At 40.9% G+C, this 288,358-nt stretch overlaps 1 protein-coding gene across 8 annotated transcripts; it reads left to right on the top strand.

The window, feature by feature from the left end:
* Nucleotides 1-74,716: 74,716 nt before the first annotated feature.
* On the top strand, nt 74,717-248,029 carry ARPP21 (cAMP regulated phosphoprotein 21). 8 transcript variants are annotated; one of them, XR_012157455.2, is made up of 21 exons: nt 74,718-75,349; nt 118,429-118,597; nt 120,444-120,646; nt 121,405-121,446; nt 122,232-122,321; nt 126,418-126,568; nt 127,924-128,002; nt 129,420-129,479; nt 130,466-130,606; nt 151,691-151,799; nt 153,621-153,722; nt 159,991-160,028; nt 161,206-161,265; nt 168,677-168,906; nt 176,860-177,090; nt 182,647-182,816; nt 184,987-185,091; nt 187,488-187,748; nt 188,238-188,301; nt 197,824-197,950; nt 243,975-244,064. XR_012157455.2 is itself a non-coding variant. In XM_073333012.2 (21 exons), exons 3-21 carry the CDS (start codon nt 120,479-120,481, stop codon nt 247,480-247,482), a joined length of 2,574 nt encoding a protein of 857 aa, XP_073189113.1. In that variant the 5' UTR covers nt 74,728-75,349; nt 118,429-118,597; nt 120,444-120,478; the 3' UTR covers nt 247,483-248,029. The 8 variants fall into 8 exon arrangements, 7 of the variants coding, with proteins under 7 accessions (XP_073189120.1, XP_073189113.1, XP_073189117.1 ...); XM_073333012.2 differs by lacking the exon at nt 188,238-188,301 and adding an exon at nt 247,225-248,029 and having other exon boundaries at nt 74,728-75,349; nt 243,975-244,126; XM_073333015.2 differs by lacking the exons at nt 74,718-75,349; nt 188,238-188,301 and adding exons at nt 75,409-75,557; nt 247,225-248,029 and having other exon boundaries at nt 243,975-244,126.
* Nucleotides 248,030-288,358: the final 40,329 nt, after the last annotated feature.

Below are 288,358 nucleotides of genomic sequence, written 5' to 3'. Positions count from 1 at the left end.
TTTTTCCTCCAAAGAGCGCCTGGCAACTGGAGCTTGGAGAGCTATTCAAACAACTTTATGTAGCGATTTTAGCCCTTTATTTTCCATTCACAATGTATTCAGAGAACAGACTTTGATTTATATTGTATTTGTTTTTCCTAATTTTGGCTCCAGCATTTCCATGTATGGATTGATCTCGGACTGCTGTTAATTATTTGTTCACAGTGTGTGTTTGGTTGTCTAATTCACAAGATTTTTTTGCAAATGTGAAATAACGCAAAATGAAAAAGAACACATGAAACTACACAAAACAAAAACCTCATCCCACAGCAGCAGATCCTGTGGCTCCTGACCTGTTGGGCTGGGCTGAGTGCTGCTCAGGTTTGGCCCAGCTGCCTCTCTGTCATGACCAGGGTCAGCCATGCCAAATTTGAATGAGTGGTGTTGCAACCTAGTGCACGGGGATTGCATGATGGAGAGGCGGTCAGGCCAAATTGGAGGGGCAACTGGGCAAAACCTGAGGAGCACTGTGACCCTGCATGCCTGATCATAGAATCATAGAATGTCAGGGTTGGAAGGGACCTCCGGAGGTCATCTAGTCCAACCCCCTGCTCAAAGCAGGACCAATCCCCAACTAAATCATCCCAGCCAGGGCTTTGTCAAGCGTGACCTTAAAAATATCTAAGAAAGGAGATTCCACCACCTCCCTAGTTAATGCATTCCAGTGTTTCACCACCCTCCTAGTGAAAAAGTTTTTCCTAATATCCAGCCTAAACCTCCCCCACTGCAACTTGAGACCATTACTCCTCATTCTGTCATCTGCTACCACTGAGAACAGTCTAGATCCATCTTCTTGGGAACCCCCTTTCAGGTAGTTGAAAGCAGCTATCAAATCCCCCCTCATTCTTCTCTTCCACAGACTAAATAATCCCAGTTCCCTCAGCCTCTCTTCATAAGTCATGTGTTCCAGTCCCCTAATCATTTTTGTTGCCTTCCACTGGACGTTTTCCAATTTTTCCACATCCTTCTTGTAGTGTGGGGCCCAAAACTGGACACTGTACTCCAGATGAGGCCTCACCAATGTCGAATAGCGGGGAACTATCACGTCCCTCGATCTGCTGGCAATGCCCCTACATGTACATCCCAAAATGCCATTGGTCTTCTTGGCAGCAAGGGCACACTGTTGACTCATATCCAGCTTCTCATCCACTGTAACCTCTAGGTCCTTTTCTGCAGAACTGCTGCCAAGCCATTCGGTCCCTAGTCTGTAGCGGTGCATGATCACATCCTCTGGAGAGGGAAGCCAAGCCCAGCCTCATGGGACAGAAGCTGTCATCATGTGGTGAATGAGGGGTGGGCTTGCTTTGCAACCACCACTCTCTGAGCATCCCACTTCCCAGGGGCAGGACTTTACACCTCTCTAGGGCCTCCTACTCTCCAGGGCAGGAAAAATGAAATAACATGAAATTCCAAAAAACAAAAATAAAATGTTATAAGAAATAAAAAGGATTTCAAGGGACTCTACAAATGATATTGTTTATGCTCTGTAATTGATGACTGAAACTCTATGAACAGGGAGTGAGCACTTCCAGAGGAAACAGTGCAAGTCTGTATTTGCAGCTGATGAATACCCTGTTTTCTCTGTCACACACACACACACACACACACACACACACACACACACACACACACACACTCTTGCATGAAGGACAGAGAGTCCTCAAGTAAATCTTGATTTGCATAAATGTTCACAGAAGGGACCATGAACTTGGTTGAACTAAGAGATATTTGCAACTGGCACAAATCTTTGCTAATGTTGTTTTTGTAGTATGTGCCTAGCTCTGCCTGAAACATAACACTTCCTTTTTGTTAGTTCAGCTACTTGCAGCTGTGCCCAGTGACCCACCATGAGGGACCTGGTTCAAGTCTCTTCTTCTGAAGGTGTATTGGTTGCACGGATGCTAAGTCCAACCATAAATTTTCTGAGGTGGGAAATGATTCCACTGTGAGGTTAAATTTGCTCATGAGGTCTGTCTGCCCAGTGGCAGAATAAAAGTGACAAATTCAAAATATATCATTAGAAATCAAGAAACAAACAAAATCACTCCAGCGACACATTTCTGACAGGTGAGACTACATAAAAATGACTAATCTATAACAATGGAGAGAGAGCACCCTTAATTCTTTTTTTGCTTTTGCTTTATATTTATCCTATTAAAAGATGGCATTAAGTTACATGTATGCTAGTGAAATAACTGTTATATTAAGCACACAACTGCTACAGAGAGGAAATTAGAGAGACAAGGTGGGTGAGATAATAGCTTTTATTGGACCAACTTCTATTGGTGAGAGACAAGCTTTCAAGCCACACAGAACTGTTCGTCAGGTCTGCTAGCATCACAGCTAAGGTGGAACAGATTGTTTAGCATAAGTAGTTTGTACATGTTGCAAGGGACCATACAAGGTAGAATGGCCCATTAATAGCTCTGCAGTCATAGGACACAAAAGAGAGGGTTAGTGTGTTACACATTGCTGTAATAAGCCATCGATTCAGTGTCTCTGTTCAGTCCATGAATTTTAGTGTCTAGCAGAGTTATGAATTTAAGCTCCCAGGCTTGTCTTTTGAAAGTGTTGTGCAGGCTTCCTTTGAGGACCAGGGCTGATAGGTCAACACAGAGTGACCGCTTTGTGAAAAGCGTTCACCCAGAGGCGATGTGGTGTTTTTGTTTTTGATCATTTTCCATTTGTGGGCTTAGTGATTGTCTGGTTTCAACCAGATGATTGTTTTTGGGGTATTTAGGATGAGGTGTACCTCATGTTATGATAGTCATACATTGGATGCAGGGATCTTGAAAGGTGTGTTGATTATTAGAGCAATGGAAATCTGTCTGCAGAGAGGAAATGTCTATTAAAGCTTCTAAGAGTAGAACAAAGACACAATCTGCTTTATCCCAGTCTGCAACCAACATGTTTCCAGCAAGAACTTTTTGTTTTTACTATAAATTAAATTTCTAAACAAAAAATCTTTTGACCAGAACTTTTTCATTTCAAAAATGTCAAATGGGACATCATGTCAATTTTGAAACTTTTTTGTTCAAAATGTTTCTTAACAGGTAATATGTTGAAATCAAAATTTTCCTGACAACAGCTTTGACAAATTGGCCCCTTCTCACCAAAACAGTTTCATCAAAAAATTCCAGATCAGGTCTACTCACACCTATATGCCAATTGTGACCGTGAAAGTTCTACTATTAAAGCTGCAAGGTGTCATGTGAGTCAGGCAATAAATAAGTTTTCAGTGGCTTGACACAGTACAGTATATGAAATGTCACAGTTTGGTTGTGGGGGGGAATAGTCAGTCAAATGTATTTAAGTAAAAAAAAATCCCCCAAACCATTGTTGACATGATTTGATGTCAAGTTTTGTAATTTATAATTTTCTGATTTATAATAAGAAAAACTGTTTTAAAGGGTTAAATCATGTGGACTGGTTATGAATATTTAAAAAAAAAACAATTAGTACCACTGTCTCTCGGTCCCAGTTCAGACCTGTAGCAGCAGTAAAGCTGGTTAAAGTTTTGGTATTTTTTGCAAGAAAATACTTGAAGTTTCATTCAAAATTTGGATTTTCTTCCCTCTCCAGTTTTTCACAGGAAAAAATTCTAAACAATTTTTTTCAAAATCAAACACACATTCCACTTCCTTTTTTAAAAAGTTGTTTTGAATGTTAGGGGTTTTCTATTTCTCTCCCTCTTACTTTTTTCCCACTGGGAAAAAAAGAGGAGAGGAGAGGGATTGGTGGAAGAGATGAGTAAGCATTTCTAAAAAAGAAAACAAAACAGCTTTTAATCAAAAAAGTTCCACCAGGCCTAAAAAGCTGGCCAGCAGATAACCATCCACTGCTGTTTACCTGCAAAGGAATTAGCATCTACAAAGATAGCAGGAGCAGTAACTTTGAAATATGTCTTTTTAAACCTGCTGTGATTGCCCCACATCCCTTTCTACAACACCACCACCACACAGGGTAGTTGCAGAATGTCTAACTACCCTGGTGACTCCATGACAGATGTCTAGTCCTAGCCCTTCTATGTGTATGCAAACACGTTTGCACTTGGGCCCAGAAAAAGGGGGCCAACTTTTAAGATGAAGCTGTCAGAGCTTCCCTCAGCTACCTGTCAAAGCGTTTTTGCATTAGAGCATTGAAAGGGAGAGTAGATGGGATTTTCCTGTCAAGTTAGCAATAATCAAAGAGGGCAGTCTCAAATCATGGGGATGAGATGATTGGGATTCTTCCACCAGAATCCCGCTCACAAGATAAATACAATATGCACACCACCTGAACACATGAAAATGTGTTTGTGAGAGAGGTGTGACGACAGTTTTGTGTTCACAACATTCATCCCAAGGTGGCAGTGAGCATCTGTACCTGGAGCGTGTTGTTTGAGGGGTGATTTTACAGGCGGTTAAATTCCTATGCCTAAATTGTAGTCTGCCTGCCACTGTACTCAAGTGAGGGGAATAAGCACACAAGAAACGTTAGCTCCCACTGTGTCCTTGCTCACAGAGCCCTAGTTACCTGAGAAAAGTGGCAGGAATGGGGCAATGCCAGCTGGCTGTGGGAGGGAATGAGTATTGCATTCCTGCAAAGGGTGGTGGACTGCTGCAGTGTGCATTCCCCCAAATCCCCTACCCCTCCACCTCCGTAAGGAGGAATTCCGACTAAGGTGCCGGTCTGGACACTGGTATTTTCTCTATTCACAGAACAGGTGTAGCACAGCAGTACTGATGCAGGCTTTCCCACAGTGCCCTGCAGCAGCCCTTAGCCGCAGGTGAGATGGTGATTTAGTCTTTGGGTGCATTCAGTACCTGTCCCCTCTACTGAGGAAGTCATTTAGTGCCAGTTGTGGGAGTGGTTTTGTGGTGGCAGTCCACTGACTAAGCTTTCAGATGGCAGAGACTTTTTGTCTGTACTGATGTGTGGCTAGATTCAACTATCTAGTCTAAGGTGACAGGCACTATATCTCCCTATTAATCGCCTGAGCCGTTCCACTTCTGCTGAAGCAACTGTAATAGGAAAGTGACAGCATATGTTCCAAAACATTTTAAAATCTATCCTCACACCCAAGCATATCTTTACCTGTTCAAGTAGCATGTACATTGTTTTATCTTTTAAGTAGGGTTCTGGAGGAAAAGCAACATAATTGTTCAGATCCCCTCAAAAGTTTGAAACTGAAAGTTGTTGTGATATTAAATATGCTCTCCCTTAAGTTTACATTCCATGCTGGTTCATTAGTGCTATTCGGTTGCTTGTGAAGCTTGGACTGCTGGAAATCAAGGGTCTTATCCTGCTCCAATTGACATTTATCACAAAACTATCATTTACTTGAAAACAAACAGGATCTGACCCTAAGCTCTTTGGGGCGGGGACTGTCATTTTTATTTTATGTTTGGACAAGGCTTAGTTCAGTGGCGTCCTGGTCCACAAGGAGGTCTCCTAGGTGCTTCCACCTTACACATAATAGATAATGCTAATAATAATTTTAAAATATTTGTGAAATATATTAAAAGAATTGTGCCGTCATGGTAAACTCATACTGATCCTTCCTTTGGGTAGTTGTCTAGATTCTACCTACTGTGTTTAGAAAAATAAATAAGTAAAGCAGAACCTTTGGTTTAGTTAGCTTTGAAGTATTCTGTTATACTTTATAATCCAGCATCAAACATTACTTTAGACACATGCCTTGGCTAGTTTCACTCAAAGCACGCCAAATGCTCCTCTGCTTGAGGGCTTCAGAAAGACCTCTTGGGTAATTTGTTTTCAGCCAAAAGACATTAGTGTTTTGATGTGATAAACTGTTGTTTTTTGTTTTATCTTCCCATGGCATTAACATTTCCATTGCATCACAAGTAGATGAATGAGGTGGTTGCGAAACTGAGCAGCAAACCTAGCACAGTGAAAACTGAGATGCGGGGTGAAGAAATGAGAGCCATCTTTTGAGACATGAACATGCAGAGTGTGTGTATGTGTGTGTGTGTGTGTGTGTGTAGGATGTTGTGCTGTGCAGTCTCCTCTATCAGCTGGCTGTGTGACAGATGGACTGCTCATGCCAGTCATGACCTGTAACTATGAAAGGCTAGCCTTTTCAAGTGGTGTTCCATTACACAAGCCTCAGCATACTGCCAAAAGTTGTCGCCCATATCGACAGTATGATTACATTATAGATAAATTGCTTTTTCAGTTTGGCCAACAGCATAATTAGTTATGTAAGCCGTAGCTTTTGAAGCATCTGTGGCAAGTAATGGGAATTCAAATTCTTTTGCTAAAAGAATTTTATTTATAATTAGTCTTGCTGCATAAAAAGCTTCAAACGTGGGAGACTGACCGTTAACTGCTGACTCACATCATTACCATAAAGATCAGAGTCGCATATTCATTGTATAAGGCTTATGCATGCAGTTAGAGCATGCATTCTAGAAACAAATCTCTTGGCTTGTGTTTTTACTGTGATCAAGTTTTCTGTGCCTGACGGTAAACAGATAGGACACAGCAGAGTTTTTATTTTTATTGCTCTTTCTCTACAGCTTCTAGAGGAAGATAGGATGAGTTTTTAATATTGCTAGAATGTTCGACCCTTTTCAGCTGGGAGATGTCAGAAGCAGCTGCAGATCTAAATGAAAGGAGCTCATCACTGGAAATTTGCTATGCTGTAATAGGTGCAGGGTTCTGCTGGGTGAGCTGCTGATGGCCATTTTAATGCCTTTGTACTATAACAGGACTCAAAGCCACTATGTAGCACTGTTGCCAACTTTCATGCGGTAAATAAGCACCCTGACTTTCACAATAAGTCAAAAATCAAGCTAATCCCATTTCAAAACTGGGCATAAACAAGCCAATCCCTAAGAACCCTAACACACTCTGTGACTAGATCCCCCTGGCATGCAGTCTGGGACTGTGGTGGGCCCGCTGTGCACCCCTCACTCTCTCCCTGACTTGCCCCTGCTTGCCGGGAGCTGATAAAAAAAAAAGAAACAACAAGCCAAACGATCAACAAGCCAAAAACTAGCCAACAAGAAACTCACAAACCAATTAAGCCAAAAACAAGCCCAATTTCTGCTTTTTTTTTCATGGGTTTAGCATGTCTGTTATGTAGGTGTTTTTTCTTTCCTTCTCCTTAGCAGTTTACTTTGTTTTTATACCGCCCCCCCCCTTACTACCTGCAGTTCCATGCATAGCATTCCATCATGTGAATGCAAGAGTTCAGTGTAAGATTCAGAATTTGAGCTAGCTGTGCATGTTTTTTATCATAGGGTTGTAGTTTCCCTTCAGATAATACTGGAGGATTCATCTTACTGCTATCTTACTTATGAGCACAGTGACATCTTAGCCACATTTAATTGGTATGTGCTACTGATATAAGCAACGTAGCAGTTATTTTGAATAAATCCTTACTGTATCCTTGTGAAGTATTTTCCCTAGTTTAAAGACAAAGCATGTTAGGATGAAAACCAGTATTTTACCACCTGATTTTGAGTCCCATGTGTAAGGGGACTATTGCCCCCTTACTAACATTCAGTGGGGGTGTTTTAGTTGCTAGCTCCCAGTGCTAAAAAGGGGGAAGGGTCGATGGGGAATCAGGACCCTGAGACTGACAGCCCCCCAGGAGCAATGGGGAGAGGCCAATGCTTCAGGTCAGCCTGAATGACAGGGCGGGCAGGCTAATCAGGGACCCAGAAGGCCAGGGAGGTCCCGTCCTCCGTGTGAGCAGGAATTGCCTGGGTCAGACAGAGTGGGGCCGAGCTAAGGAGAAAGCAGGGGCCCAAGCTAAGCTGGGGAGCAGAGCTGTGCCAGATCCAGAGGGAGCAGAAAAGCAGCTCAGAGAGAGCAGACCCTGTCCTGGGAGCAGAGCTGCAGCAACCAGAGCCAGAGGGGCCAGAAAAGCAGCCCAGGAAGCAGGTCAGTGCTGGGAGCAGAGTCACAGAAGCAGCTTGCAGAGCAGACCTGTTCTGGGAGCAGAGCAGCAGCAACCACAGCCAGAGGGGCCAAAGAAGCAGCCCAGGGAGCTGGAGGCAGAGCAGCAGCAGTGCAGAGACAGAGTGGTGCAGCTGTGACTGGAGCAGTCCGGAGCTGAGTGCGGTGAGCAGCTGGGGAGAGCGAGGGGGACCCTGGGCAGCAGGCCCAGCACAGGGAGACGTGTCAGCCAAGAGGCTCTGCAGGCCAGGCTTGGATCATAACCCCGACAGGGCGGGGGCGACACTGGGAAGAAGGGTCCTATCACCTAGAGCCTGAGAGCGTGTGGCCACCACCAGAGCGAGTGTCCAACCCACAGCATCCCTGCAGCAAAGCCAGGGCCTGAGAAGAAGGCCGGGGACTTACAAGGAACAGACTGTGAACTGCCCTGACATTCCAGAGACACTGTTTGTGATGTTCCCTGCCACAGAACGGGTTGATGTGTTTCCTTTAACCTTTCCCATTTTTCCTTATTCTTTTTTAAAATTAATTGTTGATTAAATAACTTTAACTTGTATGTAATGGTCAGTGGGTCAGAGAAGTGCCCAGTGCAGAGAGAGTACCCCGGAGTAGGGACACTCTGGCCCCTGTCCTAGGTGACCACAGCAGGGTTGGGGGTCGAGCCCCCCAGGAATCCTGGGCCCAGCCTCGTTGGGGTTACGAGGACTCTGCCAGACAGGAGAGTGGAAGGGGAGCCCTCAAGGGCAGGGAGGCCACTGGGTAAAGGAAGTGGGAGCGAGGACTCAGATCCTTTCACTAGCCCACTCCACCAGGGTAGTGCAGAAGCCAGGAAAGTTCCCCACAATAGCGGGACTATTCCCCTGCTTACACATGTATGTAGCACTAACCCACGCTGCCTCTTTTGTGGCTGTGTAAACCTGATGTCTGTCTTGCTTTTGCTTATGAGCATTGAAAAGTATCATGATGGAAAGCATAAGGGACATGCACTAAGAGCCTGAGAAATAAAAAAATAAAACCCGACAGTAACAACCTGCATGGAACTCGGAGGGAGGAGCACATGTTTCAGGGGGAAGGCATTTGGAGGAGGCACTAGGAAGTCAGTCTGTATGTACACGGCTGGAACACCAACAGCAGCTCCTCTGGAAATAGTTCTCTTAACAGAGCCAGTTCCGTTTTAGAAATACGGAGTCCTTTCATGTTCTTTCCCAGCATGCAGTACATGAAATAGTTGGTATGAGCAATGCTGTAGTGAAATGAACCAGCAACAACTGAAAACCCCATTTTGGCGATGCTATGATGCAACTGTCGTGTTCTCTCTACCTTGAATTTTGCAGCAAAATCCATTTGGGAAATGAGCCTTTCTCGGTAACATGATAAATGCTAATCTCGGGGTTACTTTTTCTACCTTAAATATCCCTGGCATTTGCATATAGGAGAAAGAAATACTTACCCGAAGCAATACAGTTTAATTTGATTCTTCTCAGAATTATTTGATACAAGACAGGTCAAAATGTATTTTCTTCTGTTTCACTCATCCATTTCTCTACTACTGTAGCAAACCGCTTATAGGGAAGAGATGCTGAGAAAGTAGACGTCTCGCACCCATTTTTCCCAGCCACTAACCAGCCATCTTGAAGGCTCATTGCCCTTTACTTTAATTCCAAGGATTTAAATGCAAAAGGGAATAAATAGACTGGCAAAAGTGCCAGTCTGAGCCAATTATGGATCATGATAGCTAATCACCATACTGAGCTGGATATTTTTAAATAGGTGGTGTTTTTAAAGACTCACACTATGAGGTACCTGAATGCTTTGAACATTTATTTTTAATTTTAAAATAAAAAGCCCTCGTAAATTAAAAGCATTCAGATTCTATTTCCAACTAGCAGGGGGCCTTGTTTTGCCAGCTTCCCAAACATTTACAAAATTCAAACGTAATTCATCCCTGATGTTACAGCATGGATGAATTTGGTCCCAGATCCATAAACGATCCTTTAAATCTCCAGGTTGACGGGTATGGCAAATAGCCTAAATGTATTATATCTGCCAAGCATCACAGACTGTGGTAACTTTTACATAAGGTGCCTTCAGAGATGTTACTTTTAAGTATTTTCAGTAGTATTATAAGCATGAGCAACAAATATTGTTCATTCGGCATAAAATATCTCATATCCCATTAGTTAAGGGTGGTGTATTCAGATCTCTCTGAATGAAAGAATTTAGTTTATATGATGAAAAATAGGACTTAAAAAAATTTGAATTCTTAGCTAGCTAAAATGGTACAAAATAATTCCACCATCTTTACATGGTACTTTTCAGCCATAGATCTCAACCCTCTTTACAAAGGAGGTCAGTATCATTATCTGTATTTTGCAGTTGGGGCAACGGAGGCACAGAGGGGATGTGCCTTGTCCAAGGACACCCAGCTGCCAAGTGGGAGAGCTGAGAAAGGAACACAGTTCTCCTGAGTCCCAGTCCAGTGCTGTAGCTGGGAGAACAGATTACCTCTCCTATTTCTAAACTTTCTTTCTGTTTACTCCCGGTATCTTTGGCTCTGCAGTGTAAAGGGTGTGGTCACAGAGGTCTTCCAGCCCATACCACGTTGCAGGATTTACTTCTTTGTAAAATAGAAGTCCTGTTAAAAGTAGTAGGAATCTCTGATGTGCCACGTATATACAATTTAATAAGGAAATGTTTAAAAAAAATTATACTCGGCCACAAAAATGGTATGCCTTGGATTGGGGGATGGGAGGGAAGAGGCTGTAAATTGAGAAATGCATAAGAAAATACAAGAGAATTAGTAGGGTTCCTGATCTTGGCTTTCACACCTGTGAATTGCTTAACTAGTGAAGGCAGAATTCTCCTGTCAGTTCTGCATAACAAATGTTGATGCCAATATTCTGCTTTTTCAATGTGCACTAGTCCCTCAATGTAGCCATCACTTCAAACTCCCCCTGGCATTTTGGTGCAGGCGTATTCAACTTGCAATCCTTCTTGGTCTCAAAAGTGAATCTTGTTCATTCCAGTTAAACAGTTTGCAGGTGTAAGAGTCAAACTTGGGAATCCTCCATATTCCTGAGACCAGCCTGCGGTAATAATGATAAAAAATCTTGTCGGCCATGTGCAAGAGCTTAATTTCCATTGGGATCAGTGATGGTAGAAAAAACATCCGTGAAAATTTGGCATGTGCGAGGGGAGGAAAAATATATGGAGTCAAGATCTTCTCTATGGATCTGACAGGACAACTTTGCCCTAAGACAGGTTTCAGAGTAACAGCCGTTACTGTATTTTCCACTGCATGCATCCGATGAAGTGAGCTGTAGTTCACTAAAGCTTATACTCAATTAAATTTGTTAGTCTCTAAGGTGCCACAAGTACTCCTTTTCTTTTTGCCCTTAGAGTACTTCCTGACTTTATCTTATTTGCCTATTCCAATAGAAATATAAAAGTTGGAATAGGTCATATTAAAACATCCAGCTGGAAAGTTGCTGTTTTAGGTCTTTCATCTATAATTTGACAAGAACATTAGAAGTTTCATAAGCCTGAAAGGTATGTCTGTATTCTTTCAGCAACAGAATAATCAAATCGCCAAGTTCTGATGCTAGTACACAGGTACATTGCTCACATTATGAATTTGAAAGGCATTACATCTCCACTGCAAATGAGGTTGTCAAAAAAGGCCATTTTCAATAAATCAAACTAAATTATAGGATGTGAAAAGTATTTCAGATTAGCTACCCCTAGTTCATTCAGTGCTTAATGGTCAGTTTTCAATGGCAGGTCAAGAGAACAAAGAAGGTGGTAGTATTCAAAATTGCATGCAGCTATGTAAATACAGGTAAGGCCCTACCAAATTCATAGCCATGAAAAATGCGTCACAGACCATGAAACCTGGTCACCCCCCTGAAATCTGATCTTTTGTGTGCTTTTACCCTATACTATACAGATTTCATGAGACAGAATAGCATTTTCACAAATTGGGGGTCCTGACCCAAAAGAGAGTTGCAGGGGGGTCGCAAGGTTATCTTGGGGGGGGGGGTTGCGGTATTGCCACCCTTACTTCTGCACTGCCTTCAGAGCTGGACAGCCAGAGAGTGGCATCTGTTGGCCGGATGCCGAGCTCTGAAAGCAGCAACCTGCCAGCAGTAGCGCAGATGTAAGGATGACAATACCGTACCATGCCACCCTTATTTCTCTGCTGCTGCCTTCAGAGCTGGGCGGTCGGAGAGTGGAGGCTGTTGACTGAGGGCCTAGCTCTACAGACAGCAGCGCAGAAGTAAGGGTGGCAATACCATGCCATGCCATGCCATCCTTCCTTCTGCACTGCTGTTGGCAGTGGCTCTGCCTTTGGAACCGCTCTCCAGCTGTCCAGCTCTGAAGGCATCTCCGCCACCAGCGGCAGTGCAGAAGTAAGGGTAACCTCCCCTACAATAACTTTGCGACCCCCCTCACAGCTCCTTTTTAGGTCAGAACCCCTACAATTACAACACTGTGACATTTCAGATTTAAATATTTGAAATAATGAAGTTTACAATTTTTACAATCCCATGACCCTGAAATTGACCAAAATAGATCCTGAATTTGGTAGGGCCCTAAATAGAGGTGAGGTGGTATGAATCAGATTGTTTTGCCTGTGTACTGCCCCTTTAAATGTCTGCTGGGAGGCTGGGGGCCAAGTGCTGTGAGTTCATAAAATGGCTCATAAAAGTCTTGTCACAAAGTTAATTAGTGACTGGTCTAAAGTAGGTTTCAGAGTAGCAGCCGTGTTAGTCTGTATTTGCAAAAAGAAAAGGAGTACTTGTCACATCTTAGAGACTAACAAATTTATTTGAGCATAAGCTTTCATGAGCTACAGCTAAAGTTCTGTTTTGCAGCCATCCACCCTTTGCCTGGTTAAGAGGAAGGACACTGGACTGAGTCTGATCTCCTGTGTTCTGTTGCTGGGTCGGCTACTGACTTGTTCTGTGACCTTGGGTAAATCACTTCATGTCTCTGAGATTGTTTCCCCATCTGTAAAATGGGGATAATGGTACTTTCCCTCCTTCTGAAAAGTGCTTTGAGCTTTATAGATGAAAACATCAATGTGAGAGTAAAGTATTATTTATTATCATAGTGCGCGGACTGGCTTTTGGCAAGCTCCATCTTTCAAAGGCTGCACCATTATTTAGTTAAGATATTTTAATCAAAGAGAGCAGTCTATAATCAATATAGGGCTGCTCTATCTTACTCGTGTTTCTTACCTTAATCATTGATCACTTACTTCATAAACATTCAGGATCTCAGTCTTCTTGTAATAAGTGTTTGCAGTTTTTTCCATACATGGTGGAATAAACAGAATGAAGTAATTTCACCATATCTTAAAACCCTGTGAAACTGGTAGAGCAGTTCTATTAATATCATCAGAACCTATGTGCTTGTTTATTACACATTATGGAAGTACTACATTATATTCTGTGGGACAAGATACCGTTCTCTAAGTTTTTATGCTGTGCTCTTCCCTATGGTGTATGCACCTCTCATAAGCCTAACTTTTTAAAAAATTTGTTTATAGATCTTATTTTTCGTTTCCTTCCTCCCATCATGTAGGTGCTGGGCTTTTTAACTGAGGTATTTTATTACTATCATTCTAATAATCAACTTGTTGTCCAAAACACCAATCACATACATACCCACAAAAAATACACATTGTCCCTTTTCAACCTGTGACACCGTACCCCTCCCTTACTCAACTTTCTGATTTAAAAAAAATTACTGGTAATTTTCTTAGCTAAAATCTGATGAATAAAACTGGGGAACTTGGAGGCCATTTATTATTTCACTATATTGGAAACTTCTCACTCAAAATGGCCAGCTTAAGAAAGAAATATATCTATTTTTCTGGAAAATGACTACCTCGATACGTGTTTAAGGGCACTTGGAGAGTTGAAATTTGATTTTAAAACTACTGGTGGTCTCTTGGGATAACCTGTCTGGTCAGTTTTCAGATTAACCACTATTTTCTGTACTCAGTGGCTGGTTATTAATCAAATTGCCAAATTGTAGCTCAATGGGATCATGGAAATGAATTGTAAATCCAGGAGTGATCCATTATAAACGTCTGTACTATTTTAGTTGATCTCAAGAGAAGGGGATTTAGAAAGTCATTCTCCAAGATTGCACCGTCCTGAAAAGGTTGTTTTGCCATTTTTGCTGTCAGAGAAATTTCTGAATAGCTTCCCACCTGTGATATTAGCAGTTAACACCCCTTCTTTTATTTGGCAGAGCAGATGAAAGGGGCATATTGTGAACAACAGAGTAAAATGGCTTCAGAGCTGTTGGCCTTACAAGGCTTGTATTCATTTCAAGCTGTTATGCCCTGTGTTATGCAAAACAAAGCACATGGGATCTTTTGTAAGAGAGAAGGCAAATACACCATATTTATTGAAAATACAACAGTTAGCATATGCTTTTCAATCACACAACATACACAGGTTTCAGAGTAGCAGCCGTGTTAGTCTGTATCTGCAAAAAGAAAAGGAGGACTTGTGGCACCTTAGAGACTAACAAATTTATTTGAGCATAAGCTTTCGTGAGCTACAGCTCACTTCACACACACACAAGTCCTGCAGATGGTCTTTATAGTTACCAGTCTGTCGTAGCTCAAGTCAATCCAATGGCCAGTTAGACTGAGCACGAGTAAGGAGCTGGGCTCTGTTCGTCGTGATCCGATGCTCCAAGGCTTTGCAGGACTGAACCCAGAGTTTCATGGCAAAACACCCCAGCTTTATACTTATAAATTCCCATTTGAGTCCATGCATTTTGCAATGTCATCCTGTAATCATTAATCCTTAAGTAGTTATAATCTTGGGGTTTTCCGCTGTTATCATTTGATGGTTATTGTCGGGCTTCCCATCGTTATCTCCTATTTGTTGTCTTGCTTTCGGGGGTGGTTGCCTCACCTCTGAGGCTGTCAATGCTGCTAACATGTTTAGCATTGGATACAATGGATGTTTTCTGATTGTCTCCTGGTGTTTCCAAGTCTTTCACTTTTTCTTGACCATCTGGACATTTGTGATGGCTTTCACACCTTATCTTTTCCTGATGCATGCATTCCTCATTCACACAATCTCTCACAAAGAAGACAGCAGTATTTTATATTCAGCAGAATACATTGTAAATGAAACTTCACTAAATCTTGTGGTCAAAACAGTTTACATTGTGGCAGAGGCCTTTAACATTCCTTTAATCTAATTAACATAGACACAATACAAGATCCTGTCTTTTACTCACTAAACCTTAAACCAAAGAAATGACTAGAGGGAAGTTTATAATGCATATAGGAAACAAAATCCCAGTCTCAGACGGGTTTCAGAGTAGCCGCCATGTTAGTCTGTATGTGCAAAAAGAACAGGAGTACTTGTGGCACCTTAGAGACTAACAAATTGATTTGAGCATAAGCTTTCGTGAGCTACAGCTCACTTCATTGGATGCATTCCAGTCTCAGACAGTTATTCCTTTCTGTTATTCAAAAAGGGTGGCTGGCAGAATTAATACAAAGTTTACATCAATTTTTACAGTACAATTATAAAATCCTGTTCTTACACCTGCACGTTCACTGGAATCCCTAAGCTGCTGAGGCACTTACGGGCACCCAGGACTTTATTTTTATGGTTAAATCCTTTGCTGCATTTAAAATCCTTGTTTCCATTGTGGCAGATCACTTCCTCCAAGTGCATTCTTGACAGATGAAAGGGCTGTAGTTTGTAGATTTGTTGGCAGATTTGTTTGCGATGGGCATGTATTTAATCAGCCAGGTTAAATTTCATGCAAACTGTTCTGCAGTAAAATGCCCACTTGCAAATGTAAGGGAAATTAAGGCAGATGTCTTTTAAAGATGCTTTCATTTTGGAGAGTGATCGAGTATAGAGATATGTGTTTGGCCATTGGATGAACTTTCTCAGATGTCCTGATTACCTTTCTCAACTGGTTACAGGGGCGCAAGAACTTAGGCCTTGGTTCAGGAAAGCCCTTACATGTGCTTAACTTGGGATATAATGGTGCTTTCCTAAATAGCTATGTTTAAATAAATCTGGGCCTTAAAGAAGTACTTGGAAGGGAAGTACTGGTCTTGAAGCTTCCAGATGATTAGCCATACCCTTGCTTTGAGCATTTCTGGAGACCGCATGAAAAGATTCACAGCTAGAATGCAAATTTTCGTTCTCTCTCTCTCTCTCTCTCTCTCCACACACACTATATATTTGGCTACATTACTCCACATGTAGGTTCACAAGCATCTCAGGCATAGGTTAACATGGCAAGGGTGTATTTTTTTCGGTAAGGAAATACTTAGTGTTACAATGTCTATAAGCTAATGCACATTCCCATGGGTACAAAGAAAGAAGATATTTTAAGGTGCCTATTACATTATTATAACTGAAAGAAACCATTTTAAAAGAAAAGGAAAAGATAATTAAGAAGCTAATAACAGTGAGAGTTGCTGCCCAGGCTCTGTCTCTTGCTCTGTTTGAATGATTTTTCTTTGTAGACAACCTTGCACTGCACTATTTTTAGAATCTCTTTAATAATTGAGCTGTAGCAATTGTGCTCAGCAGTCAGAACAGGCAGGGAAAATACCATCTCAAAGAAACAGTGCAGCAGGGTAATAATTTAAATCAAACTGCACTACGCTGCATCCTTTTTTGGAGGAAAAAAATGGTGAAATGCTGCAGTACACTAAGTACTTGGAGAAAATGAAAAATGGGCATGTTTACAGCATGTAATAAAATCAAACTGTAGGATTTAAGGTGGAGGAGAGGAAAGGGAGACCTGGTTATTTGCTAACTGGTGTCTGTTATTTGGTGGTTTATGGTGTTAAACAACTTGACTTCCTACCATAAGCACCACATTAGGAGCAATGAGCCATGCCTAGTTTACAACAAAAATGAGAAGGGAATCATCAGTGACTCTAGGATAAAATATTTCTGGAATGGAGCTAAAATGAGCCAACAGCAACCGTCCAAGAATGTAAATAAGGGAATACAGAAAATTCTGGGTTCTAATTCTGACTGACTGTAACCTTGGGCAGTTCACTAACTGCTCAATCTAACGCCCACTGGAGTTGGATCAGGTCCTAAGAGCATTATCTAGTAAAGCGCTGAGTATTCTCAACTCCCATCGGCTCCACTGCCCACGTCAGGAATCCCTACAATGAGCTCATCAAAGTTACAAAGCAGCTGTAGTGGTTCTTTGGAGCCCTGTTGGGAGGGTTTCTTACTGGCCCCAGGAAGGTCCCCATGACAATGTCCATTGATTCAGGCTTTTTACAGTGACTAGGACAGAGCCTTCTGTATCTGAACTAAGAGTCCTCCCTCACTGTTAATATTTCTCTTATGTGGTTATTCTGTAGTTAAAGTCATAAAGCTGACATTGAGACATCACAAATATTTCCATGGTAACAGACTGTGATGTCATAAACTGAGGAAATAATTATTTTACTGCAGCATCAGGTGGAAAGGGGAGCTTGGCTCTGTAGGCAAAAGATCCCTTAATCAAATATATATAGCATGTCTGGAATAATGAAAGCTGCACCAGGAATACTGACAAATATATATTGTGGTGGTGTTCTCTTTTTTTATTTCTGATTTGACCTCGTAAAAGTCCCCACTTAGAAATTCAAGTGGCTTATTAAAATGAGTTTAGTTGTAAATATTCTCATTTATTTGTTTTGTTTATTTTGATGCATTGTTTTTACAAAGATTGATGCTTTTTAATATTGTCTGTGACTGTCTGAAAAATAAAAGGGAGTTCTAATTCTGCAAAGCACATGTAATTAGTCTTTGGTCAATTTGGGCTTTAGTTAGACAGACCAGACTCTTTCAAGTTAAACCTAATATCTGCCTCAGAAAGGGAACTTAGGTGTTTTGGAAATAGAAACCTGGGGCCAAATTCATCTGATTTTAAAGGAATTCTACCAAGAGATGAATTTGGCTCTCAGTTTAAAAAGAAATTACTTTTAAAATATTATCATTGAACATAATGGGATACTGATAGCTTTCTCTAAATGTCAAACAGGGGAAATATCTATGGTAGTATATGGGTTTATGTAGGGGCAATGTATGTTTCAGTCCTTTTGGACCAATACAGAAAAGTTATCAGGTATGGTAACAGAGATGAGAGAGAATGTGAGCAAACAATAAATAAAATGAGAAATACTATTTTCTATTAAGCTTATGTTGGGGTACATTTTTATTGAATACTTACAATATATATCAGACACAAAGATCAGCACAGTGGTTATTTAAATACAATCTATATAAAAATAGTGAGATTGAAATCCATAGCCACAAAGCATTCATTGTTTATGGTTTACCAGTTGGTCAATGTGCAGAGAAAGTGTGTGAGTAACATTTTTCCACAAGACGATGGAAATATACATATATCATTATACTTGCAGGCATTCAGCAGAATGGCAATTTTCAACTTCACAGACTTTCCCAAAGCTCAACTGCATGAGCCAGTTGGATCCATGAAATTGAAAATGAGCTCAGATTGGTTTGGAGGGATTATTTTTACAAAGAGCAGCCTCCATGTGATGAACTTGGCCTTTTTGAATTGTCTGAACCTGACCCAACAATTTCTAGCTGAAAATTCTATCAAATGAAGTTTCCAGTACCCTGGAGAGAGTCAAGTGGTCCTGGCAGAAGCTTTGTGGCTTAAATGTTGTGAGCCCTTAGCTCAAACCTGGCTTCTCCAAAGCCCGAAATGATCTACGTGGGGTATTTAGGTGGATTACATGTCAGCTGGAAAGCCTGAAAGTTCTAACTGTTCATTTAAGCTTGTAACTCTATTTCCTTCCCTCTCCTTCTTCCCCTTGTGAATGGTGAGCTTTGGATTTAATTTTTCTTCAGAGGGAGGAGAAGATAATCACTGGAATAGGCTTGAATTTCCTCATTTTAACAGGTTTCAGATTAGCAGCCATGTTAGTCTGTATTCGCAAAAAGAAAAGGAGTACTTGTGGTACTTTAGAGACTAACAAATTTATTTGAGCATAACCTTTCTTGAGCTACAGCTCACTTCATCGGATGCTCATGAAAGCTTATGCTCAAATAAATTTGTTAGTCTCTAAGGTGCCACAAGTACTCATTTTAACAGTACTTAGTAAACCACGTCTCTTTTTGAGAATCCTGGAGAAATAAGTTCACGATCTGCTGTGTAAACTCCTAATCATTTTCCCCATTCACTTGCTAAATAACAACTGCTTTCTATGCTTCCATCACTTGTCAGTGTGTAGCTTCATGGTGAAGGAAATGTGAGGATGTGTACATAACGAGATGTATAGGGAATGAAATAACACACTTCCCAGGTAACAGAAATAAAGACTATGGACAACTGTTGTGAAGCTGTTTGTTGCCATTCTGCATTGTATGGCATTCATTGTCACCAAATATCTCTGTTTCAGTATCAACCCATTCAGGTGCAGTGAATTTGCCCTGAAATGCTGTGTGTTTAGATGCTACCTGCAGGAAAAGACAATTTGGCTGAGTCCTCAACACATTTGAAATCACACCGCTGGTCTACTGAGAGCCCACATTTGTGCAGCTTGCAAAGCCTGCTGACCTAGGAAGTATTAGAAGGGGGTTTATGGACTTTAAGCCATTGGTGCTCCACTATAGGTTTTAAATTTGGAACTAATTAATTGCATCAAACCAGAACTTTAATTAAAACTTTATTGCAGCATCTGTGCGTTTTGTAAAGGACACATACAGTTCACGGTGTACTGGAAAGGAGAGATTTTGTTGCTGAATTTCAGTTCCTTATGATTCTGGAGACTAGATTTCGGTAAAATGCAATAGTCTGTTGTTGTTGTTGTCTCCAGTGGACCTTGTGGCCACAATATCACTGTTATGGCAAATATTTAGAATTAATGGTCATTTTCGTTGTTCTATTTCATAACCAAATGGTATATTTCAACAGTGACTGATGCAATGCATCTTCTCCTTCAGATACATGAAAGAGAAATTGCCATGTTTCACAGTAGTTGCCATCTCCCCTTGTTTTCATGGGATGAGGGAGGCCATAGCAGATGTCTGTTAAGACAGAGGTTCCCAACATTTCTTCTTTCTGAGCCTCCCCTCCCCCCAACATGCTACAAAAACTCCACGGTCCACCTGCATATAAAAGCCAGGGCTGGCGTTGGAAGGTAGCAAGCAATTGCGCAGGGGCCCACGCCACAGGAGGCCCCGCAAAGCTAAGTTGTTCCGACTTTGACTTCAGCCCCAGGTGGTGGGACTCAGAGCCCTGGGCTTCAGCCCCGCGTGACAAGCCTTTGGGTTTCTGCCCTGGGCCCCAGCGAGTCTAACGCCAGCCCTACTTGGCAGACCCCTTAAAGCCTGCACACAGCCTCCCCGGCCTCCAGGTTGAGAACTGCTGCGTTAAGGTTCCATCTTTCAGAATGGCCACTGCCCCCCCGAGTTTTGTCCTGTGAGAGTGAAGTTGGCAGCTACCTTTGTTTGAAAGAGGGGACCTGTATGTGAAATTCTTTCTGTAGCCCCTCACCAAGAATACACTTTCAGTTCTTAAGAATAGTGGCAGGAAAATGACCATGAGTCCAAAAAAAATGTTGTCAAATGTAGCCTATGCATAAGATTTCACTGTGTTCTAACCATAAGGCGAGTTCGAAGAGTTTGCGTTATGCTGTGATCATTTGGGACAAAGAAACCATCTATCACATCATGCTACATTTGCTGAAGGGCCTGTTTTTTAAATTCACAAACTACTTAACCAGTTTACTTGTAAATTCATAGAAAATTGATTCTGTACTGAAAGAGGAAGTGCTTTAATTTTGGGGAGATTGTTTTGTATTCCTCATACATTACAAAGTGGTTAAATCCTGCTTTAAATGCAAAACTCAGTCTAAACTTAGCTAAGGAACTACAAATGGCACTTCCATAATACAGTAACTCCTCGCTTAATGTTGTAGTTATGTTTCTGAAAAATGCTGCTTTAAGTGAAATGATGTTAAGCGAATCCAATTTCCCAATAAGAATTAATGTCAATGGAGGGGTTAGGTTCCAGGGAAATCTTTTTTGCCAGACAAAAGACATTATATACATATACAGTGTAAGTTTTAAATCATTTTAAACAAACTATTTAATAATGTACTCACCAGTGATGATTGTGAAGCTTGGATGAGGTGGGGCGTAGTGGGGTCAGGGCGCGGGGGCTTGCCCCACTCTGCCTAGCTGGCGCTCCTGCCAGGGAGTGGGGTTGGGGGCTTGCCTGATCCCCAGCTGGAATGCCGGATGGGCGGAACAGGGCAAGCTCCCACTCCCTGACCCCGTTCCCTGGCAGGAGCACCAGGAAGATGGAATGGGCAAGCCCCCGTACCCCGACCCTGCTCCCCGGCAGGAGTGCTGGGCGGGCGGGTGGAGCAGGGTCGGGGTATGGGGCCAAACAACCTTATAACAGAACGTTGCATGACTTTAAACGAGTATGTTCTCTAATATAGATCAGCAACCTAATAACGAAACAATGTTAACTGGGACAACTTTAAGTGAGGAGTTACTGTACATCTAGGTTGATAATCATGTACAGTATCTGTAGTCATTTTTTCATTAATTTCTGAATTTTTTTCCTGATTCGTAATTGATTAAAAGTTGCAAGGTATATCTGGCACATAACTACCTTGCAATGCTGGCTACAACAGTTCTGTGTGAACACCCTTTCTCACTTACAGGTGACGTTGTAAATAATAAGTGGGCAGCATTATCTCCTGTAAATGTAAACAAACTTGTTTGTCTGAGCAATTGGCTGAAGAAAAAGTAGGACTGAGTGGACTTGTAGGCTTTAAAGTTTTACATTGTTTTGTTTCTGAGTGCAGCTATGTAAAAAAAATTATTCTACATTTGTAAGTTGGGTTTTTATGATCAAGAATGCACTACAGTACTTGTATGAGGTGAACTGAAAAATACTATTTGTTTTATTTATCTTTTTTACAGTGCAAATATTTATAATAAAAATAATAAAGTGACCACTGTACATTTTGTATTCTGTGTTGTAATTGAAATCAATATATTTGAAAATATAGAAAAACATCCACAAATATTTATAAATTTAAATTGATATGAATTGTGACTATTGGTACATCCTTGATCATCTTTGATCAGCTTCAATCAGCTTTGTGATCACCCTCCCCCTGTGTGATTAACGAGGGGGTAGGGCTGACCTAGGAGAGAAGGCCTTAAAAGCCAGAGGCTAAGCGACCAGGGAAGTTTGAGAAGGAGTTGTAATATAGTCATTATGCTTAGGAAGGGCTGCATCGCCTGTGCCAACGCTGCTCCTATCTCCTCCACTTGCACCTGTATCCAGACAGACAACCTAACCATGGCTGCCTCTACCAGATCTTGGTGTGGATTTGCAGAGACTGTGGCCTGCATTTCCCACTCTCAGGAAGACAGGCTGGGGGGACCATCCAGCATGAAAGGTGCCTGCTCGTGCAATCTCTCAGGAATCAGATGGGAGAGCTACAGGAGGAGGTGGCTAGGCTGAGGAGCATCTGTGCCCATGAGGAATTCCTCAAGAGTATTCACATGGAGACATCCAAGACTGAGAACGCTATCCAGCTACAGAGGATTGCCGTCACACCACCGGGGCAGGAGGATATGGCTCTGTCACAGGGAGGACATGGGCAGCTGGTTACTTCTGGCAGCAGGCAATGTTCCACCCCTATTGCCAACCCACCCACCATGGTGATGGAAAACCGATATGCTGCCCTGGCACTGAGCGATGAGGAATCACCCCCAGAGGAGGAGGAGAAGCCATGTACCCTCAAGGCTGGGAGGATCACAGCCACCACTCCCAGGAGGAAACATAGGGTATTGGTGGTTGGTGACTCTCTTCTGAGGGGGATGGAGGCACCCATTTGTTGCCCTGACACGGCATCCCTGGAGGTATGCTGCCTGCCAGGGACCCATATCCAAGACATTATGGACATTATTGAGGATCATCAGGCCCTCGGACTACTACTCCATGCTACTCATCCATGTGGGCACTAATGATACTGCAAGGTATGACCCTCAGCAGATCAGAAATGACTACGGGACTCTGGGAATAAGGGTGAAGGAGTTGAGAGCACAGGTGGTGTTCTCTTCAGTCCTTCCAGTCAAGGGTAGGGGCCCAGGCAGAGACAGATGCATCCTGGAGGTGAATGCCTGGCTGAAAAGATGGTGTCACCAGGAGGGCTTCAGCTTCCTTGACCATGGGATGCTGTTCCAGGAAGAAGGATTGCTAAGCAGAGATGGGGTCCACCTATCGAGGAAGGGGAAGAGCATATTTGGATACAGACTGGCTAAACTAGTGAGGAGGGCTTTCAACTAGGTTCGAAGGGGGCAGGTGACCAAAGCCTACAGGTAAGTCAAGAACATGGAGACCTGGGACAAGGTTTGGAATTTGTGGGGAGCATGGGCTGTTATAGCAGGGATAAAGGAGAGACAAGACAGAACTGGGGTGGGGGGAATCAAATCAGTATCTTATATGTCTGTATATCAATGCAAGAAGTATGGGGAATAAGCAGGAAGAACTCGAAATGCTAGTAAATAAACACAACTATGACATAGTTAGCATCACAGAGACCTGGTGGGATAATACACATGACTGGAATATTGGTATAGAAGGGTACATCATATATATTAAAAATATATATACTTGGGCTGAGATTGAGATGGAAATAGGAGACAGACTTGTTGAAGGTCTCTGGGTAAGGATAAAAGGGGGTAAAAAACAAGGGTGATGTCATGGTAGGGTCTACTACAGACCACCTAACTAGGAAGAAGAGGTGGATGAGGCTTTTTTTAAACAGGTAACAGAATCATCCAAAGCACAAGACTTGGTGGTGATGGGAGACTTCAACTACCCAGACATTAGTTGAGAAAATAACGCAGCAGGGCACAGATTATCCAATAAGTTCTTGGAATGTATTGGAGACAATTTTATATCTCAGAAGGTGGAGACAGCTACCAGGGGAGACGCTGCTCTAGATTTGATTTTGACAAACAGGGAGGAACTGGTTGAGAATTTGAAAGTGGAAGGCAGCTTGGGTGAAAGTGATCATAAAATGGTAGAGTTCATGATTCTAAGGAATGCTAGGAGGGAGAACAGCAAAATAAAGACAGTGGATTTCAAGAGGGCAGACTTTAGCAAACTCAGAGAATTGCTAGGTTAGATCCCAAGGGAAGCAAGTCTTAAGAGAAAAACAATAGAAGACAGTTGACAGTTTTTCAAAGTAGTATTAAGGGCACAAGAACAAACTCTCCCACTGCGTAGGAAAGATTGGAAGTATGACAAGAGACCACCCTGGCTTAACCAGGAGATCTTTAATGATCTAAAAATCAAAAACAACTCCTCCAAAAAGTGGAAACTAGGTCAAATTACAAAAGATGACTATAAACAAACAACACAAGTACGTAGGGACAAAATTAGAAAGGCCAAGGCACAAAATGAGATCAAACTAGCCAGAGACATAAAGGGTAACAAGAAAACATTCTACAAATACATTAGAAGCAAGAGGAAGACCAAGAACAGGGTAGACCCATTAATGAGGGGTGGAAAATAGTAACAAAATGTGGAAATGGCAGAGGTGCTTAATGACTTCTTTGTTTCGGTTTTCACCAAGAAGGTTGGTGGTGATTGGACGTCTAACATAGTGAATGCCAGTGAAAATGAGGGAGGAACAGAAGAGGCTAAAATAGGGAAAGAACAAGTTAAAAATTACTTGGACAAATTAGATGTCTTCAAGTCACCAGGGCCTGATGAAATGCATCCTAGAATACTCAAGGGGTTGACTGAGGAGATATTTGAGCCATTAGCGATTATCTTTGAGAAGTCATGGAAGATGGGAGAGAAATATAGTGCCCATCTATAAAAAAGGAAATAAGGACAACCCGGGAAATTACAGACCAGTCAGCTTAACTTCTGTACCCGGAAAGATAATGGAGCAAATAATTAAGCAATCAATTTGCAAACATCTAGAAGATAATAAGGCGATAAGTAACAGTCGGCATGGATTTGTCAAAAACAAATCATGTCAGACTAACCTGATAGCTTTATTTGACAGGGTAACGAGCCTTGTGGACAGGGGGGAAGCAGTAGACGTGGTATATCTTGACTTTAGTAAAGTTTTTTTATGGTCTCACATGACCTTCTCATAAACAAACTAGAGAAATGCAACCTAGATGGAGCTACTGTAAGTGCAAAACTGGTGGGAAAACCATTCCCAGAAAGTAGTTTTCAGTGGTTCACAGTCATGCTGGAAGGGCATAATGAGTGGGGTCCCACAGGGATCAGTTCTGGGTCCGATTCTGTTCAGTATTTTCATCAATGATTTAGATAATGGCATAGAGAGTACACTTAGAAAGTATGCAGACAATACCAAGCTGGGATGGGTTGCAAATGCTTTGGAGGATAGGATTAAAATTCAAAATGATCTGGACAAACTGGAGAAATGGTCTGAAGTAAATAGGATGAAATTCAAAAAGGTCAAATGCTAAGTACTCTGTTTCTTCCTAAACGATCAGTTGCACACACACAAAATGGGAAATGACTGCCTAGGAAGGAGTACTGCAGAAAGAGATCTGGGGGTCATAGTGAACCACAAGCTAAATATGAGTCAACAGTGTAATGCTGTTGCAAAAAAATCAAACATCATTCTGGGATGTATTACCAGGAGTGTTGTAAGCAAGACATGAGAAGTCATTCTTCCACTGTACTCCGCTCTGATTAGGCCTCAACTGGAATATTGTATCCACTTCTGGGCGCCACATTTCAGGAAGGATGTGGACAAATTTGGAGAAAGTCCAGAGAAGAGCAACAAAAATGATTGAAGGTCTAGAAAACATGACCTATGAGGGAAAATTGAAAAAATTGGGTTTGTTTAATCTGGAAAAGAGAAGACTGGGAGAGGACATAACAGTTTTCAAGTATGTAAAAGGTTGTTAGAAGGAGGAGGGAGAAAAAATGTTTTTCTTAACCTCTGAGGGTAGGACAAGAAGCAATGGGCTTAAATTACAGCAAGGGAGGTTTAGGTTGGACATTAGGAAAAACTGCTTAACTCTCAGGGTGGTTAAGCACTGGAATAAATTGCCTAGGGAGATTGTGGAATCTCCATCATTGTAGATTTTCAAGAGCAGGTGTCAAAGGTGTCAAATACGTGTCAGGAATGATCTAGATAATTAGTCCTGCCAGGAGTGCAGGGGACTCGACTAGATGGCCTCTTGAGGTCCCTTCCATTTCTATGATTCTATTATTCTATTTTTTAATCTTGTGATGAATTGCGATTATTGTTTTTAATCGTTTGACAGTCCTAATTAAAAGTAATGCAGTAATTTCCTTTTCATCCATCAGGCCAAGTTTTTATTGGTTCTATTAGATATTAAAGTTCACAGATACATTTAAAAATATTATATATAACTTAAATAGAGAAACAATTATTTCTTGGTGAAGTTCACCACTAAGCACAGGGTCAGCATAATGCCTATGTAGCATTTTTGCCCCAGTTAGTCTGACTTTAGATTGCTGTGTGAGAAAGGCTATTGGAACATCAGTGTGGCACTCAATGTTCTTTTAAACTTCAGCCAGAATTTTTCAGCTGTTTCTGAGAATGAGACTGGGGAAAACATATTGTTTTTAAAAGTTCTGGCAATGTTTTATTTGAAAAGTCCTAGCACTCCCATCCTTAGGAGCACAGCTTTAAAATTTGGCAGGGGGTTGGCATTGTGTCAGGGATGAACCCTCCATTGTTTTATTGAAAAACTGCCCAAATTTGGCCAACCTAGAAGCCTTTGGAAAATCTGAGTTCACACATGCTCATAGTGACTTCTTAGGTTTTTACCAGGTAAATTCCCTGAAGATTCCATCCAAACATGTTGTGCTCCAGCCTGGAGCTGAGCGGGACTTTCCCTGCAGTTGTGGGTCTGGACTGTATGAGCTGTGCCAGGCCCAGATCCAGGAAGGTAAACTGAGAGCAGGGAAACGTTTGTACTGTGCTCTCAGTGCCCCACCTCCAACACTTCCCCTGCTGAGCCCAGGCAGCATGGAGAAGCAAGCTGCCTGATTCAAAAGCGCAAGGGGACTTGGGAAGGGAGAGGAGTAGATTAGGACAAGGAGCTTGGAGGGAGGTTAGGGAGGAGAGACTAGGACTGGAGGCTGATGGATGGTGGGATGGGGAAGGGAAACCAGGACTGGGAGTTGTGGGGAGACTGGGACTGGCTGAAGAGTCTGTGCTCACTAGAGAAGACTATCCTGTATAGCCTAGAATGGAACCCAAGATCCTTAAGTCTTACCACTTTCCTCTGCTGTCAGCAAATATCGGTGAAATTCCCTGGCAAAGTGTCCCATTGTTCTTTGGTGTTGGTCCACATAAAGGTTGACAACCTATTACTGCTGTCAGTTACTCCATTAGCTCAAGTGGCTGAGGTCTGCGTGGTCAACGTAAAGGTTCCAACCCTGCTGTTGAATCATGTGAGTGTCAACATGATGCCATATGATGGGATGTATGTTTGTTTTTTTAGTTTGCTTTTTTAAAAAAGTAGGAAATTACCTACACATGCAACAAAACTGTTAAAAGAACATTAAGGTTGCAAAATCAAGCAGTCAGAGTTAGGAGATGCCAGAATTAAGGTTGCCTGTGCAGCCTTAATTCAGCCTCCTGGTACATATGCATTATTCAGTCTTTAATGAAAATGATCATATACTACTTGTTCCAAAGGATTGCTGTCTCATGCAGTGCACAGCATGGATGGTCCTCTAGGAATAATAATAATATCTAGCTTTTATGTAGCACTTATCAGTAGATCTCAGTGCTTTACAAAGAAGGTCAGTATCATCATCCCCATTTTACATATAGGGAAACTGTGCCATGAAAAGGAGGAGTGTCTTGCCCAAGTCACCCAGCAGGCCATGGCAGTGCCAGGTCTCCTAAATCCAGTCCAGTGCTCTACCCACAAGGGCACCTGGTATGGGTTTTGTAGTGAAGGAGACATTGACTTGTCTGTAGACCCCCCCCCCACCCCGGCTTCATTTGTTGCATAAGGTGGGTGGTGGAGGAGAAGAGGGGATTTCAGAATGAGAAAGGACAATCTCAGGGCTGAAGCAGTGGAATGCTGCCCTGGAGAACTGGATTCTCTCCCTGCCTCTGCCACAGATTCCTATGTGATGTTAGACAAGTCACTTAAACCAGACTTTTTGTAGGTGATGCCTGACTTGAGACCCTGGGGCCCGATCTACAGAAATGCTGAGCACTCACAGCAGCAACTCCAGTCCATGGGAGCTGAGCTTTGAATATACCAAGTACTATATAATACTAAGGACCCTGAAAACTCAGGTCCTAGTCATCCTAGAGGAATGTTGTGAAAATTAATGCTTATGAGGCTCTCAAAAACTATAGTGATGAGTGCCATACAAAAGCCCATGAGGACATTTATAATTCTGTCTTCAGAGCAGCGTCAGCGTAGGGTGCAGTAAATAATGCCTAAGGCCGCACATAGTTCAATGAGGAGTAAATAAAATATAGAGTAGCTACTAATTAAGTGAGTACCATCCATTCTAAGCACTGAATGAGGCAGGGCTCCTGCAGAAAAAATAGCATGTGATCATATAATTAAAGACATTAACGTAATGCATGCACACAAGGGGCCAAATTAAGGTTGCACTGGCTGTTAGAAGCTGCTCAGGGGATTGGAAGGTTTAAAGTAGTCGTGGGGATGGACTAATGGACAAAATGCAGGTGAAGAAGTGAAATGGTTAGTTGGAAATGCTATTTATAACATGTTTCTCCTAATCTCCACATGGCTGTCCCTATTGCATATATGCTGAATAACTAGAATTATAGAAAAATTTAATCATAAAACTGCTTGACTCTTTTAAGAAGTGTAGAGAAAAGAAGGAAGAGGTGGTGAGGGAAGAGATTGTCCTTCCAGACTATCAAAGTATGGTATTTGCAGTGTTGTTGTAGCTGTGTTGTTTCCAGGATATTAGAGAGACAAGGTAGTTGAGGTAATATCTTTTATTGGATCAGCTTCTGTTGGTGAGAGAGACACGCTTTTGAGCTTGCACAGTGCTCACCCATCTTGTCTCTCAAAGTATTATATTTAAGACTTGTAGATGCTTTCTAATTCATCATCATCCTCTTCCAATCTGTGAATTATTAATGTGTTAATAAACACATTTCAACACATTATTAACTTATATAAACACAAACACATTATTAACTTCTACTAATTGTAACTCTTCTTGCTTTTTATATAAAGGCATCTTTGGGTTCTCTTTGTCATCACTTATCTGTAAGTTGTTTTTACTGGAAATTAGTTGTTTTCAGGTCTTTTTAGAAAGCAGAATCCCCGCATTACGTTATTCTAAGCATGCGTGCTGGCCCCTGTTGCAAGTCTGGTATGTGCTCTTTTATAGTAAACAGTTTTATTGAAAGCAATGCCAACAACAACAGTGAGGAAGGATTCTGAGTCAGACTGTGTCTCAAACTATGCCTGGGATCAGCAACACCTCTGTTTCTGTCTGTCTTTCACTCTCTATATTTCCCTTTTCGCAAACACCATGTGTTTGAGTTTTGTTCCTTAAATATGCTGAGCAGCCGGTGCTAATGGCTAGAAATAGTGAATTGGTTTAAACAATGGTTTAAACTTGTCATTCTAGCTCCTGGGGATATCAGAGCTGAATTTGTTGGCAAGGCATTTACTTTGTTTGGGCAGGAGGGTGGTTGTTTTGGGTGGGTGGGTGGGTGGTTGGTTTCAAACGTTTTCTTATAAATAAAATAACAAGGAGCAGATGTGTCGAAACAATTGGATGTTCTGTATTAGTCAAGAAAAATAAAGGTCAGAATTAGGGAGACAGCATCTGAATATTCCTACTGTCAATTATTGGGCTAAGGACAACAGACACAGATGTTGTGAAGTTATGACATGTACATTAAGCTGCCTAGCAGTATAGGTTCAAAAAGCCTTGTCTAGTCTGTTTCAATAATCAGGGCTACTACTTTTACTAAGCAACTAAATCTGATACTACAGATTACAGTGTCTAATTCTACAGAACAAGTGTGTTGAGTTTGCTTTACTTTCCAAGTTGGTTTGTCATGGAAACATCAACATGGGTGAGGTAATATCTTTTATTAGAGCAGCTTGTGTTGGTGGAGGGTACAAGATTTTCAGCTACACAGAGTTCTTCCTCAGGTCTGGGGCGGGAAAGGAAATGAGTGTCTGAGCTAAATATAAGTTGGGACAGGTTGTTAAGCATAAGGGTTAATAGACGTTGGAAGAGTGGGTAATGTATGAAATGGATTGGGCAATAAGGGTTAGATTTTTATGCATCGGGGACTTAAAGTGGGCCATTCAGGGTTAGCTTTGAGTTGGTGTATCCTGGTCTACGGGGACCTTGCTTCTGATGATGAGATTGGGGGGCTCTAACAACATTGCAAACCAAGGCTATATCTACACTACACACCTTTTAGCAACACAGCTGTGCCACTGCAGCCATGCCGCTAAAAGATGCCATAGGATGGCACTTGTACAGTGTCACTAGAGCTGCTAAAAAGAAAAAGCAAACCAACAAAAAATAATCAGCTTTTAGTTTTCAAAATTTTCTGTAGCATTCATTTTGAAATTGGTAATTTTTGGAAATGATTTTTTTCTATATCAAGTAGAACATTTTCGAGAACTAATTGTTGATTTTAAAAAAAAGTCCCATCATGTGATTAAGCTGACCAAGCAAAACTGGCAATGCAAAACCCCCAAAATGATCATCTAAAATCAGACCTCCTGATGCACACAGTCCTTCAGGGCCATGTGAAAAATGATTGACGCGCCATGTTGAAGAATATCTGATGGACTAAATCTTTTCAGTGAAAAAATTGGACAAACTAAAAACTGTGGAGGAACCAGAATGGTTTCACAAAAAAACCCTTTGTTTTAGAAAAAAAAGAAAAAGTCATGATATACAGATGACCTCAGACTGATGAAGAACAGAAGCAAAAGGCGGGAAAGAAAGTAAGACAGAAGATTCACTCTGAGTCCTATCTATTTCACACAACAGAATTTTTGTATTCTGATGCCATGGTGGTGGCTGAAGTGAAGAGGAGGTGGGTTTGTGTTTTAGCCAAAGCATCTGTAAAATCTAGACATGTAGATCTTGGTTGTTTTAGTCTGGATTGCCACAATACAGTAACAGAATCCTGTGTTTCTCATGGGAGGTATTGTCAATTATTTCTTAGATAAGATCTATTTGAATATGAACTATTGATATCGTCAGGTGAACCCAGATATAATGGAAGTTAATGTTAGTTAGCATGGGCGAGCGTTTAGCAGAATGGAAATAAGTGGTGTCTGCTCAATCTTTTCAGAGATGAGCTTTTAACTAAATGACTTGCAGCTTCAGGATCCTATTGGATACATTGCTGCTTATGGCCTCACGGTTGTAGATATAATTATCAATGGCTGGCAAGCGTACCATTCAGTATTTAGAACTATCAATGGATTCTACTCATAACTCTAGAGGGTGCAGATCACAACTCCCTGCCTCCTGTGCAGTGCAGGACATGGTGAGCATATAACACTTGAAATCAAATTTCTGCACTGGCTTTGTACGTGGTTCCAGGTGTAATTTAAGGTGTTGGTGGTATTTGTTAATTCTCCTAATTGTCTGAGGCTGTTACTTGAGAGACCATCTTTCATCCTTCACCTTGTCACTGTAGTAAAGATAAACTGGGATAGTATTTCTAACGCTGGACACACGATGACCTTTACCAGTGATCTCTGTTAAGGATCACCTTGTCTTTGAAATTCACCCCAGTTGACAGACTGGTGAGTTAAATCAAGTAGTCATGGTGTAAGACGCATTTATTTGTTCACGGTTTTTGTTTTCATTTAAGTATTGCAAATGGCATATATAATTTGGATTTCAGGACACAATGCAGGACTTAGCTGTCATGGTTATACATGCTACAGTACAGTATTCAGTAGTAATCAGTAAATAAATCAGCCCATTAGAAGTCAAGAGGCCATGGTGGGAAGACCCAAAGGTTAACAGTTATCCACGTAACAGTTATCCGTGCTTAGAAAATGATCTGGAAATAAAATACTGTTGTGTTATTGTTGTTCACTATGTTCTCTCCATATTTACTTGTACTATGGGTTATGCATTAAAGGACACTTACATCGGTTAACAGTTTAATTGGAGCTGAAAGGTAATTGTGTAATAGAGTGCCAGACGTTAGTTAGCCACAAATATATAGAGATGTGCTGAAAAATAAAAATAAGAGATCAAAAAGTGGATCACAGTTTAAGATACTTTTCAGCTGTTCGTTGAGTCAAAACAGATGTCTAGCATTAACACTTCAGAGCATGCTGTATTTAAATAGAAGGGATTTTGAGCAAGGTTTTGTGTCATGAAAAACATATTTTGGGGGGAAAAGGTAGAGTCAACTTCTGAAAACTGAAAGTGCCTGCAATTTTACGCCATGGTGTACAATAAAATGGAAAGCGGGCAGTTTATAAATAATATCAAAGAAGGGGTTGCTGATCTGTGGTAAACGATAGTGGGGGGAGGAGGGGGGAAGAAAGTGATTCTAAAACAGGTGAATGAAAAAACATAAGGAGTTCAGATCTTTATCTCCTGTTGTTGATATAATCTTATTTTCTCTGACCATGTTGCTCCCCCTTCAGTTGCTACAGAATGAAGCTGCCAAAATTAATTCCCTTGCCTATTGACGTGACCATATCACCTTTCCTTTCCCCATGTACACATGTGCTGGATCTCTCCACTGGGTCTTTTTCCTTCACTATATCAAATTCAAGTTTCTCAGCCACTATCAAGAGCTTGCATAATTCTGCCACTCCTACCTATCTTCCCTTTGTCTCTTTTACATGTTGCTTGCTTCCTCCCATTCCCTCCACTCTGCTAATGAAGCCAATCCTGATGCCCTAGTTGTCCACCTATTCTACAAACCTGCCCATATCTTCTTCAACGCCATCCCCTACACATGGGTTGCCCTTTCTTCTGAGGTCTACAAAGTCACTACCCTCTCTTCGTTCATATCCTCCTTGAAGTCCTATTTCTACTAATACGTCTAAGAGACCAATTGTCTGTTAATGGCAAGTTTGTAGGTACTTTAGAACAATTTATATATTTTGTGGAGGAAAAATGCCAATAATTTATTAAGAGGTAGTCATTTACCATCTTGACTGTTGTATTTATATATTGTGCCTCTATCACCTATCCTTTCTTGGTTTCTTAGGCTCTTGGGCCCTCGTCTTGCAATTCACTATGCATGAGACAACAGTCTAATGCATATGTAATATCAAAACTCCTACAAACATTTTGATGAAATACTTTAGCACTGTGATCATAGCAGTTATACGATCTAAAACTAGCAGAAATAATGTAAAGTCAGCTTAACAAAGCTGTAGCTAAAACAGCCTGAACAACAAAGAGCAATTGAAGCAATTTATTGTAACACCTGGAAAGTTTCTGTTGTTTGCAAAAAATGTACAGATCATGTTCCAAGGAGATTTAGATGGGTAATAAAACTTAATGGCGGACATACTAAGTGAAAAATAAAATGATTGTAAAGTGATCCCAATATCAGCAGTAATTATTCATTTTAATATGTGTATGTAAACTAATATGGATGATTATCTGGTGTCCAGTTATATAATTTATTTACAATTAACCTATTAGTTGATATTTATTTAAAAACTGATACATAGTACAAGCTGATAACAAAAAGAGAAGAACAAAGCATAGCAGCAGCTTTTATTGAAGTGGCCAATCTCTGTATATTTCTGTCTACAATTTTGTTAAATATATGGTCAGTCAGTCAGTCATTTTAATACATCATTGGACATATTTGCATGAGTCTTTCAAGCATCCTCGATTCTGACTACTGCAAACCAGAATGCTGAAACTGTATGTTGTATAAGGTAACTGGTTATAGAAGTTAACTGGTAATGAAATAAGGCAACAGCCTTCTTCAACACATGATGAGAAGAGAAAAAAAAATCTAGATCCACAATTCCAGATACCATCTGTGGGTTTCACAGGAAGCATTCTGCTGAAGTTTCGTAGAAAGTTCAGTAGTAGAAAAACCCACAAACCAATTTGTTGCCTGTCTTCATTAATAGGTGAATCACACCATGTATTAAAATAGGGCCAGTGTTACGTCCCTAATTGCACCCATGAGCCCCCCCACACCCCACACTTTTAGTTTCCTGTAATGTCAATAGTTCCTCCCATTAGCCACCTACAACTTCCTGTCCCAACTGTGATCTTCTACCTTGAAACAGGAGATGGTACCCCAACCTCCCTATAGTCACACAAATAAATGTCCTCAGACCTCCCATGACAAGTGCCCCAATTTTATGCTTAGTGTCCCTTACTCGTAGACTTTAAGACCTGAAGGGACCATCATGATCATCTGGTCTGACCTCCTGCACATTGCAGGCCACAGAACCTCGCCCACCCACTCCTGTAATAGATGCATAACCTCTGAAATCCTCAAATCATGGTTTAAAGACTCCAAGTTACAGAAAATCCATCATTTACTCTAGTTCAAACCAGCAAGTGACCTGTGCCCCATGCTGCAAAGAAAGGCACCCCCCCCCATTTAACCTGGGCAAAAATTCCTCCCAACATCAGATATGGCAGACCCTGAGCATGTGGGCAAGACCCACTAGCCAGATACCTGGGAAAAAAATTCAGTGTAGTATCTCAGAGCCCTCCCATCTAATGTCCCATCTCTGGCCACTGTAGATATTTGCTGCTAGCAGTTACAGATGGGCCAAATGCCATTATAGGCAGTCTAATCATATCATCTCCTCCATAAACATACCCAGGTCTGTCTCAAAATCAGTTAGTTTTTTTGACCCCACTGCTCCCCCTGGGAGCCAGTTCTAGAACTTCACTCTTTTGATGGGTAGAAAGCTTTGTTTAATATCAAGCCAAAACTTGTTGATTGCCAATTTATATCTCTTTGTTCTTGTGTCCACATTGGCACTTAACTTAAATAACTCCTCTCCTTCTCTGTGTTTATCCCTCTGATGTATTTATAGAGAGCAATCATATCTCCCCTCAGCCTTTGTTTGGTTGTGCTAAGCAAGCCAAGCTCTTTAAGTCTCCTCCCATAGGATAGGTTTTCCATTCCTATGATCGTCCTAGTAGCCCTTCTCTGCCCCTGTTCCAGTTTGACTTCATCTTTCTTAAACCTGGCAGATCAGAATTGCACACACTATTCCAGATAAGATCTCACCAGTAATAACACTTCCCCATCTCTACTGTAAATACCTCACCTGATGAATCCTAGGATTGCCTTAGCCTTTTTCATGAGTTCATCACATTGGCAGCTCATAGTCATCCTGTGATCGACCAATACACCCAGGTCTTTCTCCTCCTCTGTTGTCTCCAATTAATATGTCCCCATCTTACAGCAAAAATTCTTTTTGTTAGTCCATAAGTGCATGACCTTGTACTTTGCACTATAAATTTAATCTCATTTCATTTAGTTCAGTTTTCAACCTCCCTCCAGCCTGACAGTTCACCTTTCAGTATGACCCATTGTAGTCTTAGCCACTTTCAATTCTTGTATTAATCCCCATCTTCCCCAATTTAACTAATAATATCCCATATGGAACAGTATCAAATGCCTTATTGCAATCCAGGTAGATTAGAAAGAGATCAGGATAGTCTGGCAAGATCTACCTTCTGTAAAACCATGTATTTGTATTTATCCCAATTATTGTTTATTTCTATGTCCTTAACTACTTTCTCTTACAAAATTTGTTCCAAGACCTTGAATATAATTGAGGTCAAGCTAATGGGCCTGTAGTTTCCTGGATGACTTTTTTTCCCTTTCTTAAAAATAGGTACTATATTAGCAATTTTGCAATCAGGGTATGACCTCTGAGTTTAAGAATTAATTAAAAATCCTTGATATTGGGCTTTCAATTTCTTGTGCTAGTTCCTTTAATATTCTTGGATGGAGATTATCCATGTCCCCTGATTTGCTCCCATTAAGATGCTTGAATTTGACTTCCTCCTCAGATGTGATAATTTCTACTTTCACATCCTCATTTCCATTAGCCACCATGCCACTACCTCTAAGCTCCTCATTACCTTTATTAAAAACTGAGGCCAAGTATTAATTTAGATGTTGGGCGATATCTAGTTTATCTTTTATCTCCACCCCATTCTCAGTGCTTAGTTGTCCCACTTCTTCATTCCTTGTTTTCTTTTTATTTATATGGTTAAAGAACCTTTTACTACTGGTTTTAATTTCCTTTGCAAGGTCCAACTCTGCTTGCCTTTTGCTTTTCTCGCTTTTCCCCTACACTTTCTGACTTCCAAGAGGTAGGATGGATCAGCAAGGAAAGCTATCTTCCATTCCTTGTAGGCTTTCTGCTTTCTCTTAATATACTGATTGAGATGCTTGTTCATCTAGTTTGGTCTGCAACCCTACCCTACGATTTTTTTCTCCTTGCTTGGAAAGCAGGCTTCAGATAGTTTCTGCGTTTTTGGCTTAAAATAATTCCAAGCCTCCTCCCCATTCAGACCCTTGTTCTTCAGTCTAGTCCATCTCCCTAACTATTTCCCTTATTTCTTTAAAGTTTGCCCTTTTGAAATCAAGGACCCTAGTTGCAGTCGTATTTTTCTTTATCCTTCTATTTAGTTTAAGCTGAATTAGCTCAGGAGCACTCAAACCAAGGCTGTCCTCTACAACCAGCTCTTCTATGAGAGATCCTTGCTACTTACCAAAACTAAATCTAAAATGGCATCACCACTTGTTGGTTCGGTGACTGATGGTTCGTAAATGTGTCAGCTATCACAGCCAGGAATATCTAAGCCCATTATTAGTAGCACGTGTCCCCCAATCTATTTCAGGAAATTAAAGTCTCCCATAAGAACACAAAATTCCCAATAGTATTGATTTCATTACAAATATTAAAGAGGTCTCTCTCCATTTCCAAATCAGATCCTGGGGGTCTGTAACATAGCCCCAAGCACTATCCCAGTGGAGCCTCTGTTAGCTTTCCTCCTCAAAGTGATGTTGACCAAACGGATTGCATTTTATCCATTCCATCACTTGTCATTCCTTTATAGTCCACCTCCTCCTTATATACAGAGCTACCCACCACCTTTACTTCTGTCTTCCCTGAATAGCACATACCCTTCAATACCTGTACTCCAATCATGACTACTATTCCACCATGTCTCTGTTATTCTTATATCTGATTTCACTTCCTGCACCAGTAATTCTAATTTCTCCATTTTGTTACTCAGGCTCCTTGCATTGGAATTCAGATATCTTAGTAGTTTCTGCTAGAATTTGCCCAGATTTCCCCTTAGTTATGTTGTGTGAGTTAATGAAGTCTGTGTAGACTATTTTTGCATAGCAATCCACAAAATGTAGGGTTGTTTCTGAATGGAAATGCTAATGCAGTGTGCACTCTGCTGTGTGTGTTTGCAACTTTTTTGTGATTTTTCTTGAAGCCTTAGTCCCTGGAATTATCTGAGAATATCTGCTTTCCTTTGGAAAAAAAATAAGTTTCTAGTCTTCCTGGGTATGGACAAAAGCTGGAAAATGTGCCGTGAGTGCAGTCAAAAAGTTGAAGGGCCAGAAGGCAAATAAAAAGAATCCATTTTGTTATTTTAAAAAGGTGATTTTTTTTTGAATGCTGACTCTTGATTTTTGAACACATGGGGATAGCAGCATTCACTCTATCCAAATAAATTTATTTAGCGTGTGCATGGTCATCTAGCCAAGCGATGGCACCGTCAGGGGCGTGATGCAGCGCTTCTAGGCCACCACTGAACCTCGTCAGCGGGCATTCATCGACAATGTGCATCATTGTCTGCGCTGTGCCACAGCTTCACAAAGGGCTGTCACGCAGGCCCCAGCAACAACAAAATCAAAGAAAAGCAGTGGTCCTAACTCTTCATTTTTAAATTTTTTAAAGACTGTTCTACAGATGTGTTCCTAAACAATCCATTTGATAGCATTACTCCAGTACTAGGGAGCATTACTTCAGAATTTATGTAGATTTTTTTCCTAGGCTTTTTCATATGTTCTTCCAGTCTTAAAAATGAAGGTTACATAATATACAATTCATTGTGTAACTCTGATTACACACACACACAGTTTTAAAATGTCATTTAGCAATAATTCATTTTCATGAGTCAATTTAAAGCTTGTAGAGTTTTCTCAATAACTCTCTCCAGAGACAGTCAACTGCTTTTACAAGAGTTCTGTCTTTATTGTGAGTTCATTTTCCTTTCAGCTTTTGCTTCATTGAATGAAATCAAAAATTAGAAAACTCAGAAAGATGTAATATGAAAAGGTTACAAAACCAAAAAACATTTCACACACACGAGGAGGCTACATTAGCAATATATTGTTAACAAAACTCCCTATTTTCTAATTGTCCAAAGTAAGCTGTTTAATATTATGCAAATTTGATTATTTTATTTTAAAATCAGGCTTTGTTTAAAAGTGACTATAAAAACCCAAACAGTATTCTGTTACCAACTCCCCATATTCAATATAGGTATATCATAATTATATATGTGTGCAGACTTGCATCTAACACTTACATGGAATGAAACAATAATTAAAAACTGAATAATAAAACACTAGGAGGTCCTGCTAGATGATAGAGCCTAATCAGCTCAGTTGTTGCAAAGGAAAACTGTGCTTCACTAATCTATTCGAATTATTTCACCCTCTTAGTAAAGTAGTGGATAAAGGAGAACTGGTTGACATATTACGGTTTACACATTCTAAAATAATTTTATAAGCTCCATCAGAAGAGGCTAGTGAATAAATTAAGATAGCTGGTGGAGCTATCAGCTACTGCCATGGCCCTGGGGCCAGAGGAGCTCACTCCCCCTCCTCCGCGCAGCCCCAGGGCCAGCGGAGTTCTGTGTCCCCACCAATTTTTGGGATGGCCTGTGCCCCTGTTTGCCCCCTCCTTGTGCATGCCCCTGTATGAGAGGACTCCATGTTTTTAAAAGTAAATTGCTCTTTAAGAGAGCTATTTACAGAGGTGCTGCAACTGTAGTTAGCATTCCAGCCATGTGCACACAGACTGATTTCTTGGTGCCTCCTCCAAACTCTTTCCGCCTGCAACCTGTGCTCCTCCCTCCAAGTTCATATTTCCCACTCTCCCACTTTTAGCTGTGGAGAGGGAAAACTGCTTCTCCTTATTTTATAACCCCTGCATACGCTGCAAATGGTAAAGAATGAATGGTAATTATTCCTAGCAACCATTTTGCCAACAAACCACTTGCTAAAATTTGCTTGCAAAAACCTAAATTGCAACAAATGAACAAAATTCATGATTTTTTGATGGATAAATTACAAAAGGAATGGAAAGGAATCAAATATATTGGATAGGTTACTCACAGTGGGTAATATGAACAGCTAATTTGAAATGGAAATTATATATAAACTTCCCCTCTTTTCTGACAATATAGTGTAAATCACCTTTGACACTGGATTTTCCCCAGCTTAAAACAAATTGATATTTGTTTTTAACATTTCTCTGGTGCAATGATTGTATAGTTTCTTTTCTTTTATTTGTATGCTTGAAATTCCAGGATCTTATTCTTGAAGTCTCAGATGGATTGGTTTGTTTACTCAGTAAAGCCTGGATAGTTATTAGTGGCTTCCCATTCATCTGAAAATCCTTTCCAACATTATGATTGATCCTGTCTGGCTTTGATTAAATTATTATTATTTTACAAAATATTTCTTCACCTGGACTATTTTGTAACTTTTCCAGTTTTATTTCCTCTCCCCTCCCACCCGCACCCAGCTAGGCTAAGTAATAGCAAGGAAATGCGTTAGATTATCTTTTGTTTTAGCTTGTGAATTTTCTTGTTGTAGCTTAACTCCTCTGCCTACAGGCAAAGAAACAAAAACTCCAGCTGCTCTTAGCTTAAAAAAAACAAAAACAAAAACAAACCAAAAAAACCTCCCTGTTTTTCAAGCAGCCAAAAGGAAATGTGTCCTTTTAAAATCCTAAGGTCTGTGTTTCTGGTTCAAAATGATCCCACTGCTACTACCATGTCAGGGTTCCCTCCCCACTCTGAACTCTGGGGTACAGATGTGGGGACCTGCATGAAAGACCCCCTAAGCTTATATTCCATTATCTTAGGTTAAAAACTTCCCCAAGGCACAAATTCCTTTCCTTGTCCTTGGATGGTATTGCTGCCACCACCAAGTGATTTAAACAAATATTCAGGAAGGGCCACTTGCAGCCCTATCCCCCCAACCTCCTTCACCCCCTTTCCTGGAGAGGCTTGAGAATAATATACCCACCAATAGGTTAACGAAGTGAGCACAGACCAAATCTCTGTTCTTTAGGACACTGAAAATCAATCAGGTTCTTAAAAGAAAAATTTTATTTTAAAAATGTAAAAGAATGACACCTTCAAAATCAGGATGGAAGATAAATTTACAGGGTAAATAAAAAGATTTAAAACACAAAGGATTCCCCTCTGACTCTGCTTCCCAATTACAAAACAGGAATTAAATTACCTCTTAGCATTGGGAAAATTCACAAGCTAAAACAAAAGATAATCTAACACATTTCCTTGCTGTTACTTACAATTTCTGTAATTTTAGATGTATCAGTTCAGGATCTTTTTAGGAGCTGGGATACCTGCTTGGTCTCTCTCTTTGTCCCGAGAGGGAACAACAACAACCAAAAAACACAAACAAAACCTCCCCGCTCTCTCCACCCAGGTTTGAAAGTATCTTCTTTCCCCATTGGTCCTTCTGATCAGGTGCCAACTAGGTTACTTGAACTGATTAACCCCTTACAGCTAAGTGATTCTGTATCTCTGGCCAGGAGGGATTTGATGTTACTGCATACATAAAGGTTGTTACCCTTCCCTTTATATTTATGACAACACCCATTCCAATCTCTCAGTGATTAGTTTGATTCTGCTCCAGAACCACTAATTATTTTATTTTTCTATTCCCACTGTAACACATCACTGGGAGATCAACCTTTGGAAAAGGAAGTTGGTCCAAAAGGAAGTTTATATTGGAAACTGTAAAGATAAATGGGATGGATTGTCCATCAACTGTAGTAACGTTTCGCTCTATTGCAAGTGGACTAAGGAACAGTTAAGTTATGGTTGAGAAATTACTTTCTGTGCCTGTGATGTGGTGTACTTGGCTCTTCGTGGCTCCATTCTGGAGGCCCTCAGGTCCTACTACATCCCACCTCAGGAAAGAGCAACGAGGTGGGTCCTTCAGGCCTGTTTAGAGAGGCCTCGTGGAAGCAGCCAATCAGAGCTGAGCAAACATAGATAAAAGGACCGACAGGGCCTTAGCAGGGCAGTTCCTGGCTGAGACCAGAGGGATGAAGAAGGGTGTGTTGCTCTGGCCACAGGAGCTTAAGTGGCTGCATTTGCTAAAACTGGGAGTGAGATGACTTGAGAACTCAAACCCTAAGTTAGTGGGTGAAGATAAAGGGTCTAGGTGGGAAGAGGCCCAGGGAATGCAGCATCAGCAAACTAAAGGAAACAGTACATGGCTGTTGTTTGTGGGGTACCTGGATTGGAACCCAGAGTAGTGGGAAGACTTGGATTCCCCTTCTCCACAGGTAAAATAGCCTAAGCCCCGAGAAGGGACAAGGCTCTGTTAGAAGCCTGAGAGAAGGGCTGGATTTAAAGGACCCAGAGGTGGGGCTGAAGACCCTGATGAGGGCAGATAGTTTGGTGAACTCTTTGCTAGCCCGGAAGGGGATCATTTTGATGGCATGACTTGGCTGGAGAGCTGAGTCACTGAAGACCTGACTAGTGAGGTCAGCAACCTACTGGGGGTGCTAGAAGTGGGGAAAAGATTGTAATACCAAAAGCACTTCTTTTTCACTGGGGGTGCTAGAAGGGGCTCAGGAGATGAATGCCCCCCTGTTACAGTGTCCAAGAAGTGATCAGCTACAAACATGTCTTTACCCCCCTCTCCCATCCCACACCTCTGCATGGATGCAACATTTTTACAGTGGGAATTGTGCATGTTTTCTTGGACCGTAATCCTTTGCTTTTCTCTCTTCCCCCGCCCCCCCAGCTCTAACGGGCCAGCAGTAACATCTGTTAGTGTTAAGATACAATACAACAATTCTTCTGAGACTGAAGCCCTGTAGCATATTGGCTACTCAATAGCAAGGAGATAGGCTTTTCTGTCTACATGATCTATAACATTGTACTGCTAATTCAAGAAGAGTGAATTATTTTTAGATATTCCCAAATGATTCAAAATATAGAAGCAGTTGTATAACAGATGTATAGCTGAAACCAAGCATTTAGATTATCTGACTGCTAAAAACCAGGACTAAATGTAATCTAATTCTTGTTTATCTGAAGAAAGTAGGGTTTGTTAGCCTCCCCCAAGCTTATGTAAATTTTGTCCTCACTTGTAAAATCTTCACTTTCATGAGCTCTGTAAAAACAGTAATGGCAGATATGAATTTTACCGTGAGAGATTTACTCTAGTGTTTGATGTAGACTGCATTGCACCTAGAGTTTTTTAAATCCCATTAGTAACTACTTAGCTTATTAAGTGAGAGTCTAATAGTATACTTGGATAGTCTACAGTCAAACCAAGAACAGCACCGCTTTCATATTGTAGGTATGATGAATGAATATACATAAAAATTGTTAGGTCTCTCAGAACCATGGTCTTGAGATTTTAATATTATATTCCCCAACCCTTATTGATTGTCATTACTTAAAATTCCAAAGCTCTTCTCATGACGTTTCAGGAACATTGGTAATATCACTATAACATGAGCTTATGAAAAGTTTTGCATTCAAGTTAAAAATTGGTTACCCTTAAACTTGCAAATTGACTGAGACAATGAAATAGCCTTAATGTTTGCAGCATTCAGGATATTTTCTGTACCAATGTATTAGGAGCACTGCAAACGTTAAGATAAAAATTTTTTAGTTATCTTACACAAAATTGGTAATTTTTAAAATGTGACCAGTTCTTAAAGTGTAACATGATTACAAAGATCAGGGGTAAAATCCTGGTTCCATTGAAATCAATGGCAAAACTCCCATTGATCTGGACACAGTGACAAATGAGGACCGACACAAAGAAGAATTTTAAGCGACAGGCTACAACTTTGTTCAACATAACATAGGGGCGGCACACTATCCACCCTGTCACCTACCAGGCATTTTATGTGTTTCCAGTGTGAGGATTACAGGGCTCCTACCCTATAACTCAGGGTAGACTCTCCTCAGTCTACCCTATGACTCAGCTTGCTCTTCTGAATCCTTTCCCATTCCTCACCTTCTGTGAGTGGCCGGGGGCCGGTGGGGGAGAGGTATAAAAGTACGGGGGAGGACTTTGGCGTGCAAAGGCCATAGGGTCTCCCCTGACCCATAGGCACAAGGCCCATCAGCAAAATCCCAGGTCTTTTATTTGTGGGAACCCTCCCTTTTAACTGCACTGGAAACTGGCCACAAGTTGCGACAAAACTAACATTCCTTCCAAGTACTACTACTTATTACTAAATCCCATTCCTATTTAACCTAACTGTGTCTCTAGGATGCTGTGAGGAAGGTGGAAAAAAACTCACCTGGCATATGCCAATTTGGCCACAATGGAAAGAAGAAATTCCTTCTTGACCCCCAAAACAGCTGATAGGTCAGATGCACAGTATCTGCAAAACACAGCTTTGTTACTACAGTTAATGGGAGGGGGTGGGGTTGCTGGCCCTGGCTAGGGTTTAAATTAATGAAATGGGCGAGTGAGGGACCAATCGTTTCCCCTATTCCTCTGGCTGGCCAATGGGAGGATGGAGCGTTTAAAAGGGGAGGGGCCACCCTGGCTTCCCCACAGTGTGTCCTATCCTTCCCCCTTTTACTGAGGCTGTACCAATTGTTGCCAATTCCAGGAGGTTTCCCTCTCACTGTGGTGGGTGGGTGGCATTGAGTTCAATGGAGCCAGAAATTCACCCCAGCTGGCAAAAGTCCCACCCTCTTCCAACAGTATTTTGTTTTTTTAGCAATATTTGGGATATTTATATTTTTAAAACCCAGTCACAGTAATATATTCTATAACAATGGAAACCTTAGTGCCGTGGAGTAAGAAGTGTCCTCTTGTGCGTCACATTAAACTTGTGAAGAAACCAGAAGAAAAGTTAGGTGATGGGGGGATGCAGGGAGGCCATGACCCCTTTTGGTTGAGATGAGGACTGACAGCAAGTTAATAGAGATGTGGAAGTTCCTCGTCTCTGTGGGATTTGCAGGTTTACATGGTGGACCTCCTAGCCTTTTCTATGCTCGGGGCTAGAGTGTGACAGAAGAATGTGCAGGAAACACTACAAGCTAAAACCTGCAGGGTTTCCACTCCCCTATGGGGAAAGAATGAGGCTGTGACGGTTACTGTACCTGATCTTGCTGTATAATTTTAAATGCATGTATTATGCACAACCTATTGCCTACGGAAAGCTGTTTTAAGGGGGGAGAGGGGACCCAACACTATTAAATTTCATCCAAGTGGACTTCCTGCTGTAATGAACGAAAACTCATCAGGAGAAATTATAATTGGGTTTGACACCTCACACTTAGTAGATGTAATGGCAGATGAGTTCTCAAATAGGCAATGTGATGATCTGACAGTCTATATGAGATAAACCAGTTTGAGGCCTTAAGTACGTTATTCATTAATTTTCTAACACACTAATCTTTACAGTACATGTCCCAATTTGTTATTGTGTCTCTTTCTCTAGCTGCAGGCTCTGTTGTTTTATATCTGAGATAAAGTCTCTCGTTTCACTAACACTTAGCAGTAAAAACAAATGCTCCCCAGCATTTTACTCTTCTCACAATAGTCATGAGGACAGTAAGTTCATATGGCTGCTGTTTTATCTTTAACCGCTGGGTGACCAGATGAGTTGATCAGTGAAGCATTCTTAGGACACTAGCGTTGCTGGATTTTTTTTTTTTTTAATTTAAAGCACAAAGAATTCATAATGCTTGCAATGAATGTTTCAAGACATGTTTCAACACAACCTATAGAATATATGCATTTTCAGGAATGGTCAAATTCCAGGCAAGTAATATTTCATTGCCTAAAGCAAGTATCTTAAGTAACTGATTAGAAAGTTGTGTGTTAATGCCGGTACAGGCATTGGAAAGGATAAAGAGGCACAACATCTAAAATTCTGTGCTGAACGAATTAATGCCAAATTGCAAAAAAAAGGCCATATACATAAGTCTTTGGATAATATTGGACATGTTTAGATATTATCAGTAAAATTAGAGCAAAATCTACTTCATACATGAACGTAAATCCTTAATGTATAAAATCATATATATATGAACATCCTTTTTTACTCTTTACAAATGAAATTATTTCATGTTTTCAAAATAGCTATATCATACTTGCAGACCAATGCAGACTAAAACCCAGCTTGTACGATGTAATATATTAGTTTCCCGTCACAGCTTTTCACTTGAGTGGGCTCATATTATCTTTTCATAGTATTGTATGAACCGCCAGGATATAAGGACTGAAGAGAGGAGTTACTGTAGTACCTCTGTCTCATTAGATAATTATAACATGGGGGGGGAAAGGCGAGGTTTGCACTGATAGAAATCAACAACTTAAATGTATGTAATAGACTTTTTTTATTTGCCTTTACAATTTCCCAAGTTTATTCTCTTAAATTGTAAATAGTGCAAATGTTACTAGTCATCCCTCCAGGATAAGGAAGCTTTCATACCGTATTTAATTGAATTTATTTATGTTGTCAGTCAGTGAGCAAATGAACATGGTGTGTATCATGGGACAAGCTGTTCTGAAATGGAGTATTACTGAAAATGAAACATTTAAAATACTTTTGTCCTAAAAGGGAAAGCAAGGAAGGTGGATAGTTTATAACTACATTCATATTTAATCAGATGCTATAAAAACCTCATTGTCATGGTAAATCATTCCTCGATTGTTTTGTTAGCCACGTAATCACGGTAAGGCTAAAAACTGCTTATTAACCAATCTTGTAAGATCTAATAAAATGGCATTTGCAAATCCTGCAGTCATATTAGCGAATTAGCCATGGTAATATTCTGCCATAATGCAATGAGTCAGACTTCTTATTAGTGAACCTCCTCATCAAGAGCCATATTATACCTTCCAGTGTGTGTGTGCGATTGGGAGCGGGATGACATGGGAAGGCAACAGTAAGCCATAGAAAGTCTCTGCAAACTGAATCTTGCAGTTTTCTTTGTATGCCCTCATTAGATGGGAGGGAGGTAGGGGGCCATGAAGGAAGCAAGGGGCATGTGCCTTCAAACTGAGGACCTGCAAGATAAGCTGTCCTCAGCCTGAAGTCTCTGAGCTGGCCCCCTCATACTCATAGTAGACTGGCTTTGTCACGACATGTGTTGCCACTGGTTGCCTTCCTTACAGCTGGTAGCAGTTGTGGAGGAAACTTGGCAGATGTTTTGGTCTCTCTCTCTCCTTCTCTCTTTTAATGCTATCCATTTTATTAAATTATTGTTCAATTGTGACTTTACCAGCTACTGCCACACTAGGGGGTAGTGCCAAGGGGCATTAACCAGTGACAGTTCCTGGAGGCAATCTCTCTACAGGGAAGAGAAGCTGGCAGAAGGCCTCCAGAAATGCAGGAACAGCATGTGCGAGCAGAAGCAGCAACTTCTACAGCTTTTTAAAAATGTCTGGTCCTCAGTGCTGGGTAGCAGTGGCAGCACCAAGCCAAATCCTACTGTTTTGGGGGTCCGTGATGCTGTGGAGTCCCTGATGCTACTGCTGGGGGCGGTGCTATGACTCCCCTGCAGCTTGCATTCTGGGAAACAAGCACAAAGATTCTGGTCACTTGCTGGTTAGGTGTACCAGGCAGCACAAAGGCTCCCTGTGCCCTGTCCACCCGTTGTGCTGAGGCTCAAAAGCAGCCCAAATCTAACCCAGGAGTGGCCAACCTGAGCCTGAGAAGGAGCCAGAATTTACCAATGTACATTGCCAAAGAGCCACAGTAATACATCAGCAGCCCCCCATCAGCTCCCGCCCACTCCAGCCCCCAGTGCCTCCCACCCGCCAGCAGCCCTGCCAGTCTGCGCCTCCCACCTGCTGCAATCAGCTGTTTCGCATGTGCAGGAGGCTTGGGGGGTGGGGGACAGGTGGAGCAGTGAGCACATGGCATGCTCGGGGGAAGGGGCAGGGGCCTTGAGGGAAAGGGTGGAGGGGGGGCGGGGCAGGGGGCAGAGCAGGGAGTTAAGCAGTGAGCGCTCCCTGGCATATTGGAAAGTTAATGTCTGTAGCTCCAGCCCTGGCGTCAGCGCCTATGCAAGGAGCTGCTTATTAACCTCTGAAGAGCCGCATGCGGCTCTGGAGCCACAGGTTGGCCACCCCGATCTAACCCTTTATTTGGGGAGGAGAAATATGCAATAAGTGTGATACAAATAGTAAGAGTGATATGCATTACAAAAACCCACTTATCTGGTGAAGTTTATCTCCATAAAGTGAACTGTTGTATCTCTTTCTCCATAGTAAGCTACAATGTTATGACACCATCAAAATGCAGTATAACCAATGGTTTTATGCCTGAGCATACTGTTGTCATTATCTGTCTCAAATTCAATAGGGCCATGTCCTCCCCAGGTGTAAATCAGCATAGCTCTATTAATGTAAAATGAGATTTGTAGATTTACACCAGAAAATATGCCCCCAACCTATTCGAGCAACCTGGTAGTGTTTTAGGAGTGTCTGTTTTGTGTCTTTAATGTAGGGGAGCTAGTGGTAGGAAATTCCCCAGAAAGGCCCCTAGGTTCGGAAGTTCACTGCCTTTCTTAGTCTGTTAGGCCCAGCTCTTTTTCTCAGGTATTTTAGGGAAGAGGCTGCAGGCTGGGTTAATAGATTTTTATGGTTATGTTTGTTCATAACCAGTTGCAGTTATAATACAAGGAGAGACTGATCTAGTTTATTTTTGGTCCATTTTTCTATTTGATTTAGTAGAGTTTCCTGATTATGAGGGGCACCCAGGGCCTGGTACAGACACTTGCTACTTTTATTTTATAAACCAAAATAAATAATGCACTGTTGTGTGCTTCTTAAAAACTGTATCACTCAATACCAAGCATTGCAAAAGAATACATGCAAAAGAATACATGCAAATATATTACTGTTCTTTTCTAACTTGGGAGACCAATCATATTCCAACTGAAGTCAATGGCAAATTCCCGTTGTCTTCAATGAGCATGTTTGGGCTAATGTTCTTTAGCAGAATGCTATGTACAGCAAGGGGCTTTATATAATAGTAATACCTAGAGACCTGTACTGAGTTGGAGGCCCCATTGCAGTGAGGCACCATACAGTGAGTGACAGTCCCTGCCCCAAAGAGCTTTTAGTCTAAACAGAAAAGACCAATAAATTATGGAAAGGAAAACAGAGGTGGCGTGACTGAGGTGGCCTAAAGTCACACAGTATCGCAGCTGGGAATAGAACTAAGAAGTCCGGAGTTCCAATCCTGTGCCCTGTCCACTAGACCATGGGGCTTTGCAGGTAGCTGTCCTTTCTTGGGAAGTAATACAGATTTCCTGTCTCTTGTGACAAAGTTCTTCCTCTGCTTTGGTGGGTCCTGTGCTTATTGGCAGATTTGCTCGCCTCAAAGATTCTCGGCAGCCCTCAGTTTGGTCACTTTTGCTTGTGGCTAGGGTGACCAGACAGCAAGTGTGAAAAATCGGGACGGGGTGGGGGGTAATAGGAGCCTTTATAAGAAAAAGCCCCAAATATTGGGACATCTGGTCACCTCACTTGTGGCTTAAACCTGCCGTTCACTCAGCTAACCTCATCATTGGCCAGCATGGCGAAAAGGAAGGAGAACAATCCCTACAGATATCTTGATCTGCTCATGTACGTTATTTCCCTGGATCGGTGCCTCTTGGGCTGCTACACATGCCTCTCGCTGGTGCCAAGGTTTCAAGAGGTTAATGTGATAAATCTGTTCTTGTTTCCGGCGTCCTGGCTGCCACACCTTGTAGGTTGCTTCCCCCATAGGTTCAGCCACCTTATAGGACCCCTGCCATTAGGCCAAAAGTTTGCTTTCTGCTGCGGGTATCAACATCATCACCCTATCCCCCTGGTTGGAACTGTCGGACTTTGGCCTGGCGATTGTAATGGGCTCGCTGGGCCTCCTGCATCTTTTCCAAATGTTCCCGTACAATAGGGGTGACCCGGGCTATCCGGTCTCGCATCTGCAATACATGTTCAATTATATTTCTCCCCTCATTGGGTTCCTTTTCCCAGATCTCTTTGGTGATATCTAGTATGCCACGGGGGTGGCGCCCTTATAATAACTCAAAGGGGGAAAAGCCAGTTGAGGCCTGAGGTACCTCCCAGATGGCAAACGTAAGATAAGGTAGTAGGGTGTCCCAATCCTTCCTGTCCCGACTTACCACCTTCCTTATCATAGCCTTGAGGGTTCAGTTAAACCTTTCTGACCCATCAGTCTGCAGATGATTGACTGAAGTTCTCAGGGTATGTGTATGGAGCAGCGTACAGAGGTCCTTCATTAGTTTTGACATAAATAGAGTTTCTTGGTCTGTTAATATCTCCTTTGGTAGCCCCACTTGGGCAAAGATCCCCACCAGCTCTTTGGCTGTCGTTTTAGAGGCCGTGTTCCACAGGCAGACGGCTTCTGGGTAGCGAGTAGCATAATCCAGAATGACAGATATATATTGGTGGCCCCAGACTGTCTTCTCCAGGGGTCCCACAAGATCCATTGCTATTCGCTCGAAGGGGATCTCTAGGATGGGAAGGGGTACTAAAGGTGCCCTCAAGTGGGGACAGGGACTGTGCAGCTGACACTCTGGGCAGGATGCACAGTACCTCCGCATTTCTTCATGTACTCCGGGCCAGAAGAACCGTCACAGGACCCGTGCCAGGGTCTTCTCTACCCCCAAATGCCTCCCAAAAAGATGACTATGGGCAAGACTTAACACAACGTTCTGGTGTTTTTGAGATACTAGTTTCTGCTGTACCTTCTGCCCCTGTACTGGTGCAACCCGGTATAAGAGATCCTTCTTCATCATGAAGTAGGGTCTTGGTCCCTGGGTTTTCCCTTCCATGGGGACCCCATCTATTTCGGTCACCTCCTTTCTAATATTGTTGTACCTTGAGTCTTTAGCCTAGTCCCATCCAAAATTTTCTCTCCCGGGGCTAATCTGCCTGAGATCCAGGGGACCAGTCTCTGTCGTCTCTACTGGTTCAGAGGCATTAGGGTGGGGGTCAGACTCGGGTGCTTCTCCCTCCTGGGCAGCCTCCTTTTCAGCTGCTCGGATCCACCTACCTACGAGAGTGAACCTCTGGCTTTGGGTCAGTATTTGGGTTCCCAAGGCCTTAGCTGCTCTTCTTTCCCTTTTTGTCTTTCTACCCTGGCTGGGAGTGGAGAACAAATCTGGGGATATTTCAGAGACGACTTGGGGGTTGACAATCTACTGTGGATGTCTCACTAACTTCAGAGTTTCCCCCTTTCTCCAATCCTCCGACCAGGAGTAAGTCTCCAAACCCTGAAAAGTCCCTCCCTGTGAGCACTGGGTATGGGAGTTTAGGGACTACCACTGCTGCTACCTCAGTAGTGTTCTCCTGGATTTCAATTTTTACCAGGATGGTGGGATAGTAACTAACTGTCCCATGGACGCATGTCACCCCTGTGCGCTTTGCCTGGAGCTGCTGACTATGCTTCACAAGCTTCCCTGAAATAAGCATGATAGCATTCCCCGCATCAACCAGTCCCGTGGTTTGTGCCCCATTTTGTTTTACTAGTCTGGTGTACATATGCGGGGTTAGTGCGACGCCCACCAGGTGAATTAGGGAGCATGGGTCTACCCAGTTCCCCAGGTTACATTGCATAGGCTCCTTGGCATTGGGACACTGTGCAGCTATGCGTCCCCACTCCCCGCAGGTGTAACATCTGCATGGGGCCCTAGGCGTTCCCCAGTCTCTTGGTTTGGGCAGTCTAATGACACTATCCTCTTCCCCCTCAGTGCTCCAACTCTTTGTGGCCTCTGATGGGCCTTCAGCCTCCCTCTTTTTCCACCTGGACCCTCTTGGGCCCCAGTCGCCCAAGCTCTGGGGCTTGGTGCTGCTAGTTTAACCCGGGGTGCCTCTTCCTTAAGTGGTCAGGTCAGTTCCCTCGCCATCCTTCGCCTTTCTACCAGAGCGACAACCTTGTCGTAGGTGGAGGGTTTGTTTTGGCTTACCCAGGCATGAAGGTCTGGTGGTAGTCCCCTCATGTATTGGCTGATGACCAGAACCTCTAGTATCTCTTCTGGACTCCAGGACTCAGTTCGTAATCACTTTTGTGCGAGATGGATGAGGTCATATAATTGGGACCACGGGGGTTTGTTTTCCTGGTACCTCCACTCATGATATCGCTGAGCCCGCACTGCGGTTGTTACCCCAGATCTGGCCGGGATCTCTGCTTTCAGGTGGGGTAGTCTGCCATAGCCTCTTCAGACAGACCATAGTAGACCGTCTGGGACTCCCCACACAGGAATGGGGCAAAGATGCCAGACCACTGATCTTGAGGCCAAGCCTTCCATTGGGCTGTCCTCTCAAAGGCCAGGAGGTATGCCTCTACATCATCCTCCCGCATCATTTTCTGCAGGCAATTGCTTGCCCATATGATCCATGTCCCATCATGGCTCTGGTTCAGCTCTGTAAGGGCCTTTACCTGGTCTACCAGTTCCTGCAACACAGCATGGTCTTGAGCGGCCTGGTCCATCAACAGGCAATTAGTCTCCTACTACAGCCGCACTACCTCCTGTTGGGCGGCTGCCTGGACATGGGTAGCCTCCTGCTGGGCAGCCATGGCTTGTATCAGTGCTTGCACTATGTCATCCATTCTTGTGAAAAAAATTAAACCCTTTCCTTTTTTTTTTTTTAATAACAATACCCTCCTTCTTCCGCCGCTCTGTGAACACCAAATCCCACTCTTGACACCAGTTCTGACAAAGTTCCTCCTCTGCTTTGGTGGGTCCTGCACTTACTGGCGGATTTGCTCACCTCAGAGATTCATGGCAGCCCTCAGTTTGGTCACTTTTGCTTGTGTCTCAAACCTACTATTTACTCAGCTAATCTCATCACTGGCCAGCATGGGGAAAAGGAAGGAGAACAATCCCCGCAGTCTCTGCTGATCCACCTAGTGGGTTGGGGGACAGGCCAAGGACAGTCCAGGTCACAGTCCAGGTCAACTACTCTTGTATCCAATGGCAGGAAGGGAAATCCAGACCCGCCGTCTACTCCAGGTCCTAGCCCAGGTGCCCTGATTAGCCTGCCTGTCTTAATCGATTCTAGCAGCTTCTTAATTGGCTCCAGGTGTCCTAATTAGCCTGCTTGCCTTAATTGGTTCCCGCAAGTTCCTGATTGTTCTGGAACTGCCCCTGTTTCCTTACCCAGGGGAAAGGGACATGCTTAATCTGGGACTAATATATCTCCCTTTGATCACTCTCCTGTAGCCATCTGGCCTGCCCCTGTCACAATATATAAAAATGACATCTCCCCAAAGTGTCATGGAAGGATCATATGTAAACTAGTGACACAGTGGTCCCAAAAATCATTGTGTGATGTGTGTATGGGTTGTGCACAATGAGTTATAGATGTACGCTGAAAACATGTTCTTAAAATGTGTTTGGGGGGCAGAGCATAAAACCAGCCTGCCCTAGAGAAAGGAATGTATATTTACCTTCTGCCCAGCTTGGTTACAAGCAGAGAACAATGAAAGTATATTTACATATAAGGTAAACACAGCCATAAAGCTAAACAAGTGTGGGAGAAGACTGTTTAACAATCATGCTGGGGGACAGAATCTGTTCCCCAGGAAGACAATGGACTTAGAATAATATTAGAGGAGAAAAAAAGACATTTTAGTTATCCATCACTTAGGGGACTTAAGGGGATAGCATCCTTTGAGCCTATGAATGCTAGATCCTCTTGGCATGAAAGGCTTTGAGCTGCAGGAAACTTGATGCAAGAAACCTGCTTAGACAAACATTGTAATTTGCTGAAATTAAATTCTAGTCACTTGAAAGCATGTTTTGAATTGTTTTGTTTGTAACTGTAACCCTTCTGCCTGTCAGAGTTGGCAGCAACAAGGGCTGGGTTCAGTATCTAGGGGTTCCATTCCAATAATACAATCCAAAACCGGCTCAACCCCCACCCAGTGACCTGGGACAAATATATACCACCCCCACTGGGTGCCTCCAAGAGGCAATACTTCCCCTCTCGCAAGCACATAGTCTGAGTGTAACAAAAAGCCTTTTAATAACAGAGAGAAACAATATGGCATTATGTTGGGGAAACACCATGAACAGGATTCATAACACAACCCATGAGCAAAAAACCCACCCCAAGCAAATTGGGGCATGTCCTTTCCCTTTAGTTCTTGAGTCCAGCAACCCAAAATCACCCAAAGTCCCAAAAGTCCAATGACCCAAAAGTCTCTGTCCCTGGTCAAGGCAGCCCCAGAGTCCAAAAGTTTATCTGCAGAGTTTTACTCCCCTGTCTGGGTAAAAATGTGCCTGGGGGAGTGCGGGGGAAGAGGTAAGGGACACCTTACGTGACCTGAAACTGACTGCCCCACAGCTCCACAGGGTTCTGCTCCGCTCACCATCTCACGAATGCCTCCGCTCTGCTCCGCTCTCTCACGAACGGCTCCGCTCCGCTCCCCGTCCCGCAAACTGCTCTTCTCCACCAGCCACTCTGCTCGCCGTCCCGCAAACTGCTCCACCATATATTTTCAGGCTCCCCCACTACTTAACACAACACTCAGTGATTTCAGCTCTTAGTAAGTTTAGCTCTTTTGTGATTTCAGCTTGTAGTAGGGGAGCCTCAGTGCTGGTGCACTGTTAGCCCAAAGTGAATTCAGCTCAGCAGCCTGTAACTAGACTCCTAATGGAATCAAAATTAGCTCTGATATTCCACATGGAGAGAGGAGGAAGTACAATTAGCATGTAAGGCCCTCTCCAGGGGGCCCATGCCACCAAGTATTAATACTTATCCCCAGCCTCTCTCAATTCACAGAGTTTTGGAACCCATGTCCCTTGCCTAGCGAGTGCTACTTAGTTGAGGGCGAGTCCCTCCACCATAACAAAAGGCCAAGTGCAGTTCCACTGTCCTTGATTCCCATAATCAGGGTAATAACAATGTATTCTTCCTGCCCCAATAACAGAGACACTGGGGATCCCACAGCAGACAAAGTGACTATTTGGGCAGCTATGGCCTCATTCTAGGCAGGGTGGGTGTGCCTATGCAAATGAGATCAGCCCCTGAAGTTCTTTTCCACAACTTGCCACACCTCACCACCAGATGTCAGGGTGGAGCTCATCCTGACTCTGCATACATCCTACCCCCAGCCGAGAATTTGTCGTCCTGACAAATCACACTCCTTTTATACCAATTCATTGGTTTCCTCCAAAAGACCTCAGGAAGCCCACTTTAGCTTCCACAAGCCTGTGTGCTAAATGTATTGGCTCCTCACTAGTCACCCCAGGTGCATCATAAGTTAACCGTTTTACTGGTCTTATCACCCTGTCTCGTCTATTGAGAATCTCTGTTGCCATGGTAGGGGGGGACATCCTCTTGAGTGACAGACAGAGAGGTTTCCTTCGAGGGTCTTTCGGCTACTGGCGTAGGCCCCTGCACTTCTAGTTCTAACACTGGAGGGTCCAAGGTGCCTAGGACATCCTCTACCTGTGTGTCTCCACTGTCCAATAACCTGTGTGTGTCATCACACGGGGGTCCCATCAGCAGCACAGGGGTGTCAGAAATGGGCCTAAATAATTCCACTATGGGGTTTAGGGCGGAAGAGGGGGAACTCTCGTTTGGTTCAGCTGATCGAGACTGAAATCTTGTCTCCATTCCAGGATATACCAGGGTTGTGTCTTCCTCCTCAGACTCACTCTCAGATGTGCTGCATGGGGGTAGGTTAGCTGCAGGGGGGCCGGCTGTCCATGTTGGATGGTGGCTTTGGTTTAGCACCTTTATCCGGCCCAGTTGCCCTGTTATAGCCCATTTCATAAGGGGTACTTACTAAATCCCCCACAGGGAGCAAAAGGTTTCTATGCACTGTCTTTATTTGCCCTGGACGCTCTTCAGGTTTGATCTTGTAGACCGGCAGGTCTCCCAGCTTTTCCATCACCAAGTAAGGTATTGCCTTCCATCTGTCAGCTATCTTGTGTTTGCCAGCAATACCCAAATTTCGCAGCAGGACTCTGTCCCCCGGCTGGAGCTCCTGCGAACGCACTCTAGTATCAAATCAACGTTTGTTGCGGTCTGCGTTCTTCCAAGCCGCAGCGGTAGCTAAGTGATAAGCATCCCGCAGCTTTTCTCTTAGTCGGGATACATATTGCTGATGAGTTTCATAGCTATCTCCATCCTCTGAGACACCAAAGCACAATGGTGGGTAATCTATGGGTATGGGTAATCTTGGTTCTCGCCCAAACATCAAGAGATATGGGGTGACTCCGTAGCATCGTTCTTTGTGGCATTGTAGGCATGCACCAGAAATGTGACATGATGGCTCCAGGTTGCCTTCTGCTCTGGTCGCAAAGTTCCCAACATATCTAGTAGGGTTCGGTTGAACCTCTCTGGCCGAGGATCACCTTGGGGGTGATAAGGTGTTGTCCTAGACTTTTTAATTCCTGCTATCTTCAGCACCTCCTTCAGAAGGTGACTCTCAAAATCCCGCCCCTGATCAGAGTGTATCCGAGCTGGGAATCCATAGACTGAGAAATATTTGTCCCACAATACTCGAGCGATGGTGGTGGCCCTCTGATCACGTGTGGGATATGCCTGTGCATACCGTGTAAAATGGTCAGTCACTACTAGAATGTTCCCAACATTCCTCTTGTCCTCCTCTACAGACAAGAAATCAATGCATACCAATTCCAAAGGTTTGGTGCTGGTGATGTTCTTGAGATATGCAGCCCTCGTGGGCAGAGTTTTCCTTTGAACACATCGAGCGCAAATCTTACATTTCCTGCGAACATCTTCAGCCATTCGGGGCCAATAGAACCTACTACGAATAAGTTCCAGGGTCCTCCCATCCCTAAATGTCCAAAGTCATCATGCAGGGCCCTCATGGCCAGGGCTCTGTACTCTTTTGGCAGCACTAGTTGTGCTCGTTGCTTTTGTAAAGGGTCGGTGGTCATTCGGTGTAGCACTCCCTGAATCAGTTTTAGTTTGGTCCATTCTCTCAATAGTAGTTTACCCTCCAGGTTAGGTGGGACAACGGCAACTGGACTTCGCCCCTCCCTTTTGGCAAATAGTGTATCACGAATGTCAATATCTTGCCGCTGGGCTTCTTGCCAGTCAGCTGCATTGAGCATGGGCAAGGGAGATTGGTCTAATGCAATATAGTTCACTGAAGCAGAAGGCATGCATTCAGGGGGCAGGCCCAAAGCTTCTGCAACACATCCCTGAAGGCTCTCACGGGCCTCTGGCTCTCGGCAACTCACACTGCAAATAGCTCTCTCTCCATCCGTGGGTATCACAGCAACTTCTGGTGCCTGTGGACGCCTGGACAAGGCATCTGCATCTACATTGCTTCTCCCTGATCGGTATTGAATGCTGAACTCATAGCTAGCCAAGGCGGCCACCCATCTCTGCCCTGTGGCATCCAGCTTAGCACTTGTTAACACATAAGTCAGTGGATTGTTTTCTGTCCACACCTGGAACTGAGAACGATACAAGTAGTCTCGAAATTTCTCAGTGATGGCCCATTTCAAGGCCAAGCATTCTAGCTTGTGGGTGGGATAGCGAGTTTCAGTATCAGACAATCCTTGGCTGGTAAAGGCTACAGGTTTACGTTTGCCTTCCACTTCCTGGTACAGGACTGCTCCCAGACCCTCCAAATTGGCATCAGTATGCAGGATAAATGGTTTGCTTGGGTCAGCAAAAACTAGGACTGGAGCATGAGTTAGGCAAGTAATGATTTCTCGAAAAGCCCTTTCACATCTCTCATCCCACTGTGGCCCAAATGGTTTGAAGGGGGCGTACTGTCTCTGCACAGGAGGCTTTGGGGACCTCCCCTTATTCTTGGTCTTAGATTTGTTCTTGCTGGACTGGTGTCCCCTGGTCAGATCATTCAGAGGCTTTACAATCGTAGCATAGTTTTTCACAAATCTGCGATAGTAGCCACTAAATCCAAGAAAGGTCTTGAGTTTTCTGTAGGTACCTGGACATGGCCATGTAGTGAGTGCTTCTATTTTATCGGGATCAGTACTCACACCCTCTTGGGACACGATGTGACCCACATACTTCACTGAGGTTCTGCAGAACTGGCATTTGTCAATTGAAAGCGTCAGACCATAATCCTCCAACCTATCAAGCACTTTAAGAAGTCTTTCTTCATGCTCCTCTAAGGTTCTTCCAAACTCAATCAGGTCATCCAATAAACTAACACTTGCATTAAATTCATGTCTCCCACAACTTTCTCCATGAGACGTTGAAAGGTGGCAGGTGCTCCAGAAATCCCTCGGGGCATGCATTCGAACTGATAAAATCCTAATGGGCAGATGAAGGCTGTCTTCTCCTTATCTTCTTCTCCCAGAGGGATCTGGTAGTATCCACCTTGAAGATCCAACACAGAGAACCACTGGCTTCCCAGTAAACAGTCTAGGGCATCTTGGACTCGAGGCATAGTGTACTGGTCAACCACAGTACAGCTGTTTAGGGTGCGGTAGTCAATACACATCCAGATTTTCCCGTTCTTTTTACAGACTACCACAATGGGTGAGGCGTATGGGCTGCGGGACTCTGTAATGATGCCATTCGCAGCCAGCTCCTGAAGATGATGTCGCACATCTTCCATCTCAGAGAGAGCAATCTTCCTAGATCTCTCCCTGAAAGGTCGAGAGTCATGTAGTCTGATATTGTGTTCTACTCCTTTTGCACATCCCACTCGTGCAGTGAGAACACCTTGGATCTTTCACAAAGTTTCTTCCTCAGGCCATCTTTCCACTCCTCGGACACTGGTGAATCTCCAAAGTCAAACTTTGCTGGGTCTATTGTCGGAACTTGAGTTTCACTCTGGGGTTTTACAACGACTCAGGCTTAAAGAGGTCTGCTATCTTTTGTCCTTGCTTCAGAACAACATCACGACTCGTTTCATTAGCAATCAGTATAGTCACGCTTTCCTGGGCTTCAGCAGGTAGGGTTATGACTCCACTGGGGATCAGCACTCCTTCAGTGAGCTCTCCTCCCATCGGTTGCTCTATCATTGCTAATGTCCCTTTACTGCCTTTCAGCCAGGTACTCATGACAAGCACTTCTTGCTCCATCCTTGCAGGCACTACTAAGGGGATCGTGCCCGCGTACTTCAGTGCCCCAAGTGGTAGCTCAGATGTGTCCCTTTTAGCACTCTCAATTTTCCTATAGGCTTCAGCACAAAGCGTATGGATCATCAGGGTATTCAGGTATTGGTCTCCAGCCCGCCTTCTGCAGTAATCTGCGAGTACCTTGAAGAGACTGGAGTTGGTCCCTATCAGCACAGACACATCAGAAGTCCCTTTAGGGTCAGGGCATATTAAGGCAGCTGTGTCTACCTCTTCTCTTACCCCAGCAACCTCCTCTGGGAATTCCAGGTGCACTATGACATCCCTTGGTAGGGGTATTCATCCATGCTGAGGCCACACAGGCCAAGGCCAGTCAGTGGCTGTACAGGCAGGTGCCTAAGCATCTGTTGGTAGAATGACTGAAATATAATAGTCACTTGAGATCCAGTGTCAAGCACTGCTTTATACTCCACCCCTTCAATCCTCACCGTGACCTCTGCTCGAGGCCCTATCAGTCCTGCGGGGATCCCAGCTGGACAGTCTTTTCTGGGGGAATCTTCAAATCCTGCAGGCTTGGGGGGTCCCCATCCCCAGACCCTCTGGCAGCTACTGGATCAGTTGGGAGAGATACTATATACTTTCCATATACTAAGGAGGGGTTTTCTTCATTACGGCACTTGGCAGCACTGTGTCCATCCTGACCACATTGGTAGCAGAAGAATTGACCTTTCCCCCTTCAGCTGGGTGGGATGGTGGCTCTAAGTGCGGGCTTCTCAATTGCCAAAGTTTGAGGCTCCTTATTCCTGGAAGTCTTAACTCGGTCAATGGTGCTTTGCAGCTCAGCTATCCGTTCCATCAGGACCTGCATTTGTTGGGCAAGTTCCTCTCTGGTGCTCACCATCAGTACACCGGCCGTTTGCAGTGGTGTTGTGCTGGCTGGCTCCGATGTTTGGGCTTCCCAAAACTCACTGGCAGCCTGCCTTTCTTCCTCCTCTCTGATCTCTTTTATCAGCTGGGAGTAACTTGGGGGATGTTCCTGTCATTCTCTTAGCTGGAGATGAAGTAGAATCGGGTTCTGATACTGAATTCCTCTTACAATTTGAGCCAGTCTGGTCTGATCCATCTGCTCAGCAGTCACTGCTCCCCTCATGACAGCCCTCTGAAGCAGTCTCTCCAGTCTCTGTATGTAGGCTGAAGCCTTCTCGCCCTTTTGCTGTAGGGAATTAAGGAACTTACAGTAGCTGTTTTCAGGGCCCTCTACGCTCCCAAAGGTGCGTTCAAGGGCCTCTAGGCACTCCTTCACACTGACCCCAGGGTCAATGAGCTTCTGGGTGCCAATCACATCTAATGCTGGGCCACCAAGGCTCTCTATGAGGCATCTTCGCTTTTCTGCATCTGGTATGGCCCACTCTTGCAGCATTTCAGTGGTATGCTCCAACCAGGGTTCAAACTCCTCCTCCCCCGCAAATAGCCTTAACTTACGACAAGAGTTTGATGCAGCATGGGACAGCACAACCTTTTCCAGTGTTTGCCCCAGAGCTTTTGTCCAATCATTGGCTGAGGCTGCAGCCTCTGAGCTAGAAGCTGCTGAGCCGGGGCCCAACAAACCTGACATATTAGCCATTATACAAACAGTAATTTCCTCAAAATATAAGCACAAACAAACAAAATATAAATTGTTTTCCAATGTAGTGGATCACTCAACAGATGCTTGCGAGGGGTACTGACCCAGGGATCCCGGACGAGCCCCCAAAAATGTAACCCTTCTGCCTGTCAGAGTTGGCAGCAACAAGGGCCGGGTTCAGTATCTAGGGGTTCCATTCCAATAACATAATGCAAAACTGGCTCGAGCCCCCACTCAGTGACCTGGGACAAATATATACCAGCCCCGCTGGGCGGCTCCAAGAGGCAATACTTCCCCTCTCGCAAGCACATAGTCTGAGTCTAACAAAAAGCCTTTTAATAACAGAGAGAAACAATGTGGCATTATGTTGGGGAAACACCATGAACAGGATTCATAACACAACCCATGAGCAAAAAACCCACCCCAAGCAAATTGGGGCATGTCCTTTCCCTTTAGTTCTTGAGTCCAGCAACCCAAAATCACCCAAAGTCCCAAAAGTCCAATGACCCAAAAGTCTCTGTCCCTGGTCAGGGCAGCCCCAGAGTCCAAAAGTTTATCTGCAGAGTTTTACTCCCCAGTCTGGGTAAAAATGTGCTGGCGGGGGGGAAGAGGTAAGGGGCACCTTACGTGACCTTAAGCTGACTGCCCCACAGCTCCACAGGGCTCTGCTCACCATCTCACGAATGCCTCCGCTCTGCTCCACTGTCTCACGAATGGCTTCGCTCCGCTCCACACCGCACCACACAGGTCCGCTCCGCTCCACTCCCCGTCCCGCAAACTGCTCTGCTCCACCAGCTGCTCTGCTCGCCGTCCCGCAAACTGCTCCACCATATATTTTCAGGCTCCCCCAGTACTTAACACAACACTCAGTGATTTCAGCTCTTAGTAAGTTTAGCTCTTTTGTGATTTCAGCTTGTAGTAGGGGAGCCTCAGTGCTGGTGCACCGTTAGCCCAAAGTGAATTCAGCTCAGCAGCCTGTAACTAGACTCCTAATGGAATTAAAATTAGCTCTGATATTCCACAGTGGAGAGAGGAAGAAGTACAATTAGTATGTAAGGCCCTCACCAGGAGGCCCATGCCACCAAGTATTAATACTTGTCCCCAGCCTCTCTCAATTCACAGAGTTTTGGAACCCATGTCTCTTGCTTAGCGAGTGCTACTTAGTTGAGGGCGAGTCCCTCCATCATAACAAAAGGCCAAGTGCAGTTCCACTGTCCTTGATTCCCATAATCAGGGTAATAACAATTTATTCTTCCTGCCCCAGTAACAGAGACACTGGGGATCCCACAGCAGCCAAAGTGACCATTTGGGCAGCTATGGCCTCATTCTAGGCAGGGTGGGTGTGCCTATGCAAATGAGATCAGCCCCTGAAGTTCTTTTCCACAACTTGCCATACCTCACCACCAGATGTCAGGGTGGACCTCATCCTGACTCTGCTTACATAACCATACTTGTCTCATTGATTCCTGCTTAGTATCACTTAGATATGTGTTCTTTATTAATATATTTATTCTTCTTTTATTGCAAAACCATCTCAGTAGTGTGTTTTAACGGTGGAGGGTGAGTCCTCAGCTAACTTAACAGGCTGGTGTGTCCAGTGCTTCTCTGAATGCAGTGAACTTATCTTTTATGAGTGTCCAGTGAGAGGGACTGAATGCTCCAGGGAAATGTCTCTGGAGAGCTCAGGAATTGGGATTCAGTGATTGCTGCCTGCAAGGCCAGGTTTGAACTGGCAAAATCCTGAGGAGTTTACTGAGGAAAATGTCACAGTATAACAGCAGTATCAATTGCATGAACATGCTTCCCCTTATGATTCCCCATCAGCACCAATTACTTTGCACTGTAACATTCCACCTTCCTCCTACCCCATCCCTAAAGTTATAAACCAATTGCTATGTTTGTCATAAACATTTGTGAGACATACAGTAGTTTTGGCATTGACAGAGAACTTTATGTGGAAAGAAGTTCTCATGTGATTTCCTTGTCATTTCCACACATGGGTACAAAATGGGGACCAGGCTGCCATGTAAGCCTCCTTCATGTCTCTAAAGAATAGAGTGCCTCACTCACTTTTTAATTATTTAATACATCTTTTCTTTCTCATAAATATTCTCACAGGGCCCACAGATAATAGGAATAAGGCAATATCTCAGGACAAAAAAATCCCTACCATATTTTGTTGCTTCAAACAAGGAGAATTTCATAACAAAAATGTAAATAAAGCAAAAAACCAAAAGGTTTTTAAGGTTAAATAGTATAAATATAATGCAATATTTTAAACATAATGTAAACTTTTAAAAATCATTTTTCTATAGGTTATATTATTAGTACACTGATCCTGCAGACTGTTGACTTAATCAGGAGTTTGGCCTTCCTTAGGAATGGCTCTTAAAATTGTAGATGCAAAACTATCACACCACCTGCTAAACTATGATTCATTTTCCTTCACGTGACATTGCTATAAATAATAATCTCTAGTTGTTTTAATTTCTTTGTATAGGGAGGTTATAAAGATTGGTTGAAATGTTATTTTATTATGAATTTTGTGTCCTATCCTTTGATCAGCCTCTTGCCCTTTGTGTAAGTGCTATTAATAGTGGTCAAGTAGATTAAAAATGTTCAGGACTCTACCATTTTCGTTAGAATATTATGTGTGAAACTTTCTCTGGATGATATCTCAAAATATATAGGTAGTTCAGGTCCTATTTAACTGCATGTACAACAGTTGCAGCATTTCAATACCCTTCGAGACTGGCAGCTATTAAAAGAAATGTTATAGAAAAGTTTACCCTCAACATCAAGCATCTGCAAGCAACACAGAAGTTAGAGTCATGATCCAGTCATCCTTGAGCACCTTTGACTTGATCCTGCACCACTGACATTAAGCGGATTTTTTTCATTCACTTAAATGTGAACAGGTTCAGGCTCCTAAAACTCTTTGATGGGAGTTTTGAGTGTGCATGTAAAGCCAGATCTGACCCTAAATGCAAGCCTCCCACACAATATGTGCCCATTATATGATGGTTGTTTAAGAATGTAAACAGAGATGTCATGCAAACAGGATATTTCAAATATCAGTGCCCCTATAACCCACAGTAGAAGGAGATGCAAGTAGATGGAGAACAACTGCAAGATGCACAGAGAGCAGATGGCGCTTGGGAAACCAATTCAAAGGAGCACTGTATTTAACTGTTCACTTGGGACAGCATCTCCAAGGCTAAATGCTAATTCTCTATCACATAACATAGGTTTAGCTCAGGGGTCAGCAGCCTTTGGCACGCGGCCCATCAGGATAATCTGCTGGCGGGCCATGAGACATTTTGTTTACATTGACTGTCTGCAGGCACGGTCCCCCGTAGCGAAGTGGTGCAGTCTGCAAGGACGTGTTGGCCCCCGCTTCTGCAGCTCCCATTGGCTGGGAACAGTGAACCGTGACACCTTGAGCTGTGGGGGGCTGTACCTGAGGATGGCCAATGTAAACAAAATGTCTTGCAACCCGCCAGCGGATTACCCTGATGGGCCGCATGCTGAAGGTTATCGACCCATGGTTTATCATCACTATTAGTATAGTACAAAAAGCCACCTTCTTCCAACACTTAAAGGACCGTTCGTAGAATAAGGAAAGCAGTATCATCCCTGAAGCTACTGTCTCTCCCTCTCTGCTTCACTCTAGATCTTCTGCCTAGAGCCATCCTCAGCCTCTGGTGCCTTGCTTCTAGCTGTAGCTTTAAATAAATAGCACAAATATCTGTATACCTCTTGGTTCATAATATGTTTTCAATAGCACATGACAAGGTAGGCAAAATGTAAAGTAACATCGGAGAGAATTGAGGGCCTGATTCTGATCCTTCCGGTGTTTTAAAAACTGCTGTAACTCCGTAGACTTCAGTGGAGTCTCTTAAATTATATCAGAATAATTGAGATCAGAACCAGGCCTGGAGTGAGATCAGCCTTCATCATTTTAGGGCTTGAACTAATGCCCAGTAAAGTCAATGGGAGTCTTTCCATTGACTTCAGTGGGCTTTGGATCAGCCCTCTAGGGAATATTTCATAAACTTCACACTACAGGGCATGGTTACAGACTTCCCACGCTCAACTGGCTGTTCCAGGCTAAAGCAGAGTGGTTTCATACAGGATTTGGGGTGTGTACAGTATCTATTGGCTTTCAGGGAACCCCGGATCACATGAAATAGAATAGTTTTCATGGGTGTGGGTTCTGCAGAAACTGGCTCCATATTTGCCCAGCATATTTGATTCAGCACTTGGAGCATATGGGAGTTATGCAATCATATCAAAGGGCACAATGTGGGAGAGCAGGTGACCTACAAAGCTCTTTATCTGAACAAACCCAGATTCCACGTATGCAGCATCAATCTTGGAGATTAATACAGAGCCAGCAGGTTCAAGCAAATATCCGCCCCTCCCTCCAGTACATCACAATCCTCATTTCAGCTGAATTTTTCAAAGTTCATCCATGGTTATGCATTGAATTATGCTGCCATGGCAGGATGGGCCTTTTGTCCCATTTAGACCACATTATATAATATTGCTTATAGATCATGGCTCCCAGAGTAGCAGGGCTGTTGGCTGAGGTCTGCCAGGCAAGCTTACTGTGGAATGGCATCAAAGACTTCTTTGCACATGCTCTATGGGGGCTCCTCTGATATCAGTTTCGAGTTCCATTTGGCAAATGGGACTGGAGTAACCATAGTATCAATTAATCAGCCTTTCCTGTGATTGCCAGCAAATTTAAATTTGGCTGGTGGAATCAGATTCCCAATGGCAGTGCAGGCAATGAGACATATACAGCTTTTGCAGGTTGCAGCTCAAATCATTGCAAAAACACAGAGTCCTAAATTGCTTTCCAGCACTGTTCTGTGCTCCAAAATGTCTTTCGAAGTCTTCTGGGCTCTGTTTTTTGGTATTATCTTTGTTATTCTGACGGGCAGTAATTTATATTTGTCATGACTACTCTTCATTTGGCTGGTAGCAACTTTGTTTTCTTTTTCTTTTAGCTGAGGAGAAGTCCAGGATTTTGAATAATTAAACCAGATGAATAGTTGATCTTGGTGATGCAGCACATAACACTGAAACCTCTTATGTAAAACCCATGTGTTTTTACCTCTGCTGTCTAATGGGCTTGAATGAGATTTAAAAAAAAAAAGTTGACATGAAAAATTAAAGATGATGATAATAATAGACATTATTATCCTGTTTGCTACATGCCGCTAATTTAGGGAGATTTCGATTTCTCCTGGGGAACTGCTTGATGTATATTTGTTTTCAATTAAATTTGCATATGTTGCTTTAAACTTGATTTTATCCCTATATTTGCTTTTGCTGAGGGGAAAAAATAAATGTATCATGTCCCCCCTTTATTACAACAGGAGCCTAAAATTGTGGGCATTAAAAAGAGGTGGTGAAGCTGGATCATTACTCATAAGCTTTTATGTAATGGGAAGCTAAAATTCATTAGCTTTATGTCAGAGTGACTGCTGAGAGACTACATGTTGTGAAGGAGTGCAAGTGTGTAAATAATAATGAAAGTCATTAGTGCCATTCAGTATGTAAGGATGTCATAAATGTAATTGGAGCAGTAAAGTGAAATCCGTGATGACAAACATCAACACGACAAAAAGAGTGAAAATGCGGTTATCTTTAGTTTGACAGATTATGCCAGCTTCCTGGGGGAGGCCCAGATGGTGTACAGGAACACGTTATGAACAGTGATATTTTAATATTTTCATTATATGATATTTGGGAATACGTCACAAACACACAAGGAGGTTTTGCATTTTGTGAACCTGTAGGGCCTTGCAGAATACAGAGTTTACTACTGACTGACTGAAACAATAGATAGGAAAAGTTCTCGCACTGCTTAGAGATTTTGTTTTTGATGTTGTGATAACTGTGAGGCACAATGCAGCATGATGTTACGAGGTTGTTAAGTTTCCTGTCTTTCTAGATATGCAGTTTGAATGTTTCTTTCTTTAAAAAAGGGGGAGGGAGAAAAGGAAGAAAATGATTTAACAATTATGAGGGAAATTATATGATGCTAAAATTGTACCGTGTTCTGCGGTTTCAAAGGAGGGACTTTCTACAGTATTGTGCATTGCAAAGGCTGTAATTTTAGGATATGAAAAAATGTAGATTACAAAACAAAGAAAAATTTAAATATGTCTATTGGTTAAGGCAAAGCGAAACAAAAAGAAGGCAGCTGGAGAAAATTTGGGGGTATTAGGGATAAGAAAATGTATTATTGTAAGGGCAGGGAATGATAAATAACTGTGCTTGGGAATGAAGTCTGAGGGTCTGACAGTACTGGAAACTAAGGAGTTCTTTCTGTGTTTTGTTTAAGGTACAGTGCCATTTGGTGTTGAACAGATCCAATTTTTAGATCAGCAATTGTTCATTCTTTGTAGTAACTCCCCTGCAATAGAGTAACAGACATGAAAGTCCCTTCCAAATGGAAGAGAAACAGTGTGAATTACTGGACTGATACCAATCAATCACGTTTTGTATTAGACCCTTTTGGCCTGAGACACGGTCCTTTTTGAGTGAGGCCAATCAGGGAGGATCTCCGGGATGCTGGCCATGGGAGGGTTACTGTGACTGACACTAGTATGCACTGGTAATAGACTGATATTTATTTCCTGGCCCATGTCACGTGAATTGGACCATGGTTGTAACAGTTGTCACTAACCACATCTCCTATGGAGACCAAACTATTCCCCTGTTACATGACAGAAACTGTTTGATACAGTTTTATAAGTTTACCAGCACGCTCGTGCATCACACCATTTTTTATATGGGTTAAAAAGAGTTCTACACAGTTACACAGTGGGGAATGTTTCCACTGGCTCTGGAGCTTGCTGCTACGCTTTGGGGTTGTGCATGTGACATGACAGTCCTATGCAGGAGTAATATACTGACTATACTGCAGTATGGGTCTATCTGCCTGTTTTAGTCAGTCATCTAGTGAGGAGAAACAGAAGAAACAGTAAAGAAAGGGCTGTCGGATACCTGCTCCCTCTAGCAGCTTCTAAAGTGCTGGTATTGGAAGGCATGATGTGGCACAGTTCTTAATTCCTGGTTGCTTCATATCTTTTGCCACATTTCTGTGCTGTTTTGTTCATAAAGTATGATGTGGTCCTGAGGGGGCAAACAATTCATCTCACATTGAGTATGCAGGAAAATGATAGGTCAGAAAAGTGCATTAGGTTCTCTACTCCCTCCATGCGCAGAGTTCCTGACCTACATTTGAACTTGCCTATGTGTTACCTGCTGCTCCTCACACTGACTAGGTTAATGGGGGTGGTTGTTTTATTTATTTATTTATTTATTTTACAGAGGTAGAAACTTCATTATTTTAACTTGGATGCAGTTCTCTCGTCACAAGGGCCATGGATTTTTATATTGGCTCATGTGGAGGTTCTATAGCAGCCTCTCCCTTATTTTGCATCATCCTTGTTTGGCTGAAACATATTTTTAATGATTTTTAAAACTCCGGTTAGTCTATTATTGCTGCAGCAATAGTATTTGACTAGCTGGGATTCAGCACCCACAAATATTACAGGCCCATCTTGAAGCCCTTTCTCAGTTTGTACTTCTGTCCTTTGCTCAGGCAAAATTCCCATTTTGACTTCAATAGAAGGGGTACCTAAGTGATGACACAATAAAATGGAGGTTCCAAAGTCCCGCCCCTTCTCCAAGGCCCCAACCCCCCTCACTTACCCCCCCCATCGCTCGCTCTCCCCACCCTCACTCATTTTCAGTGGGCTGGCTCACTGGGTTGGGATGCGGGGGGGTGAGGGCTCTGGCTAGGGGTGCGGGCTCTGGTGGAGGTCTGGGGATAAGGGATTTGAGGTGTAGGAGGGGGCTCTGAGACCGAGGGGTTTGGAGGGCGGGAGGGGGATCAGGGCAGGGGGTTGGGGTGCGAGGGGGTTAAGGGTGCAGGCTCCAAGTGGCGCTTACCTCAAGCAGCTCCCGGAAGCAGCGGCATGTCCGTTCTCCAGCTCTTACACATAGGGGCTCTGCAATAACAAGTAATTTGACATCTTCACTGAAAAAATATGGGGAATTCCCCTTGCCCTTGTGCATTTGGATGAAATAACTATTTATAGATATTTGCCTTGTAAGAACTACAACACCCAACTCCTATTGGCATCAGGTACAGACCCACCCCCCCAATGCTAGGCTCAGGCATTAAAAGAATAAAAAATGTATTTGTAAATTATAGGCCTGATCCTGCACCCCCTGAAATCAACGGGAGCAGTCTAAGCCTGTGAAAATCCTAAGCAGCCATTTTAGAGCAAATCAAATGTTTCTGTTGGTATGAGCTAGGAGGATGACACACATGCAGGGGAAGTTTCAAAGGGGTGATTTGGATGTGCAGCAGTGAGTACTCTTGAATGCTTTGGGGTTGGGGATAAGGTAGACAGTGCCAAAGTTGGGCCACAAAAGACAGGAAGAATAAGTAGAGAAGTCACCTGCAAAGACTTTTACTCAGCATTCCTCTACCCATTAGAAATCTACTAACCACTGTGTGCAAGTCACCAGCTAACTTTTCATTCGTTCGAAAGGATGGTGCCAGTCCACCCGATGGCAGGATGTAAATGGAGTGCAGGCTTCTGCCAGGAAAGGGTGGGGATGGGGTCTTCCTAGTGCACTTAAAATGCTGCACCAGAAATGTGCTTATGTGAGCAGCAGGGCTTTAATAAAGGCACCAAGGAGACAGAGAGTTTTGAGAACTTCAGCAGTTGTTGTGCAGCTCCCTCCTTACAAGTAACACTACACAGCCATGCGTAGTAGCTGATGGCAGGAAGCAGCACAGGATGGGAGGGGTATGGTGACATTTACCCATTTATAAGGGCTAGTCAGAAAAAGCACAGTTAAAGCAATGGTCAGGAAAAGTGGATTTTATTTAGAAACTGCTGTGTGCTTGTGTGTGTGTTGCCATTAAAAAGGAGAAAGGACAGGCAGATGTGTCCCTATGCAACCAGTGGGTGAAGGAAGGGGATAACAGGGCTCTCTCAGTTGCAATATGCAAATTTAATTGACATGGACAGCCTATTAGTATGGGTATTACGGACCTCTAATCTTAACCTATTGTGCTTAGTATATCTGGTGTCATTTCAATGAAAAGCAGAGAAGCTCAGGCTCACCCATAACATAGTTATAGACAATGTACTGGACTACACACATCTGCCTTGACAGATACAGACTGAGTATGTACAAGCAGAAATGTATCTGAACCTCGTGTAGCATATAATAAAGTACAGGGCAACCCCATTCATATCACCGTGGGCAATGGGCAACCGAACAGCTTATCGGTGGAAAGCCATGGAGCAAGAGAATATCTCTTCCTCTCATAGTGATAGTCCCCTGTATACACCCACCCACATGCCACAGTGTCTCAGTAAGGGCCCCTTGCTTCCATCGAAGTGTATCATGGTCATGATGTAATGTTACACTATTTTTCACCAAATAACCTTTTAGTTTTCATTCCACAAATGTTGTCCTTTATGGTGTAGTTCTGCTATTACTGCCCTCACTGGGCTATTTGTAGAGGATTAATAAGGATTCCTTTCTTTAGACATGCTTCTCTATCATGATTTAACAGATACACCTGTGCTGATCCACCTGCTCCCCTAGAAGGGAAACTCAGCCACTAGAATCCTCTAGTCAAGGCTCTTTTCTGCTTGTGCAGCTCAGGTATCTAGAGAGTAGGAGAATATAGTCATGCTTACAGCACATCCACTTCACATGACTCCGAAGCACGATCTTTGCAAACGGGGCACCACTAAAACTAGTCCTATGTTCAGTTTCCCCGATGGATCAGACACCCATTCCCTAATCTGGACGAGGCTTCTTCTTTTAAACTCCACTCTGAACTCACTGCTGCAGTACAGTCTTCCCTTGCTGCTCCCCAGGGCAAATCAAGAGGTGAGTGCCAATGATGTTGCTTGTGGTCCTATGGCAGGACTAGTGTCAAGTATGCTAAGGACTTTGGTAACCCTAATAGGAATGGAGTGGGTGTGGCTTCCCATATGTCTCCCTTGAACTCACAATCTAGGGGCATGATGGCTTCCATGGTGAGTCTGTGCTGCTGGGTTAATTGGGCCTCCATGAAGCCTCCTTAGGTCATAGATCCTAATGAAAGGTATTGGCATCTCCTCAGCCTCTGAGAAAGAGCAAGCCTTCACCCCCTTTTTTGGCTTGAATAGAGACCACTGTAACATGGTCAGGTGTTGTGCAGTCCCCACACTGAAATGCACATCCCAAAAGAACCACCATCACCACCCTCAATTCAGTAGTCACTTTTCCTCTCACCCACTTCTGTCCCTCCTCTAGCTAGCTAGCTAGCTAGCCAGCCTGCCTCACTGAGGATTAGAATTTCTCTGCCTTTTGTGTTCATGCCCTCCTGCATGTTTGTTTTTATAAAATCAGTTGAAGTGGGATTTCCAGGTGTGTGCAGAGTTCAGAGCAACCAATCAGGGACTGGTGCCTGAATTGCTTAATCTGCACCTGCTGATTAGTTCTGTCTCTAATGTAACTAAAAGTCTGAAAGCAGGTGTTTGAGCACTTTGTGGGGCTTCTGAGCACTTTTGAGAATCCCAATTGAGTAGCTAGTCCCACATCTATCCAACTCAACCCCTAGAATGCTCAGGTAACTTGAGTGCAAACTGCTGATCTGCTCTGAAAATATCCTGTGCCCCCAAAATAATACAGTGAGCCCCCTTTTGCAGCATGCGATTGGTCATTTACACCTGTGCCAGCTTTTGAACATTTTAATGCTAAAACTCAAATTCCTACTGACTCCCTTGAGAGCTATAGATGAACGGGGACTGCAGTTCCTGGCTCTGAGATGGCTCGGAAGGCAATATCCTGTGGGGTGTTGGGGCATGCTTAAAAAGATAGGCATTACTCTCTGGACTTCATAAAAAACATGTTTTTGGGAGACATAGATTTGGTACATCAACCATTTGGGATCTCAGAGAGAAACTTAAAGGGGATTTTGAATGTCAAACACAAAAAAATGATGCTTTGCTTTTAGTGGGAAAAAAAAATCTTCCTGAGCACTGTTAGTAACAGATTTTTTTTTTTTAAAGGTAGTTCATTGATGTTCCTCTCAGGAGAACTAGTCAACAGAGTAGGGGTCTGATCCTACTCCTAATGAAGTCCATAGCAAAACTCTGATTGACTTCAATGAGGATCGGATCAGAATTTAGTTTTCCTTTACATTCTCATATGTGTCTGAGCTTGAATGACTTTGCTAATTTTACATTAGGCATGGGGTGCTATTGACTGAACCTAGAATAAATATTTCAGTTCTACCAGCAATGTATTTAAAAGCAGAACAGTATTTGACTATCTTTGTGCTTCAAATTTTCATTTTAAATAGGACTATAACATTTCTACCCCCCATCTGCATAAGGTAAATTTGGTACAGTGCTTAAGACATCAAAACTGAAAAACATTTTATTTTTCAAAATAAAAACTAACCCCTTTTCAGAATCTAATCTTAAAATGATCCACTTATCTACATTATAGTAACTTAATCCAAATCATCCCAGATCTCCAAACCACCATTTGCAATGTGTAGTTTGCATATTACCTAGCTTTCACTGCAAAATGATTAAAGCCTGAGGAAATGCGCAACCAGTAATACAAGCTCATAATATTATATTAAAAATGACTATGATATAATAGCACAGTGGTTCAGGGAGTACAGGTGTGAATCTCTGTGCATACACAGACATAACAAACTTATAAACTCATTTATGCTTTGGAAACCAAACACCTTTTTCTAGATTTATAAACATCAATCTATACTGCACACAGAGCACAAGCACAGTGACTTGCTCACTCAGTGTGAAAATATCAGGCCAAATACTATGTATAGTTCTTACTCAAGCCAAAACTTCCACTGGGAGGTGGGGGTGGGGGGAGTGTGTGTGTGTGTGTGTGTGTGTGTGTAGGAACTGCACCATCTGGCCTATTTAGACCCCAATCCTCCAAGCTAGTTGGCCTGCACAGAGCAGTTTGCAGGGTTAGAGCCTCAAGTGTGCACTACAGGCCAACTGACGTGCTAAATCTTAAGGTTCTAGTGGAGATTTTATGCCTAGATATCATTTTTTAAATACTCCTGAACCCAGATTATGCAAAAGATAGCAATGGGCACGATAGAGTTCTGAAAAGTTTGTCTTGAGTACTACATGCCAAATTCTGCCCTGGTTACAGACACAACTCCTGACGTATGTGAGAAAACGTGTCCTATGTGTGTTACGAGTCAGCACAGGGAGCTGCAAACTGTTGTCACACTCCTCAGAAATAGTAAATAGCTAATGATTTTTCCTTTCTATGTGCGGGGAAGATCCTAAAGGGGGAAGTAAGATACATTGATTCAGGTCTTTGAAAATGTCAGACACATACCTGACTATAAAAAGGTCTGAGGGGGCCTCTAAGGACGGGGGCAGATGTGTTTGGAACAAGTCACCTTTCCCAGGTCTGGAGCTTCTAGTACAGGGGCTAATGTGCATATCAGATTTTGTGTACAACTCATATTTTTTGGAGTATTTTATTTAAATTGCTGGAGCTGGTATTTTTCTCTAGCATTTGATAAATAATGTTTACCAAATGGTAGAGAATGAACATGCAACGTATGTTAGCTCTGACAGCAAACTGCCACCATCAGATATTAACCCATAGGGTTGGTTGGAACAAAGAATGCCAAGTCTGTAGCTTATATGTCCATATACACACAGAGTCCAAATGTAATATCCTTAGACTTCCATCTCCCCCATCAGAAATCACCCATATAACCTGTGGAGATGAAGTGGCTCTTCTGCTGTTTTGCATGTCCATTATATGTAATAACAGAGTCTGGAAACACCACCTAACTATGCTTGCTTGCTTTCTCTCGCTTCTTCCCCCTGCCCTACCCTCTCTGGCAGGCAGGCAGGCAGGCAGGCAGATGTTGCAGTGTCTGGTTAGGGGATGAGTGATCCTTCAACATCCTAATGCGGTTTGAGTTCTCACTGCTTCACTGGATAGCTTGCTAAGTAGTAGGTGGGCCAGTTGAAGTGGCGAAACTGGCCTGCTCCATGGGATACATGAGGTGTGTCATTGTGCAGAATCAGGCCCTCTATATTTACATGCAAGGTCATATTAGCTCTGAGAGACACTTGGTCTATAGTAAGGCAGAGCAAGCATATTAAAAGAAAAGTCAAAAGAACTGAACCTGCCCTGTATATAAAACTTAAAAGCTTACTACCCCTAGCATGAAAAAACTTCTTTGCACTGTCATGAAGAACTATTCACCCTGATAAGGATTGCTTATCACCTTTTCTAAGCTATTTTTGTTTGCTATATTTTGTAGTGTAAGAATATGTTAAATAATGAAATTTAAAGTGGAAGGAGCCATACATTAATAGGAATAAGCCACATCAGGAGGTGCATTAGTACCATAAGCTTTTGGTGCACTTGGCTGAATGACTCTGATCACTTCAGGCATGCACCAACAGTCGGCTAATGTACACCCTGTTGTGGCGCATTGCTTGTTATATTTGTACGGTCTGCTTTTAAAAGCAGGTGTTAGCTTCCAAGGGAGAGAGATTTCAAGGGCTTCAGGATAATACTTCATAAAGAAAATATTTCGCCCCCCTATGGAGTTGTCTTCACTCGCCTTGTTAATTAGTTCTCTTTTACATTTGTGATCATGGAGAATTGTATCTTGTGACAAAGGTTTTTGTTTTAAAGTACAGAACTAAGAGTTCATTTTAAAACTATCTGTTAGAAAAGCAATCTCTGTGTGTGCAAGTTAGATTATCTGTAGTGCTCTAGACAAAAGTGAACAGCATATTTCATACTATTTTATTTGTTTATGCTGTATGCTTATTTCCTGTTTGTTTTTCATATATAGGATTACTAATTACAGCTACTACCGGAGGCTTCTGTCTCCTTTCAGGTTATTGTAATATGGGGCATTGTACTATATACACGATTATTCACAGAACATGCATTTCCAGCAGTTGAATTGCTGGATCTGCTCTAAATGATCTATGGCCATTACAGCTGGGACTGTACAGTGCAGCTATAATTTTGGTGCATATTAATAACCACGTAGCAAAGAGGTAAATGCCCTTTCCTCTGCTGGGGAGCAGAATGATCGGCTGGATGTATTCAACTGGGCAAACGGGGCTGCAATTGTCAAAGGGGTGATCTATTAGAAATGTTTCTCCCTGCTTTATTGCGTGCAGCAAAACTCTGAAAGAAATATGATCAAATGAGAAACTAGCTGCAGCCCTGCAGAAGTGGGGGGAGGGAGGAAAAGAGGGGATCATTCGTGTGCCCCCTTTTCAGGGGGCTTATCCGCTCCCACCCAACAACCTGCTGCAGTGTCTTTTTCCTCCACCAGTTCCGCTGATCAGTGCAGATGCTGTCAAATTTCACGGAGCACCACCACCACCACTAGTAATTAATCCTCCTCTCCCCAAACCTGTGCTAAACTGTCTTCCAGCCTCAAGGGGCCACTTTTTGTTTTTGTTTTTGTTGGAGTGGGGTGGAGGGGCGCGGAAAGGAGATGTGGGGGGGGGGGTGTCAGCCAAGCCCAAGAAATTGCCCGAGACTAATGAGCCTTTTCCTTATTAGTGTGTTCCTGGGCTTTGTTTGCTCGGGGCTGGGCGGGGGGGGGGGGGGGGGCAGCGTGAATGGATGGCACAACCTGCAGGAAACACACACACACACATTACACGCGCTGCAGCTCGGGCAGCGCCTCTCCCGCTCCGCTGCGTGAGGGTGAGGAAGGGAGGGGGCGACCCGGCCCCATGGCAGCGGCCGCGGCGGAGTCGCCGGCAGCTGCGGCGGCCGGGCTCGAGCCAGCAGCATGAGCCCGGGCAGCGCGCGGGGAGCGGAGCGGAGCCGGCGCGAGCAGAACGCGCTGCCTCGGGTCCCAGGCGCCGCGCGCCGCAGCGTGGGCGGGGAGAGGGAGAAAGAGAGGGAGCCTCGCGGGCGGGCAGCGCAGACGGCGGGCGCGCGAGCCAGCGAGCGCTCAGAGCCGGAGTCGGGGCTCGAGCGAGAGGACGGGCAGCGAGAGAGGGGTTAGCGCAGGGCGGACAGACAGACAGACAGACAGAGGGATACATAAAGGGCAGGGAGAGGGAGGGACAGACAGCGGCACAGCAGCGAGAGGGAGACAAGAGGCAGCGGGAGCCAGCTGGGCGAGTCACACAGACCCACGCGCCCAGAGAAGTAGCGTCTCCTCCCGAGTAGCAAAGGGGGCGAGGAGGAGGAGGAGCAGCAGGCAGAGACCATGTCTTTCAGGAAGACCGCCACTGTACTGTAACAGCACCGCAGCTGCAGCAACATAAACACACACGCCAAAAAAGCCCCACACCGCCCAGAAGCTGGGGGCAGATCCAGTTTGCAGGCAAGGTAAATCCAAAAAGCTGTGGACCATCCGTGTGCTGTGTGTTCTTTGTTGTTATGATGTTGTCTCCCCCACCCCACCCCTCGCATGTGTTTTCTGTCGTTTTGTTGCAGTCATCCGCACCCTCCCCCCAATTTTTAATTTTTGTGGCCAGCGTGGCTTAAATGTTGGAGATTGAGGAGCAGAGAAACAGGAGCTGTGCATAGAACAAAGGTTTGTGTTTATTGCGTGCAATATGCAATGAGCTAAGGTGACTTCAAGGCTCCTACTTTAAGATGTGATATTTACAACAGCATTAGATTCACATTTTAGTGGAAGAGGGGAAATTGGTTCTGCAGTTGCTAGACTGGTAGCTGAGTATTGCACAGGAGCACTGTAGTATTTGGGTTTTTACAAAATAAAATATGAATTTGCTATTAAAGAAGACTGTTTTAATTTATTTATTGATGGTGTTGTATGTAGTGTTCTTCTACCTTGTGTAGCGTTCACATGGAAAGATATGGACAGATGTTTAGAAAGTTTTCCTGGTGAGGTCGGACACATTTCTGATAGCTAAATATGAAGTGGATGCTATATGCAGTGTTATTATTCAGACCATAAATGTTTCATTTGCGTTGCATAGTAAATAACAGATGGCAGATAATTTAAGGATTATATTAAAACTGGGGGGAAATACAAACGTAAAGATGATCAAAGTGGTAATAGGTGCTGCAGGAGCTTCCAGGAGCATTGTTTTACGATAGGGCAGTTTGGGTAATAGTAGTTCTGTCCAGTTTTAGTAAGTTAAAATAATTAGCCTGAGTCTGCTTTTCAGAAATTGAGTTCAACCTTATCGAGAAATTTAAAATCTGTATTTTAATAAGAAATACAGAAAGACGTAGTAATTCTAACAACTCTTTTAGTAATCAAAGCTTTAAAAACTTACCCACTGACTTGTGAAAATTAATGAAAAAATTGGAATGATTTTTGCATTATCTTTGCTAGAAGAAAAACATTTGGGACGGTTTAATACTTGAGTGTTCCTATTGGGTAGTCATTTTGTTTGGCAAAACATGTACCATGTGCTTTGTTAGCATCATTATTTTATAAGATTGTGATCATGCAAGAAAATAATAGTCTGGAAACCATATGTTTATTGTTAAAAATTTTAGCTGTTTACCATGTTCATAAATAGTGAATGTTACCGTGCTGCTACTGTTTATTAAAATTTTGCATATTTGAATGTGTATTGTTTCAACTGCATTGTTTATATCTATAAACAAGGCATGCACTCATTCAGTGCACCCATTCTTGTGCAACTTTGTTAATGTTGTTGTTATTGTTATTTATTTTACTTACTGTTTCAACCACCTGGAATATCTCTACATTTCTGGTTCATGTTTCTATAGTGGGTCTGTTGTCCCCCCGCTCCTCAGGTGTATACATTGCCTTTTTTAAAAAATGAATCCCAGTGTTACTGTAACATGACAGTCCTGTAAACATATTGAGTAATGAAACCAAATGAGTAGATATCAACACAGTAGGTGGGTTGATTTGCCGCTGTGATGCTTCTGACCACTGCGCTTAACTAGATGTATGAATCAATATGTATTTCTCTTACAATCCTCCAAAATTGACTCTGCAAATTTTAACCAAGTACGAACAATTAAAGTAAGTTGTTGGGGATGGGAGAGGGAAAAATTGTTAAGCTGGCCTTCAACTTTTCAGTCACATAATTTAACTGCACACTAATTTTTGTTTTAACAGTCTTCATCATGGATCGAGGCAAGTTTGTGTGCACAGTTAGGCTTGCAAATTACTAATCTCACCTTGACTTTGCCTCTCAGTTCCCAACTGAGCATGGTTACCTTGAGAACTGTGGCATTAGCACTGTTAGAGCATGCTCTGCTTGGGAGTTCGGGTGTGTTCTATTTTTAATGCTATTTAATGAAGAAGCTTCTCACTCTGCAATGAAGGAAGCATAATGGAAGAGCAGAGCAATGGTTGGTTATGGATACTGAAAAAGGAAAATTGCAAAGGTAAAAGCAGACAATGAGATATGGTGAATAATATTCAGATCCTTTCAATATATTTATATTAGTCTAAGATAAATGAAAATTCAATTGTAAGAAAAAGCTGATTCATTCGATGTTTTAAATAAACGTTTTTTGGGGGGGGGTCTAAAAAGAATGTTTAAAAATAAAAAAGTACCTTAAAAGTTGTAGAAGACATAAATGGTGGATAGAAATTGTTGCTTTACGGAACTGTTGATTAATCTGTATATTCTGACATTATACAGATATATTATCTAACGAAAATTATGCCATTTTGATGCAGATCATTTCATGTGAAATGTTTAATGATGAAATAACATTATTTTAAGAAATATTTTTAAATGTACCTGTTTTCTTGTGAATTTAGTGCTTACGTCTGTTGTTTAAAATTTGTACATTTTATGGCGATAGCAATCAGAAGCAGAAGTTTCTGAGTTTTTCTGTCTCTCAGTACTTAAAAGTTGTTTCAGTGAATATCGCATAGCATGTAATATTTTCAGAAAGCAAACAACTCTAAACCTGGAGTGATATATGTGAGGAAAAGAAAATACCTATAGACTTATTACAGTGAATATCATTATGCAAATGTCTTTAGATACTCTTTTAAAATGCTTTTTTTTACGGGGAAGTGTTTCATAAATCTTAGCCAGAAAAATATTCACTGGCTATTTGCAGCAATCCACATATCCAGCATCGTATAAAGAGGCTAGTCCTTGATTAAAGATGTCACACACAAAATAATTTTGTTCCCCTGCTACTGTCCCTACAATATTACAAAATATTGGTCTAAGTAATTTTTGAAAGGTCCAATCCTGCTAACATTCATGAAGCTTGTCCTTAAATCTGTGTAGTCCTGTTGATTCCCTTGGGGTTAAGAATGCAAGTAAGGGATGCTCACTTGAGCAAGGGTTTGTGAGATCAGACCCTAGGAAACTAAATGACATAGACAATATAAAGAACAGAATTAAATCAATGAGAACATTAACACAATCCTCATTGTAGGAAATAACTCAAATATAGTATAAAAAAGTGTCTTTGAAACTTGATCCATGCAGAGTATTGAGACACCAAATTGTGCTCACTCTAAGGATTCAGGTTATCCCGAAGACCTCACTGGGACTACTTGCGTGAGTAAGGCAAGCAGCAGTTGGCCTAATAAAACACTAATATGGGGTAGCGAAAAAAAGAAAACTGAAAAGATATAAGAAGTTTTAAACTACAATATGTTCTTGGTTTCCACCCAGTTAAAGGGTCGTATGGTTTAATCAAGTATTTTAGCTTAGAATTATGAGTACACTTATTGAGAAAGTGATTCTAGAATTAGTGTTCCTTTTTAATCTTGAATTCCTTGTGCACACAAAGCTCCCAGTACATAGAAGGAATGTGGGATCTTGTCCAAAGGTTGCATCAGTGTCCCAAATACCGGGACGAATCTTTAGCTGCTGTAAATTGGTGTAGCTCCATTGACTTTAGTAGAGCTGTGTTGATTTGCACCAGCTGATGATCTGGCCTGCCATTTATAATGTTCCAGGTTCGACTATCCAGATTCACATTGAGTAGCAGCTTACTCCATGAGTAGCACCATGGATTTCTGTGGATTAGTTGCAGAGTAAGGAATTATATAGCGTATGCAAGGTTGGCAGTACCTGGCATATAGGGAGTACTCCCAAAATAATGGCTTGGTACAAAGCTTGTTGAAGACAATGGGAGTCTTTTTAGCCCAATGTCTTTATTTAGATGTAAAGAGAATTTGAAACTCAAATGATCATTTAAAGGGAATGCTATGAATTTTCAATGAATTTATTATTAAAGATTGGTCAGTTGAAAAGTAATGTAACTGCAGTACCAATCAACTTGTAAAATCTTTTTGTCCCTTTGCTCATTCATTTATGAGATGTGAAGTTTTGTTCTGTGCAGGTAGTAACTCAAGCAAGCGGGTCATTGTTTTACATCCTGAAGAATGAAACATATATTAAATTAAAAGGAATAAGTGCGAAGGATTGTGTAAATTCCAGCGGAAAGAGAGCGGTTCTGAAGAAGTCCTAGAAATACTAGATACAGACAAGCATATCTTTGCATATGGTAATGTGCACTTCTGTAGTACTTTCCATCCCAAAGCTTGCTTAATTAAGCCTTACACCATCCCTGTGACACAGGTAAGTATGACTTTCCCCATTGTAAGAGTGGGTAAACTGAGGCACAAAGTGATTAAGCGACCTGTCCAAACTCACATAGCTAGTTTGTGACACAGCCTGAAAAAGAACCCTGTCCCAACTCCCATTCCTGTGCTTTAACTACCAGACCATGTTTTCTGTCTTATTGCCGTTGGTTTGTTTTTCAAAGTTTACCGCTTTTGATATGCTGACAAGATGGCTTTCAGAAAGACATAGATGAAAATAAAACTACATTAAAAATCACGTGTGTATAGTAGTACAATTTTATGATGATTTTTGCTTTTTTTTTTTTTTTTTTTTTTTTAAATTGTGCCTAACTGGTAAATGAGGCACCTTTGACACAAGTAATCAATGGTATGGATAACTGATACTTTTAATTTTTTATGGATAGCACATCTATATTCCCATTGGTACCCCGTTATAAGTTATGAATTGGATAGTTGATAATTCCACGTTAAGAAATGTTTCCAGTAGGATACTTATTATAGGGCAGTACCGCAAACTCCACCACAAGGTTAACTGCTTGCTAGCTGGAAAGGTCACCATTATAATGCTGCCATAATTATGGTATGTGTGTGTATGCTTTTCTAGAAAAATAAAAGACAGGTGAAGATTATGGTACTGTTTTTTATTGGGGCAGTGGATAACTTACTTGTACATTCTGTTCTTGTGGAATTTGTACCAATATGTCTATGGAGGCCCAAAATACTTAGGTATAATATTTACATATAGCTACTTGTATTTGCTTGACTTGGGTTTCCAGTTTGAATACCTCCAATTGTAGATTCCATGGATTAGAACAAGTGGTGGATGTACACTACGTAAATTTGTCAGTAACATTTTCCTGCATATGGTTTCTCTGTAAGTATAATGTTTTCTATATCTTTCCTTTTAGCTTGATTTTTGTTTAGAATCTAAGAACACACAAAACATCCACACTAATGCTTAATGTTTCCCATATCTGCTCATAAAGCTAATGAAAAGAGACTGTGGCTGAGAGTGACACTTCTGCAAAAAAAATTCCACAGGGTCCTCATAAAATTGTCTTAACACAAGCTTTTTGTTAATTATATTATAGTTTTGTGTACCTAGCTCTTTCTTTTTATTACACAGTTTCCAGTCTTTCCAATAATACTTCAGTAATAAATCCTTTAATTTGTTCTAGGAGAAGGATATTACTGGAAAGCTGTCCCTTTTAAAAATGTGTTTACTATTTTTGATCATACAATGGTATATTTAATGGAATTACTTTAGATATATCTAGATACCAAAATAATATACTAAGCCAGTATCTGAAAACAAATTGTCATATGATTGTTTATTTGCATTTCTACTCCTAAATTAACTCTTCCTAATGGGAAAGGAAAGCTGGAATAAATAAAATAAATAAGACTTTAGACTTTATAGGCATCAGTTAAGGGAATTTTAAGATTAAGTGGCTAGTCACCATTGTGATAAGCATGGTTGAAAATCTTAGATACTGTAATATGTTCTTCTACTACATTCTCAAGAAGCCATGAAGCTTTTTTTTCTATACAGATATAATACAACACAATTTTAACTGAAACACGCACGCACGCAGCAATGTCTGGGAACACATTTATGGTTTGGATCGCTAGTGTTGTTGTAAAGCAGTGGATTTCTGAGTAATTTGTAAGAAAATATAGGTTTCTAGATCCAATAACTGTATATCACTGTTCTCATGGCAAAATTTCTTTGTGATCGTTCACATACTGTATATTAAACTGTGTGAGAGGAAAAGTAAATTTTTTTTGGTAAGTGAAACACAAAGAGCTGCCCACAGAGAAACTGGCACATTGTTATTGTACTTGCAGTGAATAAGACATCTGCTTCTGATCTTCCTTCCAGGTGGTGAGTCACAATTTAAAGGGGGGGGGGGGAGAGGGGAGGCAAGGTACTAAAAAACCCCAACTGTCAAAAAAAAGCCCTCCAGTATCTTAGTGCAGGTTGGTATGTTTCCAGTTTTGTTTTAGGCAGTATATCAACTACAGGTACTGTATAAACATTTAATAAATATTAAAGCTGTATGAGCTTGGAAAAGTCCCCCAGATGTGTAAAAGCTACCTTTTTTCTAAACCAGAAGTCCTCAAGCTTGTGAATCGAAGGAAGGCTTAACTGGACAGTAGAAGAGTGTCGGGGGGGAGAATCACTTAAATGCACAATTTTTTGTTTCAGGCTCACAAAGTTTTGCTGTCTTTTGTCCTGTTGTTCTCACTCTGTGCTAAAATACCCAAATCAAATATGTGAACATCCAGTTGCTTGCAGGCTTCTTTTTATCCAGTACCTAATTGGCAAAAAGCAGTGATTTCACTGGATTTGTGAAAATAAGGCTTCTGAATCTAATGTGAATCCTGCGATCAACAGCACACTTGTACATTTTAATTTCCTGTGCATTGCAGTGTTTTTTATATTTTTGTTGCATTATGAGTTGAACTCTTAGTCATATTGAACCGAGTAGATATACTTAGAACATACTGCAAATTCTGTCATTTACAGCAATGGTTTTCAACCTTTTTTTCATTTGTGGACCCCCTAAAAAATTTTGAATGGAGGTGCAGACTACTTTGTAAATCTTAGACATAGCCTGCGGACCCCTGGGCGTCCATGTACCACAGGTTGAACACCACTGATTTACAGAATAAGGATCAGGTAATAATAGCTTTACTCATGGTGAGTCTTATTGACTGTAATGGGGCTTCTTGTGATGCAACGCCCTGTTTAGGATCAGCCAAGGTGTCACAATGTGGCCCAAAGTAAAGAGAATGTGACAGAACTTTTTCTGATGAATGAGACCATAGTGTGTGAATTACAATGGTTAGAGCCATGATATCAACTTTATAAGCAGTACTCAAATTGTTCATGTTCAGATGAACCTTTTGCTGTGTTGGGTTTGATAGTGCAAGCATTTACCTGATCAATGTCCCATTGAAATCAATGGGGAATTTTACCTAGGACATCCTGATTTGTCGTCTTATATTAAACATTATAGTAATGTGGGTTTTAATAATGGGGATGGGGAATTTGGACAGTGCAACCATTCATGTTGTTGAACTTTTTACTTTCAGTTGCAGTAAAGTAAATATTGAATTGTTGCGGTGCAAACCAACCTTTAAGGCGTGGTGGTCATTTGAGCACACAATTTAATTATATTTCTGTTTAAAATAATACTCTTCCATTTCTGAGTTGAAATGCCACCTTCTAAATTTATTAGCAGAGGCATAACAATAAGAATAATTTTGAACTAGCTTGCTTAATGTGTTAGAAAATACTCGTCATGGAGTCAGAAAAGTTAATGTCCTAAAAGCTTTAAGAGAAACCCATCAAATGAACTGTTCACTTTTTACAGTAGGCCACTAATTTTAATGTGAACCCTGGAAATGTATCTGATAGTTTTATCACTTATAAATCATGCATTTCATAATCCATGATGTTTTAAAGGAAGGAGGTTTGACTTGGTCTTTCATGCTTTCTGTATTCATTTCAGAAAAACTAACTTCAAATGATAGAAAAAATACATAGATCTATAAAGTAAGCATAATAACTTGAAAAAAGGCATATTAAAGTACAATATCAGAATATATGCTCTCATTTATCTGCTTCCAGCACAATATAATCCAAAATATTGTAGACAATTGCAAACCCATTTCTGATTCTGATAAAATTATTGCTGGGGAAGGAGATCTTTCCTTGCTGTAATGCATAGGACAAAGAATAGGTCAAAATAAATTAGTAAATTTTATCATATTTGACCAAGGTATATATTTGTGAGTCCTTCTCTGTTCTCCCAATATATTTATCATATGTAGGTGAGATTATTATACCATAGTAACTAAATAACAGGAAGGATTACCTAGGACTACTATGTAGGCTGCAAATGGAACTAAAGAATCATGTTTAGAGATATTAAAAAAGTAAATTAGCACTGATGTGTCAATGAAGACTTTGGATTGCATTACGAGAAGTAGTATAGGGGTATACTCTGTCCTTGATCTGTTCTGTTCATGTTGAGGGAGCCATATACTTGAGGTGACACTTACCCCTGCCTAAAAGGCCAGGATGAGGTCTGTGCATAATGTATTGGCAACTGTGTCTATATAAACTCTTCTCCGCTATGACTTTCCAGTGCTAATGGAGGAGTTGGGAGCACACAGCAAGTTGTGGGAAACGAAAGCCAGTGCAGCATTTTAGCCACTTTTAGCTGTGCTGTTGGAGAAGGTGTGTGTGTGTGTTGTGTTTGGGCGGATGGTGCAGAGAGCATGGATGGCAGTCAAATTTTGAGCTCTGGTTCTCATGGATGCTCCGTCTCATGGATGGCAGTCATGTTTGAGCTCTGGTTCTTATGGATGCTCCGTCTGCTCACCTTTTGGCTTGTCCTCTACTGCATTGCTACCATTCCCACAATTCAGGAGAAGAATATGGCAGCATATGCCTTTTTCAAAGCCGTGTGTTTCTTTGATGCATTTATTACTCCCCATGCATATGTATATACTTTTTTTTTTTTTTCAGAAAGGAGAACAGAGGGGGACTCACAAATTATGATTGTTCCTTTACATATAATTTATTCAAGAATGTTATGGTCAAAAAATCATTACTAACTTTATTCTCTGTCATTATGTTCAGTATCCGGGGGGGATGAAAAGCCAAGATGCATTTTCTTTGGGCATCTTGTGTCCTTATCAATGTTGCAAGCTGCTATATATCTAAATTCAATAAAACAGTATCAATACTTATCAGAAAACAGAAGATGCATTGCACATTTTTCTCCTTTGTTTTTATTTTTTGCTGATAAATAAGATTAAGCAAAATTTGATAAATCTCAACAAGTTCTAATCAACTAAGAACCTAGACAAAACTACAACAAACATATAATTCTTTAGTCTTGCCTTAAATAGAACAATAGATGGGGCACTTCCAAGTGTAATTGGTATTAGTACAGAATTTATTAGCCAGAGAGTATAGCTGCTAAATATTTGATTAGCATATCAGATTAGAACAAGGAAAAATCAAAAAGTAACAATACATATTTTTGAAGCATGATTGTTGTGTTCCATTGAAGTTTGTGTTAGTAGCAGCTAGAAGTTCTGACCAAGGTTGGGGTTCTGTTGTGCTAGGTACTGTAGAAACACATAAGACACAGTCCCTGCCCCAAAGAGTCTACACAACAATATAAATGGACAAATCGGACAATTGATGGGAGGAAGGATGTACTATTTTATCCCCATTTTACAGATGAGGAGTCAAGGCATGGGGAGTCTAAGTAATTTGCCCAAGGTCACATAAGAAACATATTGCAGAGCTGGGAATTGACCCCAGGTCTTCTTGAGTCTCACTCCAGTTCCTGAATCACGAAACCTTCTTTTCCTTTAAGGATCTCTGAAAAACAGGGGTGCTGGAACAATTTGTATAGTTGGGGTACTGAGAACCATTGAACCAAACTGTAAACCCTGTATATGATGGAAACAACGTCAAGCCAGGGGGTGCAGTAGCACCCCCAGGATACGTAGTTCCAGCATCTATGCTGCAAAAATGTAGTAAGTTTTTAAAAAACCGAGAACCTTGCATGCTTAACATTTAAAAAAAATCATAAATTAAAATCCTTCATCTACGTCCTTCTGCCTACTTGTACCTGTGTCTCTACTTCCCTACCAGTCCCCTCCACTTGTCTAACAATCTGTTCCTTCATGCAGTCTTACTACCCTTCGTGCAAGTGCTTTTTCCTTTGCAGATTGCGCCACTTGAAACAGCTTTCCTTTATCTCATCAACTCTCTAGCACTTTCCAAATATCTCAGAATTTATTTTCCCTCTTTTGCTGATGCCTTTTAATTTTTTCTCTGAAATTAGTTACATGCCTTATAATGGATAAAATACAACATACAATGAACTTACACTTATTTTGTAATTTAATCCAACGGGCAGTCCTAAATTATTTAACTCTTTAAAGCAGTATGGGATGCAGTTTGTTTTAAAGCATGTTATACAAAATATTCCACCATGCTCCAAAGAGTGGAGGAGGTTAGATCCCCAAGCTCTTCATGTTTCTTTTGTTGGATCTTTAGGAGGAACCATGATCTAACTAAAAATGTGCATTTTCTCCAGACAAGTTATTTCGGATATGTTTGTCTGTAAAAAGGAAGATCTTACAATTGAATTTTTAAGGAATAATTTATGCTTTGGAGCCTCTTCAGATGTGCAGCTAAAATTAATTTGTTTAGCTTCCATGAATTTTTATATATCCTTCTGCTAACACGGAGATCTAAATCCAGATTCTGGAAGTCAGTGAAATCATGTGGACTTATGATGCTCCTTGGAGGATTTTGTGTCCTGTTGCCTCTATCCATTAATATAGGTTATTTTTTCATTCTTGATCAGTAATGTTTGTCATATCCCTTCATTTTACTCAGTTGCTCAAAGAACAAAGTAGAATGGAAATGACACAAAATTGTGACAGGTTTCAGAGAAGCAGCCATGTTAGTCTGTATCCGCAAAAAGAAAAGGAGGAATTGTGGCACCTTAGAGACTAACAAATTTCTTTGAGCATAAGTTTTCATGAGCTACAGGTCACTTCACGAAAGCTTATGCTCAAATAAATTTGTTAGTCTCTAAGGTGCCACAAGTCCTCCTTTTCTTTTTACAAAATTGTGAGAGGCTATTACAGCATTTCTGTAATGTGAAAGGCATTTTACATGGAAGCTCTTTGGCTGTGGACTGCTCACTAAGGTGTGGCCATGAAATGCTGCAGTTGTTACAACGAAACATAAAATAATGGTCATATGCAGTGTATTTTTGAACTAGGTGTAGTTTGTAACTTTAACTATCACTTTTGGGTAATAAGAATTGGGTTAAATTATTATATGGAGATTTGTTTTGTATTATATACCATATAAATGTTGGATAAACTTAGATCCTGCACCATTAATTGAAGATTATGCATGCTTTACATAATATAATAATTAATAATCATAGTTACTATGTGGACCTAGGTTATATTTGTGCGGGATGGGGGGCAAGCTGACTAGGAAGCTTGTTCAGGATTGCATAACCTTTAAGATATATGATAGATATCAACAGTTAAAATAGAGATTAATGGGCGGTGGTAAGCCATACCACGTTTCAAAAATTCACAAAAATTGAGCAGCAGTGTCCAGTTGAAATTTTATGTAGAGATTTGCCATAATTTGCAAGCTAGGTATGCTGATCTTTGAAAAAGCAGAATTTGTTTATAGTGCCTAAGACTCAATCTTTAAATCTAACTTTTTTCTCCTACCCATTTTATTCCTTTACTAAAATGTAGCAGGAGAATTCCTTGTTTTCAGCTGCCAGGTCACCAATCTAATTTATTAACTTCTTCCGTATTCTGGTCACTGAGAGTGCCTAAATCGCTATGCATCCTCTATACCGTTTAATTCTGGCATGAAAATAACACAGACTAGTGACAAGAAGTAATAAATAGTTGAGGGGAATTGTCTGTTGAGGTGAAATAGGGGAGGTACGGATGATTTCTGTTGTGGTCTGATACCCGGCTGGGAGTGATGCAGCATCTATTCGGTTAGCTTTAATATGGCATTGAATGGTAGGCCTCTCTGAGGACTAAATTCTGCCACCTTTACTGAATAACCCTTTGTTTCAATGGGATCGCTTGCCATTAAGGTTCTGCTCACCACAAGTAAAGGTGCCAGAATCTGGACTGCAGGAGCAACATACTGATGGAACTCTAAAAAGAATCCTGTGCAGTCCTTTACTAGACTGATAATTGTGACATCAGATCTTGTGAAAGTGTGTATATGTTGCGGAGTCATACTGATGACCTGGAAGAGGCTGGTGTGAGCTGTTTTTAAACTCGGGCAACCTGCAGGCCCTATAAAGGAAAATGTCCACTCTTATTAACAAAAATGCAAGTCTCTAGCTGTATACCTTGCAAAGATAGACTTGGAAATGTTAATCGATATAAACCAAATGCTATGAATGAAAAGAATATACAACAGGGCTCCAATTCTGTAAACAGGAGGCTGGTATAGTTTAAAGATCATACTCTCTGCACACATACTTGATATAAAATGAGTAAATTAAGTTTTGAGTGTATCCCAAAAGGATAAACTCACTAGGCCTTTCCCAAATCCTCATGCCAGCCCTATGCATAGTGGAGTGATAATCATGGACAGAAATTAAACTACATTTGAGGGAGAAAAACACTTCTTTGCAGCCATCCCAAAAATGCAAAAGGCTCTGTTAAAATTTTCAGTGCTATCTGAGTGTACCCATATTGCTGTGAGTGAGGCTGCAGCTGCAAGGGAACTACCTTTTTAGACACCGCCCTGATGTCCCCCTGTCTCTCTAGGTGCAAAAGGGAGATGAACCATGTAGTCTCTGCAGCAGCTACCCCATCCCTCATTGGCCACTGCAGCAGCACGCTGGGGAGGGAGAACACGTGGGACCAAACCGCTGCTGTATTGAGTGGGAGTTCACTAGCTGCTTCTGCAAATCTCATTCTCCATTGATACCTTCCTAGGCTCATCCAATAGTATGAAAAACTGGTCCTGGAAAGGAGCCAAGGAGACCTGCTCCTCCACCCACTATAGCATTCCTGTGTTGCTAAATGGAAGGGAGTCCCATTATGGAAGAGGGGTACACCCTTACAATACAAGAGAACAAGGAGCATGCCTGATTCAAAAGGATATAAGATCTGAAAGAGGGACACATTTAACTTCCATTCGCACTAGTATGAACTATGAGCTCTCCAAAAGGAGACAATCCCAGTGTAGGGTTGTATTAGTAAGTGCAGGTGTGGAGTATAAGCATAAGGAAAATTCAAGAAAGGATGTTTGTTTCTGTGACTTGACTCATCTCAGTAAATAGAACATGAAAGTGAAATTCTGACTAGTTAGTTGACAATAATCTTGACAAGAATTGTCTGTGGTGCTCTTTGCTGCTCTCTGCATCTATTAGCTCAGTGTTTTGACTTGTGTGTTCAGGATCCTGAGTACTTTTGGTCCATTTGTTTTGCTCTTAAATAAAATATAATCACTGTCTGCAGGGCTTATTATTAATGATGTCATTGCCTGCCTCCTTGTCTGTGGTATTTATAATATTCTTGGAGTGGTAAAATACATCAAGGACTTTATAGTTTATAGTCAGAAATTGAAATGGTCAGTAGCATACAGAGAAAGGGCATTCTTTTGGAAATATTTCAGAAAAACACTTTGTTGTAGTACTTTGTGTGGAGTTTCATGAATATATTTCCTTTTACTGAAAAGGGATGTGGATGGTCACTAAGAAAAATAAATTAAAAGTACTTGCGGAAATCAGGCAGTTCTGAGTACTCTGTCTCCTCCCCTCTCCCCAGCAGGGATATCTTTTACAGTGACATTTTTTTCCAATGCAAGTATCTTAACAATATGGCTATCTTCAAAAAAGAGTCCCTTGGCAACAATGTGAATGCTTTCAAACTATAGTCATGGCATTAAACACGGAACCCTATACCATGCTAATACCCTCAAAGGGACACCTCTAAACATGCTTATTTAATGAAGGGCCAGGTCTCCACTAGTGGTCAACCCCAGTGATTAAGTAAAGACTGTCAAACAGGGGTACTGAACAATGTGAAACCCTTCAAAGAGGGGGTCACAGCCGTATATGAAACAATAGTGCAGAGGGAGAAATCCCAGCAATGTGAGTCCTCATTGTTCTGCATTTCCTTTACAATGAACATCCTTCTGTACTGGATTCTCTTTTCTTCATGAAAAATTTTAGAATGCAGGATGCCCGCTGGGAAGGAGAATAGGACTCCTCCCACCACTCTACATCATCAAGTCTTTGAACGAGGGTCCCTCTCCAGAGGGAATTTAGAAGAATCCTAAATGATTTGATTTAAAACAAACAAAAATGTATCATCTGCATCACGTACACATCACAGATAAAAAAAACAAAACAAAAGAACAACTAACCGACTATAACAGCAGTTCTCAAACTGTGGGTCGGGACCCTGTTTTAATGGGGTCGCCATGGCTGGCTTCGACTTGCTGGGGCCCGGGGCTGAAGGACTTCAGCCCTCGGCTGCGGGGCTCAGGTTACAGGCCCCCTGCCTGGGTCTGTAGCCCTTGAGCTTCGGCTTTGGTCCCCATACCTGGGGTGGGCACAGGCTTCGGTCCCCACTCCTGAGGTAGTGTAGTAATTTTTGTTAGAAGGGCATTGCACCGCAACCAAGTTTGAGAACCCCTGAATTATAACCAGGTCAAAGAAAAGTATGTTTGTATAATGTCTAGGCAATTTGTGGACAATGAGGACAAAATCAATTGCACAGATGAAAATGTCAGAAAAGACTTTTCAAAAAGCTTTGGGAATGGAATAGATTGAAAGGAGGATTGAAGTGAAATTCTTCATCATTTACTGATTGCCATGCTCTGGCATTCAGACTTTACAAAATATAGTACTCTATTACTGAACGCTCCTGATGTAATTAGGCATCCCAAATATATCGCAAGGACCTAATTCCTTTTCCTCTTAATATCAGAAGCCTAAAACATTGCAACTTCAAAGAATTCTTGAGAGAAGTGAACTTTTGGATGACACATCAGGGTCACCGAGTAAAGAAAACAAAAATAAAGAGCAGTGATATACTGATCTTGCTTTAGATAACTAAAGCAACATTACCATGATATTTGCAGTATTCCCTCTAAATACTACTTGCATGCCTATAGTAGAGATGTTGATATTGCTGCTTTCTTTCTTCCTTTTTTTTTTTACTGTCAGCATTATGATGCAACTTTGAACTCTCTCTTTAGCTCTCAAGTCACTTAGCTCTTCCAGCAGCACAAGTGTGAGGCATTGTTATAAATAGCTTTTAAATTCTATTTCAATCTCATTAAACATGTAATGTATTATATTGTAAACAGCATTTTACATATATATTTATTGTGTGTGCCCCTGTCAGCTTTAAAAATTGCATATTCAACTGATAGTGAAGAGAAGAAAAATCTATGATTTTTTTTGTCCCTGGAACAGGTAGTTTTCCCATTCTTAGTTTCTAAAGCTGTTTGGGACATAGAGTTTAGAATATATTGTATTGTTCTCAAACAACAAATCCATATATACTAAATGTTTAATTATCTTCCCTGCAACAATTTACCTATACCTACTGGTGTCCACATATGTGTTGTTTTTTCTCATGTAAACATTTTATGTTTTTATATCTAAGCATAAAATTATTTGTTTCACTGCTTTTTTTTACCATCAGTTAATTTTCAAATCAAACATACCAAATAATTGCAAGTATAATCTGGATGGGTGTTGTCAAATCCTTGTTATAAACAGGGCAAATTAAACTCCATTGGAGAGAGATTAGAACAAGAAGCTCTTGAGGTTAGAACAAGAGTTTGTCTACCTCTGGCAGGAGCAAAGGTCCCGGAACCTGCCTCCAGCTTGAGCCTGAATATCTACATTGACTTTAACAGCCCCAGCCCCATTAGCCTGAATCAGTTGATGCAGCCAGCTACAGGTGTTTAATTGCAGCGTAAACATACCCTAAAACTTATCAAGTGCGTAAATGCATTAAAGCACAAGTCTTGGGCTCATTGACATTTGAGGACTTGACTCAAACATCAAAGAAGTCACGGGAGTCTTTCAATTGATTTTATTTCAGCTTTGGATCACTCCTCAAGTGCATAGTCACACACATCATGTACCTATACTTAGTCCATGTAGGGTCATTTTTCAAAGAATGCCTTTCAAGCATGTAAACATTTCCCACAAGTACAAATTTTAAGTGTTTAGTGCAGTGTAAGTAATGGATTTTATGCACTCCATCGTGTGCTTAACTGAGTAATCAGGTGCTCAATTTTGCAGAGCACAATAAATTGACAAAAATATTAGGGAATTTTTTGATGCAGTTGCACACCAATCACTGCCCTCTTGCTTATTAGCACAGGAATCCCCTTCTATTTGCGTCCTTATTTGCACTTTGTGGATAGATGCTATATAATTGCTTCCTTTGTTCAAACAAATAACGGCTTTTGTAATTAATTGCAATAAAAGTTTGTTTTGCTGGTGCTTAGGACAAAATATTGATTACATTAAGTCCCCCTTAATGTCTCACAGTTATTAATTACAGTTTCTTGACAAAACTATACTTCTGAAATAATTGCCCCATTTTAAAAAAATGAGTGTGTGTGTTGTTTTTTCCCCCCCTTTATAATCTTTTTCAATGTATGTAATGATTATGTATGTGGGATTTGGTAGCTCCAATTTAATGTATTGGACTTTGTGACATCTGAATTTGAAAATCCACGTACATTCGTTATGTGAAATAGTATTTGCCAGTGAATGAGACTCTTTACTGTTACGTATTTTCAAACTAGGGTTTTCTGTGTGACTTCTTAATATGTTAGAACTTTGTTTAAAATATCATCTATATCATTGCTATAATGTTCTATAGGACAAAGAGCCAAATCCTTCAGTCCACACTCAGGTAGAACTCCTGTTAACCTTAGGCTGAAATTGTGAAATCCTGGCTCCATTGGAATCATTGGTAAAACTCCTGTTGTCTTGATTGGGGCCAGGATTTCACCCAATGTCTTGACCTAGATACATCACTTAAATTTAGGTGCCAAATTAAGTTCTTAATTGTGTAATTGGGTTGTATATGTTCTTGCTGCTTAGATCGATGGCCTGTGGATGAAAACATGTTTTCTTTCTGTTCCCATTAACCCACTCAATAATTCTCATTTAGGTGCACAGTACTATAGTTGTTATGCTCTTAAGTGGCAATACTGCTTTAGGTGCAGATGGAGCCCCAGCTTATTAAGTTTTAGGCATCTGAAAGAGGGTCTTGTCTCATCCTATGTCAGAGCTTGCCTCTGCTTCAGTTTCCCTCCTGGCCCAGCCTGACTATGCTTTTGAATTGTGTTCCCCTTCTGGATCTGCTTTATTAACATAAAATAAACAGTTTCAGTCAAAGCCAGAATTTCCTAGCCTTCTCTTTCAGGCACATCATTATTCCCCTGTTGGTCTCCTAATTCCCTCTGAACAGGCTTTTTCCCTGTGGCTGGTAAGGAGAGCCTAGTTCACTGACTCTTCTGACATATCCCTGCATCCCTCATAGGTTTCTCTCTTATATTTCCCCTTGTATCCAGTCATCTTCTCTCCAGATCTTTTTGAGCGTAGTAGCTTTGCTAAGTCTCTCCAGAAAGATATTCTCTAGGTTATTTTAGCTCCTATTCTTCCTCTCTGCCACAGAAGCTCCCCCTTATAGGAAGCTTTAGCTCAGGCTAACATCACATGATGCCTGGTAACCTAATCTAATCAGCAGCCCAAGCAAAGATCCATCACCTGTGGGGTGAATAACTAGGCACAGATGGGGTTGAGCCCAATTCCTCTGAAAGGGCCAGACCATCCAGACCAGGATACCCACATCTATTTCTGAAAATGTATTATTTTTGTATTTGCAAACAAGAACAGAAGAAAACCAATATACAAGAATAAAGAGTTGGCACAAACTCAATAGAATATGAAAACATTATTGTAATAAATTTTAGTTCTTTAAGTGTAGTATTTCCTCATTTTACACTCTGTATCAGTCAATAGAGCCAAAATCTAATGTTTTCACATTACAATGAAGTGTGGATTTAATAACAAATTTTTAAGAAGCACTTCTCAAAAAAACCATGCACGTGTATGAAAAATAAAATGTGCACTCAGATTGGCTACAACTGCTTACACAGACAGCAAGCAAACAGCCAAAATAGCTATTTACCCATGTAATTACCTAATCTCTATGTGCAGTTGTGGTGTTTAGGCACACAGATATACTACTAGATCTTGCAAGATGCTGGGAGCACTCTGGCTTGATCCAGCAAAGCACTTGTGCTTAATATTAAGCATGTGAGTAGCCTAGTTGGCTTGAAGGTGCATCTTTACCCCTTCCCTTTCAAGTAGGGCAGGATTTTAGCTTTATTAACTAGCATGTAACTTGCTATAATCGATGCGTATATTGTCACAATTCAGTGATAATGTCCTTTTTCGTCATCTACTTCTGTCCAAGCAGTATCTGCCTCACCCGGCTCAACCATAATCTCCTGCAACCAAATCCTCATTTTTACTGTTCCTAATTACAGAAGATGAAATGTTATGTTAATTTGTTTTGTATGGACAGGAGAGCCCATATCTTCAGCTGGCGCAAACTGACATAGCTAATGGAGTTTACACCAATTGATGATCTGGCACCACAATCTTCCTACCAGTTTCTAGGGGTTAGTTTGAAACAGAAGACGCAAAACTATGATTAAGGGTGTCAGTAATTACCAAGTAATGGAAATGGACATAGTTCCTCATTTTTTCTAGGGAAAAAAGACACACACACGTAGCCAAATAAAACGTAGAAATTGAAGAGAAACACAAATAAAAAGAAAAAAAGTATTATTCTAATTAGGAACCAGAATTCTTAAAAATCATATCCAAGATTCAACTAAAGTAGGCATACAAAATTGATGTGAGTGCTATAATCCAAGCAAAACTGTTAATATTGTAGGATAACTTATTGCTTAAACAAAGAGACAGCTACTTGTTCTCCTCTTAAGGAGTAAACTTCCTTGGTGTCTTTTTTTTTTTTTTAATTTATTGCTTTTAAGATGCTCAATGACAGTGTCTCAGGCTTCATATAAACCTTATACATTCTCTCTAAAGTAAAGTAATATAAACTGTCTAGGGCAAGCATTGTAGGAAAATTAGAGGTCCATAATTAGTGTGATAGATCTTCATGGCCAGTCCATTTCAGGAGAGTTGTTTTTCAAGAGACACCCCACAGGACAAAGCCAAGCCAGTTCCTGTGGGAGATTACCTAGGAACTAAAGGCCCCCAGAAGATATTATGTAGGAATTACAGGGATGTTGCCATCACCATTTTACGTCTGGAACCAATAATCAGCAATGTGGGACAACCCAGAAACAAGGGAAGAAAGATCCAACCTGAGTTTTTCTCTTAAGACATAATGTTGAGTATAGAACACATCCAGCAAAGCATTTGGCAGCGGAAATAGGGGCTGTACAGTTGAGTTTATGTTGTGTCTCTTACAATAGAAATACATTTAATGGACTTAAACTATCCCTCCAGATGTCAGGCTCTACATTACTTAGTACATTTCCACCCGAGCAAGCCGGAGAGATTCCATAGAGCTGTGGCTTGGAAGCTTGTCTCTCTCACCAACAGAGGTTGGGTCCAGTAAAAGATATTACCTCACCCACCGTGTCTCTCTAGTTTGAAATCATTTGAAGTCATTCTTAAAACATGACTTAAGAGTTGTTTCAGGTACTACACTTGTTTCCGAGTCCCACTGCCAGTAACATTTTCCTACTTGACAAAATAAATATTCTGTCATCTGTTGCTATGTGAAAGATCTCCATAAACAACAAGGGAAACTAACTTTAAAGGGGAAATATAAAACTGATGATACACTATGTGCTGTCAAATGCACAGAGTAAAATTGGAAAATATGAAAGAATGTTTTCTTCCTAACCTTTCAACTTTAGTAATCTTAGGTGCAACTTGTCACAATATGAGAGGAAAATTTGCAGACAGTTGCGTGAGTTTTAAATTGATGTAGCTCATTAAAGTTTTGTTTTTAGTGTGCTGAAATGTCAGTGTCTTTATTTATCAGCAGCCCCAAGAATTTAGCAAAGTAATAGCCTCTATTGTAGCTGGTAATGAGGTGCTGGAATCAGAAATTTAAAGAGCTACTGTATGTCGTCGGCATAAAGGATAGATATAAGAAGGGCCAATAATAGACGCAAAAGGGGACACCAGTTACATGTTGAAGTGAAAAGACTGTGCGGCTTTCCCCCCATTTTAATCAATTGTATCACATTTATATGGTACCCATGACCTATATGAGCAACAAATAAAATTATGGAGAAAACAAAACCATCCACAAGAAAAGGTGTCTTTCGTCTCTTCATTTCCATCGGCTTTCAGATGTGGGTGAATAGTCTGTGTTCAAAGATTGTATTTATATCCTGGTGTCATGCCTAACGACGGGGTTTTATCAAAAAGACGTGCCTTACGCTTCAGCCTGAACACAGTCAGGCTTGATTTCAGTCTGATCTGTTTCTCAAGGAGTTTGATCATGGAAGTCTCTCTGCCTCCAGCATCTGGTAGTCTAGACCTGGACTTTCTCAAGTTGCATTGTTCCTTTGGTAGTGTTGGAAGATCACAGTAAGAACAGAACATTCAGATTTGTTCTGAAGTAAATGGGAAACCAGTGCATATTGGAAATCACAGGAATAGTGTGTTCATTTTGCCTTTATTGCTCATTATGAGATGTGCTACCACATGCTTTATCGGCTTCACTCTCGTGACTCCTGAATTCAGCCCCCAGCAGAACAAGTTGCTGCAAGTTATGCTGGAGAGACTAAAGTGACTATTGCCATGACTAGAGAAAAGAGTACAGTTTCCTAGACAGCTCATGATGGAAGAAGTCATTGGTCACCACTGTGGTCATCTATGTATGAGTGTTTTGGTGAGTCCATGACACTGAAGCTTTGTATCATTCTAACAGTCTGTCTGATACCTGGAGTCCTGGGGAGCTGAGAATATCTGCAAGTTCCTTAAAGCATTTCTTTCTTCCGTCTTTCTTGGGTGGAGCTTTTGCCTACTGCTGTTTATAAGTCTGGTGATCCCAACCCACCAGTGGGATGGACATTTTTGTATGACCTCGGTGGAACAGGCCACCTACGGTTTAGTGTCACCCACAGATCATTAGCACATAAATCCATGGCATCTATTTTCTCTGTACAGTTTTATAGAGGTGTTGAAGAGCAGGTGGCATGACAAGAAGTGTACTGGGATTCCATATAACATGGGCCAAAGACGTGCCCGTTGTGATCTGAGAGCATTGAGCTATCTACTTCTTCAAAATCTGATGTGCAGTCAATTGACTCCATAGGATCAATTTCTGTTAGTATTGGTACATCAGCATAGATGAGAAGATAATGCTTACACTCCAGCAGGGCCATTTTTTGGTCATGCTCTGGCCTGTAACCTGATTCTGAGGGATGCAGGATTTTGTAGATAGTCTATTAGATCTTGGATGCCAGCTGCTTTGAAGCCTTGCCATGAAAAGAGAGTCAGGAAAATTGGCAGTAGCTGGTGAGGTCATTGGTGTAAATTGTAGGTTACTTCCAAATTACTGTATTTGCCTTCTCTGAAGGAGACATTTAATGTTCTCCCCTCGTGGGGGGGTCAGACTTTTTTTTTTTTTTTCTGGACTTCACCAGCCACAAAATGTAGCAATCATAGATTCACAGATTCCAAGGCCAGAAAGGACCGCTGTCATCTACTCTGATGTATATCTCAGGCCATAGGGCTTCCCCAAAATAATTCATAAACATTTTTTCCAAACTTGATATAAAAATTGTCAGTGAAATAGAATCCACCATGATCCTTGCTAAATTATTCCAATGGTTAATTATTCCCACTGTTAAAAAAAATTATACCTTTATTTCCAGTCTGAATTTGTCTAGGTTCAACTTCCAGGCATTGGATCGTGTTATTTTTCTCTGCTAGATTGAAGAGCCCATTATTAAATTAGGTTCATGAGTGATGGGACAAACATTCCTCAGAGCTGCTGGGGCTTCTGTTTCAGTGATGGTTCTAAATCCATCAATGACTAGGGAATAGGTATTGTTCCTCTGTCTCTGTGAAGTAGGATGAGAGAGCTCTTTTTGGAGTCAGTGAGACTTGTGCGTCTGCAGGTTGTTTTTTCTGCATAGGAGTGTTGTTGTGTCGTACTAGCTGTTATTTGGCTGAAGCAAACATGATTAAGAGAGGCTGTTTTAGCAACCTTTATAGCTGCAGCATGTGTCTTTTGGTGGCTGCTAAGTCGGTTTTGCTCAGTAGGCACTCCAGCCTTCTGCCAGCTTGTTTCATTTTCCATAGTTCAGACAACTGTTATGACCTCTAGGAGCCTGTCATTTTAGAGCCAGTTCCTCCCATGTTTCAAACAGAACTTGGCTGCAGTGTTTTTTTTTCTACTTTGCCAATGCCTTGATGTTTTGGGTGGGTGGACCCCCTGCGAAGTCCTGTTTTCCAGAATCAAGATTTCTGAGACAGAATTAATTTTGATCGATTTAGTCATTACTTTTTAATTACTTAATCTCTGTTTTGAAGAGATGATGGTCTGGCCAGAAGAGTGTTATGTTATCCACCATTCTGCGATCTAAATCTAAAAGGAAGGCTAGTGCATGCTGACTATGTAGGAGAGGTCAGAGCGAGCCCATGTTTGTCAAGAGAAATAGGAGCACTTGGGCTATTCTATCAGATGAATTGCCCCCCCCTCCCAACATTGAAATCTTTTAGGATAATTAATCTTTTATACTCTTAACAGTTGTGATAGAAGCCCTTTTAATTCTAGGAGTCTTGCTAGGCCCTTGGTGTTCCTCTTGTCTATGTATTAGAAGAATTCCTGGTTAGTGTGGGGTGTTTTTTGTGTTGCTGGATTCACATATAACATGGGCACAGTTGTATGTCTTCATTAACGACAACTGAGCTTTATGATTACTATATAGAGTTTGAACACACTTCATAAAATAGTCTGCAAACCCAAATCTGCTCAGTTAGGTGTGACTTGGTCACAGGTATTCTTTAATATCTGAAAATGCTAAAGTGGACTTGATTCACTGAGTTGCCTGCAGCAGCACTCTGAATTGCCGTATCTTGAACATTTGTTTGCAAAATCTGTTCCAGGGTGGCAGAAAACTCCTTGAATATTTTATTAGACTTTTCCTTGGACTTGTCCCATCAGGCGCCCGCTGTGGTTTGGCTCCTGAAATCAGACATCCCTGGATCTAGGGGGATTAGAGCACCTGTAAACCACCTGCGCCTCCCACTCCTCTATAGCAGCATGTCTTGCCTGCCAGTGGAACTTCAGAACTCATTTTCAGAGTATTTGCAGTCTGAGAGAGAGATGCTGTTCAGAACAGTAATAACTTCCAGTCACACACCATGCAATTCATTTGCCTTTTTTCCCTTTCCTTTCTGTGGTCCCTCTCCTGAAGGGCTATGAATCCAAGGCCCTTTCTAGAAGCTTCTTGGGGCTTGGGTGTTGTACACAGTAGGAGTCACTCCCCACAGGTTCAAGAAAAGTAACCTGCCTGAACTCTGTGTTTGGTTGAAATACCTCCTACCAAAACTTTTTGGAAAAGTTGCTAACATTCTTTTCTATACTCTGGTCTTTACAAGCACAGACCACATTGGTGTGTGGGTCTCTCTCTCTCTCTCTCTCTCACAGGGACAATCAAGGCAATTCAGGAGAAGCAGCTTTATCCTCTGGGTTGGCCCTCTTCTGGTTTCCATTGAGCAGACTTAGTATTCTTCCTTGCAGATCAACTGGTGCTGCAGTGCCACAATCTTGTCTAGTGGTAGGTAGTGCCAAAGGAGAAGAAAATGACAAGAAAAGGGAACAAACAAAAACCAAGAAGAACGAAAATGTGTGCCTCTTGCTGAAGTGCATGTTCTGAAGTTTTGCTCATAAAGAGATCTCACTCCCCCTACTGGGCCTTTCACAAGGGATTCACTAGGCCTGGAAGCCAGCTTCCTGAGCCTCTAGCCAGAGGACTCAAGCCTGCCTAATCAGGCTAGTCACTGTGATGATGACAAGGTAAATACAGAATGATATATGTTGATTAAAAAGGAGCCGGAAGCTCCCTGTCTCTCACCTCTTCCTCAGATATACTTACTTGCCAAGAGAAACACATTTTTCCTGGTCTCTTTAGGAAAATTGGATCGGTAGAGCTCTCCACTTAAGCAAAAGTCAAAGAAGGATTTATTTAGGGACTTTGATTCCTCCTCCAGTCCCAATATTTCTTCCTGCCCATCCTCCATGTATGGGTCCTAAGGCTTTTATCCCCAGGTCATTGACCATGCTTTCTCTCTCAATTCAGCAGCAGCTACCAGAGAACTGCTCAGGAACTACCTAGAAAGAATTTCCAACAGGACTAGAAATATTTAATCAGTCAACTGCTTGTGGAAATGGAATTGGAGGAACCAGAAGAGCCTGGCTTCTAAACAACTTCCACTTTTTGTAGGAGAAAATAGACAAGAGAAGTCTCTTCTAGTCTGGTTAGCAGTCCAGAAAAAATAGCATTCCTCACCCTAAAGGATCTCTGTAGGTGAAATTGTGTTTTTTAATCTGAACAGACAATTCAGTGATGGAAGCAGTTCAACTGCATAAGAAGGACCAGGGAAAGTGAGTTTGCTGTTCAGGAAGGAGAAGTCAATCTGCAATCTATCAAAGCACTGTATGTGGTAGGGAAGCCCAATCTCTAAGCCAATTGGTTAAGAAAGAAAAAGATCCTTCCAGGGGAGTAACTTTTTTTTAAAGCAAGAAGTCTTCAGCTTGACCACCAATAAGTGGGGATCATCCCGCTGAGATCTATTTGTGTCAGTGACCATCATGAAGGTACATCAGTTATGTATGCACCACAGGGAAGCAAGAGCCTTATCCAAGACTCTTTATTCACGGCCTATACATGGCATTTACCTATGACATATGCCTATACCTATGACATCCACGGGCACCTCCCATATAATTTTCCTTGGAAAGCTGAATGACTCCAACTACAAGAACTAGTCAAAAATGTTCCCAGAAAGCAACACTGTTTAAAATTTTCATGAAAATTATTTTCTGTTTTTTGACAAGCTCTGGCAAATATGGTTATTTTCTATGACCCCTGAATGGACAAGGATGGCTCAGTGAATGGACAAGGATGCGAGAGGGCAGATCATTTTTTCCAGGGACTTTGCATGGTTTGTTACAAGGACAAGGTTGTGCATCACACCTGTCCAAGTTTTCTCCCCAGAATAATTTCAGAGCTCTACATAAGGAAAAAAAGAGAGAGAGAGTCCTTCTCAATTTTAACACTGATGCTAAGATTGGGGGAAAAAAAATCTAGCAGACCCTCAACTTATGAAGCTTTCTCAAACACTACCTGAGGAGGTTCTTCAGGAAATTGGATGCTACCTTCTTCCTTGTCAAAGCACTGGAATGGGGACTCAGATTTTCAAGAACAGTGATACACAAGTAGATGAGACTGCATTCAGGAAACTTACTGAGAAGCAGAAATTTCTCTTCTGGGAATAATCAAATCTTATTCCATTACATACATGGCTGTCCTTGTGTTGAAAGTTAGCACTCTGTGGATGAGTTTTCCTGTTACTCCCTGTTCACCTTCACCAAGGACTGCCATCTGAATGTGATGACATTGGCCAATACTCTTTAGTCTTTGAGAGATTAGTGAAATTCCTTTCTCATGAGACAAGAAAATTAGATCAAAAGTTCTTTTTGCCACTTTTCACCCTTTCCCCCTCTATCCTCTTATTTGTTAATGGCAACTCTATGGATTAATTTTCCTGCCCCTGTTTTTTCATGTGGACTGCTCAATAAAACACATCTGTGCTGGTGAAGACTAGGACATGGAAGAGCATATTTGTTTTCCTTTTTACCTGCTCTTTTACTTTCTGTCATTTGATCAAGCCAGCACAGTAGGCTTAATGTTATTCCTATAGAATAGCAACATAGCGCAGGCTAAAGAATTTTCCCTCTGTTATGGAAGATCTCGCCTGGGCTACTTAACGGAGAACAGCGGGATTGGAGTTGACCAAGTACTGTGATTCTTTCTTGACTGGCTGCATCCTATTTATGAACAGAAAGAAGAGAGACACTGTAATCTGTCTACTGCAGACTAGACTGTAGAATTAGCATGTACGAGTTTCTCTGTATTGTAGTTAGAGATGTGACTGCAGCTTGGGTAAGCATGCCAGAACTCCCTCTTAATATAGCTAGCACAGCTAAAAGTCATAGTGAGGATGGAGTGGCATGGATTCTGCCTCAGGCTAGCAATGTGCCACCATGTCTTCACTGCTATTTTTAGTCTGGCTAGTGGATTCAAGGTAGCACGGTATGCCATCATGAGCTGCAGTTGCTCCCCTAGTTGCAGGGTAGACATATCCTAAGAAGGGAAGAAAATGCTTTAGGCCATTTTAAAGGTATCTAGATGCTTTCTCTAGTTGACACATAGTTCAGAGGCTTTTTTCTTTTGTACTTGAATGAATGAAAATTGGCTTGTTTTTAAAACATCAAGCTTTCCATGGATTTAGATCATTAGATCGCAGTCAAATAAAATCAATTGTTTCTGTTCCTTTTTCTCATTTTATTTCCTTTGTCTCTTCTCCTGTCCCCCTGCCCATGTTTTGAAATGAACAGGGAGATTAGGTGCAAATAACTCTATTAATATGACATTACAATTGAGAATGAAAATGTCAGGAAATTCGGTTATGGTTCCCACAACAATCATAACTAAGCCACATTGCACATATATATTAAAATACAAACATCACTACAGTATACAGTAACACAGAACACTCATATAGCATGTTATGGTTGCTGTGGGAACCAGAACTTTGAATTTCATGACTTTGGATGCTTAAAATCTCAACTGAATTGTATCATTAATGTAATTATTTTCCTTTTATTTTTTTGTGGACATTGATGATAAAAATGGTATCGTTCATGCCATCTGTGCCATGTTCATCATGTATAATGAACTCTACAATGAATCAGTCCTTTTTCTTACTCAGTTTTTCTGCAAATGAATTGCAGAGCAAATGAATGTGTGCAATAAAATGAAAAATATAAAAAGTAATTTTTCAATATGGCCAACCTGTAACATTAGCTTATAATCCAAGAGTCTTTTTTCCATATGTAATTTTATAAGAATAAACTGAAATATTAATTGTATACATGTACAAATAAAAACTTATATAAATAACATTTTTAGTCTGCTGACTTATCAAGTTCTTATTGTTCTATAATCTAGCCAATTGTCTTCAAAGGAGAGTTTTGTATGATATTAGAAATGAATTCTGCAAAGTTTTTAGTGTCCTCAACTTCTACTGCAGTAGACAGCACCATGCTGAGCATCTGTTGTAACATAAGGCTTAATGCTCTCTCTTTCCATCATCCTCTGCTTAGGACTCTCATTGAAATCAATAGGAATTTTCTATACCACAGCAGGATAGTTTAATCAACAGCAGGATATTGTCCTTAGACTGGTTTTGTTAATTTTGTTCTTATAGCTGACCTTAGAGAGGCTTTGTAAAGATTTAAAAAAAAAATAACTAAAGGCTGGGATTTTCAAAGAGACCGAAGTGAATTAGGTGCCCAGTTCCCATTGAAAGCCAATAGAAGCATGCCTAAGTCCCCTAGACTTCTTTGGAAATCTCAGTTTAAGATCCCAAATCAGTTAACAGAATCCGTATACAGACTTAGGAACCAGATTTTCAAAAGAAAATCATCTGAGCCTCTGATCTTATGTGCTCACATCAGATGTCGGTTTAGACAATGGAATTTAGGCGTTGTTCATTTTGTCTATTATGGTAGCCCCAGAGGCTCATTTCAGGATCCACGATGCTGGATGAATACACATTAAAAAATAGGCGGCAGTCAGTTTTGAGTTGTAATTACAAGGCCATTTTTGAAAATTTGGCCTAAAAACCTTCTTTTTGAAATATTTCTAAAAAGCAGTTTCAGCTTTTACTTAACTTTTTACTTCCTGAGCTCAGGGTACTGTTTCCATTGCAAACCCTCCATAATACCACAGCCACCTAAAATGGTGCCAGAAATTGTACAGCAAGACAGTAATTATGGGTCAAGACTTCAAGCCTCTTTGCTTGCAGATCAATCAAAAGTTGGCTGTCAACAAAACAAGCAACATTAATTATCTGATTCATTGCCAAGATTTGTCTGGATGATTCAACTGGCCCTGTCTTGGCACGACTGCTTTCAGATAGATATATGGGGCTCAGGAGGTGGGAGGAACCTCTGCACTCTGCATCTGTCCTCTGATGTAAAAGGTGTCTTATACCAGATATGAAGTGCTTTGGAGACATCCACTTAGGACCAGACTTCAGAGGGGCTCCGGTGTGTGGAGCCAGTTGCAAGATCAGGGCTTTATAGTGCAATTCCTGAGATAAAACAAACATGGTATGCAGGGTACCCTGCAATGCATTGGGCTACTTAGTCAAGCTAGTTGAGTTGCTGTTGGACCTGGTACAGGACCTGCCTAGATTGAGTGATTTGTCTTTGGAGAACTTCAGCAACAGTCATAAGACAGCGCTGACCTGCTGGCCAAGGATCTTATGGGCCTTCTGACAGCTCTGGGCCTGCATAAGGTGGTATTAAGCTCCGTGCACTCTTGTGAAGCCACTCTTGACTGAGGGCAAACTCTCGATTTCCTGTATGCTGTAGCAACAAAGATTTATAAATAACTTCTCTATTGCATTTGGAAAAAGGAACTTTCAAAACTAGTCCAGCTATTTATTCTTTGTAAGAGCAATGCTGAATCCCGCGGGACCTTAACTAGCCTTTGAAAATCATCTATGACATATGGAACTCCCCACCCCACCCCAAATAGAATAATGCTGTTCAACAAAAAAAATGCTATATTTTTACAGGGAATAGAGAGATTATTCTAGTTAAATGCAAACCCTTTTTATACAGAAATATTTTGGAGAAGCAACCTTTCCAAAATATTTAAAACAAATTTCAAATATCTTTCTATTGCAATAGCATTCACTTTGAATCTCCCTCCCATGGATTTGTTTTGTGATGCTCCTGAGTTATAATTTTGTACTGTCATCTATCACTTATGGCATTGACAAAGAAAATTAAAAAAAAAAAGGTAAGTTTTAAAATTTTTTGTTCTAGGATGGGATTCAGAATTTCTTTCATTCGTATGAAGTCATTTCAAAGTAATGTATTATAACTCCAATGAATCTCCAACTGAGTTGTTAGTGTCTGATTATTTACACTTGCTCCCACTGGTATCTGCTAGAATTAGAATGGCTAGAAGCTTGCTTGCAGTCAGCATTTCTCATAAATTACCAACTCCCTGAGTATGGTAAGCATATGCTGAAAAGTGGCTTCTTCACTGTGTGGTGTTTTTTTTTTTTTTTTTTTATAAATAGTTGTTCACTGCATTTCTTAATTGTCTTCCATGGTTGGCCTTTCAGTATGAATCAAAGGAAATCTCAGAGCTTTCAGAATGCTTAACCAATGCATTATTCATCTGTATCAAACAATGCATATTCCACTTGAGATTTTACAAATAATATATGAGATACTCTGTTTAGTTTTTTTTTTTTTTTTTTTTTTTTAAGAATACTTTCCAGGTCAGAGAAATTAAATTTTTGCTACAGGCAGCATCATAAATACAACCGAACATACCATAAGCCAATTTCACATATTTTATTGAGTTCTGCAAAAAATTCAGGCATATACATATAAAATGTCAGAAGCAAATACAAGGGCATAAATTCATTACATTGCACTTAGATGAGTTACAATAAAACATGCTTTAGAGTAAGGTCCTTTTTGTTACGAAGCCTATTTTACAGGGAAGATCATAGTTCTTCAGAATTTGGCTTACAAGTGATAGTTATTGGCCTGCCTTTTCTTGTAGTTGGATCATGTTTCATCTGCTTTTGGAAATCTTGAAGGTATCAAAAATAAAGCCTGTGGCTCAAAGGCATTGCATTACGTAATGAGAAATATTGACTGAACAGATTTCGTGTGATATACAAAGTCATAATTTTAATTCTTGTCAGGAAAGATCAGGTTGGCTTCAAAATATGATTAAAATAGGTGAAAAATGACTTTTGTTCAGAAATGAAGCTTTAAAATGTTTATACAGATGCACCTGACATTTTCTGGGGGTGGTTAGGATGGATACTTTAACAAATGGTCAATTTTTTTCTGGCATATACATTTTTTACTTTGAGGAATATTTCTTTAAACTTCATTTTTCCTTGCAAAAGGCTGTAAACTGATACATTCTTCTTTTCTGCTGTCATGAACAACACTACCCTCATTCAGCAGTATTTGAAATGCTCTGTTGGTTACATACTGAAATTAACACATTTAGAGTCACAGCAAAAGACCAGGGAAATCAATGATTCACAGGCTTCTCCCTTAGAAGCCTGTGAATCAACTGAACACTTTTCACTTCCTCGCAATAAATCCAGGCATACTGGGTTAGATTCTCAGCTGAAGTAAACTGGCATGGCTCCGCTGACTTAAGTGAAAATCTGCCAATTTACACCAGTTGAGAATCTAGACCCCTGAATTTTTACAAAATTTATTTTTCTCCGTCATAATAAATTGTTGTTAGTGGAGGGTAAAACACATAATTAAATTAATAACTACTCTGAGACTTTTCGAAGCTGGACTACTTGTCCCCAACGCTGAAGTCACTGGGAGTTTTTGTCTGAGTAAAGACTGTAAGAATGGACTCCTAGACAGCAGTTAAAACCCCATAGAAATGTTGGAGAGGAATTTTTTGATCTGAAAGGAGATCTTCTCCAAAGACTGTTATTAGTTGAAGGATCTTGACGCAATGGAAAGATTTCCCGCTCCCCTCTCCCCCCCCATTCATAAATTGTTGCAAGATTGGGCAAAAGTTTGAAAACATGCCTTTACCCCAAAGTATCTGTAGCACAAGTCTGTCTTTGGTATAAATCTGCTTTGCGCTGACTACCACACTCAATAAAGAGTGAACACCTATACTTTTTTTCATGGGCTTTGCTAAAATACTCTGCATTCTGTGCTAAGGTTTTTGCAGAAGTGCATTTTATAATCCGATTGATATTTAGTTTGAGGTACTTAGCACAGCAAGAAAACTATGTGATGATATGGCCATATCTGGAATGGAAACAGAAGATGTTATGGGGTATCAAACTTTTCTCCCACATTTCCATTCTGTAATTTAAATCTTAGTATTTTTAGATCATTGATGCAGTTACTGTGTTCCACTGACAAGCAAGACCGATTGCCTCACAGTGGGTAAACACAATTTTGGGTATTATAAAAGCCTTTTTAAAATAGTGATTTTAAAACCACATTTGAAGCTTAGGAAGTTTGAATCCAGGTAACAAGATTTAAAGCCCATAAAATAAATATGTAAACAAATCAAATTCTATCTTTTAAAAAATATATCCTTTTGGATGTTTGTTTTTAAACTTTAAATGACCTAGAACTTTGAGACACTGAATTGAATACTTGATATCTGCAGTAGCTTCACCATTGTTTTTTATTTATTCAAGTGACAAAAAGCTGCCTGAATAGGCATATTATAGGCCACCGTTCATATACTCCTCTCCTCCCCAACTGGTTAGCTCCCTCGCTTGTCCATCTGTTAGCATTTCTTTCCTGTCCGTGAGGAGAAACCAAGTAGACACTTAAATATTATTTCCACTTTGTTCATTTGTCACTTGGGGGCTAGAATTACCCACTGGAAAAGGTAACATAAGTGTAGAAACCACAGGACTTTGACAGCAGTTGCTCACAAGCCACAGCTGCAAATCCACCATTGTGAATCGGTGCTGATGTTTTGCCTTTCACCGTTTTTACTGATGTAATTGCTTTGAAGAGGACTCTTTTCTCCCTCTGAGGTGCTAGAATGCTATGCTTCATTCTGTTTTGTGCTGTATCACTTAGAGGTGATTTTTGCTGAATTTATTGCATTGACAGGTTCAGTATAATATTTCTGATGAGAAAATGCGTGTGCAGCAATGCATCTTGTACATTGAGCATTCAATGACCAGTATTTTAAGACAGAATGGTAATTTTCTGGGGGGTTTTTTTGTTTGTTTTTTTGTTTTTGAGGGAAGGTGTGAACAAGATGAAATGTAAATGTTGAGATCATCATTTTTATTATAGGGCTTGATCCTCAGAGCTGCTGAGCATCTTCCTAGAAGCAAACGTAAGTTGTGGGTGTTCAGCACCTTACAGTAGCAAGTACAGAGTCTGATCCAAAATCTCCTGTTGTTTTCAGTGAGCTTTTTATCAAGCTCTTACTCATTAGCAATTTTAACCTCTAACTCATAGTTAGAAATATTTGCTTTTGCTTTTTCTCCATTATGGGTATGCAAAGAATGGAGATTCAAGGCTTTTCTTTGTAATGAGTGACGCTCATCACTTAGCTGCATTTAACTGACACCCAAAATACAACAGTGAAAAGAGTGCGTGTGTGCGGCAGGTATTTTTAAAACTTCATTTTTGTTTATGCTATAAGGGTAGTTTACTGTATGATCCATAATATGTACTTTATCTTTGTATCAACGTTTTTGTGTATTCCCTTTAACCTCCCTTATTTGCTTGCTTTCTTTGTTTCTTTCATTTTCAGAAAGACTGTAGACAATGAGGAAAAGATATACAGTCTGAGTCTCAAAAAAAAACAAACAATTTTGTGATCATCTTCAGGACGCTCACAAAACTGAATTAAAAATAGAGATGGTAGTGTTAATATCTGGATTAGATTTGAGGCCCACATTCAATACTGCCAAAAATCTCATGAACTCTTCTGACACTGTGAAAATGTCCTTGGGAGATTTCTGCTATCTGGAATGCTACAAATGTCATACCATCCACTGTTCTCGTGAGATTTCTACCATTTGGGACTGAGATCGTGCATAAATGGTTGCTCTCATTAGTCACGACCATCTCCAAACTTCGACAAAACGACTCCTCCTTGTTCCATACAAGAGGCTCCAGGAATCTCTTTTTGCTTTGTATTTGTACTAGGACTCCTAGGCACTACAGCAATACAAATAATAACAGATTCTGGAGATTCAGGATCAGGAATTCTAATCCAGTCTTCCTGTCCTCAACTTCGTTCTCTTCTGAACACAGTGAAAATCAAGATGTAGGACTGTTTTCCTGCCAATAGGAAAAAAAAGGCAATATGGAGTTCTAGGGTCTGATCAAAAATCCCTTAAAGTCACCATATTTACTTCAGTGGGTTTTGGATGAGGCTCATATTTTGCTTTTTGCGTAGTGTTATTTTTTGGGTTTTTTTTTTTTTAAACTAATACTTACGTTCTTCTGGCATCTCTGACATGAGTATTTCAGCCAGAGGAATGATTCAGGTAATTATTTTCTTTGAGAAGATATCAAATAAAGAGATAAATGTTGATATACTATGTTAACATGTACGTGTAACATACTGAGATCCTCTGACTCTTATAACTATGCAGGGATATGCATACAATATGAATAATATTTGTTCTTTTTTCCATATATAGTGTATTATTACCAGTGTTAATATCAATTCATCGAAACTTTGTTCAACGGAATTGGCAGCTGAGAAGTGCCATATTGCATATCATGGGCTTGTTTCTGGCCTTTGATTTGAATAGATGGTTGGATCAGTTTTCTTAAGGTTAAGAATGCAGTAGCAGATTGACTTACACATTAGAGTCTTTCTTTATGTTTACCTTTAGGTGTATCTGCCCAGGAATTGTATTTGCCTGTCTTCCTGTTAGTGTTAATTTAGAAAATATTGATAAAGGCATGGCTCTTGTGTGCCAAATAAGAAGAGTTGGGAGACGCTTATCAGATCTCCTCATGTCTCTTCAAAGCTAGAACATTCAAGATTTAGGCAAATTAGAAGAGGTAAACTAACCTAATCCTCATAAAGTAATCTTGCAGTGGAAAGTATCAGAGGATCTATTTTCTCTCATTGGCTTCAGTGGGAGTAGGATTAAGCCCTGAATATAGAAATTGTTTGCAACATGTGCTCACAAGTGTGTTCTATATTAAAACAGGTTAAATACCAACTGTATGTTAGAAAAAAGAAAAATAATCTTACAGTTTCTGTGTGGAGTATCTGTAGGGAAGAGGAATACAGTTAAATGGGGAAAAATGCCCTTTTTCCTATTATCTCTCTGGTATTTTGTAAACCTGATAAAGATTTTTTTTTTCTTTTCAGAAAAAAGTATAAAATTTTCTTTAACTACATGCTGGCTTTATGAGAGAGAATGGTATTAAGACTAGCTGGCATAACCATAATCATTAATTAAGGTGGGGGGAAGGATAGATCCTCTCCTTTTAAATCCTGGATTTAAAAGGCCCTGGTCTTCTGTGGTCAGTATTTGTCCAGTAAGGGAATTCTAGCACTTCATCGTATGTACGTTCCTATAGAACAGTGTTCTGCTGCTAGCAATTGTTTTCCTTTTATATTTGCCAATTAAGCTAGTTTATGAAAATATACAATTTTGACAAGGAATGGAAGGATGAGTACAGGAACCGCTATAAACTGGGAGTTAGGAGAACATCAGGTGGATAGCAGGAGAGGCAGAGTAGAGTGTAATTCATTTCTGCAACCCTTTCATTATAGGAATGCAGCGTTGTTGTAGCTGTGTCAGTCCCAGGTAATTGGAGAGACAAGGTGGGTGAGGTCATATCTTTTATTGGACCAACTTCTGTTGGTGAGAGAGACAAGCTTTCTAGCTACACAGAGCTCTTCCTCAGGTCTGGTAAAGGTACTCAGAGTGTCACTGTTAAATACTGTCTACTAAATGTAACCCTCTAACCCCCCTTTTTGTCCTATAAATACAAGGGTGTCACCTTGAATGGCCCCTTAGAATATGTGCTAACTAATTATGCTAACTATCTGTTCAGCCTTGTATTTAGCTGTGACACTGAGTACCTTTCCCAGACCTGAAGAAGAGCTCTGTGTAGCTTGAAAGCTTGTGTCTATCACCAACAGAAGTTAGTCTAATAAAAGACATGACCTCATCCATCTTGTGTCTATTACAGGAATGCGTCAGTCCAGCGACAAGTATCGCAAGAAGTATAGAGCAGTGCTTATGAAATCATGTTTCATCCAAATCCTGAGTTGTTATAAAAGGACTTGCTCCAGGAGAAACTAGCCCGAAAAATTTCCCCAAGGAGAAGATCTACAGTATTTTTGTGCACAAACTGTATTTTTACATTAGTTTAATCTGTCTCATCCTGTGCTCTTAAGACATTTTTCTCAAAGATTTACTTAGCTAGACTCAGTATGACTTAGGAAGGCACCAGTTCATCATTCCAAGTCCGTTTAGACTTGAGTTCTTCAGAGGCAAATCACTTTTGGTGGTGTTCCAGACAAACTTTAAAAAAAGAAGAAAGAAATAAGAGAAGCCTTACATATAGTTAATGTACATGTGAGGCAAAGTAGAAGTATCTCATGTTTTGGGAGAACAACATTTTAGAAAACTGTACTGTACTGTGAGACACTGACGGAAAAAATAGGCCAGGATACCTTTGCCATTAGGAAAATGGGAAATTATTTTAAGTACTCAAAATATAGAGTATTTTATCTGGATTCTAAGAGGTACAAATTACAATTTTTTTCTTTCTCCTTAGTTTCTCTGATTCATTTGATGTGTACGGCATACAATCTGTATCTTCTCTCCTAGAACTTGGTGGGTACCTGTAGCAATAGCAACTCAGACTATGTCGGTTCCCATACTGCGGGTTAGGGCTGAGTGTGATAAGTACTTGGATGAGAGTCTTCCAAGGAAAAAACCCAGGATGCTTCAAGAGCTAGTGTTGGTAATTTAGGCCCTGATGGTACAGCGAGCTATGTGCAGGCAAAGTTCATTGCATATAATCAAGAGTATAATCCTAGAAGATTATTCTCTTACAATATGTCTACATCGCAGGTGGGTGCATGTTTCCTAGTGAGAGTTGACAGGCTTGCGCTAGCTTCCTTGCCTACAGACAGCCCCGCAACCTGAAGCAAATACTCACCAACAACCACATACCACACAACAGAACCACTAACCCAGGAACTTATCCTTGCAACAAAGCCCGTTGCCAATTGTGCCCACATATCTATTCAGGGGACACCATCACAGGGCCTAATAACATCAGCCACACTATCAGAGGCTCGTTCACCTGCACATCCACCAATGTGATATATGCCATCATGTGCCAGCAATGCCCCTGTGCCATGTACATTGGTCAAACTGGACAGTCTCTACGTAAAAGAATAAATGGACACAAATCAGATGTCAAGAATTATAACATTCATAAACCAGTCGGAGAACACTTCAATCTCTCTGGTCACGCAATCACAGACATGAAGGTCGCTATCTTAAAACAAAAAAACTTCAAATCCAGACTCCAGCGAGAAACTGCTGAATTGGAATTCATTTGCAAATTGGATACTATTAATTTAGGCTTAAATAGAGACTGGGAGTGGCTAAGTCATTATGCAAGGTAGCCTGTTTCCTCTTGTTTTTTCCTACCCCTCCCCCCCCCAGATGTTCTGGTTTAACTTGGATTTAAACTTGGAGACTGGTCAGTTTGGATGAGCTATTACCAGCAGGAGAGTGAGTTTGTGTGTGTATGGGGGTGGGGGGGATGTGAGAAAACCTGGATTTGTGCAGGAAATAGCCCAACTTGATTATCATGCACACTGTGTAAAGAGTTGTCACTTTGGATGGGCTATCACCAGCAGGAGAGTGAATTTGTGTGGGGGGGTGGAGGGTGAGAAAACCTGGATTTGTGCTGGAAATGGCCCAACTTGATGATCACTTTAGATAAGCTATTACCAGCAGGACAGTGGGGTGGGAGGAGGTATTGTTTCATATTCTCTGTGTATATATAAAGTCTGCTGCAGTTTCCACAGTATGCATCCGATGAAGTGAGCTGTAGCTCACGAAAGCTCATGCTCAAATAAATTGGTTAGTCTCTAAGGTGCCACAAGTACTCCTTTTCTTTTTGCGAATACAGACTAACACGGCTGTTACTCTAAAAATAGCAGTGTATCCAAGGACAGTGCAGGTAGCTGCTCAGTCTAGCAGCCTGAATAGAAATCTGCCTGGAGCCCCTGAGTACGTATTTGGGCGGCTAGCCTAAGCCTCTGCCCATACTATGGCCGGCTATACTGCTAATGTTAGCACAGTTAGTATGTGTCTGTCCACTTGCGCTGAGAAACACACTCCTAGCTGCAGTGTAGCTGTACCCTTAGTCAATGCTAATTGTATATCTGGTTTTAGGATACACTGTGTTGGTGGAAAGCCTGTCTTTCTGATAAAATATGAAGCCATTCTCTTGACTGTTTGAGATTAAAACCTCCATAGCACTTTTGGCAAGATAAGGAGTGTTTATCCCAGTGTCCTACCCAAATTGTAATTTGAGTAACTGCATTCTGTGCACCTAAATTCCTTCTGCAGTTTCAATTGTATAAGGTATTCTCCATTTTTGTATCTGCTCTTTTTTGTTGTTGTGTTTTCGATACTTCATATTTAATATGTCAGTTGAAAGGAGAAGCCAACATTATTTTGAGTTTCCCTCTGTTCCTCTAGCAGCAGCCAAAGATCTTACCATTTGTTGTCCTTTTTTCTTTTTAAAGGCAGCTGGATATCTCAAATGGTCAATAATGTGATCCAGAACCTTTCAATCTATCCTAGTTGTCTGGGATTTGACAGTTGTTGCCATTTGATGGTTATTTGGAGGTCTGCATGAAATGTGTTGGTGTCTTCAAGGGTGTGTCGACACAGCAAAGAAAAACCTGCAGCTGACCCGTGCCAGCCAATTTGGGCTCGTGGGACTCAGGCTGTGGGGCTGTTTCATTCCTATGTAGACTTACAGGCTCGGGCTGGAGCCCGGGCTCTGGAATTGTCCTACCTCGCAGAAGCCTAGGGTCCAGCCCAACCCCGCGAGCCTGCGTCAGCTGGCACAGGCCAGTCACGGGTGCTTTGAAGACATACCTCAGGTCATCAAAAACCCTGTCACAAACAGTTGACTGTAACTGGCTCCCTAAATTAACATTCTCAGTTGAGAGGCCAGTAATAAATGAACATAGAAACTGAGGTAACCTCTGACCCATAGATGTGGTCCTGCCTGACCATGGCTGGGAGATATTAGTAAGAGAGTGTGGAGAAACTTGATTTGCTACTGCCATTGCAGCATTTGTTTTGTGCGTGGAGAACCAAAGCTACAAGAACACTAGGATCATCTTTAAAATGTTTTCCAATCTTTGTATTTGAGGACTCAACTTCAGCCTTTTAAGAGTCATTGAACAACTAGTTGCATTCCGTTTGTTTTTCCATAGTGGGTCTGGGGTTGATTGATTATTCATAACCTGGTATGTGAAGATCCAGAACTTGTTCTTGTCTTTTCTCTCAAGTATATCTGTGTTTCTGATCTGCCGGATATAGAGACAGCAGTGAGAAAAAGCAAGAGCATGACATTGCCAACCAAAAGAGTTTAAAAAAATCATGCGTTTGGTTAAAAATTGTGTTTTTAAACATAAATAATGGATTTTTATTTGCCTTCTGTTTTTTGAGTCTTTAAGGATCATATTTTCAAGCTTTTCCTTGCAACCATGAGGGCTAGAAAAAAGCTTATTTGTTTTTAAATTAAAATTGAAATTTTCCCATAATCACTTGACTCCAGGAGTTTGTGTTTAAACAAAACACCAAATAACATGCTAGAAATCACAACAGTTGACAACCCTGAGAGCAATCTGGGCAGAGCCGTTTTTTGTAATACTTTTCCTGTATGCAGTGTTGTTGTTGCTGTGCTGGTTTTAGGATATTGGAGAGACAAGGTGGGCGAGGTAATATCTTTTATTGGATCAATTTCTGTTAGTGAGAGAGACAACTTTTGAACTTTACACAGAGCTCTTCCTCAGTTCTGGGAAATATACTCAGAGTGTCTCAGCTAAATACAAGGTGGAACAGGTTGTTTGACATAAATAGTTAACACATATTTCAATGGACCAATCAAGATGAAGAGGACTGTTAATTCCTCTCGGTCATGGGCGGGGGCGGAGTGGAAGGAAAGAAGGGGAATAAAATAAATTTTCCAATGGTTTCCAGGATTCCAAGGAGAGCACTAATTACTGGTGAGGGCTGCCTTTTTATATTTGAATCATGTATATTGGGAATTATGAGTGACACTTCTTTACGGAGAGAGAGAATCCCCAATGTATGCTCCTATATTTCATGGATCCTCTGAAATACTACATCTGTCAAAATCTATTGTGTGGTCTCATATTTTGAGTATTTGGATGGATACGGGTCCTGTCCTGTAAAATTAATGTAGTTGAGAAGTGGGAGGGAACCAAACATCCAGTCACAGGCTGTGTCATCCCTTTTCCAGTTTTGTTGCCCACCCTAACCCTACAAGCACTTCTTCAGCCTTTTCACTTAGCAAATCTGTTTAGAGAATGTATTGGTGATTTGGGGTCTGATCCTGGCAGGTGCTGAATGTCGCCGAAGAGCACCCTCAAATCTGTTAGAGAGGAGTGTTCATTGCCTTACAGGTGTGAGGCCTGATCCTTTGATGTGTTAATGGGCATTCTTAGGAGACATCAGTAGGAGCTGAGGGAACACAGAATCAGGCCCAAACTTTGTTTTCAAGCTTTTAATACACAGTGTCTTTAGATGTTACCTACCTCTCCAATATTGGTACAGGGGTTGGTAACTTTCTTTATAGAGAGCTTTCTCACATTGTGTCAGAGGACTGTTTCTGTTTCAACTTGTGTTGATTATTGTGCAAATGTATTTATTGATACTTGAAAGTTTTCACTCACCACTTTGTTGCATTATACATTTTTTATCACTTCATTTTCCAGGCAGGTTTTTTTTAAAGCCTTGCACTTAAATTTTTTTTAACCGTTTTTTTTCTCAATCAGTGTGGTATGTGCTATTTATGAATAAATTATGGTACATGGTTTAACACTCATGCAATCTCATTTCCCTTGAATTCACGTAGCATCCTCACCAATTCACCTGGGCTCAGCACAAACCATGGGTAGGGAGAGCCCCCAGTTACTATGGAATAAATTACTTTTTATTAATAAATTTACCAGATGACAACTGCATTTCCATAGTATCCACCCATCATGGGGTGCTTGAAACTGGTTTATTAACCCATTACATTATTTTTATTGAAATGGCTCTCTAAGAATGGTATTGTTGGGTGCCCTGTTTTCTCCCTCTGACTTTTTTGTGTGGGATTTTCAAGTTTTTTCAATTTGGGCACAGTGACCTCCTTATGCTTAACTCTGTCCCGCTTGTTTTTAGCTCAGACACACTGATTCCTTTCCCTGACCTGAAGAAGAACTTTGTGTAGTTCAAAAGCCTATACCTTCTACTAACAGAAGCTGGTCCAATAAAAATTACCTTATCTGCCTTGTCTCTTGAAAAATCTCAGCAATTCCTATAAAACTTGCTCCCTTTGCAAGTTTAGATTTTTTTTTTCTAGTCACAAGCTTTGCAACCTCAGCCTAGAGACTGAAAAAAGAACTGCATTTATTCTGCCTCTTACTGTCAAATCTTCACTATGGAGAGTAAGAACATAGCTAACATTTTTGTTGATGTTTAATGCCAAGAAAAATCCAGCATGCTTTTTCCATAACTGTATAGACACTGCAGGGCTAGCAATAGTAATATATTTGTGTTGATCATTAAATAAACTGATATCTTGAATATGCACAGGGAGCAGAAACATATTTGGAGTCAAAGGGTTCCATTATACAGGTATTTTTCTGACTATTTTCACTTATTAATATATACCTTAAAGTTTATTCTATAACACTGGGGATTTCAGAGCTGCCTAACGGAGTCCAGCTCCCAGAGAGAGCGAGTACAGCATGGATTTCTTTGAGAATCTCAGCCTAAAAGTACATCTCACATATTGTAATATGAATGATAACCACTGTATGCAAATTTCCTCCAAAATGAATAGAAATTTGTATTGGAGGAAGGATGAAAAAGCAGAACTGTGATTGATATCCCACCCCGTTCTTCACTTCAATTGTTCTCTTGGCTCAGGGAATAATTACAAATGGTTACAAAAATATTTGTCCCCATGAAATTGTATGATTGCTTAAATTCCTATGCCCATATGTCAGTATATACCCGTTGAAGATTGTTTGATTTCAGCTCACAAAAATCCATTTTTTCCTGGGTCGTTTTCTACAACAAAATGTTGAAATGCATGCTGAGAGTATAATTTTATTATCTTTTTAAAAGTGTTGGCATGGCAGGTCTGAGAGATGCTGCTCAAGCATTGTGTGTGCTTCTTCCCCCACTGACTTTTATGCAATCTTGGTGAAATGTCTGTATCTTTTGTTCAATATCTGATATTCAACGGAGTTCCCGAAGTCTTGGCATTAGCTCATATTGGCATTAGATATCTTAAGCGTAACAATGTGTGGGTCTCCATTGATAAAAATATTCCCTAACAGGTATGATAAGATTTGCATTTTGAGATCTGTGGCATAGGACCAGAAGTGTTGTTGTCTGCTGGAGACTTGGCAGATTTCTCTAGCTGGTGAATGTGAGGAAATCTGAGATGCCTTTTTGTGAATATTAGCTTATCATATGTGGCAGTGCTGCAAAAAGTGTGTAGAATCCTGAAATTAGATGCTAATTTTTGGTGAGGTTTTGTTACAACTACCTCTATTTCCCTCATATCTTTGGAGCTTCTGGACTTCACAGTGCTCTGTCTTTTTCTTTCTTTTTTTGACTCTTGTATTGAATTGAGATATACTAGATCAGCTTTTTATTTTGAGGTAGGGGCAAAAATGGGTCTTGGGAGTAGTTTGCCTTCCTGCCAATCTCATTGGGTCAGTGAATTAATTTTTTACCTCTATCGGTTCCACTAGTAGGCTCACTTATATATGAATTCCTAAATATAATTGCTGTGCTCTATTCTATTAAGGTTGTTTTACTGTCCCCTCACCTTAGCGTTGGACCGCGGAAAAGTAAATTTTTCTGAGAGGATAATTTAATGATCCTGCAATGAGTAGTTTTATTGCTGTATGCAAATTATTTACTGGTTTAGGGAATGAGGGATACAATCTTAAAATATATATTTATGTTTATTTCTTGGAAAATATAAAAGGCGGTGTAACTAAGTATTCTTTGCCTACACAGCACTGAATTTCTGGAGAGATCAGAATATGATCTTAAAAATTTGTTACAGTCCAGTTCTGATTGTAGCGTTTAGCTAAATTAAATGGGTTGTGAGATACAATTCATCATACCACACAGTACAGCAGTTCCAATTGTTTGCAATTTAAAACCAGGTACATCAGAAAAAGTGTAAAAGAGTTTGATAATATGCAGTTTGTTTTTCTCACCAAGTGAACTGTATTTCTGTTCCTTTGGGGGGTGTTTTTGCCTTTCTTCTATCTCCTTCCCCCAAATTACCGTGGCCACTGCACATATGGAAATCTCAACAAGACTATTTGCATCATGACAATTTTTCACATGACCATAGTTTGTAAATCCCTCTCAAAATGTTCCTTTTCTGTCAAACCCCATACTCAGCTGGCAATAACAGTCCTGATGAATGGCATTTGCATTGCATTTCTGAAGTAATTGATCCCGCAGTCTTGTTCTCTGAGCAATAACGTAGAGAGAGAGAGATGTTGTTTTGTTACATTCTGCCTAAAGGAAAGTTTGCGCCGATTTCCATTGTTCGGGGGAATTGGTTTTTCGTGGTCCCTCCCCCGATCATTTCAGCTTTTATTTGACAGATACGCCTCATTAAACCAATATGTAAATGAACTGTACCCTTATCGAGATTACTTCCTAAAAGCAGTCATGAAGCCTCTTTAAAATATTGTGTAAATCCTTAATTGGGGCTGAGGCTTTGGTTAAAAAGCAGAGAAGACTTTTTTGCCCATAGATAATATTGATTTCCATTGAAGCAAATAGATTATCTTAATTTTTCATGTGAAAAGTGCTAGAATTCACTAAAAAAGGTTAAAATTGAAGTGAGTAATCTTCAGTGCATAATGCAATTGATAATTTTAGCTCTTTGCGTAGGAGCTGTTATGACTTGAACAGCCGGCTCTAGCCTTCATTAGAGAAGAAGCAGGCAGTTTTGAGACAGGTGGAGCTGGATCAAGCTGTGAAAGTGATTTGCTTGAAGCTGGTCATTAGTGTTAGAAATCTGGTCCTATTTATTGCATCCTTAACCCTACCATGATTATTACCATGATTATTTACTTTTTGTCTTTTTCCAGGTTGATGATGATCTGTAAAACTGTCTAAAGGAAGAGCATGGAGACTGGCATTCTGAACTGTTAGTGGGGACATGGGACTCATGTTGTCATTGATCATTTGTGTGGATTTAACCATTGAAGAGCAACAGAAGCAGCTAGAAAGACGTCGAGAATTAAAGCTGCTTTGAAGGTACATGGCTTGTTTGTTATAGTTGTTAGTCTGCTGGCTATAATTGTTTGTATTTGTGAATATTTTCTGAGTATGGATCTGCTATACATACAATGTACAACTAAAGACGTGTGTGAGAACATTTCAGTGAATTTGAGTTACACATGTAAGTGCACAACAGCCAAAAATTAACCAGCAACATTATGTTTTACAGTAAAAAAAAAAAAAATCGGGCCCTTTGGGCAGCAATACATTTCTTTTGAGAAATTCATTGAATTGCCTATGAATTGTACTGTGTATAGATGGTGAACTCACAGCCCCATCCCAGTATTCATAAACACACAGGTATGAAACTCACAGTTGTTCAGAAAATCTAATTTTGCTAAATCTCCCCAATCTGTTGCAAATTGAGATGGAACAGTAACATATCTTTATGTAAAAAGAAAAGGAGTACTTGTGGCACCTTAGAGACTAACCAATTTATTTGAGTATGAGCTTTCGTGAGCTACAGCTGTAGCTCACAAAAGCTCATGCTCAAATAAATTGGTTAGTCTCTAAGGTGCCACAAGTACTCCTTTTCTTTTTGCGAAGACAGACTAACATGGCTGTTACTCTGAAACATATCTTTATGCAGGAACCTCTTCAACATGCCTAAAACAGATAGTAGTAGAATTCTAAATCCAAATGACTGATGTTTTAAAATGCTTTGCATTTCCATTCAAAAAAACAGACAGGAAAAAAGTGCTGAATGTTTATTACAAGCTGTAAAAGAAACATGGCAAAATATAGTTTTGTCTAATAACCATTGTTACACTATTGGGAAAGGGCAAGCTATTGCACTGAAATCTGTTTCTGAAATAACTCCCCCTTTCCACTGCAGTTGTTTTTCTTTCAGACACATCTTAAAACAAGAAAAAAAGAAAGGGGGGGCGGGAGTGGAGGGAAGCTAAATTATTCATGAGACTCATTTGACAATTGATCAGTGGGGGAGATGTCGGGAGGGTGTTTTGTGGGTAGAGAGAGGAAAAATAATAATAGGCTTTAACTTTGAAAAGCCTTTTAGAGCTTCTGTACAACAGTTCATTGTGAGCTGAGAGTAATGCAGTGCAGTTAAGATATCTTCATTAGAGCTACCTGCCAAGGGCTTCCAGTAGGATTTCCATAGTGCTGGAGCGTGACATGGGGTTTGGGAAGAGGCTTATGATTTTAATAATGGAGCTGTCAGTTTGATGTCTGGAGATGTTGACTCTAAGAGCTTTATTGCCAAATTTAGATTTCATATTTATATTGAATTATTACCTCTTTAACTGAATTTAATTTTCTGTGTGCCTGTAATGAATGTATTGGCTCTCTCGCTATACGCCAGACAATACCTGAGTGATAGAAATCTGCAGTATTCCTCCTCTTGGCTGTGCTTTATTTGTATGTGTATGTATTATGAGAGAGATGCTGGAGGAGGGGAGCACTGACATGTCTATGACCCGGAAGTGTAAATGGGACATCCATTTGACTTATCTTAGGGGGGAAAAAAAATCCTTTCCATCCCGGTCTTCACCTCTGCAGCAACTCCTTGGCTGTGGCAGGAGAGCAAGGGGTGAGGGCTTAACGTACCTTAACTGTGGTTTACATTCTCTACCACTAAGCATGTTTGAAACCAAGTTGTTTTATTTATCGTATCTCTACTCTACTCTTCCCCAGTGTCGATTCAATATATTTGTTTTTCTGCTGGAGTGTATTGCCCTGCACTCCTGAGTTTGTTATTGTGGTTTGTTTATCAAAGGAAATGAAATCATTTTGCTTTTTGAGAACAAAAGTAAAAATTTCACCTCCCTCCCTCTTTTTTTGGGGGGATGTCTCGACTGTCCAGGTCACCGAATCTTGTTTTAATTTCTGTCTGGGAGAATGTCTGAGCAAGGTAAATTGAACCAGGAGACAGCAGAGGAAGCTGCCAAAGAGCAGGAGTCCACCATCTCTGATGCGACCCCAGAGAACTACATCATTAATAAAACGGAAAGCTTGGAAGCAGAGGAAAAGGAGGAGAAGCTGAGTGATGCCAAGACGGACCTCCAGGTAAGAGGAAGAAGGACCTTGGATGGCTATGAAACTGTGTTGTTGTTACATTGCTATTTCCACTGTCTTTTGTTTGGCTAGATTTTTTCTATTCTTCTCTCCTCATGCTTTTCTTTTCTTTTTTCTTGTTATATAATTGGTAGTATTTTTTAATTGCGAAGGAGCCCGTTACTGGGTACCCATTATAAATACAGTAAAATATTTGTCTTGGGATATTTAGGACATTATCTTCATCTGATGACTCACAGAATTCATAGAGACTGCTGTATTTCTTAATTTTACAGTGAATTTAATTTTAAAAATAACAGTTATTACCAACAAAAAAGCAGTGACGCTCTTGTTATGCAAAACTAAAGAAAGATCATTAAAAACTTGAGTCTTTACAAGATGATTTTTTTTACCTTAAAAGGATATTAAAAGAAAGAGGGACTGCAATTTATGGGATTACTGCGAAGCTCAAAAGGGGAAGGAGTTTGGAGAGGGAGAGAGGCTTACAAAACATGATAAAAAGACAATACTGAAGTATTTGAGCATACCACAGCAAAGCATCAAGTTTGCATCTTGTTTATATCAATCAGATTAATGCATACAGCAGAGGCAATTCTTGGCTTCCCACTTCTTTGGAGTTGCCTTAGGAATGTTACTTTGCAATCAGCAAATGATGATAAAGGTTTGCTTTGAGAAGGATTTAATGAAGTATGCTGATATTGCTATTGTGTGCATTTTCCACTAAAGTGACAATTATTTGTTACGCACAGAAACGAGGCGTAAACCAGAACCAGCAGAAAAAGAGATCCAAGGTAAGGTTTCACATTGCATGCGGAGCTGACAGGTGATAAAAAGTTCCATTCAGGTGACTGTTTTCATATACAACAATGAGCTTTTATCTTCAGTTTTTCTTCATAATCATGTGAAACTCCTCTGCTTTTGTGCCACAAGATATTAAGTGTCAATCTCCCCTTTCTTTAGCAGTCATACGTTGGTTACTGGGCTTGCCATGTACTTGTATGTGTGATCTGTGTATGTGTGTGTGTGTGCAAATGGGGAAGAAAAATCGCGTTTAATTTTTCTTTTGTAATTAGTGTTTTGTTTGAATTTTATTTAAGTGGAGTAATCAAGTTTCTAAAGCTGTAGGGATTAAAAAGATTGAGTAGGAGGAAGGCAGCTAGTTAGTGTGAAATCTGCTAGCTCGCTCGCTGTTCTTTTTTTAAATAACATTTTCAACATTTTCAATACCACTTTTAAAATTTGTCACTGTTCAGCTCTATTGCTGTTTACAGAAAATAGAGTTGTTGCTTTGACTACGTTACCAGATTTTTTTTGTTTTTACTTTTATGATTTTCAGCTGAGGTGAAGTGTAGCAAAAGTATTTAAAAGCCCAAACCCATGTATCAAATGACTGGCTGGGCAGAATCTGCTGTAGTTCATCTTTTGTCTATCACATACATGCACTTGCATCTCAAGCAAATGCAGTTTTGCTGGACAAGTACCTGATTATTTGAAATTCATTGGGATGGTTGGCACATTTGCAGATTTGGGGTCAGCAGTAGTTTCCTTTGTTTTGTTTTCTTTCTATCTTATTCAGTCAGGAGCTAAGGGGAAACTGGTCCGGAGTCTTGCTGTGTGCGAAGAATCATCCCCTCGACTGGGAGCAGAAGGTCTTCATGATAATCAGGTACATCTGAAATCATGGCTGTTAGCTGCATGGTTGACTTCCACTTTCACTTGCATGATCATGTTACTTAATTGGGCTTTTAACAATATATTTTTGGGGAAAGCAGAAAAAAATTTACATCTGACAATGCACACGATTTTATGAAGTTATCTGGCTTAGCGTGTACTTTATTTTGAAATATTGAAGTAGTCTTACAGTATGTCACAGGGTGTTGTTTGCTTTTTTTTCCAGACCCCCTGAAAATTTCAACAAATGGAAAAGAATTCAAAAGAATTCAGATTAAAATTAAAAATAAAATAAAAGATAGAATTGTTCTTTTCTCTAAGGCTATCTCTTTTGAGGCTACACCAGATACAGTTCTAAATTCACTCTGGTTTCTAGTTCAGCTGAGATCCATTATGTATCGGTCCCCCAGTATGCGCTTCATAATACTACACAGATCTTGACTCTCTATAAATACATTGGCAGAGAAGAGAGGGTGCATTATTCTGAGTAGGATTCCATTTTGTATTCCATTTATTTCAAAGAAACAACTTTTTGACCAAAAAATCTTGGCAATTTGATCCCACAGATTCAGATTCTGGAAAACAGTTCTTCTAGGCTCGCTTGCAAAAAAAACAAACTCCAAAAACCAAAACAAAAAACCCAAAACCAAAACCACCAAAAACTGTCACAATCATTTTCACTTGACCAGACAAACAAGATTTTTTAAATAATAATAATAATAAAAAACCTTAAAAGCTTCCAGCATTGGTATTTGGAGATTCAGTTGTTTTATTGGCAAATGAGATTAGCCATAGAGAGAAAGAGATGGAGAAAAATGACTTTTGTGAGCTCAGAACAAAACAAACAATCACTTTTAAGTGTACTTTCTTTGACTTTCCTCTATTGACTTGAAATGCAACAAATTGAACTCTCCCCATAGGCTCATAAGGGTGGAGAGGATTTTTATTTATTTATTTATTTTATTCATTCATTGATTCATTCATTCATTTATATTTATTTTTTGAAAGACCAAAAACCAGATCTTGTTTAGCAGCTGAACTTCTCCAAGTTCTCACTGCTCTACAATGATGATTATGCAGTAGGGAAATTGACAGGTTATTTTATAGTTGTAGGTATATATTTAAAAAAATACTATGCTTTTAGCTTAACTTGCATTATTCAAAAATGTGTGGCTTTTGTTCTGCATTTTATTTGTGTTTTCTATTGTTTAATGGAGAATGAAAAGGAGAATAATATAAATATAAGAGATTGTATTAAACATCGCATGGTAGTTGATAATGTACTGCAGAGAACATGTGTTTAAATCCATAAAGGTGGGCAGGGTTTGGGATAAAATACTTCTCCCAAACTGCACCCTGATGCCAGACAGAGGAGGGGTCACTTGTACACATCCTCTGGTCCTACCCCGGTCTGACGAGTTACTGGGAAGAATTCTTTGACTATACGGAAAAGATCACAGGAGTTAAAGTACCCCTGGACTCCCAACATCTGTCTCATGTAAAGACCATTGGTTCTGAATACTTGAGTAGATAGAAACTATGCTTTGCTCTTATATTGGCCTTTTGCTTACTAATGCAGATTAGCTTTGCAATGGAAAGCTAGACCTGCACACTCCTCCTTGGACTGGCTGAAGGATACTGGAAATGTTGTGCCATTTGAAATGGTTTACTTTTACTTTAAAGGAGAAAGAAGCGTATTTTGAGTTTATTTTGAATTACTTTTTTATTAGTTTATCTTAGCGGTTTACAAAGCACAGGGTTTTGATTACCAGAGAATGTATGGTACATTGCCAGAACTACAGAGTATGGATTGTACTGCAACCCTGATGTTTGTATTGATATTTGAAAATTTGCCTTCATTTTCCTGTGTAGGAAAAATCTTGTTACCTGTATTACTTGATCTTGAACGCTTACCTGATGATTCACTATGTCCTTACTTAAAAGGAATGTTGCCTCTAATGTTATACTATTGACTTATCAGTGTATTATTGCAACTTGAACATTTCTTTTGTTATTCACTATACTTACCTTGTATCAATGTACTTATTAACGTTGTATTTTACTATTGAGAAAAATCAATAAAAATAAATATAACAAAAAAATAATAGATTGCTTTCACGACTCTACAGCCCTTTTGTGTGTTTCTTCAAGAGCAACCAAATATTATACGCAGAATCGTATATGTGTAACACAAAATAGATACTGTACGTTTACATGTGTGTTTATGCTATGTGTACAGTCTGTCATTTTTCTCTTCTCGTCAAAATAGGTGCATCTTAATAGCCATTTTAATAGTTCAGGATTAAAGTGCTGAGGATGCCAATTCCATACGATTCGTCTGTTTTGAAGAACTAATGACAGAATCACCCAGCATTATATAGCACAGGAAATCTGAAGTTGTTCTGAAGGATCTTGTGGCACTGATTCATACAAAGTCCTGTCATCAGAACAAAACATTTACTTACAGTTTTTCCTCAGCAAGTGAAAGGAAAACATACTTCAGTCCATTAAGTGCAACTTAGCAGTTAGCGGACAGTCTCCTGCATGTCCTTATTTCATATGGCTGAGAGTTCCCATTCTCTTTCTATATTCAGTGCAGCATTCTGCTAACATTTCTGCCTTATGGTAACAAAAATAGAGATTGAGAAAATAAACCCCAATTAATATTTTGCCACAGGACTTTGCTTCCATTTTTACAGTGCTTTGCATCTCAAGTCTTCTGTACCACATTTCAGCTTCATCAAGACACCGATTCAGCAGAGGCAGTTTTGACTTCCTGTCTTACTGTGACACCAATAGCTAGTTTTGCTAGGATTTTTGTCTTACACTTGTTTTGGTGTCTGATAGTGGTTATTTTTAATAACTCTAAGATTTGTAATAGTTATTGCAGGCATCATTTGAGTTACTAATGTTCTGCTTCTGAAAAATATCCTTTAGGGTAAAATATTGTAGTGAGATTTGTTTTTCTGTACATCAGCAATCAGGCTATTTTTTTTTAATACATGGTAATTTGGACGTCATCATGATGCAGCTGTAGCTTACCGATTATGCAGGCCCCCAATGTGTTTAAAAGCACTTCTAATACTACTGATTTTGCCAGTTTGATGCAAGCAGTGTATTTTTACAAAACTTTAATATCTGATTTTGTTCATTTTTCTTCAAAACAGTGTGAATACTTAGCCATACTTTCTTTTCCTTCTTGTAGTCAGATTCCATTCTTTTGAAGTTTGTCACAGCATTATCAGTTTATCAATACATTTCATTGAATATCAACTCGTTTTTTACTGTTGTCTGAAAAATCCTGTGTCAGTGTAAGTGGAAAATAATGATTTCACAAAAGCAAAACAAAAAAGGCCAAACACCATGAATTCCCAGTTTTCTAACAAGTGCAGCTTCAAAGGAATTCGCAGTCTTTGAAATGTCAAAATCTTTAGGACATGGATTTCTGATGCACTGGAAAAATTCAGTTAGCACACCCACTGTACTGAAAACTGCAGTACTCATTTTTTATTTTTTTTTAAGTTTTTGCTAAGGGCTATGTTTACAGATGTTTTTTTACTTGATAAACCTGATAGCTAAACAATTCTCAGGGCCTGAAAAGTGAGTTTAAATTTTATAACACTGTATGTGTGCATAGCACTTCATATGAATTTGCAAAAAAAAATTCTGTGGAAGTTATTTTGGTCATTATCTAGCACTTGCAATATCTCTTCAGATATAGAATGGTTTATGGGAAGAAGAACACCTATAAGAATGTACTTCCAGTGTTATAATTATTGAGAGAAAAGTTTAATTACTGATAGTGGAGAATAATGTATCTTTAATACTTGTAAACTCAGAGGTCTTAGTTTGCAAATATTAAGGAAGAAATTCTGACTTCAGTGGGAGCAGCACACACACACATCTGAGGGCAGAATTTGGGCCAAAGAATGCATTATTCTCCCAATAAGATTTAATTTTACCCAGTAGGAAAAAATTATATCTGGCTTCAATTTTTCTAGCTGTGCACTCCCGAATGCAAATCTCTTCAGATTGGAATCCATGTAAATTTTATTGAATCTGGCCCTAAATTATTATATTTTTTTCAACAGGAATCAATACAACTACAGCTTTCGAGTTTCCCCAGTCTACAAGAAGAAGATAAATCTAGTAAAGATGACTCTGAGAAAGAAAAAGAGAAGGATAAAAACAAAGAAAAAGATAAAAACTGTGAAAAATCCAAGATCAGAATGTTATCAAAAGGTGAACTTCAAAATATTTTAATCCTTTTTCAATTATTTATTATGGTCACATCTAGAAATTCTTGGACATGCATAGGAATGTATGTACCTGTGGGTATATATGTATTATACCTGTGTGCATATGTGAACTCTCTCTCTATCTTTCTCGTTATCTAATCTGTCTGTCTTTAAGTACACATACAGTAGGAATGCATTTATCCAAAAGAGGGAATGTGGCATGTGAAATTTATATGGATAAGAAAAAGGGAGTTTTTCATATAAATGATGGGTTTTGAGATATATAGATTATATATATTACAGTTGTATTATGAGTAGAACCCCTAACAGAGCATAGCAGAGATTTTGTGTAAGAGGTGTTTGGTGTCGGGTGTGTGTATGTGTGTGTAATGTGTTTGTATTTATGTATGCGATTATAATATTTACATAAAATATTTTATGAAAGTACAACTTTTTTCTGTTAATCATAGTATACTGTACAACTTGTTAGCAGCAACACAAAACACTTAGTCTTATATATTGCTTTCGGCCCACAGATGAATCTCCCATTAACATTATTTGGAAATCCACCCGTAGCCCTTAACCTTAACTCATGGTCCGTGTACTGTAATACACTAGTGAATTATCTATCACATATTATAATTATGCCTTACTACAGCAGGTATGCACAGAGTGACTCTAACTATAATTATTTTTATACCTATGATTATATCATGTTACAAAACTACACTGTAGTCTCTTAAGGATAAGCATTGCCTACTCAGGGGCAGATCCTCAGCTGGTATGAATTGTTATAGCTCCTTTGACTTTACTGAAGCTGATTCAGTAAAGTGATTCAGACCAGCTGAGGATCTGCCCTTACTTTTGAGTAAGACACAATCACCTATGCCGTAAATGAATTCTAAATACTCTGTCACATGCCATTGTCATCTACCCACTTTTAGACATCACTAGATTCCAGTCTGTTAAAGATTTTGAATTCCCAGTGGCAAGGCATATCACTTTGTCTAATTTAATATGTTCAATATATAAAGATGTATTTATAGTCAGGACTGGATATTCAGCAGTAAGAAGGGGAAAGTTGGAAGGAATTTGGGTAACATTATATATTTCCTGTGATTCCAGAAAGGACAAAACTTTGTTTGCTTCAGTTGTGGCACTTATTAGTACAATGCAAAGAAAAGACAGACTTCCTCATGCTGTTTTGTGGGGTAGATTGTTCACATAAATAAATAACCTGCATGTACATTATTCTTTATAATATATTTTTTGGGTTGCTGGCTGGAAAACCAAGTCTGCTTTACAGAAATTGGCTTAACTTCTGAAATGAAACGTTTTGGTTTGTTTGTTTGTTTTCAGATTGCAGCCAAGAATATACCGACTCAACAGGCATAGATTTACATGAATTTCTGGTGAACACATTAAAGAATAATCCCAGGTAAGTAGCTCCGGCATGTTGTTAACTCCTGGTATAGTCCTAGAATTCTAGCAATTAAGCATCTTATAATTCTAGTTCTAGAGAATGCTGTAGGAAAAATAATAATGGAAGCATCTCAACTGAGCAAGAAGCCATAAAGCAATAAATTTCTACACCTAGGCTTTCCAGTTTCCCATTGCTTAATTACTTTTTCTGAAATTTGGTCACTGCTTATCTTCCCTGCTGCACAGCTCCATCTAAAGACTCTTAGCACTAGTATATTATAACCTATGTGATTGGAGGTTTCTGCAACTCAGATCATATTGTGAGTGCCAACTTCTAGCCTCACTACACCCATGGTCTTCATTTGGAACTGCAAACTCATCTTAAAATAGAATTTCATCCTAAATATATATAAAAAGTTTCTATCAGGATTTTTTATATATTATCTTTTACATACTCTTTGCAACTGAATCTGTTCAGTGTGCACAGCTTCATCCTACACTTAATGGATATCAAGAAATAATTAGGTAAATTATCCATTACCCCATCCACAGAGGGGCTTAAAAATCCATGGGATTTCAAAATGCATGAATTCACATTTCTTATTAAAGGGCACATTTCTGGCCTTCAAAGCAAAAAGTCCCTGAGTTGTCCAAGCTGTAATAGCTCAATGAGCTTGAGAGCAATGCACTCTGTAAGGTGTCTTACTAGGGCTGTTAAATAAATGGTGCGTGTGGGGAGGTATATTTGTGGAAAATTTCAACTTTTCAGCAAAAGATCAAAAACTTGCAGTTTAAAAGAGAAAATTTGGATTTGGCAATGCTGCAGCAGTTCTTCGTGGAAGCTGTTGTTGGGTGCCTCATGTCCCCGTTCTCAGTGGCTTCCCTGTTCAGACTACGTGTCCCATGATGCATCCTGGTCTCCCCTCTTGCTGAGCCACGGTGGTGCACCAGGGAAAGCGGTTATTCTGAGTTTGGGGTGTTTGATTTCTTTAGACAAGAAGTTGAAATTTGCTACAGAAAGTGCACACTTTCTATGACACATTGAATTTAGTCAAAAATCCAATTTTCCATCCAAAAAATTTGTGATGGAAATTTTTCAACTATCTCTACAGCTTACTTTTGTTCCAAAAAGAAATACCAACATTATTCAACCACCTGAATGCAGTCCTTTGAGGCTGCGAGTGCTACCAGGCCGAACCCTAATGCTGAAGAGATTTAAGTCCATATCTTGCCTTGCTCTGGTATGGATGGGGAGAAGGGGAAACTAGAGTCTTTCCCCAGCTTCACCAATGCAAGGGAGGTCAGCGTTTTAACTAAAATATTTACATCATTTTTAATAAAGGGAAACTTCCATAATTTGTTTTTGAAGTATCCTAAAAGTATCTAAAAATGGTTTTGTAGCTGACTCTTCAAATTGCTGTTTATTTTTACAGGGACAGAATGATACTCTTAAAAATGGAACAGGAAATTATAGATTTTATTAGTGACAACAAGTAAGTTAATTTCAGTATTTGGTTAGTTTATCATATTTGCATGCCACATGTATCTTTTGCATAAAGCATATGTAAATGCTATATTTTTATGAGATGTGTGCTCACTTAGAGGCCTATCCTACACTGTGCTGGAGTTTAGTACCTTGCAAAATCAGGCCCCTAGATTCCTCTCTAATAACTGTCAGTAGGAGCCACTGCAGTAGGTGTAACAAAAAGCAAGGCTTTTCATTTTTATTATATTTCTCTAATGACTTCCAGCTGGTTCCAGTCACTTATGCTCAAAAATAATTGTAAAGCTTTCATTGCATAGGACATAAAGCATGCATCTCTAGAGGGGGATATATAATCAAATATTATGTCATGCAATTTGCTCTGTTCACTAAGGTATTTTTAACGTGGTGAAAAATAAAGTTAAGCTTTTGTTTGAAGGGAGACAAAACCCTGTTCTGCTCTCACATATTCTACAATTTATAATAAAATTATAGATTTTAACTTGGTTAAAAACAAACCGATTGAAAAAGTCCCCTGACTTTTGAGGGGGAAAAATAGACATTTTAAAATAGAAGAAAGAAGATTTGTTGTACTAGAATAGCCCCTTGGTGTCTCAAACATTACCCAGTATCTGCTGCTTTGGAGGAAGGCATAAAACTTTCATGATATCCTTAGCCATTTATGCAACATTTACATAGGGCGAAAGTGTGTATGGCAAGTGAGTCCTTCCTGACGCCTGCAGCAGTCAGCTGATGCTGTAAAATATGAGATTTGATTATCTTAATTTAGCATGTAAAAGTACCAGTTTTATTATTGACCATAAATATATCCAGCACTTTTTAAAAACCAGCCATTGTAGTTGACTGACTGCTTACCTGCAGCATAGATGTATACTGTATAATTGAACAGAGGAAAAAACAGTTAATCAAGTTTTAAAAGGTATTTTATATTTTAGAGAGGATCACGTAACTGATCAGTGTGATATTTTCTTTCAGTAATCATTATAAAAAGTTCCCTCAGATGTCGTCCTATCAGAGGATGTTAGTGCACAGAGTGGCAGCTTATTTTGGAATGGATCACAATGTAGATCAAACTGGAAAATCTGTAATTATCAACAAGACCAGCAATACTAGAATGTAAGTACTAGCCTTGTGCTTTTCTTATTTCCCTTTCATAAGGGTCAATTTGCATCCTGGCTACATGGCATTTTAAAATTCCATTTTTGTAATGCTGAGCATTATTTATCACTCATTCTGGTGTAGAGTGTCGTTATGTCTTCTCCTTGGAAGATTGTATGAGGATTTGAAATATGTAGAAAAGAGTCAATCCGGTTGTTTAGAGTCAAGAAATTTATATAGTGCCTCTGGAGTGGAATGTTTTGCTGACCCTCTAACACCACCCCATAGCTATAGAAAGCAATTTATTGCTTAACATGTTGCCTGGAGCTGGGCAGGTTATGAAGTACAGGTACTTTTAAATAACACAAAGATGCTGGGAAGATATCCTGTTCCCTCTTTCCATTTCTTCTTTTTTGCAGTTTCCACTCCTGCCTATTGAGTTGTTTGTTTTGCAACAGATATTTTTCCCCTGTGTCACCTTTTATTTTTTTCACAGATTATAGTTTTCCCCCTTCTTCTAACTTTCAACTTTTTTATTTGTCTTCATTCACTCTGGATTATAAATCTGTAATGGGGGTGTGAAAACTGTTTGGTCCCTGCATCATATACATATGAAATTAAAAATATCCAATAGTCAGTGGGTAAAGTGGGGTTGGCAAACTTTTTGGCCCGAGGGCCACATCTGGGTATGGAAATTGTATGGCAGGCCATGAATGCTCACAAAATTGGGGTTGGGGTACAGGAGGGAGTGAGGGCTCTGGCTGGGGGTGTGGGCTCCAGGTGGGGCCAGAAATTAGGAGTTCAGGGTGCGGGAGAGGGCTCCAGGCTGGTGTGTGGCAGGGAGTGAGGGCTCTGACTGGGGGTGGGGGCTCTGGAGTGGGGCTGGGGATGAGGAGATTGCGGTGCAGGAGGGGGCTCTGGGCTGGGACTGAGAGGTTCGGAGGGTGGGAGGGGGATCAGGGCTGGGGCAGGGGTTGGGGCGGGGGGTGTTGAGGGCTTTCACTGGAGGTGTAGGCTCTAGGGTGGGGCTGGGGATGAGGGGTTTGGGGTGCAGGGTGCTCTGGACTGGGACCGAGGGGTTCGGAGGGTGGGAAGGGGATCAGGGCTGGGGCAGGGGGTTGGGGCGCTGGAGGGGTGGCTCAAGCAGCTCATGGAAGCAGCCGTATGTCCTGCTTCTGGCTCCTACGCGGAAACTTATACAGATTTAGCTGCAGAGAATGAGAAATAACAAAATTACAATTTATGAAGATCTTTGCTAGACAGCAGTTCATCATAATCACTTTTTTTCATAGCACTATTCAAGTACTACAGGCTTCTCAGGGCCTGATTTTAGCGCCCTCACTCTCATATCAGATCTCCCTTTCCAGCTTACCTGCATTTGTGTGTGTGCACACGTACGTGTGTGTGTGTGTGTTGGGGGGGCATATGTGTGTGTGTTTGTGTGTAAGGGAGTCAGAGGAGAGAGAGATCTAGCATACCACTACTGTCATTCAATTAAGAAAAATTTGGAGCAGCCCCTAAAAAACCTTACATTTTCATTGGTTTTATTCATTCCTATATATATATGTCCTTTTCTTCTCACATATGCATCATCTCCGCAGTGCAACAAGAGCAGTAGAATTTTGCACACAGCTCAGTTCTCTTTCTGGCTAGCGCTGACAGTGATTTTTGTGCTTTGGGCTCAGTTGGTTGCCTTGACATGCACCTTGCAGACAAGTGGCACTAGAACTGCTTTACATTGCGTTGCAGAACCTACTCTCAACAGGAATTAAATTCCAAACAGTGGTCTAAAATTTATGTGACAGCTTAGGTGAAAAGTCTGAGTGATTTCACATTGGATATTGTGGCTCATGGGCTGGTATGAGAGGCAAGGAGAATCATTTAAATTGTTTACAAAGCCAGCGTCGAAACTGGCACTAATTGGCACCTTTGCTGGCAGGCTCAACGGAGAGGCCAAAAACTGAATGGTCTTGCAGACTGAAGTACGCTTTTTACTCTGGAGGTGCTCTCTGCAGGTCATAGTTAAGGCACATGGATAGAACCATGTGGGAAAATTTGTCCTGGCACTGTCCATAGTGTACTTGTTCCACAGAGAAACAGAAATTTCCAGCCTTCCTCATTGTCACAGTCTGGTTTCTTTCATTAGCACTAAGTAAAACTGAATGTTTTTTTTGTTTGTTTTTTGTTCTTTTAAAGTTTATTTAAGGAGGGATTGCCTAACCCTAAAGACACATTCTTCTACCATGCAGCATGTAGTATATTATTGATAATATTTTAAGATACAGTTCTAAAATGAGGCTTTGTAAATGTCTTTTTTTTTTTAAATTTCACAGATGCAGGAGACCTCTAAAATTTCTTTTTTCTGACAGAGTCTGGGATTTTATTGTCAGGAGAAATAGGATGCATAATTATTAGTTTGTGTGGTGTAGGAAGGAAGGAATTACACTATGTCTGATTTAAAAAAATAATGAAAAAGTGGCGGACCTTTATATAAACTGAAATCAGTTTTGTTATTTTAGAGGAATAGTATTCCCACAAGTATTTTAAATAGAAAAACTGCAAAGTTAGAATGACATTAAAACAAACTAACAGTGATAGCAAATAAGGAGCTACGCAGATTAGCTGTGTGAACAGGTAGATGGTTTTGAATCAGTTAAATGTTCTTTTAATAAGGTATACGATATAAATTAATAAAATAGATATTGGAAATCCCTATTGGCCATCTATGTAGCCATTATCAACTGGAAGTTTCTCATAGGATTTTCATGGGAGCAGGATCAAACCCTTTGGGTTATACTGTGACATGGGCTACACAGTCAACAAGCAAGAGAGTGAGAACAGCCCTTGAATCCTTCCATAGGGCTACCTAGACCTTAGGTCTGACTGTACAGGGATAAGCAGGGCTACCTGTTCACTTACTCCCTTCCCAGAATAAATGGGTGGGAAAATGGTAAGGACTGGATAGAGCCTTTATTGTCCCTCCCCTTTTTAGTGGCCAGAGTCAGCACAGAGGAGAAGGAATTTACAGCTGGTAATACCCACTGAATGCCTGGACATTCAACCCACGAGCATTTCCATTGACCCGAAATATAAGCTTCGCCAGTATTACCTTCAGAGTTTGTAGTTGCCATAAACTCCATATTCCAGGTTTCAGTAAAGTCATAAGCTCCATTGGCATAACCCACAATTGTCACAATAGTAATAATTCTGCAGAGTCCAGGATTTTTAAAAGTTCCAATGTTATATATGTTAGACTCTAGTGTTCTCCGAGAGAACAGTTTTACGTAGCTCAGAACCAGAACTCAATTCTTGGAACCTTCTGACTCTATTAACTAGCCAGTGTAAAACATCCAGAACAGAAGCATTTCTGAAAGTGATGGAGAAATTGCTTAGTGTGGTTTATGTTAGTTGTAGTTTAAACCTAGATAAATATTGACCACATTACATATGTAAGTTCATATACAATAGAGAAGGCCTGACCTGAAGGCCAGACAGTCCAGAAGCAATGCACTCCAAAGGAAGCTGGAGCTCTAGAGTAATATGCTGCTTCCTCTTCCTCTTTTCAGATGTTCATTTGGTAGCACATTCTGAATCCCAAAGCACCACAGCCTGGCACAATGAACAGGGAAGAAAGCTTGTCATAAGTACTTCCAGAATTCACAGATTCTACTACCTTTTTAAAAAAATCTTTTGCTTGAGCCCCCTAACGTGTTTGTGAGTGTGAGTGGTTGGGTTTGATGCCAAGTCATTGCTGTGGGCGAAGGTGCTACTGCTTACTCATCTTGCTGAATGAGGGTTTGTGTGAATATTCTGCGGCTGGTTGGCCCCCACAAGAGGGGAATGAGGATTCTACCAGCATGTACCAGTGGGGTGAAGATTCGGATAGCGTGATATGATAGCATCCTCTCTCTGCTGCCTCTTTGTGCACCAGTTGAGATTTAGTGGGATAGAAACCCTTGTGCTTAAGGGCATAAACCATCCACCAATTATTTGGGGTTAAGAAGAAACTGTGGGCAGGTTGTTCCATACTTGTACACTCTGGAGTTTTCTACCTTCCTCTGAAGCATACATTTCTGTTATCACCTGGATCACTGTAAGGTGAGTGTGAGTGTGTGAACGTACCTGCCTCAGGCAAGAATTTGAGGAGCTGTGGAGGCTGCTAGTTTTATCGGGGCGGGGGAGGAGGAAAGCAGCTGCAATAGCGTGAGATCAGGAGAAAACGTAATTTTTGTGTGAATATTCTGCTGCTGCCTGCGCAACCTGTGCGCTGCTTTTTTTTTTTTTTAAATTAATAGTGGCAAATATATATTCCTAGCATCCTATTCTCTTTTGGGATTTGAATTGTCTGCTCTGTATTCCTGAGCATCAGCAGCATTCCACTGAAGTCCAAGCTAGTGGACCCTAATGGAGGTTTGGACCCTAGTTATCCTCTGACATTTTGAAGGCTGTCTTTGTAAATCAAAAGGACATACATTTACTTACTACAAGAAAAAAGAAAAGCGGCGATTTGCCAGATTTCTCGTGGAAATTTTAATGTGCATAGAGAGATCATCTCTTATAACTAAATGTTCTTCATCCAAACTCGATGATAAAAATAGTCCTGTGCACTAGTTCAGATATAAAGGAGTAGTGGGTTAAAACCTTTTAATACTCTATATTAATGCTTTGAATTATGACTGGATTTAAAAAAAGCTAAAAATGGCCTGTCCAATTAAAATCTAAAAACTTTCCAAAAAACTACCTTCTGGACAAGGAGTACATGTGAAATATTATGCAGAACAGAAGTTTTTGCAAACGTTCGATGGAGATGGTCACAATGCTGCTTAGTATGGAAAGTATCTTACTCTCTTAACTGTAATATCACTATAGTGACTCCATTGTATGTATATTTGTCTGTCATCTGTGTCTGTCTATCATCTCTCTAAAGCTATACCAAAATGTGATGTGAACACATGACAATGCAGTATGATAAAAGCATAAATTTGAGACGGAGGCAATGTATTATGCAGGACATTCCAAATGAGTGCCAACAAAAACTGTATGTGCCACCTCTTTATTCTGTACATGCCATATTTAAAAAAAAATAGAAATAGATAAGAGAGCCTTGCAGCTGTTGTCAGTAATTTTACATATCTCTGTCTGTATATTCAGACTGATTATCTCAGTGGAGATAGATAAGTGGGGAGAATGCAGGCGATGTGTTTAAAGTGCTTGATAAATACAGATTTTAATTTGGCTTTGCAGTTTGCCACATGGATATCCTCACATGTGGTGTGTGCAAAATATGTTTTTACAGATGCGCGCACACACACAGCTGCATATATACCTGCTCAGACATACAGCAGAGTTACTCAGCATTCAGGACGTACGGTGTGAATGAATTACAGCAATTGTGTTTAGTAAGTGTCTTCTGAATTTGGAGAGCTTACCAAAGGGCACATATGTTGTGAACCTTAAGACTTTACAAAGTCATAGCTGAAAGGATTATTTTTTTATAACCTTTTTCAGTGTTATATACCTTCTAACCTTTGTAGTAAAACAGCCTATTGATATTTTGTTCTACTCTACATTATTTTACTCTGCTGCTATAGAAATGCTATGTCATAGTAGCCCTATTGGAAGGTTATTTGTGTCTTCAGGATACATCCAAAACTTGGAGTAGTATTGACAGCTACTGTATGTATTTCATGAGTTTCTTTTTAAGAACTGTGTCAGCAAAATTATACATACTATACAATACGTACTATCCATGTCATAACTAAAAAAAGTATTGTAGGATATTCTATCCATCTATTTTCTCTGTGTCTGAGTGGCTTGAGTCACAAATACAGTCATGACATTGCCCATTCCTAACCCACCCGCAAAAAATAGAAAAGCCCACAGTAGGTTTTTTTTATATATGCTTTGCATTTAAAAGCATTCTTTGTGTAGGTAGTGCCTAAAGCATTATACCTATATAGGTACATGGAGCTTTTTTTTTTTTTTTTGGTATGGCTCTTGCAAATAGTATAGACTCTTTAAGACATCCTTATAAAATGGCACTCAGTGAAAAAGGCAATTTCAACAACAGGGGTTAGCTCTTAATGGAGATCTCTCCCCCGACCCCCAATCCAGGCATGCCAAGCATATTGGGATTTAAAAGATACTGGTTTTGTACCGAAATAGTGGGATTGGTTACATTATAGGCTCAGTAGCCACAAGTTATGACTTCCAGGGTACACATCAACATGTGCTTTTTTCCCCTTGACTGATTTTTGTTTCTTTAAGATTGCATTTGCCGAGGAGAAGGGGGAGGCAGGAGGTTATAAGTAAGTTGACACAAACAAAAATGTTTGCAGCTCTTTTTCAGCCAGGTATATATTCTGTAGTCTTATATTTGTGTAAGCGAATGCTCATGTCTTGTTAGTTATGAGTGAACCTCAGTGACAAGGTGCGGACATTGTTTTGTTGGAACACAGCACAGTTAACTCTGCAAACTCTTTTTTGTTGCACGTTTTCTTTAAAAAAAATCATATTGTCTCTATTGTAAGTAGAACACGATCAAGGCAGTGATCTCATGAAGTCAGACTCATTGTAGTATGACTCATGATCTAGGAGGATATACATACAAACATCTCTCTCTCTTTTATTTTGTGTGGTGTGTGAGGTTCTGTAGGCCAAAATTTGTAGCTTCAAGGAACTATAAACCAATTTATTTTAGTTCATACAAAAGTCTCCCATTGCAAGAATTTCTCTTTCCAGTGTTGGCTATATTTTGACTGCTATTTTATTACTGAGATACAATTATACTGTGATAAAGCAAATCCCTGCATTCTGACTAACAGTCGTTGTTGCACAATTAGGACTCAAGGATTCACAAACTACACTGGTATTGAGAAATATGTATGCAGTGATTATGCCTGTCAGACATCCACAACTAGAGTACAAGGGAATTGCATATCTGAGAAATAATAGCGTCCTTGTTAATATTTATTAATACACAAAGCACTCATCTTATGGTCCTAACAAATAATAGGATAAAAATCCATAAAACAATAAAGACAACAGATATAATGTTTACAACACTGAGTCTTCTTCATGCTGTCGCTTTGAAGCAATAAATGGATTTTATTCCGTAGACATTTTCCATACAGTCATCAGGAACTTGCTGAAAAGTATGATGATTAGTGACTTGGAAGTCTAATTTGTCTCAGTAGAGGACTCCTGAGCAATAATAAAAATATTTAGTGCTCTTTATCCAAAAAGCCTGAAGCACTTTACAGAGGAGGAGCAGTATTCTTATCCTTATTTAACAAATGGGAAAACTGAGGCAAATAACTCCTAATGCCCAGTTCCTTAAAAAATGCACAGATTAAGCTAATAAATGTGTCATGGATTTCAGCACTACATTATGTATTATAGTGTAGGCATTAGTTTTAGTTATTACATTACTTGTTTTTGACTGAATACTATTGTGCACTGTAATGTAAATCCTTCATATAATACAATTTAGGAGAAGAAACTACCTATGTCATTTTTCTTGAAACTGTTGACTTTTTTTTTTAAACTTAATGAATCTGAACTGGAATTGGTTTACACAACGGACTCTATCTCTTATTTCAGTCTTTCACTCATTCTTGCAAGGAAGATGAACAAAGAAAAGGTATCAGGGGTAGCCATGTTAGTCTGTATCCACAAAAACAACAAGGAGTCCGGTGGCACCTTAAAGATGAACGGATTTGTTGGAGCAAAAGCTTTCGCGGGTAAAAACCCCACTTCTTCAGATGCATGGAAAGAAAAAGTGTTTGTCAACTGTGTGTTGAGCTAAATTTGGCCCTAGGATGTAGAATTTTTATTTCAGTCAGTGCGAGCTATGTGCATACATCCAAGGACAGACTTTGCCTGTAAATGAGACATTAGGGTAAATGAACCATTTCTAATGGTTCCATTAACAATTTTCAGTCTAATATAATTTATCTAAACTAATTTGTTTGTAATTGAGGTGGACATGTATTTTATAGCTGTTTTGTATTGTAATGAAGTATTAGTTAAACATTAATGAAAGGACACCTACAGTGTTAGTCTGTTGTTAATCCTTGCAGTCACACCGCTTAATCTTGTCATAAACTCAGAATTACGTAGATATGTGATCAGACTTGGAAGATGGGAAACTACCAAGGAAAACTCAGTGCTGTGGAAAGTGGAGTTGGTGACTAAGATAAGGGACACTCTCTTCTTTGAATCAGTAATTAACCACTGCCTTAGTGTGGTGTTAGGGGGTGCTCTTCTTGTGAAGTGGTGTCTTTTGGATGAGTCAAACTCCTCAGACTTGCCATGATTAGTATTTGTGGTTATTAAAGAGATCGTGGCATTCTTGGTAATGGTAGAATTTTTAGCTGTGTCTGGAAAAGTAGTGGGTTAGCTAAATTCGAGCTCAGGTAATGACATTTTTCAAGTTTAAATCCCACTGCACTGTCATGTCATTGTGCTGTAGAACTGGAGGTCAAAATTGGCCTCTGCATTTCCCACTTAGAGGTGGCTCTGATTCTGTAATGGGTGGAGTAATTTCCTTCAATGCAGGAGTCCATTTTCAAAAGTGGGTACCTCAATCAGTGGGTGGATCCCCCTCCATTCTATTTTGGTGCTAGAGTTATGAAGTCTGAATGAGTGGTGCATCTCTATGATGTGATACACCAGCAATGAGAAAAATGCTTCATTTGAGCAATCCTTACTTCTGCATGATAGGCAAAGGGGAACGGTGCTCCTGTATTCACGTGGCAGACTTGGAGGTTTGTCACAGGGAAGTTGCTAGATTACTAACAGGTAGCTCCACTATCCAAGCCAACGGGTATTTGGGAAGTGGCTTCTGATGCCTGTCTAATGATGGAGAAATTATTCATGGCCTGAAGTGGAACTAAGCACACGAATTTATTATGTAACACTGTTTTTATCTTCAGGTACAGGTCATTTCTAGAGAACTAATAGTCCCCACATTAGCCAGCCAGCTTTTGTGAAGTATGCTGTCATTATTGGTGGTTTTCAGAACTTTGGTTTTTTTTTCTCTCCTGTTTAATTCTTGAATTCATTAGTTAGATAAGGAATGTCATTTGAAGTATATATTTGTGGTTATGCAACATCCTAATGTTCAGTTATAGGGTACGATACATACCTACCATTGAATATGAATGTATTTTGTAATAAGCTGTGCTACCACATGGTGAGCCTCCATCAGCTGGAACTAAATTGAAGCTGCACAAAATGTTCAACCTAGGCAGAAATTGTAAATATTAAGGGCTAAATCCAATCCAGAGGGGTAGGAGGGCAAGGTGTGTTCTACAGGTGCAGATTCATTACCTGCCTTCCCCAGTGCCTGGTCAGACTGGCAGCAGAATTGCTTTCTAGCTATTTATACTGAAACCTTGTTATTCACAGGCCAATGGCAGGTGGCTCCATGGAGCAGCAGATCTATGGTTGCTGCTCCTCTTCAGCCTGTCCTGCCCAAACCCCACTCCCTGTTGTGTGCTGCCAGGGACACAGAACTAAGTTCCATGGCATATAGCGAGTCTAGACTCCTCCGAACTAGACTTTGAGAGTCAAGGTGGATAATCGGTGGAACATGAGTTTCCAGTGTGACACTATGGCCAAAAGAACGAATGCAATCCTTGAATATATAAACAGGGCACTACTGAATAGGAAAATGGAAGACATATTGCCACTGGTGTGACTGCTGATGGAATACTGTGTCCAGTTCTGGTGCCCACAATTTAAGAAGGTCATTGATAAATTTGGTGAGAGCTCAGACAAGAGCCATGAGAATGAGTAGAAGATTAGAAAACATGTCTTATAGTGACAGACGCAAGAAGGTCAATCTGGGTCGCGTGACAAAGAGAAGGTTCAGGGGTGACTTGATCACAGTCTGTAAGCACCTACCTGGGGGAGCAAATAATGGACTCTTCAGTCCAGCGCAGAAAGATATAACAAGATCCAGTGGCTGAAAGTTGAAGCTAGACAAATTTTGGACAGGAAATAAGGTGCACATTTTCAACTGTGAGAGTAATTACCCATTGGAACAACTTATCAAGGTTTGTGGTGGATTCCTCATTGCGAGCAATTGTTAAATCAGGATAGGATGTTTTCTCAAATTTATGCTGTAGTTCAAACGGAAATTAATTCATGATGTTCTATGGCCTTTGTTGCGCAGTATGTCAGACTGGTTGATCGTACTGGTCCCTTCTGGCCTCATAATCTCTGAATCTCCTGCATTTCATCTAGCAGTCCTTTTGCAGAGCTGCACAAGCTCCACTGTATCTGAGGCCCAGGTAGACTGAATCCAGAGGTCGATGCTTTGCCCTAACTGTACTGGGCCAAATCCTGAAGTCTTTACTCAGGCAAAACGCTCAATGAGTAACTTCCCTTCACCAGGGGGAAATGATGGATTCTCCATCTTTTGATGTCTTTGAGATTTGGAGGAGGCCTTTCTGGGAGATATGATTTAGCCAAATACAAATTATACTTTAGCCAAACAAAAGTTATTGGGCTCAATACGAGGGGAACTGTAATGGCCTGTGACATACAGGAGATCAGACTAGATTAACTAATGGTCTCCTGTGGTCTTAAACTCAAAGAATTTGGTACATTAATTTTTCTTTAAAAAAAAAAAAGAAAAAAAGAAAAAAAAAGAAACCTATGAAATGTACAGGACTGTCTGCCATGCGTCATATTAGCGAGAAATTCATTGTTGAGGAAAGGATTATGGGCTCCATCCTGATTCCATTTGAATCCGGGAGGAGTTTTGCCATTGTTTTTGAAAAAGGGAGTGAGATCAGTGCCAGTTGCAGGTAGTGAACACTAATTAACCGATGTCCTGATTTTATCCCCTGATCCAAATAATACCCCTCCTATGCAGCATCCCCCTTCCCTCCTGGAGTCCAGAGTCATGGATCTAGGGGATCAGCGCATGGGGATGGGAAAAAGAGTTGGTGGATGGGGTGGAGTACACATTGTCTCCCCATCAGCCCTGTGGAAATCAGGCCTTCTGCCATTTTCATGGTGGGAACTCTACCTTTATAAGGATCCCTGGGGCAGCTGCCCTCAATGAAACCATATCCACTGGAACAATGCTGCCAGGGGGAAGGGGTGAAAACTTTGGCAGGACAAGGCCTCTGCATGAATGGGCCCTGGCTATTTGCTAATTCCTGAATACCAGCAGTCCAGGACCAGCTCTGCAGGCTGGTTGGGGTGCAGAGAGGGCATAGCCCACCCTCCAAATGAAGCCATTGTGGATAAATCTCCATAAGAAGGACCTTGAAGAGGTTTAGCTTTCGTGTGGGCTAAATCAACACCATCCATTAGAATTTACTCATGTTTATTTGTAATAATGATGGCATTGTTCACCTTGTAAACTATCATGGGATAACACCAAATACAGAAATACATTTTTAGCTTTAAAATCTTAATTACTTTTATGGTAAATAAAGAATGTATGAAGAGAAAGGAGTTCTGGTTGGATGCTAAGTAAAAAAAATTACAGTCCTTAGCATTAACAAGTTAGCATTGGGATTGGCTTTCCCTTTACTAGAGAGTAGAAGCTATCAGCAGAAACCATGTGGTAATGTCTGGCAAAAGAAGGCTTTTTAATAACTTTTGCTGTTGAAGTGTCACCATACCAGAAATGTGGTGACTCGTACTGTAAAATAGTCTAATAATGTGACATTGACCTTCAGATACTTTAAAAACCTTTTTAAGGGGCTTTGTGATATGTTAAGTTGTGGTGGTATAACTGCATAATGCTCTAAGTCGTAATAAAATGAATTACATTATAGGAGGACAGAAATCCCCCATTGGTCACCATGTGACATTAAGGCCAAGATTTTCAAAAACAGGTTTAACTCCATAGTTAGGTACCTGTCTGATTTTTCAAGATCAGTTTAACTGCAGCTCCCAGGTGCCTAAATATGGATTTCAGGTCCTGATTTTAGGCTGCTATGTTTTGAGGATTGTGACCTTTAGATAGCAGCATGCTTCCATTACAATAGATGCTACATTATAGTTAGGACTGGAAGTTAGCCTTGTATCAATCAGCTGTGACCTGTTTAATTGATAAATATTCCACCATCTCAAAATGCTGAAATTCACAAAATATTTACATGCCTTCATATTTCAAAATCTTGATCTGGAGGCAAAAATGGTTTCTGCACTATATATACTAGAGAGTTTTGATTCAAAGGCGAAAGCAGAGACACTAAAACTTTCATGAGTTTAATACTCCTGTTCTATAGAGCCTTATGGTGTCCTCCAGCATAAATATAAAGCAGCATTGGCAGATACAGTAGATATTCACAGTGCAAGTAAGGAGAACTACTGTGCCTCAAAATAGAGGCCAGTGTGATGTTGGACTGAGCAGTTGGTTTAATTAAAGACAAATACAAATAATGGAAAAATGCAGTAAAACCATTTGAACACCCAAATAGCAATGCCCTAAATCTACACAACTCCTTTGACTCTTCTCTGCATCAGCACTTATCCCATCTCCTTATATTATTACCCGTCTATTGGTATATTTGGGTAACACCATGTTGCCAGTTGCTCCATTTGCTTGCAGACTGTTGATCCTGCATCCACTCTGGTGTATCCTTGTGCCCTTTCCTGCCACTCTTGCTCTAGCTGCCTGTCATTCCGTGATTTATTCACTTTAGGAGGATTAACATGTTGTAGCCCATCCAATACATTTATTTTAACCTCTCATTTCAAATGTAAAACTTATTGCACCATGTGAAACTCTTGTAAAAATGACAGAGATCTTTGTGGATGAATTCTCTGACCATATCCTTATTTCAGCATTTTCTGTGATATGTTAGGCACTCTGGCCTACCTAAGACACTGTAGTGCTAAACCATCTCTTCTGCACGAGATGGGTTTGTTGCCTCTCTTGAAAGCAACTTGTGACAAGCTGTGTGCCCTATTACTGTTGGAAACCTATGCCTTGTAATAAACATGTATGTACTGTATCAATGTAAGCCAAGCTTTAGAATTCCAAAATGTTTGTCTGCTTTGCCAGTTGATCATTGGATGTATAAGAAAGAAGGCATCAAGTAGGTATACGGAGTTGGTACTACTTCTGTATACAGAATTAGGCTTGGTCTAATTAAAAGTTAGATCAACAGAGCTACATTTGTCAAAGGCATGAAAAAACCACACCCCTGATCAGCATAGCTGTGCTGACCTAACCACAGTATAGGTACAGCTATATCAATAGCAGAAAGCTTCTGTCTACCTAGTTACCATCCTTTGGAAAGGTGATGCTTCTGTCAGGGTGGGCTGCATACACCATTGGGTTCTGCTGGGATAGCTATGCAAACATACCTGTGCTGGTATAGTTTCTATAGTGTAGACACAGCCTTAGTGAGACCATTACTGGAATACTGTATCTTCAAACAGTATGTTTTAAAAAATTGGAAAGGGTTCAGAAAAAACCTACAAGAGTAACTGGAGGTCTGGATAACACACTTGAGACTTAAAAAGCTGATTCTCTTTAGTTTAACCAAGAGATGGTTAAGAGAGAACTTGATCAATTGTTTTAAAACTACCTACATGGGGAAGAGATTTCTGAGAATAGATGTCTCTTTAATGCAACTGAAAAAGGCATAATAAGATCCAATGGTTCAAGTTTAAGATGGACAAATTCAGACTAGAAATAAGACGCATATTTTTAACGGTGAGGGTAATAAACTATTGGAACTTACCTCTAGAGATTAGGTGGATCTCCATCACTTGAAATTTTTACATTAAGGCAAGATATCTTTCTCAAACATGTGCTCTTGCTCAGCCAGAAGTTATAATGAGGTTCTATGGTCTGTGTAATGCAAGATGATCACAAGGGTCCCTTCTGATCTATGAATCTATTAACTTCAAAAAAGGTTGGGAAAGTTTTAGCTGAGACCATCTGCAGAAAGGGAGATGGAGAGTAACTCACATGGACCTTACTCTTCCCTATTATCTCCTTCCCTTCTTTCCTGCCATGTCACATGTTGTCTGAGGAAGGTATGACAAATTCCTACTCACTTCTCCAGTATCCACTTTCATCTTCAGGAAAGAAGCATCTGACTTCTACTTCCACTATGTAGCTGTCTCTGTCCACTCTAGTGGTAAACTGGGAGCTGAGTAACCCCAATGCTATGCTGTTCTGCTGTGCCCTGGAGTACCAAAATAAGCTGTATTACGCTTTCCATGGGGCCCCTTTTGCGTTAGTGTGTCCTGGTGGCAGCAATAGCTACGGGAGTGCCGTGGAGCTGTGCTGACAGGGAGCTGTGGGAGGGCAAATGTACCAGTGAAGATTGGAGGCGTTCTGCTAGAAGGAAGGTTTGCTGCACTGGCAGAAACTTTTAGAGGACTTCTGTGAGGGGAACCTCACAGTGATGATAAAGTGTTAGTGCAGCCAGCCCCTTGGTCCCTTCCCTAAAGATTTGCCACAGGAGAGGGCGGTCTGGTTCTTCAAGAGTAGTGACTGTCAGGAAAACACAGTACAGGCATTGGGCCGGATCCTCTTCTGGTAGAAATTGATTTTGATGATTTCCACCAGCAGAGAAACCAGTCCAGTAAATTTATCTTTACAAACAGTGCATTCATGTTCCGAGGTCCTAAAGGAAGAAGGTCTACTACAAAAATAACTTATATAAGGTTCCATCATTAAACAACTGAAACCACATCATACATGAACACTTCTGAGTACATTTGTAGCATCCTGATCAAAGGTTCCATTGGCTAATGAAAACGCTTAGGTTTAATATACTGTTGCAATAATTGCCCAGACCTAAACTTCTTGGATTGTGTACAAGGTTGTATGGAAAGATACACCTCTAATGATCTACCTGACAATTTGTAGGAAACATCAAATGAATTAATGTGCAGGAAGATGACAAGGCAGTAAACCCATATAGACTGATCCTGTAGCTGCTAAATTAGATGCACTATCTCCTGTGCTGGGTCATATTGATGAAAAACATAGTTGTCACATTCTATCTCCTAACCAAGCCTTTAGATTTCCTTATATGCATGTTAACACAAGAATGTAACCACATGTATTTCCTGGATACCCTGTACATACATGTGCAAGCCTGTGTAGAATTTGACAAGTTCAGACAAATTATACTGTATCTTTGACCTTTTAAATTGGCATTTGCTTAGTACATTTCAGTCTTTTTAATTTTTTTAATGCATAATTTCATTGCTGTATTTGATTTTTCACAATGGTCTTACAGAAAGTTTAAAACTAGAATAGAACTAAAATTAGATAAGGACATAAGAACAGCCATACTGGGTCAGACCAATGGTTCATCTAGCCCAGTATCCTGTCTTCTGACAGTGGCCAATGCCAGGTGCCCCAGGGAATGAAGAGAACAGGTAATCATCAAGTGATCCATCCTCTGTCACCCATTCCCAACTTCTGGCAAACAGAGGCTAGGGACACCATCCCTGCCCATCCTGGCTAATAACCATTGATGGACCTATCTGCCATGAATTTATCTAGTTCTTTTTTGAATGCTGTTATAGTCTTGGCCTTCACAACATCCTCTGGCAAGGAGTTCCACAGGATGACTGTACGTTATGTGAAAAAATACTTCCTTTTGTTTGTTTGTTTGTTAAACCTGCTGCCTATTAATTTCATTTGGTTGCCCCTAGTTCTTGTGTTAGGAGAAGGAGTAAATAACACTTCCTTATTTACTTTCTCCAAACCAGTCATGATTTTACAGACCTCTATCATATCTCCATTAGTCGTCTCATTTCCAAGCTGAAAAGTTCCAGTCTTATTAATCTCTCCTCATATAGCAGACGCTCCATGCCCCTTATAATTTTTGTTGCCCTTTTCTGAACCTTTTCCAGTTCCAACTGGAATAAATAACATGATAAATAACATGTTAGCATAATGAAAACAATTTGGAAGTTTGTGTGCTTTATAATTCTTACAAATGCATATAGGTGTCTTCCAATCAATAATACATATCTAGCAATATTTCACATTCTGCACTTCACAGCATTAATTTCAGGCATAGGTGTTGAAGAGAAAATAGCAGAACCATGCAGATAGTTAGAAAAATGTGCAAAGGCTTAAATGGCTAGCATTTTCATACTCTCAAAATCTACATGTATTTGTCTGCATCTCTTGTAAGAATTTACTTTTAACTGTTATACATTGGAAATATAGCTAATATACTACCCTCATTTATTGAAGGTGTAAATGAGTCACTGAAAAAAATCAAACAAATGGTTGATTAGTCAAGAGGGTTTTTGATGACCCACTGGATTTTAATTTCCAGTTCTAAGAGTAGGTCTGTTGCTCAGGTATGTTTTGTTTTTAACTTGTAGCTTAGAGAGGGGGAAAAGCCAAGCAACAATACAAGATATCCTGTAACAGTGGGGATGATCAGGACCTTTAGGCTGTGGAGCAATAGGAAAGACAGGACTGCACAGTGTTGCACCTGGCATTAATTAACAACCTTGTTGGCACTGATATCTTTGGTAGATGCCAAAAAAAAAATGGTTATGGAACCAGAATTATCCTTTGACAATGTGAGATAGGTCTTTTAAGGCACAGGCCACATTAACAGAGTAGTTTTGGTAAATTAGCGCTTCCACTCTCCCTGCTCTATTTATAAAGTGAGTAAACAGGGGACTTCAGTTTCCACTGTTGTCAATCTTTAAACACTAAAATCGCCGTGTATATGTATATCTGTATATTTATATAAATTCATTGATATATGCTGAATTCATAATAGATAATAGACCTACAACAAAAGATAATGTACACATATTATCCCTTTCTGCCATACCTTCCATGAAAAAAAATTATCAAGATATTTTTCTTTTTGGTCTTTTCCTTCATGTGGTTAGACTTTCCTATCCTTTAGAATGGAAATGATTCCTTTGTTTGCATAGTGAACTATAGGTGGATTTGAAGGTCAAGGAGCTAAAAATAAGCAATGTCTCCTATGAAACAGATAAATAATTATTCCATAGATTTACAGGGAACTTGTTAGAGAATTTTAGTCAGTATGGTATGTATGTTGTTTGTACATCAGATTCAGCTTGTCCTGATTTGGTCTTACAGTAGAAGAGAATAATGACAGAAAAAGAAATAACCTTTCAAATTTCCTCAAGGAGTAGTTCAAGGTATAGGTGCACTTCCTTATTTTCTTCAACTTTACAGTATTGCAAACCCCAAGCAATGAGTCAGACCCCAAAACAAATGTGATTGGGTTAAAATAATTATATATATATTTATTTTAAATAATACATTTTGATTTTTTTTATTTGTCTGCAGATTTCTAAGCCTTTAAGGTGTATTTTGGGTCATGTTTTCAAGCTTTTCCTCTGCAGCTATTAGGGCTAGAAACTTAGGGTGAAATCTTGATCCCACTGAAGCCCCGAACTGCAAAACTCCCATTGATTTAAATAGTGTCAGTGTTTCACCCTTCCTTTTTTTGTTTAAATGGAAGTTAAGGTTCTTACATTATCACTTGATTCCAGATGCTGGGGCTATGTAAAACACCAAATATTCACAAGCAGTAATGAACAAGTGCAGGTAACTGAGTGTGCAAAATTGTGAATTCAAAAGTTGAAGCCATTCTTTGAACTCAGTTGGCTTATACCACAACTGAAAATTCATTCCCATGTGTCCACAACCACCCCACCATTTGGTACATTTTAAAGGGTGTGCTTCAGAATGACTCGGGTGTAAAAGAGCATAAAGGAGAAGGGAAGGTGTTTGTTACAATTCAGGTCCCAAATGAGATGCATTGGCAGAATGTACTAATGCTATGGCTACCCACATTCAGATTCAGAATGATGTTATCTGTCCCTCCCTTCCATGAGCAATGAATTAACTCAAAACTTCTTAAAGTAATGTGCCAGATTCCATTGAGTAGATAAAATTAAATGAAATAATCATTGGCAGCCTTATCCTGCAAGCTATGTGCTTAGGACTCTCATTGGTTTTCATTAGAATTCCCATATTCCATATCTTACAGGGCTGGCCTTTGGTCTATATATTGTCCACTTAGTGTGCAAGCCCTTTGGGGCAGGGACTTCCTTTTTTGTGAATGTTCTTTTCTGAACTCAAGTGTTTATTTAAGAGTTCATTTTCATTGAAGACTGAGACATGTAGATTGGTTTAGGTTAGGGTCTTTTGGCCCCATTATCTATACAATCAACAAAGCACATATCATTTTATTGGTAGAAGCATTTTTAAATAATCTTACAGGGTTTTTCATGTTGCTATGTTTCCGTTGGGAGATGAAGGTTGTCCCTCAGCATTTCTAATGGAAATTCTTGTTCTGGTCTTTATTTTCTAACTTACCTCTGCATTTTCATTCTAGGCTGAAACCTGGCATCCAAGGAACCGATGTTGCAAGGAGAACCATACGGGCAGATCCTGCAGCAGTGCATGAAGTTCCACTGAAGTCAGTCAGGTGCCACATGTGCACAGGGATCTGCCCATACAGTTCCCCTTTCAAGATCAAGGCCCAATAGGTCAGCCTTGTATTTTTGTTTAATTTAGGAAATAATCTGTTTGAATTTTCTTTGTGGTTTTAAGAATGAATGAATATGTAAATAAATGAAATTACTGGTTTGGGATCATATTTTGTACTCATGCTTCCCAAAATGACCTGTGGAGAGGTGGAATTAGCAAGGGATTAATTCATCGTAATGGTGGTCTCTTCATTTTTGGTATTTTATTTAAAAATACAGAATTAAAAGATGTTTAAGTATGAATCTACATGGATAAGACATTTGTATAAAGCAGTAATTACAGAGGAAATTTACCAAATGGATTTTAAAAGTCGATTTTCTTGACTTTGATACAATTAGAGCATTTGTTTTCCCCTCTTTCTTTTGTTAAGTAAACCACAGACAAACTGAAACACTCAAAATGTAGATTTACAACTATAAGCTCCACACTGACCCTCCCTCTAGTCCTAATTCAATAGTTTTATCTGTTTGTCCTTTAATTGTGCTGTCACTTATGGAAGATACATTTTTAACCTTTGAACTTTTTCACTTGCTCATTTTAAAGCAGAATTTTTGAGGGTCTCTTCTTCCCCTGACAATTTAAGTATAATACTGATTAATGTGAATGAGGCAGAATATACCATGGAATATCCTGTTTTACATTGGCAGGCTTTCTCTTTACAAGCAGTATCACTGCACTGTACTATTGATTACATTAGAAAACTGTACAAGTGAGCACACACCTTTGCACTTTCCAGAAATCTTCAGAAAAGAACAAAGTGGGACACCAGGAGAATCTGAAACTTTCTATATTATGGACCCAATTTCCAGTAGTGCTGATTAGCCACATCTCCTGTTGAGGTATGTGGAATTATTGGATGCTCAGTATCTCTGGAAATCGGGTCATTGGTTTCTGAACCAAATTGTAGTCTTTGCACAAAATGAAGGCTGTGAACAGAAGTTATCGGAGCCCTCCAAAATTCACATAAATTCATGAATAAAAGGACGTCAGGAAAGTTACCACCTTGTGAGTTTTGCATTTATCATAGTTCATTACAAGCTTTTCCTATACATCTGGTAATTAATTGTAATGTGGCACAAATATGTGTTATGTTTCACTCTAGTATAACTCCAACACTGTGCATTATAATCAATGGAGTGTTAGTTTGAAAAGTTCTTCAGAGTGGTAGCCATGTTAGTCTGTATCAGCAAAAAAAAAATGAGGAGTACTTGTGGCACCTTAGAGACTAACAAATTTATTTGGGCATAAGCTTTCGTGGGCTAAAATCCACTTCATTGGAGAGTTTTAGCCTACAAAAGCTTGTGCCCAAATAAATTTGTTAGTCTTTAAGGTGCCACAAGTACTCCTCATTTTTTTAGTTTGAACAGTGTGTCAGTAAAATGGTGGTGGTTTTGTATATCTGGATTAAAAAAGATTGTGAGGATTTTTTGGCATTATTTTACAGTACTTATTTTTGAAAAGACAAGATAAGATAAATTCTGTCTCCAGTTTCCTCAGGGTACATCCATTAATGTCAATGGGAGTGGTGAACACAGTTTGGATGCATTATTGTACGGTGTATGATCCCTAGGCACTCTGTTCTTCAGTGACAAACATAAATTTCCTGTTAACACTATCAGAATTAACACACGGAGATGAGCCCCTTTCTTTAGATACGTTTTGTATTCCCAAAATTGTGATGCTATTGAATTAGCAGTCTGTCGTCACATCACAAAATGTATTCCTGTTTTGTTAACCAATTTATGGCATAATGAAGCCTTGGCAGACAACTCAAAAGCAGGACACTAAGAACAGACACAAGATGAAGTATATCAGGAAGAATGAAATGTCACTAAAAGAAACAAATTCTGATAACTGTTAGCTCCAGGACATGAGACACTTCTTAGCTTTTCCTTTTTATACAGGGTGGAGAAGAATACAGAGCAGTTTTCCCCAGCTACTGAACCTAGAAATGTGAAGCTCTTAGCCAGCACTATTTGCCCATTTAAAAAAAAAGAAAAGAAAAAGAAAAAAAGCCTGGATGAGTTTAAAATCAATTGGTTAATCAATACTATGCGATTGTTCTGAAATATTTCCCCCCCCCCTGTTTATGAGCCACTAGATAATAATTTGTTTTAACAAAATACCACTAGGTCCTCCCCAATTACCAGTTTGATTTATTAGGAGTGAGAAGTTCTGTACAAATATTTCTATCAGTTTTTCCTTGTTTATAAATGTGGGTAAGCCATACTCAGCTGCAGCTTAGCTGGAGGTCAGGACAACTGAAGGAACAAAGTGACATATTGTATGTTAACTTGATTTCTTGCCCTTCAGTCACAGGGGTTGATGAGAGGGAGTGACTTAATGACTGAGACTTTGCATTCATATTTCCTTCCTACATAACAACAACAAAAGATATTTATAGCAATAACAGTTAGCTGCATTAGAACCTCATCAGACAGCTGTAGTCAGTATCTCCCAACCACAGCAAATATAAACTAATTTTGCACTAAGTGGCTCTGTGAAAAACAAAGAGCGCCGAGAATTAAAAAAAAACAAACAAGAAAAACCCCAACGAAGCAGATTTTTTTTATTGATATGTTTTACTTTGCTGGCAGACCAGAGCAAAGGTTTTCTGAACATTTAAAAGATGAAAAAGGTGAAGAATCCCAGAAGCGATTTATCTTGAAGCGAGATAACTCTAGTATTGATAAAGAAGACAATCAGGTTGGTTCTCGGTTCGAGAGTTGCTGAAATTTGTTGTTTCGAAGGTGGGCTGACTGATGTTATTGTTGTTCTTTTGTTGTTGCTCCCCCCTTCCGCTTTCCTTTTCCCATCCCTCACCCCACCCCACTCCTCCTCTTTGGCATACAGTGGAGAGCATCAAGCTCTCATGTGGCTGCTTTAGCAGTGGCAGTGTGTGGGTTTGCATGGGTGGTTTGCTTGGCACAGGACTTGCTGCATGTTAAAAGGGGGCTGGAATGTCAAAGGTTCCAAGCTGTTGGAAGGCTTTGTCAGTCGCATTTCCAAATGCCTGTGTGACTAGCGGTTGTTCGACTCCCTCCAGCTTTATCCTTCAGTTATACACGCACACACATGTCTACGTACACACAGATCTGGATATCCGTACGAGCCAAAGATAACGGATATAGCCATAAAGGAGGAAAAATTCTTCAAACATGTTATAGTGAGGCCGGGTTGATTTTTTGAAACCACCCTAGAATAAGTTTTGACCCTCCCTGCCCCTCAAAAAGTAGTTTAATCTTTTAGTTCCTGTCGCTCCCTGGTCCAAACCACATTTTATTGTCTATGTAACTTATTTGCTTGTTTTGCATGTATTGTGGCAGAACTTCTCCCTTCCGTGTGTTGCTTGCGACCCAGCACTGTTATCTTAGACATGTCTGACACATTACGTGTAGGAGAGTGTGAGGGAGCTGTGTGTTTGCACACCACTGAAATTCAGCATTTAAAAAAAATACCCTGCTAAAAGTAAGCATTGTGTTCATAAAATCATTTAAATCCAGTGCAAAATGTACACATGACAAAACAAAATATCAAAAGGGGTTGTAACACTGGCATTGCTTTTCTAAGAAATTCCTAAAGGTAAGACAGAGTATGCTTTTGTCACCCAGGTTATCATTACTGTGGTAGATTCCAGTGAATCACTCAAAGCCATTGAGTGCTTCTGCCTCCTGCTTCTAATTAGAGACTATTTTTCTTTTTCCTTTCACCTTCAGCTGTGTGTAGTAGCTTTCCCAGCTACACTGCATCTCAGTTGGCTTTGAAAGAAAGGTTTAGTGAGTAATGGATGTGGGAGCAGACCAAAGGCAAGCAGCGTGATCATATACACAAAACACAGTGTGGGAGAAGGAGCAGCACTGCAATTAAAATCTAATTGCAAGCAAGGTGTTTCATGAAGGGTGTCTTCCCGTCCATTGTGTTCATGTACTGCTGTCTAAAATGTTGATCATTAAAAGGATTAAATGGCTCTCTTTCCCCACTAAGTTGAATTAAGGGCTAGGCTTGGTACTGAAAGGGTTAAAACTCTTGTGCAAAATATTCTGGAAAGCATAATTTATCATCATTGTGGTAGATGTAATCTTTTAGGGTTCTTAGTATTTTATCATCAGTTCCTACCATTTAGTTTTCCTATGCTCTTGCTTGGCTTCATGGATGGTTGGGTATTCTGTAGCACTTCCTTCCCCACAGCCAATAGGGAAAATAAAAAAAAAAACCCTGCCTTTTCCTGATCAGTCAGAAGCAAAAGAAGGATGAGGAGGCCTTGATTCAGGACTGCAGGCTCACAAAGGTCATGCACAAACCCTTATTTCAGTCACTTGATCTAGGAACACTCTCAAGCAGCGTCTAGCTTGAAAGCCAAGGGTACCCAGCATAACACGGTGGTTCACACTCCCCCTCAGAATTGAAAGCTATCCATTTCATACTTTTTTTTTTATGGGAACATTTATTATTCTTCGCTGACAGTTTCTAAACTGCAGTTTTTAACAGCTCAACTTATATAACCATCCTGATTTTTTTTCTGCTCAGCAAAACAGAATTCATCCATTTAGAGATGACAGACGAAGTAAATCAATTGAAGAGAGAGAAGAGGAGTATCAGAGAGTGAGGGAGAGAATATTTGCACAAGATGTGAGTAGTTGTTTTAATTGCCTCTTTGGTGCCATATTTTTATTGGTAGTCAGACAGTATCCTCCCCCTCTGACATTGATACTGCAGCCAGACTGCACTGTGTAGCTGGAGCTGGTAGCGAAAGGTGATTAAACCAGAGTGTAAAATGAGTTTGAGAGATACCTAGATTGGTTTCTGGAGCAGGAGGTGATTGAGAGCTCTAGTGAAAAAGGAGGAAGGTAGAAGGAAGATCAGCTAAAACAGGGCAGGCATGTTGGTCTAAATGGCCTTTTCCTGATTCTGGAAATGTTTGTGTGTGCACGGTGTAGGGTTCATTCTGTTCAGTATTATAATGCTTGCAAGCAGAAGAGCAGTGATTTAAATGGACACTCTCAACTTATTTAAGCCTCCTATTTGGCATCACTTAAACTTGCTCAGATCTATCAATCTATTTGGTTTTGGTTTTTGTCAGTTCAACAACTCTGGAAGCAAGACATTAAAAACAATCAAAAGCCACTGGTTATGCATGACCTTTCAATATTTAGCTGAACTGACCAACTAAGTAGTAAAGGGAATGTAGGTTAATGAAGAAACTCTATTTCTTCTGTCAAAAACAATGATGTTGGAAGACAATAAAGGGAGTAAAACAAAAAGAGGCAAAATAATCCCAGCTTTACTGGGGGGGAGAAATCAAAGTTTACCAAATAAAATTGAGTAAAATTACTAGATAAAGACACGCAAATATTAAACTTCTATGGCTTCCTCCCCATTCTCCTTAAATACGGTACATTGATTGGGTCCTGTCTGCAGCCAGTTGCCCTACTTTCTGGGTTCACTATATTACCCCATAATTTCCCAGTTGGATGTATGGATCTGCTCAGACAGGGTGCTCTGAGGATAGTGTCTTCCAAGAGAACATGTCTGCTTCTTTCCCTGTTTCATGTCACATCTCAATGGAGGTTTCACCAGTTCAAGGAATATGGGAAGAGCCCTGAATAAAAAAAAACCCATATAAATCATACTGGCCAAACAAACAAACAATGCAAAATTGTATTTGACAGTGTCCTTTTAAATTAGAGCTGTTCACATGCCACAGAAGGAATTGTGTTGCTTTTAGATGACTTTTTTTAAGCTTGATGCTTGCGAGTTCTTCTGATTGTCTTTGTTTTAAGCAGACTATACTGTAAATATGTGAGTGTGTATTGTCTCACTTGCGACTTCACTTAACGATAAGTAATGTCGCTACTTAGCAAGTAGTCCACTGATTATAAAATGCAATTTGGGGGGGAAAATTATGCACTCATATTCAGCATAGTATTCTCTGTTCGTGTGACTGAGAAAATCCTGGTATTAGCTGGCTCTTTGTTTTTATTTTCACTTCAGTATGGCAGCCTAATGTCATTACAGCTGCAATATAAATTGTAGAACTGGCTGTGCTCTTGTTTGTCCGCTATAAGTGAATTACTGTTTTTAACTTTATACAAAGGAGCATATCTTAAAAACGGATAACTGCAGGGGATAGAGAGGGGATAGATTTGGAACATGGCAACAAGTTAGGGGTAGGGAAAGGTGTTGCCAGAGTGACTTAGATAGTACATCATAAAGGCAGCTAGAAGCAGAGAATGTGGCCCTACGTGTTCGTCAAAGAGGTGGTGAGATTGAGTTATTAAGCATTCATCCCAAAATGCGCTGCTGTGTTTGTTGTATATTTCGATACTTTTACCTTCAGTTTAAAAGACAAATATAAGTGGTGAGAATTTTAATGGCCATAAGTAGAAGGTTGATGTGATCTGTCAGGTTAGCCAAGAAGGGGTTTTATTATGAGTAAAAGCATGGCTTGTGGCAGGAGCTATATCAATGGATTAGGACTGCGCCTTTTTTTTAAAGGTTAGCAATGCAGATATCTCTCCCTCCCTCTCTCTCTCTCTCTCTCATATATACACTCATTTGCGTTCTCTCTCTACTAATTGCAGGTATTAGTGAGCCCTCAATATATCATATTACTGTATTTCAGCAGGCTACACTAATGATGCAAATAACTAAGTATTTCTTAGCTGTGCTGCAGAGTGGAGCATGTTTCACAGATGAGATCCTCTCTGGCATGGTAAAAATATTTATATGTGGTGGTAGGCATTGTAGCATATTCTTTATTTTCAATTTTAGGAATGACCACAATTGACTGCCTGCCATATATAGCCACTTACATATAGCACTTTATTTTTTTAAAGCCCTCTACAATCATTAACTAATCAGTTTTCACAACACATCTGTGAGGTAGGTACCTAAGCATTATTGTCTCCCAAATTGTAGATGGACAAAGTGAGGTGCAGAAGTGACATGCCTGATGTACAGTTTTATTACTTTTCGCTATTCACACCACTGTAGTTAAATTTGTGTTAGTACCCTAATTGTGAACCTTAGAAAATGTATTAAAATGCATCACTTCTAATTACAGTACGTCTGAAGAGGTGTCCCAAAGGCAGCTCAGAGATCAGATGGCTGATGGTGTCCTAAGATGATTGCTATAACACCAAATTGTAAATATTTGTTTCAGATTGAAACCATTTGGGTGAGATTTCAGTCCAAGGGAAAACTTTGTTGAACAAAATTGAAAAGAAAAAAAAATGAATTTCAAGCTCTAGAAACGTTGCAGATGTTATATCTGCTTTTCAGACTCCAAAATAATAAATGAATATGCTCCTGCTTACTCTGCAGCAGGCTGGACATAAAACCTGTGTCAAATTCTCTTCATTCTGCAACACTCCCGTGCATCATACTAGAAATTATGCACAGCTTCATTTTAAATTTAAATTGGAAGTTTTACTGTTTTAAATATGACCATGTAATGCCATCTGTACAATATTCCGTATGACATTCTTTCAATATTAATGTCACTTTAATTAATGCTTTTCCCCACATTTTCAGTACGCTGCATATTTTTGTACGGGTGATGCATAACTGGGGATGCATTTACGGGGAGCTGGAGGTTTTGGCAACGGGGTAGCAGACAACTGGAGCTTTTGGCATTTGGGGAAGCACACTAAGCAGTTTGCGGTTGTAGGAGAAGCACATTCATTTGATGTTTCTGCTAAAATGTGTGGTAAAAAAATTGTTAAATGTGGCCACTTTAATTGCCATTATTAGTTCTCAGGATCAACCACACCCTGGGAGAGATGGGGAGCTTCCCACCTTCTCAAATCCTTTCAGGCTGCCAGCAATAAAACATTACCTTGGTTATGTTAGGTTCACATTTTCAAGGCTATTTTTTTAAACCACGAGGACTAGAAACATATTTTTAATGAAAGCTTAGCTTCAGTTCTGCAACAATGGGTGGGGTCTACAGCAAATTGCACTGCAGCAGAATTGCAGAATACATGGGGCTCTGAATATGAGTGTCTCTTCATCCAAATTACGTTTTAATTGCTGTTAGCATTTTGAAAAAAATAATTGGCCAAGATATTAAGGATGGGTGAGATAATATCTCATTGGACCAATTCTGTTGGTGAAAGAGACAAGCTTTTGAGCTTCATCACTAAAGGTGTATCTCATACTAGGAAAATAAGTGTGTTTTACCACATAGCACATCCTGCAATTCTAGTGAAAACAATGGGGCTGTAGTTTACACAGGTATTAACAGGTTCAGGTAAACAATAGTAGGGAGCCTACAGTTTAACGTGTGAAAACTGCAAACTGCCTTGTCCATGCTGAGATATTACCATCTGCTAGTTACCCGGTTTTAACACATGGTGAAAAACTTCACTCTCTTCCTAGTGAAGACAACACCGAAGAGTAGGCTGTTGGAGGTGATGTATATGTCCCACTGCAGAAAAACTGTTGTGTGACTGCTAAAAATGGGGTTGCAAATGAACGGATAAAATATTGGTTCCAGAAGGAAGGACAATCAAGTGCACACAGAACCTGAATGGAAGTTTTGAGCGTGTAGGAACTGCAAGGGTCCTTAGGAAGTGACGAAATAATCTTGTGTAACATTTTTCCCATTCTAGATTTGTTTTGACTTCCCTTAGGTCTGTAGGTGGCAGCAAGGTGACTTAAAAGCTGTGCTTTGGTTATTTAAGCTTTCCCTGGGACTTTAAATTGAGAGTTATTGATTCTGCAGAAAAGGAAAGTGAATCTTGACCTCCTAGTAGCTAAATTGCTATCCAAAGCTTTTAAGCCCTCTTATTTTGAATAATAAGGATAATATAATAAAAATATGTCTGTCTTCTGTGCCATGGAGCCCCACATCAGCCTTGAAAAATGGATATTCCAGGAATTGTATGGCCTTGTGCCGGCTTCTGCAGCATGGAAGACGAATGGAGTTTTCCTTGAATCTGTCCATAAGGCTGTAATGCAGATTACACTGATACCCTTCAAGATACTGAAGAGGTAACAGACATCTCTCAAGTTTTTAATAAAATGTAAATTCTTGGTGCTTATTTATCCTTATGCCTGACATGAACAGCAGCAATGCTCCTGAGGAAATTTTTCAAAATATGGCCTCCATGGGCATGTATAGCTTTGCTTGGCTAGTCCTCTTCATACACACATTAGCAGACTGACAATGCAAAAACTCATAGCGCACAAAACTCGTGCGTGTGCAGTTGGAGGACAGTGAGGCCTCTTTGAAAATTTGGTCCATCCTGTCTATGCAGACAGGAAAACCATTGTGTTAAGAGTTGGAATAAGAGGCCTTTTGCTTTTCATCTTCATTAGAAAGAGAAGAAAATGTACTTTTTGGGCAACATGTTTGACAGGTTTATTAATATTAGGGAAGGGGCCTCTTAAGAATGGGAGAAGAGGGAGTGGAGCAACTGTACAAAGGAACACAGTGCTCCATAGTGAAAAGGCATGCGACTCCACTTAGGCGCCTCAGCCTGGGGCGAAAACCTGGCCCTGTTAAAGTCAATGAGAGTTTTGTCATTGACTTTAGTGGGGCCAGGATTTTACCCTTGATATCCTGAGGGTTTGCCTTACAGAGAAAAGAACTCTCCACCAATCCACCCCACTAGTCCTGCTCATTTAGTTAGGATCCTATATGGGATCCTGCTTGGGAAGCCCATGCCACTCACCCTATACAATTAATAAGAACTATCGGACACATTTTCTACCAAACTATGCTCACCCAATATACTCTGACAACAATGCTAAATGGAAGGATTACAATAACTGCATTATTTTAAATTGTGGGCCAAACTCTCTGCTCATGCAAATTGGCACAATACTTCAATAGAGCTAAGCTCAGTTTACACCAGCAGAGAATTTGGCTTTGTATATTTGATGAAGCCCAGGAATCGACACAAATCTGTTCAGCTTTTAGCCAGCAAGTCATGAATCAATCATGTTGAAAATAGGAACATACTAAATAAATGCATCTCCTATGGCATTAGAATTTGACATGCCTGACGATGGCATGCTATTATTCCATGAACCGAGTCCCATTATTATTAAAGTAATGGACCTGATCTCCCCTTTTTTCCACTCTTTCCTTTTGTTTAAACTCAGTGGAAGTACTATCTGTCTTTTTCTTCAGTACCTCATGGAGATATAATCCAATGACAACAACTGTGCACTTGGTGTAATGAACATGAAATAGGAAGGAAATGAAAAAAATCAAAGGGAGAGAGAATTATTCATGGGAAATTGAGCACAGCTTCATTTCTCAACATGAAAAATTAAGGAATGTTAATAGAACTGCATACTTGCCAGTAGGATTTATTTCTTCCTACTCTCTCACCTTGGCCAAAATCTAAATCCTCCTAGAGAGGACTTTTTAAAATGTGTTTATTTTTTTTCTTAGTACCAGGTGCATTTGTTTCCTCCCTGTTTGTGAAATTAAATTATGTACTACAGCATCTCCACTCGCTTGCAGAACTGTACTAATTTTGCATGCTTTTCTCCCATTTGTCCTCCTTCCCTGCAGCTGTGTGTTCTGGTGTCACTTTATTGCTAGCTAGTAGGCAGACTAGTGGAACCTTCTGCTTCTGTTTCCCTCCAAAACGTCAGTACTTTGTATACATCTAGCCTCTTCTGATCCCAAGACTGAGAAGTCTGAGTTTGTTTCAAAACTGAGATGAATTGCAAGTAACACATTGTAATGCATGGGAAGTATTTTACTGGTGTGACCTTATTCTTGACTTTTTTTCTTCTCTTGTCTTCTACAAATGCAAATGATGCGTGACTTAAAATCCCCTTGAGCCTGAATGGGGAAGATAATTCTAAAATCAAGCAAAAATTGGACAATACAGCATATCTAGAACGTCTGGTTCAATCTTTTTTTTTTATTTTTCAGTCAGTTTGCTCCCAGGAAAACCTTTTTGTGGAAAACAGGTAAAAAAATTGCTTTTAAAAAAAAAATTGTAGCTCTTAGTCTCAGACTCATTGTCGAATTCATTTGTGACCCAACTTATTTGAGGGCTTTCCCTCTTTAGTGGGATTTATACTTAGATTGTCTTCAGGTATATGGTGATATAGGAGCATATGTTAACTTGCTGTTTTCCAAAGCTTTTGAATTTAAGGTTAAACAAGTGATTGTTAAAACAGCAAAATACCAATGACCCACTTCTCTGGAGTTCTGAGAGCATTTAACTAATTAGTTAATCTTTGTGAAAGGCGTTGAAGTTATTGGATGTAGAGTTTTATAGAAATGTGGAATGTTTCTGTTGTTGCTATTGGATCTGATTTTCAGAGGTATCAAACATCTTCATATCCTTCACTCATACTTGTAGGTCCTCTGCACGTCTGAAAACCAGGACCCTTATTATTACATAGTAATAATAATGAAATAATAATTGTTGCTATTATTATTTGAGACCACTCTTATTCTACATTACTCTATCATGGCCTCCAGTGGACAATCTTGCGATGACACATCTATTGACACTAAAAGAAAAAACAAACAAAAAAGCCATCTGTGTATAACAAAGGTGAAGGGCTAGATTCTTAGCTGCCATAAATGTGCACAGCTCTGCTTAAATCAGTGAAGCTGCTCCCATTTGTTCCAGGGGAGAATCTGATCCTTGATGCTAGGAAATGCATTGTGAATGTTTTTGAGAAGTGCTGGCCAAAGATTGTTCTGTACAGATCTCAAGTACGAGAATTGGCTATTATTGGGGTGAGGAGGGTTGGGGTTTTAAGGTCTTATTCAGTATAGCTGTGTTTATTTTCTTCAAGAAATTAAAAAAACGTGTTTTTCTTTGGCTTCTCAGAGTTGCAATTTGTTTATCATCAGGAAGTGGTAAAAGATTTCCAGCCTCTTGGTGGCATGTGTTTTATGGAACAATTAGGCATCACTAATAGACCGTCCTGGGAAAAAATCATCCTGGGAGTAACTCCAATGAGGTCAAAATAGGAGTGACTTTAGCTCCATTTCTTTAAGTATGGGTATAGAAAACTAGAAGTTGTTGCTAAAGAGCAAAATGGGATTTAACACTAAAGACATGAAGTTGAATATATCATTAAAACTCCCAGGTCTATTACCATAATCTTCTTTTCTTTTCATTTGTAGTAGGCTCTTGGAAGACAACGGTATATGCAATGACACCCATAAGAAAAGACAGCTATTTAGGTTTGTATTATTAAAGATTTTTTTCCAACTAACTTTAACTTTCACTTCTGAGTTTATCCATGTCCTCATAGATGGAAAACCAGTATCTTAATAGGCGTGGGTGTACAGGTGTATGTATGGAGAGGAATTATGGACACAAGACTGGTAGTCAGGACAACTGAGTTCTAATCCTGATTTTATCCATACCACCTATGTGCCTTTGGGAAAGTCTTGCTTCAAAAGTCTGAATACAATAGGAGTCTTTCCAGTGATTTGAATGGGACTTGGATCAGGACCATAGACCTAGATTTCCAAAATTGTCCATGAATTTAGGGAGCAGCAATTTTGGGGTGCCTGTGTAGTCTACTGTAGTGTACGTATACACTCACTCTGTTGGATTGGCACTCAAACTCACCCTATTTCTTGTAATTTATTTTATTGCCAGTTGAAAGATAAGTAGCACTTAATAAAGCTTGGGTGAGGCTTTTTCCCCCAAGCTGTACTTTGTTTAGGATTTTCTTTTATGTTCTTTCAGTTCTGGATGCTAGTTCCCTTTTCCCAGAGAACCACTCTTTTTAATATCTATAGTGGAGTTAACAGGCTTCACATGCCACAGTGAATCAACAGCAGTCAGCTCACATTTTCATAGAGAGTTTCCACACCTTCCAGCATGGTGGGTCAATAGAAGCCCCTACCACCTTGCTTAAGTATTCAAGTTGAGACATCTAGTAAGGGACTGATATTTACGAGTGGTGACCACTCACAGCTCCAGTTTAAATAATTTGGAATGCATGTGCTGAACAACTCTGAAAATCAGGCCTCTATTAGTAGGTGTCTCAAACTGAGTATGCAAAAATAGTAAAGATTTTGGAAAATAGAAGACTTATTTCTTTTCTCTCTCTCTCTCTCTGTGTGTGATTGTATACTCCTACTGTTTCTGGTGCAGGATTTGAAAAGTCCATGCAGGTCTTTGGGGACTCCCTAAACAGCGGGGCTGGAAGGTAGAATAAGGTTGGGCCAATGAAGGCATGATGGTGTGGCCAGTGGATCCATCACAGACAGATCCACAGTCTGTTGCCTCAGGCAATAGATAAATTATCTTTTTCCCATAGTGCAGGCCAACCTTTCTTGTCTGAGTATCTTGGGATGGGGAGCATCCAATCTTCAGATAGAGTGAGGTTCATAGTAATTAATGTCAGTTTCTAAATCAATTCTGGAATTGCGGGATAGGAAGGAATTTTGGATAACCCAGCATTGCAGATAATGAGATTTCAGGTCATCAGGATACAGCTGTACTTCATTTCTCTCTCTTCTACGAAAACATAAATACAAGAGGGCCATTGTTTTTTAAAGCAGAAGAATGTAACAGAATCATCAAGTAATGCTTGCCCACATAGTCTTTTTAAAAACTATTTTTTCTTTCAAAATCCTTTCCTTTTTTCTTTTTAACTTGTATTGCATCTGTGGTCTTTCCGCTGTGCTCTCCCGTTGTTTGGTCTCCCAAAAATTGACAGTAAACACTGCTGATCGCATCTTGTAAGACTCCAATCGAGGCCGAGCGATATGCTAAACTTGTCTGGATCTTTCAGTTCCTTCACCTCCACAGTGACACAACTCTCAGGTTCTCTAAATGAAAAACAGAAGCTGTTTTTGCTGGAAGCAAAAAATACCATCCCAATACTCAAACAACAACAACAACCAAGGCAAGCACCCTTTGCTTTTCACGTATGGAAAATGTTGTGAAATGGCGAAGTACTACATTTTAAAAATATCTAGTCAGAAACTCATAAAAATGCAAATGTGGGCAGTTCTGGTTTGAGTTTTTACGCAGCTGTGAAAGGCATTTTGGTTTTCATTTGGAGGCAGTTTGTAAACTATTCATAAGAAGTCAAATTCTGCTCTTAGCCTTCTGCTCCTGCTCATAGTGTACTTGGAATTATTATTTTTGTTTATGGTTCCAACCACCATGTGCAGGATGCTTTGCAGCCATTCAGGAATGGGCAGTCCTTACCTCCAAGATGTTCACAGTCAAAGATTGGAGAGGCAGATGGACAGGGGAAGGAAACCTAGAGTGAATCACTGTAAGCAGCATGGCAGAAGTTGGTCTTTAAGAGGCATTTAAATGTGGTTTGGGTGGCAGCCATGCTTGGGTGTTGTATCATGCATAGTGGGCCTCAAGGAGGGAAGGCCTGTTTGTGATTGTGAGAGAAGCTGACAATTGGGGAAACAAGAGTGGGAATGTCAGTGGAGTGGGAACAGGGTGCACACTAATAACAAGGGAGGATAAATAGGGAAGGGTAGAGTTTATATATGCCTTTGAAGTTAGTGACAGGAAGTTTAAATTTGATTAAATAGAGGGGAAGCTGATGGAGGGGTTTGCAGAGGGAAGTGACATGTTCAAATCAGTGCGTAAGTAGGAAGCTAACAGGTGTAATATGGGCTGAAGAGAGGCAATGTGTTTGTTTGGGTGGCCTGAAAGAGGAAGGATGTGACAAATGCCTCAATAAGGAAATTAATTATGGGGATGTGGGTTGGGAGGATGATGGGGGAAGGACAGATCCTGGAGATATTGAGGAGGAAACGGGTGGGATTTGGGTATGGCCTGGATATGTGAGCTAAGGGAAAGGAAGAAGTCAAAATTAATCCTTTGATTCACAGGCTGTAGATTATAAAGCAAGAAGGGAACAGTGAGATCATTTGGTCAGACTTCCTGGATAACACAGGCTGCAGAACTTCCCTGAATTAATTCCTATTTGAGCTACAGCATGTCTTTTAGAAAGACATCCGGTCTTGATTTAAAATGTTCCTGTGATAGAGAACCCATCACAGCCCTTGGTAAATCATTGCCATGATTAATTACCCTCACTGTTAAAAATGTATGCCTTATTTCCAGTCTAAATACGTCAAGCTTCAACATCCAGCAACTGGATCTTGTTATACATTTCTCTGATAAATTAAGAGCCCTCTATTATCAAACTTCTCCTCATGTAGGTATTTATAGAAAGTGATTAAGTCACTCCTTAATCTTCTCTTTGTTAAGCTAAACAGACTCAGCTCCTTGAGTCTATGGCTAGCATGTTTTTCAATCCGTTAATTATTCTTGTGGCTCTTCTTTGAACTCTTCAGTTTATCAACATCCTTCTTGACTTGTGGATACCAAAACTGGACAGAGTATTCCAGTAGCACTTGCACCAATGCATACCAGAGGTAATATAACTTCCCTGTTTTTGCTCAATATTGCCCTGGTTTATACATGCAAGAATGGCATTGGCTTTTTTGACCACAGAGTCGCACTGAGAGATCATATACAGTTGATTATCCATTATGAATAAGGCCCTACCAAATTCATGACCATGAAAAATGCATCATGGACCATGAAATCTGGTCTTTTGTGTGCTTTTACCCTATACTATACAGATTTAATGGGGGAGACCAGCGTTTCTCAAATTGGGGATCCTGCCCAAAAGGGAGTTGCGGGGGGTTGGGTGTGGGGGGGGGGTCAAAAGGTTATTTTAGGGGGGTTGTGGTATTGCCACCCTTACTTCTGTGCTGCCTTCAGAGAGTGGCAGCTGCTGACTGAAGGCCCAGTACAGAAGTAAGGGAGGCAATATCACACCATGCCATTCTTATTTCTGTGCTGCTGCTGGCGGCGGCTCTGCCTTCAGAGCTGGGATCCCGGTCAGCAGCTGCCACTCTCCAGCTGCCCAGCTCTGAAGGCAGCACCGCTGCCAGCAGTAGCGCAGAAGTAAGGGTAGCAGTACTGCAATCTCCCCACCCCCAATAACCTTGCAACACCCACACCCACAAAATGTCTTTTTGGTCAGGACCCCTACAATTACAACACTGTGGAATTTCAGATTTAAATAGCTGAAATAATGAAATTTACTATTTTTAAAATCCTATGACTGTGAAATTGACCAAAGTGGACCGTGAATTTGGTAGGGCCCTAATTATGACATCCAAACCCTTTCCAGAGTCACTACTTCTCAGGATACAGTCTCCCATCCTGTAAATAATGCCCACATTATTTGTTCCTAGATGTATGAATTTACATTGGCCATATTAAAAAGCATATTATTTGCTTGTTCCCAGTTTACCAAGCAATCCAGATCACTGTATCAGTGACCCTGTCCCTTTCATTGTTTACGACCCTGCCCGCCACCTGCCAATCTGCTGTCATCTGCAGTAATTTTGTCAGTAATAATTTTGTCTTCTTCCAGATAATTGATAAAAATGTTAAATAGTGTAGGGCTAAGAACCAATCACTGCAGGACACCAGTAGAGACACTGGATGATGATTCCCAGTTTACCTTTCAGTTAGCCAATTATTAATCTGTTAATTAATGTGCCATGATAATTTTGTATCTTTCTAATTTCTTAATCAGTGTCATGTGATGCCAAGTCAAATTCCTTTCAGACATCTAAATATATGAAATCAACACTATGACCTTTATTAACCAAACTTGTATTCTCATCCAAAAAGACATGGTTAGTCTGATAAGATTTTTTTTTCCAAAAACACACGTTGATAGCATTAATTATATGACCCTCTTTTGATTCTTTATTAATCATGTCCCATATCAGCTGTTCCATTATTTTTCCAGGGATCAGTGTCAGGCTGACAGGCCTATAATAAACTAGGTCATCCCATTTGCTCTTTTTAAATATTGGCACAACATTAGCTTTTTTCTAGTCTTTGGAAGCTTATACAATGTTCCAGCTGATATGGGACATGATTAATAAAGAATCAAAACTTATTGAAAATCAACATTAATGGTCCAGAGAACACTTGAGCCAGGTCTTTCAAAACTCTTGGATGCAAGTTATCCAGATGCAAGTTTAAAATTTCTAGCATTAGTAGCTGCTGTAGCATCTTCCTTATTTACTGTTTGAATGGAAAGTACTGCATCGTCATCTTGCTTTTTCCCAAATACAGAACATGAATCAGACCACATCATCTTGCTTTTTCTCAGATACAGAACATGAATATTTATTGAGCACATCTACCTTTTCTGCAATATTATTAACACTTCTACCATTGCATCTAGTAATGGACAAATATCATTGTTGGGATTCCTTTTATTTCTAATATACTTTAAAAAACTACTTCTTAGTGTCCTTAATTCTGCTGGCCATCCGTTTCTATTTATATCCTTTTGCTTCCCTTGTCAGTTTTCTACAATTCCTAGCTTTTGATTTATATTCATTGCTATCAACTTCCCTGTATTCTATATGTTATAGCTGCTTTCACTCTCCCTCTATGGCAGGTTGGTTTTTAACCAGCGAAGCCTTCTTTCTCAATATATGGCTTTTTGTGCATCTAGTAAAACGTTTCTGAACAGTTCCCAATTATCAGTCAGATATTTCTGTTTAAATTCTGTCTCCCAACTGATCAGTTCATAATTGTTTTCAGGTTTATGAAATTAACTCTTTTAAAGCACCAAGTGTAATATGTTATGGGTTTGGACGATATTCTATATTTGCACATTATAAATGTGATCAAGTCATGATCACTTGTACCTAAACTACCACTAATTTTAAGTTTTGTGATTAGTTCCTCTTTATCTGTCAAGATAATGTCTTGATATAGAATGCCCCCATTTAAAATGCAATACTTTCTAAGTTAGGAAATTGTTATTTATACAATTTAGAAATTCCAAGGATATTTTAGTGCTGGCAGCCTAAGACCTCCAGCATATATCACTCAAATTGAAGTTCCCCATGATCACGCAGCTTTTTTTTTTTTGTACACATTATAGATAGGTGCATAAGGAGACAGTTGTCCTATTCTCTACTGTGATTTGATGGTGTGTAGCAGACACCAGCTAGTGCTCTTTATCTGTTAGAATGCAGATCTATAAGTATACAAGAATATTTGTTTCTGAGTTGTCAGTAACTTGGAAATAAATAATGCCATTTTGACATAGTGCCATTCTCACACCCTTTTTGCCCACATGATCCTTTTTAAGTAGGTTATAGCCAGTGATTTTAACATTCCAATCATGCAAATCTTCCCAGCAGATTTCAGTAATACAATCTGAGTTGAATTTATGCATATAAAAGTTCGTCTTCTGCTGAGGTGGAGGCCATCCTGTACTGCCTTCTCTCCACATAGAAGGTGGACCAATGTTACACAAAATCAAAACTTTCTGCTTTACACCATTTACCTAACCAGGAGTTCAGTTACAGGAACTTTTGCCTTCTTTCCTTTGTGGGATGCAAAGAATCTCCAGGAAGATTACTTGAACGTTCTTCTCCGTTATCATCCCCGAAGTCACCTATAATCTGTGAGGTATCCCGTAAAGCAGTGTGGTTATTGCTGATATGTACCCCATCACCATTGGTCCTTGCCCGCTGACTTTAGAAGCCTTTCCAGTCTTAAGGTCACATCTTATGCCTTGGCTCTGAGAAAACAGCACATCATCATGCTTATGTCCAGTCTTGTGTGAGTGACAGGGAAAATAGAGGTATTGTCACCACTTTCACAGAATCACTTGGGGTAGTGATGGTCCAATATAGTTGTCTCAATTTTGGACAGATTTGTGTTTTCTCTCACAGGTTGTTTTGTTTTTAAGGACAGGTTAGCTTGAGAACTGTCATTTTTCAGACAATAAAGTCCCAATCCTGTAAGATGCCAAGTTTTACCTGCAACATGACAAATGTCTTTGGTTCCAATGAAATTGTGAGCTGAGGATATTCAGCATCTTACAGCATCAGGCAGGGTTTTTTAAAATGGGTTTACAGTTTGCAATTTTTTTCCCTACAGGTGCTACAGAGCAATATTCTCTCTGACCTGCATGATGGATTCCTAAAGTCTATACAGGAGTATGGAAATCCTGTTGCTGTCAATGGGAACTCTATACATGTAGAGTTAGCAGAATATTGCAGAACTGAAAAGATAGTTTTGCCCAGAATTTGAATCCAAAAGATTGTATTGTTTAAATGATTCTACTGCAGCTTTTGTAATTTTGCTTTTCAGTTTTTCATTTACATTATATATTTTTTTTTGTTGTGTGTTCACGATGTGGTGATGTAAGGGGAAGATTGTTTTATTCAACTGCTGAATCTCTAAATATGATATGATATTATCTCCATTTTTTCCCTGTAATTCAGAGTCAATGAAGAAGGCTAGCACTTTTTATGTAAAACATTTGTCAGATGCATGTGTAATTCTTCTGATGTCTACGTTTCTAATGAAGTGATATATATACACACACACACATACAAAGTGATAAGTGTTCTATACAAAGAAAGGTATGGCAGTGTTTATATGTCGAGCCAGGTTCCATTTTCCGTTAGACTCATAAATCCAGAATCACCCCATTCACTTCAGTGGATTTACTCCAGTGTTACACCATTGTGACCAAAAGCAGAATTTGGCCAATACGTTTGTCATTTTTATGCATCTTTGTTTTTTTTGATGGTGCTCTAGGGGTAACAGAGATAGCACAGGGAAGGCATCTGGCAGCCGGCAAAGCAGTACAGAGAACGAAATGAAATGGACAGACCACCAGAGGCCATGGAGCAGCACAGATTCCGACAGCTCCAATCGCAATTTAAAGCCAGCCATAACAAAGACAGCAAGTTTTGGTGGAATAACTGTTCTGACAAGAGGAGATAGCTCATCAAGTAACAGGAGTACCGGCAAACTGTGTAAAACAGGTAGCTACTATTGTATTGGGTTCATACTGTTTGTGTGTCTGCCATGAGAAATAAGTATGATTGTGTTTTTCTGCAGCCATTCTGTATTAAGTGGAGTATACAAGTGGAGTATGTACTTACTGCAAGTACTGCATATGTGTGCATGTTTGTATATTGTAGGTGGGTCTCGAGTGTTTAATTTTTAAATATGAATCACAAATCCTGATAGCTTGGGGTGAGAAGCCTATGCAAAGTGGATTTGTGTATTCATTGTTCTTCATGGCACAATACTTGTGTTTATTCTTTTTGCATGCTGTATGCCATTGCTGTGGATTAGAAGATGATAGTCCTTTCTGGCAAAGAAAACCCCCTTTTTTTGGGTATTGCACAGAGAATTGAATGTTGTAAAACTTGGCCCCACTCAAAAATCCAAAGCCCTTTTTCTGAAACGCAGACCTCTGAAGTGGCCATCTGCTTCTCAGACTGGAGCCTCTGCAGATAGTCTGCTGCCAGTCTGCCTCGTTCATGTTGAATCACATAGTATAATGGAAGCTAATGCAAATTTTGGATTCTGAAATGTTTTCATTTTATATTGTAGCTCCAATTAAATGAAATGACAATTTGAGAAACATGTTCTCCTGCTTTTGTTTACCTTTCACAGTTATATAACTTAAAAGTGAGTCATGGTGCATTGGTCCACATAACTCCAAACCATGCCATTTAGCTCTTTTATATGTTTTATATTTATGTATAAATGTGTAATATAAATAATCAGCCCATCAGATTCCTTCCTCAGTTTGGGTCATGTGATAAACACAGTACAACCCCAATAGCAATCAATACTTAGCACTTAGTGCTTTTCAGCTTCAAAGTGCTTTACAGACCTTTAGTTAATTAACCCCAATTCATCAGACCTCGGTTAGCCAAACATCACTTATCTCCCCTGAGGTTGTACTATATTCTTTTCTGCACTTCGGGTGCCATGTCCAGGAGCACAGTGGAGATCTGTCAGAAAGCCCATCTGACTGGTGGAAGGAGTCTGCATTTTAGCATCTCCATAGTCTAAAGTGCAGTGAAGAGTTTTGGCCATGTCTACCTATCTACCAGTTTTAAAGGAGCAACACTAGTTTGAATGCAGTCCCTTTAAAACTTGCTGGTCATAAAGCTGGCTGGGAACCTGAGATACATTTTTATAAGCCCCTGGTTTCAGGTGGCTTTTAAAACCTGTGGCAGGTGAAGGTTGTGCTTTTTATGGGCCAGATCCTGAGATTCTTGTTCAGTTTTTCTCTGTTCTTATCTCTAGGTAAAATTCCTCTGAATTATGAATTGAATATAACCTGTATAAAGACCTCAGAATCTGGCCCAATATAGTCATACATATCTAGATAGTATCTGGCCCTGTATAGTCATGCATATGTAGTTAGTATCTGTGGGAGCTCCATTGCTTCAGTCGTGCTTTAATGACTTTGAAAATACTTGCCACATTCTCAGCCTGTGTGAATGATAAATGCATTGTACAGTGCTGCACACACTATATTGTGAGCCTGATCCTCAGATAGATCCAAGGACTTCAGTAGATTTTTGCATCTTTTTTAGAATCGAGCCCAATCTGCATAAATTAATGTTGCTCAGTGTAATCTGTAGTACAGTTCTGTGTTGACTGCATTTCTCTGCAGCAGTACGCTGCAGAGACACACAGCACTTGAACACTCCAGTTTGGTGGATTTGGACCCATGCTAACTGCAAAAGATTTAATAGTTTAAATAGCCTTTAGTGGTGAAATCATTCCTATCAAATGATGCACTTACAAAAACAAAATCCCAGAGGAGCTCTAATAATTTTAAATATATCTGCACCATATATTCACTAAATCCCCACTTTCAAATGACAGCTCTTATAACACATTTAAAACACGTCAGTAGTATTAAAATACCATGTTCTTTGCAGAGTGATTAGGTATTGTAAGTGCTTTGGAGGTTTTAGGTTTTTAAAAAAAAAATTTCTAAGTGTTTCAATTTGAAAGCTTGTCAAGCCCCAGGAAAGGAAAAAGAAACGACATAAAAAAGTGGGGGGAAAGAGCAATATTGGATGTCAAAACAAACTCTCACTTTCAAAACCACGATATAAAGTGAAGCTGTCAGTCACCCTGGGAAAGTCAGGGGAAATAAGGCTACAGGGAAAAAAGATTCAGATGTTATCGTTGAAGTGTTATTTTATGGCAATATGGCAGCTGAGAATGACCATTCCAAAAAATGGAAAAGTTCACCTTAGTATATTGCTGTCTCACCCCCAAACAACACTATGTGGATTCATGCAACTGTCAGAGCCTGCATACACTATTGGCCTATTGACTAGCTGATTAAAACTTTATTTTTACCACTTGATGTAGTGATATTCGCCATGGCATTTTCAGTATTCTGTAATCTAATCTTTGGGAGTACTACTAATATTGCTGTACAGCTTACTCCTGGGGGGAATTCTGTGCCAAAAAAATTTAAAAATTCTGCTCACAATATTTTAAAATTCTGCATACTTTATTTGTCAAAATAACATAATGTAATCACTCCAGTTTCAATGTTGGTAATTTATTTCATAATACCTGTCAACAAGTATATCAACAATACAGACAGCAGCAAAAAAGATTCCTCCAGGAGTAGAGCGTTAAAGAAACCCCTACAACAATCCAGTTCCAGTTGCAGGGTGCTATAGGGGGCTGGATGGGTGCCCCCAGACAACAGCCCCCCTTTCCCCACAGAGCCCAGCCATAGGACAGCCCCCGACCCAGACACCAGCACCCCCAGAGCCTTTACTCCCCCCAGCTTCTTTACTGTCCAGTCAGGGGACATGGTGTGGTGCGTCCCTGCCCTTCCTCCCACTTTGTCAGAGCTGGGTCTCCCAGGCCCTCTCTGGTCCCCGGGAGAATGGGCGCTGCAGAGTCCAGAAGCCCCTAGTGGTGATCAGAAATTCTGCAGGGGAAACAGGAAATTCTATGAAATTCTGCATTGCAGAGTGGCACAGAATTCCCCCAGGAATAATCGCTAAATGCTGTTGTTCAGCAAACATTTAAGGCTTTATTCTGTGTTTCTATCGATGCAGGTAGCACATTTTCATTTATGTACAATATACAAGAAGCCAGCTTGCATTCAATGATAGGTCACACAGTTCATCATCAACTAAAAGAAGATAAATGGTCAAAGGACTGGTGAGCATTAAGCAAGACTGCATGACAGTCATCCTGATGCCATAACAGTGTTATCAACCAAATAACTTCAACTGGAAAAATATCAAGATTTTAATTAAATCTAGTGTGTGCTCAGAGATAATTGGAGAAAATATGCAATAGTACAATAGCCGCCAACAATAGTTTAGTGTCCTGATTGGTCTAATTTCTGGTTATTGGCTTGGTGTGGGGTTGGCTGAATGGCGTTTAGTAATATACAGGGGGGTCAAGCTAGAAGATCTGATGGTCCCTTTTGGCCTTCCTTTTACTCTCTTTTCTGTATCGCTTCAGACATCTGGTCCCACCTTACATAGGACACAGAACATGCCCTTCTCTGTGCTCCATTGCGCAAAAAAAAAAAAATCAGCAGAGAAATGATGGTGCTGTACTCTCAGAACGAAATGAGCTGCTCTAAATCCATGACATGGCTGACTTCCCTTTTTACTGTTCATTGCATACTGTGCTTGTGACACTTGCTAAAAAAAATCCATTTTAATTTAAAAGCACAGTTTGTATGTTGCAAATACCATGTTACCTGTTGCTTATATATTATGAAGCATAATGTATATTGAGAGATAAATTATTCGAGCTATTCATCGATACTGTGGGGGTAGGGAGGAGGAGTTAGTAATTCAACAAATTACTCATGCCGCATTCCTGCAATTTATGATATCATCCACATCTTCAGTTGGTTTAGACTTCCATACTATAAATTACTTCTTTTCAGGATTGTCTAAGCATGCATATTTGTGGTGAAATGGATGTCCTTGCATGTGGATGTGTCTATCCTAGAAATTCAGCTCCCATCCATACTTGTGATGGCAAAATGTGACTCTTAGTATGATGACAACCTTTTCCTTTACTGTTTACAATCATTTTTATTTTAGTCATAATAAAAGAAAACCAAGCATGCATTCTATCTATATCTATATATATGTAGCATATTAATTAAGTAAGAATTGGCTATTAATAGGAAGACATAAACCAAATCTATCTTTAGCTTCCTTCTTTATGGTGCAAAGTTTCCATTTTACACTAGTACAGGATAAACACTGGTTGAAACCTATTTCTTCCCCTCCTCCATTTACAAACAGTTGGCTGTATTCCAATCACAGTCACATTTGAGTAAATTTGTAGTGCCAATTAACTTCATTGGAGCTACTCCAGACTTCTACTATTATAAGTGGGATCAAAAATCGAATCCAGGTTGTTGAGTGCTCTTTATAGGTCCTGCAGGGCAAATACAATCTATGCTGCAGGCATTTAAAAACATTAACCATTTTGATAAAGAATCCTGTATGTTATGATTTAGCAGCCTGGTTTTGGAACCAGATTTCTGCTTCTTTATGATTTGCTCGAGTCAAGGTGATGTGGTAAATGTTTCCCCTAATAAACTCGGGAGTGAAGATGTGTGGGCACCTGCAAGCCTACCATGCTGAAGCATCATTCCTCTTTCCAGAAATGCAAGCTGCAGACAGGTATCGCTTTTACAGCAAGCAGCACTTAAATACCAAAGTGATAAAAGTGATATAAAAACGAATGATGATTAGGTGGAACAAATTTTTAAAACTAGCAAATCAATTTTTCTGGTACTGTAAAAATGTATCTAAGAGGATGGTACTTACAAAAATGATGAGCAATGTGTCCCTGCTGAGAAATTGGCCCCTTAAGTCAAGTTATGAGTGGATAATTATATGGGCCAGCTGGTAAGGAAGGGAGTATTTTTCACTGTTTATAGAGATATGTTTGAAGGATGTAAACAACAAGGAGGTAGAAGAATTAATTAGGCTTGTCCAAGAGGTGAAATTAAGAACACAGAGATGAAACCAAGGAAAGGAAAATTTAAGTTGAACATTGGCGGGGGGGGGGGGGGAGTTCAAATGGTAAGATCAAATGAACTGTGAAATAGTCACTCAGGGAAACTGGAGGGGAGCCTCGTTGTGTGGGTCATTTAAAACCAGGTGTATGGAGAAAGCTGCCAGGTTTTCTCTTCAGACTCCCCCCTCCCCACACCCCAAAACAGAAACTACTAGATTTTTTTCCTGTTTCTTCCCCATTGCCATTACTTTTTGAACTTCAATATCATTGTGAGCTACATTTAAGAACATAATTCATCCAAATATATGTTAATAAGGAAGTGATTGGAACATCTAGCTTCTCTTTATGCCCATTATGAAATCTTAAAAATGTTTATAGAACTATCAAAAAGCATAAAAGGGAATTGTATAAAGATGAATTCATTGATGATTGGCAAGAGGTACATGGCTAATGGATAGAATCAACAGCCATTAGTTACTGAAGAGAGGGGTGAACTTGTGGATTGGTAAGGTCTGGTTTGCTAGAATCTCAAAACTTCTGGATGGTGGTCAGGTCATCTGATAACATGATTCCATCTAAGGTTGACGAGTTAGTATTATTTTTCCAGTCTTCAGAATGTTCAAATTATTAGATGGTTGTTTTTCATTCTAACTGTAGTAAATGTGAAAGCTATTGACCAATACAGCAAAAGGGAAATAATTTTTATTTATTACCAAACATCAGTGTTTGAATTTAACTGACCCAGGATGGCTAGCGTTGAATGAAATGAAAGGAAATAATTCATTGTAATGAAGAAATAATGAAAATAGATAAGGCTTAGAGAGTGTTATGTAAATATGCTCAAGAGTTGGTAAGTAAAAATATTGGAATGGATTAATGCTCTTTTCCAAAGGTTCAGAAATTTTGTTTGTTTGTTCAAGATTGGTTGTGCCGCTGAATGAAACTATTGAGGTAGAAGAGCAGATCACTGATGATCCTGCAAGTGAGCCAATTTAAATACCATCATCTTAATTGAAATGTAGCAGTCACAATATCTTAAGTGCTTGTTTCAAGCCTGTTCCAGGAGTTCTTCAATATCAACTTAATACAGGAGAACTCTCTATTCTTCCACACTCCCAAAATGGTAAAGCTCAATCTGTGATTATGTCATAAAAACTTCTGAAAGACACAGACCTGAACTTCATAAAAAAAGTTTGTCTTCTTTTACGTGAACCATATTGCCTTCAATGTAGCACAAAACAAGCAATTTAAAGAATCCTGATTGGGGCCTGTGGGCATCACTTAAATGTTTGTTAGTAATAATAAAGAAATCTCTTGATTCACTTTCTTTGATAGAGGCCTCCCAATAGTTTTCACATTACAGATTCATTATGAGATACTAAAAGGGGGGGGGGAGAGAAGAAAAATGTAAAGCAAGAACTAGAAGAAAGAATCAACACTGAAATGAATGCAAGGTGGCTATATATGGGAAAAGCTCTGATAATTTCTACATATTCTATTCAAAGAAAAATACATTCCTGCTTAATTCTGTTGAAGCTACATCTGAAAAAACCTAAATGAGCAGAATATTGTCTTCAAGCTGCTGAATGTGCCATCCAAGAATTCTCCCATCCAAGGAGATATCTGCCATTTGTACAAGCAAAATGATAAAATGAAAGAACTTCTCAGGAGTAAACATCCGAAATTTCTGATGTATAGTTTCTCAACAAACTGTATAAACCTTTGTTGGGAAATGAATAGCTGGCACGGTCTCAGAATACATAGTGGAAATTCTTCTACAACCTCCATTAGCCTCTTGGTTAGTTGGTTGATTGATTGATCTACTGATTTGAAAAGAGGGGGTTTCGTGCAGTCCAATGAAAGTCACTGGAATCTTCAGAAAGATTGTTTCTTTCTTTGCATTCAGTTATGCATGTTGAAACTTGCTGTGAGCATGAAGATGACCTTGATGAAAACGTAACTCGGATTTTACACAACAGGGACTCCACAGAGGTGCCCTATATTTACAAAAGCTACTGCAGGGAGATTTGACCGATTACACGCTGTTACTACCTCTGCTGCAGTTTCAGTGAAAAACTGGCCTGGTCTAATTACCAACAAAGAAATGGATCCAGGCAAGAACAACACTGAAAAATGATTCAGGGAAGCTATGGAACCTAGTACTAAGCCCACACGATTGATCCCAAATGTAAAAGCTATATAGGAGGAAAATGCTGATGGAACATAATCCTGAGTTCTTTTCTTCGTTCCCTTTGTAGAGTTGAAATTGCAGATCCAAATTTGTTTGTGAAGGAGGTTGTGTATGTTTGTGGTATCAAAATGTTGGAAAATTGTCTAAGTAAAATCATAAAAGATTGGACAGTTGTATTCAGAACATTGTAAATTTTTAAACCACCTGCACTCTAGTCATCTGAGCTTCACTGGGCTGTGTTTTACCATATTTGTATTGGCTTGAAGCTTTTTAATAGGCTAGGTACTGAAAAAGCAAATAAGTTGCTAAAATTATAACTGTATCTAGCAGTGAATATGGAAGACTGGTACACCTAACTAGTTAGTAAGCTGTGTATTCAATTGGTGGTGTCTTGTGGTTTTGCGTATGGAATTGTAAACTTTGTCCTTTTGGGCAGAGTGTGCGTGTCTTTTATGAATGATTAAACATGACTGTAAAGAAAATCGAATAGCATGTATTCTATTACTGGTTCATTATCTTTTTTATGGAAGGGTAGACTTTTCAGGTTGGGCTGAATCACAATAGTCCTGCTTAAAACTGAGCTTGCTGGAGAGTGTATTATCATAAGGAACCATCAGCCCTGAGGGGTTAGAGGGCTGATTATCTACTAAATGCTTTACATCTTTAAAAAGTTTCATTCGGTGTAAGTAACAGCTTGAATGGAGGGTCTGAACTTCCTTCATAACTGAGATTCTGTATCTTTCAGGTTCAGAGTCTTCCAGCAGCGCTGGCTCCTCAGGATCACTGTCACGAACACATCAGCCTCTCCAAAGTGCATCCATTGTCCCTGGAGTGACAGCCAGCCCTTCAGGCAATGTTTCCTATACAGAGAATGGGATGAATGGCCAGGTAGCACCAAGCAACACCAGCTATATCATACTTCCACTTGAAGCTGCAGGGATACCACCTGGCAGTATCCTCCTCAATCCACACACAGGTCAGTCTGATATTCTTCCATCTTGCACTGCTTTTTAGGGAACACTGCCAACAGCATCACGTGTTAAAAATAGAATGACTGGTTTCAGAGTAACAACCGTGTTAGTCTGTATTCGCAAAAAGAAAAGGAGTACTTGTGGCACCTTAGAGACTAACCAATTTATTTGAGCATGAGCTAAGGTGCCACAAGTACTCCTTTTCTTTTTAAAAATAGAATGTTACCAGTAGCTGCTAGCCGTGATTTATTAGTGGGGAAATATCTACTTTGGTTTGGAAATCAGATTTGTTTGCATGTTTTTACAGTGGTGAGAAAATATGTGATGGCTTTGCAAAGACGCTGCAGCATAGCTGATAGGAGACAATAAGAAACCATTTTAATGTTATTGCATAGGATTCCGCTATAAAATAAGGCCCCGATCTTGCAGGGTGCTGAACGCTGTCAGTTCCCATTGGCTTCCCACTGGGGCTGCAATGGAGAGCGCTCAGCATCTCCCAGGATCAGGAGTTTGTATTCTTACCTAAGCTATTTGGTCAGCTTGGGTCTGTATAATTAAACTGGAAGTTGTGTGCGAACAGGCACTTCCATATCGTGGCATCTCCACTTCTCCTTCTAACTGGAACTATGCAGTGCAGAGGCACACAAGGAAATATGAAGTAATGGGCATAAAAGTTCATCTAAACATTTGTTAACCTCAAAAACATTTGAGTTCAGATTTGAGTTGTTGAACTTGTCCTTAGTTCAGATGAAGTCTAAGCAACTTCTTGCTTTCATTCCCCCACGGTATTTTGCAGACATTATAAAGAAGGCTTGGGAGATGGGGACTGTAGGGTCGCTTTGGTGATATGGGTCCATATCAGTGATAATGATTGAAATATTATCTGGCTCTGGGTCTGCATACATTCTGTGTTCTTTAGTGGAGTTATGTTGGTTTGAGGAGGTAATAAAAACCAAGCCGTGCATAACTATTTCCCACTATACCCAGAGCTGGGAGCTGAAGCCTGTTTTCAAAGGTCTTGGCATGATTAATTCAGGAATGTTATTTGTAGTGAGGGCCACCATTTTATGTTTGTTATCTGTCTCTTTATGTTAAATAAAAATAGTTCAGTGCCAAGACACAAACCTTTTATCAGCATTGGAAATACCTTTATAATCAATATAATGACAAAAAACTGAGAGATGAGTTGAATAAAAACATCTGCTTGAAAAACCATATTAAACCAAGCTTCCCATAATCACTTTACAAGATAATCGCATTTTGAGGCTCTTCAAGATACTTCAGCATTTGTAAAGGCAGAAAAATATTTTAAGTTTATATTTATATAGTAGGATTAATTTAACAACTTATTATTGAACATGCATATGTTTGTTTTTTTTTCAAGCTAAGCTGTTACAGTCTTGATTTGAGAGCCTGGTATTGGAGACGGGAGTCGGAGGATTTTAAATAAGTATTCCTTGCAATAAATGGAGGAAAAAAGGGAACAAACCAGTCATTCACTCACACTTTTCTAGTTAACAGTTCCATCCACTGTGCTGGAATCTCTTGAGCAATAAGAAAGAAGCCATTTGTATGTACTCTGCAGGCCACTTTCAAGAAGCCCTTTCGTACATACCTCAGCACACCTGGACTGGGGAGAGCAAGTGAGAGCAGCCACTGCTGCTTCTAGGAACAGTAACGGCTGAGAGGGTGTGTGCATGTTTCTGGGCATGGCAAGGATGGGGCCATAGCTGCACCACACTTGCATGCCGGTAGAGTTCTTCTGGGAGAGCACTCTTTACACTTGCTGTACAGAGGTAGCAAGTCTCACTGCCTAGCATATGCCCCCCAGCCTCCAGGGAGCATTATGTCACTCACAGGCCTAGTACCTCCCAGTTACACCATATAAATAGAGTGTCTGCTCCTCCCTTCTTAGCATGCCTCATCCTCTTCAGAGGCATAACTGAGCCCTCTGTGGATATGTCCACACTGCAGTTAGGAGCATGCTGCCCAGCATGAGTAGACAGACACGTGTGATCTCTGCTCGAGCTAGCACACTAAAAACAGCAGTGTAGCCAGTGGTAGCACGAGCAGCAGCTTGGCTAGCCACCTGAGTACAAACACACCTGGACCTCCTGGGCACATACGTGGGTGACACACCCTAGCTGCTGCCTGTGCTACCCTGCTATTTTTAGCATGCTAGCTCGCTTGAGCTAGTGTGTGTCTGTCTACTTATGCTGGGAAGCATGCTCCCAGCTGCCATGCAGACATACTGTGTGTGTGGGCAGTGGGGGATGAGGGGATGGATAGTCTGTATCTGTAAAAACATTGTTCAAACAGTATTTATGTGATTTTATATTTGTTTATTAGCACATATCTGTGCTGCTTTAACACTAGACAGACTGCTCTGTTTGTTGCTGTAGCTGATTTTTAATTACAATATAATTTTTAAAAAGTAGAAGAAGCAATTCAATTTAAACAATCAGGTCCTAGTCTCAGATTTATAGCATACATCACATTGTCACTTGTGTTGAAAATAAACCCTGCTGCGATGCCTGATAATTTTTTTAAAAATACATGCTATAAATTCTTCGTTATAACTTGAACCTAAATCTCTACATCTTCTTAAAATAAAATAGAAAAGAGTTTCCATGAGAAGGAGGCACTGATACTACAAGAGATTATCAAATATTATGAACAGACAAAAGATAAATGAAAAAGGAAGCTTTGTTTCTCATAATGAGTAGATTTTTCTTTCACAGTGCAACATCGCTTTTTAGCTCTGTCGTCGTCTTCTTCTTCTATTAGTTTGGTTACCTCCAATTCTATCCTCTTTTTTAATTCTCACTGCTTGGCCTTTAAAGATTTGTCCTTCCTTTCACACTGCATAGTCACTCTGACTACATGATCCTCTTATAGCATCCAGAGACACACCATGGTGTCTCTAGTCTGATGATTCTCCATGAGATCTGTAAATCTTACCAGATACGTCTCAACACCCTCTCTGATGTTGGCAATCCTCATTCTCTCTTTTAAGTATTCCCTCTTTCCTCCAGCTCTTTCTTCTTCACTCCACCTGCAAGAAGTTTGCTGATTTATTTATTTATTTATTTATTTATTTTTGTGAAAGGTTTTCATGTGCAGCAATATCTCTGCTTTCCCTACTCTTCAATCCACCCATTCCATCAGTCCATTTTCATCTTCCTTCTGATCTCTCCTGACACACTCTTTGACATCATCCCTTCAACAATTAAAAACATTTTGTGTTTCATTCTTATTCCTTATCACTTTGGCTTCTCCGTCATCCCTTGCTCCCTACGTCCGAGAAATAATTAATTCCTCAGTGTTTGCAACTGTCAAACACTAGACCCTCCTTTTCATTTCCTGTTTCAAAATTTTGCACTCCATTAGCTAATGCTCCAATCTCATTTTTAAGTTTACTTCTTCCTGTCCAGTCATCTTTCTTGAATGAAGTGTTGTATTTGAAACAGTCTTCTTTGATATTGTTCTTGAGAACCTAGCATTGCCTTCTGGAGTCTATCATCTTGGTCGCATAGTTTCACTCCTAGCTGTCCAGTTGTTCCTTTTTGGAACCCCTTTCCCTCTAGACTTCTCCACTATGGTGTTATCCTTAGTGAACTTCTCTATCTATCCCTGGTGGCCATCTCTGAATTTAACTTGACAAGTCCCTTCTGTGCAGATACTAATTCAATTTACCTCCTTCACTGTTCCAGTGGTTGCTTTATTGTCTGCCTCATCAGTTCCTGGCATTCTCATAGCTGTTGCCCTTTTGTTTCAAAAGAAGATCCTTAACCAACCTCCCCCAGTCTCCCATCTCCTTTTAAGCACTTTGAATCAGAGCATGCCCTCCAATTCCATGAGGTGGACCCAAACTTGCGGTGTGGAGGCATGAAGTGCCCCTCTGTAGCATCATCTCTGCCTTCCACAGACCCTGCTGAAGTTCTTTTGTGGGGATCAGACTGCATGGTTGGGGCTGAGTGCATGCTCTTGCTGCTCTCCATGCCATAGTTGTCCTCCATAGAGCTAGCCTCTCTTCTCTTTCAGGCAGTTTAGTCAGTATCCCTCTTCATTCTGAGTGAAACACATGGCGAGCATGCAGCCTGGAGCATTCACATTTTAAGTAGATCAGGGTACACTCCTCAGAAAGGTGGTTAACTTCTAAATCTGATCCTGTGTGTCAGAAGTGAGAAAAACAGATGGGTATTGAACAGCTTGAGCAGGCGGTGGGAGGAACTGGGAGCTGGTGGGTGATTAGGAGAGACTGGCTGGGCAGTGAGAGAAACGTATCTTATGCAAGACAGCCTTGCTTCAGTCAGGAATTGTGGCAGTCGTGTGATGTTGAGGTGAGAAACTCTTTATTTCACGATCAGCTTTCTAAGCCATCGAGTTCCCCTGCATTTCCCTCTCCATCTGAAATGGAAACAAAATGAATACTGTGGATGAAGTTCTACCTTCAGTATGATGGAGGGAAGAATTTGCCCCATACATTCAAAGACACTTCTAGGGCTTCTGCGTGTGAATTTCCAGAACGGTCTCTTCTAGTCTCTTAGGACATTGTCCTCAAAAGTTTAGAGCCTTGTTTCTGAGATGTGAAACTACATTCAATTAGCAGGGGTTTTTTTCCCCCTATTTGAACTACAATGCATTAAGCATAGTCTTATGGTTTGCATTCCATTTACATAGGGATGAAATGGGCATGAATATCTTCTATCTCCAATATTTGTTCCAGGATGCAATTTCAGCATTAAGTTAATTCAGCAATGAAGCCGTTAAAGTACATCCTTGAAGTTCATTCCTTCAGCTTCTAACCATAGCATCTGGACATCTTTGGCACAGTCCTTGTAATCTTCCACTCGTTTATGCACTGGACAAAACAGGGTGCTGTAACAAAAGCGCGTTCTGGCATACGTGAAGGAGTTATGAATTTAAGTTTCATTTATGTCATGCACAGCTGTACAGTAGAGTGCATGTACACCTCTGCTTTCAGTCACTCATGTAATTGCGTGTGGCACGGCAGCTCTATAATTTATCAGCCTAGTCCCATTTTGTGCTTTACTCTGGTGTAAACTGATGATGGAATGTTTTTGATCTCACCGTTAATGCCTGTCTATGCCCCTGCATTTAAGGATCTTCAGTCGTGGCCTGAGAAGTTAGAGAGAACAAACCGGAAATGTGTTTGTGATCAGATCAGTAAGAGCCCTCCGTAATCTTTCCACTGGGGGTTGTCATTCTCTTGCTGCATGCAAAAGGCTTTGGGTATTGACTGAGGCACAAACGTAGTCAGAAGTACCACTCAGGGATCCGATGTACATCTCTCTGGTGGAAGAAAAATGATCAGTTACATCTTAAAGTGCCATTAACTAACAGATGCTACCAGGCTCAGCAGCAAATATAAATAGCTGCCGCCTTAACTGGAAGCATTGTGAGCCATGAGCACTTTACTGTTGAAGATCAATTAGTACAAAGAGAGAGCTGCCTCCTAAATATGTGCCTGTCTAGTTTCTTTTAGTGGATGTTATGTTCTTAAAAGTATTCAGCAAATTAAGTGTATTTTGTTTCAGGCCAACCGTTTGTAAATCCTGATGGTACACCTGCAATATATAACCCTCCCAGCGGCCAGCAGCCAATTAGGAGCCAGCTTGTGGGACAGTCTCAGCAGCAGCCTTCGTCCCAACAGCAGCAGCAAGTGCAACAATCACAGCAACAAATGGCAAGTCACCTTGTCACACAGGTATGGCAACTGTTGAAAGGGGAGACCAAGCTTTCATCAAGGCTAGGATGATTGGGTGTGTTTACCTTCCCCACAGAGCAGCACTATAATCTCAAAAAAGCAACTAGACAAAATGTCAGGGTGGTTGTTTTTTTTTCTTTTGAAATAAATCTCAAAAGAAAAGCGATCAAATATTTTCTGGGTGGATGGAACAGGTAGAAAGATTTTCATCCTGAAAATGATTATTAAATCAGGTGGTGTACATGCGGAAAGTCTCTAGATTCCATTTGAAAAAATGTGACTAAAAGCCCTAATTATTCTTTCATAGAGAGGTGCAATATGTAATTTTGTAAAGGGCTGGGATACTTATACATAGCTCTGTTGATCTTTTGCTGAACACCTTGTAATACTCACAGCTTCTGAAATCAGTTGTATTGTTAACTGTTTCTAATTTCAGATTGTTAGTTTCTCTTCAAGTTTTCTTTGAGATCATTATATGTTCTCAATTATAATGATGTAATAATAATACTATTGGTAAATTTGGTCCCCTAAAGCTAATTTAGCATTAGGGACCCTATTCTTCTAATTGTCTAAAATATTATATGACCTTCTCTGATGTAGCACCTGAGCACCTTTCCCCGTATAGTGTATGGATATGTCCCGTTGACTTTAATAGGAGGTTCATGAACATACGTACAAGCAGATAGTACGGCTGAGTGTTTAGTTGTCACATTTTTATTCTCTACTTCTCAATCTGTTGAGGTCCGCATGTGGGACAAAAGCAAAGCTCTGAAGGCTCAATAATGGACCCAGTCAGTTTGGTATAACTTCTGTCTCACTGAGGGAAATATTGGAACCTAATAATAATAGTGCTGGAAGCCTTAATCAGCGTGGTCAGTGTAAACAATATATTGGCATCTAGCCAATATATTGAGCTCTAGGTCCCAAATCAGTCCCTCTCAGAATAAAAGGGGACTTTTTATGAGAGAAACTGAGTGTTTCTTCATGGAGATTCCCACACATCACTTAATGGGTCTGAGAGATTTTTACCCCCAAATCTCTCAAGAAAAGCCATCCACAAACATTATCTAGAGTCCAATGGCTCTAACCTCTGGATGTCCCCCAGATTTGTCGCAGTAGTGTGTGAATGGAGTCATGTTGCCAGAGAACTTTCAGGGCTCAGCTTTTACAGAGGTGAGAGGTTGAATCCATAAAACAGTAAATGCAGCCTAAGGTTCTATGAACTTATCATTGTATATACATCAGACCAGAGAGGGGGCCCTGGCTGGTCCAGCTGAATAGCAACCTACTCCGTTAGCATGAACCCAGAACTACCTGGGGAGCTCTCTTTAGGGCAAGGGAAGGGGATAGATAGACAGTACTGCAGTGCCCTATTTATGAACAGAGAGCAGTCTGGATTTGCACATGGAGAATTCCTCCATATGTAGATCTAAGGAGACTCATTCTGGTCCCAGATCACCCAGGTGTAAATCCAGAGAAACGCCACTGAAGCCAGTTTAGTTAATCTGGTTTTACTGAGTACAGAATACGGCCTAATATATATAACCTCAATTTAAAGATTCAGCTCTTCCCAATAATTTATAACCGAAAAGGCAGAATAGTACCAAGCTTGTGTAGGATTCATGTAAATGAGAGACTAAAATGAGAGGAATGCTAAAGCTATTCCTAGGTAAAACACCCTCCGTATTGTTCTGTATAAACACTTTCTTTCATTTATCTAAACATCTCCTCTAAGTAACTTGATAATCTCAATTTTGTTGTTACTTTTCAGCTTTATAATCATTAGTTTTCTACCTATGAAACACTCTGAGTTTAAATCAGCCATTAACAGAAAAATTCATATCTATGCATATGCTGTGCTTTTTCCCCTGTGATCTCTGTGAGTTATAGCATCTTGCTTTAGCATGGCAGCACACTAATAATAAGAAAATAACCACGGTTTTATTCGTGTATCTCATGAACTTGAAAGTCTGTTAGTCAGCAGAAAACAATAACAAAGAATCACAGGATTGAGGGACCAAAATGCAAGCTTAAAGTCACAGTCACTGATCTATTGTCTTTACCTGAAGACAGGTCACCTGCATTACCAGAGCTTTAGTTCCAAATAACAGTGTTTTGCTATTATCTAAGTCTTGGAGTGTTGTATTTATTGTCTCATTTTATTTTGTAGCCTGTTCAGGCTTTGCAGCCATCTTCCCAGACAGTCCAATATCCAGCTGTTTCTTATCCACCCCAGCATCTCCTGCCAGTCTCTCCAACGCAGCAGTTTCCTGTGGTACTACAGATTTTTTAATTTATTTTTGTGGTGATAGCTGATGTGGGGTGGCTGAGGTGAGCATGTGTATGTTTGACAGCAATGTGTAGGAATGCAGGGCAACTTGTGTTAAGGTCTTTGTAAATCTCTCTTTTATCCAACACTTCTGGAATACTTTAGCATTTTATGTCCACAAAGTTTGGAGGAAAACTTCTTATGGATGTGGTGAAAGACTTGTGTGACATGCTTCAGAATCTGTAGAAACCATTGTACTCTAAATCCACTGGCTGAACTTATTCCATGATCATATTGGAGCACTTAGATAACAGAATATTTGTGAAAGAGCTGCAGCTCTAAAGGCATGTGATGTACCGTGCATCTTGACAAAGCACTAACGGACATGGAGAATAAAAATAGTGTACCTCTGGAGTCTGAATCTGGCCTGATGCTTACAAGGTGAAAATTATACTATTGTAGAATGAAACTGACATTTTAGTAGGTGGTACAGGATTCTTTTGTCCTCTGTCTTTCTCTCTCATTTTTATTTGTGGCTGATGTCACCTGGTCATGTGAAAAGGTAGAAACAAAATGGAATAATGCCTTTGGGACCAAATAGTACTACTAACACATAGGAGAAAAGCGCTATGTTTAAAGGCTCAGTAGTGGCTTATTCTACCCATCCACACACACTGGAAACCCTGTGGAAAAATTGTTGTCATGCATAGCAGATGTGTGTCCCAGCTAGCTCCCATGACAAGTATGTGACCATCTGTTTCATAGTGTCTCATTCATAGAAATGGGTAGAGGTAGATTAATAATTGTTAATTTATTAGCTGAATTCCTCATTTTTCTCTTTGTGAGTGGTCATAATTGTTTTTCCAAATTCACTTGTTTAAAACTATTTGCCATCGAAGCTGTGGGTGCGCCATGTTTCTGATATTCAGGCAACTAATTCAGGTACCTAAGAATGGATGCAGGAGCCTGGATTTAAGCACACAGGACCAGATCCTGGCCTACAGTTTTGAGAATGATGGCCCATGATACCTGTTCCCAGATGGAATTAGTGTAAACCTTAAAAAATGACATTTCCTGTGACTGTGAATTTGAAAAATGGCTTACAGCAAATATTCTGGTGTATTTATTTAAAAATTCACACGTCCTTTTCAAAAGCTCTGCCAGTGAATGCATTATGCTAGAATATTTTTGGAGAGTGAACATAGTAAGGGTATGAACACAATCCAAGCAAATTCATTTAAAAATTCATAGGACTATTTGAGGGGAAAAAATTCTTTGTGGTGTTTGCCCTCTTCAGTAACGGGGTCTGAGCAAGCAGTTGGGGAACACAGTCTGCATGTTTATGCACAATGCAATAATAATATTTTCTTATTTCTCAATGGAACGAAGCTTTCTTCAGGCTGTTTACCTCCAGAATGCAGGCAAATGTTAAGACAAATGGACCTATGTAGGCAAAGCCCTTAGGGCCAGATTTTTAAAGGTATTTAGGCTCCAAATTCCCATTGATTTCACTGGGGCTTAGGCATTTAAATACCCGTTTAGAAATTCACTCTGAACCCTCACAGAGTCCTATTGAAGGCAGTAGGAGTCTGCTCAGGCACAGCGCTCCACTCACATGGATCGTTTTATAAGGTCAGGGCCTGATGCTGTTTTTACACCACTATACACATTAAGGGTATAATCTGGCTCCACTGAACACAAGGGAAGCATTGCCATTGACTTAATTAGGGGCCTGGATTTCACCTTCTATGCTTGCTTGGTATCTTGGTCCCTGCCCTAGCTAGATGGTGGTCCTAAGACTACTATATTACATGTTTATTAAAACCAACTGCATAAAAAGTCTTTAACTAGCAGTTGAGAGCTGCAAACTGCTCAGTCTCCAGATTACATATTTTTGCCTAATATTCTATTATCCTGTATGGGTTGGGATATTCAAAGGAATCAAGGGTGCCTCAATCACATTGAATTTCCCTTGGGATACTCACAAAATCCCAACTCTAGTTATTAGAGTATCCTTGGTTAAGGAATACTGTGTTTGTGAGGGGAACCCATAATTACAAAGTAGTGCTTATGTCCTTTCCGTTCAAAATGTGTCCCTTTGAAAGCATTAGAGTTCACTAGTCTTTAGAATATGGGTAGGATTAAAGAATTCCAACCAATGAGGAGCTGCTGTTTCTCCATGTGGTGTAATTTACCTTACAGTCTGGAAGCATTTTTCAAGCAGTTTTCAGTGTTTTATTTTTATTTTCTATTTATTTTTGTTGGTTACTCTGAGTTGTTTGGTGGTGCATGAATTTATTTTCACCTGCTTCTCATGCTGTTCTTAGAACCTGGCTCTCTGTTTTTCAAATGTCTACTGCAAAAATCATGTTGATCATTTTCAACTGACTTTTGCCCCACAGCGAGATGACATGACAACACAATTTAGCCAGATGAGCTTAAGTCGTCAGTCATCAGGAGAGAACCCCGAGTCGCCTTCTGGTCCTGTCTACCCATCACCTATTATACAGCCATCTGGCCAGCAGACTGGTTATGTCATGGCATCCCCAAGTCAGCAGCTTCCCCCAGGAAGTTTTACAGGTTCAGGTCCACCCGTATCGCAACAAGTACTGCAGCCTCCCCCACCACCCCAGGGCTACGTACAGCAACCACCACCTGCTCAGGTAAGTAGAATTTTTACCTCTTTATTGTGAGTTTAGCACATAGCTCCAAACTCTGGAACTTCTGTATAGCATCATAAATGGAACATACAGCATAGGCTGGGGGGGAGGGGGTAACTGGAGAATATCTTTTCAAGGAATTCACAGCTACTGTGGAGCAGATTCTTTTTGGCAGTGGGAAGTTTCCATCATTTCTGTTGTTTCATTGATTCCAACAACTCCTCCCTCCCCCACCATCATTTTCTGAGCATTCATCTGTGTTCCAGGCTGTATCTGTACATGAATATGAAGGAGGAGGGTGAACAAACATTCAGAGTGCCTTTTCTCCTGTGAGCCACATGCATGCTAGCAGAGGTAGCCATTCATCATATTTAATTGACTTGAACATGTAAGACACCACAGATCAGTAATTTTTACTGTCTTCCTGAAGACTGATTATGTTTTACTGTTCGCCACCAAACATCCATGGATGTCTCCTGGGTATCCTTGCAGAACACAGAAAGTGATTACTGTCAAGAAGTAAAATGCACGGATGATTTTCTGGCCCATTTTCAAGGTATACATTTTAAAAAGTCAAATTTCCAACTTAATTATAGAAAACTGCATTTAACGTGCAGCTTAAAATGCTAAAATGTCATTAGTCGGGGTGGGGGGAGGTGGGGAAGTTGTTTTATCCTCTAGAAAAATATTTGTTTAAAAAAAATCCCACCAAACACTCTAGCATAAAATGATTTTAATCTATGGTGTTGTTTCTGTTAGTTATTCCTTATTGATGATACAACTGCAGTTGTTGGTATGTCTCTGCACTGTTGTAATTACAAAGAATGTGGATTACTAAGCTACTTTTAACAGACTTGGGAGTTACTGTCTCCTTATTTTACTAATTATTAGTACAGAAAATTAGAAGAGTAAGGGCTGTTCATGCCACAGAAGATACAGTGGCACATGATATTTCTAAGTCCAAATATGGTGCAGCTATTTGCCCCATATATGTAATTTCCTGAGTAAAGAGCTTGCAAAATATTTAATAGAGCTAAAATATTTAGCAGCAAAGCTTGGTCTTTACATGTGGAATTTGCCTATTTTTCAAATTGCAAAAATTCCACAAAAGGGCAGTGTTATGAATTCATTTTATTATATAAAATATTACAAGAAATATTTTTCACTGTGTAGCGATTTGCCAAATGTCCAAAATTTACATGTGTGAGTTTGGGGAAGCGGGGGACAGAAGAAGTTGTAATATCCCCTTTTCCCCCCACCCAAACTACATTATTTACATGATAAGCAGAAAGCTAAAATCTTACAAGCTGCTCTGGGTTCTGTTCCCACATCTGTCACTAGCTTTTCTTAATACTGTGTGTTCTATAACATTTTCAAATATTATTTAATCAAACTTCAGAACACTTCTCCTAGTGAACTAGATAAATATGAGCCAGCTCTGTTTTACAGACTGAGGTTTAGAGAAGCTAAGAGATATGTTTCATGGCTATTACAGTGAGTCAATATTAGAATCAGGATTAGAACAAAGGTCTTCTGTCTCAATGGGCCATGTTGATGCTTCTGTACCACTGACTGTGTCTTGTCAAGTCACTTAACCTTTCTGATCTTAAATTTTCAAATCTGTAAAATGGGGATAATAATACTTACCTACAGGTACCTGCCTACCTGTGGCAAGGATATTATAATCCTGTATATTTTTGGATTTCATGTATGGATTTCATGTACATTACCAACATTTCTAGGGCTGGTAGGGAAGTGAGGTTGGAGGCACTGTGTTCTAATAGATTAGCCATAGGATTTTGTGTCAAGAAACCGGAGTTCCAATTGTGCTTCTGACACTGGCTTACTATGTGATGTTGTACATATCACTTAACTTCTGAGCCTTAGTTTCCAGGTCTATAAGCAGGGGGTACTGATGCTTATTTCAGAGGGGCATTGTGAGACAATTAAATAATGTTAGTAGAATGTTATATTGGTGCAAAGCATCAATAATGGATTAAGACTACCTTGGACCTGGATCCAATCCAACCAAGGGACCCTGCTGCAAAATTACCTATTCAACTGTGGCTTTCCTGCCTGTCACATCTGGCTCTCCAGTCACCATGGTGAACTTTAGACATTGGACATTTGGATCCAAATATTGTGGGTCTGTGAGCCCCCTCCCAGCCTGGGGCCCAGAACTATGGATCCTCCTTTAATTCATATTTTCAAACAATTGTTAAGTGGTGAAGATGGGAACTAAAAGGGGGGGGGGAACTATGTTAATTTCTCTAATCCATGGGATTTGGGTAGGAGAGAGAGGACAGATACCAGCCACCAGCAGCAACTTCTTAAAAATTCACAACTGTGAATTTTTGTGGGACAGTGGCTTTTAGCGTCTGCACATGGTTAATTGTGAAGACTTTTCATTTGTCTGATATGCAAAAAAATTAATTTTGTGGAGAAAATAATAAATGACAGATTTGGTGTTCATTTTTACAAAAACAGATTACGCCAGTTTTGCTCAACTCTAATATTTAAAGACTTTTTGAAAAAGTGTTCTCAAAAATAAGGTTTCAGTAGCACTGAACTGCAGGAACAAAGGACAATGTAACTCCATATGTTTCTGTACTGTCCTTTTTCATGATTTCTTCATTGTAAGGGAAATTCTCAGATCAAAAGTAGATGTTCATTATCAGACTGAACATGTTTGTCTTTTGAAAGGATATTGTAGGTAACGGTAATTTTGCGGGCTGGGGGCCCTTGGTTGGATAGGATCTGGGTCCAAGGTAGCCGTAAAGAAGTACAGTTCTTCTGTATTATTATACACTATAATTAGTGATTAGAATAAAACAAAAAAGTGTTCTGTGTACCCAGATGGAAAACACATTCCATATATCAATTGCATTGCATGTTTCATACCATCTGTTATACAGTATGGTGTGTACATGGTCATCCATATATATCTTTATACCTAACTGACCATGTTTTAATTTAAAATATATGTACCATAAAATGCATTTTAAATAGTGTCACAATTAATTTATATAAATATCCATGTGAGGCCTCTCATATTATGCAGCCACTCAATCATCTGCTCTGAAGTTGCTGCTTAATTGTGTTCGTGTAGCTAAGCGGTCGTTTTGAAGATAACTTTCGAAGTATGAACCAAAAGTTAATGAATGGATGTATGTTTCTCACCTGTTCTGATCATGTCATGCCCTTTTGAATCCTTCTACTGACTTACCTTTCCTCTGCATGAACTTCAAACTTGTCCTTGTTTTCAGTGCACTTCGCAGCTCTGACCCACTGTTGTATCCATGGCATTTTTAATCACTTGTCACTTTGGTATCTAAGCATTATGTATGAAAGCTTTGTATTGGTCCAACTGATTCGGAGGATGGGTAGAGCTTCAAGGATAGGGACATAGAGCTGGAACCCACAGAGCTGCTGGTGGGGAGTGGAGCTCTTATGGAAAGGCCCTCTTCTACTGTAATTAAACTTTAATATACATGGAGATAGTTGTATTAGAGTGCAGGGATGGGATTCCCCTGGATTCATAGATTCCAAGGCCAGAAGGGACCACTGTGATCATCTAGGCAGACCCCCGCTTCCCCCACCACCCTCCCCCCATATAACCCAGGCCACAGAATTTCCCCAAAACAATTCCTAGAACAGACCTTTTAGGAAAACATCCAATCTTGATTTTAAAATTGCCAGTGATGGAGAATTCACAATAACCCTTGGTAAATTGTTCCAATGATTAATTACTCTTACCATTAAAAATGTACACCTTATTACCCGTGTGAATTTATCTAGCTTCAACTTCTAGCCACTGGATTGTATCATATCTTTCTCTGCTAGATTGAAGAGCCTGTTGTTAAATATTTGTTAGCCATGAAGGTACTTATAGACTGATCAAGTTACCCCTTAAGCTTCTCTCCATTAGACTCAAAGAGCTCCATCTGTTTAGCTCATCACAATAAGGCATGTTTTCTAATTCTTAAATCATTCTTATGGCTCTTCTCTGAACCTTCTCCAATTTATCAACCTCCTCCTTGGATTGTGGGCACCAGCACTGGACATAGTATTCTGGCAGTGTCAAATACAGAGGTAAAATAACCCACTCAACTCCCACTCAAGATTCCCCTATTTATGCATCCCAGGGTGAGTAACAAACTGGAGATGCGGAATGGACTGAGTAGTCCGTAGGCTGCAGATGTAGTGGATTGTTCCAAAACATAGCTATATAGCAGTGGCAATAATGGCTAGGAAGATGTTGCTTTGATAGAGTAGGGAAGCAAAATGGGACAAACTGTGACCCATACGCTCTGTGTCACAAAGACCTACCCTATAAAATCAGCATCTTCCTAGCTACTATTGTCATTGCTGTGTAGCTGTTTCTTACAGTAGACCTTGAAATCTGAATAACTGATCCAGGGTGAAAGCTTTTGTGGCTCTCTGTGGGAGGAGAAGCAGAGAGACTAAATAAACCAGTTAAGATGCTTATGCATGCAAAAAATGTTATAATGCAATAATCAATGTAATGCAATCAATGTAAAAGCACTTCTGAGTCATAGAAGTTGCTGTCGAATTTATACCAATACAGCAGAGGCTTCAGTCTAAATGGCTAATTAGTTCCTGTAAATATAGTGGCAGTGAGGTTTCTAGTAGTTTGCCTCTGGTATCATGCCACTTGAATACAGCAGGGCATTGAAAATTTGGGAGCAGGTCCAGCCAGAAAGAAGAAGAAAGAAAATTGTCCAAGCCTGCAAGCCTAAAGAGATCTTACATTAATATATTAAAGTTTAATTAATGCTGGCTCTATTACTAGTTCTAATGCTCCCTTTCCCATTCTTCATCAAAAGAGGAACCGACAGATATTAAAGTCATACATCTAAGGGAGGGGGAAGCCCTTTGTCATCTTCTGCTTCCTCCTCCCCCACTGCATATTCTAAATCTGGTTAACAGATTCAATATTCAGTAGCATAAACATAATGATCTGTTATTGTCTAGCCTCTCCTGTGTGGGCTTTGGCATCATCCTGTGAGAAACAAGTTCACTAGTGGAAACTAAGAACAGTGATCTGATCTGGCTTTGCTTTTCTCCATTTCACTGGCAAATTCCTCCTTTATTTTGCTTTCCATAACCATAATTAGGCATTTCTGGGCCTGGGACAAGCAAGCATATTTGCGTCCCATACTGTTTTTCGTCATTTTTTCGCCCCCTCCCACCCCATCCCGCCCCTCCGGCTTTGCATCCTACGCAGCTGTCCCGCTCGCCCGCCCTGGTTACAGCCCTGTCACAATAATACACCTCGTTCATCCTGGCTGTTTTCCTCTGATGCTGACAGCCATTCTGACATGCTCATGGCCCAAGCACTCCAATAAAGGACCAGATCACCATGCTCCGTGAAAACATCACCAGCACTGACCAAAGGGCAAATTGTCTCTTCTGCCTGCATGCTTGAGGGGATAAAAAAATTGCGCTGAGCAGAGAGGATAGTAACAGAAGCAGCATCCCTCACAGGAACAAACCACCCTTCGGAGAATGGGATCACAGATGAGAAGGACATAGGGCTTGGAGGATAGTAATGCTTCAGACACCATACACCCATGGTTCTCTGATGGTGGTCAGTCTGTGTTAACTTCACTTGGTTCTTCGCCTGTGTTGTGGAAGCTTATCAAAGGGTGTGGGACTAGCAGTCAAGAAATTTACTCAGAAAGAGGCAAAAAGCCTCCATGCACGTGGTCCTTGACTCATGCTTGGGAATGTTTACTAGTTCTGGGGGACATACCCCCTTATTATGCCACACAAGGGACTCTGTCCCCCTGAGAGAACAACTCACAGATCATGAAATCTATTTTCCTGCCCTCAGCATGGGAGTAGCCAGCGAAGAGGACAATAAATCCCTAAATTAAGACAAAGGCAAGCCAGCCAGGTGACTGGGAGGCATTTATGTATCCAAAATCTCCACAGGTCAATGTAGACCCTGTAAATTCTCTTATGTAAGTGCAGTTGCGAGTTACACATGCCTATTGAGAGAATTTATATTTTCCACCCCCACAGCAGAACTATTAAATATGATAACAGCATTACAACTGGTTTCATTAATAATCTCTTGAGGAAGGTGTAAATTCAACTCTAACCAAATTTGTTGATCACCTTTAGAATAGAAAACATACATGCAGACAGACTCAAACTGTAAATTGACCAGGAGAGGTTAAGAGAGTGCAGTATGCTGAACAAAATGATTTTCAAATAAATGTAAAGTCCTGCCCCTAGAGTGAGAAAGTAAACAGCACACCAACAAACTAGAGAAAACCGATCTGGAAAGCCGTCTTAGAGGGACCCGAGGGTGATGATAGATAGCAAATTAAATAGGAACAAAACAAAAAAAAGCCATTGCTGTTCACAGAACTCTGTACGTTATACAGGGGATCACATGAAATATGTCAAAATGATAATGCCATTCTACATAGCACTGGTGTGAGTGTCCTTGGAATATTAAGCACAGTCGGGCACAGTTTAGGATAGATAGGAAGAAAATATGTTGGAGAACAAAAATTACATAAGGGTTGGAGGTAAGATGACCAGGTAGCAAGTATGAAGTAAGATGACCAGGTAGCAAGTATGAAAAATGGGGATGGGTGGGAGGTAATAGGAGCCCATATTAAAAAAGCCCCAAATAGCCGGACTGTCCCTATAAAATCAGGACATCTGGTCACCCTACTTGGAGGACAAAACACGCAGAGAGACTGAGTTAAGCTTAAATACTGTAGTTTATAAATAATTATTTATTATTAAATAATTCAGTAAGTAAGCTCAAGAAGGAAATGGTAGCCTATACATGGCTTCAGAATAACAACATAAATGAAGAAAGGGGATTTTTCACAATGTTAGGAGGCAATGAGTTGAAGCTGAAGAAGGAAACATTTAGGTCCAGTGTACACTAGAAAAAGGGTTTGATGCTATAGTTATATCTGTATAGCTATAAATCTATAGAGCTATAGCTACACTGGCACACCCTCCTAGTTTAGGCAAAGCTTTGGCCAATATAATTTATACCAGTTCTCTGACTGAAATAAACTGTGCCAGCAAAAGTTGATGATGGAAACCTAGCCTTAGGTTAGGGGAAAAGCTGTTAACATCAAGTAAAGCTGGGCATTTCAGTAGACTAGCCGGGAGACGGTAATGATTTGTAGTCAAGCACAAGTAAAAGAAGATGTTTGTGGGATTGAGGTAGCAAATAATTCTGCAAAGTGCAGGAGGTTCAGGCTAGATGATCTAAGTGGTCTCCTTGGTATCTATGATTCTATGAACTCTACTGTTCGTTAAAGTAATACCACGGTGGGCAAATATCAGTCTTGGATTACTTTTGGGGGGAAACTGTGTCTGTAAGCTGAAGGAGAGCTGTACAGAAGACAAATGAAAGTATATCCAACAAGATCAATAAATCACTGATAGTCAGCCTAAAATCCACTTTAACCTATGTCTGTATTCTGTGTCAAGCCTTTTTTTTTTCATGTCTAGTCTTTTAACAAAATCATCTGTTCTTAGCAAGTCATCCATGCATGATTACTATCAAATTCAACCATTAGTCACCCCAAATTAAATGATTTTCCATCTAATGCTCCATGCCACTAACAACATTTTTCAAAGTGATAGATTGTTGTACTGATAAGCTACTAAATGGAGTATATAACAAATGCATTCAGTTCCAGTGAATTAAAAAAAAAATCCTTGTAGCTACAGAGATGAGTTAGTTCATGGCTGTACAGTACTTTTAAAAATGTTAAGTGCTACTGAGTGTTATTGCAGTTATTAGAATGGGCTAAGCAGGTTCCCGACCTAAATTGTTTGGGCTACATTTTTAATTTAATACCTATGAACTTTCCATGCAATGATTAATGGCAAGAGGTAACTCATATTGTTCTCAGATGGCCATTTATTTTTAAAAGTTTTAAGAGTGTAGCCACTTTTACCCGTGGTGAGTTTGCCTTACTAACCTTGTCCTGCTGAGGTAAAATTCGATCATTCATTTAAAACTGGGATTTTTCCACACCAGACAGTTAGAGAGCTTTCATTAGATCTGGGGACAAATGTTCCTACACTATGCCCATCACTTGTTTTGCAGTATTCAAAGATAAAGCACAGTTCAAAGGCAGGCTACAATTCAGCATTACTCCATGTTATTCAGAGCTTGAATAGTGTTCAGATTAAATGTGTTCAAATTAAAGCATTCATGGTTTCATTCTGGCTGGTTGTACCTCACAAAACAAAGCAACAGTATTTACGTGGGTTCAAAAGAAAAAAACATGGGCAAAGATTTGATATCTTGTCCTCTAAAGTCTGCCAATTTGCCTGGAGTTCTCTTCCCTTCAGCCACCTCCCCAAATCCAGGTTCCCTGATTCTCAGTCTCCCTTCTCCTTATAATTCCTTGTGTCCTCTCCCCACTTCCCGTCTGTGGTTCACCCTCATAAACTGTGTCCTCCCCTCACTTTCCTCCTTGTAGTTCTTCCTGTTCTCTTTTTTCCTGTAGTTATCACCATTTTGTAAAATAGTGTCCACTGGGAAACTTCTGTGAGAGTTTTCGTATAGAGCTATAGAAACAGTAGCCAAAATGGCACATCTTGAGGTGATTATGTAGTGGGTAAAAAACTTAATTAGTCCCCTTTCAAGTACACTTCCATGTGCCACCATGGCACTGTATATTTCTGTAACTTAGTTCTGTTGCACTTGGTAGTTTTTCTCTGGTGATAAAGAGCCTTGTATCGCTGAGATTTTTAGCCTATTTTTAAAGGGATTCTGTTGACTCTTTAAATACCTGTCATATATGGCCTTATTCTGTTTACCATTACTCTCACTGAGCAATACTTACTCCATGAGTAGTCCAGTTATCTCCAGTGGAACTACTCCTGAGCTAAGGTACTGCTCAGCATGAATAAAGGTGGCAGAATCTGACCCACATTTACTAATTCCCTGTTGTATTAAAAATAAAAAGTATTTTGTGTCTCTTTTTTGAAAGAAGCCAAATACTGTATGTGGAAACAAATATAATTCCATTGGTTTATAAAGAAGCACAGACATACATTTCAAATAGTCTAAGAACAACAAAAGTTCTCATGAAGATCTTGTAGGGGTGCCTCTGTATACTTTATATTTTATTTTATTTATCATAGAATTGTTCCAAATGAAAATGAGAAATATGGAGTGCTACTGAACTCACTAAGGGCCAGCGCAAAACTGTTTAGTTCAGATGTCTCTGCAATGATGATGAAGAGTGTGCAAGAAAAGTCACTGTGTTCAGTTGACCTCAACTTGCATTTTCAAATGTGTGGTGAGGCAGTTTAGTATACTCTGTTCTGTAACATAAAATAGCAAGCAACACTAGCTAACTCAATACCTACTAAAAGCTTTTGCAAGAGGAGGGATGCTAATAATTTTTAATCCGTAATATATTCCTGCCAAATGTGCTAGAAGCTTTAAAGGGAGAGATTCATGCAGGTAAGCATTTATTCATTAAAGAGGGATAAGCTAACAATGGAGATTCTCTTTCATACATACAAATATCTCACCTTTATACAACATGCACATTTTGACTCCAAGCCACTTCTGCTCTCAATTGTCCATTTAATCTTTTCCCCAAAGTTTATTTAATTGTTTTCCATATGGTCTATAGTACATACATATTAGCATTATAATTTTGTGCAATATGGTACTTCTGTGATTTGGGGGGGGTCTCTTGTTTATATGTAACATTGCTTACACAGTTTTAAAAAATAGCTGCTATTTCTCTCTGCTTCTCTCTGCAACATTAAATTAGTTGAGAACAAAGTAATTCATTATTTGAAAAACATTTTTATTCATGTTCCTGCTTCATTTAGGGTTTCTCAACTTACACAGTAATGTTCTTTAGTCCTTAAGACATTGATAATCACATTGCAAGAGAAAATTAGAACTAAGTGACAGTGCTTGAAAATGTACTATGCAAATCTTTTCTTTTGATGATTGTAAAACTAAACTACTTCACGTGACTTTTTTCTGTATGTCTTCAGTTTCTGTCATAAGTACTTAGTCTGTTCTTGCTTTCCACAGATGCCAGTGTATTACTACCCATCTGGTCAATACCCTACCTCAGCAACTCAGCAGTATAGACCCATTGCCTCAGTTCAGTACAATGCACAGCGGAGTCAACAAATACCCCAGACTGCACAGCAAGCAGGTATTTGCATCTGTTACTCATTTCTTCAGCAGTTCGTGTTGCATTTACTGATGAACCTATTGATCGTACTTTAATTTTGGGCTTGAAAAGCTAGCATTGAAAATTGGCCATTTCAGTAAGTTGAAACAGTCAAAAAACAATTTTGCTTGGAAAGCCATACCCTACAAGAAAGGAAAGCACACTTCAGTGCTGTCATCTACCATGCGTCACACAGCGTGGTTCTTACTGCATTAATATGTTACATTTTGGATAAGAAGTAAGACAAGTAGCAAATTACTGTGATCATTCATACTTCATTGGAAAGCCAAGAGTGACATTTTAATTCCTTAATCATATGTGACCCCTAAACATTTTTAAAACAAGAAACCAGTAATGGAAACATTTAGGGGGCATTCTGCTCTGCAAAGCTGAAACTGTATCTGTGATATGGAGTGAGCCAGATAAAAGGCAGTCTTTAGCTTGGTAATAGTCCACTATTTTCCTCCTTTCGAGGTTAGTGTTCATGAAAACAGCAGACAATGAGGTACTCTAGAGTCTGTGTGGCACCCACTTGGATGTTAGCTACCTGCAGCGATGGGCAGTTGGAAGGGGGGCCGTTACACTGTAAGAGAGTGAGTAGCAGGTCTCACAGTGAACCGGTCTCTTTTCCTACTGTGTCATGCCACTCCTAATTAAACCATATTAAGGATGGGGGGAGACAGAGTGAGACTGATGTTGTTTGATTTTATTTGTGCTGGTGCAAGGTTCTTTGTGTTCCTAATGAATAAACAAAGCTTCTGTAAAAATCATTGATTGTCTGTTTTTGCAGTGCAAACCTCCCCCATACTGTGTCTCAGACAAGTATTAACTTTGGTCGGAGGGATTGTTTCACCACAGGGTACACAATCATAATTGTGTCATGTAGGATAAAGCTTGCTGTCTGTCTATTACTCTCTAGCTCCAGAAATGCAAATGGTTTGATAGAAATTCCTGTGAATTTTGTGGTGGTTTGTTTTTTTTTGTTGGGTTTTTTTAATGGAAAATCAGCTTCTCTGCCAAGGCTTTGATCCACAAGTCCTTTAAGATAAAAGTCAATAGCATAGAGATGAGAGATGGGAAAGATCTATGGGGTCATCCAGCCCACTCCCAGTCTCTTTAAGGTGACCGCTGACAGGTTTCTCACACTTTATTAGGCTTCAGAGAAAAAAAGCCATAGCAATACACAGTTATGATTGATTTGAATGATCAATGGTTCTTCTTTTAAAGCTGTCCTGTGTTCTAATAAAACAGGTGCTGGTTTTGGTCATTATGACTGGTGGGGTGCTTACTTTCAGATTTCATAGCTTTGGGAGACTACAATTCTCAGAGAGATGTAATATTCCATAAAGGCCATCTATCTCTTCTAATATATCTTATCTTACAGTATGGTACCATATTTATTATCCATATACAGTAGATTTTAGAACCTAAATGCAGATTGAATTGTATGATACTATTTTGGTTGACTGTGTTGTTATAAAACCATATTTACTCTATCAGTTAAATGGTAGATCAGTAATGTGAAAATTATGGTAATTAAAGTACACATGGGACACATTCTGAAATGCTTCAGCAAATTTTTCACAGAAAAGTCAACTATCTGATCTTCAGAGAGACTATCTGAATACCAGGTTTAATTATATACCATAGTGTAGTAACCATTGTGTTTGGGTACAGACTTCATAGGGAAATCAGTTGTATTTTTGCTCATGTGTTTTTCATATTGTTTTTCACCTATGTCTGCCAAGGAATTTGGTTATTACAAGAAAAATCTCTTGAGTTGGAAAAATTGTCAATATCTTTAAAATTCCTCCTTTCAATTATTGACAGCTTCATTGGAAAAATAATTATTATATCATGTCCACATTCTGTGATGAGAGTTTAGTATTTCTTTAATGATTGTTTTAAATTTTTACCAATTGCCCAGGTCCTAAGACTTGCTTCATAATCAACTCTTTTGAATGGGTCCTAACTATGGGCCAGATTGAACCCTCTCATAGAGATATTTGCATGAGGGGAATAGGGGTGCCAGGAAACTCCACAAAGAAAATCTTGCAGTTTCCTACAGACCTTCTCTTTAAGTGAGAGTGATTAGGGAACAAGGCATGGGTGGCAACCTCCCAATCTTGCTGACCCTTCAGATTCACAGGGAGGGGAACCCAAAGTCCCATGCACAGGGTCAGCCCCTACAGGCTGCTGCTGAGACACCATCACTCCTGTTGGAGTTGTGCTCTATTGGGAATGAATCCTGGGCCATCACAACAACTGCTACGTGAAGAAGAATTTACTGAAGGACAGATACCCAAAAGGTTTTCCTCTGCCTTTGTAAGAGAGAGTTCCACAGAGAGCGCCTCCTACAGCCCCTTATGCAGCCAGAACCTAAAGAGACTGAGCTCACAGAGGGACTTCAGTGGGGTGAGGTAGAGAGGAGGATGCTGTGAAGTCAGTGCTCTCTTACCCCCACCTTCCAGAACTCCAGGGTGATCCATCTTACCTGCTTCCTCTCTGCTTGAAGAAGCAGGGAGGACACTTGGGTCCTATCATTTTTTTCCTTGATTTTTGTAACTGAACTGACTCATGCCCTCAAATTTTCACTCGTATTTATAAAGGTAAATCTAATTATCTGCAGTGATGCATTTTCTTCCATTACCTGAAGCAATATGGATATCCATCTTGCTATCGACTTATGCTTTGAAATGTCTGAAAATGCCTCTGAGAAAGTAAGTATGGAGAGACAGAAACTTTTCTTGGGCATTAACTATATATTTAGATTATATTTTCTTTATACTTGCAGCCAGTGAATAAATGGGTAAGGATTGATTATTCTATTTTTTCATGTTCTTTCACTTCACATAGCATTTGGAAAGTCACTAATCTTCCAGAGTTTGATTGATGGATATAAATTATATTTCATGAAATATAATAAAGCACAGTGCTTATGTTACAAATTTACCGCAGGCTATTCACTAGACATTCAAACTCTCAGGGGAAAAAACTCCTTTGGATGTCCATTCAGCTACTGCAGGAACATACACATGACCACTTAACACCAAGTACCCTTCTGAGCTATGCTACTTTGGGTTGGCTAAGTACGTGTTCCAATCAAAAGGCAAATATTTCAAGCTTTATGCAGTGTTGCAGGAAATTACCTTCAAATATAGAATTAAGGACCAAGATTGAGGTTAGCATTTGAGCAGAATGTGAGGCAGCCATGGCTCAGTATGGAAATTTTAAGAGAGACCTACAGATAGTAATGATGGCTGCAGAGAGTGCAGAAGAAGACTGTGTGAGGGTGAACAAAGGAGGCAGACATGAATGAGGCAGATGAAAAGATTACTCCTGAAACATCTTCCCTGAAGATTTAGCACTATTTGCTGCTGGTGAGAGAAAACTGCTGCAATAAAGAGAGGCATATGGGAGTCCGAGTTGTGTGCCTACCAGTAGAATAACGAATGTGACCAGGGATATGTTGGGAGCCTCAAGCTCAAAGAATGTTTATTAAAATAAGAAAGTTTGCCTGCCCAGGAGGGTTTTGGAAGCTTTCATAGCTCCGGCAAGGTGTTGAGGTCTGTTGTTTTCCCACTTTGGGCTGCAGAGGGTAAGGTTTGATCTAATTCCAGCAATTTGTTTTTGTTTTTCTTAGAAAAGGTCTCTTTATGAGTGGAGCAATAATAATGACTTTTTTACAGCAAATGGCTAAAGTAAAATGTCAGTACAGCATCCTTAATGGTTAAGGGACTCTGTATTCACTGATGGTTGTGTGAAAAGAGAGCAATATGAAGTTAAAATGCTCCAGGGCAGAAAAAAAGATGAGCTCACCTGAAATTAGATTAGGATCTAACAGCAGTAAATCATTTGGCGAGAGGGGTGAGAACTCTTGATGGATGGATAGATAGATTTTAGAGTGCTGCCTAGTATGAGAAGATAAGTGACTCATTTCTTGCAAAAGGCAGCTTCACAGAGGGTTTTCCAAAGAAACCTTTTGTCGTTTACAGTATATTAATTTAAATTCAGAATGAAACTACAAAGACACAGCCTTAACACTGTTGCTTACTACAGAGCAGTGGTGTAGCCTTTGAAATGCTTAATTTTGCTTCATGTAAATAAATAATTTGTTGTTCTTCTTCATTGCATTCCCGCCGCACCAGCTCTTGGGCCCAGTCCTGCAAAATGCTAAGATCCTAGAAGTCAATGGAAGTGTTGCCATTAATTTAATGAGAGCAGGGTCAAGCCATTGGCTAGTACACAGTACATGCACGGTACATTTTTAAATGGATCATTAGAATATTTTCAAATGACTTTACTCAACAAATAATAATTATATGTAGGAGTACTCTCTTGATATGTTCATCTTTGAGCTTTATAGTAAAGAACATTGCCTTCCTTTTCTTTGAAAATCGAGATATAAAATCTGTACAGGTCTGGGCTCAAGTGAACGTTGTAAGGGTCTGTGTTGTGACAAGGAATTCCTGTAATTTGTAGACCTTCCCAAATATATCGCTGTATTCCTTAAACTGTGGAGTTTAGTTTCTCTCTGGTCAATGGACATTTACCACTCTTTGATTTTGTCTCATCTCGCTAATATTTCAATATAAAAAATACTGGCCATTTCAAGCAAATAGATATATCTCTTTTTGTACCATGGAACACCTGGTTTCTTGACTGAGTGAAATGATATTTCTCTATTCTCATATAGCAGTATTATAGTGTTGTATCTCAGCCATTATCAGCAAGAGTTGTATTCGTTGACATCGGTATCTCGGTAGTAGTAGTTTGAAAGCTTTTAAGCCTCGTTCTTGTCCTTGAATGATAAAATGGAAATGTATTCAGTGATGAACATTTGTTTTTTACCACAGTTGATGAAATCAGCAATGGAATGATTTATATCCGTGTGTTGGTGTATTTATTTTCAAAATGATAATGCTTAGCACAGAGAGTATATTTCGTTTTTAAAGTGCTTCACAAATATGAGCTGATGAAGCCTCAGAAACACCACTTTGAGGTAGGTAAGTATTATTATGCCCATTCACAGATGAAGAAGAATCTGAGGTGGACAAACCATTTACTTTCTCTGCCTCACTGTACACTATACGTGTAATATATCAGACCTGCTCTAGACATTAGCAATGTGTGATGGAGCTTTGCCGGATCACTTTATATACATCACTTTGTCTGGGCTATAGTTTAACCATGGCAGTTAGTCTGACTGATCATGTGCCCTCCTCACTGGCAAGTTCTGATATAAACAGCAACCAGGGCTTAATTTGCCCCAGGACTTGCCAGGGCTGAGCCCCAGCACCTCTTTGCTTGGCAGTTCATAGCCCCAGCACTTCTAGGCTTGCTGCATCAGTTATGAATGTAAAAAACTTGCTTGAGCCCTGACACCTAATTGCTTGATCCCCAGTACCTCTTTCATTACAAATTAAGCACTGACAGTAACTAAATCCTAGAGTACCTTCTTGAGCTCAGTAATGAAGACTATCTATTGAGCAAATCAAAGCCTAAGCACTATTGTGTTTGGTTGGAATACCTTGCTTCCAAAACTTTTCAGAAATGCAGCAAGCCCACAGAGATTAATTAACATGGGGTTGGATGTAATTGGATTTTTGTTCTGTAATTCTGTTTGAATGTACAGATTTTAGGATTTCATAGGCATTTGAGACCCAGTAAACGTTGCCATTATAACTCTTTTCAATTTGCATAAAGTCGCCTATTCAAATCTCCCTGCATTGCTCCAACATGTTATCTTTCTTTTTTTTTAATCATCACTGCTTTTTCCTGAAAAGCAGAACAATTGACTGAATACAATAGCTCTGTCAAAAGAATATAATTATGGGAAGCAGATGTATATTTGAAAACGACATGGATGCAGTGGTTCCTTTTATGATAGGTATGTATGGATATTCTGTCAACAGCAAATGTTTGTCTCAAAGGAGAGGTAATATTTCTGTTAGCATTTACAGTCTCCAGTAAGAAAAAAAGGGTTTTGCCTCTTTAATGTTTCTCTGAAGCTGGTTTTAAGCAAGACAAGATGTACCTTAATGGAGCTATAAATGTGTTTAAACAGAATAATTGAGTCAAACTGTCAATGAAATAATGCTTAATCTAAGCTAAAATTCAGTCAGGTGTCAACATAATTGAAGGGTTTTTATCTTCAGATTTCCTTTACTCCTTATTGTCTACTTAAAGCATCTTCCACTATAAACTTTTCTTTTTCTTTTTTGTAAAGTGTCAGTCTTAAAAAATAAAATGGTTTGGTTTGCCATCAGGGTCATTACAGAACCTTCCAAAGAAGGATTGCAGCTTTCTACCTTCATTAGCAGCCTGACGAGCAAGATTTCATGGTCCATGACAGATTTGTTTATGTTATTCCATCTGTATTTTACAGGACGTTCTTTGTACTTATACAAGCAGTAAACAACTTTTATTTATTTTTAAATAGCTCATCCAAAGAAAAAGTAATTCCTTACTGGTAATTATTCACTGCACTAATGAAACAGAATTGTACTTCTGGTGTCCATTTATGTTTGATAATCAAAACAGTCAGTGGGAAACAGGGTTTGATAAATTTAGCCCTCAGAGAGCCTTGTGAGGTATATTTCTTATTTTCATGAAGGCTTGAAAGAAGGAAGATGGACATCAGAATTGCATCGTTATATGACACTAAAATATGGTGCCGTAAGACTGTATTACACTTGCACTGGCATAGCACTCTACCACTTCAGAGCACTTTATAAATATTTACTGACCAATGCTCACAATGCTCTGGTGAGGAACAGTAGGTAAGTGTTATTCCTGTTTACAGGTGAAGACCCTGATGGAGAGAGTACAATAATGAACTCTCAAGACCTCTTATCAAGTCAATGGGAAAGCTAGGACTAGAATTTAGATGTTCTTAGCTTCCAGTATCCCTCATGAAATCATGTCATCCTTCTAAGTTTAAGAACTCAGTCATACCACACAAGCACTCAGCACATTCAATGTTAAATAATACGGAGATTTAATCATGTGATTTTGGTTAAGATCAAAGGTAGTCCTGCTGCTAAACTCGCTGCTGCACATTTCACTTGGAAAATTCAGGGGTAAGAGCCACATTTTTATTGAAAGATGATTGCTTCTCATTGAACAGACTAGCTTAATTATTCATTTTCTACACAAAGAGGAAGCTAGGAACGAGGGAAGAATACACCTACACTCTGAATGCTGAAAGAGCCATAGGCAGGTCAAGTGCAGTTTGTGTGGGGTTTTCAAGTCCTACCAGCAGTAGTTAAAATGGCAGTCATTCTGAAAGTTTCTGATGAAATGTCAGGAATTTCACAGTAATATATTGATTCTCTAATCAATATGCATGTGTTAATCCCGTATCAGTTACTGTGCATGAACAAATCTAGGGAGGAACAGCCAGCTAAGAACAACATGCAGTGTAGATAGGCTCTTTAGTGTTGTCCACTCCATGAGTGCTGGATCTGGAGAGACACCTGATGGCATTCAACAGCTGGCATGAAGAGTCTTGTTTGTATTCATTGCATTTGAATCCTGTCTCCTCTCTGCCATGAGGGACACTACATAATCCCTACTGCAAATTCATAACTCACTCAGTGCACAATGCTCCCATTGCTGCCAATGGAATTTTTAAGCACTGAGCAATTGAAAGGTTTATATATGAAGCTCTTTGAGGCAAGGACTGTTAGCATATTTATTTCTACACTAGCCTTTCCCCCTAAAACTTCCCACCATTGCTATCACCAGTGTAACTCCAATGGTGGGAGTGCCCGTACAGAGTGGCTGTTGGCATCTCAGTCACCACATCCTCTAATCCTGCTCACAGCAGGTCTAGACAGTGCTTTTGTTGAAATGCCAACAACTGGTGCCTTGCCTCCATTAGCACTCCCAGTGGTGGGAAATTTTAACGGGGGGGGGGGGGGGAACAGCCAGTTTAGTTAGGGTTTTTGTGTCTGGTACAGTAATAAACACATTGTTCACATTTAACAAGTTTGTGTTTGTTTAAGTGTACAATAGAGATCAGCAATGCAGATAGGAGAGGAGACTTTTGCCTCACATGTGCGATATTTGCTTAAACTCCTAAAATGTTGATCAATGCAAATTGTAAAATAGAAGAATTGTTTTGATTTGGGTACTGAGTAGAAGAAGGTGCACTGGTGACTGGACCAAAGGGTCCTCGGTGACTGGACCAAAGGGTCCTCCGTGTATTCAGTATTTTAGCACAGACACATAAGAGAGATCTCCTATGTAATTGAGCCAATATCTCAGGGGCCAATCCCACAATCCTGATGCAAGCAAAACTCCCATTGACTTCAACAGAAGAAAATGGTGTTCAAGTGAATCATAGAATATCAGGGTTGGAAGGGACCTCAGGAGGTCATCTAGTCCAACCCCCTGCTCAAAGCAGGACCAATCCCCAATTAAATCATCCCAGCCAGGGCTTTGTCAAGCCTGACCTTAAAAACTTCTAAGGAAGGAGATTCCACCACCTCCCTAGGTAACACATTCCAGTGTTTCACCACCCTCCTAGTGAAAAAGTTTTTCCTAATATCTAACCTAAACCTCCCCCACTGCAAATTGAGACCATTTCTCCTTGTCCTGTCATCCGCTACCACTGAGAATAGTCTAGATCCATCCTCTTTGGAACCACCTTTCAGGTAGTTGAAAGCAGCTATCAAATCTCCCCTCACTCTTCTCTTCTGTAGACTAAACAATCCCAGTTCCCTCAGCCTCTCCTCGTAAGTCATGTGTTTCGGTCCCCTAATCATTTTTGTTTCCCTCCGCTGGACTCTCCAATTTTTCCACATCCTTCTTGTAGCGTGGGGCCCAAAACTGGACACAGTACTCCAGATGAGGTCTCACCAATGTCGAATAGAGGGGAACGATCACGTCCCTCGATCTGCTGGCAATGCCCCTACTTATACATCCCAAAATGCCATTGGCCGCCTTGGCTACAAGGGCACACTGTTGACGCATATCCAGCTTCTCGTTCACTGTAACCCCTAGGTCCTTTTCTGCAGAACTGCTGCCTAGCCGTTCAGTCCCTAGTCTGTAGAGGTGCATTGGATTCTTCCGCCCTAAGTGCAGGACTCTGCCCTTGTCCTTGTTGAACCTCATCAGATTTCTTTTGGCCGAATCCTCCAATTTGTCTAGGGTCCTCTGTATCCTATCCCTACCCTCCAGCGTATCTACCACTCCTCCCAGTTTAGTGTCGTCTGCAAACTTGCTGAGGGTGCAATCCACACCATCTTCCAGATCATTAATGAAGCTATTGAACAAAACCTGCCCCAGGACCGACCCTTGGGGCGCTCCACTTGATACTGGCTGCCAACTGGACATGGAGCCATTGATCACTGCCCGTTGAGCTCGACAATCTAGCCAATTTTCTACCCACCTTATAGTGCATTCATCCAGCCCATACTTCCTTAACTTGCTGACAAGAATACTGTGGGAGACAGTGTTAAAAGCTTTGCTAAAGTCAAGTGAAGTCAGTGGGAGTTTTGCCTACACAGAATGCAAGAATAACAGTGCTTGCTTGTACAAATTCCAGGATATTTTCATTTTGATTTGCCATCTGTCAGTAACAATGATTAAAAAATGAATTTGAATTCTATGTTTCATATCCCAAATCCAATTGAAATATTTCCTAATAACAATCTTTTCATTTTTACTATGCCTTCCTCTAAAAAAGAGAGAGATGGGAATCTTCATAGTGCTAACCTGCCATTTCTTAGAATTATGCTGTTATATTGTTTAGTATTGTCTTAATTTCCCTTTGTTTCAAAAGACATAACACATTCTGAGAACGCGTATCTGAATGAAGCAGCTTTTCTGATTATTCCCAAACAAAGGAGATGGTTTCCCTAGCAACAGAAGGAAAACCTCTCCAAATAGTTCCTCACCTCTTCTTCAGGGTCTGTTCCATTCTGCAGTTTGCTCATCATTTTCTAAAGCAGATACCATTCCTGGAAAAAGAGCTAGATGAAATTCACAGTGGTTAGTAGCAACAACTGTTATTGGCCACAGAAGTAAATGTTGAATTTTCTGTCTGAGTGCCCATCTTTAACAATGGCTTGATTGTTTCTGTTATTACTACAGAGTTCCTGTGAAAGCTTATCCTCAAATAAATTGGTTAGTCTCTAAGGTGCCACAAGTCCTCCTTTTCTTTTTGCGAATACAGACTAACACGGCTGTTACTCTGAAACCTGTGAATTCATATTTATGGTTTAGAATAAGTACTGTCTGATTGTAAGAAAGAATGTAAGTGGCCTTTTCTCCTGTACAAGTATTGTCCTGATGTATGAATTTAGTAGGAGCCCAGGTGGATTTTCAGTGGCATTTATAATTATGGAAAATGGATTTTCAGGCTGTGGACTCTGGTGAAGATCCCCTAAACCAGTGGTTCTCAGCCTGTGGGCCACTTGTGGCCCAGTTAGCATACAGCTGTGGCCCATGTGGCACCCTCGGGGCCATACTGGTTGTCAAGGTTCCTCCCCCACTCTGAACTCTAGGGTACAGATGTGGGGACCTGCATGAAAACCTCCTAAGCTTACTTTTACCAGCTTAGGTTAAAACTTCCCCAAGGTACAAATTAATTTTATCCTTTGTCCTTGGAATATCCACTGCCACCACCAAACTCTAACTGGGTTTACTGGGAAACGTAGTTTGGACACGTCTTTCCCCCCAAAATCCTCCCAACCCTTGCACCCCACTTCCTGGGAAAGGTTTGGTAAAAATTCTCACCAATTCGCATAGGTGACCACAGACCCAAACCCTTGGATCTGAGAACAATGAAAAAGCATTCAGTTTTCTTACAAGAAGACTTTTAATAGAAATAGAAGTAAATAGAGGTAAAGGAATCACCTCTGTAAAATCAGGATGGTAGATACCTTACAGGGTAATTAGATTCAAAACATGGAGAATCCCTCTAGGCAAAACCTTAAATTACAAAAAAGACACACAGACAGAAATAGTCATTCTATTCAGCACAATTCTTTTCTCAGCCATTTAAAGAAATCATAATCTAACACATACCTAACTAGATTACTTACTAAAGTTCTAAGACTCCATTCTTGGTCTATCCCCGGCAAAAGCAGCATACCGACAGACACAGACCCTTTGTTTCTCTCCCTCCTCACAGCTTTTGAAAGTATCTTGTCTCCTCATTGGTCATTTTGGTCAGGTGCCAGCGAGGTTACCTTTAGCTTCTTAACTCTTTACAGGTGAGAGGATTTTTCCTCTGGCCAGGAGGCATTTTAAAGGGGTTTACCCTTCCCTTTATATTTATGACACAGGTAGTGAGTGTGTGTGTGTGTGTGTATGTGTATGTATATATAAATACATACATGTATGTATATATATAGTGGATGTGGCCCACATAACACACAGAGAGCTGCAGATGCAGTCCACAATGGTAAATAGGTTCAGAACCACTGCCCTGCACTAACCAAGGCTAATGGATCTTTAGTATGGTACTGCACTAACCAAATGACCTGCCCCAAACTGATCTATATGGGAGTAGATTTAGAGCGGAAACCTTTCAGGGCAGAGGTTTTCTTTTCTATGTCTCATTTCTATTTTTGTGCAGTGCCCAGCACAATGGGGTCCTAATTCTGACTGGGGCCTTTGGGTGCTACCAGAACATAAACATTTAGTAATAACAACAAGGGAAAGAAGAAGTCAGTCAATTATTTATTAATTTGTATTACTGTAGGACTAGAAGCCCCAACCAAGATCAAGTCCCTATTGTGCTAGGCTTGGTAAGTATATATAGGGTGAGATTTTGTAATGCACCTTTAAAAGACACAGCACAGAATTTGTAACTCAGTAGGAGAAGGGGCTAAGGTTGCTTTTAAGGCCCCTTTATGCCCAAATTTTGGCTGCTCTGGGGGCTGGAGAGGCCCCTGTATCAACTTAGACAACTCTTTGGGGCGTGGTCTGAGTTACCTCAGCCCTCTGGAGTTGCAGTAGGTCACAGTGCGGCCATCCCACTCCCAATATGTCCCTCCAATCCCTAGCCTTAAGCCCCATTCACTACACGCTCCTTTCTCCAGGGCTCGCGATGGGCTCCTTTGAAAGAGACCTGCAATTGTCTTCCACAATGCCTACACCGGAGAGTTCTCCCCCAGCTAGAACTGGGGCTTCTAGAGACCCTTTACACCAACCTGACCCTTTTACCCACATAAAAGAATGGGAGTGAGGCTCTCGCCCATAATGTGAGGCAGACTGAGCCTGAACAACCTCTTGGGCTAAATATAACTTCTCAGGGAAAGTCTTAGAGCCCTGTCTGCTAAGCTTGGGGAGCAAGTTCCTCATCCTGCAGCTTGTTCCTCATCCTGCAGGGCTGGAAACCTGCACCCCTGTACAACTTCACTGAGTGAGTTTAGTGGGCTTCCATACAGGCAGAGAGGTCTGTCCATGTGGAACAAGTTGTAACGTCAAGGTCTATTTCTGGAGACTTCAATTTGGTTTGCTGCTTTTAATCTGGAGGAGAGGAGGATGGCCTAGGGGAAACCAACTCCGAGCTGCTTTTATTTGTTACCGGTATCTAGGTAATACCAAGGTAATTAAAATCAAAGGATTAGTAGACCATTTACAAATTTAACATTTCATAGCATAAATACTGTAGCTGGCATGGAGCCCTTTAAATCTGGTAACCCTCACTTTTTAAAGTTATTGGAGAAAATAATGAAGCCCATAAAAGTGTTACTTAGTTATTTATGGCTTATGTGAATAACAATACTATGAAATATTCAGTTATTTAAGGTAGAAGGAGAGTGTTTTTCCTCCATGGATATTATTTCCCTCAGTCCATCCTTCATCTTCCCTTAGGTTTATCTGCATTTAATGTCCATGCTGCCCTTTTCCCATCTCTGCATTTGGCCATTTAGAGCCCCCTCCTGCAAGATAATGGGCACCCTCATCTCCCGTTGGCTTCAGTGGGAGTTGAGGATGCTTAGAGCCCTGCAGAATTATTCATGTCTGTGGTCTTACAATGCAGGCCCTCCTAAAAATCCCCTTTGGAAAGGTTACTGTGTTTGTGATAGCTTGAACCGCATGCTGCTTGGCATTTGTAGATTTGTTTTTTATTACAACCACAAATGTGAGCCACAGCCATAATGAAGAATGTACTTTAATTGGGGTAATGGATGAGTGATTGCTGGAATTTTGTTGCAATTTTTAGTGTGAACTAAAGCCTCAGTCGTACAAAGTGCTGAGGTGGTTGAGCCCAACCAGTACACATATATGGACAATCCTTTTTAAAAGTTGAGTCATGTAGATCTGTAACAAAAAGGACCTATTAGATAAACAAATCCACCTTGTGCTTCCAGTGTAGGAATATTCCATTCATATGTGCTGTGTCCAGTCCAGTTTTAAATGACTCAAATTGCCTAAAAATAAAGTGTTTCTCGGAAATATCTGAGCCTGAGGCCTCACTTAAAGAAAGCCAACAATCCTGAACAAGCTAATATTTAGGCTTAGTATATATCTTGGTTCTTTTTGTCAGCCTGTGTTACGAAAGCCATTGATTATATGGTTCGTCGCTGTCCCCTGGGCGCTTGTTAATGGCACACTGATAAAATAGAACTGCATCCATTGAATAGTGTTGAACCTTTGGTTTCCTTGCTGTTAAATGCTATCTTTTGTCAGGTACTAGGACTGTAGGCATTTGGGAGGTTGGAAACGTTTGTTGAATTTCCTGTACAAGAACCTGCATAAAAACAAATTGGAAAAAGTTGCCAGGTGCCATCTCATAACATGAGCAGAAGTGGGGAGAGATGTTAAACATTGTGAGAATCCATGTGCCTCTCCAAAAAGGCTGCTGCTTTAATAGTTCCGTGAGGGATCAAGTACAGTGCCATCCCTCGTTTAAAAAACCAAACCAAACCAAGCCAAACACCCTGAATCTTTAGCCTCATCAGCAAGGCAGTGTGAAAAATGTGGGTCTAACAGTATGTCAGTGACACTATTCTCTCACTTAACCTTTTGTTGGGCCATAAATAATTATGAACGCTGCTACCTTGCACACTAGAGTGATTTGGTGCTGCTGAATCATAGGATGTAATATGGGAACTGGAAAGCCGAATGAAGTTGGCCTGATGTACTTTGTTCCGGAAAAGTATGAACTTGGATATGAGTTGTGTGTGAAGAGTGGGAGTGGGTTTTAGAAGGTGCCTGTCGTATATCACAAAATAATGAGCTCTGCTCTTGTACTGCAATGACTGCGTAGGCATATGCCGTTGTGCTTCCTCAGCTATAACTCATGTACAGCCTCTGAGGAAAGAAACCTGTTTTATTGATAGAGGAAATGCTGGCCAGGACACTTGCGCTATCTCCCACTCCTTTCAGATCGTGCGCCCCCTCATCCAGAGGCGCCCCACCGCCATCAGCACAGTGCCTCACTGCTGTGTCATCTGTGGGCATGTCCATGTGGTCCTCAGGTGAGGGAGCTACCTAGTAAGATGCAGATTCACAGTTGCCCTGTGACCCTTTTGCACCACAGCCTAATTTAACCTAACTGGCTAAAACAGGCAGGTAATTTCATTATCTCCCAAAAACACTCCCAGCATAGAGGGCCTATGTGCCACCTGTGCAGGAACCCCTTGTATACGGGATGTTCTAGGGTATGGGAAGTTCTAAGGTAAGGGTAGACAAGTGGGGTGAAAGTGCACATGAGATGACCGAGGAGGCGAGAGTTAGGAGTTCTTATATCCCATCATTTTGCGTCACTGCAGTGGCTCATTGGAGCCACAGTGCCAAGGGCCAGAATGGCTCTTGGCCCTCCCTGAATAGTGGAGGGGCAAGCCACCTCCTATCAGTGTCTGCCTTTCATCATTGATGCATAAGACGCCCTTACAAAAAGTTTATCATCTCTAGTTCTGAACCATGCAACTCTTGACCATGCACAACCTAGCTTCAATCCTTACTGAGGAAAATGCTCTTATTGCAGAGAGTTTTGCCTGAGTAGGGACTGCTGTGTTTGTCCTTAATGAAAAGAAATATAACCCCTTTAGCATTCATTCTTATATTAATTTGTGTTGAATTAGGTAGTAATTGTAGAGGAATTTGGAGATACAAAGGTAAGTATTGTAAGTCTCAGTAAACTCAGTAAATTCATTCCTACTGACACGCTCCCAGGAACTCTGAAGTAACAGACAGTAAGACACCAGTGGAGCAACAGTTGAGAATGCTGTTGGGAGTGGCTTATATTGCATCCATTACATTGCTGCTCTGTGAGCCTCACTTCTGGGTACCGAATATGATTTCTGAATTGACGTTATGAACTGCCTCTTAGATAAAACATGTTCTGTATGGAAATAACTATCATCTTCACTGATTTAACAACAAATAGTATTTTGCATTTCTGTAGCACTTTCCATCTAAAGTTCTGAAACCATTAGAGGTAATGTAGGATACCTATTATCATCCCTCGTTCACAGATGGGGGAAACTGAGGCACGGAGAAATTAAGTGAGTTGCCCACGATCACAAAGATAGTCTCTGTCAGAGTCAGGAGAAGAGTCCAGACTTTCTCAGTCCCAGTCCTATACATTAACCACAACATCATGCTTCTTTAATAGAAGTATGATATGTGTGTCTCTGCCTGCCGGTCTCTAGGAAAAATTTATTGAGTAAGAATATCAGTAAAGTGCATAAACTGCACAGCTGACTATTCATGGAGTGTTCCATGTCAAGGTCACGTTAAGTAGTAAGTTCTTCAGTAAAATACAATAAATGTTGTTTTGTTTTTGTTTGAACCACTCACTGTACCGTATAGAAATATAGCCTTAATACACTATGAACTCAATTTCTTCATGAAGCACTGTAAAATACAAATAGCGCTGTAGCCTCCATTGACTTCTATGGGGGTCTGTATGAGTGCAGTGATCTACTATAGTGGATCTGATTGCAGGGTCACGGACTAAATTCGTAGAAATGTCCCCATGCAATATAAATGTCTCTCACTCACACAAAGTCGTCTTCGGTAATTTAGAAATAGCCACTGCAGGAATAGATGGCTACAAAAGGTGATTCAAGTTGCTTTACAGTAGTAAATAAAGGAAGCACAATGTGTGCATGCTGGTTTTTTCTTTTAGTCTTGATGTTTCTAACAACTGCTTTTAAAAAAGAAAATACAGTCAAAAGAGAAGCACTCAGTTATTTATAGAACTTAATATATTTACTTATCAAACGACTCTCAAGAGCTTCTCTGTTCATCCATTCATTCCTTGTTCAGATTTGCACTCAGGTTAGTAGTCTATACTGGGATTGAGCCTTTCTATTCCTCATGTTGTCTGACCAGTCTAAACTCTCGAGGAAAGCAAAATTAGTCCGATCATCCATGCCTGCTCCTTCTACTCAGTCCTGATTAATACATAATGCAAGGGTGCTTTGGTGTTTAAAATGCAGCAGGCAGTTCACTTATGCCTTAGTATGGACCACTGTGTAAATATAGACTAGGATGATTTATTGGGAAAACGTGTACGTGTGTGTGTGTGTTTAATGGTTTGCCTCAGACAGTTGCTTGTAATTAACTAACCAAGTGGCATATGCTGCTATTTCCAGACAGGTTGCAGTTAATCAGCCAGAACTCTGTACATGTTCAGGAACAAACTCACCATCCATTTGATGGAGACTAAGTAAATTGCAGTACAAGCACTTACTCTCAAGTGTGCAAACTGGTTGCATTTCTCTGTAGCATTTCCAGCAGGCTGCACTGAGTTGCTGTGGTACTGAATCTAGCAGAAGCTCTGCTTTTTGTGTTTCCCATAGGATTTTAAAATCTTGATAGTTTGGGAGCAGCTACTGGGCGTGTTTAAAGAGAGAGACAGATAATGGCACAGAAAGGGGCTGGCAGAGCAAAACAAATCTCTGCTAATGCTTTAAAATAATGGTCTTACTCATTATATTCTAACTCTTATCTATTCAGGTTCATCGTGGTATCTGAGTGCTTTGGTATTCATTGTAATAACACTAATGGCATTGAACTCTCTTGGCATTCATGTGGATGTCATAAAAACTTCTATCCGATATCCAGCATTAACTTGTCTATTACACTGTTCCCAAAATTATATCATTAGGTGCTAAGGTAAAGCAAGGGATAATTCAGTTGTTTTATAGCATATAACATAGTAACTCAAAACCTTTGCGTATTTGCAATTTGTGCAACTTCATTTTCAATGAAAATAAAGAGACCTTTCTTTAACTTGACCTTGCTCTTTATTATAGCAGTGACAGGTTCGCAGCAATGAGAGCTTGCCTTTCCACTATACACACTGTTTATTTGTGGTGTGTAGCTTGGTGTAACTGAATCATTCATCTCTAGGCACGGTGTAGCAGCTCTCTCATTGGGCTAGTGTGTTGCAGTGGTTCCTCTTCCAGTGTGACTCAGCCCTCCACCCCTTCCTGGTTCACAGTTGTCCAATCTGAAAGTCCCCAAAATGTGTTTAACACAAACAAACTTCTTTCCCCCTCTCTGGGGTGGTTCTTCAACCTGTCTTTGGCTCAGCCTTTAAACCCCTGGTTGGGCTCAATAACCCTTTTCATGAGCTCATATTCCCCCTTCCTTGGGGCTGGTAGGGGAACCCAGTTCCAACTTTTACTCTGGATTCTGGCTCCGGGCTCTGTACTGAGCAGCTAGTTCTGCTCCTTTACCTTGGCCATGTCCTACACAGCCTTTTAAGTTCTCCTCGGGGTCTCTTTGCCTCTTCCCTGCTTAATCAGGGTCTCTCCCAGTCCTCCCTGCCTGGAGTGCTTTCCTTACTCTGAGCTTTCCCTGCTTTCATCAGGGTCTCACCCAGCCCTTTCTCCAGCTGGGCTTTGTCACCTCTTAAGCCTGACTCTCATTCCCATTACTGTAGCCATCTTCTGCTCTTTATGGGGAATTTGCCTGAGTCCCCTCAGGTGGGTCTCCATTCTGTAATCAGGTTGGCTTATCCCAGGCTCTCCAGCCCACTGTGCAAGCCATCCTGCCACATTGGGCTTTAGTCTTGGGTTTGAACTGCTCAGGAATTTTGTCCCAGTCTCATGAATGTTTGGTAGTCCTGGGTGCGATTGGGCTGTGAAAAGAATAAGTGTTAGGATCCTACTTTCTTACCTTGGATTTCTTGAAGGGGGAGAATGGGAGGAGATTGCAGGACTTGCTGGGGTTGAAAAGGACTGCTTTGAGGATTGAGAGAGATTTGGGAGAGATAAGAAAGGCTCTGACTTATACAGGTGAACACCCATGTTCAGCTCCTTTAAATGTGAAGATCCATGTTAATTTGTAGGAGTTGCTGTACTTCCAACCCCAGGAACCAGCCTGCAGGTTTTGATTCCCAAATTCACCGAGCCACACAGGAGGGGAGAATTCAACATTTAACATTTGGGTTGTGATGTAAATCAAGCCATAAAATTCTGAATAATGATTTGATTCCCTACGTTCAGATGATTTGCTTTGATCTGACTGTGGTTCTGGAATTGTGGATAATTTCACATTCACTATCAGGGTGCACATGAATTGCTTCAGAAGATAACTGTACTGTATGTACTGCACTGTCTAGGCACAAAAGCATAAGTTAAGGAAAGAGTGTCAGCCTCACCTTCAAATTTGCTACATAGAATGGATTGTGTTAATGTTACTTAACACGTTGTCTATGGATAAAGCGGAACAAAACTGTGATAGGTCACTGAATCGTGACCTTTTAAAAACACCTTAGTTCCAGGGTTGAAGTCACATTACAGGCATCCCTAATTTGTCTTTTCCATGGAAACAATTGTTGCAGTTGCCATGGGGAGGATGTATGATTGTGAATGGGAGGGAAGGTAGTCAATGAGAGAGTCTCTGAGATAATAAATAGGCAAGTGCTATTGAAATAATTATTTCAATTCAGGTGCTTTCATTTGGCAGGAAAAAGTTTCTGTCCATCTGTCTTGTACATTATGCCCCTGGTCCAGAAAAGCACATAAGCACATGCTTAAGCCAATTTCTATTTAGGAAAGCATGTGAGTTATTGTATGTGATTGAGCCCATCTTCAGTAGGATTTGTATCCAGGTCTGAATGCTTTCCTGAACAGGGATGACAGGATAACAGGAGCAGCATTAAGCATTACTGCAGGTAAAGTGGCAGGACATTTCCATTCTAGTCCCATTTCATCAGTTGCTTATCCCTTTTCTGAAAGTTGCTTATCCCTTTTTTCACCTTCTAGATAGAAATTTTTCATGAGTACTTTGGACCTGATCCAGAGCTAATGGGTATGCTTCCATTGATTTTTTTCAATGGGCTTTGGATCGAGCTGTCTCTTCCCAAAGATGAATATATGACTGAAAACAAATAAACCATTTTCAAGTACAAGGAGAAGGGGAGGGGGATACAGTTCCAAATGTATTAAATAATTCTTGCAACCTGTTGAAGTACAGCTTTAGTGCCGAGACAGCTGGAGGTAGAAGGCAGAATCTGTGATAAGGATATAGTCCTTCCCTGAGGAGTAGCCTGTTGAGTGCACCAGTGAAAACTTATTTGGATTTGCATGCACAGCACACTTTGGCTGAGATTTTTCACAAAGTGCACAGCTGAGGAAAATTGCACCCTGTTATGCCTGCCCAGATAGTTTGCTTTTGTCAGTACATGGGACTATAAAATCTTTTAAAAAAACAGATAACAAAATTACCCTTCTTTGTGCAGAGATTGATCCTGAGATTGTGGAAAGGCTTTTGTCTGCTAGGTGTAAACAGTCGTTACATTTTCAATTTTTGCCATGTCAGTATAATGTAATATGGGAAGAATTTTGCTTTCATTTAAGGAACATCACAGATATGAAAGCAAGAGGTATTATTGTGTACTATGGAGAAGTGGTGTAACAGTCCAGGAATTTGAGAGTCGATTTTATTTCCAGAGTTGCTCTTCAGGCTTCGGGAAGCCTGTAGCTTTGGGCCTTGGGAACTGAATCTGTAAAGAAGAACTTAAGCTTTCTTTTTTTTTTTTTTTTAATGTACCTGTCCATTTTTTTTTATTTTATTTATTATCTGTATTGCATGGTGTCTACAGGCCTCAACCAAGATTAGGGAATCACTGTGTTAAGCACTGTGCAAATGCGTGGCAAAAAACAATCTCTGCCTGGAGGAGATTACACAAAAGTCAGAGTGGGAGGGGAAACAGTGGGCAAGTCACTTCTTCTCACGGTGCTTAAATCACTCAGCAGGTGGCCTTTGCACAGATGTGAATAGAACTCAGGATTTAGTTGCGGATTGGTCCTGATTTAGTTGGGGATTGGTCCTGCTTTGAGCAGGGGGTTGGACTAGATGACCTCCTGAGGTCCCTGCCAACCCTGATATTCTATGATTCTCCTGGCTTCTGCTCCAGTGTCCTATCCTCTAGAGCATGCTGTCATAGTTCAAGGTAACTGCACCTGTGTTCCCCCTCAGTTGTCTTCGAGGGCACCCATTGTCAGCTCCCGACTCTTCAGCCATCACCTATCTTGGGTGGAGATCCAGCTCGCTCTCCCTCCTGACTAGGGTTTCTCCAGGCAGCACAGCCCCCTGCCTAAACTGTGATGTTCCCAGCAAGCCAAACCACGTGAACAGGCCCGTGTTTGCACTTTGCTTTCTCTTGAAAGGCTGTGAACAGTGTCGTGACTCACCATTATAAGCTACCATAGAGCTCTTTCTAACCAAGCATGCACATGCTTAAGGTGAAAGTATTACAGAGAAAACATATTAAAATCATAAAAGTTCCTATATGGGTGCTAACCCAGCCATCAGTTTTCGGGGGTCCTTGCAACCCTTCCTCAAGGATTGGGGCCCCCACCTTGGATAGAAGGTCCCCTGCGTTTGCTGGATCCGAATGAAGGCCCTGAGTCAGATTAAACTCAGGCTATTTATCCAAAAGTCTTTCTTTGTGTGTTGGTCTGTGGAGAATCTAGTTTGAATTTGTATACCTGGATTTGTATCTCCAGGAGGAGGGGGGTGGGGGAGTTTACAACCTGGTTGATTTGCCTTAATCACTACCCACTGTCTTTAGTTCCTGAAGAAGCTGTGGTAACCCTCCCTGCTGGAGTAGAACACAGTTAGACATAAACCATTCATTTAAAATAATAGACCCCAAAAATACTGCATCGGGTTGCAATATTTGCCACATCTTCCCCATAAAGAAGTTACATACAATCCCAGACCACAATAATACTACAGTAAACTGAATACCATAAGGTCTTTCAAGGATCTTGCCATATCTGTCACACACTCTTACTACTTTTCCTCTCAACGGTGACCTTGTAATCCTAAACCAGTGTAAACCATATACTAAGGCTGAAAAGAACAAGCAGCTGGACTCCAGGAGTGCATCTGCATTTTCCTTCATTTAGGGACCCCAAATGGTCCCTTCTCTCTGGCTGGAAGAATTTCATTCATATCTTGTACTCTTGTATCTCTGTTCTGTAAAATGTTGTAAAAATCATAATTACAGTACGTTAAACTAATTCTTTTACACTACATTGGGCTTAAAATAATGTTGAATCTGTATAATTTTCATTAGCTAGCCATGAAAAAACTATTATGAATGACACTTAACATATAATCAATTAAATTCCTGCAAGTGCTTTTGAAGACTAAATGGTGCTTTGGCACAGGAAAGAAATGCAATTGACAGTTAGCACTGTGGTGTAATACCTGTATAAGTATGAATTTTTATTCAAGCAAGGTGTATTTTTCCCTAATTGCTAGATTAAAGCTCTGAAATAGTTCATGTTTCAGAACTTTGTGTAAGCTCGAAAGCTCATCTCTCTCACCAGCAGAAGTTGGTCCAATAAAAGATATTACCTCCCCCACCTTCTCAGTTTTAGGATTGCCGAGTCAGACTCATATTGCCTGCAACTCAGATGCAAGACTGTCATTGACACCAGTAGGAGTTTTGCATGTGGACTAAAGGTGCTATCTGGTACTAAATGCAGGTACATGAATCAGAAAATATACCACCAGAAATAAAGGGCTAGATTGTCAGCTGTGCCTAGCCGCCAGATGATAGCCAGTTGCAAATCACTGATGCTAGGGCTATTTCTACACCAGTTGGCAATGACACCCTGTTGTCCCTGTTCCCTACATCAGGGCTGCAGGGGATGATGACTATCCCAATTCTACACCCGCTGGCAACTCCCATCCCGTTGAGAGAACAACCAACTGAGAAGATCTGATTGTTTTCTGTGCCCATTTATTGCCAGCTGAGAATCTGTCCCTGGGAGTTTCAGTTCAACATATCTTCAGTTCAAAGTGTTGCTACTTTTCCAGCTTTTCTAAGCAGCCACCTTTAGGGAAAGTATTTCACCCTGTTTCACTTTAAATATTTCTTATATTGATGGATTTTTTACCCAAATTCAGTAGTCCAGTTATCAGTTTATTTTCACTTGGACCCTCAGGAGGCTGTATCTACTGTACAGGTCCTCCTCTGGTATGCAGTCTAGAAACTACCAGTTTTCACAGAGTATCATTTTATTTAGAAGTTGTAATACCAAATTCAATAAATCTCTTCACAGGTATGAGGGCCTCAGATATTCTATGAACATCAGGTAAAAACCAAGTAGACAGATATCAGTTGCTATTTCCCAGTATACTATTTGCAGTAAGGAGATAATTAAAAATCACAAATAATCAAATGCCCGGGAATTCCTGCCATATTGGAACTCCTTGCTAAATGTGATTTATCTTTTGGTGAGGACAAGGTTACAGCGTGCTGGGTACTAAACTTCTCTCAGTCTGTAACTAGAGATAACTACTTTGACTGAGTCATTGATTCTTCCACCTGTGTTTAATTTCAGTATCCTAACAACACAGATCTGTTTCCTAAGGCACTGAAAGGAGGGCTCTCTAATAGCTAGAGATGGATATGGTAAGGTAAAGATCCAATCTGGCAATATTTAGCACACAGGCTGGCTGCTGCACGCAGGTGGTGAAGCCAATGTGGGCTCACCACAGGCACTGTACCCATGTGCTGTCAGTTGTAGGATCAGGGCCTAAGGATGGAGAGACACATTCTGTTCCAGCACTAGAATGTTGCACTGCTTTGACAATATAGTTAAAGCAGTGCAACCCCCCCACCCCCACAAGTGTAGATGCATCGATATCAGTATAAAGGTATTTTATACCATGCTGATATTTCCATATGAGAAGAATAATTATGTCAATATAAATCACCTTTATGCTAGTATAACTGCATTCACACTAGGACGTTTACCTGTATAATTATTTCAGTAAAAAAGCACACCTCTAACTGACATATAGTTATACCAGTAAAAGTTTTAAATGTAGACCAGGCCTTAGTTATGCCTGTGTAAATCCTGTTTAACTTTGCTGAAGTCAGTGGAATTACTCTAGATTTATACCAGTGAAATGGGGAGTAGAATTTGGCCAAGTGAATGTTTATATTTGTACCTATGTATAATCTCAGTATAACTGTGAGCCAGATTCTCAGTTACACAAAGCCCCTCTTCTGCTGCTCTGGCAGTGTAAAATCAGCCCTAAGGCCATTTTAAGGCCACTTTCTATTCCCAGAGCTGTGTAAAGAAGTGTACACTCAGATTTTGTATAAGTATTTTGGTTAGGGGTGTGGTTTTTTTTTTTTTTTTTTACTGATGTAGTTACACTGGTACAGCCCCTTGTGTGGATGTTGTTCTACTGACATATCTTATTCCCCTTCACATAAAGAAATAAGCTATAGCATTATAAATACCTTTATGCCGATATGACAGCATCCACACTAGGGAGGGCTATAACAGTATTACTATACCCGTATTGTTAAAGTACTGAAACTTTTATGTGGAGATGAGCGGTTACAGTAACTGAGAACTCAAGCCTGCTGGCCTAGAGTTGATAGCCTGTATTACTCTTCTTATTATCTAAAACCAAGCAGGCTTGTTTTTCCCACTTTGGTTTAAAAATGTAGCTTCTAGGCTGTGACTTTCTGTGCCAAGTTTCATTCCGCAGCCAATTTGTAAACCCTTGTAAGTTTCAAATTTAAGTACAGAGACTCAGCCACTCTTGCTATCACAATATTATCTTCCAAAAAGTAACAAAAATACGGTACTGATGTTTGTCTGCATGCTGTGGATGCCATTGCATGTGAGGTATTATCATGAATACCACATTATTGCGGTAATTTGGAGCCTTTGGATATCTGATGTGCCAATTGCCTTCCCTTGGTTTTGGTATGTAATTTATCATTGGAGTGGCCTACCCTGCTAAAATGCGCCCTTTGTGGGCAGAGGTGAAGCTAATATACTTTCAAAGTGTATTTGAATTGCTTCAATAAATCACAGTTGTCACTGTGAGCATTTTTATCATTTGCCAGAACAATATATTATCTTCATTTTTCATATTCTTGATGTTCTTCTGGACTTTTATTTGTGTAAACTGTAATGCATCATAACCTAGTTTATCAAATGAAATTAGGCAGCCCATAATATTTTTATTTTAATTTTAAGGTGGAAACTTTTGCCTTGTCCTGAAAAGAAGGTGCTTTTATGGTGGTTGCTTTATAGCAGTAATTAATTTTTTTAATTATTATTTGGCTATGAAAATACATGCAATTTGGTTTAATTTGTTCATTTTCATTCTCTTAAATAGTTTATGCAGCTGGGAATACTTTCCTTTAGAGTCTGAGGTGTGTGTGCATTTCCTTTTGGCCTTTGCTGTGCAGTCAGGAGAAGAGCAAAGGTGCAAGGGTAGAACAAAGGGATAATGCAGGATGCACCCTACTCCACATAGCTAATTTGTCCATTTTGCAAAAATACAGCCTGATTGATGGCATGGACAAAATGAAATAGGAGCAGGTGCTGGGGAGCAGCTGTACTCAGTGAAGTGCTCCCCCACTCAAAACTTCAGCACAATCTACAGGGGAAGCTGCAAGGAGTGAATTGTAACGGACTGTGTATGTTGTGACTCTTCTCCACAGAATTGCTATGCAAGGCTGGGGCAGTGAGCCGGTAGCAGAATGGTCCTGCTGTGAGGGTGCAGAGAGGTGGGGAGAGGAGAGCCATTGAGATGTGTCCCTCTGTGTAGGTGGACACACGCTACGGGTTGGGGAGCAAGTATTCTTCTGAACCTGCTCCTTGCCCACTCTGCATCCCTCCCTGTTCTGTGGACCATGGATGTGACTGAATTCCTTGGCTGCAGAGTTGCCACAGTCTGTGCTTTCATTAGTGTCCCTCTGAGCACATTTGCACAGCAGAGGAATGCGTGGACCAGAGTTAAGCTCTCAGCAGGGGAGAAGATGGAGGAAAGTAGCAGGTCCTGTCATTCTAAGCTGAGGATAGAAGCAAATTTACATTATATGTTATTTCTTCTACTCAGGCCATTTAGGACCCCAAAGTAGGGTTCTCCTTTCTCTGGAAAGTTCAAACACTAAATATGGTCTGCATGGGGCAGCCAATAAATTGACTCCATTTTATGGCCTTGCCTAACATATCAGTGACTTAATTTGCCATCCCTTCTCCTATGATGAAAAAAGTCCTTTTCTTTTTAATTGACACAATAGCTCATTCCAGAATGTGAAAACAAGGCCTATAAAAATGTCAGCTTTTGTAATTAGAAAATAATTTATTTGCTGCAGATATATTTTTCAAGATGTGTGGATCACATTGCTCTGTCCTTAATTTTAAAAAGTTACACTAATTGTCACCATTGTATAATAGCTGTACTGCAAGAAGAATTTACATCTGAGATTGAGTCCCTTGCCATTAGAAGTAATTTACAGGTATGCATTACAATTGTTCTGTATGATTGTTTTATTTTTAATGTTTAAACTAGGGGTGGGCATGAGTTGTTGAAAAATATTATGCTAATATTTTCCCACATATTTGTTTTTATATTTCTCTTTTCACAAATTTTGAACGCATAAACCTTTTGAGTAGGTTGGCTAGGAAAATCCAGTTTTGCTCTTGAAATGTGTGTTGCAAATTTCACATGGAGGCACTTGGGTAGGTATGTTTGGCAGTTTTAGTTTGAGTAGAGAGGTTTCACACAGATGCAAGGGACTGCCTGCATCACATGTAGATCTTTTAGCAGGATTGGAGCCCAAGTCAGTGAAGAGAAGTTACTTTGGTAATCATTCATTCTGGTGGCATTGCTAGAAAAAAACACTAGGATTTATACTTTGCCGTTTCCTTGATATTCCTTCCTCCAAGATCTGGCAGTAGCTTGGGTGTTGGTGTGGATATTTCTGGTGTGGCTATTTTGCCCATCTCTAATGGAAAACGTCTTAAGCAATCAATAACCATTATTAACCCTGTACAAAGTCTTCCAAGTTCATTTCAAAATGGATTCATATACTGTTAGAAAGCTGTGAAATGTGCAAAGATTGGGTTCAAAAGAACCATGGTCCTATGATTGGATCTCATTTTGCACCCATAGGCAAGGCAAGGTTCAAGCTGTGCCTATTTTTATAGGATCCACTGTATTGCTAGAACCAGAGGGGGATTTGTACCGCTCTTGGGGGATTCCATGAGACTTGCTGCATATTTCTTTACCCAGTAAGTGTATGTCAATGCCTAACTCTTATAGTTCCTGATCCAGTGCCCACTGAAGTCAGTGGTAGTTTTTTCATTGACTTCACAGGACTGTGGATCAGGCCCATATAGTGCTTTTCATGTGTCAATCTCAATGTGCTGTACAAAGATGCACAGTATCATCACCTCTCTTTTACCAATGTGGAAACTGAGGCACAGAGAGGTTAAAGTGACATGCCCAAGGTGACACAGCAGGTCAGGAGTAGAGCTGGGAATTCAACCCATGTATCCTGAGTCCCAGTCCAACACTCTATCCTCCAGACATTAGGCTCTGAGGGTAGGTCTACACTTAGGGTGTGTAGAGTACAGCTGCTGCATGCCCAGCTAGCGTGGGTATAAATAGCCATGTAGATGGTTAGGCACTGCTTCGAGTAGGGTAAAGAACCATAGGGTGTATACCCTACAGGGCTATCTGTACACCCAAGCGGTGCCTTCCACATCTACATTGCTATTTTTAGCAGAGTAGTGTCCTGCTTCCTCCCCACTGCTGGAGCCTTTCCCCATTGCCTTCCCCTGCCAGTGTCTTTCACTGCCACGTGTAGCTACACACCAGAATTTGTATGCAGTCCGCCTTGCACTGCAGTGTGTAGCTATACATACCCAACACACCTCCATTGCAGGTGTAGACAAGGCCTAAATTCCCTAGTGAGTAGCAGATACCCAGACAGAGAAAAAACTCACCCAAAGTTTTTGTTGGACAGAAGGAAAAAAAATTCACTGCTGGTTTAGAAATGTAGTGTAAATGCAAGCCTGGACTGATTTTGAGTATTATGCTGTTTGAGTTGAACATTTCATACAGCCCTAGTCCTTATTGTCTATTTCTCATAGCTACAGACATTGATCCTGCTCCCAGATACTGCAAATACCAACTGCCACATGGCTTGTAAAATCCACTACTTGTTTGCTAATGTAGCTGATTTTACAAAACATTGTATGTAGCAACCAATGATCAAGAGTGGCATCCGACGAAGTGAGCTGTAGCTCATGAAAGCTCATGCTCAAATAAATTGGTTAGTCTCTAAGGTGCCACAAGTACTCCTTTTCTTTTAACTTAGACCCAGTGATTTCAGTCATGCACAGTAGGTATACAATAGAAAAGCGAATCCTTAACAAATACTGAAATTCACAAGCATTCAGAAGATGTATGTACAATTTAAAATGCTATTTTTTATGTTAGTTTCTGCATATATGGATGACTTCTGCCTTCATTTACACTTGTGCATTTCCCATTGACTTTAATGGGATTGCATAGGTTCAACAGAGGGCAGAATTGGTCCCCTGGATTTTAAGTATTTCACAACATGAGCTTGTCCGAGGAAGTTTATTTGACAGTTTGTCCATATCATGGTAGTACACAGGACAATCACCAAGACAAGTGTTACAGGATTACTTTTGGCAACATAAGACTGATCCTGTTATACCAAGTTTCAAAATGGCTAATATATTATGCAGTGGAAACTTGGGGATTGGTACTGGAAGAAGGGAGCTTTTCACATGGAGATGACTAGTTCAAATCTAGCCCAGGTTAGTGGCTGAAAATGTTTACATCTGCTGACTATGGGCCTGAGTCAAAGTCTTTTGAAGTCAGTGAAAAGACTTACATTGGGGTTTGGACCAGGCCCTGTATGAAGAGAGTTGATGATCTCTGACCAGTTCCCGAGACAGCAGGTGCCCATGTCCTCATTGTCAGTCCCACTGAAAATCTCAGTGGAGAGGTTCAGCAATAAGCAGATATGGAGATTGCCGAATCCTCACTCTTCTAAAGGCTGTCTCTCTCTAGCTTAGGACTCAAGCATATCTGTGTGGCTCTGGAGGAAAGCTTGCAGCATGCTGCTGACACTGCTGTATTTGTTCTTTTGTTCTATGACTACACAGGGGCTTCAGTTTCCAGGTCTTAATCCTATCACTTTTCCAACATCACTAGACTCATTTTTAAATTGAAGAAGAAATAAAAGACTAAATGGGAACATTGCTGTGCTTTCCCTTCGTGTGTTTTATTATGTTATTCTGTCTGGCCAAAGTATAGATGAGAATGTTCTGTTTTCGATATGGTGTTGGAATGTGTCCTATGGGCAAAATACTCAAATTTGTATGCCTAAAGTTAAGCACCTGAATCCATAATTAGGCCATTTTTATTTAGATCCGTGGTTTTTCAGAGGTGCTAAATATCTGCAGCTCCCATTGAAGTTAATGGGAATATGTGTGTACTAGAAGCTGAGAATGCCAGAAGCTGGGAATGAGCAACATGGAACGGATCACTTGATGATTACCTGTTCTGTTCATTCCCTCTGGGGTACCTGGCACTGGCCACTGTCAGAAGACAGGATACTGGACTAGATGAACCATTGGTGTGACCCATTATGTTCTTAATATACTACTCAATATAAATATAGCAGAATCTCATCAGGCCATATGTTTGTAGATACACAATGATATCAAGCTGACTTCATGTACAGAATTTACTTTCTGTGCTTCAAAAAAAAAAAAATCTGCAAGGCCTTTTGTCCCGTGATTGAAGGACATATGGTGGTAAGGGTCCTGTCCTGACAATTGGTTTTGTATGTGAAAAATAAATATGGTTCCTTTGGCAGCCCCATCAGCTGTTCTGAGCTGAGTAAGGAAGAGGATTGAAGCTTTGCCTCCAGGGATGAGCATATGGCTCCTTTGCAGCATGTGTAGCCTCTGTCCCCTCCCCCCACCCCACCCAAGACCAAACGATTAGACCAGGAGTGGCCAACCTGTAGCTCCGGAGCCACATGCGGCTCTTCAGAAGTTAATATGCGGCTCCTGTATAAGCACCGACTCTGGGGCTGGAGCTACAGGTGCCAACTTTCCAGTGAGCCAGGGGGTGCTGACTACTCAACCCCTGGCTCTGCCACAGGCCCTGCCCCCACTCCACCCCTTCCCGCCCCCTCCCCTGAGCCTGCCATGCCCTCTCTCCTCCCCCTCCCCCTTAGAGCCTTCTGCATGCCACGAAACAGCTGATCAGGAGGTGCGGGGAGGGAGGGGGAGGTGCTGATCAGCGGGGCTGCCAGTGGGCATGAGGTGCTAGGAGCGGGGAGCAGATGGGGGGCTGTTGACATATTACTGTGACTCTTTGGCCTTGTACATTGATAAATTCTGGCTCCTTCTCAGGCTCAGGTTGACCACCCCTGGATTAGACTCTACTGTGGTGGACATTGTTTTATTAGTTGTACAGTCCTCTCATGAATGATTTATGCTAGGTCTTGAAGATTTCACGTTTTTAACAGTTCAGTGTGATAGGCTGACACCTTTTTTTGTCTCACCCACAACCCGCTTTCCATAAGGGAGAATGAGAGGTGGCTTAACATACTTGTGAGAGACAAGCCTTGAGATTATTTGTATTAATACATTTCATAGAACATAATTCTATTTGATATGGGTCACCTTTATTTCTGTTGAGTAGTGCCTTCCTCTGCAAGTTGTCCAGTTGATTTCTTGGGGATGGTTAATGGACTAAGATACTACTTAGCATGCCTAAGAGTAACAGAATCTTGCACTAGAAGAGCTTCACCCAGTGAAGTCTTGAGTATTATGGCCCAGATCCAGTAAAGCATGCAGAGCATTTAAGCATACTGTAGTCAAGGAAACTACTCACATACTTAGGATTGAGCATGTGCTTAAGTGCTTTGCTGGATCAGGGCCAGAGTAATCATGATGTTACAGGTTTGAGCCCTCCAAGAGTGATCCAAAGCCCATGCAGGTGAATAGGATGGCTCCCACTGACTTCAATATCCTTTGGGTCAGATCTTGTGTGGGTGTGTGTAGACACACATAAATGGCCAGACTCTGCAATTAGATCCACACTGGGAGACCCCTGTGCTCATTTGGAGCCCTGTTGACTTTAATGTGATCCCTGTGTCTGTGTGGCTCCAGTTGAAGGATCTGGCCTATAATTTGCCATGCACTTACTTTTTCTTCAAAAAACACTTTTTTATTCTGTTGCTCTGGATTTTAACCTGCACACTTTATATATTCAGAAGCACAGGGGAGAAAGAATTTCATGAAGCAACGGTCTTTGCAGCAAATGGTATTTACTGCACAGTTGGTGTCCCATTTACAAAACCGTCTCTTGGAACTCCACAGAGTTGGGCTGCGAAACAAAGCTCAACCTATAAGTGTGTATCCTTGGAGAGATTTTACACTGCTTAGCAGTGATTTACACAGTTCTGCCCTGACTGGTACTTTACCAACATGCTGAAAACTTCGTCCAGAGAGCTCAGTAAGGACTCTGGAAACAGAATAGCTTTTAGAATGGAAGCAACATATTGAGTTGATGCCCCCTGTCAGCCTTGAAGTGATTCTCCCCACAGGAGATAGTCTGCCTACATAATTGTTTTTTAAAGCAAGACTATATTAGGCAAAATTGCTCTCTGGTCTAGTGGCTAGAGTACTGAACCAGTATCCAAGGGATCTGTATTCTATCCCCAGCTCTGTCACTGACTTGCTGTCTGACCTTGTCCAAGTTACTTCACCTCGTGAGTCTCTGTTCCCCCTTGCAGCCTCTGGCTGTCTTGTCCATTCAGACTCTAAGGTCTTTTGGGTAAGCACTGTCTCTTACTGTGTATTTGTACCATGTCTAACCCAGTGGGGCCGCCATTCTCATTTGGTGCTTCTAGATGCTATCATAATACTAATATTAAATAATGTAATAAATGATGGATTTTCTGTTGACCTTTCCTGCTCTTTCTTGGGGACGGGGGAGGGGAGGGAAGTCGCCTACTGTAATGGAAATAGTAAGTAACAATAAAAACAATGCATTGACAGCTTGTTTGCACATACAGTATGTATTGTAGGCTTTGCAGCTGCAATTATTTTGTGGCACAATTAATGTCACTTAGGTGTCCGACTGGCTCATTGCACACAGTTATCAAGTGATTAGGCATCTAAGTGATGTTAATTGTGTGAACAAATAATTGTGGGTGCAGAATTGTGGTTGGAAAAAAACAGGATATAGGACCTATACATAGTGTGGAGAGAGAGAAAAATATCCCCCCACCCCACCCCCTTGGGGTGTAAAGCACGTTTCACTTTCATACGCAAAGGTGACTTAGAAGGGCAAAGCAACAAGCCTATCATTACGTTATCTATCCTGTGTAGTCACTAAGGGCACAATTCTACTTTCCCTACCTGTGTAAAATTCCCATTGGCATCCCATTGACCGCCGAACACTGATCCATGGAATCAAGTTCTGTCACATGGATATCAGAGAAACTATCCCCTGAGCCACAGCATCAGGCAGTTTTAATACATACTTGTATTGAATATATCTATATATACACACACTAATGGTGCACGAGAGTTTCACAGGTACGTGCCATTTATGGTAAGAGGTTTTTTTAATTGTCGCTATATTGTTATGTAGTGCTAGTGCTGAAGATGATCAGGGCTGAGGGCAGCAAACCCTTTTCACTTGAAAAGTATTCACATGGTAAAAGGGGATAAAGTTGCAAACACAGTGATTGGTGAAAATTCACCGTTTTCAATAGTGAATAACAGTTTTCCAAAGGTGGGGGGGGAGAGAGAGAAATTCTCCTTCTCTTTTAGCACTCCTATTAAAAATTATGAATTTATCGCCAACTGAAGTGGGTTTGTTTGATTTTTTTCGAGAGAGAGAGACAACAAATGAAATGACAGCAGTGAAATTTGTTTTCCACAGTAACGTTTCTTAACAATTACTGTAGCTCTTAGGTTTTGCAAAAAATATTTTGCTTTTCTGTAAATCCGAAATCTTCCCTGAACCCTCCATCACTTTGTGTTACTTTTCTGTAGCCCTTCCAAACAGGACACTGCAAAAGATCAGGTGTAACATCTTGCTAATATACATACCTTTCAATGTCATTTAATTTGGGGCGTGAGCCAAAGCCTAATGAAGCAGGTGGGAATCTTCCCGTTGACTTCAATGGGCATTGGATCATCAGGGCCATCATCGGTGATGCGCTTCTGCTATATTACGAAGATCCACTTGATCAAGACCCCGCCCAGAGGGAGAGCAGCAAGCTGCAGCCACTGTTTTAACTTATGGGCAATAGGAGAGGCTGCTGCCAGGCTTTGCTTCCAGTGTGCCGGAGCTTCCCTGCTTAAAGTTCTTCCATGGCAAACTAAAATTTAATTGAGAGGGACGTGTTGTGCTCTCCATGACTCTGCGCTGTTCTCATTACTGTCACCGTGAGTGACCTGTGGACATGAAGAGCAGAATGATCATACTTTGCTTCTCTGGAACATTTTCAGCCCCTCATTGATGCGAGTAGGACTCCGCACATGATTACAGTTAAGCACATGTTTAACGGATTAGTTTTACTGGGACCAGAGTGCTCAGCACCTTACAAGATGGGGCCTTCCCCTACAGGCAGACTCTTGTGCCTACGTGGAGTTCATTTGACTGTAGGGAGCCACATGGCTGGATATCCTGCAGGATCAGGGTCCTCACTCTGATATAAACAAAAATCTTTTGCAATTATTACCCTGTACCTCATTACACCAGCCAAGACATACTCTTCCAATGTCCAACTCCTCAAAGCCATGGCTTGTCCATATGACTCAGTGGAGTAAGTTAGCTAAACAGCATAAAATACTTTTCTTCCCTCTGTGTATCACCTGTGTCACTCACTGGCTTGGGGACTCGTGTGTCTGTCTGTCTGTCTCCAATAAAATTCAAGGGCTTCAGATTACTGAAAACAGCTGCACATGCTTCATCTCGGTTAATGCATTTATGTCAGGCTCAGGGCTCTGGGTAAGTGCCAAGATCCTAGATCAGCTGTTCTACTGGAATGGTACTGCTGTAATGAAACCCTGCATTATTGTGTTGCAATTATTTTTGCTTGCAGCTGGCTGTTCTCTATATATTTTTACTGAAGTTAGATGAAAGGGTTTTGTTCTTAAAAATGAAAGTTTCTTTTCTGAATCATGCAGAAGCTTTGAGTTACATGTTCTATCCATTAAAGGTGCTTCTCTAGAAGCAAGAATTTAATTTCAGAGAAAATAATAAATAATTTTTAAAAAACCCTCAAAAACAAAAAGTGTCCTGAAACATGAAATAAAAGACTTTCTGAAGGAGGATAAAGTTACGATTAGAGTACTACACAGCAGGAGGAACAAGGTTATTTTTTCAGCAGCAAGCCACTTTCTAATAGCAAGTCATTCTTAAAGCTGTTCCTGTAATTTGAAAATCCTTTCTGTATAGAAATAAAAGAATAGGCTTGCGTTTTTTAAACTGAAGAAAAATGCTTCCCCAGCCTTGAATCCTTACATTTGCATCCATTCAAGCCCCTTTAAATGCCTATTCATTTACATTCTTTCAAATAACAGCTCAGTGAGGTTCTCCAGTCTGATGGCAAAAGGTAACTGAGTGCAGTCATTTATCTTTAAACTGCTCAACTGTGCCCTTCTTCGTGTTCTTGTTAATAATGCCAGGTCTCCTAAGAGCTATATTTCATGCAATTTCATCGCATATGCTTTTTTGTTTGACCTTATCTGCTGTTTCCTTGGGGGGGGAAAGCTGAAATACCAACCTACCTTAATTAAAACCTTGGTCTCAAAGATATTACTATGTGTTTTTATTAAGTAAATAATGAAAGCACTTAATCATGTCTCTGCTTTGTCCTGGCTTTTGTAATTTAGAAGTGGTGACACTGAGTTTTAAAGCAACTCTGCAAAGGTGTAGACAAATCCATGTGTCTGTTTGCAGCTTTCAGTGAATCATAGAGCTTTTCCTTAGTACCCAGGATGTTGCATGTTTGCCATACAGATGAGATAGAAGGGTTTAAATACTGGTTTAGTGCCCTTTGTGAAGAGAAATATCTTAAGATTGGTACATTATTAAAGGTACAACGTGTTACCACTTCAGAAAGCGAGAGTACATCTTTTTCCCCTGAGAGAGTGACCATTTTTGAAACTCCTAAATTATTTCTAGTCCTTGTCTATTGCAGCTGGAATTTAGAATGGACAAAAGGATTATTTATCAAAGACAAAATCAAGTGAGTCTTTCTTGTTGTGGTTGCACAGGAAGTGGAAAGGAAGGTATGAATTTCACATGTGATGCGAAATGTTACTTTCCACATTTCTTACTCGCATACACACAATCACATGCTAGGCTCCTTAAATACAACTGAGTGCTGACCTTTTTCTGTGAGTCTGTAAACAAATGTGTTGCTGATTGGATAACACCATGCTCAGGAAACTTGGGTATGTTTAGTGGAGTTAAAAAGAACCAGAATCCTAATATGCTACTGATGATAATCTTCAGAGAGTCCTAGTTTAAAGAGCTGCAGTTGTGCAGCTCCAGCTATGCAGAGGAGTGTTAAAATCTCCGCTGTTGTGATCATTTGAGGAATATTTGCAACATTTTGTATATTTGGTAAAAATAACTAGAAGGCCATCAATTAAAAAAGTGTTTTTATCTTGCACAATTTGAAACTACTGGTATGATTAGTGTCCAGAGTTAGAGAAAATTATCAGAATCCCCACACAGACTCCTGCAAACCTCACTGCAGGGATGCAGCACCTTTGAAGATAAAAGGTACCTTTTAGTGAAAAAATATAACTATTGTAAGCTATCTATTTGATAGGTCTTCTGGGTAAGGCTGAGGGCCTGGGTCTTAGGATGGAGTAGTTGGGTATCTATTTTGCTGCTGTATATGCTGACTGATATGCTAATTTTTGTGTGTGTTATGCTGATGGGTGGAATCTTTACATGGATTATCTGTAAAATTGTTGTCAAGACACCTCAGGCTCAAGTATGGGCTTTTTTTATTGTGTATATGAAATCCAAATAAATAAATATATATCAACATGCCAATATATTTAGAAGGTAGTAAACCACTACACAATTATCCTTCCAGTTCACGAAGTGTCAAAATTTACACCCACAAACTGTCTGAGACACCGTGCAGTTGGATACAAATATTCAGTCTAACACGGCAGAGAAGGCAGATTCATTTGGAGAAGATTGAACATCTGCAGCAGGTCTGGTTTTCAGCAAATCCGAAAGGCATCCCTGGATTTTAGATGTAAGATTAAACTACAAAATTTTTCACAAGGCCTATTGAATTCCTGTTCAAATCTACAAGATGTAGTTTAAGGCTTCAGACACATACTGGAAATGCCACATCAGCATGGAGACATTAATTAGTACAGCTTCTGTAGGAGCATTCCAAACTACAGTCATTCTGGAGGGAGTCTAAAATCAGAATTAGCTTAATTTTACAGTCAGATTTTGATGAAACTTGCCAAGCTCATTACCAACTACATAAGGGAAAAAAGGTTTCCAAAAAGCCATCAAAGTCTATTACATAATTCTGGAAAGAGTGAAACCACTCTGAACATAATATGTGGGAGCAGTGTACAAGAAAATTGCTTTTCTTTGTAAGAATTGCATGTGTATCAGTCTTTTTTAGGACTGTGTGTGGACTAGATACCTTGCCTCTTTCTTCAGGTCTCTACGCAATACAGCTCTGAATCAAGGAAATCTCTATTATAGGCTGACAATTGCCATGCTCCAGAACTGGGAAGGAAAAGGGCTTCCTGTCTTACTCTCCTACCTGTTATCTCCTTAGAAGACACAGTATGAATAGGAATTTTCTGTGCACTGATTTATTTACCCTTTGGGATGCCATCTTGGGGTGCCCAGAACTGTCAATTACCTGTTACCCCTTGCTACCCCTTGCCTCAACAAGAGAGAGACTTGCTTGTTCTTAATTGGTTGTCAGCTCCCTAACATCACCAGCTTGTTAGCTAACCAACCAAGCTCCTCAGGCCTCTGCCAGCTCTCACTTTCCTTTGCAGGTTAACAATAGGCATATCCCCTATCCATGAGCCCCTCTGAAAGTGCCCCCTTGTAGCGTGTCCAGCCCCCTCACTGGACACTCACAGAAATTACCAAGGGAAGAGAATACACACAGCTTGATTGCTGCAACTCAGGATCAGCTCCTTTATAACATCACAGCATGTGATATATTTATAGTGAAACAATCCTAAATTGATCATCAAAGATTAAGATTTAAGTGATAGTGAGTAAAGTTAATAAGTGGAAACAGAAATGATTACAGATAAAACAAAAAGTAGAATGTGCATCTCAGAGTCTAAACTTAACTTTAACAGCTAAAATCCTTGTCTAAGATTGTTTTAGGTGAGAAACTATCTCCTAGTATCATCAACCCACGTGGCTGGGATCCACCATTTATGGCTGCAAAAAGCACCTTCTTTTTGCTCTCTCAGCGAAAGGTAAAAGGTGCTGTCCCTATCCTCCAGTTATAGTCCAATAAACCTTTGAAGAACTCTTCTAGGTAAAGCTCTTTTCCCCCTGCTGTTCTTCCCTTCTTTTTGACTTCCCATCCGCCCTGCTGACTTGTATGTAAATAGGGCTTCCATTGTTTTGGCTTACAATACTGAATCTGCAGATAGGTGATGAATATACATCCCCTTGTCTGGCAAAACTAGTTTTTCACCTCTGCTGCATGGTAACACCTTGATACAAACTATAAGGACATATTATCAGTATATAGACATAACATTTTAAATATCATCTGTACATACATTCCACAGAGATAATAATGACCAGCATGATCTTGGCTTTCATTTAAGATCTCCCATGGCATTCTTTATAGATCAGTATTATGACATCAGTGTGTGGGGTGTAATGTCAGGCCGGTAAGAGGGCTACCGTTACAGAACAGTGACCCCTTTGCCAGGTGGCATTGAAGAGTTCTTAGGGATACAAACCCTTCTGTATGCGTTTGCGCATTTTCATCCTGTCGCAGGGATAACTGTTTACTGTAGATAGATAGTAACAAGTATATTAGTCATTGTTGTGTCTTGTCATGTGTTTTGTGTCATGATGGTCTTTACACTGTATTTCTATTCAAGTTGGTGACTGCAGTATTGAGTCATAGTGCTGCCATGGCCTTGGCCTTCTGTAACTACAAACTCAGTACAAGAATTATAAGGTTCCATTGTTAGGGGGCAGATTTGCAGCCGCACTTACCCTTAGATACTACCCATGTCAGCTTTTGTGTTGTTTGTTTTTTATGTAATTTTTAAAACAGCCTAACAAAACCTGGGAATTTTCAAGATGATGGTGACAGAGGGTGAAGGGAGGGAGCAAGGGAAGAAAGATTGTAGCACCATCGGGTGCTCCTCAGAAGCTCCATTTTACAGTGGGGCTAGGCGGTGTGGGATCAGGGAGCTGCAACAATGTCCCTGGTGGCTCCCCCTCTCGTCTTTGTCCAGTGAAGGACAATTTAGGAAGTAGATGCATTGTTGTTTATTATCACTGAAATCTCTCTCACACATCTCAATGATCCTTGTCATCGGAAGTTTAGGGATGTAATAAGTGCTAAATGGCCAACCCCAATTTTCATAGATTTTACGGCCTGAAGAGACTGATCATCTAGTCTGATGATCTCTTTTTACCTTTGTCTGCTAAACTAAAGAGCTGTCTACTATCAGAAATCTCTTCCCCATGTAGGTACCTATGGACTTTAATCAAGTTGCATAATGATAAAGAAAGGCGAGTGATACGGACCAAGCTGGAATGTTTGGTAAAATAGGCTCATTTGAACAACATGCATTTTAATACAAGCTACATGAGTCTTCTCTTGGATAAACTAAGTAGCTTGTGCTCCTTCAGTCTGTCTCTGTATAAGGCACGTTTTTCAGACCTCAAACCATTTTTGTTGCTCTTTCCCTTTCCAGCTTTTCAACAACCTTTTTGAAGTGTGGGCACCAGAACTGGACATAGTAATCCAGTAATGGTCTTATTAATTCCATATACAGAGGTAATGCCACCTCCAGCTTGATATTTTCCTGCTTATGCACCCGAGGGTTACATTTGCTCTCTTAGCTACAGCATTGCACTGACAGCTCATGTTCTGTCCGTTATCTATCATGACCCCTACGTCCTTTTCAGTGTCCTTGTATTCCAGGATACAGTCCTCTGTCTTTTGTAAGTGTGACCTTTACATTCTTTGTTCCTAGATGTACGACCTTGCATTTAGTCGTATTAAAATGTGTGTTGTTCAGACAAGCCCAAGTGATCCAGCTTGACCTGGATTACTGACCTGTCATTATTTACTACTCCACAATTTTGGTATCATCTGCAAATTTTACCAGCAATGATTTTATATTTTCTTCTAGATCATTGATAAAGATATTGAATAGCATTCGGCCATGAACAGATCCCTTCTCGAACTCAGTAGGAAAAATAAACAAAACAAAAACTCCACTAGGATGAAGATCCCCATGTGCTAACGAGAGAAAGCTCTGCCATCAACATAATTAAACCATCCCCGGTGAGCGGCAGTAGCTATGTCAGCGGAAGAATCTGTCCCACCGACATAGCACTGTCCACACTACCACTTTTGCTGGTGAAACTTATGTCGCTCGGGGCGGTTTCACACCCCTGAGTGACATATGTTTTGTCCACATAAGTGGCAGTGTAGACATGGCCTAAGCAGTGTGTTGATATACTTATAAAACTACCCTGCTGACCTTTGTCTGAATTCTGAATCTAGGAATAAGGAAAGAGTCCTTCCAAACAGGGTCATGCTACTCATAAAGGATGTCCACGAAGACCAGTTGAGCACCAAACTTGCTTACGTTGCTGGCAGAGGCGTGAGACCACTGCATTTTATCTTTTAAGCTCTGTAGCCTCATTAAGAAATTAAAACATTCATGTAGTCTGTCTCCCTCTGGGATGTTTACGTTATCTGACTGTCAGCATGGTGATATGGGCCATAAAGGTTCAGAGAATTACCTCAACAGTATGACAGCCTCTTCCATTTAGGCTGGAAACCAAGGCTCCTTTTCCCTCTGAGGCATTCATTGAAATTCCATGCACGGTTCATTCCTCTGGTTGTTTAACAATGTCTCTCATGTTTGCCCTGATTTTAAAAATCCTCCTTTGTAGCAGAGATAGCATGGAGCAGGATGATATAATTGGAGTAAAGAGGCCCTGGAGCTTGCTGTAATGGGATGGTTCATCTGATGTGTATTGCCATTAGAAAATAACCCACGTATGTATGTTCTCAGGGGACAGCAAAGAGGCTTTTAAGGATTACACTTTATGTAGTATGAAAGCTAATGAGCAAAAGAGCAAGTCTGAAGAAAAACTACTGCTGCAAAAGGCATGGTTCCATTTCTTGTCCTTTACTGATCTCCTGGAACCCATCCAGTTTGAATACGCTCTCTTCTACCCTGTAATGTGATACTTTTCGGGCAGTACAGTCAATTTCTGGTCCCATTTTCACAACACTGTGGTCTTTTTCATTTTCATCTAAAAATAAATCGCACGCCAAAGCATGGCCACAGGGAATGCAGGATTGAAACTGCTGCTGTATGCAAAAATAAATAGTACTGTAGGATAGTAATCTCTGATATTCCATCCCCCTGTTCCCCCCCCCCCAAAGAAAAGATTTGCTAGGATAATGTAGTTGCATGATCTCACTGAGAAGGTGATAAAATAAAGCTCTGTTATAGAGAGTCTGAAATATCCCATTTTCACCCTTTCCTCATGCCATAGCCCACCTGGCCAGTGTGCAGTAAGGGGATGCAGACACCAACCCACAGCAGTGAACACTGAACAAGAGAGGGAACCATCCCAGCTGTGCAAGTTGTGCCAATCCACAAATGCAAAACTTTTGTGTCATTTACACATCCATGAGGGGGAATTCAAGCTGAAACTTACCTAGTAAGTTTTGCAAAGGACATGGTTTCCTTGAAGATGAACATGGGAAAGATTCATAGGTGATGTGCAAGGGGGTATCATTTACATGTAAGTAAATGCGTAGAAGGGGGCTCAGATTGGAGTAACGTACATGCTGATGGACCCAAAGTTACACTAATATATACCCTTAGGCTCTTCCACAGAACTTCTGAATGTCTTGTATGTGTCAGACAGAGACTAGCTGTCTGTCAGCATATGAATTCAGGTATTTTATTTCTATCTTGTTTTCCTGGAACAAATGTATTTTTATTGCCATTAGAATGAAAATCTGATTCTCAATTTAAGTTTGAATCCTCCGTGTTTTCTCTTTGGTGCTTGTAATGCAAGATCATATTCCACACTTACAAAAAACAACGTACAGTGTAATGCCCTTTAAGGCCGCAAGGCCACAAAAGTAGTGGTAGGTTTTAATGGTTTTTCATAGCAGCAGTGTTGCTTTCAAGCTTGATGCAGATTCTCTTTGTGATGTGGTGGCCCAGCATTCCCACCTTGACACCTTGCCTGAGAGTGTGAAGTGGAAACAGAAAAAAGACGATAAGGGACCAATATTTCAGAATCACGAACACCATAATTTTGAGAGAGTGTGATGCTAAGGATTTCCACATTAAATTGTTTGTCCTGCAATATGTTGGTTTTTCTGTGGGGCTCATAACCACAATGCTGTATCTGAGTGCTACAGATACATTAGTAAATGGATCCTCACGGTGCCCCTAGGATTTAGGGAAGAGTTTAATTCCCATTTTACAGATGAGGAACTGTAGTACTGTGAGATTAAATGATTTACCCAAGGTCACACAGGATATCTTTGACAGGGCTGAGACCAGAACCCAGATCTTCTGAGTCCCAGTCCAAAGTCTTCACCCCATAGTATAAAATAATCATTTCCTGATGCCAGGCTTGTATAAATACTGAAGAAGCATCTCTGTGGTTGAGCATCTTCAATTAAGATGAAGACTTTGTGTATTGTCTTTTTCATGGTAATAAAAAATAGTATCTCTCTCTGCCAAATTTGAAATCCATAGCTGAGTATCTAATTGCCATGGCGGTGTATTGCATTTGTTTCATGCTGTGTAGCAGTTCCTGATGTCTTGACACACAAAAGGTCTGCCAAGAGAGAGTGAAAAATAGATGTGTTTTCAAAAGGAAAAACACATAAATGCCATATTGTTCCCTTAATCCATGCAAACAGCTCCAGCTGGAATCAATGGAAGTTGTACATGCATATCAAGAGCACACTTTAGCCTTTTCAAATAAATTTTTTAATGGGCTAGATCACAGTCATACACATTTATTCTGGGAGCAGGGTATAGGATCTGATCCAACTCCCAAGGAAGTCAATGAGATTTAAATCAAGCCCATGTAGAATATCCCAGGAGCAACAAAATAAATCTTGGTGAAGCAAGCATCTTTTTTCCACTGCCTCTCATCACCAGCACTACCCCAAAACTGCGGTATTTTTGGACTTCTAGTTGTTGTCTTCTCTGGGAATAAGACCCATTAAAATGCTACGTTTTCTGTGTACCTAGTCAAACATTCAATAATGCAGTGAAATCCTAGCATTCAAACAAAAGTCATTTGAATACGTGTTACTGTAGAAAAATATATATAGCCAAAGGGTGTGAAAATTCTCCCCCCAACCCCAGTTCTTTTGCTGAAGCAGCAAACCATCTAGCCTGGTAAATCTAATTTTCTACAATGTTTGCATCTTGCTCATGAATCTTGCTATGAATTAAGGAACTTACTTTGTTTAACGTCCCTTATCCATCTGTACAGTTGTCAATCACTATTCACTTTGCTAGTTTCATTATGCTTGTTACATCTGAGTACGTATGGGCTTCCTGTGTTTGTGCATGTATCTAACATGTGAAAAGGTCAAATTCTGCCCTTGGACAAAAGCAAGCGGCTTCCATTGAGTTACATTGCATGCCTTTGAGTTGGAGTCCTAAATAAGGAGTTTGATTTTGGTAAAGAATGGCGCCAGCTACTGGGGTTCTGCATTATGGCGTGTTGTGTGACATCTATAATATTCGCAAAAAGAAAAGGAGTACTTGTGGCACCTTAGAGACTAACCCATTTATTTGAGCATAAGCTTTCGTGAGCCACAGCTCACTTCATCGGATGTATTCGATGAAATGAGCTGTAGCTCACGAAAGCTTATGCTCAAATAAATGTGTTAGTCTCTAAGGTGCCACAAGTACTCCTTTTCTTTTGCAGATACAGACTAACACGGCTGCTACTCTGAAACCATCCATAATATTGTTATAGCCAAGAGGATATGAACTGTTTAATAAAAACAACCAATAAGCTCAGTATTAATTTAGAGTTAGATTGTGGCCAGCCTCTCTGCATGTCCACAAGAGAGAGCAATAGCCATCCTGAAGGACTCATCCCCCCTACATATAACCTACAGGAGCCTGCAGGCTAGACAGTGCTGTTCTTCTGTAAGGATTCTAGGAAGCGGTACACACACTCCAAGCTCCAGGAGACACTGCTCCTGATTCTCATTTACATTAAGTCTTCTGTACTCCATTCTAAGAATGAGAAGGGGCCAAAAAGTTGTCTAGATTACATTCCTCCTCACTTTGAAGCTCCTTTGCACTATGAGAGCAGTGTAAAGAGACCTTAGTGTAAATGAGAATCAGGTCCACTGTGTGTCTCAGTGAAGCAGTATGACTTAGCTCTGCCCCCCAACTCAGAGTGGCAGCTGGAAGATGTAAAAGTGCCCTTAAATAGGAGAAATTGCTTAATCTAAATATTGAGTAGGTATAATGGTAAAAATTACAGAGTATAGAATAGGAATCAGCTGTGCTATCCAGGGGATCTCATCTCTGCCCTGTCCGTCATCTTCCTCCCCCCCCCATCACCGTCCTCTGTGCATTCCCTTACCTATCATAAGCAGTGGTAATCCATGCTTATTACTAAGTGTACTTTACTGCTGATGTAGTGGTGAATTTTATGTATGGATTTTGCTAGGGCAGAGGTTATGAGGTACAGAATTCCGGTGGGATGATTCCCGTATATTCTGCATAAGAATAGATTCACAGTGGTTCCACATCACAGTAAGTTGAAGTCAAGATTTAACAAGTGTCCTTACCTACCACTGAGTTCATTCAGTCAGTGGAAATAGACCAAATCAGTTGTACAACTAGAAGTAAAAACACATACGAATAGTTCATGAGTAACTACAGCTGTATATAGCTGTGGTAATCCATAGTATTTTTGAGGGATAACAGAAGGTTTTCCTTTGTTTGACCCCAGTTATCTAAGGCACCAGTTGCCTTACTGTATAGGTGTGTCATATTGCTACCTGATGTCCTCTTCCTGCAATCTCTTTCCTACTCCTACTATAAGCTGTCATCATGATCCACAGTTGACTGCCTCTGCAGAGTAGACTTGAATTATGATGGTACTTTGGGGAAAACAGGTGAATTAAAATGAATTAATTCTGCTCCCACCTTTAAGTGATTCCACATGTTTTAGCTCCGTCCTTCAAATCCCAGATGTGTAATGCTTGGCTTTTTAATGGATGACATCACCCCAAATAAGGGATATGCAGGGGCAGAAGAGGATGTGAAACACACACACATATGTCTTGAGCAAACTCAGTTTCAGTGTTTCACATTTATGATGTTGATAATTTACAGGACTGGGCAATATGCTGACATCAGGTTTGTGTGGAAAAGCAGCAAATTAGAGTCTAATAATCCCAGTGCATTTGAGAGAGATATGATGCTATATTCCAGCCAAATTAATTTGTCACCCAGGGAATTAATTCTTTTTCATCAAGTTAGATTTACTGGAAATGGTGATCTCATATCTATTGGGAAAACATTTTCCCTGGGCAGCAAGCCAAAAATTCTGGTCAGAGGTGCCATACGTTTCTCCTGTATAAAAACCTTCAGAGGAAAGCTATCAGCATACGATGATGTGGCATATACAGTGCTGTTGGTTACTTTATATTTCTTTATATAATCAAGAAATGCCCAGATGATGATTTCCAATTTGTGGAGTATAATGAAAAATGCATTGTATTCATGAATATAAATTGAGCAGATGTGACACTTATATTGTCACATGAAAATAACTCTTATTTGCCTGAAGTATGCTTATTCAGAGACGACCACCACAAAGTAGAGAGTGCTGTGCTATGCATAACTGAATGTTAAACAACAAAACTAGAGAGGAAGAAGTATTGTTAAGGAAAAATAAGCTCAGATTTACAACTTACCTTTGCTGAAGATATATTGTAGGGCTGGAATCCTTCTATGTTCTTCACACCTGGTTTCTGTGCAACATGTCCACCCACCTCCAATTTCTGTCTTTACTGCAGGCAGGCCCCCTGTCTTCAATAAAACTCCCCAGTCCCTTTATTTAAATGGTACCAGTGAAACCACTGACAGTGGCACATGCTATCTCCTAAGACCGCCACAGCTGGTTCTCTTCCTTCTCTCCTTCCCATGCCAAACTGGTCTGTAAGCTGCTGCTCACTACAGTGCCCTCAGCCCCACGCACTTCATCGTAAAGGGACAGCACATTACAAAAGGAGCAGTCCCCATTCGAAATTTTCAAACCTATCACATTGTGGTAGCTTTGCATGCAAAGCTGATAGTAACTGAAAGCAGAAGTCATTTTTCCTCTCTCTCTATGCTGCCGTTCTTGGTCAGTTGTACCTTGGCTTTATTTACACTGGAGCAAAGTGAAGAACCCCAGATAGTGCCTGGCTTGAAATTATTAGCAAATTCTCTTTCCTAGGCACTGAATAAGTCACTAGGACAAAATATGAGCATCAACATGCACTAGCCATAAATTAGAGGCAACCTTATAATGACAAACCTCATAAGGAAGCAGAGGTGTGTGTGTGTAGTGATAAAAATTTTCCCATTCTCACTTCCGGTAGTATCTTCACACTTTGTTAGAGATTTGATGGCTCACGGAATAGATAACACTACAAGGAGCCTTTCACCTTTAATGACAGGTTTGAGAGTAGCAGCCGTGTTAGTCTGTCTCTGCAAAAGAAAAGCAGTACTTGTGGCACCTTAGAGACTAACAAATTTATTTGAGCATAAGCTTTCGTGAGCTACAGCTCACTTCACAAAAGCCTATGCTCAGATAAATTTGTTAGTCTCTAAGGTGCCACAAATCCTCCTTTTCTTTTCACCCGTAAGTCATTGTTTAGGAGCCAGCACAAGAGCACAAACCTCCGTCCTTATTTAGGCAAAAACTTCCATTAACTTCAATGGAAATGTTGCCTGAGCGAGGACTTTGTGATTAGATACTAAAGATGAAATCCTGACTCCCTTTAAGTCGACGGGATTTTTGCCATTGAATTCAGTGGGTCTAGGATTTAACTCTAAGTAGCCAAAAGTCATTAAAAACTTATGTCTGTTTAGGGTCTTATGTCAAATGCTGTGGTTTCAGCTAACTGTCCCTCACGGATGTCTCTGGCTCAGGATTGAAGAACATTAGCTGGACAGTGTAGGGAAACTCACACTGTCATTGCTCATGATGCCCCTGTTCTATGTCTAAATACAGTACTTTACCTTCCAGAACTGTCAATTTGCATCTGTTCCTGAGTGTTATATTCACTTAGATTTTTATGTCTGGCAGTGGTTCTCTCAAAGGGGATGAGATTGCACAGGACGTGATGGGATAACCTGTTTTTTTTAAACAGGGCTTTAGTTTTGCTTCCGTGAACAATGATTCATAGCCAAGTGAAAATGATTGTTTTTTCCAGGTTATCAGCCTGTCTTGACTAATCAGCAACAAGGGTTCCAAGGACTCATGGGAATGCAGCAACCTTCCCAAAGTCAGAACCTGATGAATAATCAGCAGGGAAATCAGGTGCAAGGCATGATGGTTCAGTATCCAGCCATGTCGTCTTATCAGGTACTTACAAGCTATACTGAATTTCTCTCTTTGAAAATATATACTTACAGTAAATGATAGTGTCATGTCATGGAGGTGAGCTGTCTTTATTTAGTCTTTTAAAATATTTCTTTGCCTCTATCTGGCTTCAGGCCTCGTTATGCACTTGTCTGGCTCAAATCTAGTGCACTCTACATGCTGTCTTTAACCTTCCTTGTACTTCCGTTTTCATTCTACATTAGACTGCGTTGATGTGATCATTATGTTAATTATGGTCGAACTGATCAGCACTGCATTGGATATAAAGGAAGACTTGGTTCCTTCCCTGAGGAGCTGGAATTAGAAAGTGAGAGAGAGAATATGAGAGAAATTGTTTTGTTCGTCCCTAGGCCAATGCAAGATTGTTCCCTACCATGCATATGAGTCCTTTGTCTAATCCAGTTTTAAATTACTCCTCTGTGGAGAGGGATGCTGGAACATTTTGTATAGGAGGGGTGCTGAGAACCACTGAACCAAACTGTAAACCCTGTATATAATGGAATCCACTTCAAGCCAGGGATTGCGACAGCACCCCTCATTCCAGCACCTATGTCTGTGGAGGCTCCTGCCATATCATAAGGGGACACTGTCCCAGAATCAAACAGACTTTACGCTATGTGTACTGGTAGACAGAACAGCCATACGGAATTATGATTGTTAGACTTTGAGAAGAAAGGCGATAACTTGATTTTAAACAGATTTCTTGACTCCCAGCTTCAGCTAGATTGATTTGAAGTACCACGAGAGCCTGTGTGGTGACGAGAGGGCCTATGCTTCTATTTTCCACTAGTTCCTAGAAAACCAAAGGAAGATTAATTCCTTTTAAAATATATGGTGGTTGCGAGGCCTCTCGTCTTTTCCATAGTCTGTTCCTATTGCCTAAAGTGTAAAGATAAGTCTGCTGGAAATGCGGGTGAGAGGAGGAGATGGGGGGGGGGGGAATGAGTGTTTGGTAGAAATTGTTTTTCTGTCCTTTAGCCCCAGGTTTGTGGGTAAATGACCCCTTGCTTGCGTTAAAGACAGAAGTGTGAGATAATATAAGTGTAGCCTATAAGTGGATCCTTTGCACGCAGTGATCCTGAAAAATTTTGGTCCAGCTAGGATCTGACAATGCTGCATATTAGTAGGTTGATCAACCTCAGTGTTATAGTGCAGCAGCTTTGAAAATTTCAGCCAGTATCTTTAACCCCTTCAAATTACAGTTACACAATACAGTGGTGATAGAAATGGGCTAACATAGGAACCTTTTATCAACCTGTCGTGGGGTCTGCTCACAGTTAGTACGCTTCCTCCTCGTGATTCCCAGTCCAACACCTCCTTTCTGCCTCTCACCGCACGCCCTGACTTCTCTTCCTGGCTCACAGCGAGGCAAGATGGTCTGTGTTCATGGCTTAGCCCTCTGCCCGAGTCGCATGCAGTGTTCCCTCTAATTTTTCCCACCCATGTGTGGCCGAGATGTGGAGTGTGGGAGGGGGCTCAGGGCTGGGGCAGAGGGTTGAGGTGCGGGGGGCTGAGGGCTCCAGCTGGGAATGAGGGGTTTGGGGTACAGTGGGGCTCCCCGGGGCTACAATGGGAAGAGAGGACCCCCGCAACTCTCTCTCCCCGTAGCAGCCCCTGGGCTGGTGGGGAGAGGAGCCTCTTCCCTGGCCACGGCAGGGCCAGGCTGGGTTGGGGCTAGAGGAGGGGCCCCTGTCCGCCAGCCATGGCAGGGCCAGGCTGGGTCAGGCCCAGGTGCCTTTCCCCCGGCCGTGGCAAGGAATGGGCCAGGAGAGGGATGCCCATCCCCCAGCCGCAGCAGGTTCAGGCCAGGCTAGGTTGGGGGACGGGTGCCTGTCCCCTGGCTGCGGCAGGGCTGGGTTGGGTTGTGGCCAGGGGAGGGGCACCATGGCAGGTCCAGGTTTGGGGAGAGGCATCTCTTCCCCACTGCAGCCCTGAGCATCTGCGCCACGCAGCTTAGAGGGAACTTAGGTCACATATGTCCTCCCATTCTGGGGCATCAAAGTCTCATCTCTACAAAGAGGCTCAGGCAGTCTTCCCATTCACTTCTTCAGTGGCTGGTAGGGGAACCCAGGCCCACTCTCTACTCCAGGTTTCAGGTCAGGGATCCTTTAATTAGCAGCCAAGGTCTGTTCATTTCTGGTCCTTATTACCTTTCCCCAGAGCCTTTCCTTACCTTCTGGCTTCCCTACTTCTCCGGGTTTACCAGCCCGCAAACCCCCTCTTCCCAGGGAGTAACTGCAGGCTACTTTGACCCTGTAGCCCCCAAACACTTCACCCAGAAAGTGACTGCAGACTACTCTGTAGCCAACTTCCTGCTTTTATAAGCCCAGTCCAGCTTATTCCTCCTCAGCTGGGTGCCCTCATTATTCAGTCAGGGGATGACTTAAGTCACTTGATCCCCTTCAGTTATGGCCTGTCTGGTTAACTGGCCCCTTTCTTAGTCTACATTAACCCATTCAGGGCAAGTGAGGGGTGAAAACCTCATTGAACAAAACCTTCCTCCTTTTAGCCTCCCACCTGAACTTAGATAAAATAGAAAGAGGATTCATAATACCCCTGTTTTTCCTAATATAAGGATGAGACATGTCACCAAAACCTTTTGTCCATGTGCAAAGAGAACAGAAGTTCATTTAGAATCACACCTGGTTTTGCAAACACAAAACCCAACAGATGAGATTTTGGCTCAACAGAAACAAAATGACTTGTGGGCTTGATTCTCCACTACTCTCCTGCTCTGCTCAGGAACAGAGGAGAAGAAGAAGTGATTTGCAGCTGGCCAGCCCTGGCATAAGTTAAAGCAACAAACTTGCATCACTGATGTAAAACTCCTGGGGACCACCAGTTTTACATCAGCAGAGATTTTCCAGCTGCTTTACATTCATTTTATACTGCATAAGCAGTACAAAATGAACTTGGTGGACCAGTGCTTCTTCCTCAACCCATGGCTATGATATGCCCTGTAAAATACATTGGATATGCAAATCAAAATAAAAGGGAACGGGCAATTCGGAATACACTGGGGATATTTTAATTCATTTGGATCTAATTTGCCAATTTGTTTTTCATATACTGTCTTCTAGGTGCCAATGACGCAGGGTTCTCAAGGACTGCCACAACAATCATATCAACAACCAATCATGCTACCGAATCAATCAGGTCAAGGAACAATTACAGCCACTGGAATGCCTGTTTACTGTAATGTCATACCTCCCACCCCACAGAACAACTTAAGGTTGATTGCCCCACACTGCCCCTCCAGTAACGTTCCAGTTATCGCTGCCAGCTGCAGGACAAACTGTGCAAGTATTAACAGTACAGGGTGGCAGGTCAAGTACTGATACTGCGGCTTAGTGTGGATATACAAGGATAGCGGTGCATTATTTGACAAATAACTCATGGCCTTCAAGTGAAGAGGAGCACAACAGGATAATCAGTTGGGGACATACGTACTGACAGTGCTCAAGCGATTGCTGCTGGAATTCTGTAAAAAAAAAAAAAATTAAATTAAAAAGATGTTTGCTGGTTAATGGTGCATATTTTGTCATGTCTGCTAGGTATGCCTTTATAGCTTAGCTAGTGACATGAATTCACTGAGGTAAGATTTTTTCCTACCACTGAACACCACTGTGTAGATTGTAATATCCCTGATTCGAATTAGTTTTGTACTTTGTGTTGAGTTTGTGAAGCTAAAAGTATTTAAAAAAATATATAATAAAATCACATTGTACCAAAGCTGTAATGGAAATTTAAAAAAACAAAAAAAGAATTGCTGAATGGAAGGAATAATTTATATACATTATAGAGGTTTTTTTATGGACATATACTGTATTGTAGTGTTTAATCACAATAAAGCTATTTGACCTCATGGAGAAAGGTCATGTTTCTACCACCTGTTTGTTCTCCTCTCTCTTTTTGAATGTCATTCTCCTTTGTTTTTTGTGTTGCCTGATTTCTGGTCTAATTAATGGGAAAGCTGTTTAATGATGGGCATGCTGCAATTTGCTGAAGGAGGCGTTAAGCTGGGTCTCAACATGCAGTTTCAGGGTCAGCTTGGAAAGGTGTAAAATATTGGGACAGATGCTCCACTGCCCCCAGGAAGTGCTCAGTGCAGCTGCAAAGAGGATCCAAAGATGATCTTAAGCTACATACGAATGGCCACACTGGACCAGACCAGTGGTCCATCTAGCCCAATATCCTGCCTCTGACAGTGGCCAGTGCCAGATGCTTCAGAGGGAATGAAGAGAACAGGGCAATTTTGTGAGATCCATCCTCGGTTGCCCATTCTAGCATCTGGCTGTTGGAATTTTAGGGACACTCAGAGCATGGGGTTGCATCCGTGACCATCTTGGCTAATAGCCATTGATGGACCAATCCTCCATGAACTTATCTAATTCTTTCCTGAACCCAGTTATACTTTTGGCCCTCACAACATCCCCTCGCAAGGCTGACTGCATTGTGCAAAGTACCTAGTTTTTTTTGTTTGAAACCTGCTGCCTATTTCTTTCATCGGGTGACCCCTGCTTTTTGTGTTTTGTGAAGGGGTAAATACTTTCTTATTCACTTTCTCCACACCAGTCATGATTGTATAGACCACTATTGTATCCTCCCCTAGTTCATCCCTACACTGAACAGTCCCAGTCTTTTTAATCTCTCCTCATATGACAGCTTCTGTACCCCTAATCGTTTTTGTTGCCCTTCTCTGCAACTTTTCCAATTCTAGTACCTTTATGCTCCCCCAATCCTGGGGCCATTCCTCCACTGAGCCTCTTCCCAGATACAAGTTAGAGCAGCCTGAAGCTTGCTCCAACTTGTGCTGACTGACAGTGGCCGTAGACAGGTTTCAAAGTAGCAGCCGTGTTAGTCTGTATCCGCAAATGTGTTAGTCTGTAACGTGCCACAAGTACTCCTGTTCTTTTAGTGGCCGTAGAGGCCATTACTACAGCTGAGAATAGCATAGGAATTCCCAGCCACACCACCACCCCTGGCAGAAGGTATGAGGCTGCTTTAAGAGCTCCTGTGGTCGCACCACAACACCCCAGGATCACGCTACACTGCAGAGATTCTGCTGTGACTAGCTTGAGTGCCACTTTGCACCAAGGGCTGTCCTGACTGTAGCCCAGGGTCTGATCCATTATGGCCAAGCAGCAGAGGTGGCTTCTGCATTTGTCACCTTGAACCTTAAAACACATTCATCCTGTAGACAAATGGAATTGGCTGGGGTAACGATTAAAAGGTTTATGGAATTCTTACACTGTTTCTCATGATTACGTCGTGGTTCACTAAAACACCCACTTCAGTTTCGTTTGGAAAGTTGTTCTTCACACTGATTCTGAAAAGTGTTACTGAGCGTCATTGAGGAAGACAGCTGTATTCCACTCCAGTGATGGCTGCACTCAGTGGTGGGTGAATGATCCCTGAACAGTCCTGCAGCCTGCACTTGGGCTCTCGGGTGAAGACCACTGATCAACTCGGAACTTCTGCAATTTCTAGACCCCAGAATTGTGCATAAACTGGTTGTAAAAAGCACTTTGTGTGAGACCTTTCTTATTTAGATAAACCCTACTACAAATGTACATTTGTAGAAGTAAGATTTTATCTATGTTCAAGAGCATTTCTAACCCCAGAATGAAACAAATTATGCTGTCCACTAATTTAGACATATAAAAGTATGTGATTAGTGTCTCTTCCCTTTAATTCTAGGGCTGCAGCTTCTATACATCTACCTGCCATAAGGGTAGGAACCAGGAAAGGGCTACAGTCCATATTTAAATCTAATAGTCTTCGCTACCGTATGACAAATAGCCTTTTCATGGATCATTCTTCTTGTGTAACTTAAATTTCTAAAATGTGGAATTGTACAGGATCATAGGTAAGACAAACGTTGAACTTTGTACAAATTAATCACAGTTGGTTTGCTGAGAAATAGTCAAGTCATGGGCAGGTAACGTAAACAGAATTCAGTCCTCAATTACTCAATTACTGACTGATATTTTATTATTATTTTAGTCAAGCTGCAGCATTTGGATTTTGGCTGTGATCCTGAAATCATGGTTTCACTCGCAGGTGTTTGGGTTTTATTTTCTTTATATTATTTTATGGAATATCTATGTTTCTTCTCATCACTCCTGTAATTTAGATATAACTGAGTGACACAAACCACTATGAATTCAATGAAAAGCTCGCTGGCATGACTATAGTGTAATCAGCCATCCATTCCAAGACCAGAGAGTCCAGGCCAGGCCTTTGGGAGGCTATATTTAGTTAGCCTGGGAGCAAGAGAGCAGTACAGGAGTCCTGTCTCTGTGTGTGCATGTGTGTGCATTCAGGACATTGAATAAGTAATCCCCTTTGTATTCACTACATCTAAGTCCTATCTCTTCTCTTCCATGAAGGACACTACGGTTATTCACTTAACTTTCCTTCCCACCTCAGAATTAGAAATAATACAGCTTGTTGACAAACTGCATGTTGATGGAAAATTGGTTTTCAACAAAACAGTTTTTTGTAAAAAGTATTTGCTTTCTGTCATAAATTTCAATTTTGTTGTCAATAAAACCACTATTCAACTACATGCATATTTAAACAAATACCCAAAATATTTCAGACTTGGATATCCTGACTTGGTGCTTCACGAGAGTTGTAATTCAGTTTCCTCATGTTCCCATTCCCATCTCATGGGCCATGCTCCCCTGTCAGACTTAATCTCCCATGATGCATCATGATTAGGGGCTCTCATGATGAAACTTCCTCTCTTCACCTTAAGGGTACACCATGATGCATTGTAAAAGATGTTGTCTAAGCAGGAAGCGCAGTGTAAAAAGGAGATCATGAGGCACCTCAGCAGCATTTCTGAATCAAAATAATTTGGATTCTGGCTAAAACATTTTGGGTTTCAGTTTTTCATCAAAATATCAAACATTTTCTATAGGGGAAAAGTTGATTTGTCCAGCCATCTCTAAAATAATATTTACATTGGGTTTTGAGCTAAAGTCAATTGGACCATGTCTTACAACTTTCAAATGTCATTCTGGAGTGATCCAACTACTAAGAGAGGAAGGATAGTTGAGTTATTAGACCACTACCTTGGGACTCCAGGGACCTGGTTTTAGTTCCTTGCTCTGTCATAGTTGTTCTGTGTGGCCTTGGGCCCATCACTTGAGGTCCAGATCCTCAAAGATATCTAGGCAACTGACATTGAAATCAATGAGAGTTAAGTGCCTAAATACCTTTGAGAATCTATGCCCTAGTATCTCTGGCCCAGATCCCCAAAGGGGTTTCAGTTTTTAAGTCCCAGATTTAGGCACTGCAAATAATTAAGAGTCACTAGAGCAGGGGGACTGGACCCTGGACCATCCACCCCTCCCAAGTGAGTACCCTAACCACCAGGCGTTAGTCATTCTCACTCTGCCCAGGACTAAGTATCTATCCAAAGTGGAACAACTTCAACAGGAGAGATTGATGAAGGCCTACATCAAAATATTCCATAGCCCAGGGCACTTTCCTGAGAAGTGGGAGACCCTTGTTCAAATCATTTCTCTCTGTCAGGCAGAGGAGGGAATTGAACCTAGGTGAGTGCCCTAACCACTGGGCTAAAAGTTACAAGAATGATTGCCTCACCCGCATCCTTTCTTACACGAATAGCTTAGGTACCTAAGCCATGACTCCAGGAGAGGGGTTCCTAGGTGTGGCTCACAGGCAAAGATGGGCAGCTTCCTGCAGCTCAGATTTAGGCTCCCTAATTCTGTGAGAGCTGGGATTTGGGATTTACCCCTTGTGTTAGCATCTCCAATTAGTTATCTTAGGCAGCTCCCTGCTCAGCTTGCAGGCTTTTGCTGGATCCCATTCTTAAGCACCCCTCTCTCTCTCTCTCTCCATGCATTATATATGGATTTTAGGCACCTAACCCAGTCTTTGTGGATTCCAGTGATTATCAAGGTCGTCTAAATCCCTTTGTGGATCCAGGCCTCTGAGCCCAGATCCCTGTCTGTAAAATGATGATGATCATTATTTCCTACATCACAGAATATTGTGATGCGCTCGGACATGGTAGTAATGGCGACCATCGAAGTACCTTAGATAGTTTAAGACCTTAGATAGTAACCCTGGATTTACACCCCTGTAACTAAGAGTAGAATTTGACCTAATGTTTTGCTCCTCACCACCACCCCCAAAAAAATTATTTATATTCTATACTAATCTGTTGTAAAAATAAAACAAAGCTTTTCTAAATTATTTCCCCCTCCACTAATAGGAATGTTATAAGTAAGCCCTGGTCTACACTAGGAGTTGAGGTCAAATTTAGCAGCATTAAATCGATTTAACCCTGTACCCGTCCACACGACGAAGCCCTTTTTTTCGACTTAAAGGGCTCTTAAAATCGATTTCCTTACTCCACCCCCAACAAGGGGATTAGTGCTGAAATCAGCCTTGCTGGGTTGAATTTTGGGTACTGTGGACGCAATTAGGTGGTATTGGCCTCCGGGAGCTATCCCAGAGTGCTCCATTGTGACCGCTCTGGACAGCACTCTCAACTCTGATGCACTGGCCAGGTAGACAGGAAAAGGCGCGCAAACTTTTGAATTTCAATTTCCTGTTTGGCCAGTGTGGCAAGCTGCAGGTGACCATGCAGAGCTCATCAGCACAGGTGACCATGATGGAGTCCCACAATCGCAAAAGAGCTCCAGCATGGACCAAACAGGAGGTACGGGATCTGATTGCTGTATGGGGAGAGGAATCCGTCCGATCAGAACTTCGTTCCAGTTTTCGAAATGCCAAAACCTTTGTCAAAATCTCCCAGGGCAAGAAGGACAGAGGCCATAACAGGGACCCGAAGCAGTGCCACGTGAAACTTAAGGAGCTGAGGCAAGCCTACCAGAAAACCAGAGAGGTGAACAGCCGCACCGGGTCCGAGCCCCAAACATGCCGCTTCTATGATGAGCTGCATGCCATTTTAGGGGGTTCAGTCACCACTACCCCAGCCGTGTTGTTTGACTCCTTCAATGGAGATGGAGGCAACACGGAAGCAGGTTTTGGGGATGAGGAAGATGATGATGATGAGGTTGTAGATAGCTCACAGCAAGCAAGCAGAGAAACTGGTTTTCCCGACAGCCAGGAACTGTTTCTCACCCTGGACCTGGAGCCAGTACCCCCCGAACCCACCCAAGGCTGCCTCCCAGACCCGCCAAGCGGAGAAGGGACCTCTGGTGAATGTACCTTTTAAAATACTATACATGGTTTAAAAGCAAGCATGTTTAATGATTAATTTGTCCTGGCATTCGTGGCTCTCCTAGATATACTCCAAAAGCCTTTGCAAAAGGTTTCTGGGGAGGACAGCCTTATTCCATCCACCATGGTAGGACACTTTACCACTCCAGGCCAGTAGCACGTACTCAGGAATCATTGTAGAACAAAGCATTGAGTGTATGTTTGCTGGCATTCAAACATCCATTCTTTCTCTCTCTTTGTTATCCTCAGGAGAGTGATATCATTCATGGTCACCTGGTTGAAACAGGGTGCTTTTCTTAAGGGGACATTCAGAGATGCCTGTTCCTGCTGGGTTGTTTGCCTGTGGCTGAACAGAAATGTTCCCCGCTGTTAGCCGGGGGGGGGGGGGGGGGGGTGAGGGGCTAGCCACATGCTGGGGGGGAGGCAAAATGCGACCTTTTAATGAAAGCACATGTGCTATGTATGTAGTGTTAACAGCAAGGTTTACCGTGAAAGAGTGTAACCATTATTCTATAAAATGTGTCTTTTTAAATACCACTGTCCCTTTTTTTTCTTCACCAGCTGCATGTGTTTCAAGGATCACAGGATCTTCTCCTTCCCAGAGGCTAGCAAAGATTAGAAGGCGAAAAAAACGCACTTGTGATGAAATGTTCTCTGAGCTCATGCTGTCCTCCCACACTGACAGCGCACAGACGAATGCGTGGAGGCAGACAATGTCAGAGTGCAGGAAAGCACAAAATGACTGGGAGGAGAGGTGGCGGGCTGAAGAGAGTAAGTGGCGGGCTGAAGAGAGGGCTGAAGCTGAAAGGTGGTGGCAGTGTGATGAGAGGAGGCAGGATTCAATGCTGAGGCTCCTGGAGGATCAAACCAATATGCTCCAGCGTATGGTTGAGCTGCAGGAAAGGCAGCAGGAGCACAGACCGCCGCTACAGCCCCTGTGTAACCAACCACCCTCCTCCCCAAGTTCCATAGCCTCCTCACCCAAATGCCCAAGAACACAGTGGGGGACCTCCGGCCACCCAGCCACTCCACCCAGAGGATTGCCCAAGCAACAGAAGGCTGGCATTCAATAAGTTTTAAAGTTTTAAACTTTTGAAGTGCTGTGTGGCCTTGTTCTTCCCTCCTCCACCACCGCTCCCGGTGCTTCTCTCCTCCCCCTCCCCGCCTGGGCTACCTTGGTAGTTATCCCCCTATTTGTGTGATGAATGAATAAAGAATGCATGAATGTGAAGCAACAATGACTTTATTGCCTCTGCAAGCGGTGTTCGAAGGGAGGAGGGGAGGGTGGTTCGCTTACAGGGAAGTAGAGTGAACCAAGGGGTGGGTGGTTTCATCAAGGAGAAACAAACAGAACTTTCACACCGTAGCCTGGCCAGTCATGAAACTAGTTTTCAAAGCTTCTCTGATGCGCACCACGCCCTCCTGTGCTCTTCTAACCGCCCTGGTGTCTGGCTGTGCGTAACCAGCAGCCAGGCGATTTGCCTCAACCGCCTACCCCGCCATAAATGTCTCCCCCTTACTCTCACAGATATTGTGGAGCGCACAGCAAGCAGTAATAACAGTGGGAATATTGGTTTCGCTGAGATCTAACCAAGTCAGTAAACTGCACCAGCATGCTTTTAAACGTCCAAATGCACATTCTACCACCATTCTCACTTGCTCAGCCTGTAGTTGAACAGCTCCTGACTACTGTCCAGGCTGCCAGTGTATGGCTTCATGAGCCATGGCATTAAGGGGTAGGCTGGGTCCCCAAGGATAACTATAAGCATTTCAACATCCCCAACGGTTATTTTCTGGTCTGGGAATAAAGTCCCTTCCTGCAGCTTTTGAAACAGACCAGAGTTCCTGATGATGCGAGCGTCATGTACCTTTCCCGGCCATCCCACTTTGATGTTGGTGAAACGTCCCTTGTGATCCACCAGTGCTTGCAGCACTGTTGAAAAGTACCCCTTGAGGTTTATGTACTCACCGGCTTGGTGCTCCGGTGCCAAGATAGGGATATGGGTTCCGTCTATGGTCCCACCACAGTTAGGGAATCCCATTGCAGCAAAGCCATCCACTATGACCTGCACATTTTCCAGAGTCACTACCCTTGATATCAGCAGATCTTTGATTGCGTTGGCTACTTGCATCACAGCAACCCCCACAGTAGATTTGCCCACTCCAAATTGATTCCCGAATGACCGGTAGCTGTCTGGCGTTGCAAGCTTCCACAGAGCTATTGCCACTCGCTTCTCAACTGTGAGGGCTGCTCTCATCTTGGTATTCTTGCACCTCAGGGCAGGGGAAAGCAAGTCACAAAGTTCTATGAAAGTGCCCTTACACATGCGAAAGTTTCGCAGCCACTGGGAATCGTCCCAGACCTGCAACACTATGCGGTCCCACCAGTCTATGCTTGTTTCCCGAGCCCAGAATCGGCGTTCCACAGCATGAACCTGCCCCATTAGCACCATGATACATGCATTGGCAGGGCCCATGCTTTCAGAGAAATCTGTGTCCATGTCCTGATCACTCACGTGACTGCGCTGACGTCACCTACTCACCCGGTATCGCTTTGCCAGGTTCTGGTGCTGCATATACTGCTGGATAATGTGTGTGGTGTTTAATGTGCTCCTAATTGCCAAAGTGATCTGAGCGGGCTTCATGCTTGCTGTGGTATGACGTCTGCACAGAAAAAAGGCGCGGAATGATAGCCTGCCATTGCCCTGATGGAGGGAGGGGCGATTGATGACATGGCTTACAGAGAATTAAAATCAACAAAGGGGATGGCTTTGCGAGAAACAGAATGGCCCCCTCAAGGATAGAACTCAAAACTGGGTTTAGCAGGTCATTGATTTCACAGAGGGAGGGAGGGAGGAAAAAATGAATACAAAACAAATCTGGTCTATTTCTTGTTTTGAGCCACTTCATCTATCTTTATACATCTTGCTGGCAGCAGACTGTGTAGTATGACCACTAGCCATCATCATCTCCTGAGTGCTCGGTAGAAAGCGGTGCAGTATGACTACTGGCCATCGTCTTCTGCTGGCTGCAGATTAAAAGACAGTACGCTGCCAGTAGGACTGAATCACCATGAAACGAAACAAGGGAAATGACCTGGCTGAGTCACTCCCATGTTTGCCCAGGCACCCCGTTAAAAGAGCACCCAGGACTACGTTAACAATGGCTACCAGTCATACTGCACTGTCTGCTGCCAAAAGGCAATAAACTGTTGCTGTGTAGCAATGCAGTACCACGTCTGCGAGCACCCAGGAGACATACGGTGATGGTTAGCTGAGCGGGCTCCATGCTTGCCATGGTATGGCGTCTGCACAGGTAACTCAAGAAAAAAGGCGCAAAATGATTGTCTGCCCTTGCTTTCATGGAGAGAGGGAGGGAACGGGGGCCTGACGATATGTGCCCAGAACCACCCGCGACAATGTTTTAGCCCCATCAGGCACTGGGATTTCTACCCAGAATTCAAATGGGCGGCGGAGACTGCGGGAACTGTGGGATAGCCACCCACAGTGCAATGCTCCGGAAGTCGACGGTTGTCTCGGTACTGTGGACACACTCCGCTGACTACATGCACTTAGAGCATTTGTGTGGGGACACACACAATCGACTATATGAAAACACTTTCTACAAAACCGACTTCTATAAATTCAACCTAATTTCGTAGTGTAGACATACCCTAAGATTGCACAGTCGCCCTGAGAAGTGTAAGTAGAAAAAATCAGGTCTTAAATTATTGCCAGAAGGTGAGAGAGAGGGGAAAGGTACCTGCTAACAAATTTAACCAAGTTGAGTAGGTCAATATTGGGGTTCCAAACTATCCTTTCAAATGTTTAGTGGAGTAGGACATGACTGCCCTCTCCATAGTAATATGGCTGTTTGGCTCATCGAGAGGGCCAGTGCCTAAGTTCAGGTGCCACTTACTGTAATAATTATATACTTATTTAGAAGGTGCAGTAAAGCTGGTCTGGTTAATGGTAAACCTTAATCAGAATATCCACTAGGCCTGATTCTGAGCTTACTATTAATCAGGAGTAACTCCACTGGAGTAAGCAGGGGTATGAGTATAACAAAAGTATGCTCAGAATCAGGCTTGAGATATAGCACTGGTACAAGGAAAGGGCAACCCAGAAGCTATTCTTCTGTTGCCTAACACCCACGCAGCTTTCTCCCATGTAGGAATTCTTTTCCCAGAATGCTTTTCTGAAGCCTGGTCCTCTAAATTTGGCAGAGCCAGGCAGCAGCAGCCATAAAGTGGCCATTTTGCATCTGTTCTGCTATTTGTTGCATCTGGTAAGTACTCTCTATGCATGTTATGTTTTTCCTTTTGTTTTATTTTTCCTATTCCAAAGCCAATGGCACATTCTCACAAGGTCCAGTATGTGTTCAAGATAGAACTCTTTTTATCTGCCTGGTGCTTAGTTATATTTCATCAATGACTGAATATGTTTATTCCTAATGAAAATGATTACACCAAATGATTCTGATTAGCCTGTTTGGGTAGGCTGAACACATTGGGGCTATAATTTTCAATGCAGCTAAAAATTTGTACATAGTGACAGACACAAGAAACTGTTTGCGCTCTCTCTCTCTCTCTGCCTTCCCTGTTGCCTGGAAAGTTAATGATTGTCTTTCAGAATTGTTTCCCCTTGCATTTTCAACGCAAATCCTCTCTGCAGGGGTACAGGCCCCCACCAGCACAGACTATACCTGCAATGAACACTCCTGTGGAGGAATTGAATTTGAGAGCTATAGAATGAATAAGCATGGGACTGAGGGCTAGGAATTCCTAATTTCTAATCCTTGCTCTGCCAGTAATTTACGATATGGCCTTCAACACATCACTTATCCTTTTTCTGTCCTACCCTTTTTTAAAAAGTGGGTGATAAAGCTTATCCCGCCATGTAGGGGCTGGGTGAATGTTAAATAATTAATACAGTACAGAACTTTGAAGATCATAAGTACTACATCCAGGAGGTGGTTTGAATTTTATCAATATTATCTGAAAGTGTAATTTGGCCAAAGTATGCACCTGGTAGTTCCCATGCTACACTATTAATAGCAAAATATACTACCCGATAGTCCACAGTGTAACACTTCCTTCTCTGGTTTCACATTGTCTACCTGAATCCAAAGACTTAAGAGTCAGTTGTGATATATTAGCAGCTGTATATTAGTCATTGGGAATATCTGACGTGTGAAGGGTTGTAGAATGGAGGCAAGCCCTCCAGGACACAGCACATTTTGATAAACAGAGAAATAAAAATATATTGATCATTCTCCCTGTCAAGGTTCCTTCCCCACTCTGAACTCTATGGTACAGATGTGGGGACCTGCATGAAAGACCCCCTAAGCTTATTTTACCAGCTTAGATTAAAACTTCCCCAAGGTACAAACTGTTTTACCTTTTGTCCTTGAACCTTTATGCTGCCACCACCAAAGTGTCTAAGAAAAATAACAGGGGAAGTGCTCACTTGGAAACATCTCCCCCCCTCCAAAATGTCCCCCCAAACCCTACACCCCCTTTCCTGGGAAAAGCTTGATAAAAATCCTCACCAATTTGCATAGGTGAACACAGACCCAAACCCTTGGATCTTAAGAACAATGAAAAAGCAATCAGGTTCTTAAAAGAGAATTTTAATTAAAGAAAAAGTGAAGAAAAACCTCTGTAAAATCAGGATGGTAAATACCTTACAGGGTAGTCAGATTCAAAACATAGAGAATCCCTCTAGGCAAAACCTTAAGTTACAAAAAGACAGGAAGACACAGGACTATACATTCCATTCAGCACAACTTATTTTATCAGCCATTTAAACAAAACAAAAAGAAAAGGAGTACTAGTGGCACCTTAGAGACTAACCAATTTATTTGAGAATAAGCTTTTGTGAGCTACAGCTCATTTCATCGGATGCACCGATAAACAAAGCAGAATCTAATGCATATCTAAGTAGATTGCTTACTAACTCTTTACAGGAGTTCTGACCTGCATTCCTGCTCTGGTCCTGGCAAAAACATCACACAGACAGAGAGGACCCTTTGTTTTTCCCCCCTCCAGCTTTGAAAGTATCTTGTCTCCTCATTGGTCATTTTGGTCAGGTGCCAGTGAGGTTATCTTCACTTCTTAACCCTTTACAGGTGAAAGGGTTTTTCCTCTGGCCAGGAGGGATTTAAAGGTTTTTACCCTTCCCTTTATATTTATGACACTCCCCAAGGTGTGTGTTAGAGATGGGCCAGAACAGAAGTGCCTAGCTTTAGTTAGGCCCTGTTGAATCTCTAAGGACTTTATGTACACCAGTCAGTTATGCTGAGGTACCAGTGCTGCTGTGTTTTGTCACCCTCAGGAACAGACAAAGGTCCTTCTGGAAATGACACCGAAACGGCAACCAACTGCTTTTCCCAACACTCAAATGCTGGTCTAGGAAATGCTGCCTTAGAAGTGTGGGGAAGAGGTGTGTGTTAGCATTGAAGGTAATGGCTGCAACCATTTTAGCAGCGAGGGAAATACATCAGCAAAGGGAATGAACCCTTTTCCACCATCCATTAACGCTTAACTCCCACATCCTGCCTGTTTAATCCTTCTCTGAAGTTAAAGATTTGTACAACACTCTTGGATCCCATTCACAGAGGGCCATAAATCAAAGCCCTCCTGTGTGCAACAGTAATGTAACACTAAGAACAACAGAAACATTTGTTCTGAAACACTAACACCAAGATTTTCAAAAACAAGGCCTCTATAGTCCATTTTAGGCAACTACAAAAGCAACCTGGTTTTCAAAAGTGCTGGGGACTCAACAAATTCCATTTATTTCAGTGAACTGATTTCCATGGGTACTACTGGGAGCTCAGTGATTTTGAAAATGGAGCCACTTCTGCAGGCACCGACGTGAATTTGGGAGCCTAAGTTTGAGCCCCTATTTTTTAAAATCTTTGCCAGAAGTTTTATTAAGGGTTTTGACTGCTATAGTACCTTGCCGGACATATCGCTTGCCCAGAAAAACAGTGTAAGAAGAGCCATATGGGTTGTGACCTGTCACCATTTCCTAGCTGTTCTGAAAGGCACATTATCAGGTAATTAATAACTTCTTGATTAGCAAGGATCCTACTGAGACCACCTTGCATAAAGTCCATGGCAGTCAAAGCGTTAATCAAAAGATACAGGCTGTTTTATTTTTCCTATTCCAGAGCCAATGGATCATACAGCGGGGGCAATCCTAATCTTGGATTAGTTCCGCCACTTTATAAATGTTGCATAGCCCTTATTGTCTCAGTAATAGGCCAAGTGGTCAAAAGTAGCTTTTAGTAGTTCTAAACTAGTTTTGAACAACTACTGTAATGATTTAGTAATCCTTCCAGTGGAAAACACGGGTTTCCCTTTTCCTTCCATCTCTTCCTTGTAGTCGGTAATTGTTCATTAGTATTTTAAAGGTTAATTATGGTATTTATCCAGTAAGAATTGGGAGTTGAGGGAATTTTTTTAGTTGATAATAAATGGATTTTTTTCAGGTGGGTATTTTTCATTAGATGCAGTAAAAATACATGTTAAAAATATTGATTGACTTTCCTGACCACTTATAGCAGTATTACCGGGGTTTGCAATTGATTTAAATGATGTAGGAGTTTCACATATAGGCTACAGAGGAACCTAGAGAGATTAGCATGAAAGCTGAAAGAGTAATAGGTGCTTCTGGGTAAACTGGTGGATGGTTTGTAGAAAAGCAGTATTGATTTTTTTTCCCTGGTTTTCATTTAAAGCCCTCAGCTACAAATTTACAAGATAAGCCTAATGACACATTGTGTTTCAAATGACTCTTACCTATGTAGGGAATAATTGTTTGGGCTTGTTAGGAAAAAATTGTTCGGAAAGAGAGAGAAAAGACTCTGGTAGAACTGCACACACCGCATAAAACCCATAGCGACAGCAGGAAAATGGCAATATGGGCAGAGGGCAGTGATATAACCAAGAACACTGCTCCACAATATATAAATCAGAGTTGAACTAATCAAATGTCTTGAGGCAAACTTTTAAAATAGCCTCTCAAACAGTGCTGTGTACCTGGAGATAAAAAGCAAGGTTTACAGCTACCAAAGTTATAGTATTTTTAAAACTGTGCGGTAAATTGTAATGTTTGTGAAACTGAGGATCTGATAGCCCTTGCTGGAGCCAGGAATAGCATTCATACACAATTCTGTCAGAGCATCTCCACCGTGATGCACAGCACTCCTGCTGGTTCATTCCAGGGTGTCCCTCCAAGCAGAAATGGCAAGTTTATACAATTTTGGGATGTTTATTTTCTGGGTAATAATAATTAATTAATACATAGGTCTCCTATAGCACTTTTAATCTATAGATCTCAAAGCATTCTACAAAGGAGGTCATGTCCATTGGGAATGATGGTGGGTGAACCAGCAGGTTCTGCCATCCATCTCCACCCTCTGACAAACAGAGGTTAGGGACACCATTCCTTACCCATCCTCACTAATAGCCATTAATGGACATAACCTCCATAAATTTATCTAGTTCTCTTTTAAACCCTGTTATAGTCCTAGCCTTCACAACCTCCTCAGGCAAGGAGTTCCACAGGCTCACTGTGCGCTGTGTGAAGAAGAACTTCCTTTTATTTGTTTTAAACCTGCTGCCCATTAATTTCATTTGGTGGGAACAAGTAAATAACTTTTCCCTGTTCACTTTCTCCACACCACTCATGATTTTATATACCTCTATCATATCCCCCCTTAGTCTCCTTTTTTCCAAGCTGAAAAGTCCTAGCCTCTTTAATCTCTCCTCATATGGGACATGTTCCAAACCCCTAATCATTTTAGTTGCCCTTCTCTGAACATTTTCTAATGCCAGTATATCTTTTTGAGATGAGGAGACCACATCTGTACGCAGTATTCAAGATGTGGGCGTACCATGGATATATACAAGGGCAATAAGATATTCCCTGTCTTATTCCCTATCCCTTTTTTAATGATTCCTAACATCCTGTTCGCTTTTTTGACTGCCACTGTGCACTGCATGGACATCTTCAGAGAACTATCCACGATGACTCCAAGATCTCTTTCCTGATTAGTTGTAGCTAAATTAGCCCCCATCATATTGTATGTATAGTTGGGGTTATTTTTTCCAATGTGCATTACTTTACGTTTATTCACATTAAATTTCATTTGCCATTTTGTTGCCCAATCACTTAGTTTTGTGAGATCTTTTTGAAGTTCTTCACAGACTGCTTTGGTCTTAACTATCTTGAGCAGTTTAGTATCATCTGCAAACTTTGCCACCTCACTGTTTTTCCCTTTCTCCAGATCATTTATGAATAAATTGAATAGGATTGGTCCTAGGACTGACTCTTGGGAAGCACCACTAGTTACCATCTCCATTCTGAAAATTTACCATTTATTCCTGCCCTTTGTTCCCTGTCTTTTAACCAGTTCTCAATCCATGAAAGGATCTTCCCTCCTATCCCATGACAACTTAATTTACGTAAGAGCCTTTGGTGAGGGACCTTGTCAATGGCTTTCTGGAAATCTAAATACACTATGTCCACTGGGTCCCCCTTGTCCACATGTTTGTTGACCCCTTCAAAGAACTCTAATAGATTAGTAAGACATGATTTCCCTCTACAGAAACCATGTTGACTTTTGCCCAGCAATTTATGTTTTTCTATATGTCTGACAATTTTATTCTTTACTATTGTTTCAACTATTTTGCCCGGTACTGACATTAGACTTACCCGTCTGTAATTGCCGGGATCACCTCTAGAGCCCTTCTTAAATATTGGCATTACATTAGCTATCTTCCAGTCACTGGGTACAGAAGCTGATTTAAAGGACAGGTTACAAACCATAGTTAATAGTTCTGCAATTTCAATTTTGAGTTCTTTCAGAACTCTTGGGTGAATGTCATCTGGTCCTGGTGACTTGTTACTGTTAAGTTTCTCAATTAATTCCAAAACCTCCTCTAACAACACTTCAACCTGTGACAATTGCTCAGATTTGTCACCTACAAAGGATGGCTCAGGTTTGGGAATCTCCCTAACATCTTCAGCCATGGAGACTGAAGCAAAGAATTTATTAAGTTTCTCCGCAATGACTTTATCGTCTTTAAGTGCTCCTTTTGTAACTCGATCGTCCAGGGACCCCACTGGTTGTTTAGCAGGCTTCCTGCTTCTGATGTACTTAAAAAACATTTTTTTATTACCTTTTGAGTTTTTGGCTAGCTGTTCTTCAAACTCCTTTTTGGCTTTTCTTATTACATTTTTACACTTAATTTGGCAGTGTTTATGCTTCTTTCTATTTACCTCACTAGGATTTGACTTCCACTTTTTAAAAGATGCCTGTTTATCTCTCACTGCTTCTTTTACATGGTTGTTAAGCCATGGTGGCTCTTTTTTAGTTCTTTTACTGTGTTTTTTTAATTTGGGGTGTACATTTAAGTTGAGCCTCTATTATGGTGTCTTTGAAAAGTGTCCATGCAGCTTGCAGGGATTTCATTCTAGTCACTGTACCTTTTAATTTCTGTTTAACTAACCTCCTCATTTTTGCATAGTTCCCCTTTCTGAAATTAAATGCCCGAATGTTGGGCTGCTGAGGTGTTCTTCCCACCACAGGAATGTTAAATGTTGTTATATTATGGTCACTATTTCCAAGTGGTCCTGTTATAGTTACCTCTTGGACCAGATCCTGCGCTCACCTCAGGACTAGATCGAGAGTTGCCTCTCCCCTTGTGGGTTCCTGTACCAGCTGCTCCAAGAAGCAGTCATTTAAAGTATCGAGAAATTTTGTCTCTGCATTTCATCCTGAGGTGACTTGTACCCGGTCAATATGGGGATAATTGAAATCCCCCACTATTATTGAGTTCTTTATTTTGGTAGCCTCTCTAATCGCCCTGAGCATTTCACAGTCACTATCACTGTCCTGGTCAGGTGATTGATAATAAATCCCTACATGAAAATATATTTGGGCATTTAATTGTTTTATCTGGAATAATGCCATGCAGGAAGGGAAAAAATGGACTTTGGGACAAATGTTTGAATTTAAATATTGTTGGAGAATTCTGTCTTTTGGTTTACATGAAAGTCTCACATGCTTTAGAGAGGATTTCCACCAAAAAAAACCAAACCCCAAAACAAAACAGGTTTTTCTAATCCCCTAATTCTTCAAATACCATGTTTTTAGGGCATGATTCATGCACTGTAAGGGTCTTATAGGTCCTACCTTGAAAAATATTCAATCATTTTTTTGAAAGCCTTCTAAAAGTAGCCATTCCCAGTGCAACTCTGATGCACAGTTTCTGGAAGTTAACTACACCGATCACAGGCAGAGATGAGTCCAAACCAAAACCCAGTATCCAAACACCCCCCAAAATTTAGGGAGGTCCTTATCTTGATCTGAACCACCCCAAAGCTGGTGGGAGCTCAGGCCTATCTCTAATACAAAACAAGTGGAAGGCATTTGTGATACTATTGTATGTGATAACTAAAGGAAGCTCCCACATGTCTTGAAGGCCATTGTTTCATTTTGTATCATTTCTGAAGATATGAAACAGTAAGCAGTACAGTGTAGGGCACTTCTGGAGATTGCTTCACGCATCTGTAGTCCTGCTTCATCTTGGATGTAGGACAAACACCTTCCTGCAAGTCTGCCTATTAGGCAACATATATCATTGACTATAAGTTGGTTCACAGGTTGGCACCTCTTTTGTTGGTATGAAGTGTATATGTTTTTTGGAGATCCAATCCTTTCCTATATGCCTAAAATAAGTAGGGCATTTTTTTCAGAAATGGTGAAATAAACATATGTTTAAGAATAAAATGAAAGATGTTAAGGAAATCTGGTCACCATGCTTGGAATCTCTTTGTGCATATCAGGATATCCTGAGAGGAAAAAATTAAAGGTAAGTCATAATTGTTACATGAACCAAGTCATGAACCAATGTTCTGGAACACACAGACTAAGGGCATGTGACATGCTATGGAAAGAACTTCCTCCCCAAATAAAGGTAAGAACTCACATCTAATACTGGAATGAACTATGGACATAAGGCACAGATCCAGCAAAGTACAAAGCATGATCATAACTTTAAGCATGAGAGTAATCTCCTTCAAATATGTAGTTACTCATGGACTCATATGCTTTACTGGATTGGGGCTGTAGTTCTCAGAAACTCCTCTAGCCCTGAAACACATGGACTGTGTTGCATAAGTGTAGGGATTGCTTCTGAAGGCTTCCTCATAATTTAGCTTTTGATCAAGCTTTTTGAAGTTGAAAGGTTAATTGACTGAGAGGATATATGTATTGTGACAAAGTTCCTCCTCTACCTTGGTGGGTTTTGTGCTTAGTGGCGGATTTGCTCACCTTGGAGCTTCATGGCAGCCCTCAGTTTGGCTGTTTTCGTGAACCCACAGTCCAGGTTAACTCCTCCTGTTTCTGACCAGGAGTTGGGAGGTTTGGGGGGAACCCAGACCCGCCCTCTACTCCAGGTTCCAGCCCAGGGCCCTTTGGAATGCAGCTGTCTAGAGTGCCTCCTGGAACAGCTGTGCGACAGCTACAACTCCCTGGGCTACTTCCCCATGGCCTCCTCCCAACACGTTCTTTATCCTCACCATAGGACCTTCCTCCTGGTGTCTGATAATGCTTGTACTCCTCAGTCCTCCAACAGTCCACGTTCTCACTCTCGGCTCCTAGCACCTCTTGCTCACAGCTCCTCACATGCACACCACAAACTGAAGTGAGCTCCTTTTTAAACCCAGGTGCCCTGATTAGCCTTCCTTAATTGATTCTAGCAGCTTCTTGATTGGCTGCACGTGTTCTAATCAGCCTGTCTTAATTGTCTCCAGAAGGTTCCTGATTGTTCTGGAACCTTCCCTGTTACATTACCCAGGGAAAAGGGACCTACTTAACCTGGGGCTAATATCGTCCTTCTATTACCCTCCTCCTTCTATTACCCTCCTGTAGCCATCTGGCCCAACCCTGTCACAGAATCCAATTAGCAAAAGGACTAGGTTAGTGAAAGGCTCAGGTATTATCCTCACTACAAGTATGTATGATGTAAAACTGTAGCCCCTTCAAATTGTTCACTCACTGTGGGATCCTTCTGCTGTGACTGTAAGCAATGGCTGTTTTCTCATCGCTAAAAAGTGTGCTTTAAAAAAAAGAGAGCCACAATTACCCACTAAGATAATGGTGGGAGCCACTAGTACTGTTTCTGGCAAAGAAACACACCTTTAATATGTATAATCGGGGATAACCGCTCCTCTACTAACAGAAGCAGCAGAGGCAATATCTTAACATGTGCCTTAATGGCATGCCCCTTTTGCTCACCATTGATGTTACAGGATCTTCAGATGCTGTGACATGAACAGGAGTGTCTACAGAATAATCTTTACTTTCTGTTTTCCTTTTACCTTCATCATTCCGAACAGCTTTGTTCCACACAAGTAAGCTACTATTGCAGGGCGCTGGAGTGAAAAGCGCTCAGAAATTTAGCACATAGAAAAGTGCGACCGTTTCAAACTTCAGCGATAAAGCTGTGTTGGTAGCTTGCTTTTGAAAGAGTGAAATGAGATCCGCGGTGAGACAGAACAGATAATGTGATGCTATGTACTGTAGGCATGATTGTTGAGTCCAGAGAGAGATTATGGTAGCAAAGCCAACTGCAGCCTCTCTCTGAAGTCAAGAGAACAAGTGCCCAGCCCTTATCCAAAAATAAAACCACTCTCAGGTTGGGAGAATGCATGTGACTCAATATCAGCTTAGCTGGTAAATCAGATAACACAAAGATATCCCTACTCACTATGCCCTGGCAATTAGACAGTGCTATGCTACTCTGTTTATAGTATAGGCATGAAAAGGCCTCGTGAGTCCATCCTCAAGGTGCCAGTCAAGATCTTTTGAAAATGAATAATATTGATACTGTTGGATAAAGGTGTATTTTGGTACCATTGGGATCTCAAAGTGAAATGAGATAGACAACTGTAACCATGTAATATATAGAGATCTGTAGCAAAATACTGCTAGATTGAGACCACAGAGAACCACAGCCAGAAAACACCAGGCTGGAGCAAGGCCAAGCATAAACAAACCAAAGCACTCATCCCCACTGACGATGAATATTTTCAACAGACTCGTGAAGAGTAAAATCATTACTCTTTTCCACCATCTTATTTCACTGTGGTACAAGGGCACTTTGTACTTGTGAACCTGTACCAGCTGGAAGAGTTGTGCTAGACCCAAGCTCTTTAGGTTGCTTCAGTGCATTTCTGAAAGCTAAAAAAAGAAACACATGCAACTTGACCAGGTGCTCATGCCGTTTAATGTAGCCATCTCCCCCGGGTCCTGCCTTGCCTTTCTCAGGCAGCGAAGAATGCCAGCTACAACTCCAGGAGGAAGGTAATCACTCAAATTAGAATTTGGCCAAAGGGTTGAGGCTGAAAGTCCTACTCTTATGAAAGCTGCTCAAGGATCTGCAATGACCATAACTGATAAAGGCTCTGTTTTTTTTATCTCACCCCTCAGGGGAGAACTTCCAGCCCCACAGTTCTTGCCTGGTTAAGGTGTTAGTATAATACTCTTCCATAGGGATGATCATCAGCTACTGAATTGCCTGAACCCCTCCCTGACTACCTTAGCTGCATGCATGCATGCATGCATGCTCCATTATGATGACCTATTGGTGACATTAAAGCAGAGCTCAACTTTTAAACTTTTTTTTTTCATTTACCATTATGATTTACCAGGTCAACCGTATTGTAGTGGATCCATGTGGATAGTTACTGGAGAGAATGTTTGTAATTCTATAATGTCTCTATTTAGAATAATGTATTTCTTCTGAAGTAGGACTGTACCTACATTTGAGTGAAGCCAGGGGAAACACTCATCACGTGTTCTTTCTTATTGGCCCAGCATAGCCCAGGAATCTTTAATTAAATATCATACCTCTGCAAATCCCCAAATAAGAGCGACTACAACACTGAATATAGTGTTCGTGTTGCGTCTTTGCCCCACTGATCCACAATATTTCTTTCTGACAGCAACTGTAGTGAGACTTTTAAGGGTAGCCTCTTGTTTGGTCCATTTCATAGTAAAATGGTGGACAATAGTTAATGAGCGAATTGGAGAATTCTGTTAGTTAAGACCCCTGAGAGAATACCTGTTAGTTAAAAACCCTGACAGCATTCATCCATGTTATCAGTGGTTATCAGATAGCAGAGAATGCCATTTGCAGACACTGACTGCCTCAGCAGTTGCTCATTCCTGTCAGTCAGTTTTGGTTTACTTCCACACTTAGTTGGCAAATAGTGTCTTGTGTGCATGGTCCTAGACATGCAGCTATGTGACCTTCTGGTCACTTGCGCAGATCTAGTCATTCTAGCATCTGTCAAGCATACAACCACGATAAAACAAGCATCTAGTTCAGTAATGTGCTGTGATACTTAATCCTGCATTTGTTTCTTGCTTACCTACATCAATCTAATATCACATTATAGAGGCTCATTCTTGTAATGATGGAATCCTGTGCAATGGCAGTAAGTCATCCTAGAAGGGTGATGATAATTGCTTGGCAAGATTCAGTGCTTAAGTAATCTTATATGATTAGTGTAAATATCATTCATACTCAGTTCTAAGAAGGCCCAAGCCCCCTCTGAAAATGTATGAGGAAACTTTTCTTTTAAGGTATTATTTACTCTATGTTACACTAATACAAATATTGTCCCTTAAAATCTATGTATTAAGGCATCATAGAAACCAAATTTATGACCTTAATAGAGAAAAGGCATTGGTTAATATTACATATATAATGGGTTCAACCCAATAGGAATTTTCAGTGTGCAAGGAGTGTAGGATCAGTCCCTAAAGAGATTTTAATGTAAGTGTAATGAGCTATTAACTTGTCTCTTTTTATTTAAAATATAAGCCCTATTCCTCCATTCAGACTGAGGTGACTTTGGATCATCTCAGAAATAAGGCAACTGGGATAGCTCATCTCAGACATGAAAAGGGACAAATGTTATATCGGAAAGAGGGTGAGGTGAGAATGGGTCTAAAGAGTAATTGTATTTATTCTCTTGGCAAGAAAAAGTGAGCATGAATGAAAAAGTCTGATATAAAAGGTAATGGTGGTCCTAGACCGTTCTCATCTGAGCCTCTTTATAGGCCCAATCCTAATTCTGAATTATAGCAACTCTGAGAACACGTAGGAGCAGAATTAGGCCAATGCTGACTGCTATGAAGAACCCAATATTTGGTTTTCTTGACTCGCAATTGTCATTTACATTTCAGGCGCTAACTAAAGGTTTTTAATGGTCCCAGGTTTGTATCAATACGTATAAATGGTGGCAGTAAACAAAGGTTGACACATTTAAATAGTTAACTATTTTAAATGTCAACAAGAATGCTTTTTATTTAAAAATGTACTCTACAAAACCTCTACAGAACAGCTTCATAAGCTATGTACATGCTTAAACAAGCATTGTCTATTTGTCATCTAGTTACTTAAAACAAAAGAAGAGAAGTTTCAAGTTACGCATGCCCCAGACCATCCCTGCCAAATTTGGTGGTTTCTACAATCACCATTTCCCTTTTTTTTTTTTTTTTTTAAATGTTTCTCTCTCCTGTCTTGCTGTGGGAAAGACCCACACAGACAGGGAAAACTGACAATACACAGTGCTGTCAAGTGCACAAGACCATTAAACAAACTGAAAAGTATTTTTTCCTCTAACCAGTTATTTTAAGTGGTATTGGTGACATAGGTACAAAAAAGTAAGACATGATTTTCGTTTGGCAGGGTCCCTTTAAATGAATGTACCAACCCACAGTATAAAACCCCCCTGCAGTCACTGAGTTATTGGGCTGGAAAGGATGAGTAGTGCCATCCGAGTGGCTGGGTGCTCATGGGGCCTGGCACGTTCAGTATTTCTTCTTCCTTGTATGTGATGTGGTGATAGACTCCTTCTACATGTGAGCTTAAGACAGTTATGAGCTTCAAAGGACACGCTTTTTAACATGGAGCTTCTGGCCTCTGCATGTTTACATGAAAAGGGCTGTTCATGCATATATGCACCTTCTGCAGGGGCTAACTTCATCATCCCCTTGTATTAGCATTTGCACCTGTGAGGGGGGAGAGACATATTTGGGGGTGCACAAGTAGAAGCTGGTGACTGAAAATCTACTTTCTGCTATGTTGTGTAATAACCATATAGACTTGAGGCAAGATTTTTAAAAGGGATTTAGGCACCTAAAGATACAATTAACAACCCAGTGGGATTTTCTAAAACACATGGGCATCTAACTCCCCTTGGTTTCAATGGGAGTTTGGCACTTAAGCCCTTTTGCAAACCCCACCAGGTGCCTAACTGCATTGGTAGGCATTTAAATACCCTTCAAATTTGGCCCTGGGAGCTTTAAAATTCTACCCATCATACAGGGGATTTTCTGGCCTTCTGAGGGTATTCCATTCAATAACACTGAGTCCTCTCAGTAATAATAATACCCAGGTGTTACATGGTACTTTCCACCTGTAAATCTCAGAACACTTTACAAAGAGTAAGTGTAATCCCCATCTCACAGATAGGAAATGCGAGGCACACTAAAGTGAAGTGACTTGACCCAAGATCAGACAGAAATTCAGTGGCAGAACTGGAAATAGAACCCAGATCTCCTGAATCCCAGACCAGGGCCCAAAAAAGAGAGAGCAACTAACTCCTCCCTGAAAGATAGGTAAAACTTGTAGACACCAGCATTGTCAAGTAAAGAAATGTGGAATGAATTCCCTTTCTCCCATTTTGCAGGTGCAGGTATAGTCTGAATTCCAGATGTAGGACTCATGCTTGCCTGTTTTGTGCATATGAACTGCTTAACTTCAAAAGCCAGGAGCAAAATTTGTGTGGTTTACACCCAGGTCTACTATTACTCTGTCGTCTTGCTCAATTGATTTTCTCTTAAGAGTCAGCTAACTGCCCTAGACAGTGCTGCTGAAATTCTAGTGACAGGAGAAATCCATCTCAGCATTTTATAAAAAATGGACTCTTCAAGATATCACTTTTTTCTAAATATACTTGTGTCTGGTTATTATTGAATTAAATTGTCCATAGACAAAACCTAGGCGCCTTTAGAGATCTTGAAAAAGATGGACAGCTGGTTTGTTTTGTTTTGTTTTTCTGACTATAGCCTTGGTGAGACAAATCAAATGTCGCTTTAAAACTTCCCTGCGTGAATTTTCTCCCTCCCCCACCCTCGGTTTCTGTTTTAGAAATCTTGAACTGATTTGTCAAGACAGATCAAGGTGTAAAGTATTTCTTAGCTGGTCTCATTTCTGTAACTGGGTTCTCGTAGCAGGAGACAGGCAGCTCATTACAACTGGGAGAGGGCTCCTGTGAAACCAACTTCATTACAGCTGATACGAAAAAATAAGATTTTTCAGGGGCCATTTTTCATTCAGTCCACAGCGAAAGGAAGTTATTAAATAATAAAACTGCATTGCTTTGAGATTAGGCCATCACCTGAAATATATTGTTTGTTTGATCTTTGGGGAAGGAATGGCAGTTTTCTCTGTTTTGTCCAACTCCAGCCACACAGCAATGAAAATTGTAACACATTATTTGTCTCCTAAGCGATGGCTAACAGCACTAGACAGTGGTGTTGAAACTCTGACAACAGGAGAAATCCATTGCAGGATAGGTCATCTTAGCTTTTTAAATTTATTTATTTTTAATTAATTTTCAAGTAACTATAAAAAGGAAATTAAAAACAGCACCACCTGGAGAATGCAATTGGGTGCAAAATCCAAGTACCTTAAATACTGTAGTAACCAGGCTCTCAGAAAACAATAACATAAATATTTTAACTCTTCTTATTTGTGGTAATTAGGGTAGTACACAGAGGCACGACTGAGATCAGGCCCATTGAGTTAGGCACTGTACAAATATAAAGTAAGAAGCAGAGCCCTGAAGAGTTTACAATCTTAACAGATTTAGGGTGTGTCTCTTTGCTGCTAATTGAAGGCTTAGCATTCTCTGAGGGTCTCTTATAGTGTCCTTTGTTTTGCTGCTGAGTAGCATACATTCTGGGATTGTTTTCACAGTGAATTGTGGGAAGCCAGGTTGGTTCAATATTTAAAAAAAAAAAAATCCCATGTTTCTGCTGTCTCCACCCCACGCTTCCTTTACCCCTCACCCCCCATACTTCCCTCACGCTATTTTAGAATTGCTGTCAGCCAGCATGGACCCACCAATGCTCCACGCCACTATGGTGACAAGCGTGTATGTGCACAGGCTGCTTGGGAAGTATTGCAGTATCAGAGCCATACAAATTTGACATTGGACTTTGCCCATCGCATCCAGTCCTGTAGTGGGGCCGGCTTGTGCTGGAAGAGCATACGGGTACTTTTGCCACGTGGAAGCACAATGTGCCTTCACATGCATGGTACATGTTGGGCCCTGCACATAAAAAAATCAGGACTGCACCACTGGTCACACGGCTGAGCAGATGAATAGGAGAATATACCATGGCAACAGCAGCAGGAGGATACTCTGCCACAGTGGCAGCAGGACAAGGCAGAAGAACAGGAGGATGCTGAGCTGTTGGAACAAAAGAACCAGTTCCTGGATCACCTACCCAGCATTCAGTGCCATTTCTGGGACCAGGAAACCAGCCTGGGTTGGGGGAGAGGATCATTCTTCAGACTGGGATGACCAGCAGTTGGGAGAACTTCAAGATGGGGAGGGGCTACCTTTTTTGAGATCTGTGCAGAACCGGCACCAGAGCTTCTCCAGCAGGCTACCAACGTGTGGTGCCTCGTACCTGTGGAGAAATGGGTCGCCATGGCCATGTGGGAGCTGGCCACCCCAGAATGTTACTGGTCTGTAGCCAAGCAATTCAGCGTGGGAAGATCAACTGCTGGGGCCATTCTCATGCAGGTCATAAGGTGCCATCTAACCTGGGCATGAAGCTGGGAATACTCTCGACATTATTAATGGCTTTGCACACATGGGGTTCCCAAACTGTATTGGGGAAGCTGATGGAACCCATGTGTCTGTCATTTGCACCCTCTGCCCTGCCAGGGTGCAGAATTTATAAACAGGAAGGGTTATTTCTCCATGGTTCTCCCAGGTCTGCTGGACAACCATGGCAGATTTACAGAATAAATGAGGATAGTCTGGGAAGGTAGGATGCTACGACGTTTTGTAACTCAGTACAATTTTAAAGAATGGAGAAAGGTCTGTTTGGTCCTGGAGCACTGTGGACATTAATGGGGTGGAGATTGATCTGGTATTTCAGGGAGACCAGTTTATCCTGTGATGCCCTGGCTAATAAAGCCATTCAGGAACATTTTAACTATCGCCTGAGTAGCTGCCAAATGGTAATCAGTTTTGCAGTTGGACATTTGAAAGGCTGAAGACACTATTTATGAATAGGTTGGAAGCAGCCAAATAAAAAAGTTCCAGCCATTATAACTGCATGTGTGTTCTACCAATGGGTGAAAGTCTGGGGTGCGAAGACTTGCTTGAAGGTGCAAGCAGCCAGCAAAATGTCCCCAAGAGAACACAAATACCCATGGGAATGCTGTCAGGGATGCCTACTGTTCCTATTTTGAATCATGCTCAAATAAATTTGTTAGTCTCTAAGGTGCCACAAGTACTCCTTTTCTTTATGCCTGAAAATGTCAGCCCAGGGTGTTTGTTGGGATGCAGACCTTGCTAGCAATAGGGTATTGCGCGTTGGTGGCTGCAATGTAATGTTCCCTATGTGCTTTCGTCAAAACCCTAGGAATTATTTCAACTTTCCTTTAAGGATGTTATGTGTTAAATGGGTTTAGTGCGTGGGTGCTGTGATCTACAGGAGGTCCTTTTTGGCCTTAAACTCTATGACTCATAATGGATGTATTGTAAACAGTATTGTTATGAAACCACAATCAAAAAATGTAATGAAATCAATGGAAATATAACATCTTTGTATTTGGAAATACACTTAACTCCCCAATCTTCTTAACTAACCAGCTATACACACACCTTTAATTACTGCACCAGTGCAAACAAAACTCAAAGCACAACAGTAAGAACATTCCCAGTGTAACAAGTTGGGGAGTGAGAGTGCATAAAGATACATGCAAGTATACACCTTGCTGCTGGTTCTTCTTGTCCACATGGGGTTCTGGGGTTGAGTGCCAAGGCTCAAAATGTTCAGGGCATTGCAGGGCTCAGAAGAGCTGACCTCCAAGGTGCAGGTTTCTTGGTGCGTAGAGTTTGGATCTGAGACCTGAATGAGAGCCGCTGGGAGCACTGGCATGGGGATGTGGAGGTTAGCAGTTGCTGCTGGTCCCAGGAGCCAGCATTGTCCAGGGGCTGAACCACATGGTTGTGTCCCAAACTGCAGGGCCTCTTTGGCTAGCAGGAGCATGTTTTGCAGCAGGGCATTCTGGCTCAGGATAACCTCCATGAGTTGCCTCTGCCTCTCTGTCTTTTCCCATGCTCTCCTGGGCCACTGCCATGATCTCCTGGGAGAGCTGCATAGTTTTCTCCCTCTGGGTCCACGTGTACAATCTCTGCCTCTCAGCCAGCCTAATTTTCCTCTGTGACAGCCATGAGTTCTGCACACATCTCATCCCAAGCCTTCCTTTTTCTCCCCCTCAGGTTGGCTAGCCTGTCAGCAGTACATCGAGGCCCTGTCCTTGATGGTCTTGCTGTTTCAGGTGCTGTGGATGATTGGGGGGGGGGAACAGTCGCTTATTGTTCATATCACAGACAAGTTATGATAGATTTTTAGTATGTCTATGTGACGTTACCTCCCTGAGATTCTTCCCATTCTTATGGGAAGCTCAGAGATGGTAAGTGGTCTGTATGTACAGAAGGTGCTGGGAGCATTTGGATTTCAGTCTACGGTATGTGCTTTTATGCAGCTTGGGTGGGCTGGAAAGGGGTGGCCGGAGATATGTTTCAGGTTTGTTTTTTGCAGTTTTGTTTGTGTGCTGGAAGTGTCAGAGAGGTAAAAGGGGAGTTATGGGGGTATGGGAGGCAAGCTGGATACTAATCCCCTCTACACCCCCTTTAGGCTATCCTGACTCTCAATGATGTTACACCAAGACTGGTGACTAGGAGGCAGGGAATGGCTTTATTTAAAAAGGCAAAAGGCAGACCAGTGAGATACGTTGTGAAGTTATTCACCAGTATAGTCCCCCAGAAGCGCTGCAGGAGTAGAAGGAGCTTGCAAGATATACCCATGGGCATTCCCTATAAAGTGTAAAACAAAATTGAACTATTTCTCAGTCTTAAGTTCTGCTATATCTCCCCCGCAGACATGGAGAACTTGCAGAGAAAAATAGATAGGATCCATGATTGTCAGCTACAATGTGTGTTCCAGGGCATTTATACCTCAGCAGGGAACAGTATTGTTTGTGCCTTGATCAGGCGGGCAACGTACACTTATACCTCATGCACCCTACAAAAACTAACCACATTTCTTTTCCTGTAAGCATAGTCTCAATAAATCATTGAATTCTGCACAAAGGAATGCTTTCTGTATTCTAATCTGCCTCGGGAGGGGAGGAGGCAGGGTACATACTGCCATTGTGCCTTGCTAGCAGAAGCCATTCTGAAGCGGCACAAGGAGAGGTGAGGGGAGGTCAGGCTTCTAGCTCACAGCCACATACATTGTGAAGAGAGGTCCTTACATGCTGAAGTTCCCTCAAGGGGATCTGACTCTTCCATTCCAGCCTTGATTTCTGGCTGGGACTTGGTCTCAGCTGATGCAGGGAAGGGATCCATTGTGGCAGGGCAGGACATGGTCGAGGTCTGAGTCACAAAGATCCTGGCTCTCAGGGGAGAGCTCCTCTGTGGCTTCCTCCTGCTCATCCTCCAATGGGTCTCGCTGGTCATCCGTTGCGGGAGTGGGTGGGGCGGGGGGGGGGGGGTGGCTGCAGGCAGCAGGCAACAATTGGTGCCTGGGATGGATTGTGTAGAATCCTGTCCAGTTAATCAAAAAAATGGATGGGTGAGATGTCCTCTGCTGGACTGTCTCCTTGTATCCCTCATGTGAATGTACTGTTTCCTGAGCTACTTGCTCTTCTCCCGTCACTGGTTGGCATCCCAGTTGTGACCACTAGTGGACACGTGCTTTGCAATGACCCCGAAAAGTTCCTTGTTTCTGGCCATAAGAGCTTTCCGAACCACTGCTTCTCCCCAGGTGGTGATGAGATCCAGGACCTCAGCACAGCTCCAGGCAGCTCCATGAGGCGTGTTGTGGGGCTTCCGAAGTGGTATTGCGCTTGTATGGCTATAATAATAATACACTGCAGCAAAGGGGCAAAATCTGATCATGTGCCACCTTTCAAAGAGGGCCAGGATCATCCTGGCAACTTGACACCAGAACAGGGAGGGCATCCAAGCAAACAGAGATAGGTCAGCAATGGTTGACCTGCAACCACGGTGGCTGGGGGTAGCTGTTGGAAGCATGCAAAAGATGGTTCTCAGTAATTGCATGCCCACAAATAAAAGATCAAACTAATTACATTTGAAGCAAACCTACTCCACATTGCAAGAGGACTCCAGAGATAGTGCACAGCGATGGGTTGGGTCATGTGTGCGCAAGCGTTCTCAAACTGGATTAACTTGATTGGATCCAGTTTAAAACCCCTGTGTAGACAAGCCCAAAGTGTGGGAAAGAGGCAGGGAAGAGCTTACAATCTAAACAGACGACGTGTGTGGGAGAGGAGACAGACACACAGAGAAGTGACTTGCCCAAGGTCTTACTGCAGATCATTGGCGGAGTCAGGAATAGAACTCAACTCTCCTAATGCCCAGTCCATTGGACCGTGCCAGGTTCTGAAATAATTTTGTGGTGTACATAGCCATGCAACGGAATGGAGACGCTTTCATTCTGTTTTTCTGTGTACTATACCTTTAAGTGTAAAGGACTCTGCCAGTCCCCTGCAGTGTCAGTTGTGAGGCAGCTGTTTTGTGTTCCAGTTCCTATACAGAATGCTACAGAGTGTTTTCTTTCTTTCTCTCATGGAGACTTCATAATTGTTCTTTGTAACTATGTTGTTTTGTTTAATTCGAAATGAATCACAGGCAGAAAAATGTATGTCTGGGTCTTTGTTTGTGGGAAAACATAACTATTTTTCCAGCTGAGGGTGTGGTTCTCAGCTGGAGGAGACATAATCACACAGATCCAGCTTGCATGCTAAAAATAGCGTGTACCTGCAGTGATCCAAGTGGGGCTCTCGGTTCATGCCAGTGCAGCCTCAGAATTTGGTCAGTAGATTTACACGCCACAGGGTATACTTGTTTCATAAGAATACTTGTTTCTGTCCCTGTGTTCTTTATGAGGTAATTCCATGTATCACAAGCAAGAACACCTGAGGTGATTTAAAAAATAAAAAGAAGACGATAATTAAATACAAAATTTCCTTGGAAAGTTCTTGCAACGAAGAAATAATGGCCTGTGTGTTCGAGCGATACACAAGAGCATAGTAGCCCCTCATCTGAAGAACCGCTAGGTCAATGACCTAAACCTCCAGTGCAACCCCCTAACTATTAGCGAGCAATCACACTCACTGTATGCAAACTGAATGTAAGCAGGAGGATAACTGAGCAAAAAGGAAGCACTGTACCAGCCAGGAAGGTCTGTTCAGCAGCAAAGTGTCTTTATAAACACAAATCAAAACAAGACTAACATAAGCCAAAAGCAGATGCATGCAAAATTGTTCCCAGCCTGAGCTCCAACCCAGCTCTCAGAGCCTTAGGGGGGCAACCCTGCTGTTTTGTATGCACTCTTTGCTGTCTCTTTTCCAATTGCTGTGCAATGGGATGATAAAAAGGAAACTGGAATTAATCACTTGTGTATAGGAGACTAGATAGAGCCCCTGCGCACTTTTGCATCAATCTCATGGAGAAACTACAGATGGACAAAAAGCCCCCTGATATAATAGTGAGACAAGGGGAACTTTCTTCTACCAAGAATGAGACTTTAATTCAGAACTTCCACTGGAACAAAACTAGCAACCGGGGGTCAAATCCTGGATCCATTGAGGTTACGGTAAGTTTTGCCATTACTTCATTAGGACCAGAATTTGGTCCTATTTATTAGACCTTGGCCTTGATTATGGAGCTACAGTAGATTACTGATTTCTGTAGGAGTTGATAATGTGGCAGCTGTAGGACTGATCTCCCTAGTATAGTGTATGTGTTCCCCTCCCTGGTAGGGGAAGAGATGTGGCCTGAGCATAGGTCTGAGAGCCAAGAAACTTGTGAGTTCTAATCCCAGTTGGTACTGTCTCACTCACTGGCCTTGGCTGAGTTGTGACCATTTTGCCTCAGTTTCCATAACTACAGATTGGGGATAACTTTTATTTTTGTCCTACACAGAGGTATTCTGAAAAAAAAATTAGTTATTATACATTCAGTGCTTTCAAGATTGAGTGCCATATAATGTACTGTATATGCAGTTGGGGACTTCACAGGAAATGGTGTTAGCACCCTCCTTCCCCCCACCCCACCCCCGCATAATCCCCCCTTCCCACACACACACATACACAAAATTATGACCCTGAAGCTTTCTTTGGGAAAGGAAAGAAGTAAGGCTGAGCTGGAATATATGTGTCACAGAATCTGCATCCTATTGTGTATGCAAAACAAAATCCCTCTCTCCTTTATAAATAATGTACGTTGTTTATTAGCAGGACCCTGGGGCTCCTTCCAGGATATTGATACCCAAGGAGACTAAAAATTCTGTTTTCAATTGTGGATATTGTAAACTCTGTTATACGGAAGATGCAAGCTAGCATTAGATCAGATTTCCCTTATTTTTAGACATATAATTTTAATACCTCCTATTAAACTCCCCCTGCTGTTATCAGGGAAGATTAGCTAAGGGTATCAAAACTATTTCAAAGTCTTGAAATCATAATAATATGTACCACTATAGTCTGCCTTAACAGCATGAAATATCCTCATGATGAGTAAAATCAGAGCATCCTAAAGACAAGGCCTGCTTGAAAAACTCCATCTTCTTTCAGCATAGCTACCCACTGTATAAAATGATTGTGGCTGTGTTACCCTGGCTCAAATCTTTTTATGGATAATTAATGGGATGCATTAGCCTGTTCCCATACCATACATGCATCATCAGGGATCCAATTATCCCACCTGTCAAGAGACAAGTTCCATTTTTTTAAAGATGATTAGATGTAATTGACAACAGATAAAGATGCTACCTGATAATCCTAGATCAAGGATAATGTGATCATGGCATGTGCAGTTTTCAGAAGTACCATAGGCCAAGTGGGTGTGGACTCTCTGAGCTGTGGCCAAATCCTTCAGTCAGCAAGAAACCTCCCAATAGCAGCATGAACTAGTTATTTTAGGTTTCAGAGTAGCAGCCGTGTTAGTCTGTATTCGCAAAAAGAAAAGGAGTACTTGTGGGACCTTAGAGACTAACCAATTTATTTCAGCATAAGCTTTCGTGAGCTACAGCTCACTTCATCGGATGCACAGTATGCATCCGATGAAGGGAGCTGTAGCTCATGAAAGCTTATGCTGAAATAAATTGGTTAGTCTCTAAGGTGCCACTAGTACTCCTTTTCTTTTAGTTATTTTAGATAGCTGTTGCTTTGTACCTTTGTCACTCCACACATGGGACTTCAAAATATATTGTCAGTAATGGGTTCTTGGTCCTCGAGGAACTCCAGTGTATCTACAGTATAATATCAATACAATACAATATGAAACTCATCAGCCTTATGGAGATCAGACTGATCTCAAATGAACACTATATATGCAGCAGCGCCTGTGTGCATTGAGACACATGCTGTTAGTTGTGGGGAACATTACAAATATGTGTCTCTGAATGGGTCAGAGGGATATATGGTATGGTTGTATTCCCTCTTCATTTTATTGTGTTGTTGTACGCAATGCACTTTCAACTACATGTGCATCAGTGGGGAAAATAAGCTTGTTCCCAAGTTGACAGGCCTGCACAGATACAGTAGAAATAATACTGTCTGAGTCAACTGAGCACTTCTTATGCACGTCTGCTTTCCGTTGCTGGTTGGAGATTAATATTTCTACTGGGATTCAAGACTGCAAACCCATTAGTTACTCAACTTTCATACTTGTACTGTCTGCTTGCTTTTGCTGATACCATCTGCTGCCACCATCGCTGAGTTATGCGTAACAGAGATCTCCCACATCTGACTCCATTGCTTTGGTTACAGGCAACCTTCTGTATCTTGGGTTACCAAGAGCCATATATAAGAAGGTGCAACACTGAAGTAACTGTTGCCTTTTCTTTGATGTAACATCTTCCTTTTTCTGAAAGCACAGCTGTTGGTTGCTGCACACACTGAAAATTTGCATAGAGCCAATAGGATGATGATAGTGTGTAGTTTGCTCTTTCGTGTTTACTCACCCCCCTCTGCTCTAAGAACAGGTAAGTTGGTGAGTTCTAGGGTTTGAAGAAGTCATTATTAGCAGGGAGTCTAGGGGGACTTGTCTATGCACAAACTTGCATTGTTTTAGTTAAAACCCTGTTTTGGATTAATTTTTTGGAGCATATATTTCATTTTGCACCCTTTCTTTGGTCTAGAAGGATGGGTCGCTGCAATTGATATGCCATTGTATCTTCTATGTTGGTGTTGGATTTAAAAATTTTGGTTGACTATAGAATATTATCATACTATAATAGCTCTTTATAGATTTCAGAACTGGTGAATGACTTGTTGTAGGTATTTCATACTTTAGCAGTACCTGGTCAAAATAGATGGACACTTGCACTTATGAATGACCTTATAAGAACCAGTATTTACCAGTTCATGAATCTGAGAAAAACCTTTTACAAGATTACTTCAACACAGCAGAATATATATATTGCTTAGATACAATAGCTATATGGATGGTTAATAGCGTCACATGGTCTAGATTGATGTGACCTCTCAAAGATCTGACGCAAGTCTTGTTACTTATCAGAAATTGCCTCCTAAAAGCGGAGCAGAATTTTAATCAGTATGCTTGATGCACCTTTAAGACAATCCCTTAAGACAGGAGATTGCCTCATGAGGTTGGTCTCTTGTACAGTTTTCCTTTATACAACAGTATTAATAGGTCAATAAAATGTAGTTAACCCTAATGGAGTCCTCCCTTTCAGCTGGCTGGAGAAGGGGGGGCATTTTTGCTGTTATCACAATTCACTCTGCTTCTCTTTGTCCCAAGCAATTCGGAATTTTTCTTCAAAAGAGCTTATAGTTATCCCTTTAGCTATTATTATTAGATGTATCAGGGTAACACTGAGGGGTCCCAATCAAGAATTAGAGTCCAATTGTGCTGGCTCTAGGGCTGCCTTTTAAGCAAAGAACAGGACTGTTCATTGGTCCAGCCCTCTTTATTATTATTTAATTAGGTTTTCAGCATAGTACAGATATACCAGTAGCTGATCTATTTAATGTGCAATGCTGGCTGTTATAGAAAATGAGCATGTCTGTAATCAGGCATGATGTACTGTAACTCGGTCCATCAAACAGACTGCATCTGTTGTTCTCCTTATTGTTATTCATTACACATTGCAGACACTGATGTTGTGTTTTCATTAATTTTTCTATTAACTTTTCCCCATCAATGTGATTAAAGATTCATTAACCTGAGGCAAAGAATAAAATAAAACAGAGATCAGATCAAAGCCATCACATATGTAAGCTTAGGCAAAGAACAGTTCAGCCAAATAAAGATGTGATATCAGTGAAAACAGATATGATGGCAAGGGTTTTTCAAATGGTCAGGTCAAACAAGACCCAGTTAGAGCGAGCTTGATCCCTTCTTTACATTTCATAGCTCCCATCTGTGGTTTTGTATCCCCTTAGAAGGGTGGTTAAGCTAGTATGAATTGTCTCTTATTTAATTTGGCCATTTCATTGGCAGACATTTGTAACATGGCTAATTTTGTTTATGCCACATACTTGTATATCTGAATTGTTTCTCTTTCTAGTTTCACTCCATCCTCCCCCTCCTTTCTTTCTCCTGGTGTATACATTCAGGGTATGTCTACAGTAAGAAATTATTTTGAAATTATTCTATTCAAATTTTCGGAAGCGATTTTATACATTCGGTCTTGTGTGTCCCCACTAAGCGCGTGAATTCGACAGAGTGCATCCACAGTACCGAGGCTAGCATCGAATGTCGGAACGGTGCGTTGTGGGTAGCTATCCCACAGTTCCCACAGTCCCCACTGCCCATTGGAATTCTGGGATAAGCTCCCAGTGCATGATGGGGCAAAAACATTCTTGGGGTGTTTCTGGGTGTGTGTCGTCAGTCGCTCCTCCCTCCATGAAAGCTACAGCAGACAATCGTTTTGCACCTTTTTGGCGTGCAGACACCATACTGCTTTCAGCAGACGGTACAGTATGGTGCACCGTGCTCTCTCTTGCTACTATGAATCGACCTCGCATTTCCTCTCGTCTTCCTATGTAATCTCTATAATATCTACTCTTTCTCTTCCTCGTCGACTGCTTCCACTGCCAGCTCTGCTCAGCCATCGTGAACCGAGCTCTGCTCTCCCGCTCTTGCTGCGCTACTGAGTCTCTCCATGTTGTCTGGCCTGGGCTCCTGCCTCCTTGAAAGCTACAGAAGACAACTGTTTCCTGCCTTTTTTCGGCTATCATGAACCGAACAGCACCTCTTCCGCTGCCACTCTGCTCTCCTATGTTTCGCACCCTTTTTCCAGGATTACCCTTGCAGGCGCCATAGTGCAGCAAGCATGGAGCCCACTCAGATCTCCACTGCAGTTTTGACCATTGTAAATACCTCGCGCATTATCCAGCAGTACGTGCAGTACCTGCAAAACCGGGCGAGGAAGCGACAATAGCGCGATTACGATACTGATGAGGACATGGACACAGGCGTTCCTAGAAGCATGGTATGTGGCGATTGGGACATCATGGTGGCGTTGGGCCAGGTTCGTGCCGTGGAATGCCGATTCTGGGTCCTGGAAACAAGCATAGACTGGTGGGACCGCATAGTGTTGCAGGTATGGGATGATTCCCAGTGGCTGCAAAACTTTTGTATCTTTAGGGCCACTTTCATGGAAATTTGTGACTTGCTGTCCCCTACCCTGAAGCGCAAAGACACCAAAATGAGAGCAGCCCTCACAGTTGAGAAGCATGTGGCCACAGCCCTGTGGAAGCTTGAAATGCCTGACTGCTACCGGTCAGTTGCGAATCAGTTTGGAGTGGGCAAATCTACTGTGGGGGCTGCTGTGCTACAAGTAGCCAGCGCAATCATTGACCAGCTGCTATCAAGGGTAGTGATTATGGGAAATGCGCAGATCACTGTGGATGGCTTTAATGCGCTGGGGTTCCCTAACTGCGGCAGGGCGATAGACAGAATGCATATCACTGTCTTGGCTCCCTGCACACTGGGGTGGCCAGTATGTAAACCTCAAGGGGTACTTTTCCATGGTGCTGCAAGCACTGGTGGATCACAAGGGACATTTCACCGACTTCAACGTGGGATGGCTGGGAAAGGTGCATGACGCTTATGTCTTCAGGAACTCTGGTCTGTTTGAACAGCTGCAGGAAGGGACTTAATTCCCAGACCAGAAAATTACTGTTGGGGATGTTGAAATGCCCACAGTTATCCTCAGGGACCCAGCCTCCCCCTTAATGCCATGGCTCATGAAGCCGTACACAGGTACCCTGGACAGTAGTAAGGAGCAGTTCAACTATAGGCTGAGCAAGTGCAGAATGGTCGTAGAATGTGCTTTTGGACGTTTGAAAGCTTGCTGGCGCAGTTTACTGACTAGGTTAGATCTCAGCGAAACCAATATTCCAATTGTTGTTTCTGCTTGCTGTGTGCTCCACAATATCTGTGAGAGTAAGGGGGAGATGTTTATGGTGGGGTGGGAGGTTGAGGCAACTCACCTGGCAGCCAATTTCACACAGCCAGACACCAGGGCAGTTAGAAGAGTGCAGCAGGGTGCACTGCGCATCAGAGAAGCTTTGAAAGCCAGTTTCATGACTGGCCAGGGTACAATGTGACAGTTGTGTTTGTTTCTCTTGAAGTTAGCCGCCCCTATGAAAGGAAATAAAGTCACAATTGTTTAAAAACCATTCTTTATTATTTATTGCACAACATATTGAGAGAAATGAGAAGGTAGACTGGGGTGGGGGGGCTGGGGGCAGGGATTCAGTTAGAGGGGTGGAAGAGGAGGGAAGGACAAGTCCAGAAACCAAATCAAAATTTAGGATATGCCAGCCTTCTGGTGCTTGTGCAATCCTCTGGTGTTGAGTGTGTGCGTCCCCGTAGCCTCCCCCCTGTGTTCTTGGGAGTCTGGGCGAGGAAGCTATGGAACTTGGGGAGGTGGGAGGGCGGTTATATAGGGGTTGTAGCGGCGGTCTGTGGTCTTGCTGCCTTTCCCGCATTAGATCCACTGTATAGCAGAGCATGTCAGTTTGCTCCCCCATGAGCTTGAGCATAGCATCCTGCCTGCTCTCATCGCACGCGTCCCTCCTCTCTTTGTGTTCATTGAATGCTTTACGGGACTCCACAATTGTTTGCCTCCACACATTCAGCTGGGCCCTATCAGTGCGGGAGGATTGCATGAGCTCGGCAAACATGTCACCCCAAGTTCGTTTTTTCTGCTTTTTTTTTTTTCTGGACCAGCCTCTGGGACGGAGTAGAGGCATTGAAACGTTTGCACCTGCAGGAGGAGGAAAAGGGAAGGTAGTATTTTAAAAGATACATTTTAGAGAACAAAGGGGACACTCTTTCTCAGTGAAACAGGCAATTCATAGTACGCAGCACATGTTCTTTCTGTACAAGGTCACATTTTGCCTCTTCTACTGAAATGCCTGCCACTTTGGTGTGAGTAAGCCATCACACGCAGCGGGGCAACAGAATTCAGCATGCAGGTAGCCATGGTAAGCCCTAGGGGCACGCGGGGTTCTGCTTCTGCCACATTCATTTCAATGCTTTCAAACTGCGGGGCCCCCTTTCCCAGAGCAAACAATGCCCGCTGGGTTTGCCATATAAAAGGAGGGCCTGCGGGCTCTCTGGGATAATCGCTTCACACAACTCCCACCCCCCTGCACCCACCACATGGCTCTGATGAGGCTCTGAGTGGGGATGAGTCCTTTAAACTAAACGTGAACAGCCCAGTGCAGCTGGGTTTCCCCCCACGCCCCACCACATGGCTCTGATCAGGCTTTCATTCACCAGAAGTGCCTTCTCCAGGGTCATGGTCTGGGAGCCTGCTTTGGGAGTGTGGGGAGACTATTGGCTCCAGCATTTAGAATAGTTCCTGGCTGGGGGGGAAATGGATTCTCCACCTGCTGCCTGTGCACTGTCCTCCTCCTCCTCCTCTTCATCCTCCAATAACTCATCCTCCTCGCTCCGTGAAACTCCCCCCTTGCAGGTGTCCATGGACAGTGGTGGGGTAGTGGTGTCGTCACCCCCCATAATTTCATTTAGCTCACGGTAGAAGTGGCATGTATGGGGCTGTGACCGAGAGCACCTGTTCGCTTCCCTGGCTTTTTGGTACGCTTGCCTGAGCTCCTTGATTTTTGTACGACACTGCTCTGTGTCCCTGGAGTAGCCTCTTTCCGTCATGGCCCTGGAGACTTTAGCGTACCTATTTGCGTTTCTTTTTTTGGAACATAGTTCTGCCATAACAGATTCGTCTCCTCAACATGCGATGAGATCCAGTACCTCCCTTTCGGACCATGCTGGAGCTCGTCTGTGAATCCGGGACTGCGTAGTCTCTTGTGATGGTGGACTCTGCATGGTCACCTGTGATGGTGGACTGTGCTGATAGTCACCCTGTGCTGATGAGCTTGCCACAGTGACCAAACAGGAAATGAAATTCGAAAGTTCTTGGGGCTCTTACTGTCTACCTGGCTAGTGCATCGGAGTCTACAGTGTTGTCCAGAGCGGTCACAAGGGAGCATTCTTGGATAGCTCCCGGAGGCCAATAACATCAAATTGCGTCCACAGTACATGTAACCCGGCACTGTGATCTCGATTTTAGCACTACTCCACTTGCCGAGGTGGAGTACAGAAACCGGTTTAAAGAGCCCTTTAAATCGAAAAAACCGGTTTGGTCGTGTGGACGGAATCCGTTTTATTTCGAATTAACTCGGCTAATTCCGAAATAACCACGTACTGTAGGCCAGGCCTCAGAAGGGTGGTATCCTTCTAAATAGTTTGAGCCCTACGGTGGTGCTGTGTTCAATGTTTTACAAGCTGCCAGGAACCATCCAGCGCAGCAGTATGTCTGCAGCCAGGACATGTGCATTTGTGTTTATCTAGTCAACATAGGTATATGGGACCCAACTGTGCCCATGTGGTTTCTTCACGTTATTTTGGTTGAGTTCAGTGTGAAAGGCACATTATTTTATTTTAGGTAAATGTAAAATTTTTGGAACAGCTAAAGAATAATGGTCAGTGATTGGTACAATTTGAAGCCAGTTTTTGTGTTACAGGAGAACACATGAGGAGATGACATAGGGCTTGTCTATACAGTGGGGTAACGTGCCCCACGGGGATGGGATTTCTCAAGCACACTCATGTACTTTTTTGAAACAGCCCTACATCAAAGCACAGCAAGGAGCCTGTAGTGTTCACCAGCAGGGTCTACACAGGTCAATTAGCGAACAACACTTTCGTTTAGAAATCACACTCCCATCCTGCGAGCTGCTGCTTTGGGTAAACAAGCCCTTTGTAAAAACAAAGAAGGGTGAGAGGAATGCTAGCCCTTCGCTGCAAGGGGCTATCTATTTTTGGTGCTTTTGCCAAGGTGGAAGTGGGTTAATTAATGCAAAAATAATTTATATTGAACACCCATGAGTAATGATGGAGAGAGGGGGACTTTCAATTGGGAATATATTTCAAATATGTTGTTTATGGACCTACTCCATCTTTCCTACAGCAAACTGCATATTTAAATGCTTTGGGTTTCCTTCACTCTGACAGCCACAAGGGGATGCAATTGCATTCTTTTCCCTTCTTTTCCAAACTCTCAGAGGCAGCGGCACCAGAGCCAGCATTCTCCGCTAGATGAGGCTAGGGGTGATATGGCTGCTGCCCTCCCATGCAGGCTTACAGCACAGGAGGCAAACTTTGGGTTTGGGCCAGAGCAACATAGGAACCCCATAGGCAGAGACTGCCCAGAGGATGCTGCGAATCAGTGCATCTCCTAGGTGTTCTGTCCCTATCCATCTACTCTCTAGAGCACCTATGGACTCTAGGCTTTCCCACTGCTGTGCGGGTTTTCCTAGGTTCATAGATTCCAAGGCCAGAGGGGATCACTGCCATCTACTAGTCTGACCTCCCATATAGCACAGGCCAGAGAACTTCCCCAAAACTATTCTTAGAGCAGATCTTTTAGAAAAACATCCACTCTTGATTTAAAAATTGCCAGTGATGTAGAATCCACCACAACCCTTGGTAAATTGTTCTGTTGAGACTGTATGCCTTATTTCCAGTCTGAATCTGTCTAGCTTCAGTTTCTAGCCATTGGATCATGTTATACCTTTCTCTGCTAGTCTGAAAAGCCCATTACTAAATATTTATTCCCCATGAAGATACTTACAGACTGTGATCAAGTCATGCCTTTACCTTCTGTTTGTTGACCTAAATAGACTGTGCTTCAGTCTATCACTGTAAGGCATATTTTCTAATCCTTTCATCATTCTTGTGACTCTTCTCTGAATCTTCTCCAATTTATCAACAGCCTCCTTGCATGGTGGACACCTCCAGAACTAGACACAGTATTCCATCAGCAGCTGCATCCGTGCCAGTGAAAGGGGTAAAAGGGGTCCTTTTTCCTACTCGACACTCCCGTTTATGTATTTTAGGATTGTGTTGGCTCTTTTGGCCACAGCATCACACTGGAAGCTCATGTTCAGATGATTATTCACCGTAAGCCCCAAATCCTTTTCAGAGTCACTGTTTCAAAGGATAGATCCACCATCCTGTAAGTATGGCCTATATTCTGTGTTCTTAGATGTATACATTTGCA

Source organism: Lepidochelys kempii, chromosome 2 (assembly GCF_965140285.1).
Source record: "Lepidochelys kempii isolate rLepKem1 chromosome 2, rLepKem1.hap1, whole genome shotgun sequence".
Lineage (NCBI taxonomy): Eukaryota > Metazoa > Chordata > Testudines > Cheloniidae > Lepidochelys > Lepidochelys kempii.
The sequence above is the reverse complement of the archived record's forward strand: the minus strand, read 5'-3'. Positions and strand labels throughout refer to the sequence as shown.

Excerpts from the sequence above, each read along its gene's own strand:
- ARPP21 (XM_073333012.2), top strand. The coding sequence starts at position 120,479 with ATGTCTGAGCAAGGTAAATTGAACCAGGAGACAGCAGAGGAAGCTGCC. Across the intron at positions 130,607-151,690 it reads AAGACCAGCAATACTAGAAT|ACCAGAGCAAAGGTTTTCTG; the intron begins GTAAGTACTAGC and ends CTTTGCTGGCAG. Across the intron at positions 197,951-243,974 it reads CCAGACTGCACAGCAAGCAG|GTTATCAGCCTGTCTTGACT; the intron begins GTATTTGCATCT and ends TGTTTTTTCCAG.